Consider the following 288358-nt stretch of genomic DNA (forward strand, 5'->3'; position numbering starts at 1 on the left):
TAACCCCTTGTGAAAATGAAAAATCAAGACAAGATCAATTATTTAGTGTAAAAATTAAACATTTTTTACACTAAATGTTGGTCTAGCCTTGATTTTTTTCCTTTTCCACAAGGGGTTAAAAAAGAAAGTGAACACAAAACGTGTAGGGTAGTTTCCCCTGAGTACGAAAATACCCCACATGTGGACATAATGTGCCATATGGGCACAGGGCAAGTCACCAAAGGGACAGAGCACCATTTAGAGGCTGGAATGGAGGATGGAGGCCATGTCGCATTTACAAAGCTCATGTGCTGCCAGGACAGTAGAAACCCCCCACAAGTGACCCCATTATGGAAACTACACCCCATAAGGAATCCAACAAGGGGTGCAGTGAGGATATGGACCCCACTGGTGATGGGCACATATGTGGAACATGTGCCGTGAAAATAAAAAATATTTTTTTTTTATTTTCACGCCACAAATGTGGCAGTCACCAGGGGGACAGCACCAATCGCCATTGCTTTCCGGGCCACCGGGTCACCGATGACCCGGAAAGCTGTTTTCAGCTGCTATATGCTGATCTGTATTGATCAGCATATAGCAGCGATCGTCGGCACGGGAGGGGTTAATCACCCCCCGTGCCGACGAGCAGAGATGGCCTGCTATACATTATAGCAGGCCATCTTCCCCGACCGCTGTGTGTGAACACACAGCGATCGGGGAAACATCGGGCGTACCTATACGCCCGTTTGCGTTAAAGCCCACCCTGCGGGGCCGTATAGGTATGCCCGATGTCGTTAAGGGTTTAATGGACTTACAACGGGCAGCTGTATGACTGGCTGCCTGCCATTACCTCCGGCACCTGCGACACTGCTGTGTGTGGGGCTGTTCTGCACACATTAAAAGCCCCTTCACTGCAGGAACGTATATATACGTTAGGGCTCATGCACGCTGAGCAAAAGGTGAGGAATCCGCTTTTAAATTCTGCTTGAAATTCCTCCCGTAAAAGAATGAACAGGGCAATGTCTCATTGTGTTCAATGGGATTTCCGCTCTGTTGTTCACACTGCAGAATTTTCTGCCGCAGATCTGCTTTCCGCCCAAAGAAGTAACATGTCACTTCTTTAGGCTATGTGCACACTGAGGAAAAGGCGAGGAATTCAGCTCGAAATTCAGCTTGAAATTCCTCCCGTAAAAAATGTGCAGAGCAAAGTCCCATTGTGTTCAATGGGTTTTCTGCTCTGTTGTTCACACTGCAGAATTTCCGAGCAGAATTTTCTGCTGTAGATCTGCTAGAGGAATCCTATAGAAGTCAATGGGGGGCTTAAATTCTGCTTGAATTATGCCTGAAAACTTTCAGCTACAATTCCTCGAGAATTGCTCAGTGTGCACATAGCCTTAGGCAGAATCTGCTAGAAGAATCCTATAGAAGTCAATGGGGCTTGAATTCTGCTCAAATTCAGCTTCTATTCTGCTCCTATTCTACTCCTATTCTGCCAGAGCAGGAATTTCAAGCAGAAATCTTTCCTATTCAATTCCTCTTCTTTTTTGCTCAGTGTGCATGAGCCCTTATTACTGCACGGGGCATGTGAAACAGATCATAAAAGTAGGATGGGGTCCTTCACTTTTGGTAAGAGAGGACCCTTTAGCAAAATCCTTGTTCCTGGCTGGACAGCTGGTCACCTGTGCAACTCTCATTCAGTTCTATTCAGCGTGGCTTCATAAGCATGGTGCATTGTCAGTTAAAAGACTTTGGGGAAGCCATTAAAGGAGAACTCCAGCCACAACTAAAGATCCCATATGGGCAGGGTGAATGCATAATATAGAATAGAATAAAATATACTAAAATAATTGAATGTATACTTACCTACTGTATCCCCATGCCCCCGCAGCGGTGTGTCACTGTCTCTGATAGCCGCTGATCTTCATTTTCTTCCAGCTTCCTGCTATGTCACAACCTGGGGGAAAACACCCGCTCAGCCATTCAGGAGTGTCCTGCCCCAGTCACTGAGTGGGCATTCCTGAGTCTGGGTCTTGATGTTGCAGGAGCTAGAGGAGGCTGGCAGGGGTCTGAGATTGATATTTATGCTGCTGGGCACAGGGATGGGTAACTATACATACTTTATGTTCCCAACTCCTCTGCTGTTCATAAGATATTGCTAAAATGCAGAAACTGGTTTCAAAGGGGAAATAATTTAATAATCTTCTGGTTTTATGTTTCAGTACTTTCATAAAGTTGCTGGCCAACTTTTGCCTCTTGCATACCGACTTCTGAAACGGGATTTATTTGCAGAAATAATTGAATCTCATCTGGCAAACCGAAGCAGGGAGAATGTCAACCAGCTAGACACTTAATCCAGACCACAGGCACATTTTAATATGTTGCATACTTCTGTTACTGTACTCATGCATTATGCTATAAAGATAGTTTTGTAATAAAATTGTCTTGTGTGTGTGCAATGATTCAGTGATCTGATGTGAGAAGCTGTGTATTATGTAGAAGTGATACAATTCCATTATTAAAATAGAGTTCATGCCCATTTGATTTTCTTCAATTATCAGGCAACCTGAAAATCCACATTTGCTAAACCGAAAGAAACTACCAAGATACTAAAAAAGATGTGTGACCAGGGCTCCCAAGCTATTTGTAGAAATGAATAATACAAGCGATTTTAAGAAACTGAGGAGAGGACAGAGTCAGCCCTTGCAGCTTGGAGATTTATCAAACTGGTGTGAAGTGAAACTGGCTCAGTTGCCCCTAGCAACCAGACAGATTCCACTTTTCATTCCTCACAGACTCTTTGGAAATTAAAAGGTGGAATCTGGTTGCTAGAGGCAACTAAGACAATTCTACTTTACACAAGTTTGATAAATCCCTGTGTGTCTGGGCACGTAAAATAATGGATTTACAGGTCAGACTGTTTTGAATGACAGGTCCACTTTGACAGAAATATTTTGTATTTGGGGGGTTGGCCACAGGTTCTGTTTAATATTTCCACTATGACCCAGTCTTACACTATTAAACCAGCCCAGAAACAACAAACTACCTAAATGTGCCCTGATTTTGCTTTTTTTTTTTTTTTTTTTTATTGCAATGACTTAAATGGGTTATCCAGCGCTACAAAAACACTGCTACTTTCTTCAGGAGACAGCCCCGCTCTTATCTCCAGCTTGGCTGGGGTTTTGCTGCTCAGTTCTATTGAAGTGAAAGGAGCTTAATTGCAAACCGCACCTGAACTGGAGACAAGAGTCGTGTTTTCTCTGAAAGAAAGTGGCCATGTTTTTGTAGAGCTGGATAACCCATTTAAAGGGAAGCAATCACTTTCCTTGATGGAGTGGACTGGCACCAGTTCCTTATAGTGGCTGGGCAAAGCTCTCCAACGCTGTGCCCAGCAGTCTTTGGTGGATCTCTTTTTTTTATGCACGCTCCTGGTGACTAAGTATGAGAGCGGAGCTGCAGAGGCATGTAGTCACACTGCCTTTGTCCTCTTTCCAGCAACCCATACTTCAGTGGCAGCCTGAGCACTGTAGACTTAAAGCAGAGGCCAGCACTCAAATTGCCGCACTAGCAGAGACAGCAGGCACAGAGTCATTGAGCTGTAAGGGTCTATTCACATGTCGGTATATATTTCACTACGCTATCTTTTTAAATTAGCAATCTGCAAATTTCCATCTGTATTGGATCTGTATTTTTTGCTGATCCGCAAAAATTAAAGTGTGGTTAATAATAATCTAGTCACTATTTGCGGCTACGGATCCCATAGGATTCTATTGGTGGGTCTGTGGAGGAATTTCAGTCTGTACTGATCATTGGCAATTTTATGTGGGCTGAAAGCTGCTTAAACCTATACTGTATGCTGCTAAACCAGGCTTGAATAGCCTATGCAGTACTATAAAACCAAAAGAAAAATTTGCAGGGTTATTCCAGTCAGAAAATTGTATTTAAATACAATGATCACTCTAAGATTTATAACTTACTAATATAGTGTTATTACTAATAGTACTGGCTTGCTTTTGCATGATTCAACCCCGGCGGGAAGTTGAAAATAGAACTTCAAAATGTGTTTTGTCTCCAGTTCTCTTGCCATATACATCCCTTGATGTGAGAGAAGTGGTGAGGTCAATGCTAACAATAAATGTAGGTAGGAGAAAAAAGTGCACACATATTTAGTAATACCGCATGCGTAATAATGCTGGCAATAAAATTATAAAGCTGTATGGTGATGGTAGAAATGTAAGAAGATGGAAAAATTCTAATTTTGTCACTTTTTCTAAAATGTGAGCAGTTTTCACAAGAAAATTTTAAGAATATAGCCCAAAATGTACCTATAACCTAAAATACAATGTCTTACAAGAAAAAAAAAAAATTAATGTCCCGTGGATAAGTTTATAGCATCACTGAGTTATAACCGCATAAAGTGAGACATCTCAGATATAAAAGAAAAAAAAAATAAGGGGGGGGGGCCTGGTTCTTAAAGGGGTTGGCCACCTTTATAGTAAAATTGCTCAGTACAGTATTAAGTGTGCTTACTCCACTTAAATCAGCTAAAATCAGACACCCCTCTTCTGGGCTGTGATGAGTCTGTCTATAAGATGGTCGGCACGGAGGAGCATATGACCATGCTCCACCTCCAGTGTCTACCACTGAGTAATACTTTCCACAATTTTAACACTATCCATGCAAAAACAGCTACTCAGTTTTTTTGTTTTGGTCCTTTTTAGCCTATTTTCTTGTCTCTGTGCTGCCCTTGTATCCTCACTGTATTTGGGCAGGGCCCAGTGTGAACCATGTGACCAGGAGGCTACTTTATTTCCCAGTAGTTCCTTGCAGTTTGGGCCTTGTTAACATAGATACCAGTTGTTAGATTTCCTTCCACTGACCTTATCTGCATAAAAAAATAGTTCCTTACACACAGCTGCAGTGATCTCACTACCAGTGCAATGGTTTATAATTTCCCTTGGGCACATTTTATAGATAGATCATATCTATCTGTATCTCACTAGTATGTATGTGTCAATAAAAAGCCAAAACTCGATGTCTTTTCCATTGAATACACCAGGGACGCATCTTGATAAATGTACCTTTATCTCTCTCCTATATATGCATACATCTTTATACACTCTGTATATCCATCCCATAGATTTTATATCTATGGGATGGATAGATAGAAACAGTCACCACAGTACTGGAAAAAGTTTAGGACAACAACGTGTGTTTATTCAACCCAGGGTAAACCATGATGTTTCGATTCCTAGGGTCTGTTCACACTGAGCCTGCACTATGGACGCCGTTTGAAATTCCGCCTATCTCATTGCTTGATTTATTGGGATTTCTTGCACGCCTCTGCTGGCATCTCAGCAAGGCGGGTAAAAGATATATAGATATGACATACTTACATACAAGAGAAATATAGATAAATGTGAGAAAGAGAGATCGATAGACAAAAAGATAGATAAGTAGATAGCAATCCAAATGAAAGGGCAGCGCTCCCAAATTTAGCTCAGGATACAACAGTGACGTTTCTGTTCAGTCAATGTGAACTTTTTCAAGCCAGGGAACACATACACAGTGGTTTGGGTTATTTATACGCACAGCACACATGTGGTTAATCATTAAGACAAAAAGTGAAAAATACAATTTAAACAATGTGATTCAAATCTATATGCAATAAAAGGAGGCACAGCTCCAAGACAAGTGCGTATACAGGTATAATCAGTGTAAAGTGACATCTAAGTTATGTGAAAATATATAAAATCGTATATTGGAAAAATTAGAACAAACATGAACACATGTTGAATAAAGCTCACCAGCCACTGGACCTCAAGGGTTAAGGAGAACAATAGCTTCACCGCTGGGTCCTGTGGAGGCGTCATTACTCACATACTAAAAGAAAATTTAATATCACCGGAGCCTCATTAGAAAGTAGATAATAGCCGACATGAATAAATAAAATGAATAAGTAAAATATAAAAAGAGAAAGAAGAAAAAAAAAATAAAAATTAACTAATGAAAAATATAAAAGAAAGCTTGTAACAGGTCCAACATCAAATTATGAGTAGCATAACAAGGTGTCTGAGGCAAAGAAAGGGGGAGATGTTAAAGGAGAAGTTTGGCTGGGAGTTTATTTTTTGGGTAACATATTTGGGGGTGCAGCTACGCACCCAGCTGGGGGTTTATTTTTTGGGTAACATATTTGGGGGTGCAGCTATGCACCCAGCAGAGGGTTTATTTTTGGGTAACATATTTGGGGGTGCAGCTACGCACCCAGCAGAGGGTTTATTTTTTGGGTAACATATTTGGTGGTGCAGCTAGGCACCCAGCAGAGGGTTTATTTTTTGGGTAACATATTTGGGGGTGCAGCTACGCACCCAGCAGAGGGTTTATTTTTTGGGTAACATATTTGGTGGTGCAGCTAGGCACCCAGCAGAGGGTTTATTTTTTGGGTAACATATTTGGTGGTGCAGCTAGGCACCCAGCAGAGGGTTTATTTTTTGGAAAGGACAAGCTCCTTGTCCATCTCCCTGTTATAAAAACCCATTCTGCACATGGCCCCTAGATACAAAATCGGTCATCGTACTACACGTTATCTTAGCCAAAAGGCAGAGAAGCAATGCCTACTGAGACTTCTTGAGGAGACGCCACACTTGATTTCCTTTGGCGTTGGGCATCTCTCTCTTCTTACTGAATAGCTAATACCTATCACTGTACCTGTCTCACCTACCTGGCAAAACCAGCCCCCCCCCCCCCCATTCATATTGCACATGCTCTACCATGATAACATAAACCCTGTCTGTCCATCCATCCATTAATATAGATAGCTGCAAGTTAGTTAATAACTACTCTAAAAAAACTATGGTATTTTCACACAATGTTAGCGGTATGCAGAGGTATAGATTGGCCCCCAAAATATGGAAATTAAATGGTTTTGAACTGTACCTACCTGCCTCTTCCTTGCCAACTACCTACCTGGCTGCGACTAAACTGCTTGCCTATATATGTCATAGTTGCCTTGATGACATCATCAGGGAAAACACTTTCCGCAGCAGGCTAGCTGTAAATGACCTTTGCCCTATGATGACATGACAACTAAGACAGGACAGTGCTGTATGAAAAGTGCATTAGAAACGCTCAGCATCTTATACACTCCCATAGGAAGGTGCCAAGAACACCCAAAGTGGTACACAAACACAGCTACGCACCCTGCAGGGGATTTCTTTTTGGGGGTTACATATTTGGGGGGCGTAGCTTTGCACCCTGCAGGGGGGGGGTTACATTTTGGGCAAAATATTTGGGGGTGCAGTTACGCACCCTGCAGGGGGTTTAATTTTTGGATAACACAATGGGGAGTGCAGTGAACCTGGAAGCCCTGTAATACCAGGTAAATGCCTGCAGAGGACAGAACAAGCTCCTTGTCCATCTCCGTTATAAAAACCCATTCCGCATACAGCCCCCAGATACAATCGGTCATCGTACTACTGCGACTTTCTTGAGGAGATGCCACACTTGATTTCCTTTGGCGTTGGGCGGCCCTCTCTTGTCACTGAATAGCTAATACCTATCACTGCACCTGTCTCACCTACCTAGCAACACCAGCCCTTTTTTATAACCACACCACCATTCACATAGCACATGCTCTACCATGAAAAACATAAACCCATGGAGCCGCTTGCCTATCTATCTATATAGATGCATATATAGACAAGCAGTTTACGACACAAGTGACAGCAGAGAAATTGCCTGATTTTCTAATGGGCAACTGAGGATTCCCTCTCAGCTGGGGACACTGCACAGGGACTATATCAAGTGACTGTGACAGCTAGGGGCACTCTGTGGATGCTGGGCTATATATGCTATGGAACTAAACAGCTCAGAAGCCAAAGAGTGCTTACCAGTTGTTACAGTCACCCAGTAGCATTATCGATAGAATCCCTGCACAGCACCCCCCATCTAAGAGGGAATCCCAGGCTGTCACATGGAGAATACTTAAGATTATAAGGGGCTACTGGGGATTCCCTCTATTTTTGTGCAGGGGCAATATCTATTATGCTGCCACATAATTGTAGCAGCTGGAGACACCCTGTGGCAGGCTGGATATATACTTACATAGCATATATAGACAGTCTGCAACTGAGTGCCCCCAGCTGAGAGGGAATTCCCAGCCACCTCACTGACCTTTTAACCGGCAACCTGGGACAGCAACAGCATAATAGATATTGCCTCTGCATAGCTGAGAGAGAATGCCTAATCTTCTAATGGGCAACCAAGGATTCCCTCTCAGCTGGTTACCACATGATTGTCTTTATATTATGCTGTGTGGGGGCGGCAAAAGGCACAAAGTGTAGATCTATGAGGGCTCACAGCAATGGGTACTTATTGTAGAAGCAGAGGGATTTTAACACAGCACAGGCAGAGAGGGGAGGTAGATATACACATGCACAGCCAGAAAATCTGTTACATGGACAGACAGAGGAGCCTTTATTAGAACCAGCAGAGGGAGCCATTCATGTTATGGAAGGTAATTATCTTTATAGGAGGTCATTATTTTAATGTACATTTCTGTTCTCCTATTTAGTATATTAAGGGGGAAATCCACATAAGGAAAACTTGTTTACACAAGTAAAAAAAATCTATAGTTACGCAATTGCTGTTGACCCCGTCCTCTTCTCCCGCCGCCATTTTGTGACGATGTCGTCACAAGCGGGGGGCAGGCCTGGTCTTCCTCTGCTTCCCCATCTTGCTTTAGAATGAATGAGAGCAAAAAGGCTGCCAAAGCACGTGCGCACCAGCAGCCTTTTAATTGGCTGGAATGCATCACATGGCTTCCAGCTTGCTCAGCTCTGATTGGCTGAGCAAGCTGGAAGCCATGTGATGAGATCAAGCCAATGAAAAGGCTGCCAGTGCACACATGCATTGGCAGCCTTTTTGCTCTTGTTCACTCAATTGGAACCAGACACTAAAGAAAAACTGAAGAAGCGGACGGGGGATGACTGGGACTGCGGGCGGCGAGATTTCTGAATGGCGATCAACTCAGGAGGGATGGTGAGTATAGGGTCTGTGCCTGTTTTGGTTTTTTTTCCCCTTGACGCGGGAGTTGTCCTTTAAAAGCTGACCAAGAACAACCCAGCTCTGTGCAGGATTTACTTTTTCAAGTTATGAAGGGTAGGAAAAAGAATTTTTCCTATTAATGAAACCATTTTTTTCCCTGGGCGACTTCCACATCCTCATTTAAAGTGTCACTGTCGTTTAATTTTTTTTTTTTTTTTTGCAGAAATCAATAGTACCGGCGATTTTAAGAAACTTTGTAATTAGGTCTATTAGCCGAAAAATGCATTATCACGAAAAAGCAGTTTGAAGCTCTCCCCCCCTGTCTTAATCATTGTGTATGGAGAGGGGAGAGATGGAGGGAGATGAAGCACCAAAACAGGACAACAAAAAGGTAATTTACAGCTACATCACCGGCTATCTCTCTCAATACAGCTTTAATGGAGCTCCCGGCTGTGTAATCCTTTGTTCTCTGCTTCCGACTCATCTCCCTCCTCCCCCCTCTATAGAACAGACAGGGTTGTGTCTGATGCAACAAGTCACAATTTTCTGATATTTTGCGGTGAATGGAGGGGGGTGGGGGGGGGAAAGTCTTTTTGAATGCAGATAATGGCATATTTGCCTTATAACCCAACTACAAAGTTTCTTAAAATCGCCTGGACTATTGATTTTTAGGGGGAAAAAAAAATAAAAATGACAGTGACTCTTTAAGCCTAATATAGCCAGATCCCTAATGGCATGGGTAGATCAGCTAGAGGAAGGGATCTAGGAAAAGTACACTAACTGATAATTGTGTTTTCTAGAAGCATGATGATACCCTTATATTCCCACCATTTGTGTGCACTGGGTAGGTGTTGGTTAATGTGGGTGTAGCGCACACACCAAAAAAAAGTTGTGCGTTCTGAAACCACCCATAATTGGAAGGCCCCTATTGGGCTCAAAAATTCACTGGAGCGGAGTCCTTTTATCTCCAGGTTTCCTGTATCCAGAGGCAGGACCCTCTCTCCCCAAGGTGCAGTTATGCTTTGAGGAAAAGCCATACTGGTAAGTGAAATCACCAAGATAGATATTGCTGTGTGCGTATATTCATTTTTAACAATAGGAGCCTATGGGTGACCTTTCCCTGTGTGCCTATAGTATACTGTGCCTTCTGTCAGATGCATGCATTATGGGTCCTCCTGACTAGAGATGAGTGAATCGCTCATCTAAACGAAGCAAAGTATTTATTTGATCTGCGCACTGCTCATCAAGCCGCCGGCCTTTCAGCACTGCTCCGCTCCCTGTGATTCGCTCATTTCAACTTCTGACATGTACCTCGGATGTAGACTCAAAGTGTGAGGTTAACAGAATGTAATGTTAAGTGCTTAAAATTAAACAGTGAAATCTAAAAAGGTATGAAAGAATAATGGTAAATCATATACAAGCAGATTAAGATAATAAAATGTAAGTTATCTGTTCCAGTTTAGTAGTTATGGATGGGGTTAGTAACATCAGTATGGATGGTTTTGCTCATTAAATCAAATGCTGGCAAAACATGCAGTTTTCTAGAACCTAACAGAAGATGAAGGCAGTGAATTGGTTTCAACAAGCAGTTGTGTAATTTTTTAGTGATGTTTGGTTCTCCTATATAACCGGCACGCATAAAGATACAAAGAGAACAAGACAGTACAGTTTCCCCAATAACTTTATTTGGATTTTCCACAATACAGTACACCTCCATTTCAGTAGCGTTTTCCAGCTGATTTGTAATGTAGATTATAGAATCATAGCAGAATGCCCATATAATAACTTCCTCTACAACTGCACCCATGTTGTGACCTGCAGCATTCCTTGCTTCTAATTTGGGAATCATCAGAATGCCATTCTGGAGAATCACATGGTCTTCCCAGAGCCTAGGACAGTCTTTATGTTTTGCGTTAACCCACTGTGACTAAGTCACCCAACTAAAGCTGTAACCCTGTGCTGGGTTTGTTCAGGCGACCAGATCAAGATGAAACATCTGAACACACAAAACTTAGGATGACACATCAACACTCATGTTTATTGGCTAGCAGCTCTGATGTTTCCCATTTCATTATGTTAACAATTTAGTTTAAGCCATCATGTGTTATTGCTTATTTAGAGGTATGATCCTGCTTTTCAGCCTCAGCATTACCAGGAGGTGGTTGGTGTAGCTGTGCTTTAAATATGGTTCATGCATACTGATCAAAATAAAGAGAACTTGGAAATTCAATAGGACAGAGATGATTTTTCTAATAAATTGAGGTTTCAGGGGGTCTAGGTTTTTGTCACTTTTGTTCACATAGGGTTACTTCTATTTGTTTTTACATTAAACAGATGAAATACAGTTAGCGTCCAGTGTCTATCAGATTAAGAAGAGACTCGGTATAGGAAAGGTATATGACCACACAAGGTAAGAGATGTGCAATTAGTGCAATAAGGACTCAAGTTTTTCCTCCATTTGCCCGAAACTGTCAGGACTGATCAAACATCAAGTAGACTATAAATACAGATGAATACTTTTACTGTAACATCAGATTTCTACTATCATGTACTGTAGGCAGAGCAGTATAAACAGTTGTCAGTGCTTGCAGTAGAATTACACACAGTAATATTAGACTTGGGTAGGTATTCCACGATTTTCCTAAAGCGTCATACCGTGCAAAGGCTCCACAACAAGAAAGAAAATAGTCTTCACAGCTCTAACAACGGCCTGAACATGGCAAAACATAAGTGGATTCAAGGGTTCCAGCATACAAAAATAAAACTGCATAAATCACTTCACGCCATGGAACAGAGCATAAAATAATTAACACATCCACTTTTGTAAGCTGTTTAGCGGAAGAAATGTCTGCCCTTGCACGTGTCAGCACTTTTGTACCAAGCTAAAGCGCTACATGGCACTTTTTTTTTTTCTTGTTGGACTCGATGGTAATGGCAGTATATCTCAATATGAGACATTGCTGCTGTAAGTGTCCCCTCATGGAATACAACAGAGGAGTGTCAGGAGGAGGAAAGATAACAAACAAAATCTGTCCTGGAATGTACAAAAAGTGAAGTGTAATCGGTTGACAGCATAAACACCTTGTCTCCCACAATAATAATAAAAAAGGGCAGCAAGTCTTGGAAAAAAAAAAGATGGCTCATTTCTGGGTATTTCCTGGTCTCAACAAGCAAAAACTATAGGAGTCTTAACACTCCTGTAACAGACTTGCCCTTTAGGTCACTTCCTTATGCTGGATAAGGATAAAACACTGCCCTCTACTGGCAACATTCACAGCATATGATCTGCTCAGACGGGTGCCTCAGATTAGATCTTCCCTCGAATTTGTACAAGAAGGGAGGCAAAATGTTGCACAATAGTACACCTTTATCATGGTTTCCAATATGCCGAAAAACCCTTCCATCATCAGGGCAGAGAGTCCTTCAGTAAGCTGACCTCCTCTTCAGTCTCCTCTGCGTCGTCTTCATAAATGGCATTCAGTTGAACATTATTGACTCGGGGTCGTGGTTTGCCATTTGGGCCATATGGCGGAGGATATCTTTTTTTGTGATAATGCCAAGGAGGCGTCTAAGAAAGAAAGAAACAGGCACAATTAGGGAAAAGAAAGACCAGATTTTTTTAAGGAAAACCTAGATTAACAACTAGGAAACAGAAAAGAGGAGGTACAATACAGTTTCCCTATCCATAAATTACATTAGACCACCACCAATTACACTATTCACTTATAGCCAATAACTTTACTGATAAAATGTCATGATTTGTCAACAGTAAAAGATTGCCAAACTATAATCAGAGGTTTCAGTTTTCAGTGTATTAGCTTATCACACAATACTTATCCTGATGGACTGAGCTCTTTATCGCCTGGGATACTGGGTGAGCACACAGACATTACAGTATCATACGTGCGCCAAATAAGTGTATATCAGATTATAAACAGCTCAGAATTCATAGTTCACTCCCCTCCTGAATGTGCAGACATGGAAATGAGTATCTACAGATAGAGAACATTAAATGGGTGAGTAAGGTGACTGTTATCCTGGTACAGTATGTTTATCCCATCCCTTATGGGAAAATGATGCCATTTACAAATAGGGTTGTCTATTCTACATTGCATGGTGTTACCATGACTGGCTCCAGCATTGCCGCAGACAGTAAATGGGGCAGCTGTTCACATGAGTGATAGGTGTAATGGAAACCGGTTGGAATGGATTCAAACACCAGTGAGAGGTATGAATGCAACATTTGGAAAATTCTAAACTCATAATGAGCAGGCTAAAAAAACAACATCAAAAACCTCTACCAGGATAACACACAAAGCGGAACATATTGAGCAGATGCCCTTGTTATTCTGGTTAGTACTTCCACTTGTGAGAGGATGCATGAAATTCTTCTGTATTAGAATCATACCGGAAAAGCAGGGATGCACTACAGCCGGTCAATGTGATTTACAGCTGCAACATAGTCAAAGCAACCAGCATGGTCTCTAAGGCATTTACGCAAAGCTTTGCTACAGAAGCCTCTATATACTAGCTTTATGGCTCTCTTATTAAATCTTTCAAGGAAAGCAGGATTTTTTTAAGCTAGAACATATAACCTAGGGAATTAGCACAGCGGTCATATGAGGTGAGGGAAGATGATGCTAATACCATCAGCTTAATGCAGAGCTATGAAATACTGGGAAGAAACTAACACAGAGAGGGGTCATATACCTTTTAAACTCTTGTAGTCCCATCCATCATCGAAGAGGAAACTTTTCTCTGGTGCAGATAATTATAACAAATTCTACTGAAGAAATACAATCTGCTTACACCAAAACACTGGTAATAATATAGGATCTTGTCACTGACACTGTTGTCTTACAGGTGCCTTTCAACTTTGCCACCCCAAAAGGAAAGGTGTTTTACCATAGTGGGTGGAACTACAAAAACATCCCCTTATAATCCCAATCTTTATTTGTGGGCCATCATCGTATGCAAGGACTAAGGCAAAAGCACAAAGGCACAATATTGGTTATGCCTTTTTGCCATATAACTAAAGAACAGATTTTCCTCAGAAAAAGGGTAGTCCATCTAGTCTGCCCTTGCATTATTTTCTTCTCAATTTTATCTTAGGATTGATATACAGTGAAATCTTTCCATAAGATGACCTCTTTGGGAACACTTCCTCTTACCCAGACCAGATTTTTTGTGATGGATACTTAGTCCACCATATACTATGCATAGTGCTTACAGGCCATGGCCAGTGATTTTAACAACTAGAGATTTCTTGTTCATCAGCTAAATGTTGGCCCTTCCTACAGACTGATTATAAGCAATGTTCCTGCCTACTGATAACTGACTTATGTAAAACGCCCTTAGGGCCTTCACATGTACCGTATCACAGCAGATTTCACTCTGCGAGTTTATTGCAATGAAATCCGCTGTGATAATGATTACTATGTAACTCAATAGCAATGTATTCCCACAGCAGTGTATTATGTGTGTTTTATTTGTACCATGCGGATTTTATGCGGAAATAAGCTGCGAGTCGGTACGTGTGAAGGCACCCTTACTGTAGATTTACCAACCACACCTGCTGAAAAGTTTACCCAAGCATCTACAACTTTTAGTAAAACAACCGACACCCCCCCCAACCCCCCAAAATAACCGTAGATTGTGTTCCCTTGTCCTTGTGTTCAGATTCTTATTTATAACACTTCCCTTCTGAATCTTATTTAGCCCACTTACCTAACTCGATGCCCTGGGACACACCCTGTGATGACTGCTAGTAGGTGAGTATGTGCGATCTTTAAAAACTGAAAAAAATCTTTCCTTCCACCATTTTTGTTCTATTTTATCAATATCTTTCTGTAAGTGAGGTCTCCAGAACTGGACACAGTATCCTAGATGTGGTCTCACCAGAGCTCTATACAGCGGGATCATAATCTCCCTCTTCCTACTGGTTATACCTCTAGCAATACAGCCCAGCATATACGATTTTCTCCATCACCTGGTTGCACTGGTGACTCATTCTGAAATTGTCAGAAATGTAACATTTACCAATAGCTTTTTTTAATCCATCACCAATTGACCTTGATGATAATGGTGGTAAAAAAACAAAACATACACACACACACACACACACACACACACACAACTCAAAATTAAAATGGTACCTTAATAAATTTAAGAAAAAAAGCTAAACAATGGGGAAAAATGAACTAGGGAAATATAATAGTCATTGTATGATCCCTAGGCTTAGTAATAATCTGCCAACAAAGAGAGGCCACTTCCGTAAAGGATGGAGGAAAAAAGTCTCAATGCTTCAGCTGAACAGTACAAATCTTTGAGCTCCCATCTCTACAAGAACATAATCTTACTGTATAGTCTTTCAGATTTGCATTTGGCAGGTGCATCTGCAGCATGAGAGTGTATTATGAAAGCACAATCCTATGGATGCAATTATAACTTAAGTAAGCAGCCTGTTTTCATAGCAGTTGCATTAGTCTGACTAATGATGTCTGCACAAGCCAATATATAAGTATTCATGTATGTGCAACAGATCTGAAGATGAAAATCAGTACCAAAGCAGAATTAAAGCGTACCTATTGTTAAAATGTTCCACCTACATAAATCAGTAGCACTTATAAACACATGAAACATTGTCATATACTTTATTAGGGGAAAGTGGCAGCTTCCTCACCTTCCATGAGCCTGTAGTCTCTCAATGTTCAGAAACCTCCTCAGGCCCCAAAATATCCATCTGCAGTAATATAATAAATAGAAGAGAGGGGGGAGGGGGGAATGCAGCTGCAGCTTTCCTCAGTTAGAATGACTGCTTTAAGAGGATGAGGTGGAGAGATGTAATAGAGGGTGCTGCTTCATTTTCTTAATATCTCTTTAAAAATGACTGCTTTAAGAGGAAGACACTGGAGGTGCAAGGTGGGAAGACATTGGAGGAATGCAACTGCAGTTTTTAGGGAAAATAGATGCAGAACATCCCAAAACACATGGGTCAGACACATTTCTAACTGCGCTACACCTACAGCTCTCTAGGGCACACATGCATTTTTCTTTACCAATAGGTACGCTTTAAGGGACATATTCGAGCTCAAGCAGCCAAAGCTTTAGAATTTGTTTAGTACAAAACATGTTCATGTGGCATAAAACACTTTAAGCCTACTTTATTGTGGCTTGCCATTTTTTGTGATACATGTAACAGGTAAACCAATTGCAACTTCACAGTCTAGACCTGTCAAGCCCTAGGGAAGTAAGATATCTTCCTATTCATCGATCTATGCAAAATTAAAGGCTAAATATATTAGTCACACCGGTGTGACTAATAAGTCACACCGGTGTGTGTACATAGCTTTAATACACCCATGAATTGGAATATGGAGACATCCAAGCTTGGTAAGACCTCTGGAATACATTATCTGACCAGCCAATATGACCTGTATGTAACATACAAGGCACTAAGCTAGAAGGGAAAACACTTGGCCCACCTCTGCAAGTGCTCATAGGCACAACACAAATAATCTAACCGTAAAAACGACAAGATATTGTGGTCCAGATATGTGACATAATCTGTTAAGGCCACATATTTCACCAAATAACCTGCTCTGGTTTACAGATTTTTAGGACATTGAGAGTAAAGTGCTGGGTGATGGTAGCTGTGGTGAAGAGCTGGTGCTTACTAAGTTGCTTTGCTAATAGTATGTCACAGCAAGAAGTGCTGAGCAGACGTTTCTTCTGCCTGCAGTGCTCAGGGTTCGAGGATGAACAGCAGTGCAGATGCTGCTATCAGCTGGAGCAATGTGCTCTTTGGTTGACCTGGTGATGTGTGTGAACAGTAGACAAATTTCATGCTTCCTGCCTTCTAAGAAGTGACTACATGTTAGAGGCGCTTTGACTAATCACCAAGGGTTCCACGTGCTGCTTTAGATGTTCGAGATGTTCTAATATGTTCTTCTTTGTGATGATCCCCAAGACAGTCCTGAAACAGATCATGTTATGCTAAGAACTGAGGTTGAACTACAAATGGAGAAAACAAAAAGAATGAAGCAACAGAAAATCATGGCAATGTTATGGGGTAATGGGTGAGATGGCAGACATACAACTACTGGCTTTGTCAAAGATTGCATTTAAAGTCAAAGAAATACAAAACAATTGTACATTTTGGAGATAAAGTATTCACATTCCCTACAGCAGTGATTTTCAACCTTTTTTGATCCGCGGCACACTTTTTATACTTAAAAAATCCCGGGGCACACCACCAACCAAAATGGCACAAAATGACACTAAAACAGTAAATATTATACATATAGTTAATAATATAGATTCTTAATGTATTTAAACTCAGTGTGAAACCTGGGCCTGTTTTCTTCCCCCCCTGTGTGTCTCTCCACCATACTTCTCCCCCCTTCTTCTCTCCTGTGCTTCTCTCCACCATACTTCTCCCCCCTGCTTCTCTCCTGTGCTTCTCTCCCCCATACTTCTCCCCCCTGCTTCTCTCCACCATACTTCTCCCCCCTTCTTCTCTCCTGTGCTTCTCTCCACCATACTTCTCCCCCCTGCTTCTCTCCTGTGCTTCTCTCCCCCCCTGCTTCTCTCCACCATACTTCTCCCCCCTTCTTCTCTCCTGTGCTTCTCTCCACCATACTTCTCCCCCCTTCTTCTCTCCACAATACTTCTCCCCCCTGCTTCTCTCCTGTGCTTTTCTCCACCATACTTCTCTCCCCCCTGCTTCTCTCCACCAAACTTCTCTCCCCCCCGCTTCTTTCCCCTGTTTCTCCCCCATTGTTTTCTCCTGTTTCACAGGAGCACCATAGTTTGGGGAACTTTCCCCGCGGCACACCCGACCATGTGTCGCGGCACACTAGTGTGCCGCGGCACACTGGTTGAAAATCACTGCCCTACAGTACGTATACAGGATGCATCCTTCATAAGTGTCTTGGCCAACAGTGAGATAACCTAGGCACAGAAGCTTCTATATTACAAGTCAAGATTAAGCTAGATTGTGACCCACTTATAAGGCTCCATTTAGGGCCTCTGCCAAAGGTTCTGTCATATTTGATGGGAAGAACAAGATAGATGGAGGAATTCTCCCCATCAAAAACAACAGACACTACCATAGAACCAGACAGTTACCATTAGAAATCAATGGGGTCAGATCTGTTTTTACTTTTCTGTTCCTATGGGAGAGCAAAATAATGGAATGGATAACACAGGTATAAGATCGATCTCAGCATATTTAGTATGTAGGGTGACTGTAGGAGCAACAAAGATAGATAGATCAGGCAGTATGTAAAATAGAATTATAACAATAGGATGGTGATATGCAGACACTGACAATGTAATATTAATTTGACCAGGAAAATTATACGTTTCTGTGCCCAACCTATGATAGTGGGATATACAATGTAATTAATAGCACCCCTAACTCTGGCATCTGGCACTGGATACCCACAGTAAGAAGCATGCGATGTGTATTGGATGTAGTCATGAATGGTAATAGTTACCAGTCACTGGTTGTTCTCTTCACTGGAGTAATACAAAGTGGACAAATAATGCAAGAAAGCTATACCTACATCATGAATGAGTCCTAAGCAAATAGGGATACAGTCAGTTATGCTTTTAGCAGTTTTCGGACTCCCATTGTATAATATCACATTTATTCCCAAGAGAATTGCTATCTTCCGCCCCATTAGATAGTACCTACACTACACTGCCCCCACAGCAATACTCCTGACTGTCTGCCTATGCATACTGAACTATAAGTGGTTAATAAAGGGATGGTGGGTAGCCTTTATGATTTGCAGGCAGAACAATCTAGTAGAACAAGAAACAGTTATAAATATAAATGCTTGTGATAGAAACAGCACAGTATGCCAGGACCCAAGATACCAAGGCTGTAATTGTGTATTCAACCAGAGCAAGCAATGATGCAGAGACAGCGAGTTATTAGTCATGGGCCGCAATGTGAGCGCCACCAAGCAGAGTGCATGCAACACACAGATCTGCTCAAATCTTTCTGGAGTTTAATCTATAAGCAGCTCTTACAATGACTATAGAGGTTACCTGAGTAAGGCTGCATGCACACTTGGAGATTCATTCTCTTGTCCATCACCAGTGACCAAACAAGGGCTCATTTCGTCCCTGGATGTGTATCGCTTACAATTTGTTTATACAGAGAGATTGGACAAGAGGACTCCTGATCACAAGTGTGCACACTGCATAAGGTTATACAGTATCCACATCTAGGCTTTAGGCAACATTCACACATATGCAAATTTATGGACAGGGAAGGAATGTGATGGACAGGGAACAAGTCCATGACATTCCTTCCGCAAATTTGAGGACATGTGAATGTGCCCTTACTGAATGCGATGAGCTAGTTCTTTACATTTAACGGAAACCTGTCATACTGAAAAATCAGTCCAATCTGTATTCATCCTGTTATAGAGCAGGTGGAGTTGAGCAGAGTCATACAGGATAACTTGCTATTTATTCATGGACATCTCTGCTCATTCTGGGCTAAGTAGTCAAGTGGGTGGCTACCTAGTGATAAAGAGCCTTCTCTATAAGCACAGTTATACACACCGTCCACCTGATTACATGGCCCAGAATGAGCAAAGGTTTACATGAATGATTACTGTATATTTAGTGTGACAGCTTCCTTTTAAAACTACCTGTCTATAGGAAACACACAAACGTCATAGTGAATGGCAAAATATTTAACCAATGGTTTTCTGGTTTTATCTAAGCTTACCCCACTGGATAACATAGCTGAAGTGTGTGGTAAAAAGGAGTGTGCTTGTTTACAGCATAACCATCTTATAAAAGGTTATTGGATTCACTGAAGAATATTAACCTGGCCCCTTTTGTCAGAAAATCCATGTTCAAAACACCATCACCCTGCCCCCAACCCCCATTTATGTAGCGTTATTACTATGTGTGTCTGTGTATTGCTAACAGAGTACTGGAAGTATAGGGAAATCATGTAGTTGCAATGTGTGCTCAGCTGTACCTGACATTCTCCATCTTCATACTCTACCAGTCGGTACAGCATTGATTAAATAAGCTTAGAGACAGAAAGCAATGGATGCCACACCAGCATGCTTTGCAGCTACTTGACCCCCTAGTTCATGCACTTTGTTAGCATTAGTTCAGTGTGGATTTTCTCATAGAAGAGGCCAGGACTGGGCTAATTTTCATTTTTGTGCTTTCACTTTTTCCTCTCCATGTTTAACCCTTTGAGGACCAGGCCCAAAATGACCCAGTGGACCGCGCAAATTTTGATCTTAGTGTTTTCATTTTTCCCTCCTCCCCTTCTAAGAGCTCTAGCACTCTCAGTTTTCTATCTACAGGGCCATGTAAGTGCTTGTTTTTTACAGGAATAGTTGTACTGTGTAATGGCGTCTTTCATTTTACCATAACATGTATGACGGTAAAAGCGACATGATACCATTATTCTATAAGTCAGCCCGAACACAACCATATGCAGGTTTACACAGATTCTCTAATGTTATATATTGTTTTTGAATAAAATCCTTTTTTTTTGGCAATTAGTTATTAATAAAATGGGCCTATTGTGACGCTTATAACTGTTTTTATTTTTTCACCTACAGGGCTGTAAGGGGTGTCATTTTTTCCGCCATGATCTCAAGTTTTTAATAATACCATATATTGAAAATCTGAAGTTTTGATCATTTTTAATAATGTTATATATTTTTTTTATATATATATATATATATATATATATATATATATATATATATATATATATATATATATATATATAATGTAACATAAAAATTGGTAATCTGCGCACTTTTTTTCCCTTTTTTTTTTTTTTTTTTTTTTTTTACACATTTGAAGTCCCTTTGGGGGACTTTTACATACATAACTTTGATTTCTACACTGATCATTGCTATGCCATAGGCATAGCATTGATCAGTGCCTGTACAGGCTCAGTGAGCAGCTCGCCGATCGGACCGTACGGAGGAAGGTAAGAGACCTCCGGCGGTCCGATACAGCGATCAGGACCCCCGCAGTAACACTGCGGGGTCCCGATCGGTAAGTGACAGGGGACTCGCGACGTCTGAGTTAATGACACACTGCAGCCTGTCATTAACGGTGAGGTCCCGGCTTGCTCACTGCAGCCGACCCCCACCTCCTACGAAGAGCGCTTCACTCCGGAGCGTGCTTCATAGCAGGAGAAACACTCAGGACGTAGTTACGTCGAGGGTCGTCTAGGGGTTAAAAGGCCATAGCGCTTGCATTTTTTCACCTACAGACCTATGGGCCCTAATTTTTTGCGACACTAAGTGTGCTTGCAATGGCAGACTTAATTTTTCCATAATATGCCGCAAACCGTAAAAAAATTATTTGTGCAGTGAAATTGAAAAAAAAAAGAAAAAAAAAAGAAAAGGAATTTGTTTTCATTTTGGAGGGTTTCGTGTTTATGCCATTCATCCTATAGTATTACTGACATGTTATATATGTTTCTGAAGTCAGTACGATTACATCGATATGTAATTTGTATAGCTTTTATTTTACATGACTGCGTTTAAAAAATGGAAACTTCAAAACGCTTATAAGGCTTTTATACTTTGGTGTATGGGGCTGTGTGAGATGTCACATTTTGCGCCATTATCTGTACTTTCTATTGGTACTTTGTGTAAATGCGACTTTTGAACACTATTACAATTTTTCTGGATTTGAGGGGGGGGGGGGAATCAGCAATTTAGCATTTAGGCTTTTTTGCGCTTACATTGTTTTACCATGCGAGATCAGGAATGTCATAATTTAATTGTAATTAATAGATAATTAATATATACCAAATATGTTTATTTATAAAAATAGAAAAAGGAGGGTGACAAACTTTTATTAGGGTAGGGGATTATTTATTGAGAAAACTTTATTTTTATTTTTTTACTTTAGCTTTTAGTCCCCCTGGGGGATTTCTATATACACAACACTTATCTCTCATATAGATTAATGCTGTGTATATAATACAGCACTGATCCATTAGATCAGTTCTGTATTACTCTGGTAAGCTGCAGACCAGATCTATGGATTACCGAGCCGAGATCAGCTTTATTCCAACACGGAGGCCCAGTCGGGTAAGTTGAACAGATCCCCCCTCCGCGATTGCATGGCGGGGGGAGATGCTCCCACTGGACCACCATGAATCTGGGGAAATAGCTGTTTAAATGCAGCTGTCAGCTTTGAAAGCTGCAACTAAATAGCTAATAGCAGCGGTTCCAGGCTGCAGATAGCAGCTGGATCGCAGCGGTTCAGAGCAGGGTTGCCACGTGACCCCTCTCTGAACCCCCCCCCCCTCCCCCATACACATGTGAACGTATGTACACATTCTTATGTGGGAAGGTGTGACAATACAATATCATTATTCCCGCTCGGGGAACAGCGTAAATAAAAAAGGGGGAGGGGGGACAAGGAGGAACATTGCTTCAATGTGACCTGGACATCCAGGCATCAATGACCTTTGGTTATGAAGGGATTAAAAACTACAATAGTGCAAAAAAAAAAAAAAAAACACAACACAGAAAACCCTTTACACAATAATTGCATGTCTAATCTGATAATCCTGGTATCCACATTCTGGATACAACACAAGCCGCCTCTTTATTCTCAGTTAATCTCCTGGTAAAAACTGGGAGTTAACTGGGCTTCGACCCACCAAAGAATAAAGAAAGTCTGATAACTAGTAAAAGGAAGTAATTTCTTAGCACATTAAAAACTAAGGGGGAGATTTATCAAACATGGTGTAAAGTGAAACTGGCTCAGTTGCCCCTAGCAACCAATCAGATTCCACCTTTCATTCCTCACAAACTCTTTGGAAAATGAAAGGTGGAATCTGATTGGTTGCTAGGGGCAACTGAGCCAGTTTCACTTGACACCATGTTTGATAAATCTCCCTACAACAGTCTGTGGTATTATAGCTGGGAATACTTCTGCAACATGGCACTTACCCATAGTTCTGGCACTGTTCCATATTAAAATCTTCCCTCTAAGATGCAATCCAGTGGCTGCTATTGAAAAGCAAGCACTATTTGGCAATTACCAAACCTCCTGACATGACTGGCTGAGGGGATTCACAGGGACACAACATCTGTGCGCCCTTTACCCAATCAGGTTGGGAGATGTTGTAATTAGCATAACACATGTTTTGATCGTAATCCGAAAATGGAGTTTGCAATGCTCACATTAACAAAAGAGTTGTCTAGATCAGCGCTTCTCAAACTTTTTCTACTGGAGCCTCACCCAGCAGACCAAGGCAATGCCTGGGCCTCACCAGACTGACCAAGAGGGTGCCTGGGCCTCACTATCTGTGGTGAAAGTCCATTTAAAAGCTGAAAATAATGCTAGGGCTACTTTTCACCTATCTCTCAAGCTCTAGATTCTAATAAAGCAAATAATGCTGCTAAAATGGAGATTTTTGCAAGCAGCAAAAGGACTGTGCAGATCATAGTAACTTTTGTGCAAACTGGCTCCTCAGCTGGGCCTCACCAACAACTAGGGGGCGCCTCACTGGTGAGGCCCGCCTCACAGTTTGAGAAGCACTGCTCTAGATGTTCCTGGTGAGATTACCATCATGAAAAAAATTTTTAAAGGGTGTTATCCAGGACTGAAAAAAACATTGCTGCTTTCTACCAAAGGCAGAGCTACACCTGTCCTCAATGGAACAGAGCTGCAATACAGACTAAAAAGATTGGTCCTGGAGGAAAACCACCATGTTTTTTAATCCTGGATAACCACTTTATAAATGCAAAAGAAGCCTGCTGACGCCCCTCACTCTAATATCAGTCATTAGAATAAGGTAGTGAACATGCTCAGAAACTCACCCATTGTGTGTGACAAGGCACTGCCTGAGCCCCAGCTTGCGGAATATATCCACCACTATCTCCATTGGTGTGTGATCAGTCACAGTAAAGGGGCTCATGTCCAGGATGCTGCGCAGCTTAAGGGGTCGGGGGCTCTCAGCAGGAAGGGATGGGGTGTGCTGGGCAAAGCAAACACGGGAACTTCCAACTATACCTTCCTGCTTCTTTCTTGCATTTTCTAAAAAAAATAAAAAAAAGGCAAAGACAAAAATAATTATTAATCTCTTCAGAGGGCAAAATATCTTCATACACAACAGATCATCTTCATTTGACATTTAGCTCAGTGTAGCACATAAATTTACTCTGCCCTGAATATCTAAAATTTTGACAGTATAGAAGTTAAAGCAAAACTGTCATTTTTTTTTTTATTGCAGAAATCAGTAGTATAAGCGATTTTAAGAAACTCTGTAATAGGTTTCATCAGCCAAAAAAGCCTCCTTCTGTACTCAAGAAGCAATTTCCCAGCCTCCCCCCTGACTTCTTATCTGTGCATTATCAGGCAAACACGTCTTCATTACAGAGAAGCCAGTGAAGACGGGTTCTGCTCTCTCCATTGTAAGCCTATGAAGGGGGAAGGGGCTGAGGGAGATGAGGGAGAAGGAAGAGGTGACATGAAGGTCAGCTGTTTGTAGACTCTCTGGGCACCTAAGACGCAGGATTCTGGGGTCAGAAAGGTCAGTGCTTATCTATGAACTTACTGAGAGAAGATTGCAGGGTGTTGTGCTGTGCAGGACTGCTCCGTGCTCAGTCACTCCTAACAGCCCCTCCCCCCTCCATAGCCACATAATGGAGACAGAAATCCTGCTTCATTTGATGTGAGGGGGGAGGCTGGGAGATTGCTTTTTCACTACAGAAGGAAACTCTTTTAGTACATAAAACCTATTACAGAGTTTCTTAAAATCGCTTGTACTGTTGATATTTAATGTTTTCAGAAAAATTACCCTGAAATGAGAGTTACGCTTTAATTCCATTTTCAATAGCAGGTCCACGAGTGACCATATAAAACCTGACCACTAGTAAACCCAGCACAGAGCAAAATGTTGTGCTGATGGCAAGTAGATTGTATGGAGTTTTATTCCTCATTTCTGCAGTACATGGGCTGTCTGAGGATTAGCCATACTATCCATAGAGAGGGCTAATAAGATTCTCTATGCAGAATTCATGGACATAAGTAGCAAGCTCCCCATTTTTTCTTGCAGTAAAAGTAAAAATGAATAGAAGAAAGGGTTTCCATTGCATGTGAAATTTTCTGGGGGGGGGGGGGGGATTTGCACCAAAGTAGAATCTGCAGAACAATCTGTGTGAAGTGTGATACACATGAGTGAGGCTTAAATATTAGAATAAAACAGCTGGGGCTGCTTTTCTGATGTAACCCATGACATGCTGGGATCTCCTCTGCTACTATTCTGCCTTCATCATTATCAGCAGGTCACTACTTAGACCGGGGTTGCCTTTGTGCTTTAAACCCTTCCGTCTGTTTCTTTGTAGATCTCAGAGCACTATGCAGACCCAGTACATCAATAACACTGTTTATTGTACTGAACCACAGTCATCCACCAGAACTGTGTCACCACTCTAAAGGGTTTAATATAACAAAACCAAGCAGGTCTTTTCAAGGTACAGACGCACTTTAAGAATAGTGTTTTACTGACCTATTGCTAGTGTTAAATCTCTTCTTAATGCGAACCCAACAAGTCGTTGTGATTCTTTGGACATGATGACGGGGAAACCATTGTAGCTAGTTTCATTGATCAGGCTTTCAATGTCATCAACAGTCATATTATCTTGTGTAAGAACTGCTAGCGGAGGGTCACTTCTCCTTGGTCTCATCACATCTCGAGCCAGCGTTGTGTGCGTGAATTCTTCTTTTGCATCCAAAAATGGGTATCCATTAAGTCGTATGTGCGATTCGTAGATGCCTTCACGTCCAAAAGCATCTCCTACCCACTTACTGGTCATTACAGCCGCCATCAATGGCACAATGTATTCTAGGCCTCCTGTAAGCTCAAATACAATAACAACCAGCGACACAGTCATCCTGGTAACGCCACCTAAACACAATAGACAACAATTCAGTGTTTTGCAAAATACATGCATACATGTCTTATCTTCTATTACTACCCATATAGTGCAGCTTGGAATTTGGCAACATTTACATTTATATATGTACGAAGGAAACCAATAGAAATATAGAAGCAAATTGGAGTTAGAATTTGTCCCCAACAGTGGATCTACAATTATGGACAAATTTTGTGGACGTGTTAATGAGGCCTTACAGTATCAGGCAGGTGGATGGGATTTTACAAATCTCATCCACATGCAGTGGACGCTTTCTGCATAGATACATAATGCTTAGATGGTTTAAATCTGTAGCATGCTTAATTTATTGCAGATTTCTACAGTCAAAACAGTAAAAATTTGCAGGTAACATGGTAGGGCTGGGTTCACACTTTTTCTTCTCTGTCTGTTTACCAGTAATCTAATCCATTTGGCAATCAGAGAAATAGAAATAAAAGGATCTGTTGAGATCCCTATCCGTTTGCTTTCAGATTTATTTTTGAGTAGAGAGAAAAATGTGGCAGCACAAAATAAAATTTCTGTGAAAAAAAATAAAATAAAACCTAAAAGGGACACATTCCTTTTTTTTAAATTTAATTACAAAGTTAAAGGGGTGGTGGTAAAATCAAGTGTACCGCATACATACTGTATATGTAAAGTAGAACTAATGTGCTGTTTTTAGGGGAGTAACTTACATCACTGTTTTCCCCATGGTTCTATTTACTTTTTTGTTTCTAAACGGTGACCCTGCTGTTGCCGTGCAGCAGTGCAGAGACTTTCCCACAATCTTGCATGTGAAATAAAAAACAAGTGGCCAGTACTAATGGGACAGATCAGGGGACTGCCAATAAATTGATTATAAGTGACCCAACCTAGTGGATGCCTGGCGGGCCTTACCCGAGTGCAAAAGCAGGCACATGAGGGATTAGTAAGTCTACGGAAGACCCTATGGGTCCATTACATGTCTCTAACAATTGCTTCTTCTGAACTACTGTTGGGGTAGGTTTACTGATGAATTTAGGCTCTCCTAGCTCAGTGGATCTTCCCTTATACCCTTGCCCTCAAAACAACCATGAAGCCCCACCGAGGTGCCAATGTTCACTAATGAAATGGAGCAAGCTTAGAGGAGAAAGGAGACAAAGACAAGTTCTATACACACAAAGAAAGATCGGCACCTTAAAAAGTGCCTTTGGCATGATTGTTATTTCAGGGATTACACTAATAGGTATTAGCACTTGGATTAACAAAATGAACACTGAAAATACAGGGAGAAGGTATTCCCTGTTTAATCCTACATTAATATATGTACAGAAAAGTACAAACACTATATCCAAGTCTTCATCTATTTGAGGTAGATAGATCAATGGTCTACCAAGATAGCAGTACTTTTACCAGACTCTAGGCTAGTCGGGTGTTTTGTACAACTGTTAATGACAATGATAGATTTACTAAAAAAAAAAAAAACACTTACCAATAGCAACCAAAGCTCAGTTTTCATTTCTTAAATTGCTCTGATAAAATGAAAACTGAGCTGTGATTAGCAAGACAGGTTACTGAAGACAAGGGTTTTTTGGCTACTTTTGATAAATGAGGCCCAAAATGTTTAATAACGTAATATAAAACTTATATAGATCTTTAAGGTTACAAACCCACTTACCGGATCTGCAGCGAGTCTCCTTGCTGCGTTTTTGCAGCGAGACTCGCTGCAGATCCCGGCCCTATACTTTCATTAGCAGAGAAACTCTTTTGTCTGCAGACCGCCCCATTAACCCCCCAGCCGCCGGACATTATACATTACCGGGTCCCCGCTCCTGCTTGCTTCGGGACCCGGTAATGTATAGTCTGGCGTGCGGCCGGGGGCGACCGGGGCTGCAGGGGGGCGGGCAGGAAATACATTACCTGATCCCGGCTCCTGCTTGCTTCGGCGGCTCCCGGCACGTTCCGCCCGGCCAATCAGTGCACTGCCCCGCCACAGCGCACTGATTGGCCGGGCGGGCCGTGAAGACACCGGGAGCCCCGAAGCAAGCAGGAACGGGGACACGGTAATGTATAATGTCCGGTGGCTAGGGGGTTAATGGGAAGGGCTGCAGACAAAATCGCAGCAGGGATGTACATCCCTGCTGCGAGTTTCTCTGCTAATGAAAAGTATAGGGCTGGGATCTGCAGCGAGTGTCGCTGCAAAAACGCAGCAAGGAGACTCGCTGCAGATCCGGCAAGTGGGTTTGAACCCTAAAGTTAAAAGTAGGGTTTAGAAGTCATAGGACTGATGTATTTCAAATAGGACAGATAACCTCTATGTATGGCATTGCTATAAAAGGCGTCCAATCACGTTCTGATTTAGATTGCTAAGGGTCCGTTTACACAGAAAGATTATCTGACAGATTATCTGCCAAAGATTTGAAGCCAAAGCCATAAACAGACTATAAACAGAGATCAAGTCATACAGGAAAGCCTGAGATGTTTCCTCTTTTCAAATCCATTCCTGGCTTTGGCTTCAAATCTTTGGCAGATAATCTTTCTGTGTAAATGGACCCTAACTTCTAAGGGCATCTCCATCCTATGTTGCAATGTTTGTTTCCAGGAACATCAGCAACACTGCATGGCTATTGGGGGGGGGGGGGGGGGGGGAATCAGTGAATACAACAAGATTGCAAGCTATGGAAACTAAAAGTAAGAGGGAACCAAACTGCAGCTTCCTCATCAATTTACAGTCACTGGACTGGGATCAGCAGCAAATCACACTGGTTCTTACTTAGCAGTATGAGGCAGTACACACTTACCCAAACATGCTGCTGCACCAACCATAGCATACAGCCCTGGAGTGATGCAGTCTGCACCCACTTCACACCATTCCTTGAATATAAACCAGTCGTGGTGGTAGTACGCCAGCTGTTCCACAGCAATTCCAACAATTCTTCCTGCTATAGCCCCTATAGCCATGCTTGGGATAAACAATCCTGAGGGCACCTGCAAACACATGACATTTAGAGATGTAGCAGTGAGACAAGACCACATGCAGTGAGGACCTTTTTTCCAATAGACGCAATAGTAAATGTTTAGTAAAATTCTGTTCATACTTGCTTTAGGCTGGCTAAAGACATAAGTAACCTTATTCGTCCCTGTATGAAACTCTTGAGGAGCAGAGATGAGCGAATTTACAGTATTAAAAAAGTGAAGCGCTTTGATATCACGGTGGTCGGCTTTTCAGCCGGCTGCCTCTGAACTTATTAGGCAGCCGGCTAATAAGCTGACCTCCAAGCTAATGAAGCGCTTTGCTCGGTTAATATGTCATTTTGTTCATCCCTACTGAGGAGTCCTAGGACTGTAACCAGAAGATATAGCAAGCATTCAAATGGACCAGAATCTGAGTATCTCTCTCCGTTCAAAGTCATTGGCACTGACAGAAACATGAGACCTTCACTAACATATTTGGGTCTTCTGACCCCGTTTTGCAGTATATGCATGGGGATTATGTCGGGTGGAGTTCTGTATAGGCAGCATACAGTGGCATCCATCGCCTGTAGGCTCCCACTCACCTATCTGCTCCATACAGAAAAGTGCATTAAACCAGTTTTTAAAAGGACCAGAAATAAGCAATAGTTGCACATGTAAATTCATAACATACAAAAGATTCACCACAACCGTGTGTTACCTATCAACTAGCTACATTCACAATACTTGACTATATAACAGTCCACTGATCTCTTCTATAAGCAGTCACTTACCTTGATACCAAATGTGAACACAGTCATGACGATCTTAAACACCAGTGCCAAGCATAGCTGCCACATGGCTGAATATACCCCATTACCAGCAGGCCGGTCTGGGATGTCATCCACAATCTTGCTACCATTCATGTCATTTTTGTAGTCACACAGGGAGGACGACTCCAGAGGTCCACAGTCTGTGAACAGTTCTTTGATCAGCTGACTGGTGTTAAATCGTGTATATGGATTTGGAAATGCGATGATTGCAGTGATAGCGGCCACCACAATAACCTCTAGTACTGGGTACTTCCCAAATTTGGTGGTTTTGCGTCGTCTGCACCAGGCAATGTTTGCACGGATGAAAAAGGCTCCCCACAGTCCACCAAACACACCGAGGAGAATAAAAGGGATGAGTTCAAACAGGTACCAAGGAGTGTGATATTCCACGTAAAAGAGCACAAGGCGGCTGTTTCCAAATGGGTTTATTGACCTTAAAATGAAGGCAGCCACTAAAGCGGCAAAGAAAGATCTCCACAATGTCTTCAACGGAAAGTAGTAACTGACCTGGAGAATAAAATATACATCAATAGATTACTCTGAACATAAATATTGGCAGCACCCCAATCATGCAGTAGCAGGGTACTGCCACTCCTAAGGTCCCTTTATAGTTAAATACAGTACAAAAAGCGAAAAGCCATGGGCTCTCTGCCCTGCCAGTCAATCAATCTTGTGGCCGCAAGCAGTGCGCTGCCTCCAGCCACAAGAGGCTGTAGTCTTCCCCAGATCTCTGGCACACGAGTGACATCACTTGTGCCCTTGCAGGGCTTGGAGGAAGAGGAGACAGGCACCGGCCACGGGCCAGGTGAGTTTTTTTTTTTCTTTTTAATATTCAAAGGGTGTGCTTTAGGGGCAGTAGTCCAGACTCCAGTTCTCCAAACCGCCCGATTAGCCTGAGGATATAACTAAATAAACAAAAACAGCACCAAAGATAAACTTTCTCTGCGCCCCGTGCACAAAAGGTAGATATCAGCAGGTCAAAGTTGTCTACTGCTGATAGTTTCCCTTTAACAGTGATTCATTAGATGTGGTGAAAAGTTATATGGTCATTTAATACTTGGTAACCTCCTGTGTACACGTATTGTTTGGAGTCCACTTGTACATTTCTGCTGCCCTTGGAGCCAGGGTGCAAACAAGGAGCAGATATAATAACTTCCTACTACCAAAATGTTTACCTATGCATTGTCTATATATTAAGGATTATGGGAAACCTCTGTGGGTCCTTATAGACCATAATTTTGGATTTTTGCATCAATAAGACTGAATAAGGCCTTGTCTTTTATGCAGGATATACTTACAGTACATTTTCTCAATTACTCTGCATAATTTTAAAGGGGTTTTTCATACTTTAGTATTCATGGCTTTTCGTTGGCTTTTCGTTAGAACAGGTCATCAAAACAAGACTAGCAGAAGTCCTATCCTAGCTGATAAGGTGGCGCTCGTAGCTGGGAAGTGAAAAGGAATTCTAATGACATGATCACAAGTAAGGCTCAGTGCATACGTACAGTTCTGTCGACAAGTGGAACACCACAGAACTACTATAATGGAAAGATTTGCACCTTGTTCTGTGTTTTTTGTGGGTTTTTAGAGCCCATTAGAGCAGTCACAATATTTTTGCTGCTCTCTGTAGCTACTTTTCAGCTTTGCTGTACATACGCATACATAAGGAAAAAATATTATTAGGGTCTCACCTCTTCCAAACTAAAAAGGACTCCACCGATTGGAGCTCCAAACGCTACAGAGACACCAGCTGCTGATGCTGCTGAAAGAACCTGCAAGAGAAACATACTGTAAATATGACCTTGATACTGATATACAGCACATGAAGGCAACAGTGCAACACTAGTCTATCCTGTTTTACTTAGGCTGTATGCACACATCCATTAAATTTAGCCTGATTTCTTAACAGGTGACAGCACCCGCCCTTTAACTGTATGCACTCCTGATCAGAAGCACAAACAGTTAAACGCAGCGCTGTGATAGATAGGACACAGCCATTGGCTCCCTGCCCTTTCAATCACTCTTGTAACGGAAGCAGCATTATGCTTCCAGCCACAAGAGGCTGCTCTTTCCCCCGGCTCTGTGGTGCACAAGTGACATCAATCTCACACTCACAGGAAAGGAGGGGTGAAGCTGCTGCAGTAGGGGAGTATGGATTTTTATTTATATGCTTCTTTTCAGTTGTTACTGTTAGGACATACAGATTGTATCCTGAAGCCTCTTTATCAGTATTTCCTGACAAGGATGTGGGCATGAGACCTTACTCCCCTTTTCCTGATAAGAAATCCAGATAGATTTCCTAACTCATAGGGTTTTATTAGAAATGTACACCTATAAGGAATTTTCCTTAAGGGGGTCTGTGCTTGAAAACTGGACATTATAGGACATGTACTACTTCTGGCCGGAATTCCCCATAGAACCCTATGAAAGCATAGAGAATTTGCCCAGCGTTCTGGATGTGCTGGTAGCCAGACAGAACCAGCGCCACCAAGTCCTGCGCATGGCCCTTTCACTGTACATGCACCTACTCAGTAGGGCATGTACAGTTAAGGGTGGCACTGTGTTTGACAGGGTGAGAAGCCATTGGCTCCCTCACCCAGTCAATTAGCCTTCTGGCTGGCGGCAGCATTATGCCTCTAGCCACAAGAGGCTTCTCTCTCCCCAGCACTCCAGAGCAGAGTGTGAAGGGTGAAGACACACTGGAAAGCTATTTCCTAAACCCTCCTGAAAGGCTTCCTGATCAGTATTTCCAGACCATAACAACGACTACAAACATGTGGCATGGGGCCTTATTCTCTCTATCCATGACATTTCCATAGAACTCAATGCAGAATTTATGCACTAGTAAAAAGGGCTAAACTTTTGCAAACTCAGATAAATGGCACAATTTTAATAATCTTAAATATTACAGAGATATGTTCTGCACCAGTAAAAACTTTACTTACTTTGTCTTCTATTCCTGAAGCACATCCCTGTCATAAAGCTATGGATTGTAAGGAATACAATTTGCCACAGTATTTAGTGCTAGACTTACCTCTCTTTTTTTTGCTTCATTTGTGCTGTACTTAGGAAAGAGGTAGGAAAATATATTTCCACAGCAACAAGCTACATGTACCAGAGGTCCTTCCTTCCCTAAGCTTAGGCCTGAAGCCACAGCAAGTACCAGTGTAACCGTTTTGATCATTAATGTCCATTTTCCCAAATATCCTCGAATGATGAAGCCACTTAAAATGGTCTTAATCTAGAAATAAGAATGCAATGCTTAGTGACATATGACCACGAGGCAATGACCATATATAACATACAGAAGCAAATACAAGACCAACATTGAAACATTGTAATTGTTATCCATAATCTGCAGCTATTACTATGGCCAATCTATGCCCAACAATGACAATGTGTTTATGTGGCAGTTCTGGCCAAATGGGATCAGAGTTCAGCATTTCATGATATGTTGAATCAATTCAGGTGACCATAACCAAGATAATAGTTCTGCAAACAAAGTGACAGATGAAATGAAGAAGATATACAATCTTATTACGTAGGTGCCTTTACTGCAAGATAACACTTAACAGGATTCATAGATTAAAGGAGTCCTAATACTGGGAGGGGGGTGGATTCTTGCTGTCCTATTTTTCAAGGTCTAGGAATAACTAACATGCAATTGCTTCATCATTACATCCAGTTTGTCAGGGTGTTTTTTAACATTGTAGGTGGGGACTATGGATTGACTTTAGGAGCTATGCTGCCAGCTGCATGCACTGCAGGTGCTGGCGGTTATCTGCAGGTGATACTGAATGCAAGTGATGTGATGTCCCATACTACCCCTACCCCCCCCCCCCCCCCAAAAAAAAAAAAAAATATGGTAAAACAGAGTTTGCATCTATCAACTTCAAGCAGACAGACTGCCACCTCAGCATGACTACTGTCCGTCATTCCCATAACCTTTGTTATTGCAAGTGGGCAGGACTTGCATTCAGATGTTTAGAACACAAACCATACGTACCTCTGGGATTCCTGAGCCACAAGCATATGGAGCAAACACTTTTACCAGACTGACCGCTAAAAAGGCAAAACTCAGAGCCCAGAAGATATACATTATGTAGTTCATAATATATGATCCAGGACCCTGCAAATTAAAAGCAAGAAAACCATTGGTTATTATGTTGTAATATCTGGTATCTGTATTTCAGACCACAGCGCACTATTACTGAGAACTCACTTCTGCCTGCCCTATTATGAGATCTGCCCACGTATTCCACTGAGGACACTTGTCTCGCTCTTCAAAGGTGGCATCATCTGATCCCCAGCAACACTGTTCATGGTTAAACCAAAAGGCTGTCATGCAGATTCCTTCCTTAAGGTCTGCCATCCAGTCTGCGGCAATGTCTATCAAGCCCGCCAGTGCACCTGTCGCACAAGTAAGTGTTATTAACAAATGTAACACTATTAACAAAATCAGGTACAGAAACTGTAAATATCATGATATATAATTACCCACCAAACAGGCATCAGAGGAAGTAAGGTAGATTAGCAAAATGTGGACTACAGGACACGGTCCCTGTAATTTCATAAGGTCATAGTAAATTCAATGACCTTAGACTGGTTGTCACAAGTATACAGTGAAACCTCCCCAAAAGACCATCTCTTTGAGAAGGCTGTAGCTATATTCAGGCCAGATTTCTGGTGATGGATTTTCGGTCTGCTTGATAAAGATATATTACATAGCCATATTCTTTGAGAAGACCAACCCCATAGAAGACCAATTTTGACATATATTTGCTGTGCTGCATATTTCAGCTTTTTCATTTAATCTGTAGCATATTAAGTACGTGTCAACCTACCCTTTCAATGCAATGTTACCCAGTCTTCTCAGAGATCTCACTGTATACAGATGCATGATTTTTTTGAGTGCCCACACATGCTTAAAGTATCACTGTAGATCCTGTACGTGTAAACGCACCCTTAGTGTGGACGCAGAACTGCTGATCGCGGGGGTGCTGGGCATTACACACTGTCGATCAACTATCAACAGCATATGCTTTTGTTTTTATCCTTGAAAACATTTTTTTTTTTAAAATAAAACACACACAATACATAATTGTTTCAATCCTGCTAATAGGTTAGATGTGGTTACAATCCACTCTGTAGTTTCTGATTTGTAAAATACCAGTTTACTCATGACTAGTAACAATACAAAGCTGCAGATTTGATGTTTCAAGTGACACATCTATCCTTTTGCAAACCTATAAACCCATACTAAAGGCAACAAATAGACGTCACATGAACATTACCTGATGCTAATCCAGTTAGGGTTACAACCAGCCATCCCGACCACGCATCATAAAGACTTTTTGATAACTCCCACGCAGATTCCTTTTTCTTACTGTTAATCTACAGAGGAAAAACAACATTTTATAGAACCTGTATCTTAAAGGACAACTCCCGCGGGACCCCAAAAAAAAAAAAAAACACAGACACACACAGACACCATACTCACCATCTCTCCGGTGACGATCGCCACTCGATTCGCCCGCCGTCTGCCTCTCCGTCGCCGCCATCCAGCGATGTCTCCAACTTCCGGGTCCAGGGGATGGAAAAGGCTGCCAGTGCGCTTGCGCACCGGCAGCCTTTTCATTGGCTGGAGCGCATCACGTGGCTTCCAGCAAGCTCAGCCAATCAGGGCTGAGCAAGCTGGAAGCCATGTGATGCGCTCCAGCCAATAAAAAGGCTGCTGGTGCGCATGTGCACCAGCAGCCTTTTCATCCCCATTCACTTTGCATGAAGACGCCGAGGAGGAAGAAGACCCGGACCGCCCCTCGGCTCGTCACCAGATGCCGCCCCGGAGAAGAGGACCGTGACAATCGTAATAGGTAATGTATACATTCCTTAACTTCCGGGGTGGGGGGTCGGGGGTCCGAAAGTGGGGGAAGGGGGCCAGGCCGGGTATTTAACCACATTACAAAGTTATATAACTTTGTAATGTGTGTTAAATGAGCAAAAAAAAATTTTTGTGGGAGTTGTCCTTTAACTTTTTTTACTAAATAAAAACCAGGCAATCAAAGGGAACCAATCACCTAAAACACGCCTGTTCTGCTATGGAAATGTTCTGTAGCAGCACCCTTCCCAGACATGCTTTTACACCCCCCTCCCTACAATGTACAACCTGAAAACTTACTGTATAAATTTGGCACTCTGTATGTAAATTGTCCCCAAGTAGTCATCTGGACGGTGAGCCTCCGACAAGTAGTCACTGTCCCCTGGGAGTACTGGAGTGGTAATCACGCCCCTCTGGGCGTGATTAGACTGCATGATTGTGGTGACATCACTGAGATGTGCGCCGTCCCTAACTTTGGCACGCTTACGTCCTTACTGCGCAGCTCATGCATAGCACAGCTGGTACGGTCTGTGCCATACTGCGCAGGTGCAGAATAGCCTTCAACTCATTGCCAGATCTCCACCAATTAGTTCAAGGCTATTCTGCACCTGCACAGTACGGCGCAGAGTGGACCCAGCAAGCGCAGCAAGAACGTAGGCGTGCCGATGCAAGGGGCCGCGCGCCTCTCAGTAACATCACCACAACTATGCAGGCTAATCACGCCCAGGGGGGCCAGATTACCGCTCCGGAACGCCCAGGAGACAGTGACTATTTGCCGACGGCTCAGCGCTCAGACGACTACTTGGGGGCAATTTACATACAGGGCGCCAAGTTTATAAAGTAAGTTTTCGGGTTGTACATTCCAGGGAGGGGGGTGTAAAAGAATGTCTGGGAAGTGTTCTGGGTGCTGCTATCCTATGATTCTATTCACACGATCCATGCTGCAAAAAAATAGGATATGTCCTAGTGCAGAGGCGGATCCCCCAATAGAAGTCTATGGGAGCAGTGTTTCACTGACTCCACGGATGCCACATCAGTGGAATCCGTGAACAACATGTATCCCATGTCACCTGTATTGAAGTGACAGTCCTCTGCCCAGTTCCCTCTCACCCATCTCATACCTGACAGCGCTGCCAGGTCTCACTACACCCCCAGTAGAGGTTGCGGGATTTGTATGAGACAGGCAAGAGGGAACTGGGTAGAGGACTGCGAGCGGGCACAATAAGACCCTGTCCTAGGCACTGCACTGTACTCACTCCACCCACTACCATTTACCACTTCACTGACCGGAGGAGGGAAGGGGGGGGGGGGGTTAAGGGGCTGGATGCGCTGCCTGGTCTCCCTACATCTGCATCAGGTCTCCCTGTATGCTGGCCCCGGGAGGGTTCTCTAATCCAATACAGTCTCTGGTGTTGGTTAACAGACCTCAACTTGCCAGGACTGCATTTGCGGTATTTCTATCTCCCTGTCTGAGATCTGAGCTGTAAGCGCTGCTCAGGTTTGTGTGCGGTATGTCCAGTGCTGTATAAGTCAGAGCACTCTTCCAACCCCCCCCCCCACCCCGGCATGGTGTGAGAGTTCAGCTCCCATGTAAGAAATGCAGAAATAAAATAAATCTATCTCTTTACCCTTCTATGGCGTTCCCGGTCTTTACACTTCTCTCGCACCCAGTCAATGGTATGGAAATCATCATATGTGCCAACCCCTGGAATAGGCTCATCCAGCAAGTCCAGCAGGTGAGTAGAGCTGCTGATACCTCCTCCGTTAGTCATGGTATAATGTGTTCCTAGGAAGCAATACACAGTATTTTATTAAGGGGTTACTAAAATATGACATATACAAAGTTACTCAAAAAGAAGGTTACAAGCACAATAATGTAGGCTGGGGATGACAAGGTTAACTCTTACAACCCCTCCGTGTACAAATATCTGTACGGCATCAAATGCATAAAAATAAAGGTTAGTATGACTCACACCTTTGTCTTCTTGTGCCTTAGGCGGCATACAGTAATATGTCAACCGTCTCATATAGCAGCTGAATGCATCATGGTATGAAATAGAAGTAGGATAAGTTGGCACAGCTGTGAATATTTGGCCGATATGTCCATATGGAGTTAGAACCTTAGTATATCTACTATAAATTCATTAATACTATCTGGCCTGAACCCATCATGGTCTGAGGGCGCAAACTGCTATAGGGTTCACAATGTATGCATTAGAAAGCCATCACTAGGATACTATTACCAAGTACCAGCAGTATGGTGACTATTTCTGGCTGGTTATCACTGTGTTAAAAGGGCGAGCCGACTGTTCTTCACCAATAAACACTGATCTTGTTACAACTACCAGGAGGCTATCATCATATGCTATCTGACGTCTGAACAAATTACATGTGCCATATGGGAGATGACCTCAGGAAAGCAGGATGCATTAGTCATGTCAGCCCTGGAGTTACTGTCAATGGACAAGCATACTAGATAAGTGACTGTCTTCCTGTCTATTCACAGGCTCTATCCAAACTGGATTCAAAAGGTTCCATTTGTAGCAGAAAACATACAGTAGCTAGAAGCTTCTGGACTCTCACACCTCCTGCCTCTCTCATAACACTGTTGTTTTCTAATGTGGCAGAGGATACTATGCCACATGAGGGCCCAGGGGTATGACTGCCACCCTCCTGACGATTAAATTAACTAAAGGCTCTATTACCTCAAACCATTATCAGACGTCCTTGGTTGATTACCAGCTGTTCTGACTGATAATTGCTTGGTGTAATAGGGCCTGTTAAAAGACAGTGATCTGCCAGCATGCAAGATGTTGGCCAATTGTGGTCTTTCAAAACGTTGAAAGATCCCAATCATGTCAGTGACAGGTTGCTGCTCTGTACTCCACATAATAGGAAAGGCAGCAGCAGCATTCATCCGGACCAGAGCTTTCGGCATTTGATTAGCGGTGGCTGCTGAAGTTAGATAAAGCCCTAAGGCTATGTGGAAAACATGGATATAGTCATTGACTGTATCCATGTTTTCCAGACAACCTTAGAGCTTTATCCAACTTCAGCAGCCCCAGCTAATCAAATGCCGAACGCTCTGGTTAGGATGAACTGGAGCATGCTCGAGGTTCGCTCATCTCTAGCGATAGCATAGGCAGCAAGTAGGATATGAGAAGGAAGAGAGTGCTGACCTGACAGGTCGGTGCTCACTTCCCTCTCCTTATCATGCCATGTAATATAGCCTTTAAACTTTGCCTGGCACTGATCCATACTCATAATGATGAGCAGCCTTTAGTTCTGTCACTGCAAAGCACCGGATGAATATTCATGAGGAGGCACTGTTACCCCAGCCCGTGGGCGGATCTGTGGGGTAGAGTACCAACCAGTGCACTAAACGCCCAAATTAGCATAGTAGGAAAATTTAAAGTTACCCAAAAACAGCGAAGTGGAGAGGGGTAATAAAGAGATGTTGTTAATCAATGTCTTCTGCCCTTTCGGCCTATATGAGCAGGTTCAATTCTTTTACCTGCTGTTTCGCAATTTGAATGGAGAAGGGAGCATTATACCACAAAGCACCATGGTTTTGCGATGTGTTTATCACACAGTGGAATCATTGTTAAACGCGTTACCTTGTAAAGCTACAGCAAGACTGTTATGAAGCACTGTGTGAACCCAGCCCTAATAAAACTGCAGTTTTCCATTAAAACCATTACTTAGGGCCGCTTTTTTCAGATGCTATGGGGGAGATTTATCAAACTAGCGTAAAGTAGAATTGTTTTAGTTGCCCCTAGCAACCAATCAGATTCCACTTTTTATTCCTCACAGACTCTTTGGAAAATGAAAGGTGGAATCTGATTGGTTGCTACGGGCAACTGAGCCAGCTTCACTTTACACCATGTTTGATAAATCACCCCCTATATGTCTTACCGTAAAGAGGAAAATATAAGGACAGAAGCAAGCAGTTAAAAGATTGTGCAATCTTATGGGGGGAGTTGTGCAAGCGAGGTCACACCGGCAGCCATAAGGCCTCATCTCCACACTGCAGTCGCCGCATGCATTTTAAGACACATTGGAAAATGCAAGGGCTGTGGTTTCAACCGCATGCAGTGCTGGCCTAATCTTGCAGTATACAGGAGACGACAAAAAAAACTATATATTAAAGCCTATAGTAAAACATATCGTATGGCAGTGGATTTCACGCTGTGTTTGGCAGTGAAATCTGCTGCAATACTAGTTTCTACTGAAGTCTAAGGCACTCCATTCTCGCAGCGAATTTTAATTCCGCTGCGAGACTGTATAGTGCCAGACTTGTAAAAGTTTAAAAAAAAAAAAAAAAACACATTTGAGCCACACAATTATTTTTCAGATAAATAATTCATAAATTTTATTTGCAAAACTATAAAGAAATTATTATAAAGTACGTATAACATTACTGTTTAAGGGCCAGTTAACATTGAGTAAACATGGCTTAATTCCAAAACGGAATCCTGCCGCGCTCAGTGTGCTGCTGTAAGTGAATGAGAGGGCACATGCTCATCCGCTGCCGCCGCTCTCCGCTCAAAGAGGTAACATGTTAATTCTTTGAGAGGAGAGGAGAGGGAGCGGATGAACGCGCGCCCTCTCATTCACTTACAGCAGCACACTGAGCACGGCGGGATTCCGTGGCGGAGAGGTCTGCCACGGAATTACGCCACGTTTACTGAGTGTGAACTGGCCCTAAAAAGGAAGCAAGACAGACATACACAGCATAGGGGGAGAGACTGCACAGTCCACACATGTAAACAACACTAAAAGGGGTGTTCCTAAGGGTAAATGCTGCATGTGGTAAATGTTTTTAAGCCCTATTCCTCTACATTGTGTGGCATCCAATTACCTTTATCCAGTTGTCCCTTGCGTACTTCTGCACTTGCTATCTACGGGACCTTTTCCCTTGGTGTGGTTATATATGTTCACACAAATGCATACTATTTTTACAAATTACTAGTTTGGGACTGACCATCTTCATTACAAACACACTTTGCCTCCGTTATTTTCTATTGGCACTATGCACTTAGCACTTTGATGTATATAAAATCCGTTGGCCAAAGTGTGTTACCTATTTAGTATTGTTTACATGTGTGGACCGTGCAGTCTCTCCCCCTATGCCGTGTATATGTCTGTCTTGCTTCCTTTTTAAACAGTAATGTTATGCGTACTTTATAAATTATTTCTTTATGGTTTTATAAATAAAATTTATGAATTATTTATCTGAAAAATAATTGTGTGGCTCAAATGTTGTGTTTTACTTTGGGGTTTTTCTATATTTATTTGGGAATTTTTAAGCATTAATTTTTAAAGCCCAATGTGGTTCTAAGGGCAAAAAGTTTCCTTGGTGTTGTAAAAGTTAAAGTGTAACTGTCATTTACATTTTTTTTTGTCGAAAACATATAGTACAATAGTACAAGGGATTTTAAGAAACTCTGTAAGAGTTAATTAGGCAAAAAAAACTCTTTCAGTACTCAAAAATCTGTTTCCCTGCCTCACTACCTATCAGGCAAAGCAGACTTCATTACAGAGGAGCAAAGTGAAGACAGGTTTGCTGAGTCGATTATAACCTATGGAGGGGCAGAGGAAGATGGGTGAGCAGGGAGAGCAGAGAAGCAGCTGTACAGTTTGGAGACTGTCTGGGCACATAAAACGCTGGAGTCAGAAAGGTCAGTGCTTATCTGGGAGCTGGTGATAGAAGATTGCAGGATTTAGTGTTTTGCAGGGCTGCCTTTCCTCCTCTTCGTGCTCACTCAGCCCCTCTCCCCTCTCCATAAAACATAATAGAGACAGAAATCCTGCCTCTTCTCAAGGGGGGGGGAACTTTTGAGTACAGAAGCTCTCTTACTTAATAAAACCTATTACAGAGTTTCTTAAAATTGCTTGTACTATTAAAATTTATTGATTTCTAAAAGAAAAAAAAACATTTAAATGACAGTTACACAGTGGAATAAAAATTTGGTGTGAGAATAGAGTTCCATAAACAGAAGCCAGTATTGCAGCGGATTTCACCACCAAATTCACAGCGTGAAATCTACTGTGTGATACTGTACGTGAGAATACACCCCGAGGAGTGTTTACATGTACCACATTCGCAGCGGATTTCATGCTGCAAGTTTCTTTGTGAAATCCTCTGTGATACACTGTACAAATACAGTCTATTGCCCTGCATTCTGGTAGCAGATTTTCATTCTGCTGCAAGATGTATTAAAAGCCATATTTAACTAATGCTCTGACGATCTGGCAAATATATAAGACTGCAAATGCTTACCTGCACACTCTCCCTCTGCACGCTCCTGCTTCAGTCTGCTGGTCCTGACTCCCGCTCGGCCAGTCACTGGCTGCAGCTGGACAGTGCACTGATTGACGGCCCGCTGTCAGCTAATCAGTGTGCTGTTCCACCTCAGACAGTGATTGGCCGAGCAGGAGGTCAGCGAGCCGGGACCAGGAGACTGAAGCAAGGGCCCACAGAGGGAGAGTGTGCAGGTAAGCATTTGCAGTTTATATTTTTTACCAGCCCAGCAGAGCATTATTTAAATATGGCCTAAATCTTCAGCAAGCATGCAGGGCCAGAGACTGTAATTGTACGGAGTATCGCAGGTGAACCCACCCTAAAAGAGGAAACCAAATCCAAAAACAAGTATGTCCAGTATAAAGTCAACCAGATAAGCACCTAGAGAAACAATAGGCCACAAAAGAAATGATTTCAGAACACACAAAGTTTCTTTGCAAAGCAATCACGAGAAAAAAAAATAAAATAAAAACACACTCACCTTTGACCTGCCCCCTTATTTTTCACCTCTTACATTGGGTGATAGGCTGCAGCAAGCAAGAGCCATATTCTGTGATGCTTGCTGGCCCTTTACAAAGCACAATCAATTGTGCAACCCAATTAAGTGTTCATACACACAGTCCGATATGGGGCTGTGCAAGGCACAAGTAATCGTACAGCCAGACTGCATCCCATATTTACACAGAGAAATAGCAATAAATGTACAAGACACAAAGCTGCCATCAGCAGACAAGGGAACGTTTTAGAACTCCTCGCCTTATTGCAGACACTGTTATATCTGCCGATTATCAGCCAAAGGAGCTTTCTAGCAACGCTCATTTCCGATAATCAGCCTATGTAAAATGGGCTTTATTGTTGGGTATACAACACTAGTTTACAAAGGGTCAGGTGCAGCTGCCAAATATGCCCTGATTGAACTGCAAAAAACATCCAATCAGCCAACAAATTAGTGCTTTCTTGTTTGTAGGCTAATTGATGAATAAGCAGCAAGTTTTTAACCTGGATAAGAAATAAAGTATGATGTGTTAAAGGGGTATTCCCCCCCAAATCTTTTTGACACTATGTAAAAGCCCATCACAGCTTCACATATTGGCTAATACAAGTTATGATGTGTTCTGTGTCCTTTTGCTGTTTTTCCTGTCTCTTCACCCCACGTGCATGCAGAGAATGAGCTCAGTCCAGTCCACCCCGACACGCTCCCTCTCCTGGCCCCCACCCTCGGAGTCGGCTGTCAGGTGTCCTCCCTCCCGTCAATAGGCTGAAGTGAGGACACCTGACAGCCCCTGCTGCCGAACTCTAGCTCCACCTCCTCACTGTGTGTCTCTTTCTGTCAGCATACACAGCAGTGCTGATCAGTTTCCTTCTCCCTCGTCCCCAGCAGCTCTCCCCCTCCTCCCCCCTATGCTGCTAACGTTCTCCCTCACTGTTTGTGTAGCCTGGTCTGGGCAGCTCTCCCCCCTCCTCCCCCCTATGCTGCTAACGTTCTCCCTCACGGTATGTGAAGCTCGGTCCGGGCAGCTCTCCCCCTCCTCCCCCCTATGCTGCTAACGTTCTCCCTCACGGTATGTGAAGCTCGGTCCGGGCAGCTCTCCCCCCTCCTCCCCCCTATGCTGCTAACGTTCTCCCTCACAGTATGTGAAGCTCGGTCTGGGCAGCTCTCCCCCCTCCTCCCCCCTATGCTGATAACATTCTCCCTCACTGTTTGTGTAGCCTGGTCTGGGCAGCTCTCCCCCCTCCCCCTGGCTTTTATCTCTTTCATTCTCTCTGTGTGAAGCCCAGACTCTGTCATTTGCATATAGCTGTGACGGGACTGCAGGAGACCAGAATGACACAGTGAGAAGCATGGGTCAGGGGAGGAGGTGGTTGCTATCATGGATGGGCTACACAGGCCAGACAGTGATCCTGCAGCAGGACTGGGAAGGGTGTCAGCTATCAGAGAGACCTAACCAGGCACTGCTGCACATCAGTCTCCCTCTCTGACTGCTCTATGGCAATGATACCTAGCCCCACTTCACTCACGCAATGTAGTAATGAGGAGCAGTTGGCAGGAAAGAAAGCTAAGGGAGAAGAACTGCATGATGGGAAATGTAGTTTCCTGGCCGGCACCATCTTGGACATAAAACAGGTCTTTTAGAAAAACTTTTGAACCAGAACGTCAGCAGCTAGAAAGATGGGAGACGGCTCAAAATACTCAGGGAGACTTGTTAAGTGAGACCAGCTAGGTTTGGGAGCATTTCATTTTTTAGCGCTTGGGGGGGAATACCCCTTTAACTTCTCCGGAGCGCTGGAATCACTTTTGTACTACTCTCTAATTGATGGTCCTTTCACCTGGCCAATTGCCATCAGCCAGCATTCCCAGGCACGCTCATTTGCCCTATGACAGCCCCTGGTAAAGGATCCTTTATCAAATAGAGGAATAAAAGAAACTTTAGGTAAGTCTGGAGGACACTTGTCATGATGCTTCCTATATCAGAGCAGGTCCAGAACACAACCAGATCATCATCAGGCAACAGGGGTGGCTGTACTCTACCCTATACACACACAAAGTTAATCATTTCCATTAATAGGATGTGGAGCAAAGTTCTGACGGTCACATTCTTATTGGAGTCAAATGCACACATTTTCTACAGGGAGAATCAAAAAGGATGGAGCAATATTATATGCTCTGAATTAATAACACAGAGAACAGAACACAAACGTATTAGTATAAAAAGACATTATGACCCAGGTTTCTCAAACTGGCTAACTCATAATAGAAAAACACATAAAAATGCAACAGGTCACCGCAATGGCAAGATACAGACCCACTACAGACATGAAAATAATTAAAAGCAGGCCATATATCGGGGAAGACCCTACACTATACTATGGCCTCTCCATGGCGTATAATACACCTATGCTCTGGGCATGCAAGATAACTCAAAACAGCCCTAACAGGGCAAGGGATGTACAGTCTGGCCATACCCTTATTTACAAGGTCCACTGCACCATTGATGGTATTTTTTTTTTATATGTAATTTTTTGTGCACCTGTAGCCCTCAGTGCACCGACCCACCTCATGAATATTCATAATTGTGCTGGGCAGTGCTGTCATTATCTGCCCCCACTCACCACAGCGCAGTGTTATGGATATTCATGAGGTGGCATCCTGTAGGAGCAAGGGGATAACCCTCAGTGCACCGAGGCTCCATATAACCCATTCTATGGGCAGGCTGATTCTGCTATCCGCCAAAATAATTGAGACGCCAGTTATTTCAGCAGATAGGCGCACCGCCGTGAACGGGTACGAGCCATGGAATCCGCCAGAACTTATCCGCCCAGATTCCGGAGTGTGAACCTACCCTTAGATGTCAATCTACCCTTAGATGTCAATCAAGCTGGGAGGGGAGATAGAGGAGGCATTCCAGCCAGGAGCTTGGAAAAGCGGGGGCCACAGAAGAGTGCCAATCAGCTGACAGATTCCATTTAAAGGGGTTATCCAGTGTGGGGGCACTTTTTGGGGGGGACCGGGGAGGAGGTGGCTGAAATAAAAGACGTCCACTCACCTCCCCGGATCCAGCGGCAGGTCACTCATTGCGGCGCTCCGGTCCCCGGCCGCTTCCTGGTGTCTGACACCACCAAAGACGCTACGTCTCAGGGCCGCTCAGCCACTCAGTGAAGGAGGCGGGATGCGTTTGAAGTCCGCTCGGATCCTGCCTCCTTCACCGAGTGGCTGAGCGGCCCTGAGACGTAGCGTCTCAGGCGGTGTCAGACACCAGGAAGCAGCCGGTAACCGGGTACCGGAGTGACCCACTGCTGGAACCGGGGAGGTGAGTGGACGTCTTATTTCAGCCACCTCCTCCCCGGTCCCCCCCAGAAAGTGCCCCCATGCTGGCGCACCCCTTTAAAGGGAATGAGTTGGACAAAAGAAACAGAAGACACAACAGGCTTGGGCCTGAAAGTGTTAAAGGAAGCAAAAAAAAAGTTCCCAATTACATATTTAGAGTAAACTAAAAATTGCTTCCATTCTAGGAATATAACATGTCCGCTTCATGCAAATACAGAAAACTGACAAAACTTTATTCCTTTTTGTGTGATGTATGGGGTTTAAAAGGTAACAATACCTTCTCCTTCCCCATTACATTGCTTACAGAGCGGATTTTATTCTAGATCACAGATCAGAACCACCTAAACCAATCCTTCAGGTCAGGTTGCTTCACATACCTGAACGACAGGAAATGGCAGCAAGTTAAACCAGTAACTTTCAGAAATGTCACCAGCTTAGGAATAGGAGGACTGCACCCATAGCGCAGAAAGCTGCAGTTCTTCATTCTGGTGTTTCTATTGTACCTTAACCCCTTAAGGACCAGGCCAATTGTCACTTTTGCATTTATTTTTCCCTCCTCACCTTCTAAGACCCATAACCCTACAGGGCCATGTAAAGGCTTTTTTTCCAGGAATAGGTGTACTTTGTAATTGCGTCTTTCAATCTGCCATAAAGTGATTGACGGAACCCCCCAAAAATATCATTTATGGGGTGAATTTGGGTCAAAATCCGTGTTTATGTAATGCACTTTAAAATAAAATGTCAGTTTTACCATATTCTATAGGTCGGTCTGAACACAGCGATATGCATGCTTACTAGGTTTTCTAACGTTTTACTATTTCTAGCAGTAAAACTTTTTTTATGCAAATAGGTATATTTAAAATGGCCCTATTGAGACTCTTATAGCGCTTTTATTTTTTCACCTACGGGGTCGTAAGGGGCATAATTTTTTGCAACATTTTTTTGTAACATTTTTTTTCTAACGCAAACGTATTGATCGCTTATTTTTTTTTACATAAAATGTAATTTAAAAAAGCAATCTCAGTTTATTTACCGCTTTTTGTACACACTGTTCACCATGCAGGAATAGTAATGTTTTATTTTAATAGATTGTACGATTATGCACGCTACGGTATATTACATATTAATTATTATTTTTATGTGTTTTATGTATAAAATGTGAAGGGGCGATTTTCACTTTTTTGGGGGAGGGGCTTTGGAACATTCTTTAAAACATTTATTTTTATTTTTTTTAAATCCTCTTAGGGGACTTTTACATACATACATTAGATTTCTTACACTGATCACTGCTATGCCATAGGACAGCAGGGATCAGTGTTATCTGTGATCATGTAGTGCGATCAGGACCCCTGCAGACATGTTGCAGGGGTCCCAATCGGTAAGTAACAGGAGATGCTCCTACCCTTAAATGCCGCCATTGAGGGTGAGGGCTCAGCTCCTAAGCCCGCTCTATAGCCCGGGACCCCGGCATGGCATACATTTACATTCTTCTGCCTTAAAAGTATCACTGTTAAAAAATTTTATTGCAGAAATCAACAGTACAGGCGATTTTAAAAACTTTGTAATTGGGTTTATTAGCCAAAAAATTAATTTTTATCATGAAAAAGCAGTTTGAAGCTTTCCCCTGTCTTTATGGTTTTCCTATGGAGAGAGAAAGTAGAGGAAGCAAAACAGGACAACAAAGAGTTAATTTACATTGACATCATGGGCTCTCTCCTCTGACAGTGGATAGGTCCCCCACTGAGCAATCCTTGGTTCTTGGCTCTCAGCTGCCCGCTAATCTCGCTCCTTCCCCTCCCCTCTTCATAGATCAGAGAGATCCGACTGAAGAAAAAACAGTAGATATTTCCTGATTCTGAGCAGTGGATGACAGAAAGGAGAGGAGGGGACCTGGGAAAAGGCTTTTTACATGCAGCTAATGGCATATTTGTCTAATAAACCCAATTACAAAGTTTCTTAAAATTGCCTGGACTATTGATTTCTGCCCAAAAAAAATTTAACGACAGTGACTCTTAAACCTTTTAACCTCTTAAGGACCCATGACGTACCGGCACGTCATGGATCACTGTCACTTAAGGACCCATGACGTACCGGTACGTCGGCCCTTTAAACGGGCGCCGCGGCCGGCCGGGTCCCGATCGGGGGAGATAGCCTGCTATAATACATAGCAGGCCATCTCTCCCTGACGGCATGGAGGGTTGTTAACCCCCCCCATGCCGACGATCGCCGCTATTGGCTGATAAGCCCATAGCGGCGATCGGAACCTTTCCGGGCCATCGGTGGCCCGATGACCCGGAAAAAAATGGCGGTCGGTGCTGTCCGAGGACCGCCTGTCAATCCACGGCCGCGTTTCCAGCCACAAACAATGGTCTTGTTCATTTTTTATGGGTCCGTTTACGATCGGGCCGTAGATTCATACATAGTGTGCACTGTGCAGCCGTATATCCTATACTTTCCAGCGTACGCATGAACCACCAAAAATACCGCCGCACAATTACAGCCGCAATTACAGCCGCACACTTACATAGTCTGAACCTGGCCTGAACCTGAACAGTTCCCTAAAAATATCTGATTTTGAAATTTTACTGAAAATTTGGAAATTTGCTGCTAATGTTTTAAGCTTCCTATTGTCTAAAAAAAATGAAATATAGTTTAATAAATGCCGCCAACATAAAGTAGACATGTTGCTAATGCTATTTAATATATAATTTATGTGGTATAACCATTTTCTGTATAAGCAGAAAAGTTTTAAAGTTGGAAAAATGCATTTTTTCACAATTTTTCAAGCTATTTTGGGTTTTTTCATAAAGATTCGTTATAAGTATCGACTCCAATTTACAAGAAATGTGAAGTACAATATGTCACGAGAAAACAATCTCAGAATCAGCCGGATAGGTAAAAGCATCCCGAAGTTATTAATGAATAAAGTGACACTGGTCAAATTCATAAAATTTGCTCCGGTCCTTAAGGCTATTTCAGGCCCGGTCCTTAAGGGGTTAAGGACGCATGACGTACCCGTACGTCATGCGTCCTTAAGAGTTGTTCAGAGCGGGGCCGCGCGGCAACCCTGCTCTGAACGCCACGATCCTGGGTGCCGCGTGTAGCCTGGGACCGCGGCTATTAGCGGGCCCGGTCTGATCGCCGTGCCCGCTAATTCAGTAATCGGATGCAGCTGTCAAAGTTGACAGCTGCATTCGATCACTGTACGCAGCCGTCCCTGGTATCTACAGGGACGGCTCCCAGAGGAGCGATCCACACATCCTGCTCTGGCCGGGGTCCCCCAGGGGAGCTTCTAGTATAAGTGTAAAAAAAAATAAAATAAAAAAAAAATAAAGTGTTGTTATCAATAAAAAGCCCCCTCCCTTAATAAAAGTTTGAATCACCCCCCTTTTCCCATGTAATAAATAAAAGTAAATAAACAAACATGTTTGCTATCACCGCGTGTGTAATCACCCAAACTATTAATCACATTCCTGATCTCGCACGGTAAATAGCGTAAGCGCAAAAAAATCCCAAAGTGCAAAATTGGTCATTTTTGGTCGCATCAAATCCAGAAAAAAAAAAGTAATAAAAAGCGATCAAAAAGTTGTATATGCGCAATCAAGGTACCGATAGAAAGATCACATCATGGCGCAAAAAATGACACCTTACACAGCCCCATAGACCAAAGGATAAAAGCGTTATAAGCCTGGGAATGGAGCGGTTTTAAGGAACGCATATTTGTTAACAATGGTTTGAATTTTTTACAAGCCATCAGATAAAAGAAAAGTTATACATGTTCACCACACATTGAATTTTTTTCTGGTTTCGCAGTGTACTTTATGCAAATATTCAGCCTGTCATTGCAAAGTACAATTAGTGACGCAAAAAATAAGGGCTCATGTGGGTTTCTAGGTGGAAAATTGCAAGTGCTATGGCCTTTTAAACACAAGGAGGAAAAAATTTAAAAGCAAAAACGAAAATTGGCTCCGTCCTTAAGAGGTTAAGGCCCAGGCAGCAGGGGCCTAAATGTACACCCATGGTCATTAAGGGGTTAAAGGAGTACTTTACTCAAGTATAACTGTTTATATGTTACTGCCCATGGTAAGACTAAATTTATTCCACACTTAATATCTATTGGGTCTCCTTCCCCCAGTTCTAAGCTGATGCTTTCTGAAGACACAAAAAATTGTGTGTAAGCTTTTCTCTCCAACCCCCCTCCTCCATTCCGAGACAGTTGACGGCTGTAAACAAGTCCCTGGCAGGCTGTATCTGCACCTTTGTAGATTCTCTGTAATGCTAGTTGCTGATGAACTAATGGTGCGTTTACACAAGCAGATTTATCTGGCAGTTTTTTGAAGCCAAAGCCAGGAACAGACCATAAACAGAGAACAGGTAATAAAGGAAAGACTGAGATTTCTCCTCTTTTCAAATACATTACTGGCTTTGGCTTCCAAAATCTGCCTGGGTAAATGCACCATAACTGATTAATGCTCCAGGAATTTGCTACAAATTTGCAGACAGGGACTTGTTTATATCAGTTTTCTAGGGAGGGAGGAAGGGAGACTGAGAGAAAACGTCACACAGTTTGTGTTTTCAGCAAAAAACTGCAGCTCAGAACTGGGGGAAGGAGACTGAATAGATAACAACAAGTATGGAATGAACTGTTAGTCTCATGCAAGGCAACATATGAAAAGTTATGTTCGAGCAGAATACCCCTTTAATGGATAAAAACATAAAAAGCTGCCACTAAATGCTACTTTGATGAGGTGTCTGCAAGTTAGTTAAAAAAAAATGAAACCAAGCCCTGCAGAAGGCCACAAGCCTGTACCCAAGAGAGGGTCAGTCTCCTGTTGGAACAATCCAGTTGTACGATCATTATGGGTACTCTCTAGGCATTTAATGGCGGGAAGGGGGTATGCCACTGTTAGGGTACCAGCATTGAAAGAAGGCATTGAGTATGAGTGTATGATGGAAAACTAAAGAACCCAAGATGTCAGGACAGAAAATTCTGAATCTCTCTATGGCTTCCTACCTCTGCTTTAAAGCGACTCTGTACCCACAATCTGACCCCCCCAAACCACTTGTACCTTCAGATAGCTGCTTTTAATCCAAGATCTATCCTGGGGTCCATTCGGCAGGTGACGCAGCTACTGACCTAAAAAACAACTTTTAGGCCCCGTTCCCACTGAGGAAAGGTAGCGGAATTCCGCGACAGAATTGTCAGCCGCGGAATGCCGTTAGCCTCCCGCTCATAATGGGAGTCTATGGGAGGCGCGCGCTCCTGCTCTGTACGCCCTGAAGAATGAACATGTCCATTCTTCAGCGCGGACAGGGCAGGAGCGCGCGCCTCCCATAGACTCCCATTATGAGCAGGAGGCTAACGGCATTCCACGGCGGACAATTCCGTTGCGGAATTCCGCTACCTTTCCTCAGTGGGAACGGGGCCTTAAACTTGCAGCCCTGTGTCAAATTGGCGTGGCCTAGAGTACCCATGTCCTAGGATTGCGACACCCCTCTGTTCCTCCTCTTCATCATTAGTAATGCCCTTCGAATAATTTATCCTATTTATTACCTGTGTGAACACTGCACATAAGCTGGATCGTTAATGCACCTGTGCAGTACGCAGACAGGTGATGAATAGGAAAAATGCCGTTTGAGGGGTCAGATTGTGGGTACAAAGTTGCTTTAAATTTTATACCAAAATACAGTCAACACTATATTGGGAATTTTAGGGTCAGTTACAGTGGCCATTTTTCATTTTATTTTGCTGCAACATGCTCCAAGTATGGTGTTTTCCTCATTGGCTTAAAATCATTAAAACCACATAACAGTCCCATATGTATTAACCATTTTAACGGACAAGGATGTGGTTATTTCACCCAATACTTAGATTTGACAAAAAATTTAGTCAGATTTCAGATTTCCCACCGTTCCTGGGCCCCTCAGACCTCCGATCGGAGTCTTTATTTTTTCTTGACTTCCGGGTTCGGCTCTCAGCACGCTCCTCGGTCCCAATCACGTCATCATCCGGCCCATCTTTAAAACTCCCACCCCTCCTACACGCTCCAGGTCTCGTCATACATGTCCCTCTATGGAGGGGGGCATGCCTAATGGTGGTTTTACACGCAGCGATAACTCGCCTGATCGCACGATTAACGATTTTGAATGAACAATGTTTTTTTTATAATGATCAGCGTTTAGACGGAACGATACATTGTACGGAAAAATAGTTATGCGATCGTTTTAGCCTCTCTCACACATAGGTGAAATCGTTGAAAGACTGTTTACGATCTGCGACTTTTTTGCGAACAATCAACAACGATTTGAGAACTTGTTGAAAGATCAAAATGAACGATTTCTCGTGCGTCGCTTGATCGTTTACACTTACGATTATCGTTCGAATTCGATCGTTGTCGTGCAAATTCGAACGATAAATCGTTCCGTGTAAAACCACCTTAACTTAGGGAGAGGAGTTAAGCCAGCCACATTCTCGGAATAAATCAGATGACGTGACTGACACAAGATGGTGGGTGGAGAAGAAAACATGGTCGACACGCATCAGGTAAGTATACAACTACTATAGATCTAGTGGGGAGGAAGGAATGAGTAAAATAATTTAAAGTCACACCATTACACTGTCAGCTAGAGCAGGGTTGTCAAACCCTAGGCCCTCCTGAGCCTTAGCTGTCCAGGCATGATGGGAATTGTAGTTTTGCAACAGCTGGAAGGCCGCAGTTTGACACTTGTGATCTAGAGCAGTGCTTCTCAGATCCAGCCCTCATGGCCACCAACAGGTCATGTTTGCGGATATCCCATACAAAGAACACCTTTGATAATACCTGATGTGCTGGGTATAATTATACCACCTGTGAAAAACTAAGGAAATCCTCAAAACGTGACGTGTTGGTGGGCCACGAGGACTGGATTTTAGAAGCACTGATCTCTCATTGGAGTACCTCTGATCCCAGCTGCTGACAGTGAGTAAGCCTGCAGCTTCAGCTACTCAGCCAGCTGTACATACACTTTCTGACATTAAAATGCACATGTGGGTCAAATGTCTGGAAGGGGTTAAACTTCCTTTTCCAATTTCCGAACACATGTCTCTATGCAGTCACTCTGAGTTTCCTCGCGTGTTATTCCCATTATGACGGCAAGAAGGGATTTACACATTCCAGAACTAATACATACTTCAGAGTCTAGAACACAGACTAGAGGTATAAGCGGAATAAAGCCCCAAGCATGCCCACTCTCTGCAATACTTAGGCTGCTTTCACAGATCTCAGAGAAGTGGATCCAACAGGAAAGAGAAGTACAAGTCCTCCCCTTATATTTTCCATCCCATTTGAATTCACTCCTGGCTTTAGCACAAAAACCTGCCATGTGTGAAACCAGCCTTACAAATACATGGTAGACTATGTGGTGGTGTCCCACAGATAACATGTATACTAGGCCACAGGCAGACTGTGTCATCCCCAGAGCACCTTTTAGATGGTATCACAACATATACCTGTAATGTATAGTCAGACTGAAATGTCAGCTAGGAAATCTAAAGGAATATATATATATATATATATATATATATATATATATATATATATATATATATATATATATATATATATGGCCCCCAGATACTAACCCAATCGCTGAATGACAAACCTGCTTACTTCTGATACATATTCACAGACCAGGCTTTAGGAAACGCTAATGGCATGTCTTAAAGGACAACTCCCACGAAATTTTTTTTAAGCTTATTTAACACACATTACAAAGTTATATAACTTTGTAATGTGGTTAAATACCCGGTCTGGCCCCCTTCCCCCACTTTCGGACCCCCGACCCCCCCGCCTGGAAGTTAAAGAATATATACATTACCTATTACGATCGTCACGGTCCTCTTCTCCCGGGCGGCATCTGGTGACGACACCAGCAGCCTTTTCATTGGCTGGAGCGCATCACATGGCTTCCAGCTTGCTCAGCCCTGATTGGCTGAGGTTGCTGGAAGCCATGTGATGCGCTCCAGCCAATGAAAAGGCTGCCGGGGCGCAAGCGCACTGACAGCCTTTTCCATCCCCAGGACCCGGAAGTCAGAGACATCGCTGAACGGCGGTGACGGTGAGGCGGACGGCGGGCGAATGGAGTGGCGATCGTCACCGGAGGGATGGTGAGTATGCGGTCTGTGTGTGTCTGTGTTTTTTTGGGGGGGGAGGGGGGTGGGGGCGGTGGTCCCCACAGGAGTTGTCCTTTAATAGACAAACAAGGGTATATTTACCGGAGCATAAATATTCTGGGCATGGCCACTAAAAAGAACTTATGAAATGTCACAAGTTATTGGCCACAGCGGGTCTCCCTGCCGACACAGTCTCTGATCAGAAGATATAGCTGGAGAGGGATCACAGACTTAGGGTGCAGTTACACAGATTTAGCAGACAGACTTTTAAAGCCAAAGCCAGAAACAGACTATAAACAGGGAACAGGTCATAAAGGAAAGACTGAGATTTCTCCTCTTCTCATCCATTCCTGGCTTTGTCTTCAAAAATCTGCCAAATAAATCTGTCTGTGTAAAGCAGGGACGGGGAACCTTCAGCCCTCAAGCTATTGCAAAACTGCAACTTCCATCATGCCTCACGATGGGAGATGTAGTTTTGTGACAGCTGGAGGGCCGAAGGTTTCCCATCCCTCACTTTATGAGTACTGAGGGAATGTGCAGCTGACCAAGGAGCTGATCGCCTGCTGCTGTCTTGATCTCTCCCCGGCTCTATCTCCTGATCAGAGCGGTGTCAGCAGTGAGACACATGCTGTGACATGTCAAAAAGTTATTTTTATTAAACAGGTACTCTTTCCATACAATGGGGTTGTCCTCATGACAGGTCAATGAATTTCTGCAAATCCCATTCACATGAAAGTCACAGAAATGTCTGCAACAAACTAGAGACCTATTACATGGGGGAATACAGAGGAGCAAGCGTGCACCGACCTGTCAGCTCAGCACTAGCTTGCTCCTTGTTCCCCACTCACTGCTGCCGCCGCTCCTGTTGTGAAGTTGTGGACAGCAGACATGATGAAAGGATCAGCCAGCATTGTGCACGTCCGCTGATCGTGCCCTTTTAACAATAGCTATTACACCTTGGGTGTCATAGAACCTTAAGTCTGAACAGACAAAGACAATAGTAGACAGTAGTGGAGGGGACATAGGAAGCAGAAGCCACTCAGTTTCCTCCTGTAAAATATGAACAGAGCAATGTCCCATTGTGCTGAATGGGATTTCCCCTCTCTTATTCACATAGCAGAATTTTCAGCCGCAGATCCGCTTTCCACCAAAAGAATTCACATGTTAATTCTTTGGGCAGGTTCCGCTAGAGGAATCCTATAGAAGACAATGGGGGTTGAATTCTGCTCCTATTTTGTCAGGAATTTTAAGCAGAAGCTTTCCTCACCTGTTCCCCATGTGCACATGTGGAAATGCTTGTCTGCTGGTCCAGAGGATCACAGATCCCTGGCTGCCATCTATGTGTCTATGGATAGGACACTATTACAACTAGCATCCACCTGTATACTACTATGACATCACTATGGCTGACATCCACCTGTATACTACTATAACATCACTATGGCTGACATCCACCTGTACATTACTATAACATCACTATGGCTGACATCCACCTGTACATTACTATAACATCACTATGGCTGCATCCACCTGTACATTACTATAACATCACTATGGCTGCATCCACCTGTATATTACTATGACATCACTATGGCTGACATCCACCTGTATATTACTATGACATCACTATGGCTGACATCCACCTGTACATTACTATAACATCACTATGGCTGCATCCACCTGTATATTACTATGACATCACTATGGCTGACATCTACCTGTATACTACTATGACATCACTATGGCTGACATCCACCTGTATACTACTATGACATCACTATGGCTGACATCCACCTGTACATTACTATGACATCACTATGGCTGACATCCCCCTGTATATTACTATGACATCACTATGGCTGACATCCCCCTATATATTACTATGACATCACTATGGCTGACATCCCCCTGTATACTACTATGGCATCACTATGGCTGACATCCCCCTGTATACTATTATAACATCACTATGGCTGACATCCCCCTGTATACTATTATAACATCACTATGGCTGACATCCACCTGTATACTATTATAACATCACTATGGCTGACATCCACCTGTACATTACTATGACATCACTATGGCTGCATCCCCCTGTATACTACTATGATATCACTATGGCTGACATCCACCTGTATACTACTATAACATCACTATGGCTGACATCCCCCTGTATACTACTATGACATCACTATGGCTGACATCCCCCTGTATACTATTATAACATCACTATGGCTGACATCTACCTGTACATTACTATGACATCACTATGGCTGACATCCACCTGTACATTACTATGACATCACTATGGCTGCATGCCCCTGTATATTACTATGGCATCTTATATTACTACCCCATTCTGTTTGCTGCAGCTATGGTGAGTGTAATACCTTATCCAGACTTGTGCTGTTTGGGGGCGACCTTCTCCGCCGGCGGTGCTGGCCGGGTTCTGGTGTGGTGTTTTTGGGTCTGGTCCTGTGGCATGGGGGTCGCAGGGCCGTCCCATGGCCCCCGTTCCCTGGCTGTTCACGCCTGCGGGGTTGGTGGCCACTGACTGGCACGGTGTGGACTTAGTGCAGGGACCCATGTGTATCAGATACCGGCACGAGGTACATGGGGCAGTATGGCTTGATCAATGCATACACAAAATTCTGATGTGTTTTTCATTTAGCCTAGCGGCACTAGTATCAGCCATAGGTGTGATGTGCAGCACTCTGTTTCTTCCCTGAACCGCATTACTATGGCATCACTATGGCTGACATCCACCTGTACATTACTATGACATCACTATGGCTGACATCCACCTGTATATTACTATGACATCACTATGGCTGCATCCACCTGTATATTACTATAACATCACTATGGCTGACATCCACCTGTACATTACTATGACATAACTATGGCTGCATCCACCTGTACATTACTATGACATCACTGTGGCTGCATCCACCTGTACATTACTATGACATCACTATGGCTGACATCCACCTGTACATTACTATGACATAACTATGGCTGCATCCACATGTACATTACTATGACATCACTGTGGCTGCATCCACCTGTACATTACTATGACATCACTATGGCTGACATCCGCCTGTATATTACTATGACATCACCTGTATATACCTCACATAACCACCAGTATGACGTCACTGGCTGTACGTTCTATGACGTCGCACCTGTACCCTCAGCAATAGAGGGATGTATGGGATTGTATGCCGCGCTGTGATTGGCTATGATGGAAAGGTGCGCAGCCTATCAGCGCCCGCCGTACAGCCACCAGTACGGGTGGTGACACATACGTTATGTCATGGCGCTGACGACCGTTCCCGAGCAGATCTATAACGTGTAGGAGACGGGAAGAACCGTGCAGCGCCGCCCTACAATCCGTGCTCGTCTACAGCTCTATCTACCAGCCGAGCAGAGCCGCCTCCTCCCCGCCCAGCACTGTACTCAGCGGCCGATGATCTGTCCCCCCGGAGAATAACACAGGCTGCTGGCCCGCTCCGTACCTCTCTTATGTATCTCCCGGAGAGGAATACTGTCCCCTCCTCCGCCGTCATAGGGAAGGTAGGGATCCGATGGGGTCTCCATGGAGGGTCCAACGGCGAGATCCCCGAGCGGTATTAGGGGACAGCGGGGCCGACCCGGTGAGCTGCCATGTTCTGCAGCGCCTGCCCCGTGTGCCGCCTCTCGCGTAGTCTACCCGATGACGTCACCACGTGCTCCGCCTCTCGCCGCTCCTTCCAACACGTACACTGCCGCCTACAGCTCACACCCAACATCACACGCTACGCTACAGACTGGCCGTGATCAATGTCCTGCCTGTCCGCAGCAACACTGCCACCTAGTGCCCACAGCGTCACATCACATCTCAGTGCCCGACCTCCCTGCACCTACACTGCCACCTAGTGCCCACAGCGTCACATCACATCTCAGTGCCCGACATCCCTGCACCTACACTGCCACCTAGTGCCCACTACTTCCCACATCTCAGTGCCCGGCCTCCCTGCACCTACACTGCCACCTAGTGCTCACAGCCTCACATCTCAGTGCCCGGCCTCCCTGCACCTACACTGCCACCTAGTGCTCACAGCCTCACATCTCAGTGCCCGACATCCCTGCACCTACACTGCCACCTAGTGCCCACAGCGTCACATCACATCTCAGTGCCCGGCCTCCCTGCACCTACACTGCCACCTAGTGCCCACAGCGTCACATCACATCTCAGTGCCCGACATCCCTGCACCTACACTGCCACCTAGTGCTCACAGCGTCACATCACATCTCAGTGCCCGGCCTCCCTGCACCTACACTGCCACCTACTGCCCACATCTCAGTGCCCGGCCTCCCTGCACCTACACTGCCACCTACTGCCCACTACTGCCCACATCTCAGTGCCCGGCCTCCCTGCACCTACACTGCCTCCTACTGCCCACATCTCAGTGCCCGGCCTCCCTGCACCTACACTGCCTCCTACTGCCGACATCTCAGCGCCCGGCCTCCCTGCACCTACACTGCCTCCTACTGCCGACATCTCAGCGCCCGGCCTCCCTGCACCTACACTGCCACCTACTGCCCACATCTCAGTGCCCGGCCTCCCTGCACCTACACTGCCACCTAGTGCCCACAGCGTCACATCACATCTCAGTGCCCGACATCCCTGCACCTACACTGCCACCTAGTGCCCACTACTTCCCACATCTCAGTGCCCGGCCTCCCTGCACCTACACTGCCACCTAGTGCTCACAGCGTCACATCACATCTCAGTGCCCGACATCCCTGCATCTACACTGCCACCTAGTGCCCACAGCGTCACATCACAGTGCCCGGCCTCCCTGCACCTACACTGCCACCTACTGCCCACATCTCAGTGCCCGGCCTCCCTGCACCTACACTGCCACCTACTGCCCACATCTCAGTGCCCGGCCTCCCTGCACCTACACTGCCTCCTACTGCCCACATCTCAGCGCCCGGCCTCCCTGCACCTACACTGCCACCTACTGCCCACATCTCAGTGCCCGGCCTCCCTGCACCTACACTGCCTCCTACTGCCCACATCTCAGCGCCCGGCCTCCCTGCACCTACACTGCCACTTACTGCCCACATCTCAGTGCCCGGCCTCCCTGCACCTACACTGCCACCTACTGCCCACATCTCAGTGCCCGGCCTCCCTGCACCTACACTGCCACCTAGTGCCCACAGCGTCACATCACAGTGCCCGGCCTCCCTGCACCTACACTGCCACCTACTGCCCACATCTCAGTGCCCGGCCTCCCTCCACCTACACTGCCACCTAGTGCCCACAGCGTCACATCACAGCGCCCGGCCTCCCTGCACCTACACTGCCACCTAGTACCCACATCTCAGTGCCGGGCCTCCCTGCACCTACACTGCCACCTAGTGCCCACAGCGTCACATCTCAGTGCCCGACCTCCCTGCACCTACACTGCCACCTAGTGCCCACAGCGTCACATCACAGTGCCCGGCCTCCCTGCACCTACACTGCCACCTACTGCCCACATCTCAGTGCCCGGCCTCCCTGCACCTACACTGCCACCTACTGCCCACATCTCAGTGCCCAGCCTCCCTGCACCTACACTGCCACCTAGTGCCCACAGCGTCACATCACAGTGCCCGGCCTCCCTGCACCTACACTGCCACCTACTGCCCACATCTCAGTGCCCAGCCTCCCTGCACCTACTGCCCACAGCGTCACATCTCAGTGCCCGGCCACCCTGCACCTACACTGCCACCTAGTGCTCACATCTCAGTGCCCGGCCTCCCTGCACCTACACTGCCACCTAGTGCTCACAGCGTCACATCTCCGTGCCCAGCCTCCCTGCCCCTACACTGCCACCTAGTGCTCACAGCGTCACATCTCAGTGACCGGCCTCCCTGCACCTACACTGCCACCTACTGCCCACATCTCAGCGCCCGGCCTCCCTGCGCCTACACTGCCACCTACTGCCCACATCTCAGTGACCGGCCTCCCTGCCCCTACACTGCCACCTACTGCCCACAGCATCACATCTCAGCGCCCGGCCTTCCTGCACCTACACTGCCACCTACTGCCCACATCTCAGTGCCCGACCTCCCTTCACCTACACTGCCACCTACTGCCCACATCTCAGTGCCCGACCTCCCTTCACCTACACTGCCACCTACTGCCCACATCTCAGTGCCCGACCTCCCTTCACTTAACACTGCCACCTACTGCCCACATCTCAGTGCCCGACCTCCCTTCACCTACACTGCCACCTACTGCCCACATCTCAGTGCCCGGCCTCCCTGCACCTACACTGCCACCTACTGCCCACAGCGTCACATCACAGTGCCCGGCCTCCCTGCACCTACACTGCCACCTAGTGCCCACAGCGTCACATCTCAGTGCCCGGCCTCCCTGCACCTACATTACAATGAACTTGCATAACTTATTTTATTTATTGGCTTTAAAAATAAAAATAAAAAATGTTCCTTAAAATTTCTCTATGACCATCATTATGACACCTATTTATTGGAAGGGGGGGGGGGGTTATAGGGCTGTGTGGGGTGTAATTTTTAGCGTCATGATCTGTAATTTCTATCGGTACCTTACTAGCACAATTTTTCTGGATTTGATGCAACCAAAAATGCACAATTTTGCACTGTGGAATTTTTCTTGCGCTTACGTCACTTACCATGCATGATCAGGAATGTGATAATTTAATAGTTAGGGCGATTACACATGCGACAATACTAAATGTTTGTTTTTATTTATAAAATGGGAAAAGGAGGTGATTCAAACTTTTATAATTAACTTTTTAAATATAACTACACTGTTGAGAGTAAACATAATAAAAACTACACTGATTCCTCATAGACATCAGTCTAGAATGCATTATACGGTACTGATCGATCAGATCAGTGTTCTATTGGTCTGGTCTGCTGCAGGCCAGATTAATAGAATACTGAGCCGGGATCAGCATCATTCCAACGCCAGTAAGAGGAAGGGATCCCTCTCCGCAATCGCATTGAGAAGGGAGGAGGGGGGATCCAGCCACTAGACACCAGGGAGCTGTTTGACAGCTGCATTTAACTGTCCTTGGCGGGGGTGGCAATTGGCCGCACCTGCTAATAGCTGCGGTCCTGGGCTACAGAAAGCAGACAGGACTGCGGCGGTTCAGAGCAGGGCGACCTCTCTGAACCTCACCACCCGCAGCAGGACGTGGCGGTATGTAGGATGGCTTTTGTAGAAATAGCGGATACACCTTGGAAGGGGAAAAATATGGTAATTGTTGAATGTATGTAGCATATTCTTTGTAAACATCCATTGTTCAAAACAGGGCTGTGGAGTTGGTAAGCCGCAGCTCCGAATCAGACTCCTGAATTTTATCAGGACCGACTCCAACTCCTGACTCCTGCTCCTTCATAAATGGCCAGTCATATACCAGGGGAGTTATTTATCACACTGGCTCAGCAGCTTCTCCCTAATGTCCTACATGATCCTGAGGCGACTTCTGAGTGAATAAGGAAATATATAAAGCAGCTTCTCCTCTGTGTGCAGTGGATGCAGCCAGTCTCCAGCCTCCATGTCCTGAACTACTCACAACTAGACTAGATGGAGCAGGTGGTGTTTTAGTTTCTAACTAAATATTCACCATACACACAGAAACACTGCTAACAATGCCAGATACCTGTAATATAGATGTCAGACATAGTGATATACAGGGGGTCACACATAGTGATATAGAGGGGTCACTGTGGGTGTGGGAGCACGCCATAGCGCGCACAAACACACACACAAACACCCTGCTGCAGCCATAGCACACACTCACATAGCCTGCTTCAGCCATAGCACACACATGCCCCGATGGACACTGGAGAGAGAATTCTCCCTCTGTAGAGGGAGAATTCTCTCTCTGGAGCCCTATAGATACTGTGGCTTTGCAGTGGGTCCCCGGCTATCACTGATAGCCGTGACCCACTGGGGATGACACAGGCGCAGCTTCTACGCCTGTGTCATCCTAGAGCGTTGTTAATTAACAGTGGGCTGGCAGAAGGGGGTTAATTAATCTTGGGTAATGGGTAATAGAATATGTAATAAACACGCCAACCAAAATAAGAATTAGGCTATGTTCACACTACGTAAAATAACGGCCGTTGTTTTCACCGTCCGGACTTTTGCGACCACAACTACGGCTGTAGAATTACGAGCGTACAGGCTATTCGTGAAACTACGGCTGTTGTTTAATTTTGCTTCCTAGCATGTTTATAAGCAGGATGAAACAGGTCATTTACTTTAAATACTGCGCCCAGCCCGAGAAACCACTCAGAATTTTTTTTACATCGAAATCAATTATATCAGCAGATATAAGTTTTACGTTCGCGGGCGCATTGAAATCCACGGCCATTGTTGCAGCATTACCGGCCGGAAATATTCGACATGTTTATTTTTCACGGGGACGTATAAACAACGGCCGTTATCTGATATGTAGTGTGCATTAAACGGCCGTAGTTACATTGCATTGCAGTCATAATAGGGGACCACAAAACAACGGCCGTAGTTTTACAGCGAGGACTAAGGCCGTTGTTTTACATAGATGTTCCATACATATTAAGGCTAACAGGAGCTTGGAAACCACCCATATCCTTTCTTAGTTGTATAAATGTATAAATATGTGATTTGTCCAATAAACTATGAGCTTGTTTCACAGAATCTCGTGTCTGCGTCATGTCTCCCAAGCTTTTAAAGGGGTAGTGCGGCGCTCAGAAATTATTCACAGAATAACACACATTACAAAGTTATACAACTTTGTAATTTATGTTATGTCTGTGAATCGCCCCGTTCCCAGTGTCCCACCACCCCCACCCGTGTACCCGGAAGTGTGGCGCATTATACATTACCTGATCCGTGTCGAGAGCCGTCCGCCATCTTGTGCCAAACGTCATCTTCGGACGGACGGCCGAGTCGCTGCCGCCCGTCCCCCCTCCGCCGCGTCACAACTGTGCTCAGCCGCGATTGGCTGAGCACAGTTATGCTCAGCCAATCGCAGCTGAGCATCGGATGGCGCTGCAGAGGGCGGCCGGCATTCGGGACAGTCGGAGCTGTTCGCCGTCTGCTCGAAAAAGATGTCACTCGCTGAAGATCGGAGACGGGTGTCGGCCACACTTCTGGGTACACGGGTGGGGGTGGTGGGACAAGGGGAAGGGGGCCATTCACAGACATAACATACATTACAAAGTTATATAACTTTGTAATGTGTGTTAGTCTGTGAATAATTCTTTACCACCGCACTACCCCTTTAAATGACTCCACTAATAATGTGTAGTCCAGCTAGGACAAACATGCTTGTCAGCTCTATATATCATGCTGGGAGCTGAAGACATGGGCATCTGACTACTAACCCATTAGATGCATAGCAGCTAGAGAGGACATGCGCTGAGTTTACCAGGGATTCTGCCGTGCTAGGGACACTTACATTAACAAAAAAGCTTTTATCACAACACTGGAAACGACTACGGCAAGAAAAAAAAAAAAAAAGTATGCCTGGTATCCACACCATGCTTTACTACACACCTATTTTGGTCAGTGGTTTTACCAGTATATATTTGTCATAACCAGCATTCAAAGATAAATAGAAAAACTATAATGGAAATAGTTATAGGCTGTAGCTAGTCTAAATTTTTATGGCTATTTTTGGCTTTTTCGTGTTCTGGCTGAGATAAGCTGCCACTAGAGGTCAGACAGGAAGAAATCACTTGTACGGGGAGGTCAGGAGAGATAGCAGTCAGTAAGAACAACCATTGGTCCATATGTTTATCGAAAATGTATGGCCATCTTTATTAACCCCCTAAGGACAGAGCCTGAAATGGCCTTAAGGACCGGGCCAATTGTCACTTTTGCGTTTCGTTTTTTCCTGTACGCCTTTTGAGACCCATAACTCTTTCATTTTTCCAGCTACAGGGCCATGTGGGGGCTTGTTTTTTTCAGGAGCAGTTGTACTTTGTAATGGCATCTTTCAATCTGCCATAAAATGAATGACGGAACCCCCAAAATATCATTTATGGGGTGAATTTGGGTCAAAGAATGCGATTCCGCAAATTTTGGGGGGGTTCCATGTTTACGTAATGCACTTTACAGTAAAACTGTCATTTTTCCTTTATTCTATAGGTCGGTCGGAACACGGCTATATGCATGCTTACTAGGTTTTCTAACGTTTTACTATTTTTATTAGCAGTAAAACATTTTTTTGCAAATAGGCATATTTAAAATGGCCCTATTGTAACTACTATAGCGCTTTTATTTTTTCACCTAAGGGTTGTATGGGTTGTCATTTTTTGCGCCATGATCTCTAGTTTTATTATTAATATTTTTTTCTAGATCAAACGTATTGCTCACTTTTTATAAATTTTTTTGGACAAAAAATGGCATTTAAAAAAAAAAAAAAGCAATCTCTGCGTATTTTTGCTGCTTTTTTTCACGCCGTTCACCAGGCGGGAATAATATTGTTTTATTTTAATAGATCGGCGATTACGCAGGCTACGGTACATAATATGTTGATTAACTTTATTACTTTCTATGTGTTTTATGTATGAAATGGGAATGGGGGGTGATTTACACTTTTATTGGGGGAGGGGCTTTGGGGCACTTTTTAAAACTTTTATTTATTAATTTATTTTCACTTTTATAGTTCCCTTAGAGAACCATCACTGACATACATTGGATTACGTACACTGATCTCTGCTATGCCATAGCATTGCAGGGATCAGTGTTATCTGTGACCGAACCGAGGACTGCACGGAGGAGGGTAAGAGACCTCCGGCAGTCAGGAAATGCGATCAGGACCCCCACAGACACGCTGCGTGGGTCCCAATCGCTAAGTGACCAGAGATGCTCCGGTCACTTATACTTAAACGCCGTAACGCGATTGCAGCGTTTAAGGGTTAATGGCGGGCGGCCCCGCGATTGCGGCGGCCTGCCATTGAGGGTGAGGGTCTGGCTGCAGATAGCAGCCCGTACTCACCCGCTATGGGGCAGGCTCAGCTCGTGAGCCCGCTCCATAGCCCGGGACCACGCCAGGGGGTACATTTACGTCGTCCTGCGTTCAGTCCCAGGCAGTGAGGGCGTAAATGTACGCCCTGTGTCATTAAGGGGTTAATATACAAGAGGTGCCAGTCCCTGCAGTTGGATTCACCACACTTCAGCTGGTTATACACTTTCAGTAACTGTCAGACGACCAATCATCTTATAGACTTACCCAGCTAAGCACCAGCTTATCCCTCCCAGAACAAAAGGGATAGGCAGAGAAAAATCTGGCACACCTGGCCTTCTCTCTACAGATGTTATCTGTTTGTGAAGATTCGATAGGCGACTGACAGCAGTGGGTCCACACCATTTTAGTATAAGGTACATCTTAGTACTTCATACTAAAGCAGCCACTTTCTTCGAGAGACTTTCTCCCCTCTGTGCCAGTCACTGCATTGGTTACCCATTAAATCCAGAATCCACTTCAAGCTCCTCACCCTCACCCAATCAGACATTGGCGTTGTTGCTGGCTCATCCTGTATTTCTAACTATGTACAATGGCTGGACCATGGGCAAATAAAGCACTTATACCTGGTATCAACCCAAGTTGTATCTGTAAGCTCCAACGAGCAGGTCTCATTTATACTTTGTATTTTTATTTATTCAAAATTTTTAACTGTGTATTATGTACCTCTGCACTGTATGCATAGAAAAAAGTGCTGCGGAATCTGTTGGTGCTATACAAATAAATATATTATAATTATTATCTGCCTGTGTGTGCAGCTCTGTATCTGGTATGGACCTGACAGATTCCCAGTGGTTTGTATTTTTTTAAAGGGGTTATCCAGTGCTACAAAAACAGGGCCACTTTCTTCCAGAGAATGGAGCTTAATTGCAAACTGTACCTGAACTGGAGATGAGTCGTGTTGCCTCTGAAAGAAAGTGGCCATGTTTTTGTAGCACTGGATAACCCCTTTAACTGTTCTATGTCTCCTTCTCAGGCCACAGACAGCTCTAGGCCTTTTGGATTGTCCCTAGAAGCATTTATAATCTCAGTGGGAGACACAGCGATGCAGAGCCGATTCAGCTCAGTACCAATGTGTCCCGTCCTCACTCCCTCCATGGACCATCCTCCACCAAACCAGGAAGTGAAAGCAGGACACAGTGGTGCGGGCTGAATCTGAGAGATGAGAAAACCCCTTTTAGGGTAGCTTCACACATACCGGATCCGCAGCGGATTTCACGCTGAGAGTTTGCAGCGAAATCTCCTGCAGATTTTGTAGTGTGAAACTGAAAGGGTCCCACACATGCAGCAGATCTGCTGCCTGTATGGGACCCGGCCCCTTTAACCCCCCTGCAGCCCCAGCCCCGAGCATACATTACCTGCTTGGCGCCGCGGCTATGTGGGAGGCTCCCGGCTCCCCTCACTCCCCATCAGCCAATCAGTGCTGCCGTGCACTGATTGGCTGATGGGGAGCCGGGAGCCTCATACACAACCGTGGCACCGAGCAGGTAATGTATGCTCAGGGCTGGGGCTGCAGGCGGGCGGGGGGGTTAAAGGGGCCGGGTCCCATACAGGCAGCAGATCCACTGCGTGTATGGGACCCATTCAGCTTCACACTACAGGATCGGCAGAGTGAAATACACTGCGGATCCGGTAAGTGTGAAGCCACCCTAAAGCAATATGCCTAAAAATGCGCAACAAAACAAATGAACAGAACTGTAAGAAATTGGTTAAATTAAAAAGAACAGCTACACAGAAGACAAGATTACTGTGGCCTGCAGAGAAGCATCTGTGGAGTCTGGAGGACTGGCAAAAAGGAATATTTACAGATTATCACAAAGCTGCATTGACCAAGGAGATGCTGCTGAAGCTTGTGTGGTGTTCTTGCATTTCTCCACTTCTGATGTGGGCTTACAAGTCAGGTAAAGCAGTGTTCCTTAACTCTAGTCCTCAAGGACCATCAACAAGACATGTTTTGAGGATATCCCATACAAAGAACACCTGTGATATTACCTGATGTACTGACTATGATTATCAAAATCCTCTAAATATAACCTGTGAGTGGTCACTGAGGACTGGAGTTGGGGGAACATTGAGGTAAAGGACCAAAAGAGATGTCAATCACTACCTCAGCAGTCAATGCACAGGTAAACAGACATTTGGACACTTCTCATTTCATCAATAGAAAATAGGTTAGGTGGTCAAGATTTCATTCTTCAAGATGCATCTTAATACACAGCAACGAGTATAAAAGGGGTTATCAGAAGCACACCTCTGACTTATCAAGTCCAGGCTCATGTATCTAGTAATAGCTGCATACTTTAAATGGAGCTGCAATACGCACACATGACCACAACTCCAAACCGCTGTGGTAGACGATAATGCTTTTAGTGCAATAACCCATTTTATGCTTTTCTCAATCATGGGGCTGGCAGTCTAGATCTCAAATTAGAGACGCAGTACCAATTTATTGCAGCAGGAATTTATGACTTATAGGGTGCCTTCACACATACCGACTCGCAGCAAAAAACTCGCTGCGAGTTTCTGCTACGAGCCGAGGTCCTGGAAGGCCCCTATCACTACATACAAGCAGTGGTCTGAAAGACCCCTTCGGCTCCCGCACCGCTGTCTCCATACATTACCTGGCTCTGGCTGCACGGGGTCCTCCTCTGCCGCCCAGCCAATCAGTGTGTTGCCCAGCCGCAGCCACTGATTGGCCGAGCGGCAGAGCAGGACCCCGGGACCCCGTGCAGCCAGAGCCAGGTAATGTATGGAGACAGCGGTGTGGGACCGGTGCGGGAGTTGAAGGGGTTAAGGGGGCGGCTGCATTACATACACGCAGCGGTCTTTCAGACCACTGCTTGTATGCAGTGATAGGGGCCTTCCAGGACCTCGGCTCGTAGCAGAAACTTGCAACGAGTTGGTATGTGTGAAGGCACCCATAAGCATATTCTCAGTGTGCAGTTGATATCTCTACTGTACTATAGGGCCATACAAATTCAGCAACTATTGGCTGAACATTTTGTTCAACCAACAGCTATCTCTCCCGTCCTCCCGATTCACATGAACTTTCTGCGAGGCCAAATGTTCAGGGCTGTGGAGTCGGTAAGCCACAGCTCCGACTCCAACTCCGACTCAGACTCCTGAATTTTATCAGGACCGACTCAGACTCCCGACTCCTGCTCCTTCATAAATGGGCAGTCATATACCAGGGAAGTTATTTATCACACTGGCTCAGCAGCTTTTCCCTAATGTCCTACATGATCCTGGGGCAACTTCTGAAACATACAAAGGAAGCTTCTCCTGTGTGTGCAGTGGATGCAGCTAGTCTCCAGCCTCCATGTCCTGAACAACTCACAACTAGACTAGATGGAGCAGGTGGTCTTTTCTTGCTGACAGTCTATGTTTCTAACTAAATATTCACCATACTTAAAAAAAAAAACACTGCTAACAATGCCAGATACCTGTGATATAGAGGTCAGCCATAGTGATATACAGGGGGTCACACATAGTGATATAGAGAGGGGTCACACATAGTGATATAAAAGGTCACTGTGGGGGCACGCAATAGCACGCACACACACACACAGCCTGCTGCAGCCATAGCATACACACACACACACAGCCTCTTGCTGCAGCTATAGCACACACACAGCCTGCTGCAGCCATAGCACACACACAGCCTGCTACAGCCATAGCACACACACAGCCTGCTACAGCCATAGCACACACACAGCCTGCTACAGCCATAGCACACACACAGCCTGCTACAGCCATAGCACACACACAGCCTGCTACAGCCATAGTACACACACAGCCTGCTACAGCCATAGTACACACACAGCCTGCTACAGCCATAGTACACACACAGCCTGCTACAGCCATAGTACACACACAGCCTGCTACAGCCATAGTACACACACAGCTTGCTGCAGCCATAGCACGCACACAGCTTGCTGCAGCCATAGTGCACACCACACACACACACAGCCTGCTGCGGCCATAGCACACATGCACACAGCTTGCTGCAGCCATATTGTGCACACACACACACACACACAGCCTGCTGCAGCCATAGCGCACACACACACAGCCTACTGCAGCCATAGCACGCACACACACACACACACACACACACACACACACACACACACAGCCTACTGTAGCCATAGAACACTGAAGAAAAACACACAATCTTCTCCCAGAGAGAAAACACCACACTGAGGACAGAAGTTACACCTACACTACTTATGTCTTCTCCTCCTCCTCTTTATTACACAGGATATCTTCATATTACACTGCTGCTCATATACAGTCATCCAGCATTGAGGAAGAGAACAGCACAGATCTCCCCCCACACAATGGACTCTTCCAGCTCAGAAACAAACTGCCAAAAACAAACTGCCAAATAGTGACCGACAACTTTTCCATGACCCCCCCTTATGTAATAGGGCCAGTGTCCTATCAGAATGTTGCTCATAATATACACTCACCGGCCACTTTATTAGGTACACCATGCTAGTAACGGGTTGGACCCCCTTTTGCCTTCAGAACTGCCTCAATTCTTCGTGGCATAGATACAACAAGGTGCTGGAAGCGTTCCTCAGAGATTTTGGTCCATATTGACATGATGGCATCACACAGTTGCCGCAGATTTGTCGGCTGCACATCCATGATGCCAATCTCCCGTTCCACCACATCCCAAAGATGCTCTATTGGATTGAGATCTGGTGACTGTGGAGGCCATTTGAGTACAGTGAACTCATTGTCATGTTCAAGAAACCAGTCTGAGATGATTCTAGCTTTATGACATGGCGCATTATCCTGCTGAAAGTAGCCATCAGATGTTGGGTACATTGTGGTCATAAAGGGACGGACATGGTCAGCAACAATACTCAGGTAGGCTGTGTCGTTGCAATGATGCTCAATTTGTACCAAGGGGCCCAAAGAGTGCCAAGAAAATATTCCCCACACCATGACACCACCACCACCAGCCTGAACCGTTGATACAAGGCAGGATGGATCCATGCTTTCATGTTGTTGACGCCAAATTCTGACCCTACCATCCGAATGTCGTAGCAAAAATCAAGACTCATCAGACCAGGCAACGCTTTTCCAATCTTCTACTGTCCAATTTCGATGAGCTTGTGCAATTTGTCGCCTCAGTTTCCTGTTCTTAGCTGAAAGGAGTGGCACCCGGTGTGGTCTTCTGCTGCTGTAGCCCATCTGCCTCAAAGTTGGACGTACTGTGCGTTCAGAGATGCTCTTCTGCCTACCTTGGTTGTAACGGTTGGCTATTTGAGTCACTGTTGCCTTTCTATCAGCTCGAACCAGTCTGCCCATTCTCCTCTGACCTCTGGCATCAACAAGGCATTTCCGCCCACAGAACTGCCACTCACTGGATGTTTTTTCTTTTTCGGACCATTCTCTGTAAACCCTAGAGATGGTTGTGCGTGAAAATCCCAGTAGATCAGCAGTTTCTGAAATATTCAGACCAGCCCTTCTGGCACCAACAACCATGCCACGTTCAAAGGCGCTCAAATCACCTTTCTTCCCCATACTGATGCTCGGTTTGAACTGCAGGAGATTGTATTGACCATGTCTACATGCCTAAATGCACTGAGTTGCCGCCATGTGATTGGCAGATTAGAAATTAAGTGGTAACGTGCAGTTGGACAGGTGTACTTAATAAAGTGGCCGGTGAGTGTATATTCATGAGTAAAACTTGTAAAATTCATATCAAAATTCAATTGTACATTTTTTAAAGATTTTTTTTAAAGCTGGAGTCGGAGTAGGTACATTTTTTTCTGACTTCAACTCCGACTCCAGCCAAAACTAGCTCCAACTCAGACTCCGACTCCACAGCCCAGCAAATGTTCATGTGTTATCTATGGAGATAGTTACAGCCAGACAGCTCTGACCTCTGATCTCAGAAGTGCTCCACAATAAAGTTTGCGCTCAGTAATAATGGCAGCAGCAGGGCAGTAAGGAAGGTAAATATAGATTTAAGGCCTTATTCACACACCCCGTAATCTACGAATCCGTATTCCTGTATTTGAGTTAGAGCACACTGTTGTCTATTGGGCTATTCACATGATCAGTAGATTACAAGGATGCAAACCAATGCTGGGAAAAAAAGGACATGTCCTAGTGCAGACCTAGATGTATTTATTTTTTTACAGATCCTCTCATACAAATCAATGGGATACGCTATTTTATACGCATTGTAACCTGTTTGACATCCGTATTTCCATTTAAAAAAAATACAGATCAGTATGCATTACATATGCCCAATCTGGAATTTTTAGCAGATTGCACGGGTGGATAGCAGTATAGCAGTAAGAGTCTACCGACTGCTCCCAGGATAACCCTTTTAAGGCTAGCTTCACACGTACCGTGTCGCAGTTGATTTTCTGCTGCAGATCCGCAGCAGATTCAACTAAATGAACGAACACAGCATCAAATCAGCTGCTGATTTTACAGTGCGGATGTGATACTGTGTTCATTCATTTAGTCAAATCTGCTGCAGAAAATCCACTGTGATACGGTACGCGTGAAACTACCCTAAAATCTAAGTGTTCAGTTCCTATTCAGTCATATAGTGGCCATCTGCCTCATGACTGTAAACATACGTTTATAGCAGTTAAACTGAGGCCTTCTCTTTCTACAAAAATACTGACCTAAAGAGGCATCACCATCCAGTAAGTGGTCATCTTCCAAGGTATGGAAGTCCATCATTCCTCCAGCTCCATCAAGGAGTTCCTCGTCACTGCTTGCACTAGTAATACTGTTGTAGCTGTTACGGTAGTAACTTCTCTGAAACAACTGTTCAGACTCCATTGAGCTGCTTTACAACCTGTGTGGATGCAGAAAGCAACCATTAGCAACTCACAACAATTCCTTTTAGACAATTCAGCATTTCTTTTAAAAGGGTCTGCTCACTGTACACTAATGCATGCCAAGGATTACTAAGCTGGGTGCATGAAGAGGTCTACTAAGTGCTTCATGGCCCCTATGCAGACTGACTGCGAGAGAATGGAAGCAAAAACCAAGATAAAATTGACATATGCAGAACAAGTGCCATTTTCCCTATCTAGTCATAACATTGCCATTGACTGAACGACCAGCTTACATGAAGACCATACAAGTCTGCAGAGGAACTGCTGAAACTCCTGCATGGCCATCAGGCAAGCAAGGTGTATGTCAGCAAAAAGGCTAGACACAGTTCATACACAGTTTGCTTTTTTTTGCAGACGTACACCAGACACACTTTTGATAAATTCCCTCCAATGTGTCATTTTTATTACATAATGAGTGTTGTCAAAATGACCCCCCCCCCCCAACTATTTTTTTAATAAGAAAAATAAATAAATAAAGGGTTTTATTACAAAATAAATTTGTTCCCACCAAAAATACAAAAAACAAAACAAAATGAGTCGTTATATGACTCTGTAATTGGTTGGTTGTGGGAGGTTTACACCAATTTCTCATCACTTTGATAAGTCAGGGGTAGGGCTGGGCGATTAATCGAATTAATTCAATTAACTTGCCTAGATTTTGAACATCGATTTTAATTTCCTAGAAAATCGTAAATTCAATTTTCAAAGAAACTGGTAAAAAAGAAAGCGGGCTGTACACTGCCACGCTGCATGAGGTATGGTCCTGTGGGATGCCACATACTAGCTGTATTATGCTGGTACTGGTAATATTATATAGTGTGTCACATAAGTAGGTGATTGTATCCATAGGTTTCTGCAGCCCTATGTAAATGTACATCATGTTATGGGGCTGTGTTAAATGTATATCTGTCAGTCAAACAGCTCCCACTACTATTGCTACTACTACCCCCACTCTGATACTACTACTCTCAATACCGCTCCCACTACTATCCCCACTCCTAATACTACTACTCTCAAAACTGCAACCACTACTCCTGATACTAGTACTCCCAGTAATATTGTTACTACTACTCCCACTACTGCTACTCCCCTTATCTACTACTGCACCCCTCATCATCTATACCTCTACTATTACACCCCTCATCCACGATGCCTCTACTACTAAACACATTAATACATTTAATACGTTAAAAATATATGTTAAAAAATACACAATTGTGTTAGTTCTAATCTGCTAACCTGTTTAAAAAAGCTCTGCCCACTAATCCTCTGGAAGGCTCCTGTGTCTATAAGATAGCCTCCTATGGAGGGGCATGTGTTGTACATGTAACCCCATACTCATTCAATAACTTATGGCCAGTTATAACTACCACCCCCCAACCATCCTGCCCACACACAGGAACTTTCAGCACGGCGAGTGTTCCTGTGTTCTCTATAGGCAGAGGAGGGGTAAACCACGATGAGAGCGCTCTCACTGCGGTTTCTCTCTATCTGAACAACCACATTCACCATAATAATAATGATAGTGATTACACAAGATTGTAAGATCGTTTGTATACTCTAGTATATGAGTATATGAACAACTGTAATAAGCAACAATGTGTACAAGTTTTAATTAGTCGTTTGATCGTTGCCTGGATACACATAAAAATATTGTATAAATTCAAGCAATATAACAATATTTTGCATAATAACCTTTCATGTAATCGGGCCCTAAGGGGTCCACAAGCACACCAGAATAGCAGAGGTTTATGCACTTGTCCACACTGCTGGTTTTATAAATGCTGAATAAAACTGAAAAAGATTTATCCTCCAAGCTACCATCCATTTGCTGTTTAAAAATGTATTTAAAGTGATGCTGTAACCAGGGCTGTGGAGTCGATTAGCTTCAGCTCCGACTCCTGAATATTATCAGGACCGACTCAGACTCCAGCTCTTTCATAGATGGTCAGTCATATACCAGGGGACTTATTTGTCCAACTAGTGTAAAGTAGAACTGGCTCAGCAGCTTCTTCCTAATGTCCTACATGATCCTGGGGAGACTTTTAAGGAAAAAGAAGATATAAAGCAGCTTCTCCTGTGTGTGTGCAATAGATGCAGCCAGTCTCCAGCCTCCATGTCCTGAACAACTCAGAACTAGACTAGATGCAGCAGATGGTCTTTTCCTGCTGACAATCTTCTATGTTTCTAACTAATATTCACCATACACACAGAAACACTGCTAACAATGCCAGATACCTGTAATATAGAGGGGTCAGCCATAGTCATATAGAGGGGTCAGCCATATAGTCATATAGAGGGGTCAGCCATAGTCCCAGTTTTATCAGCTCTCTGTCAGTGCCTGTGCTCCTGAATCATAGCGGCTCCACAGGAACTACCCACTTAGTCAGGACACACACACACAGCCTGCTGCAGCCATATAACACACACAGCCTGCTACAGCCATAGTACACACGGCCTGCTGCAGCCACAGCGCACACACACAGCCTGCTGCAGCCACAGCGCACATACACAGCCTGCTGCAGCCACAGCGCACATACACAGCCTGCTGCAGCCATAGCACACACACAGCCTGCTGCAGCCATAGCACACACACAGCCTGCTGCAGCCATAGCACACACACAGCCTGCTGCAGCCACAGCGCACATACACACACAGCCTGCTGCAGCCACAGCGCACATATACAGCCTGCTGCAGCCACAGCGCACATACACAGAAACATAGAAGATTGTCGGCAGAAAAAGACCACTGGGTCCATCTAGTCCGCCCTTTTAGTATTTTCTTCCTTATTATCTTAGGATAGATACATGTCTATCCCAGGCGTGTTTAAATTCTGTTATTGTAGATTTACCAACCACCTCTGCTGGAAGTTTGTTCCAGGTATCTACTACTCTTTCAGTAAAATAATATTTTCTTACATTGCTTCTGATCTTTCCCCCAACTAACCTCTCACTGTGTCCTCTTGTTCTTGAGCTCAGTTTTTTACTAAAAACACCCCCCTCTTGAACACAGCCTGCTGCAGCCACAGCGCACATACACAGCCTGCTGCAGCCACAGCGCACATACACAGCCTGCTGCAGCCACAGCGCACATACACAGCCTGCTGCAGCCACAGCGCACATACACAGCCTGCTGCAGCCACAGCGCACATACACAGTCTGCTGCAGCCACAGGGCACATACACAGCCTGCTGCAGCCATAGCACACACACACAGCCTGCTGCAGCCACAGCGCACACACACACACACACAGCCTGCTGCAGCCACAGCGCGCACACACACACACACACAGCCTGCTGCAGCCACAGTGCACATACACACAGCCTGCTGCAGCCATAGCACACATACACAGCCTGCTGCAGCCATAGCGTACATACACAGCCTGCTGCAGCCATAGCGTACATACACAGCCTGCTGCAGCCATATCGCGCACACACACACAGCCTGCTGCAGCCACAGCGCGCGCACACACACACACACACACACACACACACAGCCTGCTGCAGCCACAGCGCACACACACACACACACACACACACAGCCTGCGGCAGCCATGGCGCGCATACACACACAGCCTGCTGCAGCCATAGCGCACGCACAACCATACAGAGGCTACTGTTACACTACTTATGGCTTCTCCTCCTTCTCTATATTAGGGTATGTGCACACCGTCTCTGCCCGTCTCAGACTCCATTCTATGCACAGGCGGATTCTTTCATCCGTCCAAAGAATGAGCAAGTTAATTTTTTGGATAGATAAAAGAATCCACCCGTGCATAGAATGGAGTCTATGACACGGGCGGAGACACGTGCGCCTGCCGCAATCTGTGAGCTGAGAATTCCGCAACGGAGTTTCCGTAAAAAATTACTCAGTGTGCCCATACCTTTCCACAGGATATCTTGATATTACACGGCTGCTCATATACAGTCATCCAGCATCCAGGAAGAGAACAGCATAGATCTCCCCACACATAATGGACTCTTATAGCTGCCAAATAGAGACTAGATTACTGATATATGGAGCAAACTTTATGGGAGAAAGGGTTTTTCTGATTTTTATAAATAAAGGGCTTATAGATTGATAGGACATTTACTATATTAACGAGGAACATTTATAAAATCCATATGAAAACTCAATTATAAAATTTAAAAGATTTTTTTTTTTTTTAAAAGCTGGAGTCGGTACATTTTTTTTCGACTCCAACTCCAGCCAAATCTAGCAAAACAATCCTTACTGTAACCCTCTTTACTCTTGCATTTTATCAGTTAAGAGTGTCAACTGGGTGGGGCTTCACAGCAGGTGGCCCCATCTCCTGGCTGGAAAGAGGGCCCAACTGTCATAAAGCCCCGCCTAATCAACACAGTCCACCAATAAAACAAATCTATTTAAGAGCAGGAAGAAGATACAGACAAGTTTTATACAGCATCACTTTCAAGGGAATCTGTCACTACATTTATGCGGCCTTGAATGAGGGCAGCATAAACTAGTGACAGAAATGCTGAACAGATTGGCGTATTACTTACATCATTTTGTTCAGCCATTCTCCTAATATGCAGGAGAATAGGATTCATGGCACACCCCTACCCCAGCTGCTGATTGACAGGTGACTGCCTATACTCAGTATGGATATATAACTAGGCTCATGCACATAATGGAGAGGACTACTTATTATCCATGTTATTCAGGAGGATATCTCTGGATCAACTGCACAGAACAATGTAAGTGATACATCATTCTGTTCAACTTCTCTGTCACTAGTTTATGCTCCCCTTACATAGGACAACGTAAACTACTGACAGAGTCTCTTTAATATCAGCTCTAAAGGGGCCAAACCCTTTAGGAAAAAGAGTAATGTAAATGTTGCTTGCTAGTCACAAGCTGAAAGATGTTCAACATTATTTTTAATGTGGGGATTATTTCTTGTATTTATAAATGGCATTTTCCACCAGTTTTCTCCTCTATATGGCTAATTTTCCCTGATCTAGTTTCTGGAGACTAGCTACTCCTCTACACTGCACACACAAGATTTTACTCCTACCACATACTCAGTACCTCTTTATGTCTCCCAATGTAGTTTTTACTTCGATTTAAAAACTCTGTGTAAGCCCCCGAGAATGTCCTGTACTTCTTTCACACAGTGCTCCCTGCTGCCGACTCTGTCTATGTCAGGAACTGTCCAGCAGAGGTTAAAAAACCTGTATCCTCAGCCTAGGTCCACACATTAGGTGTAAACCTTTTGCTGTGGATCTTACCATCAAATTCACAGCAAAACCTGAGACCCTGCACAATGGGCGGTGGATTAAACCCTAGTAAACTGAAAGTGATGATATCAATGGTAAAAAAAATTTAACAGCAGAACAAACATACAGTGTTCTGGAAAATCTGCAACATGCGCATATTTCCATGAATGACGTATAAAATCACCTGTAGTTTCTAATTCGCAGCCTGGTCATTCTATAGCGGATGTAGAAGATTCCACTTTATCGACTTGTGATTACTATGCCATGGATTTGCTGCACGTAGACTGGTTCTCTTTAAAGTGACTCTGTACCCACAATCTGACCCCCCCAACAGCTTGTACCTTCGGATAAGCTGCTTTTATTCCAAGATCTGTCCTGGGGTCCGTTCTGCAGGTGATGCAGTTATTGTCCTAAAAAACAACTTTTAGGGCACAAACACACACAGCTTTTACGCTGCGTATTTACTGCTGCGATACGCAGCAGATACGCAGCAGATTAGATCTAAATAACTGAACACAGCATCAAATCTGCTGCGTATCTGCTGTGTGTGTTTGTACCCGAAGGCTGGGTTCACACACAGTATACTTCAGGCAGTATTTGGTCCTCATGTCAGGTCCTCATTGCAACCAAAACCAGGACTGGATTAAAAACACAGAAAGGATCTGTTCACACAATGGTGAAATTGAGTGGATGGCCGCCATATAACAGTAAATAACTGCCATTATTTCAATATAACAGCCGTTGTTTTAAAATAACAGCAAATATTTGCCATTAAATGACGGCCATCCACTAAATTTCAACACTGTGTGAACATGGCCTTTCTGTGTTTTCAATCCAGTCCTGGTTTTGGTTGCTATGAGGACCTGACATGAGGACCAAATACTGCCTGAAATATACTGTGTGTGAACCCAGCTTAATCTTGCAGCCCTGTGCCCAACGGCCATGGCCTAGAGTATCTGTGCCCTAACCTTGCACCACCCCTCGGTCCCTCCTCCCCACCCATTAGGAATGCCCCTGGCAGGATATTTCCTATTCCTCTGCAGTGAACATTGCACAGGTGTCTTAACGATCCAGCCCATGTGCCGTGTTTTCACAGTTAATGAATAGGAGACAATCTGCCTGGGGCATTGCTAACGATGAGGAGGGACAGAGACGTTGTGCCAGCCTAATGCATACACACTCTAATGGTGCTTTTAGATGGAACGATTATCGTTCGAATTTGCACGATAACGATCAAATTCGAATGATAATCGTATGTGTAAACACTGTGAACGATCAAGCGACGCGCGAGAAATCGTTCATTTTGATCTTTTAACATGTTCTCCAATCGTCGTTGATCGTTCACAAAAAATTTGCAGATCGTTCCATCTAAACAGTCTTTCACCGATTCAACCTATGTTCGAAATAGGCTTAAGCGATTGCAAAACGATTTTTCTGTATAATGTATCGTTCCGTCTAAACGCTGATCGTTATTAAAAAAACCATCGTTCATTCAAAATTATGGGTGTGGGGTCATCATGTCTCGTAAAAAATGCATTTGCAGCCGCTAACAGACTTTCTTGCCTGTCAATGACTCCGCAGAGCGCGCTGACAGGACAGAGAGCTGTGACTAGTCACAGCCCAGATGACTAGTTCACTGCTCTCCTTCTGCCTTGCGACGGGATTAAAATGCATTTTACTGGTCATAAAAACCACAGAGCCCAGAACCCCCAACACCACAGAGGACCCGGCTGTGAGGTGCATGTAGCCATTCTAGGTGCCCAAACAGCACAAATGTGCTGATTGATTCCCTTTAAGATAAAAGTGTTACCTTACAATAACCAACAAATGATCTGTATAGAATGTGTAGAGAGCCATCTAACAATACAAATCCCAGTACTTACTGAACCAGAAAAGTCATCATCTTCACATGCCACAACATCTGCAACAAAACCAGTGCATACCACCATACATATCATGTAGGTGCCTGTAATGGTCTAGATAATCCCAGCTCTTCTCCTTCACCGCATGAAAACACTCCTAACTGCTTCAGAGTGAATGAAAGCTGGAATCCAGTCTCATGATCTGTGCTGGACACGTGCTTCACATCATATGAGAGCTCAGATCTGTAGACATGAACTTCATCCATTTATATAATAGGTGCTCAGTGAATGGAAGGGAGTAGACTCATATTAGCTGTGTCCAGAGAACAGCAATTTCACAAACACTATTGGCATAGACTCCCATGGCTGCCCTCACGCTCTCTGAATGTACAGCATATTGCAGCTCATATACATACTGGTCCAAGCAATAAAATGCATTGTGTAGGTAAAATGAAGGAGGAGCTAAGAACTCATTCACACCACATTTACTAGTATACGTTGGGATTCTAGCAAAAAGAGTATTCCATATACCACAAATTGTCTACTAGGAACAATATGTGGTACACTCTCTAAAGTAATTTAAAATAAATTGAATGACAGACAGGATACTACTCTATCTACCAGGAGCATAGAAGACTCTGTACCTAGTAGATTAACCCCTTATATGCTGCAGTCCTTAGCTTGAATCACTAGAAAAAAAAACACTGCCTGGATCACTCCTGGTTATAAACACAAACAGAAGAAAATAGAAAATGTGCTTCTCATCCATATGGGATGTTTTAAAACGTTGCAATAAAGCTTGAATTTTTACGTTTAGGGATCTGTGGACCTTCTATATTTGTTGATTGGATTTCTGCCGGTGAACGGCCCAAGAACGCAGGTCCTCTGTGCTTCTTACCTGGGAACCAGCAATCATACTGGCATATACCTAACATGGTGAGCTGACCTACCTTCTATTTGTTTCACAACCAAACCAGAAAAATCCTGGGGGCTCTTACACAACCCAAACACATGGGGTAAGCTGCGGGTCCACACTTCTGCAATAGTCACAACCTCATTTGTGCCTTCCCATGGGGAAGAACTGAACTAGAAAAAGTGATTTGCGTGCTATTTCGTGTAAGCTTAGGGGTTATCTAGGAGGACTCAAATACAATGTGACACTTGAGTGTGGAGAGACAAAGCTACGTGATGCTGGGACAAACCTCTCAAGCCCAGACAGTATGGTGTAATGGGACCCAAACACGATCCTTGCTGGGCAGTGAATGGTTCCTTAGCAGGTGTTGCATCCCTCTCAGACTGGCAAAGGGAGTATGCCTGGACTACTCCTACAACTAGACGTCACTGTCCAATTGGTGCCACAACCGCATGTCAAGCCTTTTAGGGTGGGGTACGGGAGAGAAGCTGCACGCTACTGTGTAACCATACAGGGAATGTAGCTCGAAGACGTCCGACATAAAAAATAATCCTATATGTGTAAGTAGAAGCCACAATGCAGGAATCCTGGCCAGGTGACACTGCTATAATACCACTATGACAGGTGACTCCCAAGTCATGATGGAGCTACAGTGGGACACTACCAGATGACATTATGTCTCATGCAGTGTGTGCATCCCTGGCCTAGGCTCTGGGCACTAGGCTGCTCACCATTACACACGTGATCTACAGGATTACACACTGGTACAGGCCCAGCAAGGTCACATGACACTCCCTCTGACTTCTATGGGGACAGGAAAGTTGTCCAACTCGTCTCCCTGGAGCTGAGCATCATGTGGCGGCAGCACGGCCGCGTCCCCATCACCTGGCGCTGCTGCTGCTGCTGTATGATAGCGCTCCTCCCCCGGGCTCGCGTACACAGCCAGTAAGGGACGGGCCGCTCCACCTGCGACCCCGCCATAGTAAGATGGAAGAGGGCCTCGTACCTGCGCTGGGTGTCCGGAGGCACTGCCTGCTCCCCCGGCCGCAGTATGCCGCATCCTCTCCCTCCTCCGCTATGTGCTGCTGGGCACGGAGGGCAGGCCGAGCACCGCACGTCCGATGGGGGTCGCTGAGGACTGAGGGCTCCTCCGCTCCACTCTACCTGCTGGAGGGGGAACTGCACATCCGGCCGCGCTTCCGGGCAGCTGCTGAAGCTGTTGCTAGGGTGGAGTGGGCGTTGCTAGGGAAGGCCCCATCCATCAGCTGTGAGCGGGGAGGGGGGTTTATGGCAGGCAGACGCACATAATAGCTCCAGCCAGCCAGGGGTCTGATAGAGGCTATGTTTTCCTTTGTATTTATGTTCACCTTTACAGATGATATTCTATATATTCCCAAAATATAATAAGTAATAGTGTAGAATGCCCTGTTCTTGTATCTAGAGCTTCTGTGTAGACTTATGCATCACCATGGTAACAGACAACAATCTGTGTAGTCATTAGAAGTTGTTTAAAGTGACACTGTCACCCCCTTTGTGCATTCTGACATCTCTACACAGGTGTAAAGGGTAAATTTAGTGTTTTTCATACCTTATTTTATATCATACTTCCTTTAAACCGTACGCGCTCCAGGCCTGCTTCTATGGCTCCCCACTCTCTGGGGTCCCGCTCAGCCAATCAGTGCGGTCACACATACTGCTGGCCCTGTGTGCAGGGGGTGCCGATGAGCCATTGCTGAGTGTACCGGGGGACATGAGACGCTCTTCCCGCATGACTTACTAGTGTGCTTGCCATCAGTCGCACCTCTGGATTTGCAGTGAAATCCATCGCTAATCCAAAAGTTTGGGTCTCTATGGATACGTATCCATAGCGTCAGGTGACAGGTACACTGTTAGCAACAGGAAGACAAGTGTCTCCCCAAGACACTGGACAAGAGAGACCCCGTCATAGGTGCAGGTAATGCCCTGACTACACTACCTCAGAGAGGTTTTATTGCAGGCATAGGGGTGGAGGGGTTTATAACTGGCAATGTTGGGTCAGAGTGCGTTAATAACAGGCAGTGGGGAGTTAATTGCAGGCAGTGGGGGCACAGCAGGCATATTATTACTATATGGGCCACAGCAGTGGGGGCATTATTACTATATGAGGGGCACAGCAGGGGGCATTGTTACTATGGGGGCACAGCAGGGGGCATTATTACTATGGGGGTGCACAGTAGGGGGCATTTTACAATGTGGAGTAGCACAGCATTGGGTATTATTACCATGGGGGTGCACAGTAGGAGGTATTTTATAATGTGGGGAAGCAGAGGAGGGGGCATTTTACTACATGGAGGGCACAGCAGGGGGGCATTATTACTACTGTATATGAAGGAACACAGCAAGGGGTATTATTACTATGGGGAAACAGCAGGAAGCATTATTTCTACTGTATATGAAGGAGCACAGCAGGGAGCATTATTACTATATGGAGTACAGCAGTGGGCATTATTACTATGGGGCAAAGCAGAAGGAATTATGACTACTTTATATGGAGGTGCACAGCAGGGGCATTAGTACTATATGGGGTACAGCAGTGGGCCTTATCACTATATGGGGGACAGCAGGGGGCAACCTATTTACCTACTCACTGTACCGCACCTGACACCAAACAGCAGAATTACTACCTTATGGGAGCCTATAGGGGGGAAAAAGGGAAGGAAGTTACTGGAAAAGTGAAGAGCCTAAGATGTTTGTCTCGCAGGTTATGAAGAGATGAATTGTAGCTGGAAGAAACTGTCCTGGAGGTCCGGGCCGGATTGAGAAGAAAAGGAAAAGAGAACATCTCAGAACATCTCAGTCACTGCGTGTTTTTTTGCACTTTTAGAATATTATATGGTAGAAGCTAGGGAAACCTACACCACTCTTGTGTGTACTACCGGGGTGCACCACTACCGATGACAGTGACCCTGACAGGAGCCCAGGGTGGGTGGCTGCCTGTGTCTGCTTAGCTGCAGTTATTATGAATCGTAGCAATAGAGCTGGGCTAATACAGCAGTCATTGGGGTTACTAGTTTCTGCACTGGGCTCCTTTCCCAGACGTTTTGTCATTTCATTAAAAATATCTTTGTACTTTCCTCCATTAAACTTTTTCTCAACTCTGGCCAATCTCCCTGTCCCAGCCGCTGAAAACACTGCCACAACATGCTGCTGCCAGTACTATGCTTACTGAAAGGATAGTATTGGGCAGGTGGGGAACGGTGGCTGGTTTTCTCCAGACATGACACTTAGAATTGAGGCCAAAATGTTCAAACCTTGATTTAATCAAACCAGAGAATCTTGTTTCTTACAGCCTGGGGGTCCTTTAGATGATTTTGCAAACTCCCTGCATTTTTATGGGTCTTTTACTGAAGCAAGCCTTCTATCTGTCCACTCTGCATGAAGCCTAGATTGGTGGAGTGCTGATTTTATGTTTGGTATTTTAACTGTTTCTCACATCTGCACACATAGTGGGAGATTTATCAAACATGGTGTAAAGTGAAACTGGCTCAGTTGCCCCTAGCAACCAATCAGATTCCACCTTTCATTCCTCACAGACTCTTTGGAAAATGAAAGGTGGAATCTGATTGGTTGCTAGGGGCAACTGAGCCAGTTTCACTTTACACCATGTTTGATAAATTTCCCCCTATAATCTTTGGAGCTCAACCAGAGTGACATTGGGCTCTTGGTCACCTTTTTTACCAAGACCCTTCTTCCCTGACTACTCAAATTGGTGAGGTGGCCTGCTCTAGGAAGAGTCCTGGTTGTTCCAAACTTTTCCATATAAGAATTATGGAGATTTCTGTACTGTTAGGAACTTTTTTTTTGTACCCTTTTTAACAGATTTGTGTGGAAAATCATGCATTATCACCTATCATCATGCAAAGTTTAGTTTTTGCTTGTTAAAATTCTTGCAAAGTTTTCCTGATTACAGAGTATTGAGTGCAGAACGATGAGGGAATTTAGTTCTTTTATTTTAGCACACTGCCGCAACATAAAATATGAAAAAAGTTTGGGTCTGAAGACTTTCTGAATAGATTGTATACAGAAGAATTTAAGCCAGCTTAGGACCAGAAAAGTGGTACTGTGCAATGTAAGTATATGCTGAATAGAGAAAATACTGAGAACTACACTGAGCATAAAGTTGTGCTACTTTGTAGTGGCCTTACATAAAGAAAAGGGACAGGCACTGATAATAACACCCAGCAGACAGGCCTATGTATCATTCCCTGAGTATTAGCAGTGTGAGATCAATGGCCCAAAATCCTTTAACCCTTTATAAAAGCTACTTAGTCAAATCAGAAAATAAAGGCCAATCTGCCCGCTTTGATACCAGTTTTTATACCCAGAACCACTTTGAGCTCTGCTGGACTCATTTGGGTTGGATGTGAGGCATCCTTCTTTATGTGTTGACAGTGTGCGATCAGTGGCCCAAAGTAAATTTTTCTTTAAAACAATACTATTGTTTTCCTACTTTGATGCACATTTGTATGCCAACCACTAGGTATTCTGGCAGTTTTCAACTGCAGCCCCCTCAGGGCATTCAAATTTAGGTTATTTAAGTTATAATTGATATATATTTTCTGTGTGGAAAAATGTTAAAAAATCAAAAAGAGAAATCCTGCACCCTTTGCTCTATATGTTGTAGACAGGACCGCTGCAGCTGCACTCCCTTTTCACATGAACTAGACTGCTATACCCCTAAAGAACTTTTCCACTATCCCTTTAGCCCCTTAAATTGTCACTGTCATTACAAGAGACATGTCAAAAGTTTTGATCGGTCCGGTCTGAGTGTTCAGACCCTTTACCAATCGTAAGAACGAGCAGGGAAAACACTGCGCTAAGTGAATCCTCTCCTGGATCTGTGCCAGGTAATGAGTTGGCCTTATAACATAAGCAACTCTTTGATCACTTTTTATTCCAAATTTTCTGGATTTAATGTGACCAAAAAATTGAAATTGTGCAACCATATGAGATCAGGAATGCAATTACTTAATAGCACTTGCATTTTTTCACCTACAGACCCACATGAGCCTTTTTTTTTTTTTTTTTGCAACACCAATTATACTTTGCAATGACAGGCTTAATTTTTCCATAAAATATGCAGCAAAACCAGAAAAAAAATATTTGCACAGTGCACAGAAAAAGAAACTCAATCTTTTTCATTTCGGGGAGTTTCGTGTTTATGCCATTGGCCCTATGGTCAAAGAGAAGATTCACTCATCGGAGGCAGGATGTGTGGAGTACTCGGACGCCTGGCGCAGAGCGGCTTGCTCACAGAGTTCAAGATGAAGGATAGGAGTTATAGTACAAGATTCTCCCACTTCTATGAATGTAGGGCATGCAGGGCCGTATTAACAGCTACTGCTGCCCTAGGCACTAAACCTGAAAACGCCCCCATCTTGCGGAGCGTGGGGAAACGTGGTTTCGGCCACATGCATCTCTCTACATGTAGAAACATTATCTTAAAGGGGTAGTGCGGCAGTAAAAAAATATTCACAGAATAACACACATTACAAAGTTATACAACTTTGTAATGTATGTTATGTCTGTGAATGGCCCCCTTCCCCGTGTCCCACCACCCCCACCCGTGTACCCGGAAGTGTAGTGCATTATACATACCTGATCCGTGCCGACACGCGTCCACCACATCACCCGCTGAGCCGCGATTAGCCGAGCACAGTTATGCTCAGCCAATCGCAGCTGAGCAGCTGATGACGCGGCCGGCACTCGGGAAGATCGAAGGTGTTCGGGCCGGCCGGCCGAAGATGACGTTTGGCACAAGATGGCGGACGCGTGTCGGCACGGATCAGGTATGTATAATGCACTACACTTCCGGGTACACGGGTGGGGGTGGTGGGACACGGGGAAGGTAGCCATTCACAGACATAACATACATTACAAAGTTGTATAACTTTGTAATGTGTGTAATTCTGTGAATAATTTTTTACCGCCGCACTACCCCTTTAATCGCATTTTCATGGTTTTTAACTGCTTAAAACATACATTTCCACATTGAATCAATGATTAGAGCCATCTGCATGTTGTCTGAAGGTATTCTCATCACAGGATTGGTAGGTAATAGCTCCAGACGTCAAAGCCAAAACAGACCTGAACAACACTGCCACACCAGACCTGATCATACCTCCCCCTTACCCCCTTAAAAAAACACCAGATTTACTGGCAAGTCTGAACAGGAGGTGTAAGCAATGGCGGATTATAATGTGGGCGGTTTGGGCGGCCGCCCGGGGCCCGAGGCTCCAGGGGGCCCATGCCGTGCCGCCCACATTACAGAGCAGCAGCACATCACTTTCGGGGCCCAGTGGGCCCCTGAGTGATGTTCTGCAGTTGCGCTCTGTCCAGGGGCGGATTAACTTTACCATAGGCCCCGGGCTGTTCACCAAGCCTGGGCCCCCCCACCCCACTGTAACTATGGCAGCACTAGCCTGGCGTTCATAGTACAGGACAGATAATGTCATGATGTCCTGATTTGTGCAAAATTGCCATAGAAAAACAGGAGACAGTACACCACTGAAAGTATAAGTCTTTTGGGGTGGTCATGGGCCCCCCAGGAGCTCAGGGCCCCGGGCTGCCGCCTGAAACGCCCCTATTATAATCCACTACTGGGTCTGTCTCTCGAGTCCCGGCCCACAACGCTCGCCACCCCTGTCTGATGTGCGGCTGCCGGGGGTGTCACGTCCTATCCCCGGCAGCGCGCGCATCATAGAGCTCCCTGTGGCCGTGACTTCTGGTACAGAGAGCGTCCCTGTGCCGGAAATACCATCCCCGGCGTACAGGGAGCTCTATGATGCGCGCGCTGCCGGGGATAGGACGTGACAACCCCGGCAGCCGCACATCAGATGGGGACAGACGGAGGCTGGAGAAGAAGAGACGATCGGCGGGGGAGCGGGTTATTAGGTACGTTTTTTTATTTATTTTTTATCTGCCTTGCACGGGGGAGGATAAGAGAGAGGACTATCTATAAGGGAGGGTGGATAAGAGAGAGGGGGCCATCTATAAAGGGGGCGGGAGAGGGGACTATCTATAAAGGGGGGGGAGAGGGGACTATCTATAAGGGAGGGGGGAGAGGGGACCATCTATAAAGGGGGGGGGAGAGGGACTATAAGGGAGAGGGGACCATCTATAAAGGGGGGGGAGGGGACTATCTATAAGGGAGGGGGGATAAGAGAGAGGGGACCATCTAAAAAGAGGGGGACCATCTATAAAGAGGGGGAGAGGGGACTATCTATAAGGGAGGGGGATGAGAAAGGGGACCATCTATAAAGGGGGAGAGGGGACTATCTATAAGGGAGGGGGATGAGAGAGGGGACCATCTATAAAGGGGGGGAGAGAGGGGGCCATCTATAAGGGAGGGGGATAAGAGAGAGGGGGCCATCTATAAGGGAGGGGGGATAAGGTAGAGGGGCCATCTATAAGGGGGGGGAGAAGAGAGAAGGGGCCATCTATAAGGGAGGGGGGAGAAGAGAGAGCGGGCCATCTATGGGGGGAGAAGAGAAGGGGCCATCTATAAGGGGGGGGAAGAGAGAAGGGGCCATCTATAAGGGGGGGATAAGAGAGAGGGGGCCATCTATAAGGGAGGGTGGGAGAGAGAGGACCATCTATAAAAGGGGGGAGAGAGGGGGCCATCTATAAGGAAGGGGGGGGGAGAGAAGGCGCCATCTATAAGGGAGGGGAGGAGAAGGGGCCATCTATAAGGGGGGAGAGAAGGGGCCATCTATAAGGGGGGGAACAACATAGGGAGAGAGGGGGCCATCTATAAGCGGGCTACATAGAGGAAATCATATACTATAAGGGGGATCACATAGAGTCAGCCTACCTACTAAACGAGGTTGTAAAGGGGCCAATACAGATGAAGACGAAGATGAAAAGGGAAGAACTCCGATCAGAGAAGACGTCCCCTGTGAGTCACCTGATATAACAGCACTGTAATGTATATGGTGTACAGAACCTGTGTAGAGCTGGGTACCTCTATATGACTGTATGAGGTGATAGTGATCTGTGTACAATGGATGTTATTCAGTAGCAGCGGCGGTATTAGTCACTATTAGTGGTGACATTAGTCAGTATGCAGTGGTATTAGTCAGTATGTGGTGGTATTAGTCAGTATGCGGTGACATTAGTCAGTATGCAGTGGTATTAGTCAGTATGCAGTGACATTAGTCAGTATGTGGTGGTATTAGTCAGTATGCAGAGGTGTTAGTCAGTATGCGGTGGTGTTAGTTAGTATGCGGGGGGGATTAGTCAGTATGCAGTGACATTAGTCAGTATGCAGTGGTATTAGTCAGTAGGTGGTAAAATTAGTCAGTATGTAGTGACATTAGTCAGTATGTGGTGGTATTAGTCAGTATGTGGTGGTATTAGTCAGTATGCGGTGGTATTAGTCAGTATGCGGTGACATTAGTCAGTATGCAGTGACATTAGTCAGTATGCGGTGGTATTAGTCAGTATGTGGTGGTGGTGTTAAACTCAGCACGGTGACCAGGGCCAGAAGCAGTCTGTCTCTGTACACTGTGTAGTGGTGATGACCTGTAACTGCAGCACCGCAACATAGTACAGAGACAGAAGCTTCTGACCCCATTTACTGTGTTATTATCTGTAATTCCAGTCATGGTCGTGATGATACAACATGTAGCCATTCTGCACTCACAACATCGTCTCATAACTTATCACCGCGCGGCGAGTGGGCCTGTGTGCTCTGAAATGCCAGGGCTGATTTTCAGTCCCAGTCCGGCCCTGCTAACATGTAAGCAGTGTGTGTTGGCACTGGGGGTGCTAGGACCGGAACATGGACCATTGGGGGCTGGGGGGAGGCTGCCTGGCAGTGGGACCGGACAATGATTATTGGGGCAGGCTGCATAGGCGGGCCAGATGTCCATATGTTAAGGGCAACAACAGAAAACCAGGTGGCAAGATGTTTATTGGGGGGGGGGGGGCAGAGCAAAGGACCAGATGAGGTGGCAAGATGTTTGGGGGGGGGGGGGCGGGTTGGGTGGACAGCCCCGGGCCCAGGGTACATTTAATCCGCCACTGGGTGTAAGATTAAAAAAAATAAAAACCAAAAAATGCACCTCGAAATGTATTACTGTTTTTTACGTCATTACAATAAAGAAGTGGGAGAATCTTGTACTATAACTCCTATCCTTCATCTTGAACTCTGTGAACAAGCTGCTCTGCGCCAGGCGTCCGAGTACTCCACACATCCTGCCTCCGATGAGTGAATCTTCTCTTTGATTTCCTGACCGATTTCTTCGGATCCTCGGAAGGGCAGCGAGCGGAAAGAACAAAACTTCTACAAAGCATCAGGTGGTGTCGGGCTCGTAGCGCAACCCCCCAAGGTGAGCAACACCTATTCATAGATACGCACAAATCCAGCTCTGCAGTATCACGCTATGTGCGCCGTGCGCTGTTCCTTTTCTTTTTTGCAGCTTTTGGCCCTATGGTAAAACTGACGTTATAGATCTTCTTCAAGTCAGTACCATTACAACAATAGGCAACTTATATAACTTTTATTTTATTTGACTGCTTTTAAAAGAGTAAAACCTTTAAAAATAAACGTTTGTTAGCTGATCCGCCAATGTCCCTGCCTACTTGCCACAAGACAGCCCTAGGCAGCTGTGGACAGCCACGAGGACAGTCCCTACGCTGCTAAGGTGTAAAGCAAAACAGAGACAGACAAACAAACACAATAAGGCGAGGTAAAAAGTCCTGGTCAATAACAGCGGGAAGCTAAGGTACAAAAACGGAGGCAGTCAGGTAGTCAAGGTCAAGCACAAATGGTCAGGGCAGGTGGCAAAATAGAGAAGTCAGAGAACAAGCAAAAGGATCAAGAGAACTACAAGTTACAGAAAGAACACGCTTAACATAGGCTTACACACTATTTATGGAGGATCAGGGACTCAGTCCAGCAGCTGATTGGACCGGCCCCTGATCCTCCACACAGCTCATCTGCATAGAAGCAGGTTAATGCTGAAGCTGCCAAGGCATAACAAGCAAGACGGGTGAGGCTGAGCAAACCTGAAATAGACCTGTGTTAAGACAGGGTTCTGGAACTGCACAGAAACATCAACTCAGCGTCTTCTCTGCCGCACAGCCTGAACTAAGGAGCCTCAGCGCACTGAAATGTTCTTAAAATTGCTCTTTACCATTCTTATAACGCTTTTATCCTTTGGTCTATGGGGCTGTGTGAGGTGTCATTTTTTGCACCACGATCTGTACTTTATATTGGTACCTTGATTGCATATATGCGATTTTTTGATTGCTTTTTATTACAATTGTTCTGGATTTGTTGTGACCAAAAATGAGAAATTTTGCACTTTGGCATTTTTTTTTGCGCTTACACCATTTACCGTGCAAAATTAGTAATGCCACAATTTAATAGTTTGGGCGATTACGCACGCTGCGATACCATTTTTTTTTTTTTTTTTTATTCTGAATTTTATTCAAATTTTCACATTTTTATATATAACAATGAGCGCAACTGACGTCTCACAGGGCGCAGAGGCACATGCATGTAAACAGAAAACAAAAAGAAACCAACCACAGCTCCCGTAAAGTTTAACAGCAAACACAACAAACTTCAAGTGTAAGGTACGAAGTGAACTCAAAGAGGTCCGAAGACCAGTGGGTTAGAGGGGGAGGGAGAGGGAGAGGGGAGGAAAAGGAAAGGGTAAGAGTTAGCGGACAGGTAGGCAGGGTGGAAAGTCAGACAGCAATAGGGCAAGCGGCTCCTCACTGAGTCAACAGAGACCTGTATTCAGGGGACTCGGTGAACTGGTCCCAATAGTACCACGTTCGGAAGAATCAAGCGTTTCTGTCATGGAGCTGCGCGGTCAGGTCCTCCATATGTTTGACGTCTTCCACTTTCCGAATCCACATTGCAAGGCTAGGAGGACTCGTTTGGCGCCATAGGGCAGGTATGCAAGCCCGGGCGGCATTGATCAAGTGTCGGAGGACTGAGGAACGGTAACTTTTGAGAGGTATGTTGGACACATGCAGGAGGAAAAGGGCAGGCGAAAAAGGAAGAGGATAGTCGGTAAAGGTAGAGGCAATACGCCACACCTCTTTTCAGAAAGGCACTAATTTGGGGCAGCTCCAGAATGTATGCAGGAGGGAGCCTTCCTCCCCACATTCCCTCCAGCATTGTGGGGACACCTCAGGGAAGATCCGATGGAGGCGGGTGGGGACCCGGTACCAACGGGAGAGGAGCTTGTAGCCCGCTTCCTGAGTACGGGAGGAGATCGAGGAGGAATGCTTGCACCAGAGTACTCGGTCCACCTGCGCTGCAGTGAAGGATATGTTCAGATCTTCCTCCCAGGCCGTGAGAAAAGGGGGAGGTGACTGATCCGGGAGGAGCCCAGCATGGCATAAAGAGTGGATAGAGAGTGCCGAAAAGGCCCAGAGCCCAAGCATAGGGATTCAAACTGAGTAAGTGGACGGGCAAAGCAGGAGGGCATAGGGAGGGTGAGAAGGAAGTGGTGGAGTTGAAGCGCTCTCCAGAACCCCAAAGGGGAGGGGTCCGACAGGGCACTGAGATCAGAAAGAGGGGGCCACACCGTGCCCCAAAGGAAGAATTGGGCACGAAAGCACCCAGCCCGCGACCACGTGCAGAAGCCAGCATCTTCCATCCCGGGGCGAAAGGATGGGTTGCCAAGAATTGGAAACAGGGGGAGGGGTGCGGAGCTAGAAAGCCAGCGGAGAGGTGTTTGTGACAGATTCGGAGCATCGGGGCGATAGTGGGGTGGGCGCCCGCCAGGCGGGCAGAGTCCGGCATCCACGGCACAGCCAGCAAAGACAGTGGAGCAATTGCCATTTCCAGATTCACCCACAACTTTGAGGAGGAGTGGCGGTGCCAGTCTAATACTCTGGACAAATGGTGGCTACATAGTATTGGTAGAGGTTAGGCAACCCAAGACCTCGCCTTGATTTGGGCGATACAAAACTGTCTTTGCTAGCTGCAGGTGTTTGTGCGCCCATATGAATTTGGTGAGGAGTGAGGTAAGTTCCCTGAAGTACGACAAGTGTACGCAACTGGGAGGGCCTGAAAAAGGTACAGAATACGAGGTAGGACATTCATTTTAAAGATTGTGCATCGGCCAAGCCAGGAGAAAGTGCCCTTATGCCACCAAAGCAAGTCCCTCTCTATCGTCTGGAGCATAGGAGGAAAGTTCACCTTGTATAAATCAGACGTGGAGGGCGTAAGCTGGACCCCTAGATACTTAAGAGAAGAGCGGGACCATCAGAAGGGAAAGGATGCTTCGAGGGAGGAGACCACCTCCATAGGGAGGGAAATGTTGAGTGCCTCAGATATTTGGAGATTGATTTTGTAATTAGAGAGGGCTTGGTAACGGGATAATTCTGACAGCAGATTGGGGAGAGAGACAGAGGGTTGGGTAAGGAAAAATATTAGGTCGTCCGCATAAGCGGCAACTCTGTGTTCCGCTGGCCCCACCCGCACCATAGATATTTCCGGGTTCCGCCTCACATGTCTAAGGAATGGCTCCAAAGTCAGGTCAGATAAGCGGGGAAAGGGGGCAGCCCTGCCGTGTTCCGTTAGAAATGGGGAAGGATGCGGAGAGAAGGCCGTTGACCGATACCTGGGCCAAGGGATGGGAGTATAGAGAACCGATTTACTCCAGCATGTGAGGGCCAAGACCGATATGCCAGAGTGTGGCAAAGAGGAAAGGCCAGCCTACACGGTCAAAGGCCTTCTCCGCATCCGTGGACAGGAGCATGGCAGGAGGGGCAGAGGAGTGGGCCATGTACAGTAGGTGATATTTATGGCCCTAGTGGTGTTATCGCGGGCCTCTCGCATGGGCATGAATCCCACCTGGTCGGGATGTATTATGGCTTGGAGAAGGGGAGTAAGACGGGCCGCCAAGATTTTAGAAAAGAATTTAAGGTCCAGATTCAGAAGGGAGATGGGGCGGTAGTTTTGGCAAAGTTAGGGGTCTTTACCGTCTTTAGGGATAACTGAAATATGAGCGCGAAGGGTGTCCAGGGGAAATGGGGAGCCAGCGGACACAGAGTTGAATGCGGATAGAAAGTGATCCCGGAGGAGGGAACCAAAGGTCTTATAATAGGGCAGAGTAAATCCGTCCGGTCCCGGAGCCTTGCCCGACGGGGATGTCTTAAGGGCCCATTCCCACTCTGAAGCCGTGATAGGTGATTCGAGCGAGGCGGCGGCGTCCTTGGTCAGTGCCGGCAGCCCCGAGTCTGTCAGGTATGAGGCAATAGCCGCGTGAAGGGAAAGGGGTTCCGTGGAGGCCATGGGAACTGACAGGCCATAGAGGGAGGTATAATAGTCCCGGAAGGATTCTGCTATTTGGGAAGATAGGGTCTGTTTCGCACCGGAGGAGGCAGCTATATGGGGAATAAAAGAGCGAGCTCTCTGTTGACGCAGGGCCCGAGCTAGGGTCTTGCCCAGCTTGTTGCCGAACTCAAAGTAATGGCGGCGACAACGCGCCAGAGAAGCCTTGGCATTCGCATATGTGAGGTCTCTTAGCTTACCTCGCAAGACCGCTAGCTCTGATCCTGTGGCAAGATCCAGGGTTGTTTTATGTCGTTTATTGAGGTCCGCAATCCGCGTGAGCAATGACAGTATTTTGGCCGATCTCTCCTTCTTGAGACGGGATGCGAGCTTGATGAACGTGCCCCTTATGAAGCACTTGTGAGCCTCCCACACTAGCAGCAGAGAGGGTTAATGAGAAGTATTGTTGGAGAAGTAAGTGGTGAGGTCCGCCTGAACCTCCGCCAAGACCCCCGGGTCCCTCAGTAGGGTCTCATTCAGATGCCAACGCCAGCTCGGTGGTTGGGGGGGGAGAGAAAGACAGGGAGAGAGTAATAAGCGCATGGTCAGAAAAGGAGATGGGGTCTATGGAGGCCGCCATCACACGATCCAAGCTGGCGTGGGAAACAAAGAGGTAGTCAATGCGGGAATATACGTTGTGGGGGTGTGAGAAGGAAGTGTAGTCCTTATCGCGGGGATGAAGCAGCCGCCAGGAGTCCATCAGCTGGTAGGAGTGAAGGAGTTGTTTTGCCCGTCGTAAGGCAGAAAAGGAAAGAGCAGAGTGGCCAGAAGAAGAATCTAGGAGAGGATCAAGAGCCATGTTGAGGTCACCCCCGAAGAAAATCACTCCCTCCAGGAAGTCCTCGACCTCCGACAGACATCGCTCCAAAAAGGCAGCCTGACCTACATTGGGGAGGTAACAGGACAGGACAGGGGGAGCCGGGCAGGTCCTCAGTGGGGATGGGGGGGGAGAAGTGACAAGGGGGAGGCCATCCCCAGGGACCTTTGGGGCTGACTGCACCGTATCCCCGCAGCCTGGCAATCGTGAACAGTCTTACTTTGGCTGGCAGAGGCCTCAGGGTCACCGATCTCCTTCTAAGTGCTGCAACAGGCAGTAACCTCGTCCAACAGAAACATAGCGGCGGTATCCCGATCATACCAGGGGAACAGGCCGACTACAGTAGGAGAACCGGATCTCAGCGGGGCTCCAACTGGCAGCCAGGCGGGGGACAGCGATCCCTTTGACGGGGAGAGCGGGGGGGGGGTCTCCGTGGAGAGGAGAGGATCTGTGTGGTTCGGGTCTCGGGGAGCGGTTCCCTGCAGCGGCACCAGTAGGCAGGGGTAGGAGGTCCGGGGCCGTCCAGTCCGGCAGGTGGAGCAAGGTCAGTCCGAGCAGTTCCAGCGCGCCAGGCAGGTCCCTCGGTCTACGGAGCAGGTAGGTGGTCCCAGCATGCCTTATGATGAAGTGTAATGGGTAACCCCATCTATAAGAAGCCCCGGAGTCTCTGATGGCGTCCAAGAGAGGACGTAGCATGCGGCGCATGGCTAGGGTACGCCGGGAGAGATCTGGGAGAAGAGTGATCTCCACCCCCTCGAACTCCATCGGCCCACGCTCCCAAGCTTGCTGCATGATCGCCTCCTTCTGCTGGTAGTAATGCACCCGGCACAAAACATCGCGGGGGCGGTTCTTATCCAGGGGGCGCGATCCAACTCTATGTGGGTGTCCGTGGGATCCCCCAGATAGCGATTGAAAATGAATTTGACCGCTTGGGTGAGGTGGTCCGGTCCGATATCCTCGGGCAGCCCGCGGATTTTCACATTATTGCGACGACCTCGATTCTCGAGGTCGTCTACGTGGGCGATCAGATCCCGCAGGATCCCGTCTTGAGAGTCCAGGCGGGGGTTGATAGAGGCAAGCGCCAGGTCCGTGGCATCTTGCCTGGCTTCCAGCCCGGCCACCGCGACAGTAATGGAGGATATTGATGCCTTTAGTTCCACCATGTGCGCCAGCTGCGTGGTGAGCTCCTCTCTGGTAGGGAGGGCCTGTAGCAGGGTTCTCACCTCGGTAAGCAGGGCAGTAGAGGCCGTGGAGCCCTGGGGGACCTGCTCAGTGGCGACTGAAGGCGCTTCCCCTTCTCCCTGTGAGGTTCGCAAGATCGTGGGCAGCGGCTGGCTCAGCTCCGGTAACGCAGGAGCAGTCTTCTGTGTAGCACGTCGGGTAGCAGGCGCGGCGGCCATCTTGGTGTGCTGCGGGGAGGACGGGGAACCACTCGGTGCCACCCGGACAAATCGGTCCATAGAGTGTCGGGGATTGACCCGCTTTATAGCGGGTGTCTTCCTACCCCCAGTGGGCATAACGCTGCAACGGTAGTGAGGGGTTAAGTCCCGGTAATGAAGCGTGGGGCCCGGAGCTGCGGTCAGACGCGTCCTCACACGGCCATGCTCAAGCCACGCCCCCCCACCATTTTTTTTATTTATTTTATTTACAAAATGGGGGGGGGATTTAAACTTTAATTAGGGGAGGTTTTTTTTTGTTATTAATGAAAAACCTCTTTTTCTTTTTTAGACAGTAATTTGAAGTCCCCTGGGGGACTTCTTATAGAACTGCACTGATCTTTTATAGAGATCAATACAGTATATACAATATTGTTATTTTTTCGCCAATGGAGTTATTTGAGGGCTTTTTTTTTGCTGCATAGGCTGACATTTTTAGCGGTACACCTTTTGGGTACATGTGACGTTTTGATAGCTTTTTTCTATATTTTTTAGGGGGTGGGATTAACAAAAATTTTTTTATTTTGGTTAGTTTTTTTTTTTTACGGCATTAATCAGGCTGGATAATTAATGTAACGGGTTAACAGAAGGGGTCATTACAGACTCGGCGATACCAAATATGTGTAGTTTATTCATAGGAAATCATTTATAAAGGGGACAGGAAGGATAAGACAGTGAGCCCTAGGTCTGAACCCACCCAATGTCCCTACCTACTTGCCTGAATCGGCCCTAGGCAGCCACGGACAACCACGAAGACGTTCCCTATGCTGAGTAAGTGGAACACAAAACGAGACAGACAGACAAACACAATATGATACAAACTCTCGGAGATCAGCTCACCCCGCACAAGTAGTGATGTATACGTGACACGGTTCTCAGGGAAGCTGGAGCACGTGAATAATGGTGCGGGCCGTTACCCGTGTATGCAATTCCAACGTAGAAAAGGTTCCACAGCTCCTTATGGTGAATGGAAAAACTTTATTGGTACATACAAAAAATAATAAAAACTGGTTAAAACCGCACCGACGCGTTGCGGAGGCAGCCCTCCTTAATCATGGCAATGGGTATACTACATGGTGAACCTTTATATAGTTTGTGGGATGTACCTGTTCCCACTAGCCCCTCCCCATGAGGGTTGGGAGAGAAAACGCCCCCATCGAGGCATGGCCAGGGAGCTACATAAGCCGCATGGCAAATACATGTGATATAAATAGCAAATTAGTATTATATAAATAGTAGCAAAACATATTAACCTCTTAAGGACATATGACGTACCCCTACGTCATATGTCCTCACTTGCACTTCAAAGCGGGGCCGCGCGGCGGCCCCGCTTTGAAGTGCCGCGATCCCGGGTGCCGCGAGTAGCCCGGGACCGCTGCTATTAGCGGGCACGGTCTGATCGCCGTGCCCGCTAATTAGCTAATCGGAGGCAGCTGTCAAAGTTGACAGCTGCCTCCGATTACCGGAGGCAACGTTTCCCTGGGGTCTAGTGGGGGAGATCGCTCCTCCGGGACCTTGTCCCGGAGGAGCGATCTCCGTTACTGATGCCGGCCGGGGACGCGTCCAAGATGGCGCCGTCCTCGGCTCGGCACTCGTTCGTTTTCGGCTGCAGCAGCCGAAAGCAAACGAGTGCCGATCTCATGGATCTCTGCAGCATATCTATGCTGCAGAGATCTCAATGAGAGATCCAAGTGTATATACTAGAAGTCCCCCAGGGGGGCTTCTAGTATATGTGTAAAAAAAAAAAAAAAGTGTTGTTTATAGTAAAAAGCCCCCTCCCCTAATAAAAGTCTGAATCACCCCCCTTTTCCCAGGTTTTAAATAAAAGTAAACAAATAAATAAATAAATAAACATGTTTGCTATCACCGCGTGCGTAATCGCCCAAACTATTAATTAATCACATTCCTGATCTCGTACGGTAAACGGCGTCAGCGCAAAAAAATCCCAAAGTGCAAAATTGCGCATTTTTGGTCGCATCAAATCCAGAAAAAATTTAATAAAAAGCGATCAAAAAGACGTATATGGGCAATCAAGGTACCGATAGAAAGATCACATCATGGCGCAAAAAATGACACCTCACACAGCCCCATAGACCAAAGGATAAAAGCGCTATAAGCCTGGGAATGGAGCGATTTTAAGGAACGTATATTGGTTAACAACGGTTTGAATTTTTTACAGGCCATCAGATACAATATAAGTTATACATGTTATATATCTTTTTAATCGTAACAACTTGAGGAACATGCATAACAAGTCAGTTTTACCCCAGGGCGAATGGCGTAAAAACACATTTCCCCCAAATAAAAGAAATGCTTTTTTTTTTTTCAATTTCACCACACTTTGAATTTTTTTCTGGTTTCGCAGTGTACTTTATGCAAAAATTCAGCCTGTAATTGCAAAGTACAATTAGTGACGCAAAAAATAAGGGGTCATGTGGGTTTCTAGGTGGAAAAATGCAAGTGCTATGACCTTTTAAACACAAGGAGGAAAAACCGAAAACGTAAAAACGAAAATGGGCCCCGTCCTTAAAGGGTTAATAGCAACCAGGCAAATGAAGCAAATAGCAGAACGGGAAAGCAAAAAAAAAAACCAAAAAACACAAACAAATGCATTACTGGAAAAATATATACAAATGGATACATTCACAGACCTCAAAAGATATAAAATAAATCTGTCTTGAGATTCATACCCTGTGGGAAACGTGTAGCCAGGTTCAGTATCCAATATGCTTCCCTCTTTCTAAGAAGCTTTACCCAATCCCCTCCCCTTGAAGGTTTATTCACTTTTTCTATGGCTGTTATTTTTAGGGTGCTTGTGTCGCCCTCATGACATTGGTGAAAATGTCTGGACAAGCCAGACATAGATTTATTTCCAAGGAAGGGAGTTGTAGAGCGAATATCGCGCATATGTTCAGCAAAGCGAACCTTAAGTTTCCTCACGGTAGACCCCACATATTGTACACGGCAGGAGGAACATTCCGCCAGGTACACCACATGTGTACTAGCGCAATTAATGAAGCTCTTAATCTTAAAAGAGCTCCCCGTGGTGTAAGACAATAAACCCTTCATGTGGGCATCTCAACATTAGTAAAAACTATAGAAAAAAAAAACACACACATACTTGCCTGGCTCCCAGAAGTACACCACCATCTTATCTTCCTTCAGGCTCTGCTGCATATGAGTGATGTCTCTGTCGGACTTGAAGCTGGGAGGGAGAGAGCGGCCTCAGAAGGTGGAGATTGTTCTGTACCGTGTCGTCAGCAATGAGGGTTATAGTATAGTTAGCTAGCACTACAGCATATACAGAATATACAGATAAAGTAAAGCGCTGCAGATGCAGTAACCTTGTATCCTGCATTGCACCGATACATTTATGGGTGCTTGGCCACAGGATACACTAAATTGCTGAGGTAATCACTGCTGAGTAGGGCACATCGAGTGCCCTCTGTTGGGACAATCATTTAAATCCTAGCTAACTCACATAAGAGGGCAATCTTCCAATTAGTTCACATTGAACAAGAAGAGCTTGTTCCGTCTGACTAAACAGTACCCAACGTTAGATTCGGACACCACAGTATCAAAATAATATTTCTTTATCATTACTAATTGCAACTAATAATACGGCCAAGTCTGTTGCTAACTGCTTTTATGTTGCACTATATCAACTGCCAACAGATTGTAATGCTATATGTAACCTATGACACCAGCTTATTCTGTACCTATAGCAGTGACAATATAACTGCATAAGAGGTGTTAATAGTCATCAAGGCATGCGTTCAGAGGCTAGATTTGTATACATAGAACCCTATACAGCCCTTAAACTTTTCTTGAGCATAGTCCATATATAACTCTCTAACAAAACCTAATGCATATAGACTGGTACATACAGCCCCACTATCATATATAACAAGGTAGAATTTCTTCTAAAAGCCACCTTCTGCACGTATAATGTAAATAGCCACTAGGGGAAACAAGGTACAATCTTTAGGTGTTCATTCTCCTTATTGTGTATACAGTATATGCCAGGACATACTGGAACATTCATTTGCTGGGACTGTCCCTTCAAAACCAGGACACCCCCTGCAAAACCGGGACTGTTGGCAACTATGCATTTCATTTGGGCATATGGTATAGATCATTTATATCACAGGATATAACTGTTTATTCTGCCCCTACAAGGGTCAAATAGTACAGCCACAACATCACCACTATTACCACCAGTAGCGGTCTTGGGCACCAAGCATCCCACGCAATTGCGTGGGGCCCCCGACATCCAGGGGGGCCCCGCTCTGGTGCCCAAGACCGCTGCGGCTAACTATGTGCGCTCGTAACGAGCGCACATACTTACAGGCAGCAGCGGCACTAACAGGGCAGAAGCCATTGGCTCCCTCCCTGTCAGTCACTCTTGTGGCCGCAGGAAGTGTTTTCCCTGCGGTCACAAGAGGCCGCTCTGTGTCTCTGGTGCGAGGCGTCACTGGAGCGCCGGTGCCATGACAACGGGAGAGCGGCCTCTTGTGACCGCAGGGGAAACAGTTCCCGCGGCCACAAGAGGGAAGAGAAGAGACGAGAAGAGAAGAGGAGACGCCGGACCCAGGTGAGTAAAAATGTTTTTTTTGTGTTATATACTATATAGGAGGTAGAGCACACAGTGGGGGCCTATATAAAACGGGAGGAGCGCACAGGGGGGCTATATAAATGGGGGGAGCGCACAGGGGGGCTATATAAACGGGGGGAGCGCACAGGGGGGCTATATAAACGGGGGGAGCGCACAGGGGGGCTATATAAATGGGGGCGCGCACAGGAGGGCTATATAAAGGGGGGGGGGAGCACACAGTGGGGGTCTATATAAATGGGGGAGCGCACAGGGGGGCTATATAAACAGGGGAGCACACAGGGGGGCTCTATAAAAGTGGGGGAGCGCACTGGGGGCTATATAAACGGGGGGAGCGCACAGGGGGGCTATAAAAACGGGAGCACACAGGGGGCTATATACAAGTGGGGGAGCTCACAGGGGGCTATATACAAGTGGGGGAGCTCACAGGGGGGCTATATAAGGGGGGAGCACACAGGGGGGCTATATACAAGTGGGGGAGCTCACAGGGAGGCTATATACAAGTTGGGGAGCACACAGGGGGTATATAAAACTGGGGGCAGCACACAGGGGGTATATACAACTGGGGGCAGCACACGGGGGGCTATATACTAGTGGGGGAGCCCACAGTGGGTATATACAACTGGGGGGAGCACACAGGGGGTATATACAACTGGGGGGAGCACACGGGGTATATACGACTGGGAGCAGCACACAGGGGGTCTATATAGTATACTGGGGTAGCACACAGGGGGTCTATATAGTATACTGGGGGAGCACACAGGGGGGCTATGTATAACTGGGGGATCACACAGGTCTATATATAACTGGGGGAGCACACAGGGGGGTCTATATACCACTGGGGACAGCACACAAGAGGTATATACTACTGGGGGCCGCACACAAGTGGTATTTACTACTGTCGGAAGCGCACAAGGGGTCTATATAACTGGGGGCAGCACACAGCGGTCTTTATTACATTGGGACTACACAGAAGTGCCTATATGCCTTATTACTATACTGGGGCACAGAACATACCTAATTATTAAGTGGGACCACAGGTACACCTTTAATCTGTGGGGGCACAGAGGGGCGTAACTACTATATAGACGTAGAGGGGACCTAACTACTGTATGTGTTGGAGCCTAAAATATTTCTTTGACAGATTCTGGAGGGAAGATTACCAGCCGGGAGAAGACTTCAAGGTGGCCCACGCTGGATGGAGAGAGAAAGAAAAAGAAGTAAAAGACGCTGATCAGAGAAGACGCCTCCTGTAAGTCACTGGATGTAACTGCACTCTGTTATAGGGTCTGTAGTGATAGGGGTCATGGTGTGGCAGTATTATGTTATGGCATCATTGGTAATATCTTCCTGTTTTGTTCAGAGCAGTTTTGAGGTGATATGTAATCTCTGTATGGTGGTAGGAGGGCTATAAGAGGACTACTGGGGGGGGGGGGGCAGCGCATGTCGAGGGGGGGGGGGCATGGGGGTGCCCCAGACATGACTTCGCTTGGGGCCCCAGAAGTGCCAAGACCGCCCCTGATTACCACCATACTGTTACTGAATACAATCCTATACTATGCTACGACCACTATCTCCCATACAGTGACTGACCATATAATAGTATATAGCAGGTTTACATAAACTTTGTATGCCATAGAAATGATGGCACTGCACTGTTATCCAGTTACTCACAAGCATTGTTTTCTCTGATGACAGGCCAAAACTCTTCTGTGCAGAATCTGCCAGAAAACTATATTTTGTTCCCTGCTCCAGCACATACAGTATTAGGCATCCTCTGTGCCCTCCTATAGTAGATATAGTAGTTAGGCCCCTCTGCACCCCCATGTAGTAGTTAGGCGTACTCTGATCCCAACTATAATAGTTAGGTCCCACTGTGCCCCATAATAGTAGTTAGGTCCCTTTAGTGCATGCATATAGTAATATGATGTCCTCTATGCCCCTAGATTGTAGTTACGTCCCTCTGTGCACTCATGCAGTAATTAGGCCCCCAGCAGGTAGTATCCTCCATGTATCACCAGGAATCCCTCCTTTCACTGCAGAATTGGGCAGGCTTGCCTTCCAGCAGCTCAGGGAAGCCTGGTGACTCACTATGATGTCTGGGCCCGATACAACATACAAAAAAAAACGTTAGACTCTGGACCTCATAGACCAATAATACCAAAAAAAACGCGGCCTGGTAGCCATGACAAGTTATAATCAGTCAATTCTGTGGGCGACATTACTATTGCCAGTAACAGACATGGCCTCCGCGGTAAGCCCTATACAGCGAGCAGACACTAGAAGGAGGGTCGGGCGGCGCCGCGCTAGCAGTGACGTCATCTGTGCGACGCACGCTGTCTTCTCGCTGCCCAGCAACCGCTAACATTAGAGCTCGGGCCGGCGATCGTGTGCGCTGCATTCCTGTACCCTACGCACAACTGCGCCCAGCCCGTCCCGGACCGTCATGCCGTAGAGACAGGACACCATGAACAAGTACGCGAGAGTGAGCAAGATCGGCGAGGGCTCCTTCGGTAAGGCGATCCTGGTGAAATCCAAGGAAGATGGAAAGCAGTATGTCATCAAGGAGATCAGCATCTCCAAGGTGGGTGCCGGCCGCGGTGTGATGCAGTGCTATAAGGACATGTCGCCCTGAGCCATCAGTCCGTATAGCACACGGTTACAGCCATATGAACACTATTGCTATAGCTCCAGTAATGTGCTGTACGTGATGCTTCTGGGGTAAGTGCCCTGGGTGTGTTCTCTCATATCTAGCTGGAGGCGGCTCTCTGGTATCTCATGGCTGCACCTTGTGGTCACAGTCATGTATGGTGTGGTTGTCAGCCAGCTTCTTAGGGGTGGTGTCAGATGAATGACATCTTAGATGGTAACCACCGCCTCTTAGGAACGTGAGCTGTGACTAGGATCTAAGAAGCGTCAGTCTGTTATATGGTAGTATACAAACCTACCGTAACCAATAAGGATAGAAAATGTTAGAATAGTAATACTGTCATTTACGGTATAACCAAAGAATTTTCCTTCTTGCTTCTATTAATGAGGATATCCTATGTACATGTTGGAGGATATGGACATCATAGATAGGGATTCCCCTGGTTGTCACCCTCTCTATGAGTCACAACAGTGGCTATTCCCTACTTGGTTGTGACATAAGAGGATGTGGGGAGCAGCAGGGACCGGTCGGCTGTGGCAGGGCTGTCCTAACACATTATGGGCCCCTGGGCAGAGGTGCGAATTGGAATCCCCCCCGCGGCTGCCGCCATCAAAACCCCCCCATCTTTGCAACCCCGCCCTAGCCAGTGCACAGATATACAGGTGGTGGGTAAAAGGCTAATTAATATATATTGGTGCTCCTCTCTATGTATGAGACATGTTGCTGTCCCTCTGCATATACGCCATGTTGTCTCCCTGTATACAGTATCGGACAGATTGTTTCTGAGAGGGGGTTATTCCTGATGTGCTATTGTATTGCAGTTCTTGACAGACATTCTGATCATGAATTAGACAGTAGGTGATCAGATGATGTGTGGTGTGAGTCCTAGAAGACTTGCCATGTGCAGTGCAGTGCTGATGTGTTCCAGGGACAGGAAGTGGGGTGGTACCAGCATAATGCACTTGGCTCTGGATTAATTTTTTAAACCTCCACATGGTGCTGGTAACAAACCACCCTAGCTGTGTCATTTAGTAGTCTAATGCTGCGTTTACACGGAATGATCATCATTCGAAATTTTGCAAGAACAATCGCATTTGAGCGATAATCGTTCCGTGTAAACACAGCAAACGATCAAGCAATGAGCGAAAAATCGTTCATTTTGGTCTTTCAACATGTTCTCAAATCATCGTTCGCTAAAAATTCTCAGATCGTTTCATGTAAACAGTCTTTCAAAGATTCACACTATGTAAAAGATGGGCTTAAGAGATCTTAAAAACGATCGCATTAACGATTTTTCTTACAAATTTTCTTACGATTTTTCTAACAATTTATTCGTCTAAATGCTCTGATCGTTATAAAAACCAAGTTGCTTCAAAATCAATAAATGATTGTTTGGCGAATTATCGCTCTGTGTAAACACAGCATAAGGAAGAACAACTGGTCAACCAGCAACATTGATAAGACTCATTGATACGTGTTAAAAGAAAGGTTAGTGAATATGGTGTGATCCCACTAAAGGGCCACTGTAGCACAAATTGCAAAAAAAGCTTAAAGCGTTACTGTCATGTTTTTTTATTGCAGAAATCTGTAGTATAAGCGATTTTAAGAAACTCTGTAATAGGTTTCATCAGCCAAAAAAGCCTCCTTCTGTACTCAAGAAGCAATCTCCCAGCCTCCCCCCTGACTTCTTATCTGTGCATTATCAGGCAAACACGTCTTCATTACAGAGAAGCCAGTGAAGACGGGCTCTGCTCTCTCCATTGTAAAGGCCCTATTCCACCAACAGATCTGACAACAGATTATCTGCCAAAGATTTGAAGCCAAACCCAGGAACAGACTATAAACAGAGAACAGGTCATAAAGGAAAGACTGGATTTTTCCTCTTTTCAAATCCACTCCTGGGTTTGGCTTCAAATCTTTGGCAGATAATCTGTCGTCAGATCTGTTGGTGGAATAGGGCCTTAAGCCTATGAAGGGGGAAGGGGCTGAGGGAGATAAGGGAGCAGGAAGAGGTGACATGAAGGTCAGCTGTTTGTAGACTCTCTGGGCACCTAAAACGCTGGATTCAGGGGTCAGAAAGGTCAGTGCTTATCTATGAACTTACTGAGAGAAGATTGCAGGGTGTTGTGCTGTGCAGGACGGCTCAGTGCTCAGTCACTCCTAACAGCCCCTCCCCTCTCCATAGCCACATAATGGAGACAGAAATCCTGCTTCTTTTGCAGTGAGGGGGGAGGCTGGGAGATTGCTTTTTCAGTACAGAAGGAAACTCTTTGGGTATATTCACACGGACGAGCCCGGCAGGTCCTGGCAGTTCCCATACACTACATACTTGCTGCGGTCTAAACGACCGCAGCGAGTATGTAATTATACCGCCCTTAACCCCTTCTACTCCCGCCGGCTCCCCCGCTGTAAGCAGCATACATTACCTGTCCTTGCTGCACGGGTCCGGCGTCCTGCTCTCCCGTCCGGCCAATTAGTGTGTTGCCCAGCCGCAGCCACTGATTGGCCGTGCGGGAGAGCAGGACGCCGGACCCGTGCAGCAAGGACAGGTAATGTATGCTGCTTACAGCGGGGGAGCCGGCGGGAGTAGACGGGGTTAAGCGCGGTATAATTACATACTCGCTGCGGTCGTTTAGACCGCAGCAAGTATATAGTTTATGGGAACTGACAGGACCTGCCGGGCTCGCAGCGAGAATCTCGCTGCGAGCCCGTCCGTGTGAATATACCCTTTTAGTACATAAAACCTATTACAGAGTTTCTTAACCCCTTAAGGACGGAGCCAATTTAAATTTCCCTTCTCGCCCTATGACAGCACCCCTGGAGAGCGTCCATCCCCCTTCTCATGAGACAGGAAACAGCCGCCAGGCAATCAATCAATCAATCAATCAAGCTTTAAAAGGAGCCGTATCCACCCCTTACACCAGTTCTGTTTCCTGTCTTCTGAGAAGAAGGATAGTGGAGGGTGCAGCTCCTCTGCACCTTCCCAGAAGTCGCCAGGATCAAGTGAAGCTGTGGGCGCCCGGTTCCTAAAGATTGATAGCCCGGGTTACCCTACCGGTGTAAGTCTCTTACCAGAAAAGAGCCACCTGGTCAGTCTGCGGTCCTCCTGGTTCCCCTCCGGTTTGCTTGGGTTCCCCTCTACCTCCGGCCAGGGTGAGTTCCTTTTTCGCCGGGTCCCGGACCTGCAGGAAGGATCCGGTCGTTCATGGCAGCGGCGTCTTCCGGCGGACGCGGGCGTACGTACGTACGTGCGTGCCCGCGTCGGCGTGGTGACGTCACGAGGCCATGTGATGCGGCCTACTTCCGGTGGGCGCCCTAGGTGCGCAGGGACTTCCGGTTCGCGCCGTGCGTACTACGGGCGCCGGCGGGGACGGGGGCAGGGCTGCGCAGGGGGCTCCGGGGCTTGGAGGGAGGATCAAGTCACCCACCTGAAGCAGGGGCGCTATCAGGGGCTCGGAGGGGCGGTCCGCTGTCGGCAGTGTTCGGCAGCTCGCCACCGATTGGTGAGAGGGAGAGGGGGGCGGTCCTCCTCTACGAATTTAGGCGGGAGTGTGGCTTGTCAAGTGTGTGCTAATCGGAACAGGAACCCAGCCAGCTTCTGGACCAGCATACTAGCAGGTGGAGGTGCTTCCCACTACTGCGGCTACAGCTTCTTCAGCTTCATCATGGAGGAAGAAGCTGAACACACTGAGACACAGGAATCCCAGGCAGAGGATTCTTCTAAGAAAGGAAAAAGTAGAAAGGAATGTCTGATGTGTCATAAGAAACTACATTCCTCTTATTCTAAATCCCTATGCAATGTGTGTCTTTCTAAAGTTATGGAAGAAGAGTCTCCTTCCTTTATGAAAAGCATTAAGGGTTTGATTAGAGATGAAGTTACAAAAGCTATACCCAAGGAGAGGTCAGCTGCCTCTACCACAGCCTCTACCTCGGCTTCTTCAGCCTCTACATCCAGAACCGAATTGTCTGTATCCCACTCTTCTAGTCCCGTTATTACGCTGGAATCTGATCCAGAGGAAGAGGGGGAATGTCAGGGATCATCAGATAATTCATCAGATGAATTATCAGGCAAACCGTTATTTCCTGTAGAAAAAGTAGAATCCCTAGTTAAGGCGGTTAGAGCCACAATGAATTTGGAGGAATCTAAAGAGACTTTATCTATCCAAGATAAGATGTTTGAAAGTCTGGCTCCTAGGAGGAAGAAAGTTTTTCCAATACATCAGACTATGAAAGATCTTATTGAAAGAGAATGGAAAAAACCAGATAAGAAGTTTTTTGTTCCAAGGGCTATGAAGCGCAAATATCCCTTTGACGAAACCGAGACGGATAGATGGGATAGAGCCCCTATGATTGACCCTCCGGTTTCTAAGATAACAAGAAATCAAGGGGCTCTGCCTTTTGAAGATACGGGCACATTGAAGGATCCCATGGATAGGAGGGCAGATAGTTTTCTTAGGAAAGATTGGGAGGCGGCTGCAGCTATATTTAAGCCCATGGTAGCCAGTACTTCAGTTGGTAGATCCGTAAAGCTCTGGTTAGAGGAATTAGAGTCCAATATCAGAGAGGGTACACCCAGGGAAGATCTTCTTAAAGCCTTCCCAACTATTTTTGGAGCAGTCGATTTCATGACTGACGCCTCGGCAGATACCCTTAGATTAGCCGCGAGAGCTACAGCGGTCTCCAACTCAGCTCGTAGAGCTATTTGGGTAAAAGATTGGAAGGGGGAAGCTACCTCTAAATCTAAATTGTGTGCCCTTCCATGCCAAGGAGAATTGTTGTTTGGTCCGGCGCTGGATTCTATATTAGAGAAAGCCTCGGACCGTAAACGAAAGTTCCCCTCGGTTCCTCCTCCCCCCAAGAGGCCCTTTCATGGCAAGGGAAGGGGGGGGGCTCAAACATCTTACCCAAAGCAGAGAAATTGGAAAGCCCCTGGTAAAGGGAGGGGTTATTTGTTCTCCAAAATTAACACCTCCAAGAAAGATGATAAAAAATGACGCCAGGGGGCCTGTGGGGGGACGCCTGAGGCGATTCTCTCGGCAATGGGAGTTGATAACCTCAAGCAAATGGGTGAAGGAGTCAATAAAGCATGGATTAAAACTAAAAATTCTGTCTCCCCCAGGTCATCGTTTTATTATAACAGATTTAAGCCGACATCCAGAGAAACAGACAGCTTTAGAATCAGAAGTCCTTTCTCTTCTCCAGAAAGAGGTGCTGGTTCGGGTTCCCAGTTCGGAACGGGGGTCGGGGTTTTACTCAACCCTGTTCCTGGTAAGGAAACCCAATGGCGCGTTTCGCACAATTATAAACCTGAAGGACCTGAACCGGCACCTCTGCTACGAGAAATTCAGGATGGAGACTATTCAGTCGGCCATCCTGAACCTGTCGCAGAATTGCTACATGTGCACTCTGGACCTTCGAGATGCATATTACCATCTCCCCATTCACCCGGACCACCAGAATCTGTTGAGAGTGGCAATTCGCATGGAAGGGGGGATTCACCATTATCAATACAAAGCTCTCCCCTTCGGTTTGTGCCAAGCACCCAGAGTATTTACAAAGCTGATAGCGGAAGTCATGGCTCATGTCAGGGAACAGGACATTGTCATAATACCATACTTAGACGACTTTCTGATAGTAGGACCATCAGAGAAGGTAGTCTCCCAGCATTGCCTGTCAGTCCAGAACATCTTCTCCCGACTAGGTCTGGAGGTAAATCTGGAGAAGTCCTGCCTGCGCCCAAACCAGATTTGCTCCTTTTTGGGGATAAGGCTAGATTCTTTGGTTCAACGTTCTTTCCTTCCTCCCCAAAAAGTGGACCTGATCATAACAAGAGTAAAAGATCTTTTAACCCGGGGTTCCTGTTCCCTAAGACAGGCCATGTCAGTCCTGGGACTCATGACGTCAGCCATTCCAGCAGTAGCTTGGGCACAGTACCATTCTCGGACTCTACAGGCACAGATTTTAGACACCTGGGACAGACAGAGAGAGTCGCTGGACAAGACTTTTGCACTATCCCCCCCAGTACTAAGGTCCCTACAGTGGTGGGTGACGCGAAAAAACCTGACGGTAGGCATTCCCTGGGAGAAAAAAGATATATTTCAGATCACGACAGACGCCAGCCCCACAGGGTGGGGGGCTCATGCAGAATCCCTACTCCTACAGGGGAAATGGAACAGCTCGGAGTGTCAGGACCCTCAGAATCTCAGGGAATTAAGGGCAGTCCTTTACACTCTATCACGTTGTCTCCACATGATCACGAACAAACATGTCCGCATTCTAACAGACAACTCTACAGTAGTGGCATACCTGAACCATCAAGGGGGAACCAGGTCAGCTCAGCTGATGAGAGTATCCCATTTCATCTTCAGGCTGATAGAGAGTCATGTAGCTTCCATATCGGCCCTTCATCTCAAAGGAACGGACAACATAACGGCCGACTTCCTGAGCAGAGTATCACTCAACCAGGGGGAGTGGGTTCTCAGTCCAGCAGTATTTCAGCAGATCACGACCATGTGGGGAGTCCCTCTAATAGATCTGTTCGCTACCAGGGACAACAGGAGGGTAGAGAGATTTTTTTCCCTCAACCCCAGGGATCTTCCGTCGGGAGTGGATGCCTTTGTTCAGGATTGGAGCAAGGGCCTGCTCTATGCTTTTCCTCCCATTCGGATGATTCCGAGGATGCTGAGGAAAATACGTCAAGACAAGGCACTAGTTATAGTAGTGGCACCCTTCTGGCCAAGGAGGGTATGGTTTTCTTGGCTCAGGAAACTCTCGGTAGCCAGGCCGTGGGTCCTTCCGGAGGTTCCGGATCTTTTATCTCAGGGACCGGTTCTTCATCCATCATCGCAAAATCTTCATCTGACGGCCTGGCTATTGAGAGGCGACTGATGCTGGATCGGGGTCTATCAGATTCAGTTATTAATACCTTGTTGGCTAGCAGAAAGAAAGTAACTTCACAAATATATCTGAGGACTTGGAAAGCCTTTTGTAGATTTATGGGTGTCCCGGTAAACGTGTTAATACCCCCAGATATTCCCAAAATTCTGGAGTTTCTGCAGAAGGGTCTTGACTTAGGGTTAAAACCTAGCACATTAAAAGTACAGATATCTGCCCTTAGCGCCTTATTTGATCACAAAATTGCAGACCACCCATGGATTAGGCGGTTTATTAAAGCTATAGGCAGACTTAGGCCCACGATTACGCCTAGGACTCCACCATGGGACTTGAACATCGTTTTGACAGCCCTGTCAGTATCACCTTTTGAGCCATTAGAGGAACTATCAGATAAGATCTTAACCTTAAAATTGGCCTTTTTGTTAGCAATTACTACGGCTAGACGAGTAGGGGAACTATCAGCCTTATCCATTAATAAACCCTACATGAGCATTCTTTCAGATAGAGTTGTCCTGTCACCAGACCCAGCTTTTTTACCTAAAGTAGTGACTGATTTTCATCGCTCTCAGGAGGTGTTTTTACCATCTTTTTGTCCTGAGCCTAAAAACGATGGAGAAAGGAAATTTCATGCATTAGATGTTAGAAGGTGCCTTATCAGGTATCTAGAAAAGACAAAGGAATGGAGGAAGTCTCAGCAATTACTAATCCTTTTTGCAGGCAAAAATAGGGGCCAGTCAGCTTCCGCGAAAACTGTAGCCAGATGGATTAAAGATGCTATTTCCCTAGCCTATACCTCTGCTAAAATGGTTCCTCCTACAGGATTTGGTGCCCATACAACTAGAGCAGTCTCCACTTCCTGGGCAGAGAGGGCAGCGGCATCTATCCCGCAGATATGTAGAGCAGCTACTTGGAGCTCACCTCACACATTTTTCAGGCATTATAGATTACAGTTGCCAGGTACTGAGGATCTCTCTTTCGGGAGAAAAGTCCTGCAGGCAGTAGTCCCCCCCCTAATTTAGCCTAGTCTAGTCTCCAGGGGTGCTGTCATAGGGCGAGAAGGGAAAACTTAAATTACTTACGGTAATTGTTTTTCTTTGAGCCCATGACAGCACCCCTCTAAAATACCCACCCTTTATAAAAAAAAAAAAAAAAAAAAAAAAAGAGAGAATTTTTGCACGGGTGTATTAGAGGGTTTTTTTGTATTATCATTAAACATGTGAGATAAGATTATTCATTCAGTTCTCAATGAATGTAGAAAAATTTTTTTCTAGTTGCTTCTACCGTCTTAGGTGGGAAGTAAACTCTCCGCTGAGGGGAGCTATTTTTCTCTGCTGGAGAGCAGAGCTCTGTTTATATCTTCTAGAATCCAGGATACTTGTGGAACGAACTGGTGTAAGGGGTGGATACGGCTCCTTTTAAAGCTTGATTGATTGATTGATTGCCTGGCGGCTGTTTCCTGTCTCATGAGAAGGGGGATGGACGCTCTCCAGGGGTGCTGTCATGGGCTCAAAGAAAAACAATTACCGTAAGTAATTTAAGTTTTTTGCGTTTTAGTTTTTTCCTCCTTGTGCTTAAAAGGCCATAGCACTTGCATTTTTCCACCTAGAAACCCACATGAGCCCTTATTTTTTGCGTCACTAATTGTACTTTGCAATGACAGGCTGAATTTTTGCATAAAGTACACTGCGAAACCAAAAAAAAAATTTAAAGTGTGGTGAAATTGAAAAAAAAAAAGCATTTTGTTTATTTGGGGGAAATGTGTTTTTACGCCATTCGCCCTGTGGTAAAACTGACTTGTTATATATGTTCCTCAAGTCGTTACGATTAAAACAATATGTAACATGTATAACTTATATTGTATCGGATGGCCTGTAAAAAATTTAAACCATTGTCAACAAATATACGTCACTTAAAATCGCTCCATTCCCAGGCTTATAGCGCTTTTATCCTTTGGTCTATGGGGCTGTGTGAGGTGTCATTTTTTGCGCCATGATGTGTTCTTTCTATCGGTACCTTGATTGCGCATATATGACTTTTTGATCGCTTTTTATTACAATTTTTCTGGATTTGATGCGACCAAAAATGCGCAATTTTGCACTTTGGGATTTTTTTCGCGCTGACGCCGTTTACCGTGCAAGATCAGGAATGTGATTAATAGTTCAGGCGATTACGCACAGGGCGATAGCAAACATGTTTGTTTATTTATTTATTTACTTTTATTTATAACCTGGGAAAAGGGGGGTGATTCAGACTTTTATTAGGGGAGGGGGCTTTTTACTATTAACAACACTTTTTTTTTTTTACTTTAACACTTATACTAGAAGCCCCCCTGGGGGACTTCTAGTATAAGTGCTCTGATCTCTCATAGAGATCTCTGCAGCATAGATATGCAGCAGAGATCCATGAGATAGGCACTCCTTTACTTCCGGCTGCTGCAGCTGGAAGTAAACGGGTGCCGAGCCGGGGACGGCGCCATCTTGGAGCGGTCCCCGGCCGGCTTCAGAAACGGAGATCGCTCCTCCGGGATAACATCCCGGGGGAGCGATCTCCGCCACTAGACACCAGGGAACGGCTGAATCCGGTAATCGGATGCAGCTGTCATGTTTGACAGCTGCATCTGATTACTGTATTAGCGGGCACGGCGATCGGACCGTGCCCGCTAATACTTACGGTCCCGGGCTACAAGCGGCACCCGGGACCGCCGCGGTTCAGAGCGGGGTCGCCGCGCGGCTCCGCTCTGAACGTCCTTACCGGCATCAGGGCGTAAATTTACGCCCGATGTCGTTAAGGGGTTAAAATCGCTTGTACTGTTGATATTTAATGTTTTCAGAAAAATGGCCCTGAAATGACGGTTACACTTTAAGGGAATCTGTCAGCACCCGGGCCCTACCGAGCTGTTGACAGTGTGCTGTAGCTGGCAATCCCCTTGTCAGCATGGTACCTTTTGGTAATCTGTCTGTAGAGGGGACTATGCACTATGCACAATGCTTTTTTTTTTTTGTATAGTGCACACAGATTCCGCAGCACTTTACATAGTTTTTGCCAATTATTGCTCTCTCGGATCTCCTACTATAATGAAGAGTTTTATTGCATTTTTTTGTAACAACAAATGTACTGTTTCTGTCTGTTGTGCCTACCTGCCCTACACGCTTTTTGGTGGATCTGTTTGTTGTTCCCTAGGTGCTATTGGGAACTGTCCTTGTCTTATTGCTTGCTCCTACTTCATGTATGAATGATCCGGTGTCCAGCTGCGGTAAGAATGATTTATGTGTGCTATACGTAGAGTTGTGCCAATCCCCCTTGCACAACCTAATCAGGTGAGTGAACGGGGATTCAAAGGACCTTCTCTACCTACTGAAATATACTGTATTTCTCACTCTTTCTCTCCTTTTGCATATTTTATGGGAGGAATTTCAAGCTGATATAAGGGCTGATTCCTCTTCAATTTGTCACCTATTTCTCATACCCTTATTCTGAAATCCTCTGCTTGATAAGCCCTTAGGAGTGCTGGAAGCAGGGCTACCACCCCCAAGCAGTGATTCAGCAGGGATGGATAGAATGAAGTAATGTTTGGATTTTCATCAATATCTTGTCATTGGTTTCCTGCACCTTACTATCTTTTTCAATAAATAAATAATTTTCTAAAATATCGTGTTTTTGTTTTGTTTTTTTCCCAATACTGACTGCTGGTGCGGCGTTTAAACTGTCAGGTATAGCCCAATCCCTCATAGCAGACGGCCAATAGTGGACCAGTGAGTCCTGATTTATTCAAACTGTTACAGTGTAAACTTAGAGTACACACTTTACAAATACACATTTGTTAAAGTAGTGTGATAAATCTGTTGCTTTCTTTATAATCTTAGATGTTCTGCTGTTTTATGAAAATGATGGCTGATCTCATAGGTGGGTGCGTTTTTTTTAGAGCCTATTACATGGTTGATTGTTGTGAGCGGGAAGGGCTGCATGAACAATTACTGGCTTGCTTGAACAGACCCTTACTGCTATCAGCCAGTGGCCTCACATCTACAATTGCACAGGGAGATGAGCGAAAAGAGTTTTTGTCTGTTTGTTGTTGACAGCTGCCAAACAAGCATTTGTAATAGAGCCAGCAGTCGGCCAACAAATAGGCAAAATACAATGTTGGTCTTCCGATAATCTCCCCATATAATACGGCTCTTTATTTAGAATAAATAGTAGGTGGCCTAAACTGTTAGTGTCATTTCAAACTTTTGACAGGTTGTCCAATTCTCAGTTATAACGTAGCAGCGTGCATCCCTTCCCAACTAGCCACCTGATCTGACTCAATGCAGATAGACTCCATTATAAGAATTGTAATCAGACTGGATGGCCTCCTGGGGAGTGAAGAAGGCTGCCAATGTAGAACTGAGGGACTGACACCAGAAAATGGTCAGGCACACAATGAAAGGGGAAGTGTATAGCTATCTCAGAAATGACCTACAGAAAAGAAAAACGGACATATAACAAAAACACACATCTCAGTATTGTATATGTATAAAAAACAATCTTTGTTGGACTCACAAACTAAGCTGTGTACAGATATACCCAATGGGGAGAAACCCTGATAAGCAACTCTTCTGTGTCTGGGAAACTACTTTTGGGCTGCGTTCACACTACGTATATTTCAGTCAGTATATTTCAGTCGGTATTGCAACCAAAACCAGGAGTGGATTAAAAACACAGAATCTGTTCACACAATGGTGAAATTGAGTGGATGGCCGCCATATAACGGTAAATAACTGCCATTATTTCAATACAACAGCCGTTTTTTTAAAATAACAGCAAATATTTGCCATTAAATGGCGGCCATCCACTCAATTTCAACATTGTGTGAACAGAGCCTTTCTGTGTTTTTAATCCACTCCTGGTTTTGGTTGCAATACTGACTGAAATAAACTGCCTGAAATATACGTAGTGTGAACGCAGCCTTAGGCTGGGTTCACACTATGTATATTTGAGGCTGTATTTGTGAGGCTGTATAGCAACCAAAACCAGGAGTGGATTGAAAACACAGAAAGGCTCTGTTCACATAATGTTGTAATTGAGTGGATGGCCGTCATTTAATGGCAAATATTTGCTGTTATTTTAAAACAACGGCTGTGGTATTGAAATAATGGCCGTTATTTACTGTTATATGGCGGCCATCCACTCAATTTCAACATTGTGTGAACAGATCCTTTCTGTGTTTTCAATCCACTCCTGGTTTTGGTTGCTATGAGGACCTTACATGAGGACCAAATACAGCCTCAAATATACATAGTGTGAACCCAGCCTAAGGGTGCGTTCACACCTACAGGATCCGCAGCAGATTTAAAGGTGCAGATTTGATGCTGTGTTCAGTTATTTAAGTGAAATCTGCTGTGGATCCGCAGCAGAAAATCAGCTGCAGATCCGGTAAATGTGAACGTACCCTCAAGGCTTTTAAATATGACCACCTTCCAACACCTAGGTATATATACATATACATAAATAGGTGCAGCGTGCACTAAAGCGTCCACAGTGACTATGTCTGATGTACAAGATTTCTAAGTCAGTGCACTGTTAGCAGCATACCTGTTATGAATACGTTCCGTTAGCCAAATGCTAATTTCCTGAGAGGAAGCGATTAGAGCGCAGTGCTATCCTCTCTCCCTGGCTGATCTCCACTTTAGGCATCCATTGTGTTGTGTGGCTCTTGCAAAAAAATTGACCTCCTTATTGCTTTTCTGTTTTGTTGTATTACAGCAGTGCAGTGAGTTTTCTTAATTTTAGACATTTTGTAAAGATTACATTGAAGTGCTTCTGTGCCTTTCCCTTCGCCTGTAACTCATTATTACTGCGGGTTTCAGGACTGAGACCTGGTGCGTTAACTTTTGACATGTCTAACCAAAATAATCTGAGATTATTAATGTGCTTAAAGTATTCCTCCCCTGGAAGTCTTTACTTTGTGGAGCCACATTTTTCTGCTGTTACAGATGCAAGTGTGTCTCTGTTAGTTCAGCACATCTGGATACTTGGATCTTCGCCCATTCTGGTGTACAGCAGTCCCTTCAAGTCAGCCTTTTTTTAATGACCACATTTCCATAAAGCCCTACTCTGTAGAATGTATTGCTTATAGTATTCCAGTGAACAGATGCATCGACAGTTGTGCTCAAAAGTTTACAGACATGGCAAAACTCTTGCTTTCTTGTCCGTTTTTCAAAGAATATGAATAATGATACAAAAACTTTTTTCTACTCATGGTTAGTTGCTGGGTGATGCCATTTATTGTCAAACTACTGTGTTTTCTCTTTTTAAATCATAATGACAACCAAAACATCCAAATGACCCTAATCAAAAGTTTACATACCCCAGCCCTTAACCTCTTAAGGACATATGATGTACCCGTACGTCATATGTCCCCAGGAGGTGTTCAGAGCGGGGTCGCCACGCGGCCCCGCTCTGAACTGCCGCGATCCCGGGTGCTGCGTGTAGCCCGGGATGGCGGCTATTAGCGGGCACGGTCTGATCGCCGTGCCCGCTACTCAAGTAATCGGAGGCAGCTGTCAAAGTTGACAGCTGCCTCTGATTAACGGAGGCAGCCGTTCCCTGGTGTCTAGTGGGGGAGATGTCCATGTCTGCAGCCGGCCGGAGTCTGCTCCAAGATGGCACCGACCCCGCCTCGTCACTCGTTTGTTTTTGGCTGCAGCAGCCGAAAGCAAACGAGTGCCGATCTCATTGATCTATGCTGTATAACTATACAGCAAAGATCTCAATGAGAGATCAAAGTGTATATACTAGAAGTCCCCCAGGGGGGCTTCTAGTATATGTGTTATTAGTAAAAAGCTCCCTCCCCTAATAAAAGTTTGAATCACCCCCCTTTTCCCATGTTTTGAATAAAAGTAAATAAATAAATAAATAAACATGTTTGCTATCGCCGCGTGCATAATCGCCCGAACTATTAATTAATCACATTCCTGATCTCGTACGGTAATCGGCGTCAGCGCAAAAAAATCCCAAAGTGCAAAATTGTGCATTTGTGGTCGCATCAAATACAGAAAAAATGTAATAAAAAGCGATCAAAAAGTCGTATAATCAAGGTACTGATATAAAGAACACATCATGGCGCAAAAAATTACACCTCACACAGCCCCATAGACTAAAGGATAAAAGCGTTATAAGCCTGGGAATAGAGCTATTTTGAGGAACGTATATTTGTTAACAATGGTTTGAATTTTTTACAGGCCATCAGATACAAGAAAAGTTATACATGTTATATATCGTTTTAATCGGAACGACTTGAGGAACATGCATAACAAGTCAGTTTTACTCCAGGGCGAATGGCGTAAAAACACATTCCCCCCAAATAAAAGAAATGCGCTTTTTTGTGTTCAATTTCACCACACATTGAATTTTTTTCTGGTTTCGCAGTATACTTTATGCAAAAAATTCAGCCTGTCATTGCAAAGTACAATTAGTGACGCAAAAATAAGGGCTCGTGTGGGTTTCTAGGTGGAAAAATGCAAGTGCTATGGCCTTTTAAACACAAGGAGGAAAAAACGAAAATGCAAAAACGAAAATTGGCCCCGTCCTTAAAGGGTTAATACAGTGTATTGCCTCCTCTAACATCAATGTCAGCTTGAAGTCTTTTGTGGTACTTGTGGATGAGGCTCTTTATTTTCTCAGATGGTAAAGCTGTCCATTCTTCTTGGCAAAAAGCCTCAAGTTCCTGTAAACTCCTGGGCTGTCTTGCATGAACTGCACGCTTGAGTTCTCCCCAGAATGGCTCAATGATATTGTGGTCAGGAGACTCAGATGGCCACTCTAGAACCTTCACTTTGTTCTGATATCCAAGGAACTGATAATCAGTTTTAACTCTGCTGACTGGCATTAACAAATGGGAAAATCAGAGGCTCTGTAAAAGCCAAACAGTCAGGTAGACCAACATAAATTCAAGCCACGACTGACAGGAAAACTGTTCAGGATGCAAAGAACAACCCACAAATAACATCAGCTGAAATACAGGACTCAAAATGCACAATAAGTAGGAACTTGAAGAAAAATGGGCTGCATGGTTGAGTTGCCAGAAGAAAGCTATTACTGCTTAAATGCCACAAAGTATCTCACCTACAATACGCCAAACAGCACCGAGACATGCCTCAAAACTTCTGAAACAAGGTCATTTAGAGTAATGAGACCAAAATCTTACTTTTTGACCACAACCATAAACGTTACATTTGGAGAGGTGTCATTAAGTTCTATGAGGAAAGAAACTCTATTCCTACTGTAAAGCACGGGCTCGGATCGCTGATGTTTTCGGGATGTGTGAGCTATAAAGGAACAGGAAACTGTGTCAAAGTTGAAGGAAAGATGAATGCAGCATGTTATCAGCAAATACTGGAGGCATGTTTGCACTCATCAGCCCTGAAGCTGCACATGGGACATACTTGGGATGTTCCAACATGACGACAATCCAAAACACTGTCATTGGCTACAGCAGAACAAAGTGAAGGTTCTGGAGTAGCCTTCTGAGTCTCCGGACCTCCATATCATTGAGGCACTCTGGCGAGATCTCAAGCACGCAGTTCCTGCAAGACAGCCCAGGAATTTGCAAGAACTGGAGGCTTTTTGCCAAGAAGAATGGGCAGCTTTACCATCTGAGAAAATAAAGAGCCCCATCCACAGCTACCACAAAAGACTTTAAGTGGTCATTGATGTTAGAGAGGGCAATACACGGTATTAAGAACTGGAGTATGTAAACTTTGGATCAGGGTCATTTGGATGTTTTTGGTTGTCATTATTATTTAAAAAGTGAAAACACAGTAGGTGGACATTAAATGGCTTCACCCAGCAACTAACCATGAGTGGCAAAAAAAGGTTTTGGTTTTTTTATAATTTCCTCTGCAAAAAGGACAAGAAAGCAAAAATGCTGCCAGGGCCGCATACCGTGCGCGGCAGTTAGTAGCGTGGGTTTGCAGCACCCAGGGCAAAGTATTGTTCCCCTAGTGCCCCTGCTATTGTAGTTAATCCCCAGTGATGCCCCTGCTATTGTAGTTAACCCCCAGTGATGCCCCTTGTAGTCTAGTCTAGCCAAGTCATGTCCCTGGTAGCCTAGTTAACCCCCATCAGTCATGTCCCTGGTGGACTAGTTAACCCCCATCAGTCATGTCCCTGGTGGACTAGTTAACCCCCATCAGTCATGTCCCTGGTGGACTAGTTAACCCCCATCAGTCATGTCCCTGGTGGACTAGTTAACCCCCATCAGTCATGTCCCTGGTGGACTAGTTAACCCCCATCAGTCATGTCCCTGGTGGACTAGTTAACCCCCATCAGTCATGTCCCTGGTGGACTAGTTAACCCCCATCAGTCATGTCCCTGGTGGACTAGTTAACCCCCATCAGTCATGTCCCTGGTGGACTAGTTAACCCCCATCAGTCATGGCCCTGGTGGACTAGTTAACCCCCATCAGTCATGTCCCTGGTGGACTAGTTAACCCCCATCAGTCATGGCCCTGGTGGACTAGTTAACCCCCATCAGTCATGGCCCTGGTGGACTAGTTAACCCCCATCAGTCATGGCCCTGGTGGACTAGTTAACCCCCATCAGTCATGTCCCTGGTGGACTAGTTAACCCCCAAATAAAAAAAAATAAACATCCCACTCACCTTACCTCCGTTCCCACGCTGTCCAGGTCCTCTTCTCTCCCACGTCCTCTTATGTCCCAGGTCCTCTGTGCCGGTCTTCTCCTGCAGGCGGCGCGCGATGAAATGACGTCATCGCGCACGGCCCGCAGGAGACTGAAGACGCGCTGCTCTGCTGGGGAAGAAGCCGGCATAGACACAGGAGGATGCTGTGTGCGACGGCTCCTTCCTCCTCCAGAGCAGCGCGCATTACAGGGGGGCCGGAGGTTCCCCACCCCTGGATTAAAGTTATCCAGGTTTAAAAGTACATGGCTGCTTTCCTCCAGAAACTGCACCTCTCTTGTCCTCAGTTTGTGTATCGTATTGCAGATCACTTTCATTGAACTAAATGGAGGTAAGTTGTAACACCACACACAACTAGAGGACCAGGGTGTGCTGTCTTTTGTGTAAAGCAACATGCATAAATACTGTTGCGGAAGTACTGTTGCAGTATCACATCTGTGGTGTGTGAATATACCCTAAAAGTGAATGGAGATTTTATTTTGTTTCTTAATAAATATATGGGGGGAGATTTATTAAACATGGTGTGAAGTTAAACTGGCTCAGTTGCCCCTAGCAACCAATCAGATTCCACATTTTATTCCTCACAGACTCTTTGGAAAATGAAAGGTGGAATCTGATTGGTTGCTGGGGGCAACTGAGCCAGTTTCACTTTACACCTTGTTTGATAAATCTCCCCCACAGTGTTTTTCCGAAAATAAGACCTAGCTTTCTTTTGCAGGTTTTGTATGGGGGAGATCTACAGAGAGGGAGGAGGTATACAGTATGGGGGCCCTTACTACAGAGAGGGATGTATACAGTATGGGGGGAGCATTACAGAGGGAGGATGTATACAGTATGGGGCAGCATTACAGAGGGAGGATGTATACAGTATGGGGGAGCATTACAGAGGGGGGATGTATACAGTATGGGGGAGCATTACAGAGGGGGGATGTATACAGTATGGGGGAGCATTACAGAGGGGGGATGTATACAGTATGGGGGAGCATTACAGAGGGAGGATGTATACAGTATGGGGGAGCATTACAGAGGGAGGATGTATACAGTATGGGGGAGCATTACAGAGGGGGGATGTATACAGTATGGGGGAGCATTACAGAGGGGGGATGTATACAGTATGGGGGAGCATTACAGAGGGGGGATGTATAGGGTGTGGGGGAACAACTACAGAGGGAGGAAGGTATACTGTATCGGGGGGCTTATTGCAGAGGGGGATGTATACAGTTTGGGGGCCCTTACTACAGAGGGGCATGTATACAGTGTGGGGGAAGTACTACAGAGGTGGAGGCTTAACTAATGGGATTCTACCAACAGTGGGACATATAGTATGAGGGCTGACTACCTTGTAGATTAGTGCCACCGTGTAGGCTAATACAGTGTTTCTCCGAAAATAAGCTCTAGCTCTTTTTACGGATCTGTTTTTTTAATGGACAAAAAAAGTGTCCGCAACGTTTTTGTGTCAGTCAATGGAAAAACTGATTAAAACGGATGCACACAAATGAATCCGTTTTTTTGCAATCCATTTTTCATCCATTTTTTTTTGCAAAAAACGGATTGCAAAAACAGATTGCAAAAATGCAGTGTGAACCCAGCCTTATAGAAGGGCATAAAAGAGGTATATGATCACGTAATCACTCACCAACAGAAACCAGAGCTGCAGAGATATGAACAAACATGCCCCTTGAGAGCAGCTGGTTTCACATTAAAGGAGAAGTCCAGCGAAAATTTTTATTAACGTATTGTATTGGCCTACGAAAGTTACACAAATCACCAATATACCCTTATTACGGGAAATGTTTATCAATGTTTTTTTTCCCTGCACTTACTACTGCATCAAGGCTTCACTTCCTGGATAAAATGGTGATGTCACGACCCAACTCCCAGAGCTGTGCGGGCTGTGGCTGCTGGACAGGATGATGGCAGAGGGATGCTCAGTGTCCCTCCAGTGCCCTGTGTCCCTCATTGCCCCCCTGCCATCATCCTCTCCAGCAGCCACAGCCCGCACAGCTCTGGGAGTTGGGTCGTGACATCACCATGTTATTCAGGAAGTGAAGCCTTGATGCAGTAGTAAGTGCAGGGAAAAAAAAGCACTTGATAAGCATTTCCCGTAATAAGGGTATATTGGTGATTTGTGTAACTTTTGTAGGCCAATACAATACGTTAGTAAAAATTTTCGCTGGACTTCTCCTTTAATGGTATCAGGATAGAGATTTATTTATTTATTTATTTTGAAGGATAATCCTTTTTAGCCACTGTCCGTCTCCTCTGGTGGATTCTCTCTCCAAAAGCAAGTAGATCGGCCTGTTAAAATCCATATGCAGTCTGAGGACAGTCAGGAAGTCTATACATGTTAAGGTCCTTTTACACACTCAGATATGTGACAGATTTTTTAGGCCAAAAACAGGAACAAACTATACACAGAGAACAGGTCATAAAGGAAAGAGAGTTTTATCATCAATTCCATTCCTTTCTTTGGCTTCAAAAATTTGTCAGATAAATCTGTCTGTGTAAAAGGACCCTTAAAGGGAACCAATCAGCACAATTCTGCAGATGTATTTCCTATCTGCAGCAAATAGATTGACTACTCAGCTCCCCTATGATACCAGCGTTGTCTTCAGTGGTATGTGTATATGCAGGAAAAATGTGTTTTATTCTCGTGCTTGAGGCCAGGAGAGCGGGGGAACTAGTCATCTGGGTGGAGAGTTCTCTGTGACTAGTCACGGCTCTCTGTTTATTAGCACACTTTGCGTGTCTGATTAGTTCCCTTTAAAGGACAAAAAAAGAGAGACTGACAAACATACATTTTATACTCACCAAGCACAGGTGGGATACATGTACTGTATGTGGCTGCATCAATGGGAGACATGTACTGTATGTGGCTGCACAGGTGGGAGACATGTACTGTACGTGGCTGAAAGAGAAAAACAACCATGCATCAGTGGGGAGGAGGGCACTGTTATTGGCAAAAAAAAAGGCATAAATTTACAATCAAACTTACAGCATTAATGGGAGGGCTCTGTGATTTCTCTTACACAGTCCACCCTCTATCTTACAACTTCCAGCAGCCTGACTGACAATAATCACTCACTGTCAGAGCTGCTGCTGTTGCTCCTCTTCACAGTCCTGTCCTTGGCAGCCATAACCCTGCAGGATCCCTCCAGCCTTGGTCATCACATGCTGTCTGTCCTCTCCTCCTCACACAAGGTATGCCGGACAGTGGAGTACAGGAGGGGAAGGAGCTGCCAGCAGCAGCGTGCAGGAGGAGAGAGGAAAACCAGCCCCCGGTCAGGGCATCCAGTGACTAAGTGGGCCCCCCTTAGGAGCATGGGGCCCGCACTTCCCGGGTGCTGATACTGCTTGGGGGCCCACTACAGGCATTTGCCATGCTGAGCTGACACTTCAGAGTCTGAGCCTGGGCCCCTGTGCAGCTGAACAGGCTGCACAAGTGATAAGTCCGCCTCTGATACTCACCATCCCTCTGGAGGCCATCGCTGTTTGAATTTCCCGCCAGCCGTGTTCCGTCAGCTCTGGTCGGCGTTTTCAGTTCTCCCTCATTTCCAGGTTCCAGTGTAATGAATGGGAGAGAAAAGGCTATTGGTGTCCATACACACCTGCAGCCTTTACATTGGCTGGATCGTATCACATAGCTTTCAGCTTGCTCAGCCAATGTTGGGGAGAGAGGGGGGAATGGGACCAGATATCTAAATAACACACATTACAAAGATATATAACTTTTGTAATGCATGTTAATTAAGGAAAAAAAGGTTAAATGCCGAAGCTGTCGTTTAAAATGATGGCAGGTCCTACAGAAATCGACAGGTTCAGCCAGCTCGTCCCTAAATTTCCTTTTTCTTTTCCCTTTACTTTTTTTTATCAAATTTCTTTTCTTTATTTTATTTTTTTTAAGATGTCAAGCAAAGAAAGGGAAGAATCGAGGAGAGAAGTTGCTGTGCTGGCAAACATGAAGCATCCCAATATTGTCCAGTACAAAGAGTCCTTTGAGGGTAAGAAACATATTGTACTGCAAGAGCACAAATGGTTTGTAGAATTATAGGCTTGGTCCAAAATATTGTGTGATTTTAATATGAGCATTTTTTGTGCAACTGGTGCCGTAGAAAATGTCACATGGTCTTACAAAACACAATGCAACTCAAGGTATAAGAGACAGGTTCCAGCTGAAAGCAGGAATGGTTGTACAGTCCTACACAACATTGCATTGACTCCTATAAAGATTGAAAGCAAACCCTGTGACTTACATTACACATAAGTACCAGCACACTGTACTCTTTCACTGCAGACTGTTACACATCCCCCTTTAGTTGTGACCTCAGGGCAAAGCTGTGGTTACAGACAATGATTCTATTAGTGAAACTGTACAGAATCATCATGACCATTACATTGTGACTCAGCGTGCTATCAGCCCTAAGGTAACATACTACATTTCACTTTATTTAAATTTTTGATACATCAGTACCAAATACAATAGATAAACAGATTCACAACAAGACTGGAGCTTTTTTTGGAAGAAAGCAGCTATGTTTTTCTAATACTGGATGATCCACTGCAAAAGGAGCCTGTTATGTTGAATAACTGGTCTGATCTACCAGAAAATGATACAGTGTAACTTTTATTTTACGTATTTATATACAACAGTCCTGTGCCATATCCAACACTGTGTGAACACTGTCTTATTCTGGGTCGCTAGTCCCAGTATCGCGTATGCTTCAAACAAGTGTCTGTCCTACTTTACTTGTTTGTAACTTTTATTTTATCCATCAAATCTATGCAAACACTGGCACTACTGGCAGTCTTAGGCGCCATTCACACATTCAACAATATTCAGTGGACTGGACGTCGGAGCGCCCGGCATCAGCATTTATTATGATGCTGAGAGCTCCAAAACTGCTTAAAGTGACACGGTCACCCCCTATTTGCATTTTGACTGCTCTCCACAGGTGTGAAGGGTAAATGTTACAGCTTTCATAACTTATTTTATATTATACCTCATGGTGCTTGTTCTGGTAAAAAGTCTTATATCACCTGTGGATCGGTATGCAGGGCTGTGGAGTCGTGGAGTCGGAGTTTGAGCTAGTTTTGGCTGGAGTCTGAGTTGGAGTCGGAAAAAAATGTTCCGACTACAGCTTTTAAAAAATCTTAAATTGTAGAAATATATTCATGAGCAAAACTTGTAAAATTCATATAAAAATTTAAATTATGAGCAACATTCTAATAGGACACTGGCCCTATTACATAAGGGTGGTCAGGGAATCTATCAGTAATAGGACATTGGCCCTATTAGATAACGGTGGTTGGGAAAAGTTGTCGGTCACTATTTAGCAGTTTGTTTCTGAGCTGAAAGAGTCCATTGTGTGGGGGGAGATCTGTGCTGTTCTCTTCCTGGATGCTGGAGGACTGTATGAGCAGCAGTGTAATATGAAGATATCTTGTGTAATATAGAGGAGCAGGAGAAGACATAATTAGTGCAGCAGTAACCTCTGTCCTCAATGTGGTGTTTTCTCTCTGGGATTGTGTTTTTCTTCAGTGTTCTATGGCTGCAGCTGTATGTGTGTGTGGGCTATGGCTGCAGCAGGCTGTGTGTGTGTGGGCTATGGCTGCAGCAGGCTGTGTGTGTGTGTGTGTGTGTGCGCTATGGCTGCAGCAGGCTGTGTGTGCGTGTGTGCGCTATGGCTGCAGCAGGCTGTGTGGGTGTGTGTGCGTGCTATTGCGTGCCCCCACGATGCCCTTCTATATCACTATGTGTGATCCTATATTGTCTGACCTCTATATTACAGGTATCTGGCATTGTTAGCAGTGTTTCTTTAAGTATGGTGAATATTTAGTTAGAAACATCGAAGACTGTCAGCAGGAAAAGATCACCTGCTCCATCTAGTCTAGTTGTGAGTAGTTCAGAACATGGAGGCTGGAGACTGGCTGCATCCACTACACACACAGGAGAAGCTGCTTTATATACAGTATTCCTTTATTCCCTCAGAAGTCGCCCCAGGATCATGTAGGACATTAGGGAGAAGCTGCTGAGCCAGTGTGATAAATAACTCTCCTGGTATATGACTGGCCATTTATGAAGGCGTCGGAGTCAGTCGTTGGAGTTGATCCTGATAAAATTCAGGAGTTGGAGCTGCGACTTACCAACTCCACAGCCCTGGGTATATGTGGGCGGGGCCTCGCGGCCTTTGTGCCACATCGCTCCACCCCTAGTGCAACTTAGCCCCACCCCATCCATGACATCATCACCACATAGGCCCCCACCCCCTCAGTGGCCATTGGTGTGGGACAATCTAGGGCAGTGCTTCCCAACCTTCTCCACCTCGGGACACCGCTTAGAAAATTTTTTAGCTCTGGGCACCCCTACCAAATGTTCTACACAATATAAAAACCGCCATTCAGGGACTCACAGGTGACGTCTTCTTTGATCCGAGATGTTACTCTCCGTTTCCTCTCCATCTGGTCCAGACCTCCGTGACGACTTCTTGCAGCTACGTTTCATCTTTTCAGAACCTGCCAGAAAAACATATTAGGTTCTGCACATTTCTAGCAACTTGCTCCCCTTTCTCCCTCCTATAGGCTCCCAAACTGCCCATTCTGTGCCTTCAATATAGTGATCATGCCTCCTGCTGTACCCCCCATATAGTAATAATACCCATGCTTTGCCCTCAATATAGTAATAATGCCCATGCTGTGCCCCTCAGTATAGTAATGCCTCCTGCTGTATTCCCCATATAGTAATAATGCCCATGCTTTGCCCTCCATATAGTAATAATGCCCATGCTGTGCACCCCCATATAGTAATAATGCCTCCTGCTGTATTCCCCATATAGTAATAATGTCCATGCTGTGCCCCCAATATAGTTATAATGCCCATACTGTGCACCCCCATATAGTAATATTGCCCATGCTGTACCCCCATATAGTAATAATGCCCATGCTGTACCCCCATATAGTAATAAGGCCCATGCTGTACCCCCCATATAGTAATAATGCCCATGCTGTACCCCCCATATAGTAATAATGCCCATGCTGTACCCCCCATATAGTAATAATGCCCATGCTTTGCCCTCTCCGTGCTCTGCCTCTCCCCCATGTTGCCCCCTCAGTATAAATGGCCCCTACATACTGTGCCCCCACCTATACATAAAAAAAACAAACATCCTACTCACCTAATCCAGGCTGTGTGGCTGCTCTTCTTCTCTTCAGGCTCCATCTTGTGTGCTTGTGATGTCACATCAGCACGCCTGCCGCAGAGGTCACGTCCCGGAGTCCCACTTCATGCCAGCAGCCTACGGGAGTGAATGTCGGAGCAGGACGCTGAAAGGTCCTGCTCCTACATTCTGCTCAATTGACTGTTCCGCCTGCTCACTGTGTGTGCAGGCGGAACATCAAACCGATCGGTATATCCCTAGAAACTGCACGGCCGCAGCTAGTAAAGGCCGCAGATAGTAAAGGGACAGTGTCGCATTTCCCACCGGGATCCCGCGGCACCCCTGGCGGGTTCTTCTGGCACCCCGGTCTAGGGGGTGGGGCCTCGAGCTTTAGGCTGGCCCTTTCAATGGCTGCTGAGGGGGCGGGGCCTATGCAGCAATGATGTCACAGATTGGGCGGGGCTAAGTGGTGCTAGGGGCGGAGCGATGTGGCAACAAAGGCCCCCGAGGCCCCGCCCACATATACCAATCCACAGATGATAAAAATGACTTTTTACCAGAACAAGCACCATGAGGTGTGATATAAAACAAGTAATGAAAGCTGTAACATTTACCCTTTACACCTATGGAGAGCAGTCAAAATGCAAAAAGGGGGTGACAGTGTCACTTATCTGCGCTACTGTACTGACATGCTTTGCTTTTAAATCCCTGCCTATTCTGGCTCCTTTAGACTCCCTGGCCCCAAATAAACAATACAAATCCTTAATAAAAATTATATATCAGTTCTCTCATGTTCTGTAATTTGATGTTAATCAATTGTAGAGTAATTCCCTGGTGACAGGTTCCCTTTAAGCTATGCAGAGCAGCGCCCTTCTCTAACCACATGCATTTTACTATCCTCAGGGATGACTCTATCTATGCTCCGGGTTCATGCCTCTGTGTTTATATTTTGCATCTGCAATCTGTCAAAATCACTAAAAATCTGCATGTTACGTTGTCATGTGGGTGTGCCCCATATTTAACCTCTATAAAGTATACAGTCTTGGTTCACTGGACCCTAGGTTTGGGTCTCTAGCTTACTCTATTCCAGCTTTACTACTGAATACCATGTCTTATCACCTCCCTTTCTGGTGTCTCAGTATGTTCTATTCTGCTTCCCATCTGTTTTCTGTCCTTATTTGCTTCTCCTGCATCTCTAATGCATGACTGTGGGAACATCCATTCTCGTCTAGAAGCGGCATTACTGCATGTACTGTGATCTCTGCATTTATGACCAAAGTTTTTGTTTTTGAAAACTAACAGAACAGCTGTCCTTGTAGCTTGTAGCAGCTTGTCGCAGTGCAGCTTTTATGTTTGAAAAACTGTTTAGGAAATTGAAATCTGAGCTCTGATAGGTCCCTGTGTTTATACAATTATAATTAATGGGTACCAATTTTTTTCAATCTGAGGAATTCTGTATTTTATGTAAAGGAGCAATAATGTTCTTTCCCTTGTAGAAAGTGGGTGCCTTTACATTGTGATGGACTACTGTGAAGGAGGGGATATGTTTAAACGAATAAATGCACAGAAAGGAGTTTTATTCTCAGAAGACCAGGTAAGTGACTTGTGTGCTATATTATAATTTTTTTTTTATTAAATGGGTACTTCGGCGCTGATGGGAAAAAAAAAAAAAAAATCAATCATAAACATAGTTTTCCCACTTACCATCCCTCCTGAGTCTGTCTCCGTTTAAATATTCCGGTGTTTGCAGGTCCCTGAAGCTCCAGTTGGTGACTTCATTTTTTCTTCGCTTCCTGCTTTAGGCTTTCCCATGATGCACTTTGTCTCCTGTGATGTCTAACTGACTCTGTAAAACTGTTAGATGGTTTACAGCTTGCTCAGCCAATCAGAGCTGAGCAACCTGAGTCATCTGACAAAGGGAGGCTGGCCTAACAAGGCTTAGACCCGTTTCCCTCTTGATGATGTCATTGTCAAAAAATGGCTTCCACAGAGCAGCCTGGGGTCAACAGTCATTAGGTAAGAATGAGTTTACTTCACTTCCTGGTGGGGGATTGTGGGGGGAAGATAGCTGATTGAAGCATATAACAAAGTTATATAACTTTATAATGTGTTTCAATTACTGAGAAAAAGCTTTCCACTGGACTACCCATTTGAAGGGGTATTCCACTAAAGAACTAAAAAATTAAATTCTCCCACACCTAACTGGTCTTAATAACCAAGGCCCCCTTGAGTATTTTGAGCCATATCCCATCTTTCTAGCTGACACCATTCCTGATCTACAAGTTTTTCTAAAAGCGGGTCTATATCCAAGATGGTGCCGGCCGAAAAACTACTTTTCCCAGCATGCTTTGCACCTCAGAGCCAGGTATCTGCCTCATTTTGTAGTATCATTCTATCACTATCTCAATCTGCTTCTATTTTACACTTTAAGCAAAATACTGTATGTATCAATATATCTGTTTCTTCACACGCCACTTATGGTATGGCAGTGTGGAGTGTTGTCAGTGTGGTGAGTTTTTGAGATTCTGAGGGAATGGGGGGGGGCCTTGGGTCAGATCTCTCAAGTGTGTCTTGCCAGTTTAACATGATTTATTCAGGTATATTCTCTGACACTGTTTCTACCTCACAACACACTTACTGGACTCCACACAAGATCCTTTTATGCCCCTCCTCTCACAGCACAGCTCTCACTGTTAACTCCCTCACTGCTGGGCAGCTAGCAATTTTGTGTGCTGGCACTACTGGCCTTCTCTGACTGTCAGAAAGAGGTAATTAATTAACCTTTAACAGTGACAGACAAGCTTACCCTGGGCCACATATCCATCTACTTAGATAGATAGACTAGAAAGAGAGACAGATGAAATAACGGTGTTTCATTTTCCCTTATACTGCTCTGGAGGCTCACTGTTCTGTTGTTTCTCCGCCCCTTGACCAGGTACTTACTGATTGATGGGATGTAAGTGGTGGACAGGGTTAGAGATGAGGTGTTACAGCTTGCCTGGTAACAGAAGAGACCAAGTTCATGTGACTTTGGTCTCAGAAGGGAGGGGACACAGAGGATTGGAGACCATGTGGACCAGGAAGTGAGGATTTTCTGCAGCATCAGGGTATAAGTGAGGATGTGTTGCAGACAAACAGTCCAATTCATGTTATAGAAGCTTATTACAAACGGGCTTAGATTGTGGGTGGGAATCGAACCGGGTTAAATTTTATTAAGTGGAGTACCCCTTTAAGTATTATAAAGCATTTGCAGTCTCATGCAAACTTTAGTGTCATTTTTAGAAAAATATATAAAAAACACCTGTTTTTATACATTGAATTTAAGAAGGTATTATCAGTTTCAAAAACTCTGCTTAAAAAAAAAAAAAAAAAATTTCCAAAGTCTTCATGAACTGAGGCTTTACGTGGCACTTGCTGGTCACTAATGTAATGATTTCTATATACATTGGTTCTGATTTTTTTTTTTTTTCCCTTAGATCCTAGACTGGTTTGTTCAACTATGTTTGGCTCTAAAGCATGTTCATGACCGAAAAATTCTTCATAGGGATATCAAGTCTCAGGTAAGAAGGGATTTGTAAACTCTATTAAAATGATAGGTCTCAATGATTTCTTTTTTTCCCGCCACTAATGATAATTTCTCAATATTGTAGAATATCTTTTTGACCAAAAGTGGGACGATCCAGCTGGGCGATTTTGGAATAGCAAGAGTATTGAACAGGTAATATTCAGTTTTTCAGTACTTAAAGCGACACTGTCACCCCCTTTTTGCATTCTGACCTTTCTTCATAGATGTAAAGGGTAAATTTAGCAATTTTCATACCTTTCTTTTATTCATGCTGCTTGTTCAAGTAAAAAGTGATCTTTTATCATCTGCAGATTGTGCTAAGTGGGCAGGGCTTCCTGACAACTGTGCCACAGTAGGCCCCACCCCTCTGTGATGGTTTTTGCAATAGGCCCCGCCCCCTCACCGACCATTGTAACAGGCTGGCCTAAAAATCTAGGCCCCACCCCCTCTAGGTCGGCCCCAACCGATCACTTTTTACTGAAACAAGCACCATGATGTATGATCTAAAATAAGGTATGAAAACTGGTAAATTTACCCTTTACACCAGTGTATAGGAGTCGGAACGCAAAAAGTGGATGACAGTGTCACTTTAAGAGCTTGAAGTGAACTTTTTCCTTTTTTAATTAAGTATAATATCTTAAGTATCTTTAATTAAGTATCTCTTCTCATAAAGCACGGTAGAACTGGCTCGAACATGTATAGGAACACCTTATTACCTGTCTCCTGAAATATGTGAGAATCGGCCCTACAACAATAAGAGGTAAGTAATACATTAAGCTGTCAATTTCTAACTTAGCTTGACTATTGATTTCCAAATAATTCTATTGTACTGGTTACAACTTGCCCGACAGAGCAGAACATTGTTTAGTCCACTGGCCACCGCTATGGTAAATGTCCAGGAGGCGAGCTACTCTAAATAGGTGTCCAGAGCTCCCTGTGCTGAGTTTTCTCTGCCCCTCCTCTTGGTTATGATTGACTGCTCTAGCATCCAGTCAGGAGATTACTGGAGATGTTATGGTAATCACAGCTAAGAGGAGGAGTCAGGGAAGTAGTCAGTGCAGAGTTCAGAGTGCCTAAGAAGAAGTAAGGAGGGGAGCCCATCTCCTCTGACAGAGAAGGGAATGGTTTTGTTCTTTGCCCCACTTACATATTACATGGCGCAACTCATAGTGTAAGCAAGCGCTAATCTGCACTCGCTTACATTAGGCAGCTTGATAATCAGACAGCCCTTAATCACCTTCCGCGATCAGTTGGTAAATGAGCATTTGTGTTCTTGTGTAATTCTGTTGGTGAATGTGCATTAACTTGTGTAAGAGACTCATTAAACAATACATACAATAGGTCTGCCAGTCTTAATTGACTTCTCTAATGACATTACAGCTCGGTATTCATTTATTTTCCTTTTTCAGTGACATTTGGGCACTGGGGTGTGTCCTGTATGAAATGTGCACTCTCAAACATGCGGTAAGTAACAATAAAGAACCAGTAGAGAGGGGTCATGGTTACTGTGTTCAAGAATTTTTGGTTTTCCATATTGTAGAACTTTTTATTCTGTAGTTCCTTTCTGGTAGTAGAGATTTACTTCACATCTGCTGGTATCAATAGCAGGTATACTGGTAACATTACAGGGTTGGTCCAGTAAAGAAGAATTAAGTATTCTTTAAACTTATTAAGAATAGTCTGCATTGCATTTCCCGGAGCATCTTTTATTCTCATGTGTAATATATATCCCTGCTTTATGATGTATTGTTAATTTCCTTTCAGTTTGAAGCCGGTAACATGAAAAACTTGGTTCTGAAGATCATTCGAGGATCTTACCCTCCAGTGTCCGTGCATTATTCATATGATCTCCGCAACCTGCTTTCTATGCTTTTTAAGAGGAATCCCAGGGATCGTCCATCTGTCAACTCCATATTGGAGAAGCCTTTTATATTTAAACGCATTGAAAAGTTTTTATCTCCTCAGGTAAATATATAGGGTTGCTGTACCCAAAGATATTTGTAGATGCGGACCGCAAGTAATTCAAAATGTAATCAATGCATCCAAAAAGAAACATTCCTTGGTACTATTTACCTGATATACAGTATAATAATTAAATGGGTCAAAATGTAGCAAATTAGGGGAACAAAGTGTTTTAACAAGAGTAAAAGAATGTACCACACTCACCATGAATATTCAAAATCCTTCATTCCTTTTACACAGTCTTTGATGCAGACAAATGCTAGGACATAGAAGATTGTCGGCAGAAAAAGACCACTTGGTCCATCTAGTCTGCCCTTTTAGTATCTATATATGTTTATCCTAGGCCTGTTTAACTTCTATTATTGTAGACTTACCAACCACATCTGCTGGAAGTTTATTCCAAAGATCTAATACTCTTTCAGTAAAGTCATATTATCTCACATTGCTTTTGAGTTTCCCCCCAACTTACCTCTCACTGTGTCCTCTTATTCTTGAGTTCAGTGTTTTCTTTTTTGTTCAGGGCGACGGCTGTTTTGTACAAACACACAAAAAAAATTAACGCTCTAGCCCCTTTTCTTAGTACTCTGCACTGCTAATCTAAGGCTAGTCTATAGGATGTGCTTTACACAGTCACATACTGCCACAGTTTGCAATAATCATAACATGTAGAACTGATATGACGTCTTTTTCTATGCATAGTTTCTTTTGTATTCATATACACCATTACCGTTCTTATTTTATTAGCTTATTGCTGAAGAGTTTGGTATGGGAGTTTTGAATCCACCTAAACCTGTAAGCCATCCTGCAACTGGTAAGCAAAACGTTTTAAATACAGAATAATCTTTAATTGCTTCTGTGCACATTTATTACAATGTTTTAATCATTATTTAGGGTATATTCACACGGACGGGCTCGCAGCAAGATTCTCGCTGCGAGCCCGGCAGGTCCTGGCAGTTCCCATACACTACATACTTGCTGCGGTCTAAACGACCGCAGCGAGTATGTAATTATACCGCCCTTAACCCCTTCTGCTCTCTCGCTGTAAGCATACATTACCTGTCCTTGCTGCACGGGTCCGGCATCCTGCTCTCCCGTCCGGCCAATCAGTGGCTGCGGCTGGGCAACACACTAATTGGCCGGACGGGAGAGCAGGACGCCGGACCCGTGCAGCGAGGACAGGTAATGTATGCTTACAGCGGGGGAGCCGGGCGGGAGCAGAAGGGGTTAAGGGCGGCAGAATTACATACTCGCTGCGGTAGACCGCAGCAAGTATGTAGTGTATGGGAACTGCCAGGACCTGCCGGGCTCGCAGCGAGAATCTCGCTGCGAGCCCGTTCGTGTGAATATACCCTTAGGTTGACTTAGATTTATTTCTTACCATAATATAAATTGTTTTCAAACAAGCCAAAAGACCAGCACAAGTCACGCCATCAGCCTCCCCTCCTGCTCACAAGATCACCAAACCGGCTGCTAAGTACGGAGTGCCTTTAACTGTCAAGAAGTCTGTTGATGCTGCTAAGAAGTATTATGAGAGAAAGCCGCAGATAAAACACAGACAGGTGAGACTGTAACAACAAATATTAATGGATATTTAGTGTCTCCAATAAAAAGAAATTTCTTCCATGGGGTAGATCCATGTTCTTTAAGATCTATAAACCTAGAAAAATGTGCCTTGCCCTCTCTGCTCTGATCTGTAATGTAAAAGGAAGCTGGCAGGAGGATTCTGGCCCCCGCACCAGTTTGTAGTGTGACCTTTTTCTTGATAAGGTTGCATCAGCTAGATAAAGGCATCATAGTTAACCTATAACTAACAGTTTGGTGCCAGCTTGGGGACCTAAATCCTTTTTACTTTAAAGGGAACCAGTCTCGCCGAAATTGCCCCCATTGATAAGGAAACGCGCTGGTACATCACCCAGCACGCTTCCCAAACATACACCTGTACCCTCCATCCCCTCCTTTATTACCCCACAATCTTACATTTGTGAAGTCCCGCGCCGTATGTTAATCAGCCCCAAGTAGTCATGGTGGGCTGAACTAGTCATGGTCCTGGGCGTAGTTATCCGGGTAGTTATACGGCGCGGGACTTCACAAATGTAAGATTGTGGGGTAATAAAGGAGGGGATGGAGGGTACAGGTGTATGTTTGGGAAGCGTGTTGGGTGATGTACCAGCACGTTTCCTTATCAATGGGGGCAATTTCGGCGTGATTGGTTCCCTTTGAGGCCATGTTCGTTGTAATGCAATTCCATTCACTTCCATGGATAACTCCTTTAATGGAAAGCTGCTGGCAAGTCTTTATTTTAAAGAGGTTATCCCAAGATGTCATTGAATCACTGGATTATCTATAGAGAATTAGCCAGATTCCTAAAATAGTGGCTCCATACTTTTACAAATAGCAGAGGTTTCTGAATCGGAAACCCAGATTATTACATCCAAAAGGGTGGTCTGAAATAGACTCCTCCTCCTTTTGAGAGGCTTTCTAGCAGTAGCACTGTGCTTCTTATCATACAAAAGCAAATATTCAATGTAATCAATGACATGGTTTTAATAGCACGATGAATGCTTAGTTGTAATTCTTGCTACAGTTATGATTATCCAAAACACAAAGTCCTTTCAATTGTAGGTATAACAATGAATGCCATAAGGTTACTGTGCTCAGTATGTCACAGGAACGTTATGTTATAGCACAGGTAGATAGTGCTGTGGTTTGCATAGCAATAATTTTTCAATTAATCTTTGTACAAGAGCTCCACTTTCTGCGTTGCGGCACACATTATGGGTGTCTGCTGGCTTTACTTTTCCAGTCTTCTAATTTGCAGTTTCACTCTTTGTCCAGGCCCCAGCAGTGCAAGTGAAGAAAATGAATCCAGTAGAAGAAAGGAGGAAAATGTTTGAGGTATAGAGCTGCCCCTCCTGCTTTCTTGAAAAACTATCACAAAGCAACTCCTTCAGAGCTGGAGGGATCAGCGGTGCAGCTTATGGTGCAGGCTGCCCCAATGCTCATGCTCTAGTGGATGACCCAACTCAAAGCCTCCAAACCTTTCCTCCTTGTTTCTTCCCACATTTGCCCTCCTAACCATGTTCTCCTTGCTAGGGTTGATGACACTAACCTTCTTCTACTAGGGATACAAGCTGTCAGAGTACATGAGTTAATTGCATTTTTCCTTTTTTCAGGATGGGGCAAAGAAGAAAAGACTAGATATTAGACAGCTTGAAAAAGAGAAGAGACAGAGAGAACAGGTATGAACTCCACATGCAGAGCAATGTGTTACCTACAGCCTTTGTTAAAGGAGAATCCCGGTGAAATTTTTTATTAAAGTATTGTGTTGGCCCTAAAAGTTCTACAAATCACCATTATACACTTATTATGGTAAATGCTCATAAAGTGCTTTTTCCCTGCACTTACTACCACATCATGGCTTCACTTCCTGGATAAAATGGTGATGTTATGACCCGACTCCCAGAGCTGTGCGGGCTGTGGCTGCTGGAGAGGATGATGGCAGGGGGACACTAAGGGACACAGGGCACTGGAGGGACACTGAGCTTCCCTCTGCCATCATCCTCTCCAGCAGCCACAGCCCGCACAGCTCTGGGAGTCAGGTCGTGACATCACCATTTTATCCAGGAAGTGAAGCCTTGATGCAGTAGTAAGTGCAGGGAAAAGACACTTTTTTTTTTTTAATTCTCAAATTTATTAAGGATTTTAAATTTTTGTAAAAACAACAGCAGTTGTTTGTGGTACATATACCAAGTGCATTACACAACCCACATCTGGGGGTAACCTTTAAAGGGTATGAAGAATAAAAGAGGACCACCACTCGGACCATAACCGAGGAGTAGTTTCTGAAAGAGATAAAGAAGCAGGGGAAAGAGAAGGGGGGAACAAGCACGGGGCAGCAGGAGAGGGGAGGAGGGGGGGGGGGGGAGGGAGAGGGAGGGAAAGGGGGGGGAACCCAGGGTCCACGACTCACTGAGCCAGAAGAGTCCTGTACTCAGCCTTCTCGATGAATTGGTCCCAGTAGAACCATGTCCGAAAGAACACAGAGTTCCTTCCGTGTAACTGTGCAGTGAGGTCCTCCATATGTTTAATGTCCTCTATCTTGCGAAACCACATGGCGATACTGGGAGGTTCAGGGCGGCACCATAGGGCCGGGATACACTCTTCGCGCTGCATTGACCAGATGTCGGACGACAGAGCGTCGGTAGGATTTCAGGGAGATGTTGGAAATATGTAGGAGAAAGAGCGACGGAAAGAAGGGGAGCGGGCGGTCAGTAAAGGTAGAGGAGATTCGCCACACTTCTTTCCAGAAGGGTACCAGTTTGGGACAACTCCAGAAAGTTTGTGCGAGGGTGCCCTCCTCACCGCAATTTCTCCAACATAATAGCGAGACCTCCGGAAAAATCTGATGAAGCTGGGTGGGAACTCGGTACCAGCGTGAAAGTAATTTATAACCAGCTTCCTGCAGACGAGACGAAATGGAAGAAGAATGGGTGCAAGTGAAAATTCTGTCTACTTGACCCGCAGAGAAAGAAATGCCCAAATCTCCCTCCCAGGCAGAGAGAAATGGGGGAGGTGTGTCTTCTAGACAGAGTTTCAAATGGAGTGCGGGAACGGGCAAAACCAGAGGGGTTCGGGATAGAGTGGAGAAAGTGATGGAGTTGTAGCGCCCTCCAGAACCCTATAGGGGCCAGGTCTGTGAGATCCTTTGAGGTCAGCGAGGGACAGCCACGTGGATCCTTGGAAAAAAGCGGCAGCTCAGAAGGAACCAGCCCGAGACCATGCCCGGAAGATAGGGTCCTCCCTGCCAACGGGGAAAGCAGGATTATCCAGTATCAGGAACAGGGGGGAGGGGTGGGGGGGCCGGAAAGCCGGCGGAAAGATGTTTTTGACATAGTTTCAAGGTGGGAGCAATAGTGGGGTGAGGGCCGGTAAAGCGAGAGGTGGCCGGTATCCATGGGGCTGCCAGCAATGAGATTGGGGAGAGTGACATCTCCAAGCCCACCCATAATTTAGTGGGGGCGTGGCGGTGCCAGTCTAACACCCGAGAGAGATGGGCAGCAACATAGTAATGGTATGGGTTGGGGAGACCGATACCGCCTCTCGTCTTAGGGCGGTACAGGATTGATTTGGCTAAACGGGGTTGTTTGTGCGCCCAGATGAATTTCGTGAGGAGAGAGGAAAGCTGGCGGAAGTAAGACAAGGGCACCGTCACAGGGAGGGCTTGAAAAAGATAAAGCAGACGCGGCAGAATGTTCATTTTAAAAATTGAACAGCGCCCAAACCAGGTGAAGGTGCCCTTGTGCCACCGGAGCCAATCTGCTTCGATCAGCTTAAACATCGGGGGAAAATTTAACTTTAAAGAGGTCTGAGACTGCTGGCGTTAACTGAACTCCTAGGTATGTTAAAGAAGACCGTGCCCAGCGGAAGGGGAATGATGGTTCCAGCGAGGGGACAACAGAAGAGGGGAGCGAGAGATTGAGTGCCTCGGACTTTTGTAAGTTAATTTTGTAGTTAGAGAGCGTTTGATAGCGTGAAAGTTCAGAAAGAAGATTAGGAAGGGAGGTGAGAGGTCGGGTGAGGAAGAACAAGAAGTCGTCCGTGTAAGCTGCGACTGTGTGATCCACCGACCCCACTCTTATCCCGGAGATGTTCGCATTGTTTCACACGTGCCTAAGAAAGGGATCGAGCGTGAGAATGAAGATAAGAGGAGAAAGGGGGCAACCTTGCCGTGTTCTATTCGCTATGGGGAATGGGAGGGAGAGAAGGCAGTTGACCGAGACCTGGGCCGCAGGGTGAGAGTATAAGGAGCCAATCCACTCCAACATATTAGGTCCAAGACCGAGATGTCTGAGTGTGGTAAAGAGGAATGGCCAACTGACTCGATCAAAGGCCTTCTCAGCGTCCGTAGTAAGGAGCATGGCGGGGAGGTCAGAGGAACGGGAATGGTGAATGAGGTTAATTGCCCTCGTAGTGTTATCCCGGGCCTCCCGGGTGGGCATGAAGCCCACTTGGTCAAGGTGAATAATGGGTTGGAGTAAAGAGGCGAGGCGGGTAGCTAATATTTTTGCGAAAAATTTAAGATATAGGTTCAGGAGGGAGATAGGGCAATAATTTTGACACAGAGGGGTCTTTACCCTCTTTGGGGATAACAGAGATATGGGCACGTAGGGAGACCGGGGAAAGAGTGGAGCCGGTGGAGACAGAATTGTAGGCCGACAGGAAGTGGTCCCGGAGTAAGGGACCGAAGGCCTTGTAGTAGGGTAAAGTGGGGCCGTGGGGGAGAGCCCATAAAGGTTCACATAGTAAGAGCGAAAGGCGTCCGCGATTTGAGGGGAGAGAGACAGACGCGCGCCATAGGCCGAAGAGACTTGTGGGATAAAAGAACGAGCTCTCTACAGCCTTAAGGCGCGAGCTAGGGTCCTGCTAGGTTTGTTGCCGAATTCAAAATAATGACGGCGACAGCGTGCAAGAGACGTCTTAGCATTAGCAAAGACAAGGTCTTTCAGTCTACCCCGCAGGACCGCCAGCTCCGCGCCCGTGGATACAGCCAGGGTTCTTCTGTGGTGTTTGTTCCACGATTTTGCAAGAGGAGAGATATGATCTTGGCAGAACGCTCTTTCTTAAGGCACGTGGCTTACTTAATAAAGGTGCCACGTATGTAACATTTATGGGCCTCCCACACCACTGGGGGTGAGGAATGAGAAGTGATGTTAGTGGCAAAATAGCCGGTCAAATCTGAGCGAATGTCTGCTAAGACCGCAGGGTCTTTTTAATAGGAAGTCGTTGAGGCGCCAGCTCTACAACCGAGGCTGGGGAGGAGCAAGGGTGAGGGAGATGGAAACGAGAGCGTGGTCAGAAAAGGAGATGGGGTCAATGGAGGCAGCAGTCACTTTGTCCAAGTGGGCATGAGAAATGAATAGGTAATCGATACGAGAGTATAGGTCATGTGGGTGGGAGAAAAAGGTATAGTCCTTATGGCGAGGGTGAAGGAGCTTTCAGACATCCATTAACTGATAGGAGTGTAGGGTGCGTTGGGGAAAAGACACTTTATGTGTATTTCCCGTAATAAGTGTATATTGGTGATTTGTATAGCTTTTGGGGGGCAATACAATACTTAAATAAAAAATTTTGGTGGACTTCTCCTTTAATTATAAAAATAATAGTACCAGTTTTTTTTTTTTTTTTTTGTATTAGCAGTCTATTTCTTAAAGCTTTGTTTCCTGAAGATGCTGCATTTTTCAGGAAAACATGTTGAAGGGGCTCTGTTTTTTCTTTTAAATTGCTACAACTAGTACTTCAGATACATTATATACATAATCAGTGACAATAGCTGATATATATTTAAAAAAAAATTAAAGGAGAAGTCTGGCGAAAATTTTTATTAAAGTATTGTAGTATTGTATTGCCCCTCAAAAGCTATACGAATCACCAATATACACTTTTATTACGGGAAATACTTATGAAGTGCTTTTTTTTCCTCTGCACTTACTACTGCATCAAGGCTTCACTTCCTGGATAACATGGTGATGTCACGACCCGACTCCCAGAGCTGTGCGGGCTGTGGCTGCTGGAGAAGATGATGGTAGGAAATACTGAGGGACACAGGGCACTGGAGGGACACTGAGCATCCCTCTGCCATCATCCTCTCCAGCAGCCACAGCCCGCACAGCTCTGGTCGGGTCGGGTCGTGACATCACCATGTTATCCAGGAAGTAAAACCTTGATGCAGTAGTAAGTGCAGGGAAAAAAAGCACTTTATGTGCATTTCCCGTGATAAGTTTATATTTTGTATAGGGATTTGTATAACTTTTTTTTTTTTTTTGGGGGGGGGGGGGGGGGCGGCAATACAATACTTTAATTAACATTTTCCCTGACTTCTCCTTTAAGTGCATCTATGCTTGAGCACCGAAGTATGTGTTTTTAATATTTTCGGTAAATTTCTCAATACACTTTCTAAATAATTGAATAAAATCCAAGTTTTAGTCAGGTCTGTAAGGGGGCTCTGTTCCCCGGGTCTCACAGCCTGTGTGACGGCTGTTAGTGGTCATGTTGACCCCCGACTAGGAGGACGTGATTGCTGCATTATAGAATACTTACGGGAAGTGTTCCCAGAATTGGGCATGGGAATATGTTCAATAAAACCAGTAATATGGTTGTCCTTTGACCATATTGCATGCCTTCTATGAATGATATTATAAAAAATTAATTTAAAATTCTTAATTACTAAATGCTATAGCAGTGGAAACAAGTTTTCCTGAGATTTTTTTTTGTATTCTCACTGCTAATTTATTTTTATATTTTTACTATTTTCCAGATGAACTTACTGAGAGCTGAACAGATGAGGCGAATGGAAAAGGAGAGGGTAAGTAGATCTGTTTCTGGTACTGCAGATCTGCTGTGTCCCACATGTGCCCCCCTTCCCTTGTTTTATATATTTGCATGCTTTACTGTTTCATTATTCATTATAAGGATGTGTAGGTAATGTATAGAAATTCTGAAACTATGCCTTCTGGTATAGCTCGTTCATTTGACATGCAGCACCACTAGGGGGCAACAAAGCACATTTATTTAACAGCGATGTAATAACTGGAGATCACGGTCATTACGGTAGGAATGTTACTTCAATCCTTAGTAATATGTAATATTTACATTATAATAAGCTTTTCAGTGTACAGGATTTATTAGAGCAGGAAGAATAGACCGACTGTGTGCCCTCTTTCAAGATCAGCAGTTCACACTTGTACACTCGGTGTCTGTAAATCAGGTATTTATTACTTGTTGTGGTAATCAGAATAGTTTCTTTAGTTAAAAGAAATAACATACTGTTTTAACCTCTGATAAAGCCTGTAATATATCGGAGGAATAAATGGAAGCCATGTCGCCAGTGTATATGGAGCCTTACACTTATGGGGGAAAATAACTAGTCAAGGTCTTTGTAGAGGACAACTAACAGTTCCTTGACTCATTGTAAACCTTTAGCTAATCTATATTATTTTCATGTTTGTAGTTGGAGCGAATAAATCGTGCAAGAGAGCAAGGTTGGAAGAATGTGATTGGCTCTGGAGGAAGTGGAGACATAAAGGTGACTACATATAAGAACCCTTAGGGTAAACGCACATTAGACTGATTAGCTGCACAATAATTCACAGTAAATCCACAAGGATTTTGTTGCGTATTTGCTGCAAATTGGTGCAGCTTTTACCTTCTCCGTTTGGCAAATCCACAACACAAACTGACATACTGCAGATTGTAATATCCATCCTGCAGATCAATTCCTGTAAGGAAAATTTCTGCTGTGTGTGTCATTATCTCCTGCAGAGTTTCCATAATACTAGTGTGCACTTACCCTAAAGTGCGTTGTTCCATTAGGATACCCTCTTTTGCTCAAGGAGCTTCCCTGCTTATGAGGTGTTGATGTCCAGCTCTATGTTTTCTATATGCCCTAGTAGATCAAAACTAGAAGATGCCTTCTGTTAAAGAGAAGCATGTTGCCTATTTGTGTTAATAATACTAGTAAATGTGATTCTTTGTAATCTTTCATTTCCCAGGCCCCATATTTTGGGGGTGGAGGAGGAGCAGCCCCTCCACAGGCTGCTGTCCGGGCATCCTATGAACATTACCATTCTATACTTGACCAGTTGCAGAAACAGAGATCAACAGATGACAGAGAGGTCAAGCACCGAGCAGAAATACAGAACCTTGAGGCAGCACCTAAGTATGTGAAATGTGTGATGCTGACCATGTTAGCCCAATACTACAGTGAATGTGTAATATCTGAATGCGGATTGGCTGAAAATCTTACTGTCAGTATACTGTTTTCTATGAATAAGAATTCCTCGTAAATGTTGTATATAACCAGATCTATGCAATAAAGCTACCAGATGTGCAAACACAATGTAGAGAAACAGTTATAGCCATTAGTAACCCATTTTTATTGATTGATTTAGATATTTTTTTTTAGTTGGTAGTTTTGTCTTCTACACAGCAGTTTTTAATGGGAGGCAAAATATTCTGGTATGGACTGATACTCTTGGTGATACCTACAGAGCTGCAGTCCAGGTGGAGCCCTCCAATGGCCCGGTTGCTCATTCTGCATTACCTGATGGAGATGCAGTGAAGAAGGAATTGAAGAGGCTGGAAGAAGTATCCAGACAAGCATTTGCAGACAGGTGAGTTCTGTAAACAATCATTTCCACATTATTCATAATAAATGTTTTAAACATTGCTGAAAGTCCTGATTTTGTAGCCACTTTGCAGTAAGGCAAGCATTCAGGCATACCTAGCTTTAGGGTATTCTTCCACCCCTGATAACAAAAAATAACGTAATTTTTAACTTTTGTAGCGTCAGGATGGTAAATTGGCTTGCATTACAGGGTTTTTTTGGTGGTGGTGGTGGTGGGGACGGGGGGTTATCCAAGGAAGAAAAACATGGACAGGCTATGGACTGCTGCATCCTATTGATCACTTTATATCCCATAGTTTGTGCAGAAGTTGTGTGTGATTCTTGCAGTATAGAAGGTATAGAAACCGTATTGTCCCTGAGAAGTGTTCCTGCTATTGTTCACTGCTGAGTGAATATAATATATATATATATATATATATATATATATATATATATATATATACACACACGCAGTGGTACCTTGGTTTGAGAGTAACTTGGTTTAAGAGCTCACAGTTTTTAATAATTGTGACTTGGTTTAAGAGCTCCCGGTAGTGGGTGGGAGCGCGAGTGGAAGAGGGGCATGGTCTGCATAGTGGGGTCTACAGCCCTGTATTCTTAACCAGGAACTCTCCCTTACCTTCCAAATCATAGCAGATCCACTTAAGGCTGGGGCTTACATTAGGGGACAGGACTGTGGAGGTAATCTCTCCATAGCTGTAACCTCTCTCTCCCCGGATAGAGAGTGCTGCATGTATGTGCCCACATCTGCCCTGCTCATTCCTTCATGCTCCCTGCAGTCTCTGTCAGCCCTTGTGTTTCCCATCCTCTCCATTACTGCACAGTAACTTATAATATCACATATTGTGCGGTTTCTGAATGTTTGTTTCATTTGTTTTACATGTTGTTCAGAATAATAAATCATTATTTTTGGGGTGTGGAACCAATTGTCTGCATTTCTATGATTTCTTATGGGAAAATTTGCTTTGGTTTAAGAGTGGATTTGGATTACAAGCTCAGTCCCGGAACGAATTATGCTCGTATTCCAAGGCACCACTGTATATATGATTTTCTGCACAGTAGCTCCTGGCCACTCAGCTGTGAAGAGAGATGCAGTGGGGCCAAGTGCAAAGAAATAGGGCCAGTCAGCCACAGTTCCTTTGAGGTTATCCAGGCTTACAAAAACATGCCCACTTTCTTCGAGAAACAGCATCACTCTTGTCCTCAGTTTGGGGGTGGTTATGCAGCTCAGTTCCAATGAAGTTAATAAAGCTAAATTGTAATACTACGTTGAAGATGAACACAGGTATGGTGCTGTTTGGCAAAAAAGTTGGTACTTCTCCTAGATAACCCCTTTAACAGCCAGTTGGCTAGGAACTGTGTTTAAAAAATCAGCATTTGATGGAGGTCAGATCTAATTATAGTGATAGGGCATAACTTTATGAGATGAGAAAACCCCTTTTGTGAAAAACTTATTACATAATTCCCATGGTAATCTCATGGCCATAACAAACTGTACTTTTACTTTGTATCACCAGTTAAATAAATGAGTACAAATGCCTCCAATGTCAAATAAAACTATATGAAGACTGTAATTTAGATTCAAAATGTAAAAGTTTAAGGGTTACACGTTCCAGAATGGCAAAATGGAAAAAAATAGAAATGTTATCTGTCAGTAGGTTTAGGCTGCCCCATTAAAGCTGAACAGATTGATATATCACATGATATAACATTGTTCTGTGCAGCTGGTTCATAAATCTCCTGAATAACATGGACAATAAGTAGTAGTCCTTTCCATTATGTGTATGAGCCTAGTAGTTCTGGATATTCATGAGCACCAGCTCCCTCTGCCCACTGACTTCTGATTGGCAGTTATCTATTCATGCTGTGTATAGGCAGTCAACTGTCAATCAGCAGCTGGAGGGCGGGGGGAGGGGTGTGGCATGAATCCTATTCTCCTGTATACTAGGAGAACGGCTGAACAGAATGATGGAAGTAATACACCGATCTGTTCAGCATTTCTGTCACTAGTTAATGTTGTCCTCATTTAAGGCAGCATAAACCAAGTGGCAGATTACCATTATGGTTCACACACTGGTCATCATTTTAGGTATGTTAACCAAACCTAGAGTGGAACTGACTCTGTGAAAAACTATAATAAATATTTGTATTCTTTTCTGTGTTTTAGACCTACTCCTGGTGTTGGTGCGACAATAAACCAAGATGAGAAACAAATAAGTTCCAAATACTTGCAAAAATACCGTGTGTGAACACTGTCAAATATTGACTGCAGGAATCCAGAATATCATCACTTAAAGCGAATGTACCATCAGTACATTCGCTCTAAGATTTTCACATGGATAGAACGGCGCCAATGCCGCGGTCCTCTTTTTGAACCGTGGCCTGGTTACCGCTGTTCTATTCCCGGGCACTGGCCGGGAATAAAGCACTGGAGGCTGGCCGGCACCGTACTTGGGAACCGGGCCGCAGTTCAAAAAGAGCACCGGCTTCTCTGTTTTGGCGCTTCTGTTTTGGCGCCTTTCTATGTATGTGAAAATCTTAAAGCGAGTGTACTGATGGTACATTCGCTTTAATTGTGACTTTTTAAAGGGAATCAGGGCATTTGGAGCACTGCGACGGGAACAAACTAATTCCTTATGAAGATGTATTATGACATGGATGGCTACAGAATGTTGCACCTCAGTACATTACCTAAGTAATTTGGTACATATTTTACTTATTACTTTCAGACATCGAGGACATGTAGCTGCTGAAAGAGCAAGACAAGTCGAGGAATTCTGGCAGAGGAAGCAGGAAGCTATGCAAAATAAAGCACGTGCAGAGGGACACATGGTATGGATTCAAGTTATTTAGTCAATAGTTAGCAATGATGGTTAGTATTTAGTTTTTTTTTAACCAGTGCGTGTAATTGAATGATTTCTTCATTTGTAGAGCCACTTTGACTATTCGAGAAGGTCAGTTATAATTTCAGTTGTGCCTTAGCTCCTAAGACACAGCAGTGCACTTCAAAAGGTGCATTACAGCAGTTTCATATTAACACTTAGCAATTTACAACCATGAAAAGGCCATCCAGTCACCTGGTTATAGAGCAGGAGCAGCTGAGCAGATTGATATCCAGCTTTGTTGGAAAAGATTTCGTATAACTTGTTTCTCATTGATCGAAATCTTGGCTTATTGTGTAGATTTTGTAGATGGGGGAGTCTGATGGGTGGTCATAATGATTGACAGCCCTCCCTGTGAGAGCATACATCCAGAAAAGGCTGTTGATCAATGAGTGGACTGCTAAACCTAGAATAAGTGGATCCTTTCTTCTTAAGAATTTGCTTGACAAAACATCATGCAGAAAACCCCCACTCTCAAGACATCACAGAGTAGAACATAACAGCCCGTCATACAGAAATCTAGGGAACCTTACAGAGGGAAAATAAAACTTTCTGCTGAAAAAATTTCATTATGTGTTAACCCAGCAAATCTACTACAGATATAAAATGCCTTACGAATAATCAGTCATAGTGAAAATAAAATATCCATATTAGGGCCCGTTCACACTAGGGATTTGGCGCAGAGATTCCACCGGGAACCTTCATCTGCGGACTCCGCGACAAATCCCTCCTGCTGTGTCTTTGAATGGGAAGGCTCGTGCACTTCCGCTTAATGACATAGCAAGAGGAATTCGGAGTGTGAAAGGCCCTTCCTGTGGGAAACCCTGTAATAGAGCCCAAAATAGCTATCCACAAGAAACCATATCAACAAACACAGAGTTACCTCGAGGAGCAGTCCTGCTGTACCAATCTACAGTCTGCAAATCCCTTCAGTTTTATACCTTCTTTTTCAGTTCTATTGTATAATTCATTCTAGGAATACATTCTGATAACACTGGATGGGTCGAGTAAAACCAGTGCGTGGAAAATGGCTTCCTGGACTGATACTGAATTCTTAATCAGAGGTGTAGCTAGCTTTTCCTGCACACATGGATAAGATCCATAAATCAAAGAAAAAGAGGGAGGTCTGCTACACCTGTTCCATAGAGATGGGATCCACCCTTATCGAGTGCACTACTGTCCCGGCGCTGACGGGATAAAAATAGAAATCAAATGTATAACAGTGTAGTAGGCTCTCAAGAAGTGGGTGAAATAATACTATAGGTGTAGCTATAATGATTATATGTCAACAAAATTGAATGAAAATATTTAATGCTACAATTCATAAACGGCAATAATCTAAATGCATAGAGAAATAATTAAAAATACCATAAAAAAAAAAAAAAAACGGATAAATACACGTATATATATATCTGATAAAACGTCCACATGGACAATAAAATATCCAATGAATGGTGGAATATATATATATAAAAATAAGAAGAGAGCCAAGTGATGAGCACCGCGCCGGGCCCAGCGCGGTCACCCCACTTAAATAATGGTAGTCCCGAATCACGGTTTTTAACCTAGGCTCGTATTGTTGTTGAGCCGGTGTACTTGTACTTTAGATAAATAATACTCCTTTTAGAATGAGATCATGCAAGGGAGAATTAAAAGACAAGTAAATGGTGGTGGGATATCCACCTCTCACCCTGCTGGTGATATCATCTGCAGTCAAATGCGGTATTGTGATGGTAATCCGTGAACCAGTCTCTGCGGTCAGCTTGGGAGCCGTGCAATCGCGGTCTAGTGCAACATATGCGTTGACTTGAGTTGTTGTGGCGTCCGCGTGGATGGGAGCGCGCGCTCCTTCCGGCTGCTGTTGTATAGGGTGCCAGAGGAATATGGCTCCGGTTCGGGATCTACGTTTGTAAACCTAGGTATAGTTTCTGAAAGGCTCTGTTATCCTGAGTTCCCGGGACGCGTTTCAGGAGATCTGCTCGCTCCTTTCCTCAGCAAAAGGAATCTGGATAACTCTAATGTCCCTTGTATCCTGTCAGCTTTTATATCCATTCTGGACTAATCCACAAAACCTGTGATGGATCCTTCCAGGTAATTCTCCACACCTGTAGATCATTTGCTGCTGCATAGTTGTTACTACCTCATATGGAGTTACATAGATCGGCAACTTAGCAACATTTATTGGTCTACATCATTACATCTCTATTCTGTTTTGCATTACTCCCACCGTACAGTTTGAGTGGAAGAATGAAATTAGTTTAAACACAATAATAAGAATAATGAACAATAATGGAAAATGGTAAAAAATGTAACACTACATGGAGAAATATGTAATAGAATGTATATGTGTCTGCAACATATAAGGACAGAGTAAAATACAATACAATAAATGTGTGAAATTATAGTTGAATTCTCTCTATATTGCCATCTGATCTTACTTAGTATATCTGAACATATGAGTGTTCTACGTATTTCACACTGGGTGTGGCTTCTTTCCTGTGTGAGTTCTTTGTGATCTGATCTTACTTAGTATATCTGAACATATAGGTGTTCTGAACATATGGGTGTTCTACGTGTTTCACACTGGGTATGGCTTCTTCCCTGTGTGAGTTCTTTGTGATCTGATCTTACTTAGTATATCTGAACATATAGGTGTTCTACGTATTCCACATTGGATGTGGCTTCTTCCCTGTGTGGGTTCTTTGTGAGAGGTTTGCCGATGTGGCTTCTTTCTTATGTTGATTATATTTCAGGTGAGACAAAGTGCTGATGTTTCAGGCGATATGGTCTAGGTACTATGTTCACTAGGGCACCAAGGACTAACCAGTTGTGTTGTTTGGTAGTATCATAGATTTACATATACGTAAAAATATGCCCATGTCCAAAAGACAAATGTATATATACACCAACAGATATGAGGAAATAAACTGGGAAAGAATAAATGGGTCAGGTAACAGATGAATAGAATAAAATGAAATGAATATGAAATATATGAATATAAAAATATATAGAATGTAGAGAAATATAGAGAAATATAGAAGGATGCCGGGAGTCACCAAGGGGCGGTCCAGGCACTGATGAAACAGTCTGGCACTGTACCGTCCATCGGTCACACCCCCACCATCCCTAGCCTGGCAGGTTTAACAGAATCCAACCAAATAATATCCCTTTCACATTTACCACTCACAGGAACCCAAAGATTTCTAGTTCAGCATTGAGGCCATAGGGTGTGATTGTCTGTAGTTCAAAAATGAATCTGGACTCCTGTCTTGACATTTTAGATATAAAATCACCTCCTCTCCACTCGTTCTCCACTTTTTGAATGGCTGCAAAAGTGGTGCCTCTCAGTCTACTCTGATGGACTTCTTTATAGTGGGCTGAGAGTGTATGTTTTTCATATCCCCTTTTTATATTGTATAGATGCTCTGTTATTCTTTTTTTCAGTGTTCTAGAGGTCCTCCCTATATATTGCTTATGGCATGGACATTCAATAACATATATAATATTTTCTGAATTGCATGAGAGTGTGTCTCTGATCTTATGCTCATGTCCATTTGCTGTTGATATTATTGTTTCCGTGCGTCTTGGAAATTGTGTGGCTTTACAGTTATTACACATGCCACACCTAAAAAAACCATTTATTTCAGGACAGATAGTCGGTTGGGAACTACCAGTTCTTTTTCTTACAGTCGGAGCTATCTGTAGACCAAGGTTGGGTGCCTTAGAGTATACTATGGGGGGTCTCAGGGGTAATATGGGGCCAATCAATCTGTCGTCTTGTAAATGGTGCCAGTGTTTGGTAATGATTTTGCCTATGTGTTTATGGTTAGAGTTGAATGGGAGAACCAGTTTCACCTCCTGATGTGTATCTTCCTTATTTTCTGTATTTGATGGTTCCAGAAAAAAGGAACTCCTGTCTAACTCCCTCGCTTTATTAAGAGCCTTCTCCAGAACTGCTTCTGGATATTTCTTTTCCTTAAATTTTCCTTTTAGTACAGATGCCTCCTGTTCGAATCGGGCATCTGAGGTACAATTCCTCTTGAGCCTCCGGAATTGACCAAAGGGGACATTGAGTAGCCATTGGGGTAAATGACAACTATCAAATAGTATAAATCCATTTCTGGAGGAAGGTTTATGGAAGGTACTACATTGTAGTCTGGATTCATGAGTTGTGATTTGTAAGTCTAAATATTCTATGGAAACCTGGCTGAAATGTGATGTGAAGGTAAGGTTATATAGATTCTGATTGAGTTGGTTAACAAATAGTGAAAGATTATCTACTGTCCCTTTCCAAAAAATTAGTATATCATCGATATACCTTTTCCAGAGCACCAGGTCAGCTCCCAGCTGGGGCAAGATGTGATGTTCCTCCCAGTATGCCATAAACAAATTGGCATAACTGGGAGCGAACCTGGTGCCCATAGCAGTACCAGATATCTGTAGAAAAAACTTGCCATCAAAGTAAAAGAAATTATGTGTGAGGATGTATTCTATGGCTATGAGTATAAATTCTATCTGTTCCTTCTTAGTCGAGTTGTCTTTTTCTAAAAAATGTCTGACCGCTGCGATCCCTTGGTCATGTCGTATACAAGTGTATAGGGAACTGACATCCAAGGTAGCTAGGGTCCATTCGGACTCCCATTCATGGTTTTCTATTAGTTTGATGACATCTGTGGTATCTTTGAGGTATGAATTTGTTTTTTTAACATATGGCTGTAGAAATCTGTCAATGTATTGTGACATGTTGGATGTGATAGAACCTATCCCAGATATTATAGGTCTGCCCGGGGGGTTCGTCGTATGTTTATGTATTTTGGGTAAACAATAGAATACAGGTATCCTCTTTTCTGTGCCTAAAATAAAATTATATTCGGTTTCTGTTAAAATGTCCTGATCTAGAGCTGATTTGCAGATGGTTTCTAATTGTTTGGTATATTGTTCAGTGGGGTTATATGTTAATGGTCTGTAGGTGTTGGTGTCTGTAAGTTGACGTATGCATTCCGCCTTGTATGTTTCTGTGTCCATTATAACTGTCCCTCCCCCTTTGTCTGCGGGTCTTATGGTAATATTTAAATCTGATTGGAGATCTTTTAATGCCTGAATTTCTTTATGTGTTAAATTTTTATTGCATTGTTTGAATTGTGATTGACGTAATTCTTTTTCTACGTTGCATTGGAATGTGCTCATTTCTCTACTAATCTCTTGTCTAGGAAAAAATTTAGACCGTAATCTTAATGTCGTATGTTGGTATTGGGTGTCGTTTGTATCGGTTTTGGTTATAGGGTTTTTCATATGATATTTCTTAAGGCATAGTTTCCTTATATATTTTTCTATGCCTATGTATACATTAAATTTATCTAATTTTTGAGTAGGGGCAAATTTGAGACCCCTGTTCAGTAGTGATGTATGTTGTGTGGTGAGTTGTTTTGAACTCAGATTGATGATAGAGGATTCTACTTCAGTTTGCCCAGTTTGTTTTTCTGAGTCTGGTCTGATTCTGTGTCTCCTTCTAGTTCTCTTTTTCTTGTGTTGGTCGGTATTGTTGGTGATGTGAGTTGTTGTGGGGTGTTGATCGATGGTGATTCTGTGATGGTTGTCTTGATCTGTGATGTGCATACCTGATTGTCGGTCGTGGTGTTCTGATATCTGTGGTCGGATCTGAAATGTGTGGGAGTGTGACCATGATGGGATGTCTGAAAGTTCCCCTGAGTATGTCTGTGACGTGTTTGTTGATATGGTCGTGTTTGGTGATGTGAATGTATTTGATGTGTTGAGTGATGCCATGCTGGTGGACGTCTGTACGTGTCTGGATGGTTGTTGGTGTACCGATCGTGAGAGGATGAGTGTCTGACCTGTGTCTGATGATTGTTGGATGGGCTCTGGTATTGGGAGTAATATTTGTGTTTGGTCTTGTGTGGTTGTGGATTGGTTTCCCAATGTTTGGGTTTCGCTCCTAATTCTAAAAAAGGGGTAGGTGAATTTGAACTTAATGGTGCAAATCTATTTTGAGTGGAAACTGTGGATACTATAGTTTGATGTTGATTCTGGTTTTGTGTGGTATACATTTGCGACCTCTGTTGTCCCCATAGAAATTTTTTAGTTTTCCTTTGTATAATTTCCTGTTCTGTAGAGTCCATTTTTTTGCAGATGGCCTCTTGATATTTATAATAGTCCTCATTTTTTTCAAAACTGTCAATTGTTTGTCTAATGTGTAGAATAGCTTTATCTAATTCTTGAATGATTTCTTTCCTACGTATGATAACTAAATTGACTGTCGCCTGTGATTGTGTCTTAAAGAATTCTTCCCATTTATTATTGAAATCCTCTCCCTGTAGGTCTCCAGCTGGTAATTTATATGACAGAAGACCCTTGGGAATAATACCTTGTTCAGATAGATGATTGAGGGATTTTACTTCCCATAGTTGTCTTAATCTTTTAAGTAGGAGGTTTTCTAGTGATCTGAATGTGTCTGACATAAAAACATCCCCCTGTTTGTCTTTTTTATCCGGTTGTACATTTGTTGGGTTGTTATTTTTTCTTGTGGGAAATTGAAATGAATCAATATTTTTGTGTTTTTGTTTCTAAAAATTCCCAAATGTCCATTCTATGGGAGGGAGCTAGACCAAAAAGCGCAAATCAATAAATCAAAGAAAAAGAGGGAGGTCTGCTACACCTGTTCCATAGAGATGGGATCCACCCTTATCGAGTGCACTACTGTCCCGGCGCTGACGGGATAAAAATAGAAATCAAATGTATAACAGTGTAGTAGGCTCTCAAGAAGTGGGTGAAATAATACTATAGGTGTAGCTATAATGATTATATGTCAACAAAATTGAATGAAAATATTTAATGCTACAATTCATAAACGGCAATAATCTAAATGCATAGAGAAATAATTAAAAATACCATAAAAAAAAAAAAAAAAAAAAAAAAACGGATAAATACACGTGTATATATATATCTGATAAAACGTCCACATGGACAATAAAATATCCAATGAATGGTGGAATATATATATATAAAAATAAGAAGAGAGCCAAGTGATGAGCACCGCGCCGGGCCCAGCGCGGTCACCCCACTTAAATAATGGTAGTCCCGAATCACGGTTTTTAACCTAGGCTCGTATTGTTGTTGAGCCGGTGTACTTGTACTTTAGATAAATAATACTCCTTTTAGAATGAGATCATGCAAGGGAGAATTAAAAGACAAGTAAATCTATACAATATAAAAAGGGGATATGAAAAACATACACTCTCAGCCCACTATAAAGAAGTCCATCAGAGTAGACTGAGAGGCACCACTTTTGCAGCCATTCAAAAAGTGGAGAACGAGTGGAGAGGAGGTGATTTTATATCTAAAATGTCAAGACAGGAGTCCAGATTCATTTTTGAACTACAGACAATCACACCCTATGGCCTCAATGCTGAACTAGAAATCTTTGGGTTCCTGTGAGTGGTAAATGTGAAAGGGATATTATTTGGTTGGATTCTGTTAAACCTGCCAGGCTAGGGATGGTGGGGGTGTGACCGATGGACGGTACAGTGCCAGACTGTTTCATCAGTGCCTGGACCGCCCCTTGGTGACTCCCGGCATCCTTCTATATTTCTCTATATTTCTCTACATTCTATATATTTTTATATTCATATATTTCATATTCATTTCATTTTATTCTATTCATCTGTTACCTGACCCATTTATTCTTTCCCAGTTTATTTCCTCATATCTGTTGGTGTATATATACATTTGTCTTTTGGACATGGGCATATTTTTACGTATATGTAAATCTATGATACTACCAAACAACACAACTGGTTAGTCCTTGGTGCCCTAGTGAACATAGTACCTAGACCATATCGCCTGAAACATCAGCACTTTGTCTCACCTGAAATATAATCAACATAAGAAAGAAGCCACATCGGCAAACCTCTCACAAAGAACCCACACAGGGAAGAAGCCACATCCAATGTGGAATACGTAGAACACCTATATGTTCAGATATACTAAGTAAGATCAGATCACAAAGAACTCACACAGGGAAGAAGCCATACCCAGTGTGAAACACGTAGAACACCCATATGTTCAGAACACCTATATGTTCAGATATACTAAGTAAGATCAGATCACAAAGAACTCACACAGGAAAGAAGCCACACCCAGTGTGAAATACGTAGAACACTCATATGTTCAGATATACTAAGTAAGATCAGATGGCAATATAGAGAGAATTCAACTATAATTTCACACATTTATTGTATTGTATTTTACTCTGTCCTTATATGTTGCAGACACATATACATTCTATTACATATTTCTCCATGTAGTGTTACATTTTTTACCATTTTCCATTATTGTTCATTATTCTTATTATTGTGTTTAAACTAATTTCATTCTTCCACTCAAACTGTACGGTGGGAGTAATGCAAAACAGAATAGAGATGTAATGATGTAGACCAATAAATGTTGCTAAGTTGCCGATCTATGTAACTCCATATGAGGTAGTAACAACTATGCAGCAGCAAATGATCTACAGGTGTGGAGAATTACCTGGAAGGATCCATCACAGGTTTTGTGGATTAGTCCAGAATGGATATAAAAGCTGACAGGATACAAGGGACATTAGAGTTATCCAGATTCCTTTTGCTGAGGAAAGGAGCGAGCAGATCTCCTGAAACGCGTCCCGGGAACTCAGGATAACAGAGCCTTTCAGAAACTATACCTAGGTTTACAAACGTAGATCCCGAACCGGAGCCATATTCCTCTGGCACCCTATACAACAGCAGCCGGAAGGAGCGCGCGCTCCCATCCACGCGGACGCCACAACAACTCAAGTCAACGCATATGTTGCACTAGACCGCGATTGCACGGCTCCCAAGCTGACCGCAGAGACTGGTTCACGGATTACCATCACAATACCGCATTTGACTGCAGATGATATCACCAGCAGGGTGAGAGGTGGATATCCCACCACCATTTACTTGTCTTTTAATTCTCCCTTGCATGATCTCATTCTAAAAGGAGTATTATTTATCTAAAGTACAAGTACACCGGCTCAACAACAATACGAGCCTAGGTTAAAAACCGTGATTCGGGACTACCATTATTTAAGTGGGGTGACCGCGCTGGGCCCGGCGTGGTGCTCATCACTTGGCTCTCTTCTTATTTTTATATATATATATTCCACCATTCATTGGATATTTTATTGTCCATGTGGACGTTTTATCAGATATATATATACGTGTATTTATCCGTTTTTTTTTTTTGTTTTTTTTAATGGTATTTTTAATTATTTCTCTATGCATTTAGATTATTGCCGTTTATGAATTGTAGCATTAAATATTTTCATTCAATTTTGTTGACATATAATCATTATAGCTACACCTATAGTATTATTTCACCCACTTCTTGAGAGCCTACTACACTGTTATACATGGATAAGATCCAGTTTGCACTGTTCCTCCTCCTTAAATGAAATCTGTCAGCACCTGGACTGGACCTGAGGTACTGACAGTGTAGTGAGCATGGTACCAGTAGCTAATGCATCTGCGCAGTAGATTCAATATAGTCTTGGGTCTCCCACTGTAATCAAGAATCAAAGAGAAGAAGTGACTTGGCGTTTGTGCCGCACTTTGACACCCTCATCATTACTTCTTCCTCACTCTTTCTGGTGCTTATTTACTGCTGGCCGGCCTCCTGCTCCATGTTGTCACCACATGTGCCACTGATCTCTTGGGCCTCGTGCTCCCGATTATCGCCTATTGAGCATGTTTGTCCCAACTGAGGACATTGGCCTCAATCCTCAGAGTATGTGCAGTGCTAATACAGCGCATGCACGGCCCAAGAGATCAGCAGCACATGTGATGGAAACAACTTTGAGCAGGAGGCCAGCCAGCAGTAAATATCATCAGAAAGAGGGAGGAAGAAGTAGTGGTGAGGCACAAACAACACTCGCAGTGCAGAAATGCAAAGAAGCTAAAGGCTCCTCACACTACCAAAGCCATACACACTGCATCTGTCAGAATAAAGCTGCCGTCAGTCCCCTTCCTTACCCTAGCCCTTGCACCCAGGGCAGATGCCTCCCCTGTTCTGGCCTTTAATATTCCTCCAGATAAGCCTCATTTTTTTACATGCCCAACAGACATTTTTGGATCAACTAGTATGCACACCCCATACACCCTGAAAATAAGTCTGATTTCCCATTACAAACAGAGCCCGTTTTTTTTTAGACAGGCCTCACACTTTTATTGTATATAGTAACTTATATGTATTGTATATGTAGACGTTCTATATACTAGCCTGAGGATTAGTGTGAGAGGATCAGCACTTCCAAAAGAACTTGGAAGAATAGGGACTTGGAAGGATGTGTTCACGACTTAAAAAAAGACCACTCCTACTAAAAAGCCCATGTGCCACTCTATCTACCTATGGTCAGTCTTAGTTGATGGTTAAAGGGGTTGTCCAGCGAAAAACTTTTTCTATCAAGTCAACTGGTTTTAGAAAGTTTTATAGATTTGTAATGTATTTCTATTTAAAAATCTCAAGTTTTCCAGTACTTATCAGCTGCTGTTTGTCTTGGAAGATATGTTGTTTTCTTTTCAGTCTAACACAGTGCTCTCTGCGGACATCTCTGTACGAGACAGGAACTGTCCAGAGCAGCAAAGGTTTTCTGTGGGGATTTGCTGCTGCTCTGGACAGTTCCTTTCTTGGCCAGAGATGTCCGCAGAGAGCACTGTGTCAGACTGAAAAGAAAACAACCTTTCCTCCAGGGCATACATTAGCTACTGAGTATGGGAAGACTAGAAATTTTTAAATATAAAAGTAAATTACAAATCTATTTAACATTATGAAACCAGTTGATTTGACAGAAAAAGATTTTCGCTGGACATCCCCTTAAAGAAAAAATCTTAGAGTTAATACATTTTCATGAATTTGAAAAATAACCATGGGTTTCATTGTCTAAGGTTTAAAGGAGTACTCCGGTGATCATGGAAAAAAAACTAATTTATTCATACATGTGTAGGGTGTGTCATTTCATTGTCTTGTTGTGTTATTTTTTTTTTTTAACTCCCCTTTGTAGTCCCCATGCACCTACATTGATTCAATCAAAAACGTATCTGCTTCCTGTTTCATCAACATCTCCAGGGCATGCGCTCCAGTCTGACTCTCTATATTCCCCTCTCGCTGTCAAGGCGCTCTAGGAGTTCCCTGGCCTCTCTATGGTCCCATGTGTTTCTCCTCACTGCCCTACCTGATAACCAACTGCCAATCCTGTTGCTAAGCAACATACTTTGTGTGTAGGGGTACAAACACACACACCGTATACGCAGCAGATACGCAGCAGATTTGATACTGTGTTCAGTTATTTACATCTAATCTGCTGCGTATCTGCTGCGTATCGCAGCAGTAAATACGCAGCGTATATGCCGTGTGTGTTTGTACCCTAAAGATTGTCCTCACAGGAAAAACCCTGCTGACATGGTCATGTTGTAAATACATATCTGTAGTTTTACTATGCAGGAATTGTTGCGCTCACCTCCACTATCGTTCTACCTCAGCAACCTTCCCACCCCCACGAATCCTCAGCCCCCCCCCCCCTCCCCCGTGCATCTTGGAGACTCTGTAATAGGGGAGGGGTATTTCACTATTGGCTTCGTTGTCACCCCCTCTGTGACTCTCCATTTGTTGTGGCTCCTGTAGATGTTGAATAGCTACAAATCCCAGTATGACCTGGTGACATTACATGATGGGAGTAGTAGTTATGCAACTAGAAGAGCTTCAGGTGGCAGAAGTACAACTCCCACCATGTACCATCACCACAAGATGAGGATGGGACTTGTAGGTATGAAACCAGAAGAGCTCCAAGTTGCACAACTTCAACTCCCATCCTCATGTTGTGATGACACTACAAGATGGGAGTTGAAGTTCTGCCACCTGGAGCTCTTCTGGTTGCATAACTACAGCTACCATCATGTACCATCACCAAAACATGTCGATGGGGCTTGTAGGTATGCAACCAGGTATGCACAACTACAACTCCCATCCTTTGTTATGATGGCACTACAAGATGGGAGTTAAAGTTCTGCCACCTGTAGTTTTCCTGGTTGCATAACTCCAGCTACCATTATGTACAATCACCACACCATGAGGATGGAGCTTGTAGTTATGCAACCAGGAGAGCTCCAAGTTGCTCAACTACAACTCCCATATTGTACTGTTACCACAACACAATGATGGGTCTAGTAGTTATTCAACTTGCAGTGCTCACGGTTGAAGAACTACAACTCCCATCTGGCACCGTCACCACAATATGAGGATAGGAATTGTAGTGATGCAGCCAGGAGAAATCCAAGTTGCAAAACTTCAACTCCCATTATCCTGATGTAGGGACAATACTCTATATGGGAATTGTAGTTTTCCAACTTTGATCTCTCCTGGTTGCATAACTAAAAGCCCCAGCCTCACCTTGTGGTGACATTACAAGATGGGAGTTGCAGTTCAGCCACCTTTAGATCTCCTGGTAGCATAACTACAACTCCCATCATGTAATGTCACCATGGCTCCACAATCTGAGGAGCCACACTAGATGGAGAGTCAGAAAGGGGCTGACGGGGAAGCATGTAGTGAAATTTCCCACCCCTACAGAGCCGCCGAGATGCTGGGATTCTATCTACGTATGTATCTCATATCTATCTATCTATCTATCTATCTATCTATCTATCTATCTATCTATCTACCTACTCTTGTCTAGTGTTTAAAAAATCTGCAGAATTTACAAGATCTCAAGATAAATTTATTGATTTATTTTTGCATGTACTCCGGTGATCATACCAAAATGAATAAAACATTTTATATCTGTAGTAAGTGTCATTAAAGAAGTTATCCAGCGTTACAAAAACATGGCCACTTTTCCTCCTACTGTTGTCTCCAGTTCAGGTGCGGTTTGCAATTAAGCTCCATTTACTTCAATGGAACTGAGTTTCAAAACCCCACCCAAACTGGAGACAACAGTAGGGGGAAAGTGGCCATGTTTTTGTAGCGCTGGATAACCCCTTTAACCCCTAGATGACCCTGGACGTAGGGTTACGTCATGGAAGTCTGTCCCCAGACGACCCATGACATAACTCTACGTCCTGGGTGTTTCTCCCGCTATGAAGCGCGCTCCGGAGCGGAGCACGCTTCATAGCAGGTGGGGGCCGGCTGCAATCAGCAGTCGGGACCTCACCGGTAATGACACGCTGCAGCGAACGCGCTGCCGCGTGTCATTAACCCCTTTAACGCCGCAATCGCGACCGCGGCGTTTAAGTGTAAGTGACAGGGGGAGTCCCCTGTCACTTACTGATCGGGACCCCCGCAGTGTGACTGCGGGGGTCCCGATCGTTGAAACGGACCGCCGGAGGTCTCTCACCTGCCTCTGTGCGGTCCAATCGGCGATCTGCTGCACTGAGCCTGCACAGGCAGGCTCAATGAGCAGAGTGCCGATAACACTGATCAATGCTATGCCTATGGCATAGCAATGATCAGTGTAAAAATCAAAGTACTGTATGTAAAAGTCCCCCAAAGGGACTTCAAATTTGTAAAAAAAAAAAAAAGTTCAAAACACTATTACACTACCCCAAAACCCCTCCCCCAATAAAAGTTGAAATCACCCCCCTTTCCCATTATATAAATAAAACATATAAAAATGAATAAATTGTTAAACATATAATATACCGTAGCGTGCGTAATTGTCCGATCTATTAAAATATAACAAGCGTCATTGTGATCGGTAAACGGCGTACATGAAAAGAGGGGAAAAAGTGCGCAGATTACCGATTTTATGTTACATTATATATTTAAAAAAATCACTAAAAAGTGATCAAAACGTCCGATCTTCACAAATATGGTATTAATAAAAACTAGAGATCATGGCGGAAAAAATTACACCCCATAAAGCCCCGTAGGTGAAAAAATAAAACCGTTATAAGCGTCACAATAGGCCCATTTTATTAATATTTAATTGCCAAAAAAAAGGATTTCATAAAAAAAATATATAACATTAGAGAATCTGTGTAACCTGCATATGGTTGTGTTCGGACTGACCTATAGAGTAATAGTATCATGTCGCTGTTACCATATAGTGCATTACGTAGACACAGGAACCCCCCAAACGTTACCATATTGCATTCTTTTTTACGATTTCACCTATTTATATCTTCATAAATAATATATTTGGAATTCCATCATACATGTTATGGGAGAATGAAAGACGCCATTACACAGTACAACTATTCCTGTAACAAATAAGCACTTAGAAGGGGAGGAGGGAAAAACGAAAACACTAAGATCAAAATTTGCGCGGTCCACTGGGTCATTTTGGGCCTGGTCCTCAAAGGGTAGCTTCACACGTACCGACTCGCAGCGTTAATAACGCTCCCAGTCGGCTAGGTCCTGGCAGATCACTTTCATTACATACACACAGCGGTCTGAACGACCACTGCGTGTATGTAATTCTGCCAGCCGCTTAACCCCTTCAGCTGCGCCCGGCGCCGCTCTGCATGCATTACCTGTCCTCGCTGCACGGGGTCCCGGCGTACTGCTCTCCTGCCCGGCCAATCAGTGGCTGCGGCAGGGCAACACACTGATTGGCCGGGCGGGAGAGCAGTACGCCGGGACCCCGTGCAGCGAGGACAGGTAATGTATACAGAGCAGGCGCCAGGAGCAGCTGAAGGGGCCAAGCGGCCAGCAGAATTACATACACGCAGCGGTCGTTCAGACCGCTGTGTGTATGTAATGAAAGTGATCTGCCAGGACCTAGCCGACTGGGAGCGTTATTAACGCTGCAAGTCGGTACGTGTGAAGCTACCCTAAAGAGGCTGGCCACTTTATAGTAAAATAGGTCAGTACAAAGTATTAGTAAGTGTACTCACTGTATATACTGACAGCAGCTCCCTGTGTACCTCATAGAGCTAAAATCAGACTCCCCTCCTCCAGGCTGGGCTGCCATGCTCTGTTTTGTTTCTGTCCATAAAATGGCCGACATGGAGGGGCATGTGACCATGCCCTGTCCACTGTGTCCTCCATAGACATATACAGACTCAGTGGTGGACACTGGGGGTGGGGCCTGGTCACATACTCTTCCATGTCGTCCATCTTATGGACAGACTCACCACAGAGCAGGACAGCACAGCCTGGAGGAGGAGAGTCTGATATTAGCTCTCTTACAACTCCCAGTATGCCCTGGTGACATAACATGATTGAGGCAATGTTCACACAACGTATATTTCCGTATCAATACAAAAATATGCGTTACCTTGCCTCTATGAAATCCTGGCCGGAGCGTATACACATAGTATACACTCCGGCCGGGTTCCCTAGCGGCGCCGCAAACAACTGACATGTTAGTTTTCTGCAGCCACTATTCATTGAATAGCGGCCGCAGGAAACCATGTCAGTGCACACTATGTGCAGTGGGAATTCTGATGCGGGCACACACGGATGCGCCCACGTCAGAATTCAGTGGCAGGAAAGATCATCCGGGCGGTACTTTAGTACCAGCCGGGATAATCTTTGCAGAGACTGGCTGTTCCGTGACCCAGCCGGGTCACGGAACAGCCGGTCTCTTACTAGGCGGGAACATAGCCTGAAGTTGTATTTATGCTACTAGGAGTGCTCCTAATTGTAGAACTACAACTCCCATTACAATGTTGTGGGGAGTTGTAGTATTCCAACTTGGATTTCTACTGGTTGCATGACTAAAAGTCCCATCCTCATTGTGTGATGATGGTACCAGATGGGAGTTTTAGTTCTGCAACCTGGACCTCTCTAACTTGAAAAACTACAACTCCCATTTGTTACCATCGTCACATTAGCATGGGTCTTGTATTTATGCAACCAGGAGAAATTCAAGTTGCAGAACTACAACTCCTATGATCATGTTGTGGGGACAATACTTAATGGGAGTAGTAGTTTTCCTGGTTGCTTGACTGGTAGTTGCAGTTCTGCAACCTTGAGTAGTCTATGTTGCAGAACTACAACTCCCATGTTGTACCATTGCCACAATATTAATTAAGATGGGGCTTCTAGCTATGCATATGTATACAGTATGGGAGACAACCATCACAGCATGCGAATAAATAACCCACTGATATTCCATGTTGAAACATTGCGAGAAATCACAATAATATGAACATATATATATATATTTTTTTTTTTAAAACGTCAGTGGGTCCAGCAGCGCTATGAAGTGAGCTCAGAAGCAGAACTCACTTCATAGCACGTAGGGACCGGCTGCCTTATGTGATCGTGCAGCAGCCTGCCAGTAACCCTTGCAACTGTGCGCCTGTCACTGTCTGATTGGGACACTGTGGGGTTCCAATCGTACTGTATACATGGATAAATAGCCAGATAGATAAATACAATAGATAGTAAAGCAGCACGGCTCCCAGTTCGTAGGTTGGTGCCAGCACATATCACAGCCACAGGTTTGGGATATCTATATTGCAGATAGTCCGCAGCATTCCAAATTCAATTAAGTAAAAGTGTAAATTTATTCCATTGAACTTGCAAACAACAAACAATAGATAAGTGCAGCATACAATGCGACGTTTGGATGGAAAAAATTCACTCATTTACTTCACTGAATTTGGAATGTTGCTGAGTATGTGCAATACAGATAGATAAATAGATAATCAGATAGATAGAAAAATAGAAAGAGATAAATTGTCAGTCAGCTAGACAGATATGCTCTTACATACAGTATATATAAAACACAATATAATATACAGTACACAGTAAGTAAATCACATACATTGAACAATACAATACACTACACATAATTGGAACAATACAAACAGATAACATCACACATACATTACACACCACACATATATAGAACAATACAGACAGATAACATCACACATACATTACACACCACACATACATAGAACAGTACAGATAACATCACACATACATTACACACCACACATACCACTGCACATTGTACACATACAGTACTGTACTTACTCCTTGTGATATCCAGCTAGGTGCAGTCTTTAAAGGGTTACCTCAGCAGGCCGATGTGGATAGCAAAGGTCTCAGTGTGTGCTCAGGGTTTGCACAGTATCGTCCCTCCCTCCTCCTTGTAGTCCCGACTGCTGTTCTAATAACTTCCTCACACGCACTCAGGGGGAAGGAGGTGGGTCCGCAGCTTCTTAAGACGGCCATTTAAAGTGGCACTGCCAGCACACAGTGATACTGCTCAGTGCTGGGTATAGTAAACCTCGGCAGCTTCAGCCAGGTTTACTTTTATATGGTTCAAGCTACTGCTACAGGGGGCCTTTGATGATGGGGGCTTTTCCAGGGGACAGTGCGATCATAGAAGCCGCCTCTCACATGGCCCCCTGCTTGATGTGATCTTCTCCTGTCGGCATGTGCAGCATAGGGCAGAGAGACAGTGTGCAGAACACTCTCCTCTGATTGCTTACCGGGGACAGTGCAGTCAATCAAAGGAGAGTCTCCTGCAGACTGTCTCTCTGCCCTATGCTGCACATGCCGACAGGAGAGGATCACATCAAGCAGGGGGCCATGTGAGAGGCGGCTTTACTGGGGAACAGTGCGGTCATAGAAACCACCTCTCACACGGCCCCCTCTCTTGCTGTGATACTCCCCGTCCGGCATAGGGCAGAGTAACCATGTCAGCGTGTGGACCGTAGGGGACAATGAGAGAAGAGCAGGAAGAACTGTCTGCAGCTCCTCTCATTGTCCCCTATGGCCCACACGCTGACATGGTTACTCTGCCCTATGCCGGACGGAAAGGATCACATCAAGAGAGGTGTAATGTGAGAGGTGGTTTTACTGGTGGCATTGAGCAGAAACTCTCTGCAGCAATGCCAGGCTCCCAGCTGCCACCTCTGCATGAGCAGCCGCTGTGTGATCTGCGCATACACAGAACAGTTTCTCCGATTGGAGCAAGTGCACAGGGAGGGCTCTGATTGGCTGCAACTGCAGACCAATCAGAGGAAAGCAGGAAGACACGGACTGACCGTGAATGACAGGCATATGCAGGAGAGAGAGAAGGTCGGTTAGTGACGCATTGTCACAAAATGGCGGCGGAAAACGGGGGTCGACAGTCAAGAGGAGGACCTCAGGTTTTCAACTTCCTGTGGGGAGGAGCTGTGACCAAAAAGAAGACCAAGCTGCAGGAATCCATTAGGTAAGTATATTGCAATGTTATATAACTTTACCTAACCCTTTCATTGCAGGTTAATTTTTTTTCACCGGAGTACCCCTTTAAATGCCGGTTGGACCATTCTTTGCAGCTGCTTTATTTGTACTTCATGTACTGTATTTTCTCCCCATCTTTTCTACTTTACAGGTGGCTGTACCTTATATGCTAGTATCTAAACTCACAGTATTGTGGACCAGTAAGCTGCCAGCCATGATTTGATTGCCTTCCCCTTTGTGTATACATGCTTACTGGGGCAGCAGAGGAGACAGGCATTGATCAGACTAGCAGTTCATATGCCAGTGCTTAGTAAAAACCTATTTTTTTACTGACAGGCCACTTAAACACATGCTTTACCCCAGTATCCTCTCCTTATTTTAGCTATACATACTGTGTGTGTTCTGCATTTTGCCGCCACATGTGTCTCAGAGATGATTTTGTAGTGATGACTAGGGCTGGGCGATATGGCCAAAAAATAAAATCTCGATTTTTAAAAAATTTTGGACGATTCTCGATTTAAATCTCGATTTTTTTGTTTTTGCTAAATAAATAGGACATTTTTCTCCCTGCAGCATCAGATACGATTTTATTGACGTTTGAGACAACTATATTGTTTCCCAGTGTAACAGTGCTCCTCCTGTGCCCCCATGTAGTAGACAAACACATTGTGTGCCCCATATAAGTAGTTTTCCCAAATATGTGCCCTATGTACTCTGTGCCCCCATATAGTATAGGCCATCTTCTTTGTGCCTTCATCTAGGTAGGGAGTAGTAGTGAGGGTATAGTGGATAAGGGGTGTAATAGTACAGGTAAAGATGAGGAGTGTGGTAGTAGTACAGGTATAGATGATGGGTGTAGTAGTACTACTGAGGGGGTATGGTGTGGACTGGGGGTCACTGAGTGGGTATGGGGCAGGCTGGGGGTCACTGAGGGGTATGAGGCAGGCTGGGGGTCACTGAGGGGTATGAAGCAGGCTAAGGGTCACTGAGGGGTATGGGGCAGGCTGGGGGTCACTGAGGGGTATGAGGCAGGCTGGGGGTCACTGAGGGGTATGAGGCAGGCTGGGGGTCACTGAGGGGTATGGGGCAGGCTGGGGGTCACTGAGGGGTATGGGGCAGGCTAAGGGTCACTGAGGGGTATGGGGCAGGCTGGGGGTCACTGAGGGGTATGAGGCAGGCTGGGGGTCACTGAGGGGTATGGGGCAGGCTGGGGGTCACTGAGGGGTATGGGGCAGCTGAGGGGACACTGAGGGGTATGGGGCAGGCTGGGGGTCACTTAGGGGTATGAGGCAGGCTAGGGGTTAACTGAGGGGTATGAGGCAGGCTGGGGGTCAGTGAGGGGTATGGGGCAGGCTGGGGGTCATTGAGGGGTATGGGGCAGCTGAGGGGACACTGAGGGGTATGGGGCAGGCTGGGGGTCACTGAGGGGTATGAGGCAGGCTGGGGGTCACTGAGGGGTATGGGGCAGGCTGGGGGTCACTGAGGGGTATGGGGCAGGCTGGGGGTCACTGAGGGATATGAAGCCGGCTGGGGGTCACTCAGGGGTATGGGGCAGGCTAAGGGTCACTGAGGGGTATGGGGCAGGCTGGGGGTCACTGAGGGGTATGAGGCAGGCTGGGGGTCACTGAGGGGTATGGGGCAGGCTGGGGGTCACTGAGGGGGTATGGGGCAGCTGAGGGGACACTGAGGGGTATGGGGCAGGCTGGGGGTCACTGAGGGGTATGAGGCAGGCTGGGGGTCACTGAGGGGTATGGGGCAGGCTGGGGGTCACTGAGGGGTATGGGGCAGGCTGGGGGTCACTGAGGGGTATGGGGCAGGCTGGGGGTCACTGAGGGGTATGGGGCAGCTGAGGGGACACTGAGGGGTATGGGGCAGGCTGGGGGTCACTGTGGGGTATGAGGCAGGCTGGGGGTCACTGAGGGGTATGGGGCAGGCTGGGGGTCACTGAGGGGTATGGGGCAGGCTGGGGGTCACTGAGGGATATGAAGCCGGCTGGGGGTCACTCAGGGGTATGGGGCAGCTGAGGGGACACTGAGGGGGTATGGGGCAGCTGAGGGGGTATGGGGCAGCTGAGGGGACACTGAGGGGGTATGGGGCAGCTGAGGGGACACTGAGGGGGTATGGGGCAGCTGAGGGGACACTGAGGGGGTATGGGGCAGCTGAGGGGTCACTGAGGGGTATGGGGCAGCTGAGGGGACACTGAGGGGGTATGGGGCAGCTGAGGGGGACTAGGCAGGCGTGGTAAAGTGTCAGGACTGCGCGGTGAGGTGCAGGGCCGGCGGTCAGGAGAGATGTGGTATCGGCGGCTCCAGCCTCTTCACAGAGCCGCGGCTGACCTCTCCCGCCCCTTACACGTTAGTGCCGCGCTGAGCTGCGTCCCGCTCTCTTACTGTCACACGTGCAGGTCCCGTTCTGTGGAGGAGGCGGCAGGGATCGCAGCAGAAGGAGAGAACGTCGCTGCGGGTCCTGGAGCTGTACAGCGGGCAGCGACGTTCTCTCCTTCTGCTGCGATCCCTGCCGCCTCCTCCACAGAACGGGACCTGCACGTGTGACAGGAAGAGAGCGGGACGCAGCTCAGCGCGGCACTAACGTGTAAGGGGCGGGAGAGGTCAGCCGCGGCTCTGTGAAGAGGCTGGAGCCGCCGATACCACATCTCTCCTGACCGCCGGCCCTGCACCTCACCGCGCCGTCCTGCAACTCTCTCCGGACCCGACACTTTACCGCGCCGCCCGCAATGATTTTTTGTGAAAATCGAATTTACGATTTTCACAAAAAATCAAATCGATTCTAACTGTCTGGGCGATTAATCGAATTAATTCGATTAATCGCCCAGCCCTAGTGATGACTATACCATAAGAAATTCACAGTGATGCTAAATGAACAGACCTTATAAGAAGTGCCAAGAAACCTGCAAGATCAATCCAGTACACAGAAATTGGTAGATAGTGATGTGAGTTTAAGAGCTTAGAAGAGCGACAGTCTTCTGAATAATAGCAAAGACAGGAGAACAGCAATTCTATAGCTATTAGCAGAGGCAGGGGTGCAGCAATTCTATGGCTATTAGCAGAGGTAGGGGTCAAGCAATCCTGTAACTGAAAGCAGCGATGTCATAGCTGATGGCAGAGGCAGGTTCTCTCTGTGTATACTCCTGTCTCAATGTCCCAGTTAATAGGGACAGCCTGAACCTAACAATGTGCAGTGAACAACAAATTCAGTGGAAGGGAGACCCCTAGTGGCTGCTGAAGGTTTTTCACTTCAGAAACCGTAACCTTTTGAATAGACATAAATTACACCTTGGATACTGCTCACATAAAATAATATTGAATGAGCATAAGTTGTATGAAAACTAATTGACCCTTTAAGTTCTGATGGCGTCAGTTTCCCTTGGTTAAATATTGATGTGCATAAAACAGCAGCACTGAAGGATAAATATCTATCATTGTATTGTATTATAATACTTGTGTCATACTAATGGTGTCTGTAATATTCTTGGGTGTACAGTTTTAGGTCGAAATATTACACCTTTCATACTGTACGTTAGTAGCCGAAACTTGTATCACTCACAATCCAAGTCAACTAACAGATCACAGCCATTAACATTGTCACTCTGTGCTGGCTTTGCTGCTTTATTCAGATTAAACTGCCATAAATAACCCACAGAAAATAGAATTAAACTCATATATTCATGGTACTACATACTGTGTTTTGTAGTGGTATATATTCTCCGACGGATGCAGTGTGCATTGTATTCATTCTCAGTTTCCGTGTCTCATTGGTGACCTCCCATAACCTCTGTGTTTGCCCCTATTTCACAGATCTATTTTAGGTGATCTTATTCTTAAAGGGGAATCTGTTTCAAGGACAACCAATGGAATTTAAAAAGTATATGACTGGTTAAAAGTGGCCATAGAAGTAGGTTTATAGTTGAATGTCCAGTGATTGATTGTTTTGCAGACACAGCTATACACCTTGTAGTCCATATTTACCAATACAGTTATTTAGTCTAGCCGTAGGAGATCCTTGACACCTGGTGGCAAGAAATCTGTCTGGGAATATTTTGAGAAAAAAATCTTTCTCAGCTAAAAATTGTTGTCATGGGTTAACCCTACAAATAATTGTGTTGGTTGAAATCGTCCATTTAAAGGGAATCTTTCTCCCTTTTCTGCAAGCTATGGACTGACAGATAATGGTGCAGTAAAATAGTTTGTTTTGTGAACTTTTAATATGTCATAAAATCAGCTATTTTCTGGGGCTTGGGTGTCAGAGGTAGAGCCAATTTGCTCAAGTTCCGCAGTAATGCCCACATTTTAGCTCCCTTCTTCCTCTTGAGCCGTGTATATAGATCATTTGCCTGCACCTGCATACTAATAATGGCAAAGTGATAGGCCCTGTTGTGGGCTTAGGCTTCAATACATCACCAAAGAGAGCTGGCATGCCAGAAGGTGGGAGATGCTTTGGCAGTTAAAGAACTACAAAAACATGGCTGCTTTCTTCCAGAGACAGCACCTCTCTTGTCTCCAGTTCAGTTGTGGTTTGCAATTAAGCTCCATTCACTTCAATGGAACGAAGTTGCAAACCCCAAACTGGAAACAAGTTTTGTAGCCCTGGATAACCCTTTTGAGCACCTTGTCTCCACCTCTTTGATACTTAAACCCCAGAAATAAAACTAGCTTTATGACTTATGAAAAGGCCAACAGCTTTACAATAGATACTATTCCTTTTATTGCCCCTTTTATTTATCCATTGCTGACAGATTGCTTCTAATATCTAGAATTGAACAACAATATCAAAGCTATGTTTGCAAAGTTTCTCCACCTTTTTATGTCTATCTAGACTCTGGAATTGTATTAAAAGCCGAGTTAATCCTTAAAATGTACCTTTAATTAGGCAAGTGTTCCTGATCTGTATGCAGTCTCTCCTGCCAGATAACCATGGGAATGACCATGCCAGTTAACCTTGGATATGTCTCTACCAAGTGAGTTCTGTGCATTAACCTTATCGAATCAGAAGAGGCCTTGTACATGAAACTCGCCCAGCATGGTCACATCCAAGGTTACCCGATCTTCCAGTGGCAGGAGCAACTGTATGCCTATTGGGAAAAGCTGCAGGTACACTTTAAGCACTGTAGCTTGTATGTAAAGACAAAGTTAAAATAACTCCATAAGGATAGCAAGGGACATGTTATAAAAACACCCTCTGATGTAGCCCCAGCCATTCTTACACTTCATACATTAAATGGTGAACAGGACGCTCTGTACAGCCTGGCATCTATATATGGAGGCAGACCAAGCTCTGCTGGAGGAGGGAAGGCCCGACACAAAGAAGAACAGGTAGGCCTCTCGCATGCCTGAGCCTCTTAGCAGCACCTTTGTGTCCCCTGCCATGGACCTCTTTCCGTCTGTGCATGTCTCCTGGGTTTTATACATAAGGGGAAGCTTGACCCTGACGCTGCTTAAGGGCCTTCAGTTTATGCTGGCTGTGAATAAGCTCCCATGACTAACCCAAACTCCATATATTTGTTGTATTCATCCTGTGTAAATCCCCTCCATGCCGGACCATATCATCTGATGTAACCCTGCTTCTTTTTCTCACATTTGATTTTATTAACTCTTTGCCAGTGAATGAGACTTGCATCCGGACTCGAGTTATTGCACTGCATATTGTTGCTGTTGAGTATTAATACAACAATCAATTATATTCCGGATAGATCTAATAAGCATATATAGCTGTGCTCTCTTATACTATGATACTACAGTGGAGAGGGTTTCTTCCTTTTCTTATTTTTTAAGATGTTACAAGATGCCTGACATTTGTAATATAGGGTGTTTGTCACCCATCTACCACACAGTTTTTGGAAGCTGTCAATCTTTCTGTCTGGCCAAGACATCTCAAATGTCAATAGTATTGTTTAGTGCAGTTGTGCACTTTATTCTCTGCTTGGATCATTTTATAGAAGTCACTTGAGTGAAATGCCTAAGCCTGCACTTTTATACAGAGAGATTGAATTTTTATGACATTTAGATGAGCCCTGGTAGGAATTGTCGGGGGCAATTAAATTGTTAAGCCAAATCTACCCTTCCCACTATCTTAAAGTATATAACTTTTTTATGGTCTGATACTAAACTGACTCTTCTGAGAGACTTGGAAAAAATTGTCTTGCACACATCCACTTCTACTATGAGAACAAGAAAGGTTTTTTTTTTTTTTTTTAATGTCCTTGTTTATAGTGATTTCATATTACTGAAAAAACAGGATTACACTTTTTTTAGTCCATGTAAGGACACTACAAGATCATTGCTTTGGAGTTTTTCCTTGTATGTCGAGGTCCACTAGAACGTGTTATCTAGGAAAGTACTTGGTTTATTAAGCTACCTTTTTCCATGTGATTTTCCTATTGATTCACATTGACAATCCTTAAGGCGTTGTAACAGCGCATATATAATATCTTTACATTTCCCCTGCACTGACTGGTACAGGTAGAATAAATAGGAAAAACTTCTGAGTAGTTGTCAGCTAAGGACTCCTGCCTCCCATTGTCTCAACACGTGACTGAAAAACATGCCATCCCTATACGAATATTTGCCTGATTTTGATAACCACATGGGGCGTGGTTTTGTTCATGTGTAGTGACCACAGTGTAGGAAAAGCCTAAGCCTGTCTTCACACATTTGCAGTTTTTTTTGCATTCCTTTGTTTACATAACCGGAGGGCTCTGCCATTTTGTCTAAGTTGATGATATAGGGGAAATTTGTCAATGGCCTTGGTTTTGTGCAAATTTTTGAGCAATCGCTTATGTTATCAAATATTTGCTCTGTGCACTTTTTTACGCTTTTTCTGGTGAAAGCATTGATAATTTCCTCCCTGTGTGTCTTACTAGTTGTAGTCAGATCATTTATGACAAGAAAAACGCCTGCAATGAAACCTGGTAACGCCAGTGATGTGGCAAAGGCAAGACAATTTAGGCAAAATTGCAGAACCCACAAAATTATTTGGGTTTGTATTATGTAAACAAAGAAACGCAACAAGCCTGTGAATGGAGAAACCTAGCCTAAAGGCCCTCTATTACACTGAACGATTATCAGCTTTACTCGGCTGATTACTGAACGTTCAGGCCGATAATCATTCACTGTAATAGCACATGTTGAAAGGCCATGATCAGCCGACATGCATGACATAGGCTGATGGTGGTCTTTCAACATGCTGAACAGATCACGATTTTGTCAGCGATGGTCTGCAGTCCATAGCACTGTGTTAAAGGAGCAGTGGAACAGAGCACCACTGACTTTAATAGGCTGTTTGTTCGGGTGTCCTCTTCCGCCCTCCCTGCTCGCGGTCTGTGCGTGTAATAGCACATGCAGCAAGCGGGGAACAAGGAGGAGTGAATGATGAGCTGTCAGGTTGTACTCTCTTCCCCCAAAACACCAGGCTGTGGCATCTCATACCACACCCCTGGGGCCGGGTCACATATTCCGCACCCTAAAAGCAGTTTTTACGGTAAGACAAGCTTTTTTTTTTTTTTTTTTTTTTTTTTTTTTTTTTTTTTTAGCAAGCTGTTTATTTTTACGTTTTTTTCCCCCAATAGAAATACCTAAGAAAGCTACTTATGGTAGTAATCACATCACATAAGTTCCTTTAACATTAAACAACCTAGATTATAGAAGTATAGAGTCCATCTTTTCTATCTTTGAGAGGTGTCTTGGAAGTCGGCCTATAGAAGACCTGAGATCCTCAGCAGATATTCACTCTCTGTGATCACTATAAGTAAAAGGTTTTAGAAAAAGGTGGCCACTATGTTAATACACAAATTATAAAAAGTATGATGGAATAAAGTTATATAAACCTGGGCACGGCTTGTCATAGACAAGACAAAACATAACAAAAGACAGACAGACAACATTGGGAAAAACACTAGGAAGGATTGGTGTCTATAGACAGCATCCCAGTGATCATACAGCTCATACAGGCTAAGGATTTTGGTGCCTGTGACCAAATTATGTTTCAGAGATTGTAAGGATTGTCTAGCAGGGAAGATAAATAGTCATAAATTTGCTGTAATGAGGCCATTCGTAGAGACATTAAGTTTACACAGCCATTCAAACGACGTGGGTTTAGAGAGCGGTAAATGCAGTCATAAAATTGGGATGCCTGTGGGGGTAAAGATTTTTTCCCTAGGTATCTGGAAGGGCAGGATAATCCGTTTGATAGGGTCCACTATGTCCTCTTTATGAAACAGTTTGGCTTGCAGCCAGGGGGCAATTGCAACGGATGTGAAACTTTAATGTATCGACCGGTTATATAGGAAGGATGATCGACTGGAGAGAAGCAGCACTGTCAGGGAGATCATGAAATGGAAGCCAGATCAGAATGCTCGGGTGGATAGGCACGAACCAAAGCTTCCCAATTTCAGTCCATTTTTTAACCCCAGTATTATCTCTGTCCAGTTTTCAGATCCCACTGTGTATAGTTTGAAGGGAGTCTGCATGGTTTATACAGTTTTATAGAATGGTGGCTGCCAGTGCAGGATATTGGTATATACAACATGTTTATTTTTTTTCGTGTAGGAATATTTGGCAAGGTTGAGACAAATCCGGCTCCAGAATTTCAATGAAAGACAGCAAATCAAAGCTAAATTGCGTGGCGAGAAGGTAAGATGTTTAAGCACATGGCACTTTTAGAATTTAGAATTGCACACTGCATAAGGCCTTGATTTAAACCTTTTGCTTTTGTCCTTTGTGTTTGCCACATAGGGCATGAAATGTAAATTTTTTTGTGTGTGTGTGTCAAATAAAAATTGTTGCACAGAAGTTCCATCTTATTAAAACCATTTTAAGGCAGGCACCATGAACTTTAGAATAGGAACCATTTAGCATTTAGTAACAGGGAATTTATATACAGGTAGCCAAGGAGGAGATGAAGGAAAGTTTAAATAAATGGTAGGGGAGGAGTGAGGGTAATGGCAATTTTATGGCCAATATTATGAATAGTATATCTTGTGAAAGATTTTTTTCAAGCAGGTACCAATAACTCATTGATTGCCCTTATTTAATGACCCCTTAGGTTACAAACCCACTTGGCGGGTCTGCAGCGAGTCTCCAAGCTGCGTTTTTGCAGCGAGACTCGCTGCAGATCCCGACCCTATGCTTTTAATGGCAGACAAACCCGCAGCAGGGATGTACATCCCTGCTGCGAGTTTGTCTGCAGCCCACCCCATTAACCCTTCAGCAAGCCGGAGCGGGGACCAGGTGAAGTATATGCTCCAGCCAGCCGCCCGCAGCCCCGGCCGCCCGATCGCCACCCCCGCAGCCCCGGCCGCCCGATAGTGCCCCCCCCCCCCCCGCAGCCCCGGCCGCCCGATCGCCCCCCCGCAGCACCGATCGCACGCCCCCCCGCAGCACCGATCGCTTACACGCCCCCCTGCAGCCCCGGCCACTCGATCGGGGGGGGGGGGGCGTGCGATCGGTGCTGCGGGGGGGCGTGCGATCGGTGCTGCGGGGGGGGGCGATCGGGCGGCCGGGGCTGCGGGCGGCTGGCTGGAGCATATACTTCACCTGGTCCCCGCTCCGGCTTGCTGAAGACATCGGGAACCGCCGGAGCCGGGATCAGGTGAAGTATCAGCTCCGGTGGCCGGGGGGTTAATGGGGAGGGCTGCAGACAAACTCGCAGCAGGGATGTACATCCCTGCTGCGTGTTTGTCTGCCATTAAAAGCATAGGGTCGGGATCTGCAGCGAGTCTCGCTGCAAAAACGCAGCATGGAGACTCGCTGCAGACCCGCCAAGTGGGTTTGTAACCTTAGGCTGTGTTTTTGACATATGCATTCGGACTGCATTCCAGATAAAGTGAAAAACGCACTTCTATTTGTAGCCCAATAGTCGTGCGATGTTGCCAGGATGATTATCTATTGGGGGAGAAATGGGAGCATGGTTTCCACTATGTTCAGACCCGTTCTGAATGCATGTGTGGAAACACAACCTTATACAGTGATCTTGCAGGTGGGGCCACATGAATGATTACTAGAACGCTTGTGTGGCCACTTAATTGAATGTGTATATGATAACATATTAAAGGACAAGTGCCATGAAAAACTTTTTCCCAGTAATTGAAGCACATTACAAAGTTATATAACTCTGTAATATGCTTCAATCACCTATCTGCCTCCCTTCCCTGTCTTTTTCCCCCTCCAGGAAGTGTCCTGACTCACACAGACCTGATTACTGTCGTCACCGTCACCAGGCAGCTCCTCCTGTCATCAGCAGGAGGGCTGCTCTAGGTCCTGTTACACCAGCCTCCCCCTCCCCTCCTTGTCAGGTGACTCTGCTTGCTCAGCTTATCTTCTCTAGTGACATGACTCCTTCACTGAGTCCACGGCAGCAGGAGAGAGGGTGTGAGGGGAGGGGGGAGCTGCCTATGTGCCGGAGTCAGTCAGAGGGAAGATAAGCAAGTGAGATGTGACAAGTGATGGCTTGCAGTTGTTCAGCCAATGGGAGCTGAGCAAGCCTGTCACCTGACAAGGCAGGGGAGGGGGGAGGCTAGTGTAACAGGAGAAGGAGCTGAGAGAAGAGCTTGGTGACGGTGACAACAGTAATCAGGTCTGTGTGAGTCAGGACTCTTCCTGGTGGGGGGTGGAGGGGGGAAAAGACAGGGAAGGGAGGCAGATAGGTGATTGAAGCATATTACAGAGTTATATAACTTTGTAATGTGCTTCAATTACTGGGAAAAAGTTTTTCATGGCACTTGTCCTTTAATGTCTACACAAATGATCCAATCAGATGACAAAGAACAGTTTTCTCATTTGTTAGCTGATCACTGACCATTTTACACAGGGCAGTTATCGGGAATGGACATTCCTGTGAACGAACACTCATAATTGGTCATGTGAAGAAAAAAAAAAAAAGAAAATATAAAAAGATCACCAGAAAAATACCTGTACTTTCTATTTATATATTTACTCATTGTGATCAGATTGTCCCTAAAGGCCCTATTACACAAAATGGTTATCGGCCTTACTTTGCCGTTTACCAGCCTTTCAGGGTGACAATCGTTAAATTTAATAGGACATGCTAATGGTGCGTTTACACAGAACGATTTATCTGACAGATTTTGGAAGCCAAAGCCAGGAATCGATTTGGAAAGAGGAGAAATCTCAATCTTTTCTTTATGACCTGATCTCTGTTTATAGTCTGTTCCTGGTTTTGGCTTCCAAAATCTGTCAGATAAATCTGTCTGTGTAAACGCAGCATTAAAGGCTACGATTAGCCCACATGCACAATGTCGGCTGATTGTGATCTTGCAACATGTTGAAAAATTCACTGCAGCAGACCGCTGCTGACTTCAATGGGCAGCCTGAATGATCTATGGATGTTTCCTTTGTCATCCTGTCATCCTATACCTGCTTCAGCGCCTCCATATCTGTCCTGTATGGCAAAAAAATCACACACTGTTTGTAATAGGGAAAACTGTGTTCCTGTCACGAGTATCTATGCCTCACTTGATTTTTATTTGCCTTTTTTGCAAAAGCTGATTTTGCTCTCCATCAATACCCCCTTGTCCTCCGTTTGGGTGAGGTTTTGCGTCTCTGTTCATTTAAAGTGAATACCACACACAAGAGTTTTGATTAATGAGGTCCATCGTGTTCCCAAGTGAATAACCTTGCATTTTATACATGAAAGTTCATTTATCCTGTCTCTGCACAAGCCTTTTGCTTTCCTACATCCCATTATTATTATATTATCCTTTCGCCATGGACACTTTACACAGTATGCTCTACAGCCTCACCCAGGTCACCCACCTTCTCATAGAAGCTGATCAGATTACCCTGGCGGAACCAGTGCAACTTCTTGGCAACCACAGTATAGATCTTGCTTGGTGACTTTTAAGGAGGGTACTAAATACATAGGTCCAGCATGGAGGTGCCATACTGTTATCTGAGATTCATTCCAAAATTCTTTTGCTCACCACACCTGCAAAATATTTTTATACGTAGTGGGATAGAGATGTATTTTTAGTATTAGTCAAAGTCAAAAATAGCTTTTGTAGAACAAGTCTCAAAAAAGCATTGAGATGTTGTAATAATAATGGTAGAAGACTAAAGGCCCTACTCCATGGAACGATTATCTCCGTATTCGGCCGATATCGGCCGCTACGGACGATACTCGTCCCGTGGAATAGAGTGCAATGATCAGCCGACATCGTTCATGTCGGCTGATCGTTGCAGTCGCTTGTTTTTCAACATGTTGAAAAACAAGCGACTGATATAGCAGCAATCTGCTGCCGTCGCTCCGTTGAATAGGAGCGTCTGCAGCAGACGCTGCTATATCCTATGGGCTGCCCGGACGATCAGCGATCACCCGGGCAGCCCCCCCGCAGGTCCCCTACCACCCCCTCCCGCACTCACCCGCTCGCTGCAGCCGTGGTGAATAGCGGCGGCAGCGAGCGGGGAACGAGGAGCAAACGAGCGCTGAGAGCTCTTGTTTGCTCCTCTGACGACCCGTGTAATAGGGGCTTAAGAATTTCTATATAATAGGTTGTAAAGAACAATCAGTATCTTGCAGATCCTAAAGACCGATAATTAAAGCGTAACTGTCATTTCAGGGCCATTTTTCTGAAAACATTAAATATTAACAGTACAAGCGATTTTAAGAAACTCTGTAATAGGTTTTATGTACTAAAAGAGTTTCCTTCTGTACTGAAAAAGCAATCTCCCAGCCTCCCCCCTCACATCAAATGAAGCAGGATTTCTGTCTCCATTATGTGGCTATGGAGAGGGGAGGGGCTGTTAGGAGTGACTGAGCACAGAGCAGTCCTGCACAGCACAACACCCTGCAATCTTCTCTCAGTAAGTTCATAGATAAGCACTGACCTTTCTGACACCTGAATTTAGCTTTTTAGGTGCCCAGAGAGTCTACAAACAGCTGACCTTTATGTCACCTCTTCCTGCTCCCTCATCTCCCTCAGCCCCTCCCCCCTTCATAGGCTTACAATGGAGAGAGCAGAGCCCGTCTTCACTGGCTTCTCTGTAATGAAGACATGTTTGCCTGATAATGCACAGATAAGAAGTCAGGGGGGGAGGCTGGGAAATTGCTTCTTGAGTACAGAAGGCTGATGAAACCTATTACAGAGTTTCTTAAAATCGCTTATACTACTGATTTCTGCAATAAAAAAAAAAACATGACAGTTACGCTTTAAGCATCAGTAGGAAATGTAGGTATAAAAAGCAAGTGTTAGGGTATAAACCCACACACCGTATATGCAGCGTATTTACTGCTGCGATACGCAGCAAACTCGCAGCAAAATCGCAGCAGATTAGATCTAAATAACTGAACACAGCATCAAATCTGTACCAACAAATCTGCTGCGTATTTGTTGCATATCTGCTGCATATACGGTGTGTGGGTTTATACCCTTACAATCATTTCCTCCAGCGGCTTGCATGTGTGCAGAAGTGATGCTTTTTATGGCGGCTATAGTCAGAAATGGATAGCCATTAATCTAAGCAGCAGACAGCTATTTCTGGTTGGTTAGCTCTCATCAGTGCCAAATCTGAATTGATAACAATGAGAGTGCTCAGACCCTGCTTTGGAGATGTATTGAGTTGGGTAAGGTAAGGACCCTTGGAGGATTTCTTTGCTGCAAATATTGTCATAATAGGGAAAAGCCTCATGTTGAAATGTATAAAACCACCCGCACATACAATATATTAAAAATGTTTAATGACAAAGTTATACCTGTAGTCTCTATTAGCAAAGCCTACACACGGCAGAATTTTCCATCAGAGGTAAGCCCAGGATACTTAGTGCAGTTTCTGTGCAGAATCTGCATTAAAACTATATCTGTAAATAATGTATCACCTTCTTTTCCACGGTGCAAATTTCACATGTGTGAAGAAGAAAGTGAGTCGTCTGAACAACAGTGTAAACTCTATTTGAAAACAAGGACATGTTGATTTCTGGGCAAAAATCGCATTGATTTTGGTGCAGAGTGCACATGGATTCTGTACTGAAATCAGTTGTGTGAACACATCTTACTATTATTTTTTTTTTTGTAGTCTTATGATAAATTATTGCTTCTTTTTGTTCAGGGACAAAATTATTCTGGAGTGAATGGTGCCTCATTGACTAATTCTGTCTCTGTTTTCGGGATTGTGGAGGTCTCAGGCTCAGGTCTCGGTTTTCTACCAAGCATCACGTTATCCCTCATCCATAACATGCTTAGGCTGTGTTCACACATTTTTATTGGATAGCCGTCATTTAACAGCAAATAGCAGCTGTTTTTAAATAATTATAAGCAGTTAGTTATTTAACAGCAATTTAACAGTCATTTAACAGCAAATAGCAGCTGTTTTTAAATAATTATAAGCAGTTATTTGTATAATAATATAGTAATTTGTAAAAAAAATGTCTATTTGGCGTTACAATGGCTGTCATTTTGATGGTGTGGGAACTTAAAGTGACACTTTCACCCCCTTCTCTACACCGGTGAAGAGGGTAAATTTAGCAGTTTTCATACTGTACCTTATTTTAAACAATACGTTTGGTGCTTATTCCAGTAAAATGTGATCTTTTATCATCCACAGATTGTCCTACCTGGACGGGGCTTCATGGCCTGCAGTGCCACTTAGTTCCGCCCACATTGCCGCTGCAGGCCCCGACCCTCCATATGGACCGACCTAGAGGGGGTGGGGCCTAGACCTTTAGGCCATCCAGTTCCAATGGCCATTGAGGGAGGCGGGGCCTAGACGGCTATGATGTCACTGAAGGGCGGGGTCTACGGCGCAGTTGTGGACAGAACTAAGTGGTGCTTCGGCTGAGAAGCCCTGTAAAGTTATCACAATCCGCAGATGATAAAAGATCACTTTTTACTGGAACAAGCAACATGACTTATGATATAAAATAAGGTATGAAAACTGCAGAATTTACCCTTTACACCTGTGTAGAGAAGTCATAAGGCAAAAAGGGGTGACAGTGTCACTTTAAGCCCCTATTACACCGGGAGATCAGAGGGAACAAGAAGGAACCACTGTGCTGCCCAAAAATGAAAAGACGCATTGATTTTAGGGAGCAAAAATACACTTTATTTCTCTATCAGCAACCTGTAAGCTGACCCTAGTCGTCCCTCTCCCCAGACACAAGGCCTGAAAAAAGGCTGTACCTGTGTGGTGTAAAATTACATCACACTCACCATGTCACTCCTTATCAGCCAACATAGATTCTTCTCATCAGGGGTCTTTCGGTCCCTATGTGACCTGCATAGGATGCAAGCACCATGGATATCAGGCAGCATTTTCCCTTTTTCCCTATAGGTGTTTGTAGAAAATTGAACTCTACCGATCAGGACAACCAACCATAAGTAAACACCCTCATATATCATTTTAGCCAATACACTTGAGGTCTGTTTTTGATTCTCCCACAAGGGGTTCATTGGGTATTTAGGGTTGGCCTCAATTGTCTGAACAGGAGTGCTGCAGTTTTTTTTTTTTTAATATAAATCTTTATTTATCTTCATACATAATAACATAAATATAAATATACCCCTCCCTCCCCTCCCCCCGAGCAAATGCCATTACAGTACATAAATTAAGTATTACACTCAACATAAACAATTTCATCCATATCTCTTTTCTATTGCCTAGTTGACTGGGTCTATCTATTTACCTTCTTTTCCTTTTTCATAACTTCCATATAACCTGCATGCTTCTCTCCAGCTTGCCACACTCGGGATATTGGGGGAAATCCAATTTTTAACCACTTGTAATCTTGCTATAAAAAGTAATTTATTTAATCGTATTCTATCTTTCTTCTTTTTTACTTGGGAATCCTCTCCTAACAGCACTAGACCTGGTGTAAAGGGTACCTCACATTTGACTTCTTTTACTATTTCCTCTATCACTGCACTCCAATACTCTCTTATTTTTGGACAATCCCACATTAAGTGCATCCAGTCTCCCGGACTTCCCTCACATCTTACACATTTCGGGGAATCTCTTTTTTATTTTAGCGAAGAAAGAGGGGGTATAATACAGTCTATTTACAATATTGAACTGTACCATTTGGTGGTTACTATTTACAGAGACAAAAGAGTGCTGCAGTTTTTCATTCCCTGATAACCCTTATAATAACCATATCCTTCATTGTCATCAGCTTGTAGTATTTACTGTATACCGCTGTATCTTGCCTCCTCTTATACAGGGAGAAGAAGGTGAGCACTGCCGAAGAAATAGTAATGAAGAATCCGAGCTCAGGAGAAAGAAAATTGAGGCTTTAAAGGTATAAAGGAGGCCCACAAACCATCCACGGCACTGCAGTTTATTGGATTACTAACATAGAAAATATGAAAGCTCAGCATGAACTTCAGGACCTGGTTTACTTGAACCTCCTTTGCGATGTGGGCTCATTCATTAAACCTGTGATTCTTAGGGACTATGATTCACTGTTTTTGAAATTGGATTCTGTGTACATAACATTGGCCTCTTAGGCAGGTAATCCCCCTTGTTATCCATTACATCTGCCTCTGAGGCCTTCGGCTGAAGTCTAGTTGCATATTCCTGACATACCAGCTCAATGTGTATGAAATATGACTTGAAGTAGTGTGCTTGCACAGCTAGCTTATAAATGGATTTGAAGCATCATATCCTGTCTAGATTTGCAATCCATCCCCTCTCATAAACACTTAACAATGCATTTTTTATACCCATTTTGTCTTTGTACATATGTTATTCATCAGGAGCTAACTCAAGACTAAGTTCATGATCTGTGTTGTATGACCTTTGTTTTTTTTTTTTTTTTTTCCTTCCCCTTTGGAGGCCCAAGCAAATGCTCGAGCGGCTGTATTAAAAGAGGAACTAGAACGTAAGAGGAGAGAAGCGGATGAGAGGGAAAAAAGAGCCTGGGAAGAACATGTAAGCAGTGAACACCAAGATGGCTCATGTTATTCATTTGCTGAATTCTTCAGTGTCATTTGTGTCTGAAACATACTCACCCTCCCCTTTGACTTCCTCTTCTTTTACTACATAACAATATGGGATCTAAGGGAATTTCATGAGGATCTTTTGAGTAAAAAATATTTTTCTTGATGTTAAAGTAAAATTAGATCTAGTGGGAGGAGGTCTCCAATAGAAACGGACAATGGTACTAGCTTCCATGGCAAAGATACGAATGTGCATACAATAATCCTTAGCATTTTCTACCTTCAGCAGTCCCACTTTAAATGGTGCTCACTGGATAGGTCACTTGCTGGACTAGCTGCAGAGATCACCAGGCTGTCGCCTGTTATCACTGGGGGAAGCTGCAGGGGATGTAGTGATGTCCGTGCTGCCTCTGTCCTTAAACTATACATATATGTTTCCTGTCCACGGTCCCAGTGTTTTTTTTTTTTTTCCTCTGCTCGCTTCCTGGTGAAGCCACTGGTGTAGCATCAGATCATCGCTCCTGTAATAGGGCCCTAAAGGCCCTATTACATGGCGGATTAGGAGGAGCAAGTGAGCACCGACCTGTCAGATCAGCGCTTACTTGCTTGCTCCTTGTTCTCCGCTCGCTGCTTGCGCTATTACACGCATGGGTAACTGCAGGGGAGCAGCAGGGAGCCCATAGGAGATAGCGGCGGTCTGCTGCTGCTGCTTCTTCGGTTGCATGGATCAATGGCCAGCAGACCATCATTATCGTTAAGGTTTTTTTTTATCATGTTAAAAGAGAAGTATCAGCTGACATTGTGCATTTTGGCTCAGTTCTTCTCACTGCATACAGTGCAACCTTCTGGGGGATTTCTGCTCTGTCGCCATAGCCCTCGTCTCCAGCACCATGAGTGGGAAGCTACCATATCATAATTTTCCACTGTATTTGGGGGAATGCTCAGACCTCTAATACTGCCCTTACTTTTAGAAGCTATATGATAAGGTCCTTGAGGCTGTTGTACAATGCTGAGCTCTATATAGTGTTGGAGAAGAAAGTGGAAATGTACGGCTGAGCCTCGGTTACATTCTTACATGTGGCTTGCTCAGTAAAGGACTCTTGACTCATAAAGGCTGCAGAATTTTTAATTACAGTAAATTATAAAGACTGAAAATTCCATTGATTTCAGTTTGACTAGAAAGCAAGTGCAATACATTCAACAACCTGTTGAGGTACGTTAAAAGTCTAGGCAATTGTGCTTAAATCTCTCCAGAAACGTGTTATGTCTTTGTTAGCATGGCTGTAAAGGAAAGGTTAAATTGCTTTTTCTTGTGGCTTTTTTTTTCACTTTTACAACTGCACAAAGGATTGTGGGTAGCAGATGGCATTTATACTGTTTATAATGTTTTTCTATTTGCCGCACTGACACAACATAAATGTGTCTGATGGTGTTTTTTCCAGCACGGCAGTATTGCCACCTTTTGATTTCCCCAGAGATTTGTATGGTAGTGTTTGCGTTATAGTGTGCAGTAAAGAATGGGGCACTGACACTCTGACTTCATATTATGTACCCAAAGCAGACAGAAATAAAGCTGTCAACTCCAGCAGCTTACATTCCTTCTTCTGTACACTACAATAGACTCATTGACATAAGAGTAGTCTTGGTGCTTTTTATTACTCTCCTGATAGCTGTTAATTAAAGGCCAAAAGAAGCACTTCATAAAAAACACCTTATAAGCTGTGTATTTGTCCTGACCTCTACACAGCTTACAGCGGCCCTCCCTTCCATGGATTGTCACAAAAGAAAGTTTATGAGTTAGTGGCTGTAAAAAAAAAAATAATAATAATAAAAGAAAAACTATTACCCTGACAATATGCAAAACTCGCATTACATGTACAGCAGGAAAGGTAGACCATTAATGGTTTCAATCCAGCAACAAGAAGCAAATTGATTTGTTTCAGAACCTTTGTATGCAGATTGTGGTATATGTAATAATGGTTTGTGCTGTCTGTGGAATAATGGTCCATTTCCTTACACTGGTGTCCACGTGGATTTTCTCAATCCAATCAATGGGAGCTGGACTTTGAGGCAGATTTTTCATTGTGGATTTTAGCCAAGTGACCACACCCTTAATAATACCGTACACAATATGATCTATAGTCAGTGGTCCAGTGAGACTTGCCGAATTATTGACACTGATCCAGAATGCACATTAGTTGCGATATAGTGCTTATTTCTAGCTGCTGTACGTTGCTGTCTGGTTGCATGTACATTATATAAGTTACTGGTAAAGCCATATAGAGCATTACAGGAACAAGAAAGAGATAAAGTGATAGGTGAATGTTGTAATTTAGGGACACTGTGTGTGTGTGTGTGTGTGTGTGTGTGTGTGCGCGCGCATGTACTACCCTAGTTGTTCCATAGATTTGGGCACTGTCCGCATCACTTTACATAGTTTTGACAATTTTGATCTCTTTCCCCATTAGGGCTTACAGTCTAAATTCGCCTATCTGTATGTCTGTATGTTTTGGGTGTGGGAGGAAACCCAAGTAAACACGAAGAGAACATACAAACTCTTGATTTTAACCAAGGACCCCAGCGCTGCAAGGCTACAGTGCTAACCACAGAGCCACCATGCTAAGAATAAGTCTTGGAGAGGTTGGCTTTAAAATTCTACCCATGCAAGATTATCTACCATGTGGAATCATTTGTATAGATGCCAAATTGTTTGTATAAACCCCCGCCAGACATAGACGGATTAGCTGAGTGCGTGGGTAATAAATGTATATGGTCTAATTCACCAATTATGGCATATAATAACTTCAAACTAGCAGAAAGGAAATCCCGCTCGCGTAATCATCTTTGTGTTGATCATTTTTGTCAACTTTCATCTAAGGCATCCGTTCAGTCCATGCAGTGGTAGCGGTTGCATTAACAAGTGATAAGAATAGGATACTTTCACCTTTTATTATTTTTTCTATATGGATGTGTTTATAAAGTGCCAGCCTTTAATCTAAGGGCTAAAATGTATAAAATAAACAGTTGATCCTGTGCCCCTACTGACTCTACTCTACTTGTCGATTACATCATTTAGCATCATAAAGGTATAGCAACACAGAAAATCCAGTGTTTTCAGAAGCTGCAAAGTGGATTACATTTAGAAAAATTGTGAAATGACCGTGACATACAAAAACACAGAAAAATGCAACAGCTCACCGCAATGGCAAGATACAGACCCATCATAGACATGAAAATGGCTAAAGTGACACTGTCACCCCCTATTTGCATTTTGACTGCTCTCCACAGGTGTAAAGGGTAATTGTTACAGCTTTCATTACTTATTTTATATCACACCTCATGGTGCTTGTTCTGGTAAAAAGTTGTTTTTATCACCTGTGGATTGGTATATGTGGGCGGGGCCTCGTGACCTATGTGCCACATCGCTCTGCTCCTAGTTCAACTTAGCCCTGCCCCATCAATGATGTCATCCCCTCATAGGCCCCGTCCCCTCAGCAGCCATTGGAAGGGCCTGCCTAAAGCTCTAGGCCCCACCCCCCTAGATTTCCCCACACCAATGGCTGCTGATGGGGTGGAGCTAGGGGTGGAGCGATGTGGCACATGGGCCGAGAGGCCCAGCCCACATATACCAATCCACAGGTGATAAAAATGACTTTTTACCAGAACAAGCACCATGAGGTGTGATATAAAATAAGTAATGAAAGCTGTAACATTTACCCTTTACACCTGTGGAGAGCAGTCAAAATGCAAAAAGGGGTGACAGTGTCACTTTAAAAGCAGCCCCCCCAACTGCTAAAAAAACTTCCACAAAAGTAATGAGGCTCTTGGCTACCATTTGCAAATGGTGTAAACTACCCCACTACATTACGGTGGCCTCAAAACGGGGCAGTCCTACACTGTACTATGGCCTCTCTATGGCATGAAATATGCCTATGCTTTGGGCATGCAAGATCCATCTAAAAACCGGCACAAGTAATTACACCACCTGGGTGGGATAGGTGGAGTGCACGACCAAGTAGAGGCAGCCACTCCCCCCCCCCCCCCCAATCTGGAACAGAAAAAAAAAGACAAAATTGGTCAGCTCTCCTAGAACACCATTCACACTAGGCAGGAGCACGTTGCTATGGCTGAAGTTGCAAAAACACAGAAAAATGCAACAGCTTACCGCAATGGCAAGATACAGACCCACTACAGACATTAAAATAAGTTAAAAGCAGCCCCCCAACTGCCAAAAAAACTTTGACCAAATTTGTCTTTTTTTCTGTGTTCCAGATGGGGGGGATGCTGCTACTCTACTACTCGACTAGTTAGTGCATGACCTCTACTTGGTCGTGCACTGCACCCATCCCACCCAGGTGGTGTAATTACTTTTGCTGGTATAAGATGGATCTTGCATGCCCAGAGCATAGGCGTATTACACGCAATGGAGAGGCCATAGTACAGTGTAGGACTGCCCCGTGTATGAGGCCACCGTAACGTGGTGGGGTACTTTACACCATTTGCAAATGGTAACCAAGAGCCTCATTATTTTTGTGGAAGATTTTTTTAGCAGTTGGGGGGCTGCTTCTAACTATTTTCATGTCTATGGTGGGTCTGTATCTTGCTGTTGCGGTGAGCTGTTGCACTTCTCTGTGTTTTTGTGTGTTTGCAATTTCAGCCATAGCTACGTGTTCCTGCCTAGTGTGAATGGTGTTGTCTTATTTTCTGTGTTCGAGATGACTGTGACATACAAAGTCTTTTGCACTTGTAGTACACAAATAGTGATCTTATTTATTTGAGATGGTTTATTATAGAAATGAAAAAAGTCATCCACATGGTACAGAAAAATCTCCAGCTTTATGTTGTGTTTATTGCAAATTTCCCCTATTGACTTCAGTGGGGTAGTCAAACACTCCAATAAATCCACATCAATCTACTGATCTGCAGCTACAGGTTAGCACTTGACTGTAGCAGGTGACTGTATTGTGTGTCTGCTTTCTGGACCCCCGGGGCCTAGAGGTGTATTTAGATTTCATGCTAAGACTTCTACAACATCTTTATTATTATGCTATAACACTATGTAATATGGAACTATACTCTTAGCAGTACTTTACTTAGTTATTCTAATGATTTGATACCATTTTTGCAAATAACTTCAATATCCAAAAATCTGATTATATCTTTAGTCCTTGAGCCAGGTGAAAAGCTATGGACCCTTCTGTTTGGAATGTCACCCATTACAAGTATGCAGCATGTGATGAGACCCTGTTAGTCATCAGGGTGGAATACACATTTCTATCTGTCACCATGTGAAAACATTCTCTCACCTGCAGCCAGCAATTCTCATCCCTCGTGAAAGGTTAATTGTAGCCAAAGCTAAGTGTCAGGAGCTGCTCCTGTGTGGTCTCCCAGGTGCAGGCCTTCTTTATTTGACATGTAGAGGTGAGGAGCACGCAGCTTCTCCCCTTTGCACGTACACTGTAGAGGTTTCCCAGCAGTAGCCGTCTGGGACAGAAAGACCTTGGATGAGTCCGGCACAGGTGACATGCACAGTGGTAGCAAATGCCGCTTAGTATATAACCATAGGCGGTATATTACAGTGAAGATTACAGTGAAGAATAAATCTTCACTGTAATATACCGCCTATGGTTATATACTAAGCGGCAGGGGCGTAACTAGAACTAGCTGGGCCCCATAGCAAACTTTTGTTTGGGCCCCCCCCCCCCCCAAACAACTGACCACTAAGCTGTGAAGAGAGAGCAATATGTATATATAGTATTAGGAAAAGCATTATAGCACCATGACCACTGCCATTACCACTATATTGTTACCAACCAAATCCAGTATATTAAGATGAATAATACAAACAGTACCAGTTTACATGGGACAAATATTACCCCCTCTCACTGACTAAAACCCCCACATACTGAATAATGCTACCACTGCTACGGAATAAAATCCACAGTCCAATATCACCATTGGCCATACAGTGGCATGTATAGGCTCCACACAGGCTTTACACACCATAAGTGATCACAGTGCAGTTACAGGCGTCTTCTCCAATCGGAGTTGCTCACTTTTCCCCTTCTTCTCCATCCAGCCTGGCCACCATAAGGACTTCTCTCAGTAGGATCTTACAGACAAACAGTTTAGGTTCCTCACTCATGCCCCAATATCCTACGCATCTATTTGCTCCATCTGTTCCCTCATATAGTGGTCCCCTCTGTATTCATATAGTAGTTAGACAACTGTGTCCCTCATTAAGTAGTTGGCCCCTTCTCTGCCCCCCCCCCCATGTAGTACCGTATTTTTCGCTTTATAGGACGCGCCTTTTGATCAGACGCGCCCCTGATTTTAGGGGAGAAAATATAAAAAAAATATTTTGCTCATTGTCACAGTTTGGAGATAGCAGCAGTGTGATTGGTGCCAATCCCCCCCATATAGTGCCCCACATAGTAGCCAATGCCCCCATATAGTGCCTCACATAGTAGCCAATGCCCCCATATAGTGCCCCACATAGTAGCCAATGCCCCCATATAGTGCCCACATAGTAGCCAATGCCCCCATATAGTGCCTCACATAGTAGCCAATGCCCCCATATAGTGCCCACATAGTAGCCAATGCCCCCATATAGTGCCTCACATAGTAGCCAATGCCCCCATATAGTGCCTCACATAGTAGCCAATGCCCCCATATAGTGCCTCACATAGTAGCCAATGCCCCCATATAGTGCCCACATAGTAGCCAATGCCCCCATATAGTGCCCCCCATAGTAGCCAATGCCCCACATTGTAGCCAATGCCCCCATATAGTGCCCCCCATAGTAGCCAATGCCCCCATATAGTAGCCAATGCCCCCATATAGTGCCCCCCATAGTAGCCAATGCCCTCATATAGTAGCCAATGCCCCCACGTAGTGCCCCCCATAGTAGCCAATGCCCCCATATAGTAGCCAATGTCCCCACATAGCCAATGCCCCCATATAGTGCCCCCCATATATTGCCCTATAGTAGCCAATGCCCCCATATAGTATCCAATGCCCCCACATAGAAGCCAGTGCCCCTCATAGTAGCCAATGCCCCCATATAGTAGCCAATGCCCCCATACAGTGCCCCAATTGTAGCCAGTGCCCTCCATAGTAGCCAATGCCCCCATACAATGCCCCCATGTAGTAGCCAGTGCCCTCATATAGTAGCCAATGCCCCCATACAGTGCCCCCATATAGTAGCCAATGCCCCCAGACAGTGCCCCCATCGTAGCCAGTGCCCCCATATAGTAGCCAGTGCCCCCCATAGTAGCCAATGCCCCATACAGTGCCCCCCATAGTAGCCAATGCCCCATACAGTGCCCCCATAGTAGCCAATGCCCCATACAGTGCCCCCCATAGTAGCCAATCTCCCCTGCGACCAGAAAAACAACATACAGGTTACTCACCTGTCCGCCGGCCCCAGCAGCTCCTCTCCCGACACTCCGGTCTCCCGTCATCCTCCGGGCACAGGCAGCGGGGGACAGAGAGACTGCCGCTGCAGAACACTTCCGGGACACAGGCAGCGTCTCTGTGCCGGAGGATGACTGGAGACCGGAGTGTCGGGAGAGGAGCTGCTGGGGCCGGCGGACAGGTGAGTAGGACAGCGATCCCCTCCGCACGCCCAGCCCGCCCCCTCCATCGCCGCTTAGCCGATCAGGAGCCCAGGAAAGTGCTGCTCATTGCACTTTTCCGGGCTTCTGATCGGCTTAGCTGAACAGCGATAGAAGGGGCGGGCGGAGGGGATGGCTCAGGGCCGCTCACTATGCATATGCATAGTGAGCGGCAATACAGGGGGCGGGGGCATACTTTAACGCGGGGGCCCGGGCCCCCTGAGCCCCCGGGCCCCATAGCGACGGCGTACCCTGCCCCCATGGTAGCTACGCCAGTGCTAAGCGGCATTTGCTACCACTGTGCATGTCACCTGTGCCGGACTCATCCAAGGTCTTCCTGTCCCAGACGGCTACTGCTGGGAAACCTCTACATTATCCTGCATCTCCTGGTTTTACCTTGAGACACCTAGAGCTGGCAGCGGTGAGCTTCTCTAAGCCTACAATAGAGTTCTGCCTATGCTTAGCACAACTCGCCCAGGTGAGCATATTGCTGTTCACCTTTTGTAGCCTCTACTAACCTGTGCTTAAATACTACACTAGAAAGCGCCTCGATCTCTCCTTATGTTTTGTCTTTGCACGTACACGTGTCATTTATACTTGCAACTTAAAGTGACCCTCTGGGCTTCTCCTTACTAATATTCATTTTCCTCTGTGTATGTTTAGAAGTTGCCTGATGTCCATTGTTTTCACCCTGTTAGTAGTTTAGTATTCTGTAGTTGAAGGGGTAATCAGAAGGAAATTTGTCTTTTAAATTATCTTCCCCCCCGTCCCCCTCCCCGTCCCGCGCGCAGCAGCCCCAGCCAGTGATTGGCTGAGCAGTCTGTCAGCTCAGAAAGGCGGCACTGAAGCTGCTGCTGCTGCGTGCAGGACCGCGGGACTGTGCTCCTTCTGCCTCTGCGGGAGGCAGAAGGAGCGCAGGAGGAGCCCTGCAACATGCTTAGGTAAAACATGGTGTTTAAACAAGGGCTGTAAGGACATCGGTAACTATGGCCCCATCGGGCCGTGGAATAGGACCCTTAGTCTCGTACCCCCCCTGCCACTGTCAGAAATGTCTTTCTACACATCACTGTTGGGCACACTGGATCATATATGAAGGGTTCTTTAGCTAGTTTTGACAGTTTTTCAACAGAGATGTTGACATACAGTAACTTGTTTTTATTAAGCCCCACCATTGGAAGAGAAATATTCAATAATCAGAGCTCTGTACAGAGCACAAAATACCAATGCTTTTATTTAACCTTCCATCATTTTAAAACACAAATTCCATTTAATATTGTTCTGCACGCCATAAGAGAAATGCAGATGTGAGAGCAGATAATGCCAACATTTTCCATACCTGCTCATAAAGCTTTATCCAGGTTTAGCCCTGTTTTATTTGGAATATCAGCACTTTTATTCACCAATCTGAGTTGGAATTGCTCCCCAAAGTGTCTGAAGGAAGAAAAGACTTTTTCTAGTAAAACCCTTTCCCTGAGGAGATCCATAATTTCATCTCTAGTGCTTAAATAGCCATTAATAGATCCTGTTCACTATGTGGTTTAATGCCTGGTGGGTGTGTAGTTCTGCTATCTGTGGAACAGAATCAGGTCAGAAGTGTGTGTGTGCGCGTGCGTTTGTGTGTACGTATGTATGTATGTATGTATGTGTGTATATATATATATATATATATATATATATATATATATATATATATACAGTGAGTCCAAGAAGTATTTGATCCCTTGCTGATTTTCTTTGTTTCCCCTCTAATAAAGACACTATCCTTCAGCACTTTTAATGGTAGATATATTCTAACATGGAGAGACAGAATATCAAGAAAAAAATCCAGAATATAATTTTAAAGAATATATTTTAATTAATTTGTATTTCAATGAGGAAAATAAGTATTTGATCCCTCTTGCCAAACACACTCCATACTTAGTGGCAAAGCCTTTGTTTGCAAGCACAGCGGTGAGACGTTTGTTGTAGTTAACCACAAGTTTAGCACACACACCAGGGGGAATTTTGGCCCACTCTTTGCAGATTCTCTCTAAATCATGAAGGTTGGTGGGCTGTCGCTTGGCAACTCTGACCTTCAGCTCCCTCCATAGATTTTCGATCGGATTGAGGTCTGGCGACTGGCTGGGCCACTCCATGACCTTAATGTGATTTTTCTTGAGCCAATCCTTTGTTGCCTTTGCTGTATGTTTAGGGTCGTTATCATGTTGGAAGACCCAACCACGGCCCATTTTTAGAACCCTGGCAGAGGGGAGGAGGTTGTCCCTCAGGATTGTGCGGTACATGGCTCCATCCATCTTCCCAGTGATGCGGTGAAGTAGCCCTGTACCCTTGGCAGAGAAACACCCCCAAAACATTATGCTTCCACCTCCATGCTTGACGGTGGGCACAGTGTTCTTGTGGTCATAGGCAGCATTTTTCTTCCTCCACACATGGCGGGTGGAGTTGAGGCCAAAAAGTTCAATTTTGGTCTCATCTGACCACAAAACCTTGTCCCAATAACTTGGTTCATCTTTCAAATGATCATTGGCATACTTGAGGCGCGCCTCCACATGTTCTCTCTTCAGCAGGGATACCTTTCGGGCACTGCAGGATTTGAATCCATTGTTGCGCAAAGTGTTGCCAATTGTTTCCTTGCAAACTGTGGTCCCAGCTGCCTTCAGGTCATTTGCTAACTCCTGCCGAGTGGTTGCAGGACGATTTCTGACTGTTCTCAGCATCATTGCCACCCCACGAGGCGAAATCTTCTTTGGAGCACCGGGCCGAGGTCTGTTGATTGTCATGTTATACTCTTTAAACTTTCTGATAATTGCACCAATAGTTGTTACTTTCACATCCAACACCTTACTAATCTTTTTGTAGCCCATTCCAGCTTTGTGAAGGTCAACAATTCTGACTCTGAGGTCCTGTGACAGCTCTTTGGTTTTACCCATGTTGGAGACTTGAAATCTGTGTGATCTGTCTGATTCTGTGGACAGTTGTTTTTCACACAAGTGATTAGTGAGAACAGGTGGCTTCAGGTCAGGTAACAAGTTGATTGGGAGTGTCTAACTGGTCTGTAAAAGCCAGAACTGCTAATGAATACTAAGGGATCAAATACTTATTTCACTCCATGAAATACAAATCAATTAATATATATTCCTTAGATTTGTTTTCTGGATTTTCTTTTTAATATTCTGTCTCTCCATGTAAGAATACATCTACCATTAAAAGTATAGAATGATCATGTCTTTATTAGTAGGCAAACAAAGAAAATCAGCAAGGGATCAAATACTTCTTGGACTCACTGTATATATGTATGTATGTGTGTGTGTGTGTATATGTATATATATATATATATATATATATATATATATATATATATATATATATATATATATATATATATATATATATATATATATATTTATATATATATATATATATATTTATATATATATATATATATATATATATATATATATATATATATATATATATATATTTATATATATATTTATTGCAGACATACTTCGGTAATACTAGCAAATCATATGTTCCGAACAGTTTTTAAAAGCCTACTTTATGTCCTGACCTACTAAGAGGGTGTGAGCTGTACAAGACTGTATCTCTAAACTTTCCTAATATAATAATGAAATAATGAGTGGTAAGCTAACATGACCTATTAGTTTAAATACCTGCTAATAATAATAATAATAATAATAATAATAATAATTTATTACATTCTTGAAATTGTCTACGGCAAAGAGTACAGTAAAAAGTAAAATAACATTATATTCCATTCTTTTATTTATTTATTCTTCTTTTGTTTTATATTTGATTCTTCTAGCACTGGTTTACAACACCTTCTCAAAACTGCTCCCATTAGGGCTGTTACCTAACATATGACTTGGTAAATCTGCCTAACTATCATACTATCATATTGGTACTTGCTACACCACAGTATAGTGTTGAGGTGCCACCTTATCATAGGACATAGAAGGTATTGGTACCATTGCAAACACAAAGATATTGGTACCTTTGCAGACACATAGAAGGTATTGGTACCATTGCAAACACAAAGATATTGGTACCTTTGCAGACACATAGAAGATATTGGTACCATTGCAGACACGTAGAAGATATTGGTACCATTGCAGACACGTAGAAGATATTGGTACCATTGCAGACACGTAGAAGATATTGGTACCATTGCAGACACGTAGAAGATATTGGTACCATTGCAGACACTGAGAAGATATTGGTACCATTGCAGAACTTTGAATGGAACTTGATGCTAAATAAGGAACCATATTACAAGCACTTGGCTCCTTGCTACACTTGCTTGCCAATGCAGCCAACATATAGCTCATCACAGCCACTGGCCAATTTCTGCTATGACAGAATCAACTTAGTTGTTGCTTTTGTTATTAGCTGATTGTAAATTGTGAGACCTCATTCACATACCGTTACAGGCTTCATTGCCAGCCTGGATACCTTCAAAAAGGTGAGTATTCCAAGCATAGCCTACTAATGGACTACATTGTCTCCTTAAAAGAGAACTTCTACGTTTGTGAAACAGACCAATCATAGTCATTAGTAGGCTAAGCTAAACATCTATGGCCACACAGCAGGAACACCACACCACGGTAAATGTTATACCTTTTTGGTAATCTAACATGTACTAGCAGCTGTACACTGAAATGTAATGTAAATGTGTTCTTACTTTTTCATTTTGCTATACAATCTGTAACTGTGCATTATGTGCTATTTATACAGCTGATGTCTTATGTGGCAAAGGACCTTAGGACCACCTCAGACACTAAGGGCCCTATTGCATAATCGTTAACAATTAACGATCTCAAACGACCGCTATTGCGAAAGACCTGAAAACGTTCAGTCATTTCCATGGAACAATAATCATTACTTATGATCGTAATTGCGATTGTTTTTTCTTCGCTATTTATTCGCTTTTGCGTTCGTATCTATTGTGAACGACCGAACGATGTCTTATTCAATGCGAACGATTTGCGAACATTTTGCGAACGAGCAACGATAAAAATAGGTCCAGGTCTTATAAAGCGATCAACGATTTCTCTTTCGGTCGTTAATCGTTAACTGCATTTCAACCGAACGATTATTGTTTAGATTCAAACAATTTAACGATAATCTGAACGATAATCGTCCGGTGGAATAGGGCCCTAAGGCCTGAATGCAACTGTTACCTCTCTAATCCCTATAATTATGCCTGTTATATACTGCTTGTATACATTTCCAGTGACATCCAATGACATTCTAGCTTTTAAAGTAGCTCTCCAGATTTTTTTCCCACGTAGTGCAGCATAGGCTTTTATTCTTGCTTTGTACTTATTTGGTTTCAAAGAAGCATTACTTTTTTAAAGTGATATGACTGCATCTTCCTTTTATAGTGCCAATAACCTATACATAAAATGATTTTCGATTTTTTTTGTTTTTAATATATATTTCAGTTGGCTGCCCGGGGCTTCAAGAATCCTAATGTGCCTTTTAATGCTGCAGGACCCACTCCAGGCTCCCCCAGCCATGCAGTTTATGCAGATGCTGGAGGCTCCCCAGTCAGAGGACAGTCTCACATGAAGCCTAGTACACCAGCCATCTCGATGACCTCTGCACTGAAGAATGTTGGAGCGGTATGTAGTCTGATTTAATAACATGTCTCAGTTATTAGATTCCACCCGCCCCCCCCAACTCCCGGTTCTCTATTTTTACTTATGTCATTTGCCACAAATATCTGTAAAAACTAACACCATGTCATTTTGTGCTTAAGAACCAAAAAGTGGGCTTGTCCCTTTAAAATCCAACATAACCAACATATTTATTAAATAAACCATCATTTTTGACAGGTTTTCCATTCTAAAAATCAGCCCTCCCTAGTGGGGCAGGAAGCTCCGGTTTTAGTTTTGTAACCCGCCAGATTTAGTAAGGGCAGTCAGACACATCTTGGTAAATTAGAGCTGATATTTGTTATGGTAAAATCATCACATAAAAACATTTGCTTTCCCATGAACAGAATGTAATCGCCTAATAGCCCGACCTAAATTTTATACCTAAGTTTTATACAGGAATTTAGCATTTTTTTCGGGGGTCAACCAAGCAGTAAGTTGAGTCAATGAAAACTGCTCAACTGTTTTTCTCTAAAATAAATGTAAATTTATGAATCTGAAACACACATACTTTTTACCAGTTATGTAAACTGTTGAACACTACTAAAGAAAATCCCGAAATCATAGAGGCATTATGCAATTTATTCTGCTTTTTGTTTTTTCTTCCATTTTTTTTTTTACCTTTCTACAGGTTGTGGCATCAGAAATCAGGGACAGCACAGAGGACCCCCAAAAAACAGACACTTCAATCCAAGTTAGTAGACACATTTCTATTGTGAATGTTCTCTTCTGTAACAATAAATACTTGTTCATATCTTGTCACTGGATTCCGTATATAATCGCCTGACTTGAACTGACAGGAATTGGATGCATATATTGAATGCTATCCTGTGCAGAACTACAATGTAGCTCATGTAATGGTGGCATCCTCCTTGTGTGCAAAGCCCATTCAACCTCACAACAAACATGCTCAAATGGATTAAGCTTCAAGTATTGGGCTGACCATTATAGGTACAATCCAGAAGCCATTGGCAGTGCATATCTGGTAACAAGTTTCCTTCCCTTGTTGGGAGATTCTGTTTGTATCTGGAAGCAAAATTGCCGACGTGCAATGCACTGGGCATTCATTTACACTATGGGTGAAAAAGAATTAAACACTGGTGCTTCTAATTTCCTGAACTTTTCAAGAGCCAGCTATTGTGCTACATTTAAAATTGGAGGTTAGATTTGGGAACCTGTAATCCGTTTTGTGCTGCGTTGACTTGCGTGCCATGTGAAACCCTGATTGGTTCTCTCTATACATGTGGGTGCTCCTCTACTACCCTGTCTCCCCTCCCTGCTGACTCTTATTGTTTGATCTTTCTATACCCTTGTTGTTAGAGATCTGTGCTAACGTCAGTTGTGCCTTTGCACCCCCTTTCTAAATAACATTGGAGGCACATTGAAGGTCTCATTTATTTATGTGATTTAAAGCATTTTATTAAGGAGTGTTAGTAGACCCACCCTCAACTAATGTTCTTTTTTTCTTTTTTAGAATGAAAAACGTCAAATACTTAAGCGATTAAACCAGAACCTTAAAGCTCAGGAAGAGGTAGCATCAACAAATGAAGATGTTATGGTGAAAACTGATGATGGTGATGCAGAGCAAGAAGACAATGTTACTGACCGCAAGAAGTGGCAAGCAGAAGACCCAGTAAATCCTCTTTCACAACTCACCCTTATAGAGGACACTTTATGTTCTGCTGACAGTAAGTACATTAAAATATACCTGTAACACAGCAGTGATCCATACTTAATAGGTATCTGCAGTGATAAACTAATATATTGTTGTGTTAGGATATGCCATACACATTAGACAAACATTTACCTGGACCCATCCACCCACATCATTGTCCAACCATGTTAAACTCCTGTTAGTTTAAATGAGTTGTCTTGATACTGCAAATACAAAAAAATAGACCACTTCTCTGATCGAAATCGTTCACTTTTTCTGTTTATCACCTTCTGGAGTGGGCCATTATGAAGAATTCTCCTGGGGACACCTCATCTCCACAGAATCTGCCAGAGAAACATTTTTGGCTCCTCAATCCAGCACTATCCTCACCTCTATACAAAGTCCTCATCTGCACTGCTCGACACAGTATCAGTACCTACTTTCTTCCCTCATATAGTAGTTAGGCCCCTCTGTATGGGGCCTAACTACTACATGTTTTCTCTCATTTTAGTAAAGAATTTTTTTAAAAGGAAGAACAAATTCCAAATAGAAGGAACATGGCAAAAATAGGACAATTTCATTTGAGGCAGACAACATTATCACTTATCACTACAATAGTATTAAAAAGGTCCACTGACACGTATCTTCTATATCAAAAAAGCATATAGTATAACCTAAGCACATCTGGCCACACATGTCAAGTCACTGCTAGACCAGTCCAGAAAAAAAAAAAAAAATCAAGAATAAAAAGAAAGTAGGAGGCAAAGAAGAAGGGAAAAGATACAAAGAGAGACAGCGGGCGAGAGGAGGGATACAGCTCAGCTACGATCTTGGCAGCCATATGTCTACACTTAGCCTCAACACAAAGTATCCACAAAGCCTGGTGCCTCAACATGGAGAGTCCAAGCCATCCATACCTTTTGTAATGTTTCCGATCGACCCTACCGCTCCACCACTACCTCCTCAGCTTGTTGAATTGTACTTGGTTCATTCTGTGCCCTCTTATAATAAGCAGGCCCCCTCAGTGCACTGATATAGCTGAAAAGCCCCCATCTGTTCTCTCATATAGTATCTAAGCCCTCTCTGTGTACCCATATAGTAGCCTGCCACCTCTATGGCCTCATATAGTAGCAGTCTTTGTCCCCTGTAACACTTAGGTCCCTTCTGTGCACCATATAGTTAGTAGGCCCCTTTGTGCAGCCTCCATATAGTAGTTATGCCCCCTAACAGTAGCAGTGAGGGGTTAGGGAAGGTAAGTATTCTTCATAATTTTTTTTATTCATTTTTGCAGTACCCCCAAAAAAACCCTGAGACAGCGAAGTCTGAAAAGTATTATCACTTTGCTTTATATTCACAATAATATATTTCAGTCAGATGGGTAAAAAGTTGTGCTTTTGTTAGGTCACCCTGTCTCACAGTGACTGCTGAAGGTACACTTTGGCAGATCCCCAGAGGTATATGTCCCATTGATTTATAACATTCGGTATCATTTTCTTTTTTTACTAGATATTTCTTTATCACTGTTCCATAAAATAATAAAAGCCCTGAAAAGTGTGCAGTATAACTATAAATATCCAACAGAAAGAAGTTATATTGACATGTTGGAATCCTAATGTAGTGTTACTACCTCATTGTATGAAGTCAGTATGCTTAATGCCCAGTCTTTCATAGGCTGCTGGTACATTAGGGAGATTATAGTTCTGATGACCACATATTTGTAAGTATATATACAGGTGCTGCTTATTCTACAGTATACTCAGGATCTATTTGTTAATCTGCTTTAAACATTTTACTAGAACCACCACTAGTTCAGATTCTGTACTTTATTATTTTATCCCATTGTCTGAAGTGCACCTGTGCAGGAAAGCATGGTGAGTTTGAGGCTCGTAAAGAGAATAATGTGTTCCATTAAAATGTATTATGCTACCTATTGTCACTACCTGAATTTATTTATGATATGGGAAGGAGCTTAAGCTTGACTAATAGTAAAATGTTCTGTGACTAGTCCACGTGGGGTTTTCCCATTGCTGAAAATGCATTAACAGAACCACATGGGCTCATATATATATAAAAAAATTGGAATAGAAAGCAAACACCTAGGTACAGATGTACAATGCTGCAGAGTTATTACACAGGTTTTCCATAATATCCAGTTTCACATGAGCACCGCATTTCGAAAGTTTAAGCATCCGTTCAGCCAAAAGTCCTACTGCGCAATCAGATCTACAGGGTCGCTCTGCTCATGCTATATAAAGAAGCCCATGATGAAATATGCACCGCACAGTTGTTACTACTTCTACATGCCAGGTCCCAAATATTGGGCCTATAAAAAGTCACTTAGAAGTCATACTAATATTACTTATTACTGAACCATGGCACTGTGCATGGAGGCTAGTCTTTTTACAGTATCAGGCTATGTTCACACAACGAATTTTTTCGTATTTCTACAGCCGTTGTTGCTGATTGCAACAACGGCTGTAGTCAATGCGAAAAAATACGTTGGCTTGCTGCCTATGGGGTCCCAGCTGGAGCGTATACACATGGTATACGCTCCGGCCGGGACCCCTAGCGGCACTGCAAACAAGTGACATGTCAGTTTTTGCGGCCACTATTCATTGAATAGCGGCCACAGAAAGCTCTGTCAGTGCACACTATGAAGCGAGTGGCTCCCGCCGCAGGTTTCATAGCGTGCAGTAGTGAGGGCCGAAAGATCATCTGGCCGGTACTGGCCGAGATGATCTTTTCAGAGACCGGGCGCTCCGTGGCCGGGTCACGGAACGGCCGGTCTCTTATGCCGTGTGAACATGGCCTCATGCTATATAGGATTACAAATATGCTCTGCGATGATGATGGAACTCCAAAAATACAATGTATACAATCGGGATACAAAAGTTAAGTGACCCTTGGTGGTGCTGTACCAAGGCGAAGATACTGGGGGGAATTTATCAATGGATTTTGTGTAAGTTTTCCTGTCAAATTGTCTCAGATTTTGCAGATTTTGTGAGCATTGCTCAAAGAGTTTTTGTGTAACAATTTGTGACTTTTTTACACATTTTCTGATGAAAGTATTACATAATATCCCCCACTGAGTCCTAGAGGTCAGCAGTCTGTTGTATCGCCAAGGAACGTATATAGAGTTATTGTGCTTATTGAAATATAGTAACAATATATTCTCCCATTACATCTTGAAAGGTTAGAGCTAGCCTAGACGCCTTATTGCATCTTGCTTTGCAGTAATATGAAATTCCATTGCAAGACAAATTTTCATTGTAATGGGGGAAAGAAAAGTTCTTACAACCGCATTGGGTGAATCAAATCTTGTGGAACAGTAAGCCCTCTAAACCTTGCTTTCAACTTCAGTGGTTGTATAACAGGCAAAAGAAGACTTTATACCTTTTTAAGGTAATTCACTTGATTTTGTATTAACTGTTTAACCCAGATAAGACTGTCGGTGGTGTTATCAAGCTGGATTTGGAGGAAAGACAAAGACGTGAATGGGGGAAGAGTCCAGCCGAGTCAGTTGTGAAGATCCTTGGTGAAGCAAAGCTTCAACTCCAGACTGAATTTCTACAAGCCACCAGTGGGGAGATTTGTGCAGGTACTGAGCAAATGACCAGGGATTGTCCACCTTGTCATCTATCCGGAAGTTGTATGGTTTTCAAGTCAGATTCACTTCCAGATTCCATACCACTTTGGCAGGTGTTGCACTTTTATAATTTTTCAAAGAGAAAAAGAAAATACATACAATGGACAGTCCAATCACACAGACTCCAGCCCCAAGTGGTATAACAGCAAGAAATGCAGGGTTTAAAGCGACTCTGTACCCACAATCTGACCCCCCCAAACCACTTGTACCTTCGGATAGCTGCTTTTAATCAAAGATCTGTCCTGGGGTCCGTTTGGCAGGTGATGTAGTTATTGTCCTAAAAAAACAACTTTTAAACTTGCAGCCCGTGCCAAACGGGAGTATCTGTGCCCTTACTCTGCACCATCCCTCCTCCCCACCCTCTTCATCTTTAGGAATGCTCCGGGCAGATTGTCTCCTATTCGTCTGCTGTGTGAATACTCAACATGGGCTCGATCGTTAAGCACCTTTGCGGTGTTCAGCATTGAAAAAAATGTTCCAGTGGCATTCCTAATGATGATGAGGGTAGGGAGGAGGGACGGAGGGGTGATGCAAAGTTAGGGCACAGATCTTGGATTAAAAGCAGCTATTCGAAGGTACAAGTGGTTGGGGGGGGGGTCAGATTGTGGGTACAGAGTCGCTTTAACATATATATATATATATATATATATATATATATATATATATATATATATATATATATCAACCATAAATTCATGTAACACTCAGTAAGACACTATATGTTGTATTACAAATGGGCTACAGCAAAGGAATTAGGTATTATGCCATGAATTTCTTAGAGTCACTGTCATTACAAATAAATTTTGACGTGTCATCAGGCATGTCAAAAGTTATTGATACACTGCTGAGACCCACTGCAATTAGGAGGTATAGCCGAGGAGAGGACGCAGCGATCGTGTGATCAACTCTTGATCTGCTAATTCCGGCAATTTAAGTCAATGAGGCTACATTGTCAGAATTAGCAAACTGAGTGGAAGTGGGTGGCTTGGCCGCCATGCTCTCTCCTGGTTATATTTCCTGATTATAGGTCTGTGCAGTGAGACCCACTGCAATCCATAACTTTTGGCAATGCTGATGACATACAAGAGCAAAAGAATCCAACAGCATCCAAAGTACAGCAAAACGCCAACGTTTTTTGCATGTCCAGGTGCAGAAGGCAATCTTTTCCCCAGCTAATCTCAAATTGTGTCCCATTGTCCTTATGTTAAGATTTTTTTTATATATTATTATTAAAAACACTTCCCTCTTGAACATTATGTAGTCCTGTAACATATTTTAACGATTTTGGTTGTCTCCCCTTCCTCTTCTTTCCTTTAGACTATACAGATTTAAATCTAAAAATCTAAGTCTTTCCTGATATGATTTATGCCTGACACCCTCCACCATTTTTGTAGCCAGTCATTGGACCTTTTCTATTTTATTAATATCTTTTTGTAGGTGAGGTCTCCAGGACTGGACAGAGTATTTCACAAGAGGTCTCACTAGAGCTCTTTACTACTGATTATACTATACCTTTATCTATACAGCCCAGCACACTATTTGCTTTCCCTACCACCTGGTTCCACTGGTGGCTCATTTTAAGACTGTTAGAAATCGCTACCCCTAAATCCGTCTCTTCTGAAGTCTTTGCTTATACAGAACTGCCACTATGATACTCTGATAGAGGATTCCTCCTCCCCAAGTGCATTATTTTACATTTGGAAACATTGGCCTGCACTTTCCATTGTTTAGACCACTTATCTAGTAAAGCTAAATCATTTTCCGTATTACTAACACTTCCAGGAATATCAATTCTACTGCACACTTTTGTTTAATCAGCAAACAGACAAACCTTACCTTCCAAATTTTTCTTCTATGTCACTTGCAAACATATTAAAAGGGGTTATCCAGCGCTACAAAAACATGGCCACTTTCCCTTTACTGTTGTCTCCAGATTGGGTGGGGTTTTGAAACTCTGTTCCATTAAAGTAAATGGAGCTTAATTGCAAACCACACCTGAACTGGAGACAACAGTAGGGGGAAAAGTGGCCATGTTTTTGTAGCGCTGGATAACCCCTTTAAAAAGAATAGGACCCAGTACAGACCCTTGTGACATACCACCTGTAACTTGTCTCCATTAACAACAACCCTCCATACACCATTAACAACAACCCTCTGGTATCTATCTTTCAGCCAACAATAAAGATTAGTCTGATTTGATCTGCCCTTGGTATAGCCATGCTGGATGCTGTTGGATGGTTTGCTCTTTTAGGCTGGGTTCACACTATGTATATTTCAGTCAGTATTGTGGTCCTCATATTGCAACCAAAACCAGGAGTGGATTGAATACACAAAGGATCTGTTAACACAATGTTGAAATTGAGTGGATGGCCGCCATATAACAGTAAATAACGGCCATTATTTCAATATAACAGCCGTGGTTTTAAAATAACAGCAAATATTTGCCATTAAATGGCGGCCATCCACTCAATTTCAACATTGTGTGAACAGAGCCTTTCTGTGTTTTCAATCCACTCCTGGGTTTGGTTGCAATATGAGGACCACAATACTGACTGAAATATACGTAGTGTGAACCCAGCCTTATGTTGCAGCACTGACACCTGGGATTATTAGCTGTGCAGCGTGCATCCACCTTTCTACACTACCAGTGGATGATTCCTCACAGCGCTGTTGTGTTTGGTGGTTATGCCTAATGATATATCAACAGTTATTTTTAATGACAGGTACTCTGTAATCCTAGACAACCAATTTTACATTTTTAGGGTGATTCATGAAACCATTTACCTCAAATTGTGGCATGTCATATTTGTGCAGAAATGCTACTTTTTGCTTCTCTTGCTGCTTTTGAAAAATGTTCGGAAAAGTGTGCCAGAATTGGGTGGGTGGAGCATACTGGGGCACACCAAACTTATAATTTACACCAGAAATTAGTATAAATTTTATGGCAAATCTGCGCCAGCACCATGCTGCCATAGATTTCAGTTTGTGGGACATGAACAAACCAAAATGCACCAAATTTGTGGTGTATGGCTCTTAATAAATTTTTTGGATTTTACTTACCAGCTCTCAGTATAAGGGTATAAACCCACACACCGTATATGCAGCGTATTTACTGCTGCGATACGCAGCAAACTCGCAGCAAACTCGCAGCAGATTAGATCTAAATAACTGAACACAGCATCAAATCTGTACCAACAAATCTGCTGCGTATTTGTTGCGTATCTGCTGCGTATACGATGTGTGGGTTTATACCCTAAAGGAAATCTCTCAGCTCTAGATTAAGCACAGAGCTCGTGTGTCAAAGAGGCAGTGCTGATCTGCAGGATACCTGCCTCCTCCCTCCACCAGCTTATCTTCCAGCTTTGAGCTGTGAACATTAATCAGCCAAGCCAGGAAGGGACGGCCGAGGATATAGGAGTCCATCTTGTGCACAGCTGACACAGAGCTGACATTGAGCTCCGGACATAATCTAGAGCTGACATTGAGCTCCGGGCATAATCTAGAGCTGACAGATTCCCTTTAAGACTCTTGTACGAAATTCAGTCTTAAGTAAATCTTCCCTATTCCAGGAAAAGTCCAATTTATTGGTACATGTCCAAAACAATAACTATGTGTTATTACCAGGTAAGAGACATTTTGTATTTCATATATAAAATGGAATTACTCAATGTGATGACCATGTAATAATTTCTAACAAGAAAGAAAAGGATTTATAATGTGTACTTAAGCATAGAACTCATTTACCAATGTGGTTCCCATTATCAATAGATCTTCCCAGACCATATGTGAAGTCAGATCTTGTACTAGCTGTATTTACATCCAGGAAAATTTCATATCCACATGGATTTCATTTTGGCCATGTCTGATTTGTACATTGAACGCCACACACATGGATTTATGTTCGTATGTGAGTTGTGTAATATTAAGTTCCTAAATCACTATCTTGACAATAAAGATGACTTTTAGGCTCATGGGGCTGTGTGTGGGATGTAACATTCAGTCTTGCTTGTTTAGAATTTGTCAATATGTATAGCATTTTTCCAAGTTGCATCATGTAATCCACTAAGTGCAGTTAAAGGCTGAAGAATTAATACCTTTTTATAGGTAATTCAGTTACCTTAATTCATTTGTCTACATTGCCTAATCCTTATGGAGCCAGGGTGGTCACATTGTACAAAAGATTATTATATGGTTCTAAAGTCCCCAATTCCAGGACAAGGAAGGGTATAGGATACAATTATATAATTGTTATATGTAAAAAATGGTGGGCACCTTATATTGTAAAAATAGAAAAACCATGGGGCGCTACAAGGGTTTTATATGCATAACAACTATTTGAAAAAAGAAAGCACAATGGCATTGTGCACTCCGAAAAAATGTATAAATAGTTTAATTGAGCAGGCTACAAACATTGAAAAAACTGGAAATATGAAGAGTGTGTAACACTGTTGCAAAAGGCTTATACGCCTATACGAATGGCTGAGACACAAGAAAACCAGTATGAGAGACAATGATTGTGCTTGAAAATAACAGTCTGTATAGCTTAATACTACCTGTGGTACTGGGTCCTGGCAAAAAACTCCGCTCATATCGCTGCCGAAAAGCTGCTTCGTCCTGGCAATTTGGATGAGTTGTAAATTGTTGTCAAGATTTCTTAACAAGTCCAGTTGAATTAGCATTACTAAACATCCCACGACCCAGAAGAAAATAGGCACGCTACTAAAGCTCAGTATTTTTAGCCTTCATACAATGATACAATTTAGTCATTATGTCAATTATTGTTATAAACAGGTTCAGTTTATACAAAGACTATTGAGGAGGACGCTAAGCCAGCACAGCAGCCTGAGGAAGAGCAATGTAAAGAGCCTTCTGGGGATATGGATTCTTTAATCTCACCTGATGCCCTGAATGTCCCTATAGTGGAACAGTCCACCTCCTCAGTGAATGTTGCCAAGGTATCTGAACCTAACAAGGGCCCGGATTCTCCAGTTGGTAAGTATTTAGTGTTCACAGTGTATATGTATTTCTGTTTCACGTTTTAATCCTGACACCACTGTAGTTTTATATCATGTATTTACACATATTGTTTGGTACTAGATTTTTTATTTTTTTTTGTGTTATGCATTCTCTTTGGCATGACTTTCTTAAACATTTCCTTATGTGCAGTTGTAGTGGTGGGGCCAGAGGTGATCTGTTTTCTGATAAATGATCAATGTCAGTCAACTTAAGGTCCATTTAGGCCGATTATCAGCCAGGAGCGTTGCAAGAAACACTCCTGCAGCCAATAATCGCCCGGTGTAAAAGTGACAGCGATTAGCTGAAGTCCAGGAAAAAGCCTGATTCTCTGATCGTCTGTTTAGAGCAAGTTTCAAAATTTCTTGTCACAAGCCACACATCTTAGGTTCATGTAGCCCTGCCACTGGATTTCACTTGCTGTATAAAGGCCCCTCAAATAATTGCCGTTATCGCTGATCGCGTGCTTGTTTGCACCCCCGCTGCTGAGAAATCTATCCATCTAAAAAGGCCCTTAGATGTAAGATTTACCCTGTCTGGTTTCTGTCAACCAGGACCCTTTCTGTCCAAGAGAACAAAAAAATGTAAAAAAAAACATATATACTTGTATTTTCCGGCGTATAAGACGCCTCCCAACTTTTCCAGTTAAAATAGAGAGTTTGGTTATACTTGCCATATAAGACTACCCCTATTTAAACACACATTAAAATAATAAAAAACATCAGACAGTAGTGAGATCTGAGAGGCAGAGAAGTAGGTACAGTAATACCAGTAGGATACAAGGGCGGCTAGACAGGTGAAATAGGTGTGATTTTCTGGGCACAGCGCCACTCTACCATACCTCTTCTTTTTTTTTTTTTTTTTTTTTTTTTTTTCTATACCCCAGATGCCTGTAGCTTGCTCTGCTCTTAATACGGTTGCAGCAAAGGGCAGGGATGCAGCTGATTTTTAGCTCCCCCACCGACGGCAGATTCTCTAGTCCGGTTCCAAAGTTTTTCAGCACCAGCCCTATAAGACTGCATCCGGCGTATAAGACGACCCCTGACTTTTGAGGAGATTTTCCTGGGTTAAAAAGTAGTCTTATACGCAGGAAAATACTGTGTGTGTGTAATATATATATTCAGCCAAGAGCCCCTGAAGCAAACCAGGGCACGGACACTGTGATGTATGCACCAGGTCACAGGGGTTAAGGGGGCTTACTTCTGCATACTCGCAGCGAGATGACAATCCCGCTGCAAGTATGGAATCTCATTGAAAATGACCATGTAAGGATCCGCAGCGGATTTCGCTGCAAATTTGCAGCGTGAAATCCGCTGCGGATCCATTGTGTGTTAACCCACCCTTACACACTTTTCCACCTGCTACAAAAAAGCAGGCACTGTTTATGTAGAAATTTAGCATGGTCTACTTTGCATCAAAAAAATGCACCTTAATGTGGCTGAAAATTTCTGCGGACTTTAAGCAAAGTAACAGCTGGTGTAAACTTCCCACCAAAAAACATTCAAGTGTGACATGTATCAAACAGCCTGATAAATCTGGAACATTTAAAGCTACTCTGCACCCACTACAAGTGCAAGACATACCCTGACCCTTGAGAAAGTCTCGTGACAGAGACGGAACGCGCGGGGTTTCTTGGACCCCGACATGGACTCCCTCTTATGGTGATATTGATCCATTGATTTGGCTCTCATTCCACCTCTTTACTCCCTGTCAATTTCCTTTGTTTTGTGTCCATAGACTATAGGCATATACACACATACATACATTGTTTATGCTGTGACTTTGTTTCATTTATTGTGGGCCATTACTATCAGCTGTAGGAGAGGTCGCAACATTTATACATTTCGGTATGTCCTGGTACCGTGTTTATCAGACATTGGCCTTTGTATGTTGTGTTTTTAATTGATTTAATTTTGTATGTCTTGCACTTGTAGTTATATGTACTAATAAAATGTAACGATTTTCACTGGAGCATATAGTTTTATTTTATTATTATTATTATTCTTTTGAGGTTGTGCCACCGATACCTGTACGACATGGCTTTCTGTTTTTTGTTGGGTTACATGCTTCTTTCATGTCATATTGGGTTGAGCACCCTGCATTACTATTCCTAGAGGATAGCCTTGTCCTCCCTTTTTTTTTTTTTTTTTCTTTTTGTTCTCTGCAGTGGCATTTTATCATAAAATTTTCCCTGTAAGGGTGGTATTACATGGGCCGAGCAAGGCCCGATAATACCTGTAAACGAGCGCCGATCTGCTAGATCGTCGCTCGTTTACTGGGCCTATTACACAGAGCTGCAAGGACATTGTTACCGGGACCGCCGCGGCCTGTGATTGGCTGAGCGGCCTATCAGCTGACAGGCCGCTGTAAAGCTAGAGCGCGCGCGGGACCTCTGGAGAAGCGGACGGCAGGAGCAGCCGTGGAACGTGGATGGGTTATGTATATCATCAGTCGCCGGCCACGCAGCGGTGCGCAGTCAGCACTTGACAAAAATAGGTTCTAACCTAAATCAACGATCAGCTGATGATCGTTGTCATCAGCTGATCGTTGCATTTATTACACGGAGCGATAATAGGCCGAATCGGGCCAATTCAGCCGATTATCGTTCCGTGTAATAGTACTCTAAGTGGGCCTATGTACTTTGAAATGCCAGGGCTGATTTTCAGTCCCAGTCTGGCCCTGGATCCAGGCTACCACTATGAACTCTTTTCTTCCCAGTAATCTTTTGGTGCCATTAATTATTTTCAGTTTTCCTTTTATCATAGATACATTTTGTCCCTTTTTGAGTACAATATTTTTGATCATAAGCTGTTTTAGTTTACAGGTTTGAATCTGTTTAAAACGCTCATTTCAGTATATTTTCACTATATATTCAGTAATAAAGCATTTTCTATAGGAGATCTCAGTATCACCTACGGTGAAGGACGTCCAGAACATGATGATGTTCAAGATCAAGAGACAATGGAAGGAATTCCTGTTAATGTGGACTGTCAAGAGGAGGGACTGAATCCTCCCAAAGCAGAAGATGGTCTTTCTCCTAAGCAGGGACCGGTTGATACGGTTTCTGATTCTTGTCCATTTGAGGACCAGTCCTGTGGTGAGAGGCTTTCTGTGTACTATGGTTTATATATTTATTACTTAGAACAATTTTTAAACCTCAGTTATAAGGTCACTGAGCGCTGTCAGAATTTATAGAAATTCTATAGAAATTTGAATTTACAATTGAATACATGTGGAATACTGAGCCTGTAAATAAGAGTGGTGCTTAGCACTTGTCTCCCCGACTCCCTGCAATCTCTTATCTCCCTGAACAAGACGATGTCCATTATATGTCTATGCAGCCCATCCCCTACGGTGAGAGAGATCACAGGGAGCTGGGGAAAAGCACTCTGCTGCATGCTTCTGGCTATATTTAGAAATCAGTTGTCTAAGAGGTCTGAACACTCAGACCCAACCAATATTTATGACTCTCTCTTTCATAATTTAAACACTTTTTATAATGACGGGTTCCAGGGGCGGACACAGACTGCAAAGGGCCCTGTGCAAAAAATGTGTTTGGGCCCCCATAACATATTTGTTTCTCCACCTTTAGGCCTTAAAGGCACACACATATGTACGCCCGGGTATCCGGTACTTGTGTCTTGGTTTGTCAGGAGAGCCCTACAGAACAGATGCCAGGGCCCACTAGGGGACTGTACTGCAGTCTGTGCAGGCCCCACTGTAGGATCTAGGGTACCTGTGGCCCACCAATAGAAGTGATCATGGGGGGGCACCCAAATAAAGAACCTGTGAGAAGCGACATGCTGACCTGGTCCCATCTTGGACTGATGTATCTGTGACCAAAACTCCTGGAATAACAATAACTACAACTCTCAGAATGCCTTACACTTATGAAGCTCTCAGAGAATGCTGGGAGTTGTAGTTTCTGAGGGGACAGCCCCTTGAGAGGTGTACTCATTTCTACTTAAAATCCCAGCACATCCTGAGGGCTGCAGACTGCAGTAAATGCTGGGAGTTGTAGTGTTAGCAGCTGTTGTACTTGGAGACACCTGGATGCATTATACACTGGATGCTTTGTGGGGGATGTGAATATATAGCTCAGAGTGTGGAAGTGACCCCAGAACAGCACTAATAGTTGATAGAATAAAGGGGCCCTTAATCACTGTTGGGGCAAAGGTTAGAGACATTTACTGTATGTGGCTCCACAGGTGGGGTACATGTACTGTATGTGGCTGCACAGGTGAGATACATGTACTGTATGTGGCTGCACAGGTGAGATACATGTACTGTATGTGGCTGCACAGGTGGGATACATGTACTGTATGTGGCTGCACAGGTGGGATACATGTACTGCATGTGGCTGCTTAGGGGGGAGATGAAAGAGAAAAACAACCATGCTGCAGGGGGGATCGGTGCACAGATATCAGCTAAAAAGGCATAAACTTACAATAAAACTTATAGCAACAGAGAGGGGGGGCGGCTCTGTGCTTTCTCTTACACAGTCCACCCTCCATCTTACAACTTCCAGCAGCTTGACAGACACACTGACAATAATCACTCACTGTCAGAGCTGCTGCTGTAGCTCCTCTTCACAGTCCTGTCCTTGGCAGCCATAACCCTGCAGGATCCCTCCAGCCCTGGTCACCACATGTGCTCTGTCTCTCCTCCTCACACAAGGTATGCCGGACAGTGGAGTACAGGAGGGGGAGGAGCCAGCAGCAGCAGCGTGCAGGAGGAGAGAGAAGAACCAGCCCCAGCCGGGCACAGAATCCAGTGACTAAGTGGGCCTCAGAGGAGCAGTGGGCTTGCACTTCCCGAGTGCTGATACCGCCTGAGGGGCCCACTACAGACATGTGCCATGCTGAGCTGGCACTTTAGAGTCTGAGCCTGGCGGGCCCCTCTATTGGCCTGGGCCCCTGTGCAGCTGAACAAACTGCACAAGTGATATGTCTGTCTCTGACAGGGACACTTTAAATGAGGTCTTTCAGATTTTCATCATGGCATCCAGCTGTTTCCTGGACAAAATAGTCCTGCATGATGAGCTGGCTTGTCTGGTGTTTTTGACAGTATCTAGAAGAATTTTAAACATAATCTGTGGTCTAGCCTAATTCTTCTTTAGTTATTTTTGAAGGCACCTGCAGAAATCTGTCCATTACACAATACATTTGTGGGCAGCCTTTTTATGAGTCAATTGAAAATGTGATTGTCTCTATGGACATAGTAATTCTTCACACTGAATGATTTTCTTCTGTCACCTTTAATAGTTGCGATTGACTTCTCATCCTAGCAGCAAAACACTAGCCAAGACATATCATTTCTTCCCCAGCCCTCTTGTATCATGCACAGCATGGCTATAACTGATTCCTCTGGCTAATGTGTGTCCTGAGCACTATAGGCGGACATGTAGAGAAGTACAACACTGATACAGGAATGCAAGGTGACTGGTCTGTAGTGCTGCTCTATGTTTTTGACCCCTTTAATACTGACAGGTTTTTTTTTGACTCTCATCTCTTTTTATCTTTATCACACCATATCAGACAATTTCCTTTTAAGACAGTAATGAGTCTGGTCTGGTTAAAGTCAATTGTTCGTTTTGTTTACCCATGTGTACAAAGGAGAAAGGAATCAATCTGGTTTTTAAGTGATAACATCCAACTTTATCCAGATGCCTTTTAAGCCAGGCCTGCTGCAGATCCTTATGAGATGTGCTGGCGCTGCAAGGGAATCACCTTGGTTCAGGACAGCACAGAAAGTGACCTTTTAAAAGCGTTACTCGAGTTGTTGTCTGATTTATTTCAGACACTAGTGATGTGTTATGGTGCTAACTTTAGTGTTAATAGTTCTTTGTTTAGCATGGTCCATTATGGTGTCATAAAGTAAAACCAGCTTTAGTCTTTCTTTGTGTTCTTCAGTGAATCTCTACCAAAATGGTTAATCCGGGGCTTACAATATTCCTGTCTGTCTTTACTTATAGACACTGGGTGGCTGGAGTCATTAGCCGTGATACAGACAGGACAGGCTTCTAAGAGGCTGATAGCGGTGGTCCACTGGGACAATACATACATTCCATTCATAGCACCATTGCTACTCTGGGGAGAAATGTTTTTGTATGTCGGTAATGAAGATTTTTGTTGCCAGGGAGAAATGAGGACAGAAATATTACCATTCATTTATCAGTTGTCTGATAAGGCAGTACTATAAGCTAGGATTTCTCAGTGTACCCCCTAAATCATATACATTACATCAAAGTGGATAGTACCGGTATTCCTAGAGACTTAGCATGGACCACCTGCTGTACGTGTCCCACAAGTTAAAATGCTTGGCTTTAGGAAGGTTATCACAAGTGAATAGGAGAACAACTTCCTCGATATGTCAGTGTTTTTTTTTTATTTTTATAAACTGCACAGGGGTGGTTTGGCACAATGCACAAAACCTACCATCTGACGTAGGAGTTCATTCTCCACAATACAGAGTGCAAATATCTACCAGCAGGGGACCCATCACTTCTCTGTATCTATTCTCTTCTTACAATAAGAAATGGGGAGTCTACAATATCTTTCAGGAATGAATTGAGTTCTTAAACCAGCCAGGCACATTATAGTAATTTTCTGAAAATGATGTGTATGGGTAATGGCCATTTGTATCCTACTGCAAAAGGTACTGCAGAAATCCTGAGGTCAGATGAGAGCAATTATGTATTGCAGAGAGAAGAGGGTCTGTTCACCTATTGCAGAATTAATAATCCGGAGACATCTGTTCCCTACCATTTCCACAGTTATTGTATATGTAACAATCTAAATGAATCTAATAATTTATGGCATGGTCTATGAAAGCCGTACCACAAGTTGTGGTCACATCTGAAACGGCAACCTTATATGTTTGGCCATGAAAGCTTTCAGAGTGTCTCAGTCTGTATGGAAGGTGGGTATGATTTATTAGTATTTTTATTGATCACCCTGAAGATTGGGAGGCACAGATGCATGATGGATGGTGCTGTTGTTGAGGCAATTGTAGGTAGCATGTTTTGTGCAGGGTCCTGCTGTAATTAATAGGACTTGGCCATGAAAATCACATGGCATGGTACAGATGTCCACTAGACTGTATCTCCCAACATGCGGTTGCGTCCCCCCATGCCATATGTGAAAATTGGTTGGAGGGTTTATAACTGCATGGGATGCCATAAAGAACTCACACAGCGCAGACAGCTGAATCATTTTAGTGAGTTTTGTGCAGGGACAGTTTCAGGAATAATATAGCAGTGCATAATGCGCACTTTGACCAATTTTGCTTTATTTGGTCACATCTCTCATCAATCCCTTAATAATGTAAACCACAGCATTAACACAAGTAGGAAAATAAAATAAAAGCGCAACATGTAGACACCTAAACATATGGTTAGTATCAGGGACAAGTGTCTGCTACTGCTGGGCAAGCACCAATATAAGTGATGATGCCCCCATATGGTGGTCTGTAGAGTATCATCACCCTGCAGACTATATGAGAGAATTAAGCAAGACATAAAGGAAAAGGTGATCCCCAGCTCTCAAGGAGTTATTACTTTATTGTAAAATGCTGTACAGTAGTGGACTATAAGAAAGGCAGATGAAACAGCATGTTTAGAACGAGAACATTTCTTGCTTATGGCAGAATACAGCACAGATTCAATGACGTCTTGTACAGAACACATAACAATGGAAATGGACCCGTGAGCTTTCCTGACCTGTAAATACTCGTATTACCAATGAAATAACAATTCTGAGATGCTATTTTATATAACTCTTTATTGTTCTATTCCTCTGTTATTTCCTCTGGAAATGTATGAATAAATTGATGACTGGCTGTTTCCATTCCCTTTTACAAAGCACAGTACCTTTACACAGTCTGATATTGTTAGCAATGACAACACTGTCAGAATATATAGGATTACATCCTATTGATAAGGGCAGTGGTAGCACTCAGTTGTCGGTTTAGCTACAAAAGACATTCTGTACCTGTCAGATGACAGCTACAACCTGCAAGATTGGGCCTAACCCAATGTGTTGCTTTGTGTTGTAGCGTCATAGTTTAAATAAATTTATTGCACTACAAAAAGTCTCCTTTTATGTTGCGCCTTATTCGTTCCCATGTCATTCTAAATACAGATACTTCAGAATTGTTATCTCATGGCTAATATTGACTATGGGAATGTGTACACTACAGAACCCGGGAGGATCACCCGCTGCGGATTCTGCACCTCGCCCCTGCTCGCAGTCGCGTGCATCTCCGCCTGTGCCATAGATTCCATTCTATGGTCAGGCAGATTCCACTGTCCGCCCGAAGAATATACCGGTTCATTCTTAAGGCGGACAGTGGAATCTGTCTGACCATAGAAAGGAGTCTACGGCACAGGTGCAGATGCATAACAGGAGAGGTGACTGCTCATCTACAAATCCAGTGATGTCTTCTCTTGCTGTAAATGTTCTCTTTCCTTCTCCAACTGGATCAGAATGTTATGGCTGGTTAACACTTTCCTGATGCTGGCAGCTCCTCCAGCTGAAACTGAGCCAGACATGTACCAGTAAGTATAAATCCAGTAGATAGGACTAACAAAAGTCAGCACTTTGGTCTGCCATGTCCTCTTGTTGTCCCCCACAAATCTGTGCCTAGTATTGTGCAAAGCTTAAATTTTAAGTATTTGCACGCCATCCTCCCCTGACAAAATCGGACATCCGTCTGAAGAAATGTAAACTGCAATACTGTAGTACACTGACGTTAAGGCAAATGCTCCTTTAGATGGCGGTGCAGTGATCGATGATCAATCTTTCCTTTTATGCAGCAAAAATTTAAAACGTACTTTCCTGCCCTCGCCTCCAAATATAGGCCGTCATAAATCTATTGAAGGCCAGAGAGAGGGGGGCTAGACGTGGGCAGTCAGTCTCTGAAGCAGAAAGGCAATATCAGAAATATTGCTTCAGTGCCAAAACCAAATAGATTTGCAAATGACATGCCCAGGTTTTTGGTTTAGATAAAGGTAATGCCTGCATTCCAATAAAGCTACTGTATGTCATTGGGTAGGTTACTGGCTTCATAAATGAAAAAGCTCTGTTATTGATAGATGACGCCAGAACTCTGGGTCTTATATGTGCTTCCTTTTTAAATATATGAATTTCTCTCATTCATCATGGACCTTTATTACAGAAGAACCTGAGGACATAGAAACTGAAATATTGGAAGATACCAAAGCAAATAGAAGCGATGAGTGTCCTGTCAAAACTGCAAGTGTTTGGAATGAGGAGGTCAGGGAAAGAAGGTACAGTAATTGCATAGTTTATCAGTTAGCTCTAAATGGGGTTTTCCAGGGAAATGATATCTATAGAATAGGGCATGAGTAGGTGACCAGCTGTTGAGGTGAGCCGTGACAGCCGGATGTAATCATTGTAAAGTGCTGGAAGGCTTGGCACCTTGTTACTGCACTGCAGTTCCCATCACTTCAATGGGAGTTCCACCACAGTAAACCAGCTACACTACACTACACACGCATGGATTCACAGCTTTCAGCTCCGTACATTGTTTACTCCAAAAGCCAAGGTAGATAATAGAAGTGGCAGTCATCAGGATAAATCACTCACATAGCATAAGAAAAAACAGACAGAATACTCAAACACATGTACAAATTATGATACATGTAATAGATTTTATTCTTCAATAGGCCCATGGGCCTTTAGTTTGGCAGCGAATAACAACGCAAGGTTCTTTTTTTGTGTTTTGTACAATCGTTGCTGTTTTGTTTATCCATTCTACCCACGTGTTCAGTCAGTTCCATGTTTAAATTTCAGTGAAGGGGAAGAAGAGCATGATAAAGATGAACAAAACTCTCCAAGGGAAGACCATATACTTGATAAAGAATGCTCTGGGAATGAAGATGATACAGGTCAGTGTCTTTTGTTTGCTTGTTTTGCTTTTTAGTTCATCACACTGTATTCAAATACTGGGTACAATTTCTATTCAGAACATACAGCATAAACTTTACTTTCACTGTAGCCTGTCATAATTTTCATGCCTTCTCTTGTTACAGAACCTTCTGCAGGGGATCCTCTCAGAACACTATTTCATAAAGTCCCATTGCCGTACAATATTACTACGCCAAATGTGTCTGCACAGTCTTCGTTTGATGACTCCTTACCACCTCGTTCTCGCTCTGCATCTCCAGCTAAGACCAAAGGCAAGACTGCATTGTTGATAGGACTGTCAACTGGTTTGTTTGATGCAAATAATCCAAAGGTATGTTTAGTCTGTAAAGTTCTTCTTCTTGTATTTTTAGCACAGTTTATTCTCTAATCTTTTGATCGTTTTATGAGATTGCCACTGTGCAGAGAGTACTAATAAATTTAGTACAACCCTTTTTGTGGGAAATCAGAGTTCCAGATGGTATTTCCCACCATATGTTATTAGCTATATGTGCCCATATGTTCCTGCTCACATTTAGAACATTATTATCAGTGAATGATGAGAGGACACAGGTCACCTCCTCCCAGCATGCTCCTCTCCTCTGTATTACAGATGGGGACCCATGACACAGGACATTAGTTATTGCAGGAAAAAAAGCTTTCTGCATTCAGATCCTATTGCAGATTTCAGAGCTCACGTTTACAGGGCCACCATTACAGTCAGGCTTAGGCCTCTGCTCCCTTACATATTTATTTTTAGGCACCAGGGCAGTCAGATCAGCTGACACCCCACCGATCAGCTATTATTGGCCTATCAACGAGTTCCTAGTAGTCAGACCACCAGGATTGTCAGTGTCTGAAATGATGGCAGCCTGGATATAGAGAGGACTCTAGACTCTGTACCAGCATCATGGTATATATGTACATCATGTGTCTTGCAACAGTAAACAATCGGATTTTATTAACTTCTGTATAAAGAACTGTGCATGTGTAAAGTACTAGGTAAAGTTTCTATGTCTGACACCTAGAGAAGAGGAAATAAAAATGGGCTTACGAAGCTAAGCTTGGAATGTGCCGTTTACTTCCGACAAGGCTTTTTATTAACAAAACCGACCTTTAAATACTTCATGGCTTGTCTTTGTAGAACTCAATTATGTATGATGTGAAAATTTTACTGTAAATTCTTGCACAGTGGACTCATACATCCCCACAAAGCCACAATAAGGTTACAGGCAAAGTGATTCCTCAAGTCATTATTCTCCTGGAAACATAAACTGTGAAACACATCTAACGTTACTCTGTTACTGATGACGTGTTTGATGTCTTTGATAACTGTACCTTTTTTTTTTTGTATATCCCTTTGTGGCTGGATATGACTCATTAGACTTCAAGTGTCACAAAGAAAATGAAGAAAATAGCACACAAACTTTGTGTGCCAGACCTTGAATCATTTATGAAGATTTTTTTGCCACGTTTCTAATGAAAGCAACTTGGTGATATTTTCAGCCATGCCAGATTCATCAAGGGCATATTTTTACACATAGCTTTATAAAAGAAGCCGCTCTTCCAGAAGGAAAAAATCTGTTTCTCTACTGCCAGGGAGCCCTAAAGATTCCCTACCAGCTGGATGTTTGCAAGGCGAATCAGTACTATTCATTAGGAAGCACGCACAGCTCTAGACATTGTGTTGATCGTTCTTGGAAGCAAACTGCAGTAAAAGGGATTTCTGGCTTTATTTAGATACAACATATTAAGTGATTTAAAAAAATTATATCAATCTGATATACTTTTGTGTTTAAATGCAGCATCACCTACAAAGATTACCCAGGTAATAAGAAGTCTTTATAAACTACAAATGTCTTAGCACCTCCCTTGGAGGCCGAGCAGGCGAAACGTACGTAAAGTTCAATATCCAGTCAGAAGCAGAAAAATATAGATTATATTAATAATTTTTATTTATATAGTGTCAACATACTTTGCAGTAATTTACAATTCTGGGGATACATACTTAGTCCAAAATCTGACATTACTGAGATAGACATGTAACCATCAAGTCAAACACGAGGAGCAAAGCTCCTGCTGCAAATGCTTACAGGGAGTCACCTGAAATTGTTTATACACCTGTAATACTCCTGAGATTATAATCTGAAACCAGTAGTCATGGTTATTCATAAAAATCTATTTTTTTTTTTTTTCACATTTCATTGTATAACATAATTCACAAATATATTAAAGGGGTAGTGCGGCGCTCAACATTTATTCACGAATTAATACAACTTTGTAATGTGTGTTATGTATGTGAATGGCCCCCTTCCCCGTGTTCCCCCCCACCCACGCTAGACGCGGAAGTGTGGTGCATTATACTTACCGCATTTGGGTCGACCCCCGGCCCCCGCCGTCCCTCATGCCGGCCCCCCTCTGGCGCGTCATTAGCTGCTTAGCCGCGATTGGCTGAGCATAACTGTGCTTACCATAATTACTGTGTTGACCATAATTATTATGCTTCATATTAATATATATTATGAGTATACCTTTCCTGGTTGGGTTTCCGGACCATATGAGGTGCAGACAACGACCAGGAGCTTGCTGGCTGTAGGTAAACAAATCCAAAGATTGTTTGTAGCACTCAGTCCTGAAAAATCAAAGTCCTTTGTTAGTTCATGAGTACAGTGCACATAAAAGAGCTTGTTTGTATTGTACTTTTGAAATAATAAGGAACTTTGATTTTACAGGACTGAGTGCTACAAACAATCTTTTGATTTCGACAAGTTAGTTTTGCCTGGACAACCTCTTTAACCCCTTCACGTCAGCAATCTGTATATATACTTTTGTACTGCACATACCCCGTGCAGTAGGAATGTATATACAGTTAGGGCCAGAAATATTTGGACAGTGACACAAGTTTTGTTATTTTAGCTGTTTACAAAAACATGTTCAGAAATACAATTATATATATAATATGGGCTGAAAGTGCACACTCCCAGCTGCAATATGAGTTTCCACATCCAAATCGGAGAAAGGGTTTAGGAATCATAGCTCTGTAATGCATAGCCTCCTTTTTTTCAAGGGACCAAAAGTAATTGGACAATGGACTCTTAAGGGCTGCAATTAACTCTGAAGGCGTCTCCCTCGTTAACCTGTAATCAATGAAGTAGTTAAAAGGTCTGGGGTTGATTCCAGGTGTGTGGTTTTGCATTTGGAAGCTGTTGCTGTGACCAGACAACATGCGGTCAAAGGAACTCTCAATTGAGGTGAAGCAGAACATCCTGAGGCTGAAAAAAAAGAAAAAGTCCATTAGAGAGATAGCAGACATGCTTGGAGGAGCAAAATCAACAGTCGGGTACATTCTGAGAAAAAAGGAATTGACTGGTGAGCTTGGGAACTTAAAAAGGCCTGGGCGTCCACGGAAGACAACAGTGGTGGATGATCGCCGTATACTTTCTTTGGTGAAGAAGAACCCGTTCACAACATCAACTGAAGTCCAGAACACTCTCAGGGAAGTAGGTGTATCTGTCTCTAAGTCAACAGTAAAGAGAAGACTCCATAAAAGTAAATACAAAGGGTTCACATCTAGATGCAAACCATTCATCAATTCCAAAAATAGACAGGCCAGAGTTAAATTTGCCGAAAAACACCTCAAGAAGCCAGCTCAGTTCTGGAAAAGTATTCTATGGACAGATGAGACAAAGATCAACCTGTACCAGAATGATGGGAAAAAAAAAGGTTGGAGAAGAAAGGGAACGGCACATGATCCAAGGCACACCACAACCTCTGTAAAACATGGTGGAGGCAACGTGATGGCATGGGCATGCATGGCTTTCAATGGCATTGGGTCACTTGTGTTTATTGATGACATAACAGGAGACAAGAGTAGCCGGATGAATTCTGAAGTGTACCGGGGATATACTTTCAGCCCAGATTCAGCCAAATGCTGCAAAGTTGATCAGACGGCGCTTCATAGTACAGATGGACAATGACCCCAAGCATACAGCCAAAGCTACCCAGGAGTTCATGAGTGCAAAAAAGTGGAACATTCTGCAATGGCCAAGTCAATCACCAGATCTTAACCCAATTAAACATGCGTTTCACTTGCTCAAATCCAGACTTAAGACGGAAAGACCCACAAACAAGCAAGACCTGAAGGCTGCGGCTGTAAAGGCCTGGCAAAGCATTAAGAAGGAGGAAACCCAGCGTTTGGTGATGTCCATGGGTTCCAGACTTATGGCAGTGATTGCCTCACAAGGATTCGCAACAAAATATTGAAAAAAAAAATATTTTGTTTGGGTTATGTTTATTTGTCCAATTACTTTTGAGCTCCTAAAATGTGGAGTGTTTGTAAAGAAATGTGTACAATTCCTACATTTTCTTGTACATTTTCTATCAGATATTTTTGTTCAACCCTTCAAATTAAACGTTACAATCTGCACTTGGATTTAAAATAAAACCTCTACAACAGAATTCAATGCGGTGGCATGCAGAGCCCAACTCGCGAAAATTGTGTCACTGTCCAAATATTTCTGGCCCTAACTGTATATGTTCCTGACTGACAGGGTTATTGATGTGAGCAGGAGCGCTGCAGGGAGAGCGATCCCGCTCACACAGCGATCACGCAGCTGACTCTCATTAACCCCTTAGGGTGTGTTTACACAGAAAGATTTATCTGACAGATTTTTGAAGCCAAAGCCAGGAATGGATTGCAAAAGAGGAGAAATGTCAGTCATCCCTTTTATGAGCTGTTCACTCTTTATAGTCTGTTCCTGGCTTTGGCTTCACAAATCTGTCTGTGTAAACGCACCATTAAACGCTGTGATCTACAGCGATCACCGCGTTTAAGGTGCTCAGTGACAGATCAAGCAGACCTTTGTGAATTATCCCCTCCACAGACAAATTACCAATTTCAGGTCTCCTACTGTGATGAAGAGTCAAACAGGAGTTGTGTCTCAGCGTTTGTGCCGCACTCTGGCACACCTCACTGCTGCTTTCTCCTCCCTCCTATTCATGAATAATCTCTGCTGCCCGCTGTCAGCCAGTGTCTCTGATAGCAAACTATTCCAGGAATTTTTAGATTGAAAGGAACAATTAATTGAGGTAATATCAGCTTAAATAACTCAATCCAGGAGTGCTTTTTTTTTTTTTTTTTTTTAAAGACTTTTCTCCTTTTTACGACACCTGTGTTATTTTTCAAAAAGGTGTGCAGGGCTTAGCAGAAGGGACAGGGACAGAAATTGGTGTCAATTTTGACAGAAATAGTAGACTATAAAGACTGGTGTAAGCTTGTACCTGTTAATACAGTGGGTGAGTAAGTGTTTGTGAGCTGAGCAACTTGTGTTATTTTGTTTGTTTGTTTTTGTTCAAACCTACAAATGGGGGGTTGGTGCCCCCATGGAGGCGTTGGTAGCCTCAAGTGTTCAGCATTTACATCCCATATTACTGCTTGCCTCCTCCTTCCTTTGATTGACAGCCCTGTCATCTTTGATTGATAGATGGCATACAGGAATATATGATGTTGGCTGACTTTATCACTTTTAGTACTCCTAGTAATAAATACTCAGGCTGCAAAAGGACTGAAAGAGGTAACTGCTTATTTTAAGAGGGAGAGATGTTTGTCACGTAAGCGAATACAATATTACTTCAGAGGATTGTATTTGAAAAATGACAAAAATGTCCTCACATGAAGTGAGTAATCACCGATCTATTATCTTAAATGGATGTAAGTGGCTACTTGATGTTCATACTAAGTGGAAGCATGGAGTGATCAAAGTCAATGATTTCTCTACAAAGGGATAAATAATCACCTGCACAGCATGGCTAATAGAAATCAGTGTGATGCAAATGAGACTGATACTCTGGGGAGATTATTAAGAAGTTCATATTAAGACCCTTGAGCAGTCTCTGCCTCAGAAATACAGAAACATGCCGCATATTCCCAGAGTGTGTGAAACAGAAAGATTAGAACAAGAGTAAAACATCAAACCACTTGCTGGATTGTATCTTTAAAACACCCAGTAGATGCACAGGATCACAGTCTGATCTCTTCTGTAGTGGATGTCTATTCCTGGTGACCTTGAAACATTGCACTGCCCCTGTACTTTCCACTTGTGGATTCAAAACTTTTAGGATTTCTATCATTGACATCCACAAGAACCCTTTGTAGATTCCCTAATGTTTTATGTCTGTGATCCTGTGCATGTGGACGCTTTTCATAAAGTTTGCAGTAAAGCTGCTCTCTGTGGATACTTTGATGTTTTATTCTAGTTCTCATCTTTAGTTTTTAATGAACTGTTATGATGTTTTTCCTCTTTGTAGCTCCATATCACCTCTCTCTCTCTATACCTTTTATACATCCTTGTTGCAACTATTCTTGAATTATGTCCACATAGAGACTGGTAGAACGTTTCAGCGTTAGAAAGAAACTTTATATTAAAGAAACTTTTTTGTTTGTTTGTAGATATAGATATAGTTAACATCTAAGTACCTGATTAATAATGCTTTAAACCCCCTTTATGGAGGCTTACTATATGTGTAGCTTGTCTCTAGTTCTCTTTCTTCTAGTAGTATATTTATTCTGTCCTTTCTGTAAGGTAAATTCTCTTAGCATGTACTGACTTACTGTTGAGTATAGACAATCACAGTAGACAATCTTGGTACACAAAATGTGTGTATAAGGGTGATCATCTATGATTAAGGGTCCCCTGGACAGAAACCCATAAGTTCTTGCATTTGTTTGTTCCTTGCTTGTGACTTTTTGTACCATGAGATTTTAACACATTGGAATAAAGTAGTAAATTTTTATCTGAGGATGTGCCGACCTTCTTCTGGATGGACTGTTTGTTAAATAAAATCCATACTTCCATACTTGCAGGTATAGATCTGTACCATATCCAGACAAAATGTTAATATAGAAATTATCTATCCACTCCCTCTTCTCTTCAACCATCAGATAGATAGATAGATAGATAGACATACAATGTAGGTTGGATCCGCGGTCACACAGTGCAGGATGCATAGTCCTCTCGGGGTTCAGCCCTAACCCCAAATTGTGAGTGTGTGTGTGTATAATATATATATATATATATATATATATATATATATATATATATATATATATATATACACACACACACAGTGGTACCTCGGTTCTAAAACTTAATTGGTTTCGGAAGGCAGTTTGAGAACTGAGCAGAGTCTTCTCATAGGAAATAATGTAAATGTGTTTTAATTGGTTCCAGCAGCCACCAGTAATTACCCACGTTACCCATATAATACATTGTATAGTGCCCAGTATAATCCTGACAGGACAGAACAGCACTATACTGTACAGTGCATCATCCACAAGAAACATTCAACAAAACCAGCAATTATAGTACAGCAGTCACTAACTCCTCACCCATCCTGTACTGTATAGAGTGCCCCCCACCCCAGCACTGTAATGTTTGGGAGATGGTGGTGCACTGCCTGTACTACTACTGTACTGTATATGCACTCCAGCAGTCTTATACAGTACAGGATGGGAGATGGTGGTGCACTGTCTGTACTACTACCAGGGCCGGCTCCAGGTTTTTGTGGGCCCTTGGGCGAGAGAGCCTCAGGGGGCCCCTTTGTATAGCACACCTCGGGGCACACCTACCAAATAAAGTTTTACAAAATACTGAAAAAAAATGTTATCCAGTGACTCACAGGTGACGTCTTCTTTGATCTGAGGCGATCGCTCTCCGTTTCCTCTCCATCTTGCCCAGACCTCCATGATGATATTTTCAAGCTACAATTCATCTCTTCGGGACCTGTCAGACAAACATGTAAGACTCCGCACATTTCCAGCAACTTCCTTCCCTTTTTACCACCCATAGACTCCCATACAGTAGTAACTCCACTGTTTGGTGTCATGTGCAGTAAAGTAAGGAGGTTTGTAGGTCCCGTGCTGTGCCCCCCATATAGTAATAATGTCCCAATGCTGTGCCCTCCATATAGTAAAGATGCCCTTTGTCCCCATAGTAATGTACCCTGCCTTGCTCCCATAGTAATATCCCCTGCTCCCCATAGTAATTTCCCCTGACCCAATAGTAATATCCCCTGCTCCCCATAGTAATGTCCCCTGCTCTGTCCCCATAGTAATGTCCCCTGCTCTGTCCCCACAGTAATGTCCCCTGCTCTGTCCCCATAGTAATGTCCCCTGCTCTGTCCCCATAGTAATGTCCCCTGCTCTGTCCCCATAGTAATGTCCCCTGCTCTGTCCCCATAGTAATGTCCCCTGCTCTGTCCCCATAGTAATGTCCCCTGCTCCCCATAGTAATGTCCCCTGCTCCCCATAGTAATGTCCCCTGCTCCCCATAGTAATGTCCCCTGCTCTGTCCCCATAGTAATGCCCCTGCTCTGTCCCCATAGTAATGCCCCTGCTCTGCCCCCATAGTAATGCCCCTGCTCCCATAGTAATGTCCCCTGCCCCCCATAGTAATGTCCCCTGCCCCCCATAGTAGTGTCCCCTGCTCCCCATAGTAGTGTCCCCTGCTCCCCATAGTAGTGTCCCCTGCTCCCCATAGTAGTGTCCCCTGCTCCCCATAGTAGTGTCCCCTGCTCCCCATAGTAGTGTCCCCTGCTCCCCATAGTAGTGTCCCCTGCTCCCCATAGTAGTGTCCCCTGCTCCCCATAGTAATGTCCCCTGCTCCCCATAGTAATGTCCCCTGCTCCCCATAGTAATGTCCCCTGCTCTGTCCACATAGTAATGTCCCCTGCTCCCCATAGTAGTGTCCCCTGCTCCCCATAGTAGTGTCCCCTGCTCCCCATAGTAATGTCCCCTGCTCCCCATAGTAATGTCCCCTGCTCTGTCCCCATAGTAATGTCCCCTGCTCTGTCCCCATAGTAATGTCCCCTGCTCTGTCCCCATAGTAATGTCCCCTGCTCTGTCCCCATAGTAATGCCCCTGCTCTGTCCCCATAGTAATGCCCCTGCTCTGTCCCCATAGTAATGCCCCTGCTCTGCCCCATAGTAATGTCCCCTGCTCTGTCCCCATAGTAATGTCCCCTGCTCTGTCCCCATAGTAATGCCCCTGCTCTGTCCCCATAGTAATGCCCCTGCTCTGCCCCCATAGTAATGTCCCCTGCTCCCCATAGTAATGTCCCCTGCTCCCCATAGTAATGCCCCTGCTCTGCCCCCATAGTAATGTCCCCCGCCCCCCATAGTAATGTCCCCCGCCCCCCATAGTAATGTCCCCTGCTCCCCATAGTAATGTCCCCTGCTCCCCATAGTAATGTCCCCTGCCTAGTCCACATAGTAATGTCCCCTGCTCTCCCTCAACACAAGAAAGTAAAAAAATAAAACCATACTCAGTAATCCGGGCGGGGGACGGGTCCTCATTACATGAGGTATACAAGGGGAACTACAACTCCCAGCATGTCCAGCCTGTTATTATGGGAGATCAGAGGACATCACAAGAGGAGGTATAAGAGGAGGACTACAACTCCCAGCATGGACAGCCTGTTATTATGGGAGATCAGAGGCCATTACAGGAGGAGGTATAAGAGGAGGACTACAACTCACAGCATACAGAGGGAAGGTATAAGTGAGCCCCGACCCCTCATGTCACATGACAATGATCACAGGTCCTTCATCCATATGCAGCCTCTCCCGTTCTCAGCCCCGCCCCCTTATGACGTCACCACAGGTCCTTCCCCATTGCTTTGCAGCAAACACAGCAGGTCCTTCTAGCAACCCCCCCCCCCAACACACACACACACACACACACACACCTGGACTCAGGGTCGGCAGAGAGAGATATTATATAATTTTTTTATTTTTTTTACCCCCCTTACTATATATGGGTTTATCTTCTATGGGAACAGTTATGTGCTGTTCATAGTGAAGATAAACTATATACTTTTTTACACATGTGTATGACTGTCTAGCATGGCTGGATGGGACCCCACCCTTATTTTGTCTGTTGTAAGCAGGCTTCAGTCTCTTGTATCTCCTTTGTATATCTATTGAACTTTAATCATGTTGAATTTTGTGTATAAGTAATGTTTAAATACTTGTCCGCTAGTGCACAGTTGAACATTTATTGTTTGGGGGTATTTGTTGGAGGCTTAAGCAACAGGAGAAATTGCAAATGTTTTCACTAAAATGTCACGCGTCATCGCTTGTGGTATTTTTGCAGGGTATTTTATGCCAGAACCCTTGTAACCTGCCTAAGAAATGTTGCCTATTGCTGAAAATGTGTACAGTTGAATTTACATTTAAATCTACACAGCTCAAGTCTATGGCTATGATCCTGAAAACACAAACCGTACCTTCAGCCATGAAGGAGTTAAAGATGATTGGTGAGATTGAGCCACCAATACAGCTAACAAACAGGAGTAAATAAAAATAACCTGCTTACCTAATACATTATTACCCAAGTATCCAAATCTCTTTTCACGTGCCTGGACCTAGTCGGTGCGCAGAGGAAAGGTCATGGGTCACTGAAGTAGATGTTGTTATGTCTCCAAAGCAAATGTTATTTCAGGATTTTACATGCCTGTTTTGGGGATTTTTTTTTTTTCAGATGGAAACTTAGCTTAAAGTTCATTTTTTTTTTCTTTTTAAAGTCAGTGTCTGGAAGTGCTTTTACAATGGAGAAGAATTAAGTGTGAGAAAACGGGTGTGAGATTTCACAGCTTTCTAGATGCCTAAACTGCAATACTTTTCTTTTTAACTGAAAGATGAAAATCTTCCTGTACAACTGTCCTCTAATTACTTCCATATTTTCTTAATGTCTGCATTTACCATTACAGGAAATCTCTGCTCACCTCCATTGTCATGGCTAGTTTATGTAATGCCTGCTATGTGGGCCAGTGTGTAGACTGCCTTTGTCTTTTTTTTTATTTTAGATGCTGAGAACCTGCTCGCTGCCTGATCTGTCGAAGTTGTTTAAGACCTTGGTGGATGTGCCTAGTGTGGCTGACTTGCAAGGCGAGGAGCACCTAGAAATCGAGGACATTGAAGATGAGCCTGTACGAGATGTGGATCATTCAGATTCTGAAGACACGTGAGTACAATGGCATTTTTACCAGAACTTACACTTATCTTCATTAGGCCTTTCTGAGCACCAAGAAAATCTTTCTGTTACACGTTTAAAGTCTTCTCTGGGTCCCTGCTTAGTGACGGCCTGCTAAGCCAATAACTGGCTGAGCGAGATGTCAGTGTGCGGGGACCCGGAGAAGTATGTGGGAGCACACTGGTAGAACACGGACAGGTAAACATGTCAGGAGCTAAGCAGTTCATTTTTACAAAGTCTATAGCACAATACATTCTAACAGTGAAATGAAAATGAGAATGAAGTGCCATAGACTTTAATAGAAATCAGTATTGCAGCAGATTTCACAGCGTAACTAGCAGCATGAAACCTGCTGCAATACAGTTTGTGTGAATCCACCATAAAGAGTGGTTTTCTTAATAGTCACAATGCACAGAAAGGGTATCGGTAACATCTTTTATTCCATACTTCTTTTGGTGGTGTGCAGTATGTTCGGTGAGACAGATCGAGATCTACAGGAACTACAGGCATCAATGGAGCAGTTACTAAGGGAGGATTCCCATGAAGATTACTGTGGAGCTGAAGATACCATAAGTGAAGATAAGAATAAAATGAATGAAGTGGAGAATCATGATGTGGAGGCTGAGGAGGCAGACATAGAGGATGAGGAGAACCAGCCAAGCAGTGAAAGTGCAATTAATGAAGAATGGCATTCAGGTACGTTTCCCGTAAAGCTGGCATGGGTTACACTTTGTGCCAAGTTTCACATATAATGAAGATTTATCTGGCAGTGCAGACAGCTGTAATAGGCAGAAACCATAAAATCACCCAATGGCACAGGATTAAAAAAAATGTAATCATTCTTTATCTTTTCATGAGAATAATTTGTTTCCTCTGCAGATGACAGCAGTGAGGACTTTGAGAATGAATATGATGGGGACAGTGTTTTTGGCCACCTGGAGGAACTGAGGCTGAAATTAGAGCAAGAGATTGGGTTTGAAAGGTTCATTGAAGTTTACAATAAAATAAAGGTAACATGAAATTTTTTATTAAATATTTGCATTCAATGTTTCTTAGGTTAGGTGAGGTACTCTGCATCAAAAGTAGTGGGCTTAAGTGGGTGATGGTTAGTACCTCAAAAAAATTGTAGTGAGAAATGTTTAATAGTGTATATAGGAAACCTGTATTGATTATATACAGGAATTGAGTTTCAGATTGCTGCTGTCAGTATGACCCTGTTCATACCACTTTTTGTGGCTCACTTGAATGGACAAAAATAGTTTGATTGTGACCATGTTGACTGTATTTCCCAAACATTGTCTGTTACATAGTTTATAAGGCTGAAAAAAGACATATATCCGTTAAGCCTATTATCTTATATTGTTGAACCAGAGGAAGGCAAAAAAAAAAAATAGTAGAAGCCAGTATCCCTCATTTTTTTTTTTTTTTTTTTTTTTTTTAAATTTTAAAATTTTTATTAAATGTTACACCATATGACAAAACATCATAAAAAAAGGGGAAAACCACGTACAAAAGGACTTACAGACCCTTTCACAAAAGGTAGTCTTTTAACATCAAGTTTGTACTACCCACAAATTGGTCCTTGCCCAGCGGATCTATCACAACCCAATTTCGAATTACCCCTCTTATCCTCCCCATAACAAAATAACAGACCCAACATAAACCTTAGCACATCAAATGAAATAAGCACCCCCCCCCCCCAACCCTACCCCAAATAATCCCTATTTCCACAATGTACACCTAGAGAAGGGCAGACCTGGCACAGCATGGCGAGGCACTCCATATCCTCCTATTTATAAACACTACTATTATTAATACCATCACCCTTACCCTTCCCCTCCCAACCCCCCGTTATCCTCTCTCAACACCTTGGGACGCCAACCCCCCCCTCGCCCTACACTTCTCTAAACACCATGGTTAAACTACCATATACACCTCCCCCTCCTTTCCTATTCCCCCTACCTCTACGGACCACGTCCAGGGCGCAGAGGACGACGACCGCCCACAGACCAGGCCGATCACAAAACACCAGCTTTCATTCACGGAGCTACCATCACTTTTAATCCCTCTTACTATCGCAAGGAACCCGTAAAGACCATCCCCAACTTGGCTCCCTCCTCTCAGAAGGACCCCCTCGGGAATGTTACCCTCCACAGGTCCCCTTACATGTGCTGGTGACACCTGGGTCGCCTCGATGGTCAATGACCCCATGTAAGGGCCATCCCCCCGTACGGCGACCCCCAGAAGTCATCCCCACACTCTACCATATATATATTTATTGTTATGCTATTAGCATTTTCCTTTATTTACTTATCCCTACTACGCAAAATCAATTATTGCACATTGTTCTCTCTATGGCGTCTCCTTTACTCTCAGTCACACCTTTTTTCCACCAACTCTCGACCACCATCCGCCGCGGCCGTCGCCACCCCACGCCCCAAACCCGACCCATCCCACCTACTTCATTCTATTACTAAGAGGGAAGGCGTCCCACCCCTTAACACACACCCTTCTCCTTGTGCTGTCCTACTGCCAGCCCCGCCAGGTCTGCCCCTCCTTACACCATCTCCAAATTAAACTCCTTCTAGATCCACCCCAACTTCTAAACGTATCTTAAATTTAACCAAACTATTATCCCCCCCCCATCCTACCCCGAAAACAAAGAAAAACAAAAACAGACAACCCTCCCACCCCCCCCCCCCCCCCCTCTGCCTGGCTATATTACCTCCCTATTCCATTCTACCATTTTGACCATAGGCTTTCATATTCATCCATCTTCATAAGTTGTAGGGCTTTTACATAATCCATCAATTTTAAACTCTTTATCTCTCTATTCCAATCCTCCAATGTTGGTAAGTTCGGGGATATCCACTTCTTTAATATACAGAGCCTAGCAGCGAACAATACTCTACTGACTATACATTTTTTCACCCTCGTGACCACTATCCCTCCCATATCCCCGAGCAGTGCAGTTTCCGGGCAGAACTTCAACTCCACCCTGAGTCTAATTTTGATTTGACCAAATATATCTTCCCAGTATCTTCGTAGTTTGAGACATCTCCACATCAGGTGAATTACATCCCCCCTATCCCCCTTACATCTATCACACAAATCCGTGTTTCTAACTTTCATCTTAAACAACTTAACTGGTGTAAAGTGTAACCTTCTAATTATAAAAATCTGTGAAACTCTATGGTTCATTCTCAAACTAACCTCTTTTATATTGCCCAACACACTTCCCCAATCTATTTCACATGTCCCCGTATCTTCTACCCAACTAGATCTAAATTTCTCCTCCAGTTTGGCATTTGCAGTGTGAATTAACATCTTATAAATTTTCCCCACCGTGCCCTTAGCTGATTTCATTATATTTTCATTAAGTAAAAAAAAAATCCTCCACCACCAATAAGTCTTTCTCATTAACCCCTCTCTCCATGTGTTTAAGTTGATAGTACCGTAGAGTATCCCCCTTACTAAGGCCCCATTCTGCTGACAAAACTTCAAGGGATTTTAAATTACCAGTTGGATCAAACATATGTTCTATCTTAATAACCCCCCGTTTTGCCCAAAATAACCAGTCGTGAAATTTGTTAAACGGGGCCAATTGCACATTAAACCACAGAGGCGTGAATTGATTACTCTTATCCATACCTACTGTCTTTTTACAGTGTGACCATACTTTATTATATACGTCATTTAGGGGGTCATTCTTTGTCATAATCCGCCCTGCTTCTAACAATGCCAGTAAATCAGGACCACATATATCGGTCAAAGCTTGCCACTTGCCCCAAAAGTATCCCTCATTTTTAAATGTTTTTTTCCTCTCAAGTACACCTTTAACCCCCTTAACAACCCATGACATATCTCATGCGTCATGGCACCGTTAGGGGGGGTTCAGAGATGGTCCGTGCCGCGACCCCACTCTGAACCGCCGAGATCCCGGGTGCTATGTGTAGCCCGGGACCACGGCTATCGTCCGCACCCGCTAATAAGGACATTTAAATGCAGCTGTCAGACATGACAGCTGCATTTAAAAGCCATGCAGAGCGCCATCCCTGGTGTCTAGTGGCGGGATCTCCCCTCTGTGATGTCATCACGGAGTGGAGATCCCTTCTTCTGAACCGTCCGGGGCATCGGAGTGACGCTGATCCCGGCTCGTCAACCCATGCATCTGGTCTGCTGCAGACCAGAGCAATACATCTGATGGATCGGTGCTGTATAGTGCATACTACACTGATCTATACTTCTAAATAATGTGTATGTTAAAAAATTGCACATTTTTGGTTGCATCAAATTCAGAAAAATTGTAATAAGTGATCAAAAAGTCGCATATATGCAATCAAGGTATCGATAGAAAGTACACATTATGGCGCAAAAAATGACACCTCTCACAGTCCCATAGACTAAAGGATGAAAGCGTTACAATGATGGTAATAGAGCAATTTTAAGAGGCATTTAGTTTTTTTTTAAAGATTTTAATTTTTAAAAGCCGTCAGATAAAATAAAAGTTATGCAAGTTGCATATCATAGTAATCGTAACATCTTGAGGAACATGTGTAACATGTCAGTTTTACCATAGGGTGAACGGCGTAAATACAAAACACCCCCCAAACAGCATATTTCATCACACCACAATTAGTGGTGCAAAAATAAGGGTTGAGTCTCTAGGTGAAATGATATGTGATATGAAGTGATGAAGTGATATGGCCTTTTAAACACAAGGAGGAAAAAACAAAAGTGCAAAAATGAAAATTGGCTCAGACCTTTAGGGGTTACATTTACAGTCAACTAAAACTTCTAAGTCCTTTTCTCTGCCAGTGTTAGCCTGGGTTCACACGTCATCTTTTTTTGGTCGTTTGACATCCGTCTTTTTGGATGGTGGTCATTTTGAGTTCAAAAAACGCCCGTGATTTCAAAATAACGTCTGTCAAATGTTTGAAACTAGCCTTACCCAGTGTTTTCCCATTTCAACCATTGTCAACCATGTTTTTGAGTCCCACACAGACAGCATATAAACTTAGGCCATTTCACAATCATGCCGGCTAATAACATGTAATCCTTTAATTCATTATCCCCTATCGTGAATGCAGCCTTAAATGTTTTATCATTCTGTTTGTTAGCGTTTCATAATTGTTCTTAAATCTGACTTTTCTGTGCATGTGTTTGACATAAGATTTAGCTCCACTCCTAATTTTCTCCAGAAAGCAAAGACTATTGGTGCCACAATGGCTGCAAAAAAATCAGATTGATTAAACAAAAAAAAAAAAAAAAAAAAAAAAAAGAATTCTCCCCCCCCTTTTTTTCCCTTATTTATTCCAACTGTAAATAAGGCCCATCTTCAATATCCTAGACAGACATACTACTGTTTCATGGGGGGGAAATTCTCATCAACCCCTCCTCCTCTAATTTTAGTTTCAATTTGGATGCTGTTGAGTGGATTACTGTAATTTTAGTTTTGCGTAGTATGTGGCCAAGTATATAGTCACCCCATTCTCTCCAAGGGCTGATAACAAGTTTTTTTTTTTTTTTTTTTATTCTTTGAATATGTTGTGTAGAGTAATGTGATAGTAGTATACATTTGAAAAAAAAGTTATAATTAAAATTGTTATCTTTTGTTTTTTTAATCAATGAGCTATTTTTGTATAATTTTAAAATGTAACATTTTTATTTATTTCTTTTTAGTAGGATTACATTTATTTTTTAATTATTTTTAGGCCATACATGAGGATGAAGATGAAAATATCGACACATGTTCAACAGTTATGGAAAACATTCTAGGCAGTGAACATCTGTATCTATATCCCAGGATACTCCGCCTAGTCATGGCAGATGGAGCATACCAAGAAGGTTGGTTCTGATTTTATTGCCTACTTCTATGCATACCATCCCCATACCTGGTTATAGTGACCTAAAGGGAAACTCCACTTTTTATAACACCACTTTCTCCATCTGTATGGTTAGCAGATTTTATGGTTTCTTTAGTTTCTAATATGTAGTAACACTGAAATTTGTAGCCTGCAAAGTGTGGGGGAAATATCTTTTATGCATTGGCTGAAGGTAGTCCTAAGTTAAATGTTCAAGTGTTTTGGTGCTCCTTAAAAATGTTTCTCTAATATAAGACAATGAGGCTCATACAGTAGTAGATGTGGCATATCATGTTCTTGATATCAGGGCAGATTTCTATGTGTTCTTCATGTCAGTACAGCATAGTATGTTTGCCATTTTTCTGTGTGTTCTTCATGTCCGTACAGTATAGTGTGTTTGACAGTTTTCCTAGTGTGTTAATTTTAGTTGCTTTTTTTCCCCCCTAGACAATGATGAATAAATATCTCAGGACCCTCATACACAATTTCCTGCTGCTCGACTATCTGCATCACATTTACCCATTCCGCTGCAAAGCCTATTTTTTTTTTTTAACACAGATGATAATTTTCTATGTGCATGCAATATGAGAATCCATATGTGTTCGTCCATACTGTATAAACATAAGGTATGTATTATGTCTTGAAAGACTGAACGGTTCAGATGAGAGCGGCAGAGCCATAATTTATTACATATTTCTACTTCTTGTTGATGTGTTCATGCTGTCCTATTAAAGGCAGGACATGGGTTTTCTGGTGTCATTGATACACGCACTAGTGTTTTATTGTCGAGGCCAGAAACGTGTTTTGTCTCCGGCCTCAAAAGAAATCAAATACAATTTATTTCCATCTGCTTTAAATGCTCTTGTTTTCTTCCGTTTCTCATATTTCTAAATTAAAATATGTTTTCAATAATTTGTTCATTTCTAATTTATTTGCCTGTTCGTGTTAAGACCCCAAGAGTAAATTCAGGACTTCCTCATTGTTAAATTACAAGTTTCTACCAGGCACCAATGAATAATCCTGGGGTTCTTATTTAGTGTGAGCATATGTCTCAGAGAGGGCTGAGATGTTCGTTTTTGCATAAGTCAATGTATTTTCACTATTTTGCTTGTGAGATCCATTAAATGAAGCACCTAACTGCGAACTTGACCCATCTCTAGGTAGCAAGTCATAGAGGGTCTGAACATATAGACCAAGACAGACAAACTTTTGACATGTCAAAAGTTGTAGTGTTTTTTTTTTTTCCTTTAAGTGACAGTGCCCATTAAAATGTTCTACAGTAGGGTGTTTTTTTTTTTTCAGTTTGTTTTTTCCCCAAAATGCAGCAAGCATTTATAGTGTTTTTTTCATAAGCCTAAAAAAAGCAGAAAAAAAGTGCGTGAAAGAGGCCTTTAAGGGGTAAATCACTTTTAACACTTAAAGATTCTGTACGAATTCAGACAATATTTTACACATTACATATATCTTAAGTAACTTATAAGTAAAGCATTTACAGCGATTTTTGCATTCTGAGATGTGTGGTGTGACCTAGACAGACTCCCATCTCGTTCTAGTAATCAGACACATTCTGAACACTTGCACCCCAACTAATCAAAACTTTTGACATGTCTTTTAAAGTGACAATTATTTAAAAAAAAAACCTGCTGAGCAGCATCAGTGTTGCTCATAACAACCAAATATTGATTAAGATTACTTTGACATGTTACTGTTATGTTTACAATTTCTCATAATAATATTTCTCTTGTAATATTTTAGGTGCCCAAACTTATACTCCAATAAGTGTTAAAAGTGTTCCCCTAAAGAGGTCTTCCCATAATCAGACTTTATCATCTATCCATAGGATAGGTGTTCAGTGTCTGTTCCAACCACTGGGGCCCCTGTTTCTAAAGCAAATGAGTGTTCTGTGGCTCTGTATGGCCACTCCATTAGAAGGACTAAGCTGTTCCTTAGGGTTTAAATAGTGTCAGTGTAGTTTGGATTTATGTGAAAACCCCTTTAATGTCTGTTCTGCTTTCTTGAGTCTACATTACTACATGTGGTTTACCGTAACAATGCCTTAATTGTGTTTCATGAGAAATCTAATAATATATAGTATATTTGTAACATTGTCAAATTGACGTCATACTACATTTTTGTTTCATCTTTTGGAGAGCAACTTACAAAGCATTTGCATATATTATAAATTAAAAAAAAAAGTTGAATGATAATGTATCTATAATATGAATATTATTTCTAACCTTTCAAAATAAAGATATTCTGTAATTTTGTATACTTGTCCAGTTTCCTTAATTACTACTTTTACGGCATGGGATCCGACCTTACATTTATTGTGTGTTTATACATATATAAGTATGAGAATCATATTTAAAGGGAATCTGTAATTCAGGTTCCAAACTGCTGACACTGTTAGATAGCTGTTAGGACAAGGAGACATGTGCCTTTCATATATCAGTCTGTGCCTCCAGAATATAGAGGAATGCTTTTATTCTCTTGTACAATGAGTCAGAGGCTTTTCCAAGCCTTTGAAAAGGTGCAAGCTGGAATGCCTCCTCTCTTCCCCCTCCTTGCTTGATTGACACCTGAAAGCTCAAGAGCAGGGTCAGGTATAGGAGAGGGATGGAGGAAGTGTTTGCTGCACTTCAGGAGCTTGGGAAAGCCTCTTTGACTCTTCTTACTATTATGATGAAAGCATTTTTCTTCATCCTGGAATCACAGACAGATATGAGTGGTACCAGGTGCCTCCCTGACCTAAGAGCTATGTGACAGTCTCAGCAGTTTGGAACGTGAATTGAAGCTGACAGATTCTCTTTAAAGGAGAAGTCCAGCAAAACATTTTTATTAAAGTATTGTATTGCACCCCCAAAAGTTATACAAATCACCAATATACATTTATTATGGGAAATGCTTATAAAGTGCTTTTTTTTTCCCTGCACTCACTACTGCATCAAGGCTTCACTTTCTGGATAAAATGGTGATGTCACGACCCTACTCTCAGAGCTGTGCGGGCTGTGGCTGCTGGAGAGGATGATGGCCTCCAGCCAAAGCATAGTCTGGGTGAATGGCCACCTTGTTCATTCTCTTATCTGAGTTCCTCTGATACATTGCCATCTCCAGCCCATGCTTTTTTCCCATTGTGAACAGTTGGTTCATACTGGATTTTGTGTGTGGACTAGGCGTCTTTTTCTTAGTGTAATTCTGTAAGAATTCTCATATGTATCAATGTACCTCATAAAGTTACATTGGACTGGTTACTTCCAGTCCATACAGCAAGTGTTGTGTGACTCTGCTTGTAAACTTGAGAGCACAGGGGACTGGAGCTGGCATCTGACTCAGAAGGGGAGCTGGCGACTGTTTACCCTCCCCCTGCTTATGCTGGCAGGGGAAGATAACTTTTGGCTGGAGTGTCACTTTAATCAAAGTAATCGTCTCCCATTATGATTGGGCTTTGACCTAAAATACAAAATTAACACTTGTAATATGTATTAAATCAGTGCTTCTCAAAACTTTTTCTACTGGAGCCTCGCCCAACAGACCAAGGCAATGCCTGGGCCTCACCAGACTGACCGAGAGGGTGCCTGGGCCTCACCATCTGTGGTGAAAGTCCATTTAAAAGCTGAAAATAATGCTAGGGCTACCTTTCACCTGTCTTCCAAGCTCTATATACTAATAAATCAAGTACAAAATAAATTAATAATGTTGCTATAATTGAGATTTCTGCAAACAACAAAAGGACTGTGCAGAGTATAGTTACTTTGTGAAAACTGGCTCCCCAGCTGGGCCTCATTAACAACTAGGGGGCGCCTCACTGGTGAGGCCCGCCTCACAGTTTGAGAAGCACTGTATTAAATCATTTAGCTTATATATTTTCAATTTGAACACATATCATATAAAGTTATTCCTAAATTTTGAAAAGTAGAGAAGAATACATGACGTTTCTATTTTTGGGAATGTAGAAATGACTTCTTTGCTGACCAAGCATCTAACACATTTTGGACTCCCTAATATGCGCCCCATCCACATGCATGGAATCCTGCACGTCAAGCGGCTGATGAATATCTTACAACAACTATGGGCATGTAAAAGAAGACCTTCTGCTTTTCTGACCTGAAGGAAAAATTCCTGGCTTTCCTAAAAAGACTGAATATATTACCAGGTATCCAACAGCATTCTTAATATAATTGCATTTAGTAGAGGCTGTGTCTGGTAGTAGAGCTCTGTTAAGAGACTATTAATTACCTGCAATACCAGATATAGCCACTACCAAATAAAGGGATGTGGTAGTTACTGCAGGATTGCGGTTTCTTCATTCAGCTGATCAATTGGGTGTCCAAAGCTGGATCCCCCTCACCACCACCACCAATCAGACATTGATGGCTTAAGACTAACCTTAATCAGGACCCAGACATCATTTGGGTGCTATGCTTACTTAGCACCATAACCAGCAATAATTTGTCTCCCTACAATAGTACCAATACTAGATTAATATATAAGCTACACTGTTAACTGATGTTGCTATTTTATTAATGCCCATTTCTTACCACAGCCAAACCAAGAAACATGTCAGGACCGCCCCTTGTGTTTTGTTATATGGTGTTCTATGGCAATAATAGTTGTCTGAATTGGAACACCCTTTTTGGGGTCAAGAACTGTAGTTTTAGGGGCCCCTAGTGTGACGATTTCTAACCCATCTTTGTCCACCACCTCTTTCACTACTTCCATTAAATTTCTCAACCATAATATTTCTGAAGGTACCTAGTTCTATTTCTATAGTTGCTTTTGGAAAGAAGCTTGTTTGGTTGTTTTATGATTACATTGTTATTAGTAGAATATTTCAATATTGACTACTTATATACTTTAGCATTAAATAATAGTAAATTTTCATGGTTTGGCACATTTAGTGATAATAACCTTTACTAAGATTAGGCTATCGGAATCAAATTTTTCAGGGTTGTGTTAACGCTAAAGGCCCTATTACATGGGCCTATATTTAGGGGCAAGGCAGCAACGACCTATCAGATCAGCGCTCACTTGCTCCTTGTTCCCCGCCCGCTGTCGGGGCTGTTACATGGAGCAACGGCCAGCAGACTGTCGCTATCGTAGTTTTTCAACATGTTGAAAGCCAACAATCAGCCAACATCGTGCTTGTCAGTTGATTGTTGCCTTTAACCCTTTGCAGGTAGTTCCTGCAACATCATGTTGTCCCTGCCTGGCCCCCCCCCCCCCCCCCCGCTGTCCTTTGCGGCGATCAGGCAGCGAGAGAAGGCTGTCTCACACAGCCTCCTCCTGCTGCCACTGCCCAGAGGGGAGCCGTGCTTCCCCCCGGGTAGTTAACCCCATAGGCACCGCAGTCCATGGGGAATCCGGAGGAGGATCTGCTCCCTCCGACTCCCCAGAGCTGTGCAAGTGATTGCATGGCTCGGGGGTAACCATAGCAACCCAGATGCTGTCCAGTGCGTCTAGGCTGCTGTGGTTGTAAAGATCAGGCCCCTGCACTGAGGCTGACAGCTCATTCACTATATAATACATTACAGCACAGATCATGTGCTGTAATGTATTATATATTTAGCTGAAAAAGTAAGTTATAAACACCACACAAATACATCAATCAATAAATACATATAATAAATAAATATACACACTCCCCCTCCCCCTTTATAAATGATCCCCTATAAATAAATTAAACCTATTTAGTATCGCCGCGTCCGTAATGACCCCGTTTATTAACCCGTTACATTAATTATCCTGTGCGATTAACGCTGTAAAAAAAATAAAAAACTAACCAAAATGACATTCTTTTGTTAATTCCGTCCCCTAAAAATATAGAAAAAGGCTATCAAAACATCACATGTGCCCAAGAGGTGTAGCACTAAAAATGTCCGCTTATGCCGCAAAAAAAAAAAAGCCCTAAAAAAAATGTTAAATATTACATGTCTTACAATACGCAAGAGACAGTTTATGGAAGGATGGATATCACTGTAATTGTACCAACCTGACGAATAAAGATAAAATGTCATATGTAACGCATAGTAAACAGCGTACAAAAAAATGATAAAAACAGCTGTTAAAAGTGTTTATTTGTAACACCTCATAAAAAAAATTGTCAGGGTGTCACAGAATGGTACTGATAGAAACGTCAACTTTTCTTACACAAATATTTTGGCACCGCAAGGCCTCTGTGACATGGTATAATAGTGTGCTGTAAACGCTTTGGGCGTCCTCTCGTAGACCTGTTATCTACACATGTTTGTATGATTCAATAAAAACCAAAAAGACTTCTTAACCCTTTCCCGCACAAGGACATAACTGTACATCCTCGCGCGGGTGCGGGCGTTCAGAGCGGGGCCGCGCGTCGACCCCGCTCTGAACCGCCACGGTCCCGGGTGCCTCATGTAGCCCGGGGCAGCGGCTATTAGCGGGCATGGTCCGATTGCCATGCCCGCTAATAAGGTAATCAGATGCAGCTGTCAAAGATGACAGCTGCATCCGATTACCGGATGCAGCACTTCCCTGGTGTCTAGTGGCGGAGATCGCTCCTCTGGGACGTTGTCCCGGAGGAGCGATCTCTGTTACTGCTGCCAGCCGGGGACCGCTCCAAGAAGGCACCGTCTCCGACTCGGCACTCGTTTGTTTTTGGCTGCTAGTATATGTGTAAAAAAAAAAAAAAAAAGTATTGTTATTAGTAAAAAGCCCCCTCCCCTAATATAAGTTTGAATCACCCCCCTTTTCCCATGTTATAAATAAAAATAAATAAATAAACATGTTTGGAATCGCCGCGTGCGTAATCGCCCGAACTATTAATTAATCACATTCCTGATCTCACAAGGTAAACAGTGTAAGCGCAAAAAATCCCAAAGTGCAAAATTGCACATTTTTGGTCGCAATTAATCCAGAAAAATTGGAATAAAAAGCGATCAAAAATTCTCATATGTGCAATCAAGGTACCGATAGAAAGTAAACGTCATGGCACAAAAAATGACACCTGACACAGACCCATAGACCAAAGAATAACAGTGTTATAAGCCTGGGAATGGAGCGATTTTAAGGAACATATATTCTGAAACAATGGTTTGAATTTTTTACAGGCCATCAGATAATATAAAAGTTATACATGTTACATATCGTTGTAATCGTAACGACTTGAGGAACATCGAAAACATGTCAGTTTTTCCATAGGACACACGGTGTAAAAACTGTTTCGCAGCATATTTTATGCAAAAGTTCAGTCTGTCATTGCAAAGTACAATTAGTGACGCAAAAAATAAGGGCTCATGCGGGTCTGTAGGTGTAAAAATGCAAGTGCCATGGCCTTTTAAGCACAAGGAGGAAAAAATGAAAACGCAAAAATGAAAATTAGCCTGGTCCTGAAGGGGTTAATGGTGAGTACCATGTCTATATTTTCTCTATGAAACACATGGTATAATAGTGTTAACACAATTTTTAGGTAGGCTTCTTAACCATAAGCCTAGACTCAGTTGCCTGTGAGAACCAAATTAGAGTTCCCTTTGGTGGAGGGGCCAGCGATGGGGAGAGAGAAACACAGACACGCAAATTGGTGTATGGAGTCTCTCAGAGTAGTTCCGGAAAGCTCAGTTTATTTATAAGAAAGTCAATAGTGAGATATAGAAGCCTGCACCGCTCCAGAACTGTGCACTGTCTCGATGAGCACCAGGGAACAGTCTTGAAGCCGGACTAAAGCTGTGAATATGGCTGCTGTGAAGGGGGTGCACACTACGGAGGTGAGAAGTACTTGAGTGGTAGAGGAGAAAAACGCAGTAGCACTCACCCTTAGACTTTTCAGCTAGCGGCTTTATTTCAATTCACATGCTGTGGGGAGGGAGAGGGTTCAGGTGTGTACGCGTCCTGGGACGGCCGTTTCGGGGACACGCCCCCTTTGTCACCTGGTCGACAAAGGGGGCGTGTCCCCGAAACGGCCGTCCCAGGACGCGTACACACCTGAACCCTCTCCCTCCCCACAGCATGTGAATTGAAATAAAGCCGCTAGCTGAAAAGTCTAAGGGTGAGTGCTACTGCGTTTTTCTCCTCTACCACTTATTTATAAGAAAACTTTCCTAGGGCAGGATGGACAACCCAGGGGTCGACTTCAGACTGCTCATGGACCGCCCTTACAGACTAGGGTCCAATCACACTTCATTAGTATAATTAATTTATTTTAGGAAAAACATTACATTGCAAGTGAATAAAAAAAAAACATGACAATTTCATTACTAGGTTCCTGGAATGTTTTGCATTGTTTGCATGGTTTAACCCTTAAATATATAACAGCTGTATGTGCCTTATCACTTGTGCATCCCAAAGCGCTCACAAATACATCCAATTCACTTTTTCATAGGTATTGGCAGAGTGCAGTAGATACCTCTACTGTTCTGGGGCTTATAATTTTTCTTGTGGGATTATGTACAGACTAGGGATGCACGATGCACCGGAATATCGATACTACAAGCAAAAATACGGTTCGGTACCAGGATTTCCTGATATCTATACTTTATATTAAGCTGCCTAATATAAAGTATAGAGCAGAGAACACCGCGGGCGGCTATCTGAGCGACGGCCATGTTCTCTTTGTGCCCCCCCCCGCAGTCACCTTCTCTGCTCTCCCTCCGTTCGCTCCCGGCGGCGGAAAATTCAAATAGCCGGCACACAGCGATCGCTAGTGCCGGCTATGTAACTGTGTACATATTGTCACAACTGACAGCGGCATTAACACCTCCCGAGCCGCTCCATAGGCAGCACGAGTCTCCTGCATAAGGAGCGGGGCGCCCTGAGGAGGAGGAGATGCGGCCACTACATGTCCAGCACAGCTGTGAGGTTGGGGGAGGCCGGCGCTGTCAGGATCAGTGCGGAAATGAGTAATGTGGGGGTGACTGGGGGATCGGCTCTGGCTATAGGAGGGATGTAACCTGCAGATTACCCTCTCACACGGGTGCGGGCTGTGCAGCCTTCATTTTATTAAGAACGGCATTCCAGTGTAGATGGCATTCAGGGGAAATCACACTGACCCGGAAGCAGGGGGCCTGAAGAGAACGCTGCAGCCGCCCGACAGCCCGGACAGGTCGTCAGGACATCAATCACTGGTCTGTATGTGAGGCAGCTGCGCGGCGGTCTCCATAGCACAGTGTGGTGACCTCTTCCCGGCCTGTGTGTCTCCTCCCTCCTCCACCAGGACCCTCTCCCTGTACTGTAAGCCAGAGGATTCTTCTCTCTCCTCTATGTCCTATCTGTCTGTTTGATTACATTACTAGTATGCTCTGGCTTCTTACCTTGTGTCCATCAGTCAGTGTGAGTGCTGTGTATCTCCTCTCTATCTCTCTCTCTATCCAGCTATCGATCTCTCTCCTATATATCTATTTATCCATCTACAGATAGGGAATATACCTGGAGCTGCACAGCATCATATCCCATCACAACCCCCTTGTACATGTATGAGATATAGTTTGACACCAGCCATCACCCTCTAGCCCCAGCCACCATGGCCCTTTGTTCCCCCATCCCTGCTGCTGACCCTCTCCCCCTCCCATTAGACTCTGGGAGAGCTCCAGGGCCCACATGCAGCCCCCCTCTCCCACCATGGCCCCAGCCCTGCAGATGGCACATCCCACCTTCAGGAAGCAGTTGGTGCAAATAATGAGAAGGATCAAAAGTCTGAGGTGCTAAAAGATGATCAAATTGAGTGAGCTGCAATGTAATGTGTGGTGGTCCCCCTCAACATATGCTGCAGGACCCCCACCCAGCACCCAGTCCTGTCCTATGGACTCTACAAAAAAATACCCTTATTTATGGAATAGAATTTTGTAGGAATTACAGTATATTGTCCCCACCATGTGACCAGACAAAGGCCAGTGGGATCCCAGGGCTGGGACATCACCAGTGCCCAGAACTGGGTGTCAATCTGTTTATTTGCTGTTTGTTTTATCTATCTCTCTACCTATCTGTTTCCTCTTTCTCTCTGTCTTTCTCTCTCTCTCGGTCCCCTCTATCTATGGCATTGTAGTGTCTGAATATTTTGTGGCAGTCTCCCCCCATGTACATTGTGCCAACCCTGGTGCTGTGCATAGACCCGCTGCAGTGCCGCAATATATACAGAAACGTACAATATATAACAATCCTTAAAATATCCGGATCATTTGCTATAATTCTTATGACACAAGTTACTGGCCAATTGCGGCTGTGTTCACATGCTGCGGTATGGTTATTTGTTGCAGGTTTTTACATATTTGAATACCTTGTGGGCAATAACTGCTTTGCAGCCTCCACAGACTCAAAGGGGTCTCCCAAAATATAGGAAACGGAATAACTAGCTGATTGGTGGGAGTTGTAGTGCATAAAGAGATATGTTGGGAGCTGCAGTTGTACAGCAGCAGCCTCCTGACACAACTCCCAGCATACCTCCTTGTACACAACAACTCCCAGCATACCTCCTTGTACACAACAACTCCCAGCATACCTCCTTGTACACAACAACTCCCAGCATACCTCCTTGTACACAACAACTCCCAGCATACCTCCTTGTGCACAACAACTCCCAGCATACCTCCTTGTGCACAACAACCCCCAGCATACCTCCTTGTGCACAACAACCCCCAGCATACCTCCTTGTGCACAACAACCCCCAGCATACCTCCTTGTACACAACAACTCCCAGCATACCTCCTTGTGCACAACATCTCCCAGCATACCTCCTTGTACACAACAACTCCCAGCATACCTCCTTGTACACAACAACTCCCAGCATAGCTCCTTGTACACAACAACTCCAAGCATACCTCCTTGTACACAACAACCTCCAGCATACCTCCTTGTACACAACAACTCCCAGCATAGCTCCTTGTACACAACAACTCCCAGCATACCTCCTTGTACACAACAACCCCCAGCATACCTCCTTGTACACAGCAACTCCCAGCATACCTCCTTGTACACAACAACCCCCAGCATACCTCCTTGTACACAACAACCCCCAGCATACCTCCTTGTACACAACAACCCCCAGCATACCTCCTTGTACACAACAACTCCCAGCATACCTCCTTGTGCACAACAACTCCCAGCATACCTCCTTGTACACAACAACTCCCAGCATACCTCCTTGTATACAACAACTCCCAGCATAGCTCCTTGTACACAACAACTCCCATCATACCTCCTTGTGCACATAGAGGTATGCTGGGAGTTTTTGTGCACATATCTGCAGTCGGGAGGGGGGGGGGGGGCGTTGACGACGGGGCATTATATTTGTATTTTTAGTTTTTTTTAATAAAACTTTAGTATTGAAATGGTATCGAGTATCGAAATAAAACAGCTGGTATCGGTATCGAACTCAAAATTCTGGTATCGTGACATCACTAGTACAGACTCTATTATGTGGCTTTTCTCTTAGAAGTGGAATCCAAATTGCAATACACTCTTAAGGGGGTCTTATGGCAATAACAATAACATAGACAATTGTATTATCTCTATCCTGAGCAAGCTGCAGGTGTCCAGGGTATGGAAAAGAAAGATACGGTAAAGTGACGCTGTGCCCAGAAAAACACATCTCTTTCACCCGTCTGGCCGCCCATGTATCCTACTGGTATTACCGTACCTCCTTCTCTGCCTCTCAAATCTCGCTGCTGTCTGAGGTTTTTAGTAATTTTTACTTGGTGTGCATTGGAAGAGGGGTAGTCTTATACGGCAAGTAAATCCTAAACTCTTTATTTTAACTGGAAAAGTTGGGGACCGTCTTACATTGACCAGTCGTTTAATACGCCGGAAAATACGGTGTGTAATATATATAGTCAGTTTAGACACATACACATATATTTTCCTTATCCTAGTTCAATTTCCTTTTTCTATAATCTGGGCAGTATGACATGGAGTACTTCCTCTTCAAGAACCATCAACTAAAATCCTCTTTCAATAGACACAAATATCTTAAAATACATTTCTTCTAAAATAACCTTTTGGAAAAACTACAAAAAACAAAATGGTGAATATAAGTTAGTAGCAAAAACTGTGTATACCAAAGGTAAAATATCTGTTATGACAATTCTGCTTCTAAGATAGCTAAAAAAAACCCTGAAATTAAAAAAAGGCCCCAAAATTCCCCAGGTCTCTGTCATGTGGGCGGCCTGTGGTTGAGTCAGGTGACACACTGTGGCCACATATGGGGGATTTCTAGAAACATTGAAATAAGGGGAATAAATAGTGAGTGGTATTTGCTGTGTTAAAGGAAAAAAAATGATTAAAATGGAATATCTGCCCAAAAAAATGAAAATTTTAAATTTCCTCTCCAACTTACTTAAATTTCTGCAAAATACCTAAAGGGTTAATAAACTTATGAAATGTTTATTTGAATACTTTGAGGGGTGCAGTTTTTACAGTGGAGAGATTTATAGGGATAACTAACATACAGGCCCCATAAATCCACATCAGAACTGAACTGGTCCCTAATAAAATCAAAATAAGAAATTTTCCTGAAAATTTGAAAAATCGCTGCAAAATTTCGAAGCCCTCTAACATCCTAACAAGTAAAAGGCCGTTCACCAAATGACGTCACCATAAAGTAGACATGTTATATAGATGTTGCAGTAATAATTAGTTCATGTGGCATGACTATCTTTCTTAGGAAAAGAGAATTTTAAACATAAAGAAATGTAAATTTTTCAAATTTTGCGCAATTGTTGTGTTGTTTACAAAAAAACTACTGAATGTATCAACCAAAGTATACCACAACATAAAGAGGAATATGTCACGAAAAAACTATCTCAGAATAGCCACGATAGTTAAAAGCACCGCAGAGTTATCACTACATAAAGAGAGACAGATCAGATTTAAAAAATAGGCTCTGAACATTAAGGCCAAAACAGGCTGCGGAGGCAAGGGGTTAAACACTACCTATAATACCAATTAATTATTGGACATAATAGCCAAATATGGCCAATAATCGCTTGGTGAAATGGGACCTTAAATGTTCCTTCCATTTATCTGTCAAGCAAATCTTTGTAGAGCTTTGTTGATGAGTAAATGTTGGGTCCCTTCATGGCTTCTCTAGGAGGTGTATCATTCCATTTACAGTAGTACTGAGCATGGCATTTTCATTAAATAAAATGTATTATACATCTGGTAATTATAGTCATTTCTTAAGCATCATCATAATCATTTGTCAGTTAAGAATATAAGGTTCCCTTCTATGTAAAGTCATTACAATTGGCTTGAAGCCAAAGTAGGTCATTTAGCTGATATGAGTCTTAAATTATTAAGTGCAATTACTTGTTCATGGATGTATTCTGCTAGACTAATAACAATATCTAAGCCACAAGTGGAGATTTAGACTGAAAACAATCTGCTTTCTTGTGATAAAGTTTAAGGCATTTCTACATAGATGGTACTGTATTGCTGATTTCTCCCGGGATGCCCATTACTGATGCCGTCTGCTACATTTATCTTGTCCTATTAAAAATGCATTCAGTGTAATAGAGTTAGGCTATCTCTATCCTGCCTTATGGGATAAAGACATTAATAGAGTTTGCAGAGTGTAGCTCCATGTCTCCACTGTATAGGGCTTAAATGGTTAGGCAGCATACTTAGGGAAATTAGAAAATGAACAGAATAGAGCTTTTAGATCCATGCGTTTGGACCACCATACGTCTCTGTAATGCTAGTGATGCTTCTGCTTTTAGCTTTGAAATTTTCACATTTTGTACACATCCAAAGTAATATTAAAGAGGTTTGTAACGACTAGAGGAACAGTTTTGCATACATGCACCTTCATTCCAGGGACTGGTGAGCGTCCAGCATACACATCTCCCCACCTACTATAAATCCTTCGGACATACTTCTGCAAAGTATTTAACAACAAAGTATCACTTTGAAGATTTTCCTATTACTAGAATGTTTCCTAAAAATCAGGTTGTACAGCTGTTAAGACCAACAACAATCGGCTGTAGTTTGTAAGGGAACCAATGTTTAATTCCCGTAATATGGTGGAAATGAAGCATTACATACTTTTTATTAAAATCATTGAGTTGTCTATATAATGCATAGATGTGCCTGGCCATCAAGATAGAAAGAGCTGCATTATTTCAGTATTTCTAGTAGGGAGACATTGTCACTCAGCGAATCAATGGCTGAGGTAGTAGACACCTCTGCGGAGGTGAGTACATAGGGTTTGTTTTGTTTTTGTTACTTATGCAGCCTTGGTATATTTATAAGAAGGAAAACAAAACTGTGTTCACGTAACAGTTATGTTTGAACCTATTTATTATCATTAAATCCACTGTAAACTATTTTATATCCAAAGTGGGATTGCAAGAATAACTTGTTATAAGGGAGAGTGTATCAATGGTGTAAACATGCCTTTATGGTTACATCAGGAGTATATTTTAAATTCCAATACAAATGTGAGGGTAAAAAAGTAAGGCCTGTATTACATGGCCCGACCCAACACCATAAGTGAGCATCGATCTGCCAGATGGGCACTCGTTTACCGAGCCTTCACACTGCTTAATTATTGTGCAGCAAGGGCTACGAAAACATTGTTAGTGATGTCTGTGCAGAATTTGCTTTGGTGTAAAAATAATAAAGAGAATACCTACCTGTCCGGGGTTCTTCTGGCCTTGTTCCTGTGTTCCCTGCTCACCACAGCCACGTTCTTGGAGTTCTGATCCCAACTCTGAAGTGACAGACCACTCAGCCAATTACTAGCTAAGACTTGACAATGTAACCAGTGATTGGCTAAGCAGCCTGTCACTACAGAGACTGGTTCGGAAGTGACAGAGGAGGCTGTGGTGAGTTAAAAACACAGGAACAAGGCGGGAGGACACAGGGGGAGCCTAGACAGGTAAGTGTAATCTTTATTATTGCAGACGCAGTCTGTATCTTCATAAATAGACAAAATGAAGATACAGGCGGCACCGCCATCTTGATTACGTCATTGGCGTTCCAGTGATAGAATGCAAAGTGACGTCATCAAGATGACGGCGCCCGGCCTTCGTTCAGTGAAAAAGAGGATTGGGTAAAGGATTAAGATACAGACTGCAAAGGCAGTGTGTATCTTAATAGATAGACTTAGGGAGAGATATACTTTGATAATAGGGACAGTGAGTTTTAGGTGATAGGTTCTCTTTAATGTTGTTGAATATGCACTAAAAATAGGCAAGTTTAAAGGACAACTCCGGCGGGACCCCCCCAAAAAAAAAAACACAGACACACACAGACACCATACTCACCATCCCTCCGGTGACGATCGCCACTCCATTCGCCCGCCGTCCGCCTCACCGTCACCTGTGTCCGCCGTCCAGCGATGTCTCTTGCTTCCGGGTCCATGAGAGAGAAAAGGCTGCCAGTGCGCTTGCGCACCGACAGCCTTTTCATTGGCTGGAGCGCATCACATGGCTTCCAGCAAGCTCAGCCAATCAGGGCTGAGCAAGCTGGAAGCCATGTGATGCCCTCCAGCCAATGAAAAGGCTGCTGGTGCGCATGTGCACCAGCAGCCTTTTCTCTCCCATTCACTCTCAATGGAGACGCCGAAGAGGAAGAAGACCCGGACCGCCCCCCAGCTCTGACGTCACCCGACACCAGAGAAGAGGACCGTGACGACCATAATAGGTAATGTATACATTCTTTAACTTCCGGGGTGGGGGGGTCGGGGGTCAGAAAGTGGGGGAAGGGGGCCAGACCGGGTATTTAACCATATTACAAAGTTATATAACTTTGTAATGTTTGTTAAATAAGCAAAAAAAAATGTTTTCGCCGGAGTTGTCCTTTAAGCATTTCGATAAGGGTCAAATTTTGACAGGTGGCTGATTGGGGTCATATTGGCTCTGTTAAAAAGGTTTTGAAATAAATAGTGGATAACAACATGCTGAATATGCTAAAAGGGCCTACTTTGGGTATGCAGGCATAGGAAATAGACCTTGGAGCAATAGAAGAAGGTGGACTATATCATGTTTTTGTTTACATCATGTGGACAGCAGAATGTGTGTGCGCCACTTACCTAGGGCAGAGATGATTCCAGGATGTACTGTAGCGAGAAGGCAAATCATTGGACATTGTGTGTTGATCTGGCAATGTTATATTGGGAAAGCATTGGGTCCTGGTATTCATGTCGATGTTTGACATACTCACTATACTTTGCTGCAGACCAAGTATCTCCCTTCATAGAAAAATGGATTCCCTAGTTGCAGTGGCCTCTTTTAGCACAATACATCCTGCCTATCTTTATAATTTTTTTAGCAGGTACCTATCACCTCCTGGTAAACCTTATGAGTAACCAGAAAACTAAAATTTAAAAGCTTTCTGAAGTATATTTTATTAGAAAAATCGTAAATCCATATGGTAGTATAAAGTCCCTACAGTTTCAGAACACAGAGTTGCAGGGACTTCCTATATCTCAAGCCCATGGTTTTGGTGTGACTTTATTAATAAAAGGGGGTTCTAGAGATGTTCATTAAAGGGGTACTCCCGCACTTTAAAACTTTTTGTGTAATGCTGCCCTTTATATACAGTACAACATAATAAGCATCTTATACTTACCTCACCGCACATCCGCGGTATCCTGTCTCAGTCAGTGATTGCTGAGTGGATTGTCACTGCAGAGACAATGTCGACTTGGCAGTCAGCGGGTACCAGGAAACACCACAGAAGGGCACTGGAGTGGTGAGGTAAGGAAAAGATGTCTTCTATAAAAAGTTTTAAAGTGCTGGAGTACCCCTTTAAAGTGATATTGTCACTTACTCTATATGCAGTTCTCCACACCATCCACAAGCTTAGATGCTGCACATTTTATATGCCTGTCTAGCAGTTGTATGTTTCTTCTTTCTGCTCTAAAATAGCATCATTGCATTGGTGGACAGTGGCACCTAGGTGGGACTTAGGTAGATGGAGCCCAACTGCCATGAAGCCCCACCTAGGTGACACTGTCCACTGATGAAATGAAGCGAGAGTAAGAGGAGTGACAGTATCACTTTAAATCTTTCAATGTGTGTGGACATAAGCTCAGATGGCCTGGCTATCTTTGTACTTGAGTAGCAGAGGGAGTTCTGCTGTTGTGGCTAGCCAATAAGCATTGGTGCACTAGAAAAGACTCACCAGCAGTGAACACATTAGGTGAATATTCTGAGACGGATTTAAAAGAACACGGGAGGGGGATAACAAAGATGTAACAGCAATATCTAGGGACAAGAACGTTTTTCACAATGATTCTAATTGAATTCTTGTTCCATTTTGCCTAATCTAACAAAGAAAAATATTATTTAATCATGGGACATGCAAAAACAAAGGAAACTCCAAGGCATGTACTCCATGTTTTAACCCGTTTAGGAAAATATCCTACAGCGTATATAAAACCAAGCTGTTCATTTATCAGTTGTATTGTGCTGCTGACAATGGGAACTCTTTATTTCCTCCATGACATGAGCAGTGCATTCTAACTCTGACACTTATATAGTACTGCCAGAGTCTTCTACAATAGTTCTATTCAGCTTCAATCATAGTCAAACAAATTAGGAAAAAATAATAACAATAATTTAACAAAACATTACCAGTAAGCTATAAATGACATCTTGTGGCTTTAATGATTATGGCATCCACTACCCAAAATAATGGCCTTATTGTACACTATATTTAGATACTCAACCCCCCTCCCCCCCTCCAAACAGCTGGGTTGGCGGTACATGAAAATACTATTTTTAATTAATACCTTTACACACCCTCATTAATTTTCCTGTTTGCCTCAAAAATAAGACAATCAATTTTTTTTTCATTTTGTAATGTTATAATTTGGTACTGCAGGTAATTTATTTCTAACGGATTTTTCTGACCTTTAAAAAAGATTTTTTTTCTTCAGATCCAGACAGTTATTAAAGCATTGCTGTTACCTCCTCTGATCATTAGTCATAGCCAAACTGGCTGCCTGATCCGACTTTTGTAGAAGACAGGCTCCAAAGACATATCCTGTCTCCCATGTTGGACTGCCCACCAAGCCAGGGCGTGAAATGTGCTACCACACACCTCACGATTGTAGGGGGTCTCAGCACTGTAGATCTGAGAAAAAGTAGAATGCACTGTGTGGAAGATAGTTCCTCAACAACAATTCATTTGGATCATTTCTAAACTGTTAAAGAAAAATTCCAGATAGACTGATTAAAGTAGTCTAGGTTCCTTAATATGCCTATAGATGACTGTCAGCACCAAAGGTTTATAAATTATCTTAAGCACCATTTTTATATGGTACAGTCTTTTGATGGTAGAAGCTGCAGCTGCGTTTCTCAGCTGATGGCTTGGTCTGCTTGATTTCTTGTTTCTATTGCTTTACATATTGTAATGTTAACATGAATAGGATCTGTTTCATCACAGATTATTAGTGTGCAACCTCTTATGTTAAAGGGATTATCCGGGGAGCAGAAGACATTTAAAGCCTTCTACCCCCTGGCGCTCACTTCTGATATTTCACATCTTAGAAGTTTACATTCTGAGATAGGTAGGGGTGGGCAATCATTACAGTTGGGTGAAACTATGCCTGCACGCAATGTCCGATACCTGCACAGTGTCTCCAATGTAGCGAATACAACGTGCAGCTATTGCACAACACAAGCAGGTATGGTTTGCACACTAGGAGGGGTGGTAAAAAAAAAACTTTCAGCACCAGGGAGGTGAAGAAATGAGAATGTGTAAAATGTTACTGAACTCTGCTGTTGATTTTATCTGTTCAGTTCCACAGCATTTGGCCGGGGGCTGTACTATCCATTGTGTGCACAGACTATTTTGGGAGGCCACAATTCAGTGAAGTGCAACCGCACAAATTAGGCAAGTAGTTTTTTTGTGCGACCGCAGAGAACACAGTGTATATAGTGCGGCTGGTGTTCCATGGAAACAAGTGCAGCTGGCCACTGTCTGCTATCTGCAACAATGGCCACTGTTTTACGTTGTGTGAATGTGGCCTTTAAATGTGTTATACTGTTGATAAGTTTAACTTTTGTTTTGTCTGACTTTATGAAATCAGACTTTTCCCAGGATAGGATGGTTCCTGATTGAGAGTTAGCAGCTGCAGTTCTGCTTACAACTTAAAATCACAGACACAGACAGCTGATGTACGTATCAGTAACATAGGTTGGGGAAGTGCCCCCTTTATTGATTTGTTTTAGCTTTTATAGACCAAAAATGGGGCGTTATTACTCATGCGCAGTGTATTCAAGTATTGCAAATGTAACATATGCATCAGAGTTCCTGGAAATTATCATCGTGAGCGAGAATTCACATTCTTTTCTTCCTTTCAGACCATCTTTCTGTCACGCTCTGATCACCTTCTAATTCAGAGAGCTGTATATATAGGTGTAGTCCCACAGGTACAGTGCAAGCAGATAAAATCACATCACCTAGCCTTATCATTGTCGTTAAGGATGGTCCGAACCTGCCGAGGTTCGGGTTCGTATGAACCCTAACACTCGGCATCATATCCCCGCTGTCTGGCCGCTCTGTGAAGCGGGTGGATACAGCGGGAGGACCATCTGGAAAACTGGGATACAGCCTATGGCTATGGCTGTATCCCAGTTTTCCAGGCGGTCCTCAGGCTGTATCCACCCTCTCCACGGAGCGGGCAGACAGCGGGAATTATTGCCGAGAGGTCGAGTTCGTGCGAACCCGAACCTCGGCAGGTTCGGACCATCCCTAATTGTCGTCAATAGAAAATCATCTGTTGATACCTCACAGTTTCTGCTATTTTAAGCAAAAAGAAAAGAGCATTGGATTAGTTTTGTGACCAACTTTCTAAAAAAAGCCATTAACTTCATTCCTATGATCAGTACTGCCGAGTGCTCGCCTTTATTCCTTTTATTTAAAGCATCACTCAAGGCAGTAGCAGTTTAAGGAAGGTAGTATTGCAAAACATCACTAAACATACAGATCATCACCACCAGCAACCTCCCCGAGTGTCACAATGATTAATTCAGCCCATCATTCATGAAATATAGCCTGTTTTGATCATGTCTGTGCATCCTTTCCTCATGAAATCAAGTGATGAGCAGCATGTCATGGTTTTAGGAAAGGCTTCAAAGGAAATAATTTGTCTTTTGTTTAAATGAACTGTGTCTTATGAAGTATAAAATATATGGCCAATCTAAGCCTAAGGCATTCCCATGTCAGGACCTATTTGTTCTGTTTATATGTGCAACCTTCTTCTTGCTCAACTATCAAGACCAAAATGCCTTAAAAATATCCTAGGTAATTCTTAACAAAAAAAAAAACAAAAACACACAGTCAACATCTCCTAACCATCTATTGTCATTCTTGTGACTTCATACCACCCATCATCCTAGATCTCTGACCATATAGGTGTACATTTTTGAGTAGCATACATTGAAACTTCACTAAAATCAGTTCTATTCAGAGGTGTATGTCTCTCACAGCTTACTACAGTACCAGTCTGTTAATTCCTCATATGACAGGACCTCTGTGCACAACCTGACTTGGACCTCCAATACTGCAGAGCAAGATATGAAGAAAAATTCTTTGATCAGCACTTACACTAAAATGTAATTTTATTGCAGAAACATTAAAGTCTAACTGTGAACATCTATAGAAAGCGTGACATGGGCACAAATCTAACACGTTTCTGGCGTACCACCCTAATCATAGATACAGTGAAAACGGAGAGCTCCAGGTATAAGACGGAACCAAGCAATAAGGTGCCCCCCCTCCAGCATAACAATGTTAACAATGCAGGTGTTAGATCTGTCCTTATATGAAGCTTTCAATGGATGTTCACAGTTGGATTTAAATGTTCCTTCAATAAAAGGACATTTTAGAGGAAGTGCTGACCAAAGAATTTTTCTTCATTGTTTGCTCTGCGGTATGTGAGGTCCAAGTCAGGTACACTGACCAGGTGAGCAGGCTTGCTTTTTTATCTCTGTATATACACATGCTCCTTGGTGTCCATTAGTGTGAACATATCTAAAGAAAAGCTTGCTGATCCACATATGGGCTTGGAAATTCAAATATTGAAAGACATTAGTGATTGCCCAGAACTAGAGATGATAGAACTTACAGTAGGAACTGAGCAAATCGCTTCGTTCCTATCTGCATTCAGCTGCAGGGATTTGAAGTCTGCTCCGTTCCGTGCCGCCCCTCCCAGGGTGCTGGAAAAAGCTGGATTCAGTCCTGGGAAACTAGGATAAGTTTCCCAGGACTGGCTACATCTTTGCCTAGCACCCGGGGAGGAGCAGCAGGGAGCGGAGCAGACTTTAAATCCCTGCAACCTGATGGGTTTAATGCAAATAAGAACAAAGCGATTCATTCAGTTTCTGCTGTAAATTCACTTATCTCTACTTTAGAGCATTTACGTAAAATGATTCTATTGACAATCAAAAAGTCTGCAAAGTCAAAATGTGGATCTAACTATGGATCTAGAGAAACTACACTGGTGCCTTGGATTACGAGCATAATTCGTTCCGGGACTGTGCTTGTAATCAAAATCCACTCTTAAATCAAAGCAAATTTTCCCATAAAAAATCATAGAAATGCAGACAATTGGTTCCACACTCCAAAAATAATTATTTCTTATTCTGAATAACATGTAAAACAGATGAAACAAACATTCAGAAACAGCAGAATATGTGATATTATAAGTTACTGTGCAGTAATGGAGAGGATGGGAAACACAAGGGCGGACAGAGACTGCAGGGAGCAGGAAGGAATGAGCAGGGCAGATGTGGGCACATACATGCAGCACTCTCTGTCCGGGGAGAGAGGGGTTACAGCTATGGAGAAATTACCTCCACAGTCCTGTCCCCTGATGCAAGCCCCAGCCGGAAGTGGATATGCTATGATTTGAAAGGTGAGAGAGACCTCCTGGGTCAGAGTACAGTGCTGTAGACCCCGCTATGCAGACCATGCCCCTCCCCCATTCGCGCTCCCACCCAGTACAGGAAGCTCTTAAACCAAGTCACAATTTTTAAAAACTGTGAGCTCTTAAACCAAAACGCTCTTAAACCAAGTTACTCTTAAACCAAGGTACCACTGTACTTATAAAAAAAAAATTGAAACTCTGGTGGGATTCAGCAATGATCAGGAAACATAATCAGTCACATAATATGGTGTCTCGTGGCTTGAGATTAAAAAAGATCTCCACCACAATTTATTTAGAATTATTCAAAAATGGACCCATATTCTCACAGATGCTTCCATCAAACTCATGCAGCTTATTGTATCATGTGAACAGGAACTATTGGTGGGCATTACAAATGATATTAAAAAAAAAAAAAAACAGGAGGAATTGCAGCTGTACATTATGACTCAGGAAATTCAAGATATGACAAAAATTGCTTAATTAGAACATATTATTGTGAAAACCACTTTGTGATGTGATGTGAGCAAACATCTGCAAATTTACAATGTGGCGGGTTTTTACGCTTACGCTGTTCACCATGCGAGATGCAATAATTTAATAGTTTGGGCGAATAGAAAACATTTTTTTAAATGAATTTATTTTTTATTTATAGAATAGTAAAAAAGGGGGGTGATTTAAACTTTTATTAATGCAGTACATATGCACAGCATTGATCTATGAGATCAGAGCTCGATTAATATGCCCTGCTGGAGCCCATAGTAATTAAGTGCCGAGTTGGGATCAGAGTCATTATAGTGCTAAGGCCCAGACAGGAGTAGGGATCGCTACTCCACGACTGCATTGCGAGGGGGGCGATCCTGACAGACACCAGGAAAGGCTTTCCTATAGCCATTTAAAGGCTGCTGTCAGTTTTGATAGCAGCATTAAAATGGTTAATTAGCCGGGCGCAGCAATCAGCCACATCGGCTAATAGCCATGGTCCCTGACTGCAGATAGCAGCTAGGAGCTGAACACTTCAGAGCGTCACCCCTATTTGACCCCCCTACCCATCCTAGGATGTATCAGTACGTATCAGTACATACAACTATGTGATGGGGCGTTAAAGGGAACTTATTTTTACTCTATACATGCCAGGATTGTTCCTTTTGATACCTTTCAACAACTGGTGCAGGAAGATCTAATACAGTTACAGCGTGAAGTCTCAGCTAATAAGAAAGACAAGAATGTAAGCAAGTCTGAACAAGGGGCTATATGTTCTTTAAAACAAAAGGAGTATTTACTGAGATCTGCAGACAATGCGGAGATGGGGCAGTGGTCCTTCCCATTAAAGCTCTTTATCTCAGTCTGAATGAGGACATATTAAGCCTCCAACACATAAACTGTTTTTAGCATCTGACCCTATGTCATCTTTTAGCGTGGAATTGTCTAAATTGTTAAGAGAAGGTGTCCATCTATGGGTACTTACACAAAAAGAAATGGAACACCTTTTACCTGATAGTTCCCCCCCACACACACACACTCTGGCGACATCATTAGGGGGTGTGGATTGCTGCCTCGTACCGAAGTGGGGAGAGGAGACTTAACAGCCAATAAGCACTGCCTCAGTGACACTGTACACCAATGAAAAAAATATTTTTATATAAAAAACAAGACATGTGGAAAGGTATTTTGTAATGTGCAGCATATCACCTTGTTGATGGTGCGGAGAACTATAGAAAAGGGGGTGACAGTATCACTTTAAATGTAAAATCCCTCTCATTTGTATTAAAGGGAAGTTGTCATCACTGTCATGCTACTGGAGACATGAGTCATCAGCCCTGGATTGATAGGCCTTATAGGCCTGATCGATAGATTGATAGGCCTGGATTGATAGACCTCTCTGTCTCAGTATTCAGTGCTTTCATATTTGAGGCCTTGTGCTAAAATAAAAAATATATTTTCCCCCATCACTCTGAACTCTATACCCCATAATGACAAAGTGAAAACAGAATTTTTGAAAACTTTGCCAATTTATTAAAAAGGAAAAACTAAAACATTACATTGACATTTAAAGTGTAGCTGTCATTTCAAACAAGGGGAGATTGATTGGAATAGGTGCAGCTCAACGTGATCTTCCAAAACCGAGGTGTAACAGACACAGACACATTACCTATGTCCAACAAAAAACAAAAAAGCTAATCGTCTGTCCTTAAGGTCAGAGAGAGTTAATCATAGTAGTTTAATCATGTACCCTAAAATAGAAGTATAACTCCTATCATAGCTTCTATATGAAAGGATATTGAGATCCTGTATCATGGTTTGATAGTTTGAATTCATATATTTCAGCAACCGATATGCTGCCTCCTTAATAGTCTCAGTCTTAAAAGATGTCTGACAGATTATCTGACAGATATTTTCAGCCAAAGCCAGGAATGGACTATAAACAGAGAACAGGTCATAAAGGAAAGACTCAGGTTTCCCCTCATTTCAAATCCATTTCTGGCTTTGGCTGAAAAAAATCTGTCAGATAATCTGTCAGACATCTTTTGATGTTATAGGGCCCTTAACCAAACAGATGTAACGATTTGTAAGTGGTTGTTTGTAAATAACAGCTAACAGATACATATATTGAGCGCCGATAGTGTGAAGCAGCCCAGCCGTGTAGACTCTGGTGTAACTGTATATTCCCAAGGGACCCGATGTAGTAGAGTGCCGTATTGGGATTACTGAAGAGTGAAGGATCTTTCTTCAAGCTGTAAGTAGGAATGTCTGTGTATTTACTGTAGGGTATAATGAGATGTCACCAGTCAGGGGGTTCGAATTGGGTCTCCGGCGTCCCGGTAAGCCTGCGCTGTCTGCAACTGATGTCAGCAGCCTCCATGTGAAACAATGAAGCAGCGGGGCCTCGCTGACTTTCCCTCGGATTTAATGCACTGTATTTTGTTAGATGAAAATATATCTTGTTTGCTATGGGGTTGCCAAATGCGTTTCGGGGTGTCTCTGTACCTTTTTATCAGTGGTCTAGAGTTTTGGGGTACAAAAACATAAATGTTATGTTCGAATGTTGTAAACATTTGACTGGAATTGCTTGATCTGCATCCCATAAAGTCCATGTCTTGTATTTATACAGCTTCGTATACCGTTATAACAGGATATAAAAAGTATAAGAAGTATAAATAGTGGTCAAATTATGGTAAGTATAATTTACAGTGCATTATTAGGCCGGGTTCACACAGCGTGAGACACCGGCCCTTCTGTGACCCGACTGGGTCACAGAATGGCCGGTGTCAGTGAAGATCATCGTGGCCGGTACTGCAGTGGCGGGTACAGCAGGATGAACTTCATTTATGTTGAATTGGGATGTGGGCGCACCACAAGGCTGGTGGTGTGGGGGACCACCCAATGACCTGTGGTTCAGGCAGCACGAAAGTGATCACATGTTCTCTTTAAATAACAAAAAAACAAAAATTACAGACAACCCCTAAAATAGCTCATTGCTTGTAAATACATGTAACATCTTATTTTTGTGCTGCTACTGCATCTTTTAGGTAAAATCTGTATTGTCTGTGCTTTCATTTTCTGATGCTCTCCAATGATGTTTTTCTCAGTTCATTTTCTGTCCATCTGCTGCTCTGTTCTGTAAGACCATTTTAAAGTCCTAACACCCCTCTCTATTCCATTATGAGGCAGCTCACCAGGAGCCCCAATGGTGGCGATAGGTGACATACAAAACAGATGAAAAGCAACATAAGCGAGGGTCAGATGCTGCCTATAATCAATGTGATGTATAAACACATAAATGGCCTTCGCCAAATGACTTCCACAGAACAGCAACTATAATGGTAATAACATCCTGATAGCAAAAAGATCCAAATCTGATGCTCCTCTTCCACTAATTCTGAGCTTCAGAAGTGTCTGTCTGCTGCACAGAAGTGTCTGATGTCTTATATGTTGACAAGGAAAATATGTTGAAACCAATAAAGAAGATCTGATTTTAAAAAAGTGTCAGATGTCACACTTGGCTTTGGATGTGTAAAAGCCTGTTGCGATAGCTATTAAAACCTCATAACTTTGACAGAGCTCCTGGTGTCTCAATTGTCAGCAATACTGTCAGGTCACGTAATCTGTTCTGTACTATACTGTATAGTGAAAAGTTATTTTAGGGCACCCTTATAGATACATCATGTCAATAAAAAAAAATAAAAAAAAGTAGAGACTTTTTTTTCCTTTCGGGAAAGCTGTTTTATCTCCCCACAGTTCTGCACACCACAGCACAGTTTTAAAAAGAATACAATCTGGAAAGGATGAGTCATAGAATGGCAGGAATGCATTAAAGACATTAATGACACACGGCTGGAGCAGTCAAAAATAGAGACAAGTGGATAGGCAAACACATTCATTGCCAATGCAAGTTGAGAGAATGTGACATGTTTATGACGAGTAGGATCTGTTAACTCTATGTAGGCACCATTTGGATTCTTGCCACATATTAAAGAAGCAATGCAGAAAGTTTTTTTTTTGTCAGTGGTGATAGGGCACAGGCCTGATGGAAAATTACTACCCAACCACTTTGTTCTGGGAGAGATAAGCTGCTGCAGCTCACCCCCTCCCCTCCTCATAGAATGTATGGAGAGGAAGAGCAGAGGGCGCAAGAGAGAGAACTGATTGCTGTCTGTTATTGAAGGTGTATGGCCACCTTTAACGCAGCCTATATTTTCCTATGATGCCTCTGCCTTTAGCTGAGCAGGCAGCGGTACATGTTGTTGCAGCTGAAAGAGCTGCAGGATAGCGGCGGCTGTCTGCAGGACCCAGGAGCGGTGCTGCGAGGCACAAGGGTAGGTACGTTTATTTTGTTTATTGTTTTCCCTGCACCCTGGCTGCCCTTTTTCAATTTTGTGGGACTTCTCCTTTAAAGAAGATTTTAAAATAGTTTTTAGTGTGTGTGTTTTATTTAATAAAATTTAGAGAGTCGGGCATCAGTGTGCAGTGTATACTGTACACTGTGTATGGGGGCCTTAACAGTCAACATGCACCATATATATGCGTGTTGTGGGCCCAGCTACTGAACTTCCTCCTTTTGTGTCTAACAGTTCTATGATGGAATGGTAGGTGAAATTATTATTTTTTTATTTTATTAAATATTATTTTAAAATCTATTATTTTATGCAGCATCAGCGCTGGAGCTGTAGAGGTAAGAGCGTGTTATTTCTTTCAGCCTTCCCCTCCCTGGCACTTTTACAAAAAAAATCCCCCTGAATTATAGTAAATTAGATGAATTCTCATGATCACTGGTCTTGCCACCTGCCACTGCCCCAGGGAGTATAAGGGGCATTACATATATGAAAAATATATTATGTCATATTGTAATAAAAGGTCATTAGAAGCTAGAAAATCCTGTACAAACCACTCTTATGTTTATGTGTAGAGAAATGTAGCCTCTTAATGTGGAGATGCAGGGATGTCATGCAGGACCAACTGTTGTGTCAAACATGTCTGCTGTTTATATATCAGGTCACTTATTGTAGTTTACACACTGCCTGGAAGAAATAGAAACACAGAAGCTGGTTGCTAACAACAACACTGATATTTTTATTAAAATAGTTAATAATGCACAATGACCATTCTAATATATCCTGAATAAGGGCCAATGAGCAGAGTAAGGGTGGTATTCCACGGGTTGATGGAGCCTGATAAACGAGCGCCGATCTGCTAGATCTGCACTCGTTTACTGGGCCTATTCCACGGCCCGATTATCGTTAAACAAGGGCTGCAGGGACATCGTTACTGATGTCCTTGCAGCCCTAGCTTAACTAGTATACATTACCTATGCATGGTGCAGGGCTCCTCTTCTCCTGCTTCTCCTGGATCCCGCATGCTCCTCCAGCGTCAGGGCGACCTGTCTCGGCTGACAGGCCACTCAGCCAATCACTGTCCGGGACCGCCGTGGCCAGTGATTGGCTGAGCGGCCTGAGCTGAGACAGGCCGCCCTGACGCTGGAGGAGCATGCGGGATCCAGGAGAAGAGGAGCCCTGCACCATGCATAGGTAATGTATATCGTCAGTCGCCGGCCGCGCACCGCTATTCCACGTAGCGGTGCGCGGTCTGTGCCCGACAAATATAGGTCCTAACCTATATCAACGATCAGCCGATGACAACGATCATCGGCTGATCGTTTTTTCTATTCCACAGAGTGGAATAGGGCCCTAAGCAAGCACACGTCTGCTAGATCAGTGCTCACCTAGAGAGCCTATTACACAGCTCAGTGATCATGTGACAAGGGCTGCAAAAACATTTTAGCAATGTCAGTACAGCCCTGGCTTTAAAGGGTTACTTGTTATATAGAAAATAATGAAGAAGCTACACTTACCTCTCTAGATCCCCCCAGAGTCCTCCTGCCTTGTCTTTGCATCCCCCTGCTGCCGCTGACCCTTCTGTACCGTTTCTGCATTGATGGCCCACTCAGCCAATCACTGACTGAGATGAGACAGTGCTGCGGCCAGTAATTGGCTGGGTGGGCTGTCACTATAGAGATTGGTTCGGAAGTGGTAGCTGTGGTCAGCGTGGGGGGTCCAGAGACAAGGCGGAAGGACACTGGGGGAGCGTGAAGAGGTAAGCATAGCCTTGTTATTATTTTCTATATACTTTAATGCACCTTCTTAATCACCCTTCTTGTTAAAAGATGATGAGCAAACGATTGCTTGCTGCTCGGCTGATCCTTGTCCTTATTACACAAAGTGATATCTGCACAATTAATGTAATAGGGCCTTAAGCAATGGTCTGGAACATATAGTAAACTGGTTGTTAATCTCCTTCATGACATAAAGTATATTTTACTTACACTTTCACTGAGGCTGGGTTCACACTACGTATATTTCAGTCAGTATTGTGGTCCTCATATTGCAACCAAAACCAGGAGTGGATTGAAAACACAGAAAGGCTCTGTTCACACAATGATGAAATTGAGTGGATGGCTGCCATTTAATGGCAAATATTTGCTGTTATTTTAAAACAATGGCTGTTATATTGAAATAATGGCAGTTATTTACTGTTATATGGCGGCCATCCACTCAATTTCAGCATTGTGTGGACAGATCCTTTCTGTGTTTTTAATCCACTCCTGGTTTTGGTTGCAATACTGACTGAAATATACTGACTGAAATATACGTAGTGTGAACGCAGCCTCAAGTGACAAACTTAATAATAAAAATGTTTTTTTTTACATATATAAAGACATAGATTGACCCCTAACCAACAGTGAAAAAGATTTCTAGATATACTGGGTATATGTCTGCCTTGCTGTTTTTTGTCCCAAGCAATACAAAATCACATATCTAAAATATGATATCATCAAATAATATGGAGCAGGCAGGGGCGCCGCAATCATGAGGCGACCTGAATCGTCTGCCTCAGGCGGCGCCACTAGCTGTCACCATGGGGGCGGCATTCAGTGGCAGATTATAATATGAGCGGTTCCGGCGGCCGCCCACATTATAATCCGCCACTGACTGTACCCAGGGCCGCTTTAACCAGAGGGCACATGGTGCACGTGCACCGGGCCCACTGGTTAAAGGGGCCCCCCCCGAGCAGGCCGGCCGTTGCTATGTGCGACCAATGCGGTCGCACAGGGCTCCGGCCACCAGCCTGTCAGGGGGGAGCGCCATGGATGGGTAATCTACTTACCCCTCCATGGCGCCCCCTGCAGGGCCTCCCCGTCCGCCGCTGCCCCCGTCCGCTGCTGCTGCGGCGCTTCAGCGCTGCAGCAGCAGCGACACTGACAGAGAGAGAGCCATTGGCTCCCTCCCTGTCAGTCACTCACTCTTGTGGCCGCACTTCCTGCGGTCACAAGAGGCCGCACTCTCCCTCTAGCGCCCGACGTCACTGGAGCGTGGCGCGAGGGTGAGGGGAGTGCAGCCTCTTGTGACTGCAGGAAGTGCGGCCACAAGAGGGAAGAGAAGAGGAACGCGAGGACCCGGGTGAGTAAGTGTTTGTTTTTTTCAATGTTATATAGCAGGGGGAGCTATATACTATGGGGGGGCACAGGGGGCTATATACTATGGGGGGGCACAGGGGGCTATATACTATGGGGGAGCACAGGGGAGCTATATACTATGGGGGAGCACAGGGGGCTATATACTATGGGGGAGCACAGGGGGCTATATACTATGGGGGAGCACAGGGGAGCGCATATACTATGGGGGAGCACAGGGGAGCTATATACTATGGGGGGGCACAGGGGGCTATATACTATGGGGGAGAACAGGGGGCTATATACTATGGGGGAGAACGGGGGCTATATACTATGGGGGAGCACAGGGGGCTATATACTATGGGGGAGCACAGGGGGCTATATACTATGGGGGAGCACAGGGGGCTATATACTATGGGGAAGCACAGGGGGCTATATACTATTGGGGAGCACAGTGGGGCTATATACTATGGGGGAGAACGGGGGCTATATACTATGGGGGAGCACAGGGGGCTATATACTATGGGGAAGCACAGGGGGCTATATACTATTGGGGAGCACAGTGGGGCTATATACTATGGGGGAGAACGGGGGCTATATACTATTGGGGAGCACAGGGGGGCTATATACTATGGGGGAGCACAGGGGAGCTATATACTATGGGGGAGCTATATACTATCAGGGAGCACAGGGGGGCTATATACTATGGGGGAGAACGGGGGCTATATACTATTGGGGAGCACAGGGGGCTATATACTATGGGGGAGAACGGGGGCTATATACTATTGGGGAGCACAGGGGGCTATATACTATGGGGGAGAACGGGGGCTATATACTATTGGGGAGCACAGGGGGCTATATACTATGGGGGAGCACAGGGGAGCTATATACTATGGGGGAGCACAGGGGAGCTATATACTATGGGGGAGCACAGGGGGCTATACACTATGGGGGAGCACAGGGGAGCTATATACTATTGGGGAGCACAGGGGAGCTATATACTATTGGGAAGCACAGGGGGCTATATACTATTGGGGAGCACAGGGGAGCTATATACTATGGGGGAGCACAGGGGGCTATATACTATGGGGGAGCACAGGGGGCTATATACTATGGGGGAGCACAGGGGGCTATATACTATGGGGGAGCACAGGGGAGCTATATACTATGGGGGAGCACAGGGGGCTATACACTATGGGGGAGAACGGGGGCTATATACTATTGGGGAGCACAGGGGGCTATATACTATGGGGGAGCACAGGGGGCTATATACTATGGGGGAGCACAGGGGAGCTATATACTATGGGGGAGCACAGGGGGCTATACACTATGGGGGAGCACAGGGGAGCTATATACTATTGGGGAGCACAGGGGAGCTATATACTATTGGGAAGCACAGGGGGCTATATACTATTGGGGAGCACAGGGGAGCTATATACTATGGGGGAGCACAGGGGAGCTATATACTTTGGGGGAGCACAGGGGGCTATATACTATGGGGGAGCACAGGGGGCTATATACTATGGGGGAGCACAGGGGAGCTATATACTATGGGGGAGCACAGGGGAGCTATATACTATGGGGAGCACAGGGGGCTATATACTACTGGGGAGCACAGGGGGCTATATACTATGGGGGAGCACAGGGGGCTATATACTATGGGGGAGCACAGGGGGTTATATACTATTGGGGAGCACAGGTTAGCTATATACTATTGGGGAGCACAGGGGCTATATACTATTGGGGAGCACAGGGGAGCTATATACTATTGGGGAGCACAGGGGTCTATATACTATGGGGGAGAGCACAGGGGGCTATATATTATGGAGAGCACAGGGGGGCTGTATACTATTGAGGGGGAGCACAGGGGGGCTATATACTATTGGGGGAGAGCACAGGGGGGCTATATACTATTGTGGGAGAGCACAGGGGGGGCTATATACTATTGGGGGAGAGCACAGGGGGCTATATACTATTGTGGGAGAGCACAGGGGGGCTATATACTATTGGGGGAGAGCACAGGGGGGCTATATACTATTGTGGGAGAGCACAGGGGGGCTATATACTATTGGGGGAGAGCACAGGGGGGCTATATACTATTGTGGGTGAGCACAGGGGGCTATATACTACTGGGGAGAGTGCACAGGGGGGCTATATACTAATGGGGGAGCGCACAGGAGGGCTGTATATAACTGGAGGAGCACATGAGGGTCTATATACTACAGGGACACCTTAAAACTATGGAGGCACAGAGGGGTGTAACTATGTAGGAGTACAGAGGGGTGTAACTACTGTATAGGGGTACAAGGGACCTAACTACTGTATGTGTTGGAGCCTAAAATATTTGTCTGGCAGATTCTGGAGAGAAGATTCACAGCCAGGGGAAGACTTCAAGGTGGCCCAGGCTGGATGGAGAGAAAAAGAAAAGGTGACAGACTCTGATCGGAGAAGACGCCCCCGGTGAGTCACTGGATGTAACTTCACTCTGTTATAGGCTTGTACTGATAGGGGTCATGGTGTGGCGGTATTATGTAATGGTATCATTGGTGATATCTTTCTGTTTTGTTTAGTGCAGTTTTTATGTGATATGTAATCACTGAATGGTGGAAATAGTGTTATAAGGTAACTACTGTATGTATTGGGGCTCTTGATACAGTGTGGGGGCAAATTCAGTACATTATACAATGTGCAGAAAGGTAAGGGGGGGCCCACTCTTGAGGGCTGTGCACTGGGCCCACCAATGTATTAAAACGGCCCTGACTGTACCATGTACTGGAGCCCCCCCGCCCCCGGGCAGTATCTGTAATGAGATGCTGTGAGCGGGGGAGACTGTATTCATAAGCGCCGCGCTGTACTAAATCAGCCGCGCGGTGCTGATACTACAGCGCTGCGCTTATAAATACAGTCTCCCCCGCTCCCAGCATCTCATTACAGATACTTCCCGGGGCCGGGGGGGCTCCAGTACATGCATTCCACGTCCGTGATCCGTCAGGATCACGGAACGTGGGAATGCAGCCTTAGTCCGCCGGCTGATGTGCGGCTGCCCGGGGTGTCCCGTCCTGTCCCCGGCAGCGCGCGCATCAGAGAGCTCTCCGTGCGCCGGAAGTCACAGGCACAGGCGCACGGGGAGCTCTGTGATGCGCGCGCTGCCGGGGACAGGACGGGACACCCCGGGCAGCCGCACATCAGCCGGGACCAGACCAGAGAGGCTCGTCGGGGGAACGGAGGGCAGGTGAGTTGTGTGCTGTTTTTTGTTTTTGTTTTATCTGCTGTGCAGGGGGGGGGGGGAGAGGGGGACCATCTATAAGGTAGGGGGGGGAAGGGGGCCATCTATAAGGGAGGGGGGAAAGAGGGGGACGATCTATAAGGGAGGGGGGAAAGAGGGGGACGATCTATAAGGGGGGGGGCCATCTATAAGGGAGGGGGAGAGGGAAGAGGGGGACCATCTATAGGGGGGGCCATCTATAAGGGAGGGGGGAAAGAGGGGGACCATCTATAAGGGGGGGGGCCATCTATAAGGGAGGGGGGAAAGAGGGGGACCATCTATAAGGGGGGGACCATCTATAAGGGAGGGGCGGGAGGGGGACCGTCTATAAGGGGGGGGAAGAGGGGGACCATGTATAAGGGGGAGAGGGGGACCATCTATAAGGGAGGGGGAAAGAGGGGGACCATCTATAAGGGGGCATCTATAAGGGAGGGGGGAGAGGGGGACCATGTATAAGGGGGGGAGGGGGACCATCTATAAGGGAAAGGGGACCATCTATAAGGGAGGGGGAGAGAGGGAAGAGGGGGACCATCTATAAGGGGGGGGGGAGAGGGGGACCATCTATAAGGGGGGGGGGAGAGGGGGACCATCTATAAGGGGGGGGGGGGGAGAGGGGGACCATCTATAAGGGGGGGGGAGAGGGGGACCATCTATAAGGGGGGGAGAGAGGGAAGAGGGGGACCAACTATAAGGGGGGGGGGAAGAGGGGGACCATCTATAAGGGGGGAAGAGGGGGACCATCTATAAGGGAGGGGAAAGAGGGGGACCATCTATAAGGGAGGGGAAAGAGGGGGACCATCTATAAGGGAGGGGGGAGAGGGGGGCCATCTATAAGGGGGGGAGAGGGGGACCATCTATAAGGGAGAGGGGACCATCTATAAGGGGGGGAAGAGGGGGACCATCTATAAGGGGGGAAGATGGGGACCATCTATAAGGGGGGAAGAGGGGGACCATCTCCTAAAAGATCAGCACCCTCCTCTCCTGACATCCTCTGTGCTGCTGGGACTTCTCCTATAGGATTAGCACCCTCCTCTCCTGACATCCTCTGTGCTGCTGGGACCTCTCCTATAGGATTAGCACCCTCATCTCCTGACATCCTCTGTGCTGCTGGGACCTCTCCTATAGGATTAGCCCCCTCCTCTCGTGACATCCTCTGTGCTGCTGGGACCTCTCCTATAAAGTCAGCCTCCTCCTCTCCTGACATCCTCTGTGCAGCAAGGGACCAAACATTATGTTTATTGGGGACAGCAGTGGGGGGGGGGGGGGGCAGTAGTGGATTATAATGTGGGCGGATTGACGGGGGGGGGGGGCGTCATTCTATAGTTCGCCTCGGGCAGCAGAGAGGCTAGAATCACCCCTGGGAGCAGGCTATGATTACAACTACAAGCACAGATTTGGAATTACACATTGTTTGCCTAAGGCAAGCTTCCACACCCATTACAGATGGCAGGTGAGATAAGGACACACCTCTGGCCTAATGTAAGCTTAGTAAACCAAAGAGCACTTCACATCGCTCCTGTGACAGCCTCAAGAAGCACAAACACTTCGATACTAGCTGGTTCATTTACATAAACCTATTTAAGGAAAACATTAGACGAAGGTCAATAGTTTAACAGCTGTTGAACTAAAGCAGGCCCTAAAGGGGCTCTCCGAAAAAAAAAATAGTTTTTTTTATAAATAGCCTTTATAAAGTTATATTGTTTTGTAATATAACTTTACAAAAAGTGTATTTGTTTCTATATGTACGTCCAGTCTCTTCTGCTGTCTACAGCGTATGTGTCAGGAACTGCAGGGTTTGTCGTTCCCGATCTCCTGCTATGTTCAGCGCAAAAGAGAGCAGTATGCCCAGGGGCGGATTAACTTTACCATAGGGCTGTTCACCAAGCCTGGGCCCCCCCCCCCCCCACCCCACTGTAACTATGGCAGCACTAGCCTGGCGTTCATAGTACAGGATAGATAATGTCATGATGTCCTGATTTGTGCAAAATTGCCATAAAAAACTGTGATTTTTGCAAATCATGGCGGAAGTGTAGTCAGGAGACAGTACACCACTGAAAGTATAAGTCTTTTTGGGAGGCCATGGGCCCCCCAGGAGAAATTAATAAAATAAAAACCTACATTTTTTTAATAATGCAATCTGTTAGCAAAAACAAATAAAATAAAATGTAAACAGTCTCTGGAGTATCCTTTAAATACTTGTCCAAGCATTTATGTGTTCTAAAGAATATAAGTAAAGGTGGGCGAATCTACAGTATTAACAAAGCGCTTTGCTATGCTCTGCCATCGGCTTGTCAGTCGGCTGCCTTTGAACTCCGCTGCGGGTGCCTGGAAAAGCAGGATCCAATCCTGGGAAACTCCTTCCAGGACTGCATCCAGCTTTTCCAGGTGCCCGGAGCAGAGTGGAGTTTGAAGGCAGCCGGCTGACAAGCATACCGAAACACATTACTTTGCTAATCCTGTAGATTCGCTCATCTCTCATAGCATAGGACTTGCCCAATCTTTATTTCCTACAACATCATCTGTCAAGGTCGAGTCAGGAGACCTGCATACACATTATCATAGGTGTCAGACTGCAATTGTTGCAAACTACAATTCCCATCATACCAAAATCATCAGGCTCAGCTGAGACATGTCTAACCTAAATGGCCAGCGTAATGATTAGAGATGATCGAACATCGGGAATTGTTATGTTCAAGCAAGCCCGAGTACCGCCTGGAAAACAGGGATACAGCCTAGGTAATAGGCTGTATCCCTGTTTTCCAGGTGGTACTCGGGCTTGCTCCACCTTCCCCACGGAACGTGAAGGCATTGAGAATCAAATGACAAAGGTTCGAGAAGGTTTGCGTTCGATCAAACCTAACAATTCCCGATGTTTGATCATCCCTAGTAATGATTACAATTTTGTACCATATCGATGTATTGGGAGGCCGGTAGGATTACCTCAGGACAGTTAGCAACCCATACACAGCACTTTGAGATTGATGAGATTATCTCCCCATGAATTATTACTTTTACAATTTGCTTTGGTGATATATGTTATTTTTGCACACTGTCACTTTCATCCTGGTCTGTTTTCTTGTTGTTTGTGTATGTTTTATAATAAAGTACATTGTTTTTATGGGAACTAGCCTCAGTGTTTTTTCAGTATACAAGCATTGCATAATATTGTGATATTCAGGATTTCTATGATTTCTTATTATTATAGAATTTAAGAGCAATTATTGAACGCACGCTTTTAAAAGTGCCCACATGACAGATTATGTGTAGTAAAGGCATTGGTAACACTATAGGTAACCCTGTACTTTTCTGTATTTTCATGACTATGCAGCTACATGCTATTCCATCCGGTTTGCGTTTAGTTGAACCATCGTTTGTTTTTCAAGAGGACAATGACCCCAAACACACCTCCAGGCTGTGTAAGGGCTATTTGACCAAGAAGGAGAGCGATGGGGTGCTGTGCCAGATGACCTGGCCTCCACAGTCACCAGACCTGAACCCAATCGAGATGGTTTGGGGTGAGCTGGACCGCAGAGTGAAGGCAAAAGGGCCAACAAGTGCTTAGCATCTCTGGGAACTCCTTCAAGACTGTTGGAAGACCATTTCCGGTGACTACCTCTTGAAGTTCATCAAGAGAATGCTAAGAGTGCAAAGCAGTAGTCAAAGCAAAAGGCGGCTACTTTGAAGAACCTAGAATACTGTTTTTTGTTAAGTATACTGTATAATTCCACATGTGTTAATTCATAGTTTTGATGCCTTCAGTGTGAATCTACAATTTTAATAGTCATGAAAATACAGAAAACTTTTTGAATGAGAAGGTGTGTCCAAACTTTTGGTCTGTACTGTAGCTGAGTTCTGTGGGCTTTGGTATATTAGGCTTACTACATGCTAGCATCTTGGCGACTTATTAGTGTTCTGGCTAATCATGGTGTAGATGAAAATAGTATTCTGAGTAAACAAAATTTAGGAAAGTTAGTAGGTACATGAGTTCATTTAAAAACCACTTTGTATGACAAAAAACTACACCTTAAGCAAAAAAAATATAGAATTGATTGTTTCCCAGCTGCTCAGAACTGTAAATACATGTTTGTTGCAGCATTTCATTACCATAGTGATTCACTAGTTTGTTTTTCTGACATTTACTCTAAAATCAGATTTTTTCAATTTTTATTTTATAACCTAATGCATGAACCTTGGAGCATATTATGTGAGATCTCCCTGGAGATGGCATTATAGTATGATATAGAAATAACATAGCTTACTATCATGATACTTAGTAAAATGTGATCACTTATTAGTAAACTATAGATAGTTTAAAAATACATATCCAGTAAAAAGGTAATAGTCACCCAGATACATATTACCTCTTATTGTAACATTTACTATGTCTATACTCTACTTAAACTATAGTATCTGGAGAAAAGCAAAATGTTTAAATAAGTGTATATGGAATGTATTCCTGATTTGTGTTACTGTCACAATATGCAACTCTCTTTAGCACACAGTGTAAGTGGAACATTCGTTTGCAGATTATAGTGATTGACTGAAATAGCGAACTAAACAGTGCAACATTTTATTATATTTATTTTATTTTTGATTGTAGCTCTTGCTGATAAATATTCTGGAAATTTTATAGTTCAGACATCACAGGTCCCTGCCTCCTGTTATCACGCCCCTCTCTTCTCATGCTGTGATGTCAGGGTTATGCTGTGTGTCCTGAACCAATCACATGTCCCTGCCTCCTGTTATCACACCCCTCTCCTCTCATGCTGTGATGTCAGGGTTATGCTGTGTGTCCTGAACAAATCACATGTCCCTGCCTCCTGTTATCACGCCCCTCTCCTCTCATGCTGTGATGTCAGGGTTATGCTGTGTGTCTTGAACCAATCACATGTCCCTGCCTCCTGTTATCACACCCCTCTCTTCTCATGCTGTGATGTCAGGGTTATGCTGTGTGTCCTGAACCAATCACATGTCCCTGCCTCCTGTTATCACGCCCCTCTCCTCTCATGCTGTGATGTCAGGGTTATGCTGTGTGTCCTGAACCAATCACATGTCCCTGCCTCCTGTTATCACACCCCTCTCTTCTCATGCTGTGATGTCAGGGTTATGCTGTGTGTCCTGAACCAATCACAGGTCCCTGCCTCCTGTTATCACGCCCCTCTCCTCTCATGCTGTGATGTCAGGGTTATGCTGTGTGTCCTGAACCAATCACAGGTCCCTGCCTCCTGTTATCACGCCCCTCTCCTCTCATGCTGTGATGTCAGGGTTATGCTGTGTGTCCTGAACTAATCACATGTCCCTGCCTCCTGTTATCACGCCCCTCTCCTCTCATGCTGTGATGTCAGGGTTATGCTGTGTGTCCTGAACCAATCACATGTCCCTGCCTCCTGTTATCACGCCCCTCTCCTCTCATGCTGTGATGTCAGGGTTATGCTGTGTGTCCTGAACTAATCACATGTCCCTGCCTCCTGTTATCACGCCCCTCTCCTCTCATGCTGTGATGTCAGGGTTATGCTGTGTGTCCTGAACCAATCACATGTCCCTGCCTCCTGTTATCACGCCCCTCTCCTCTCATGCTGTGATGTCAGGGTTATGCTGTGTGTCCTGAACTAATCACATGTCCCTGCCTCCTGTTATCACGCCCCTCTCCTCTCATGCTGTGATGTCAGGGTTATGCTGTGTGTCCTGAACCAATCACATGTCCCTGCCTCCTGTTATCACGCCCCTCTCCTCTCATGCTGTGATGTCAGGGTTATGCTGTGTGTCCTGAACAAATCACATGTCCCTGCCTCCTGTTATCACGCCCCTCTCCTCTCATGCTGTGATGTCAGGGTTATGCTGTGTGTCCTGAACCAATCACAGGTCCCTGCCTCCTGTTATCACGCCCCTCTCTTCTCATGCTGTGATGTCAGGGTTATGCTGTGTGTCCTGAACCAATCACATGTCCCTGCCTCCTGTTATCACGCCCCTCTCCTCTCATGCTGTGATGTCAGGGTTATGCTGTGTGTCCTGAACCAATCACATGTCCCTGAGTCCTGTTATCACGCCCCTCTCCTCTCATGCTCTTACAATAATGGGAAAATGTATCTTCAGCCCCCTCTTTCTTGTGTCCTCCCTTTCTTATTTAACAGATGTTTTCTTGGGTGTTTTTTTTTTTTAAGTCTGTAAAGACCCTGCAGGCAAGGAAAGAGAATTGCATAATCCAGTGTAGCAGGCCAGATTACCCCCATCCAGATTATACCCGGGTATAGTTTGCCCCAAGCCAGGGTATACCCCGGGGTATAAAATAGCCTAAGCCAAACTATACCCTGGGGTGTAAAATATACTAGGCCAAATTATATCCCTCAAAGCCATAAAGTTATCACTTCACTGGTTTTCTCAAGCTGTCTCTAATTTGTTCAAAAGTGCACTCGTATCTCTGCAGGGCTTAATCAGTTAGGACCTGATCAGTGTAGGACACGTTATGTGCCGATCAGTGTAAGACACATCATGTACTGATCGGTGTATGACACGTCATGTGCTGATCGGTGTATGACACGTCATGTGCTGATCGGTGTATGACACGTCATGTGCTGATCGGTGTATGACACGTCATGTGCTGATCGGTGTATGACACGTCATGTGCTGATCGGTGTATGACACGTCATGTGCTGATCGGTGTATTACACGTCATGTGCTGATCAGTGTATTACACGTCATGTGCTGATAAGATAACCCATAAACATTCACCCAATAATCGCCCCATGTAAAGCCGCCTTTTTGAGTTAAAGTTTTAGGACTTTATGACTTCCTTATATTATAAACAGCCAAGTTTTCCTGGTTGAAGTAATAAAAGTCTATGGGTGGAATTTATCATCTGCACAACTTTTTGAGCAGGAGGGGCTTTTTATGGGCTGTGCAAAATTTTACTGTTGTTGAGCAAAAATCATCATTATACACAAGTGCCTTGCTATATCTTGCACAATTTATGCCTGAGGCTCCGGTTTACACTGCGTTTTTTGTAGTCCATTTTTTTCATCCATTTTTGCAAATGGATGTAAAAAGGTCTGACTGCATAAACGCAGTGTAAACCAAGCCTAAAACAGCTTGGCTAAAAAGCTAAACTAGGGTAGGATTTTGCTCAAAAACTGAAAATTTTCACATGATAAATCTAATGAAAAAAGTATTTAATAGAAAACCACGCCCCTCCCAGTGCAAACATTGAAAAAAACGCAGGCGGCTGAGACTGACGGAAAATAGCACAAAACCCTTTACAAATCTTGCATACATTTTTATGAAGTCACAAAATCTCAAAAAATCCAGCTTTTTAAAAAAATATGTTATTGTTGTCATTAAAGTATTGAACCCTATTAACAACTGCTAAAGTAAAACTAAGTTGTGTCTTTTTCAGTATATAACCCAGTGGGTTGTGTACAACTATCCCACAAGGCTTTATTCTTGGGTGGTAATGCATAGCATAATAATGTAATTCTAGAGGGAGAGCACTGCAAATAACCTATAATGCAAATACCAACATATTTATTGTAACGCTTAGTGTATAGCCTTTGGGGAAACATGATTTTAGGATGATGTGCTTTATCTAAGTATATCTTTCTGCAAGGTAGGTGGTCTATTTTACGTACACCTCTGCTACATACAATTCATAGCAAATTGACAGTATCTACAGGGAATTCTTAAATGATCCCACTGCTGAGAGCTCAACCATAACACCTCTGTTTTTTCCATTCCCTCACCAATGTTGTACTGAAACAATAAAAAAAAAAACTTTGTAGAACCAACTATACCCTCTTATTGTGCAAATCTATTCCCTAAGGCACTAACAGTTATAAATCTGAAATTTTGGGAACTATAAAATAAAAGCAGGGTCTGTCATTAGGAGATTATATAATCCCATAACACTACAAGCAATCGTGTTAGCACATGCAGCGAGGACATGCTTTACCAAGACAGGCAGCTTAGGCTCTGACATGTTTTTATTATTGCAGGTAACAAATGCTGATGTCTGTTCCATCTCAATGATTGGTGATTTCAGAGCAGACCAGGACAAACACAGGTTAGACGTACAAGTCACTCACCTGTGATTAAGATTTATCAAATTGTCACCCAAATATGTACTGATTGTTAAAGCCGTCATTTACAAAGGATACACAATCCCCCTGGTAGACAAAGGTTACCGCTTGGGTGCAGAGTAACACGGCCACTAAGACAAAGTATATTGCATTTTTGTGTAGGGTGTGTATGTCTGATATTATCTTACATTTTGTGCTTTATTTCACCTGGTCAAGATATGATATATTACATGCCATACATCTGAAAATAATACCCTACTAATGTCATAAGCACAGAGTGCGACAAAGTGTGGTATTGTTTTCCGTGGGCTGAAATTCGTGGATTCAGTATTGTTGCCTTAGACATACATTTTCCATTAAAGACTTTCATGCCTCATTCACATGTTCTGTAATGCGCCAGTAATTGTAGCCCCACAATTTCAGGCAGTACTGTGGAACAATTCATTAGAATGGCCCCCTTCACACATAAGTGTTACATGGCAGGGATCCGTGCTGCAAAAAAAAAAAAAAAAAAACGGACAGGTCCTAGTATGGACCTGCAATTGCAGCAGGGATTACTAGTGTCTATTGAATAGGTCAGTGGATTGCGGATGTGTAAATGCAGACTCCCATAGTTCAGTCCATAATTGCAGGTTCACAATTACAGGCATGCTTCAGAAAGTGTAAAAAGCTCTTATGTTTGTGGCACTCATCTTGTTCAAGAGGTTCAATATCACAAGAATATAGTGGAAAAGGACAGTAAGAGATTGGGTGTCCCATCCCTCACACTTGCTGCCTACATGCCACACTCCTATACAAGTACACTTAAGAAAGGTTTGGAACAACCAAAACATTAAGGGGGGATTTATCGATTACATCTCATACCCCACTCCAGAGGTGCACTTTTTTTTAGATTTATAGCAGGTGCAGACTTGATAAATTCCTTCCTATGTGTACATCTTATGTGGTTGGCTTCACAATTCACACTTATACGTGTATTGGATGAAATATAAAACTGAATAAAACTTAAATCACATGCATAAAATTGTTGAATAAATCGAATGTGGAGTACTGTGGATTATTATTTACAATTATATTTAGGAGCACAATGTGTGGCAGTATATTCAGGGACCTACAACATTTGTCTAATAAGTTCAACTGAAACAGATCAAGAGAGGGCACAGAGTGTGTGCGCAGCCTTAGCACAGGCCCGGCATGACTGGGTCAGAAAGCAGGGGGTAGGGGTTAATATAGATTATGTATGATGTGGGAGACAAGGGAGGAGGATTAAGTGTTAAAGACAGTCAGGAAGTGTAGGGTCAGGTTGGAAAGGAAGAAAGGGGACATTAGGTTGCTTACCAGGGGTGGAGCTAACGTGCCTATAAGAGGAGGTGAAGACAAGGTGGAGCATCAGTTTCCCGCTGGACCAGCTTCAGCCTGCCCGCCCGTCCTATGTAGCAGAATTCTGGATGTAATAGTGTCTAGGTGTGGACTTTTTGTTTTCTGTCATGACAGCCTGCGGAAGGGAGGTCTTGCAGGGCACTTCAAAGTGCAGTCAGTTAAAGGGGTAACCGGTAAAGGGATGAACCTTCCGACTTATGGTGGTGTAAGTTGTGGTGATATGGTGTTGCTCCCACTGGGGGAATGATGGTGTGGAGTTGCAGTGCCACTTGACTAATTGTCAGCTCCTGAGTTGGAGTGGTGCAGCTAGGGGGGAAGTTGCTAGATGGCACCCTGCCAGACCCATCTTACTTTTGTGGATCTGGATATGTTCATATTATTTATACAGTATTTATTTCCTTGTTCTGTTAAGCACTTTTATAAAGAGGCTGTTATGGCCATTTACTCCAACGTTAAAGGAGAACTCTGGGCCAAAATCTATTTTTTTAATATTTTGTTTACTAGGCAAAGTTGGAAAAATTCCTAATGTACACTAATTATGGGAAATGCGTACATAGTGCCATTTCCCTTAGTTTAGTAGTCCAGGCAGGCGTTCTCTAAAAAAACATGATGTCAGAACCCAGGTCCTGAAGTGTCCAGCAGGGGGTGCAGTAAATAATAACAGGACCCTTCTTGTGCTTTAGCCACAAAATTGAGCTTGGTTCTGATGCTGTTTACATGTACTGAGCTGGTATTGCATACCCCCTTGACGACCCATGATGTAAGCTTACATCATGGCACAGCTAGGGGGCTTCAAATGAGTTGTCACACCATGCCCCGCTTTGAAACGCGCCGCTATCGGGGGGTCTATTAGCCGGTGCAGGCCGATCATTGTGCCGGCTTATTAACTGACAGTGCCATTTAAATGGCTTAAAAAAAAAGCCATCACTTGGGGTCTAGTCCCGAGATTGCCCTCCCACAATGCGATCACAGAGGGGTGAACCCTGCTTCTGGCCGGGCCTCAGCAGCGCACTGATGCTGATCCCAGCTCAGCTATCATTTACGTATATACTGCACTGATCTCTATGAGAGATCAGTGCTGTAATTATAGAATTCCCCCAGGAACTTTTATTTGTTAAAGTACAAATAAAAAAAAAATGTATTTCTCATCCCATACTAAAAGTTTAAATCACCCCCTTTTCCCATTTTAAAAATGTAGATAAATAAACATATTTTCTATCGCTGCGCGTGGAATCGTCGAGTTATTAAACTATTGCATTCCTGATCTTGCCCAGCAAACAGAGTAAGTGCAAAAAATGTCAAAGTGCTGATGTTTGGGCACATCAAATCCGGAAAAATTGTAATAAAATGGGATCAAAAAGCCGCATATAGCAAGCAAGGTACCTAAAGAAAGTACAGTAAAGTATCAGCCCGAAAAATGACACCTCAAGTAGCCCCATAGACCAAAAAATAACAGTGTTATAAGAATGGTAATAGAGCAGTTTTAAACTTTAGTTTAAAAAAAATAATAATTTTTTTTTTAAAGCTGTCAAATAAAATAAAAGTTTAAAAAGTTGCCTATCGTTGTAATTGTACTGACATGTCAGTTTTAACATAGGACGAATGCCGTAAACACAGGAAAATGTTTTTTGTTTTTTTTCAATCTCGCCACATAATTCATTTTTAAAGTCTATCATTGCAAAGTACAATTGGTGTCCAAAAAAGTAAGGGCTCATTTAAAAATTTTAAAAAATCACTATGGCCTTTTAAACAGGAAGCAGAAAAAAACAAAAATTGGCTGTGGGATATTGTATATACTGTATGTACATACAGTGGGGAAAATAAGTATTAGATACACTGTTGATTTTGTAAGTTTTCCTACCTACAAAAAATGGAGAGGTAATTTTTATCTTAGGTTCACTTCAACTGTGAGAATCAAAATCTTTAAAATAAATTCTAGAAAATCACATAGATTATTTTTAAATAATTATTTTGCATTTTATTGCATGGAATAAGTATTTGCCATCAACCTGCCATCCAGCAAGAATTCTGGCTGTCACAGACCTGGTGGTTTTTCTTTAAGAAGCTCCTCCTACTCTGCACTTATTGTCTGTAATAATTAAATCTGTTTACACTTGTTACCTGTACACAAAACAGCTGTCCACACAATCAATCACACTGCAACCTCTCCACCATGGTCAAGCCCAAAAAGCTGTCTAATGACACCTGGGAACATTTTGTGGACCTGTGCAAGGCTGGGATGGGCTACAGGACAAGATGTGCAAGCCTATGGTACTGATTGCGCATATAAAACTCTGTAAGCAATAGTTACGCTTACTATGACTACTCTGGCAAGGTGGAGCATGTGAGATAGAACCAGGATGCACTATAAAAAAAACGCAAGCCAGCAAAGGCAGCATGGTGTTCTGGGCAATGTAAACCTTAGGTCCATCAATCATTCATTATAAGCATGTTACATTGGCACATGCTATCTATCCCAATATAACTGTACACATGATAATCCCCCTGTCATTAAAAATGTTTGCTCAAAAATGGTGTGAAGAACAGAGCCTTATATAAGAGGGCTCCAACTCACAGCTTACAAAACAAAGGATGCGCTGCCAATATCTTGGTGTCATATACCACAGGACACCTTCAGAGGACTTGGCTATGCCTTGACAACATGGGGAACCTACACAATATTAATTAGATAGTTTTATTGTTATTGCTGGTTGGTGGATATGATAAAAGAAGCAATGACCACTTTGCTTCCCATTACTCATGAATCCCTTATGATTCGCTGCTGTTAAAATGAAGTGCATTAAAAAAGTAAGGTCACCACTAGTCTCCACTGACATCTACTAGAGATTGAACTGCTGAATGTTTTATCAGAATTCTGTTATATAAGCTTTCATAGGCCCTTAAGTGCTCCTTGAATTTAAAGCATGTTGAATGTGTATTGGAAATAATAAAAATCGACTGCACGGTGAGGCATTTTTATACATGGCACAATCTAGTTTATAAACATATCTGTCCTATAAGCCATATCATAAAATATTATATGCCTATCTATTATAACCTTCTATACTATATATTGTTGGAATATAACAGTTGTGATGTCACCGGACAGAGATAATAAACACATCATCAATATATCTCACAGTCCAAAGGTAATGATATATTAAAAATCTCAAGTCTTCCAGTACTTATCAGCCTTACAGGAACTGTCCAGAGCAGTAACAAATCCCCACAGAAAGCCACATCCAGTTCCTGTCTTGGACAGAGGTGGCAGAAGAGAGCAATGTGTCAGATTGCAAAGACGCCACTTCCTGCAGGACATACAGCAGCTGATAAGTACTGGAACATCCAGCCATTTATATTTTCTATATATTGCAGGTCTTGCATAGAAAAGAATAAATATCCAGGGGAACATTTATCAAGACTGGCGTACTTGTACGCCAACCTTAGATAAAGCCCCACCCCCTTTTGCTGACTGAGGTGCATACCTTAGGTAAATCCAGCTGGACCTACGTTTGCCATATGGTGGGCGCAGAAATAATCATGGTAAATCAGGCACGGGAGGAGGTGCCTTGACACCTCTTTCCATTAGGCACACAAGGGTTACGGCTGGCATATTCCACAGAGAAGGTAAGAATCTGTGCCTTCTCTGAGGTGTGCGCCACCAGCACAAGCTTCACAAATGTTTCCCCCTATTCTAACCAACCAGGGCCTCCTGGGGGTCGTCCTATCACTTCCTAGGATCCCCAGCTTAACACTCCGACTGTTCCTTCCTTGTCTCAGCAGTGACAGCCCTCTCAGCCAATCACTGGCCGCGGTGCTGCTGTGCCCCTTTAGTTAAAGGGGTAGTGCGGCGTTTCAATGTTTATTCACTAAATAACACACATTGCAAAGTTATACAACTTTGTAATGTGTGTTATTTAAGTGAAAGGCCCCGTTCCCCCTGTTCCCACTACCCCGGAAGTGTGGTGCATTATACTCACCGACCCCGGCTGCCATCTTGGGTCGACGACGTCATCTTCGGGAGGCTGGCCGGAGCACTCCAGCCGTCCCTCATGCCGGCCGCCCTCTGCTGCATCCTCAGCTGCTCAGCCGCGATTGGCTGAGCATAACTGTGCTCAGCCAATCGCGGCTGAGCAGCTGATGATGTGGCAGAGGGGGGCGGCATGAGAGACGGCTGGAGCGCTCCGGCTGGTCTCCCGAAGATGACGTTGTTGACCAAAGATGGCGGCCGGGGTAGACAGCCATTGAGTTAGTATACCGCACCACACTTCAGGGCTGGGGGGAACATGGGGAAGGGGACCATTCACTTAAATAACACACATTACAAAGTTGTATAACTTTGAAATGTGTGTTATTTAGTGAATAAATGTTAAACTCCACACTACCCCTTTTATGATTGACTAAGCAGGCTGTTGCTGCCGAGATGAGTATGGCTTGGAAGTAGCCGCTGAAGTGTCGAGCAGGAGAACCCCAGAGGAGGTGTGACAGGAGGATGGTTAGGTGGGAATAGAATATTTATTATTTTCTATGCTATACCAGCAATATGTCAGAAAATATACAGATGCCTGGAGTACCCCTTTAATACAATGTACAATGAAAAAGAAGTTGCCTCCTAGACACTTCCTGAAGCTCTGCAACCTCCATAACCGTGACCTCAGGTATAGTTGGACTCCTCGACCTGATGTCTGAATACAGAATATTAACAGTAAAGCACTCCAGAGTATAATATACATAATGATTACTATATATATGAGAACAGTGATTACAGAAGCATCCCAATATAGTAACACCGCAGTCTCCATCCCTTGCAGCTGTGAGCAGGAATCTTTGTACAAATCCATTTTGTATAGTTCATAAAGGTTGTCTGAGCAGAACCGTTACTGATGTAACTCAGATGTGGCAACGTTGGCTGCATCGTGTTCTACAGATGAGCTGAGGCCCATTCCATGGAATACTGAGCAGTATGACACCCCTGCCTTATCATATGAGTAAGGGTGATGGGGGAACCTTTTTTAAGCCAGCAGGCTGGATTACTGAGTGGAGTTAAGTGTTCTCTGCGTCGCCGCTCTCTGCCTTTGCTCCTCATTTTGCTCTTGTGATCCTGATTTGATTTGAACAAGATGTGCTTGTTACAGTGGCAGCCCAAGCATAAATTCAGCATTCAGTCACGGATGAAAAACAGGTCACAGCAAAGCAAATATTGCAGGAATAGGTTGCTTTTTATCTGGGAGAAAAGATCAGCGCTCTTGTTTGTATTTAGGATTCGTTATGGCTCATTACCCAAATTACATTTCAGATTGATTTCCTTTACCACACTTAGTCCTGTATGTAGATCCTGTATGATTATGATACACTCAGATATAATATTCCATTTGTTACTTTTAATATCCCATTTCTATTTTCGTAACATATATATATATATATATATATATATATATATATATATATATATGACACACACACAAATGCTATTAATCCTGCTTAGGGGAATATGCAAATACTGCTGTGGAGACTTCTCATTCACAGATCCCAATTAATAAGAAAATATACATTCTGGTAAATGTGAAGCCTACCAATAGAGACAATTGAATCAATGCTTTCACATTTTGCTGATTCACAAGTTACAATATAATGCCAGAATCTATTTATTCCTGATTTGTTTTTTTTCCCTGTAATTCTAAGCAAATTATCATTTAATCAAGCCATCATTGTTTTCTGTGGTTAGTAAATCAGCAGGTCAGGCAACTCTGTACATTATTAAATCATCTCTAGATACAAAGGATATATCATAGGGGAGATTAAATAATTGTGCAAAAAAAAAATGCAGACAGCAGATCACCTTAAGGAGCAGACCAGGAGCTGATAGCTATGTTGTGGGGGGGGGGGGGGGGCGCAGAGGTTAGCCATGTTGTGGGGGGCAGAGAGGTTAGCCATGTTGTGGGGGGCAGAGAGGTTAGCCATGTTGTGGGAGGCACAGAGGTTACCCATGTTGTGGGGGGGGCGCAGAGGTTAGCCATATTATGGGGGGCACAGAGGTTAGCCATGTTCTGGGGGGCACAGAGGTTACCCATGTTGTGGGGGGGCGCAGAGGTTAGCCATATTGTGGGGGCGCAGAGGTTAGCCATGTTGTGGGTGGCGCAGAGGTTAGCCATGTTGTGGGAGCACAGAGGTTAGCCATGTTGTGGGGTAGCGCAGAGGTTAGCCATGTTGTGGGGGAGCGCAGAGGTTAGCCATGTTGTGGGGGAGCGCAGAGGTTAGCCATGTTGTGGGGGAGCGCAGAGGTTAGCCATGTTGTGGGAGCACAGAGGTTAGCCATGTTGTGGGAGCACAGAGATTAGCCATGTTGTGGGAGGCGCAGAGGTTAACCATGTTGTGGGAGGCACAGAGGATAGCCATGTTGTGGGGGGCAGAGAGGTTAGCCATGTTGTGGGAGGCACAGAGGATAGCCATGTTGTGGGAGGCACAGAGGTTAGCCATGTTGTGGGAGGCACAGAGGTTAGCCATGTTGTGGGGGGCGCAGAGGTTAACCATGTTGTGGGGGGGGCGCAGAGGTTAGCCATATTATGGGGGGCACAGAGGTTAGCCATGTTGTGGGAGGCACAGAGGATAGCCATGTTGTGGGGGGCGCAGAGGTTAGCCATGTTGTGGGGGGCAGAGAGGTTAGCCATGTTGTGGGAGGCACAGAGGATAGCCATGTTGTGGGAGGCACAGAGGTTAGCCATGTTGTGGGAGGCACAGAGGTTAGCCATGTTGTGGGGGGCGCAGAGGTTAACCATGTTGTGGGGGGGCGCAGAGGTTAGCCATATTATGGGGGGCACAGAGGTTAGCCATGTTCTGGGGGGCACAGAGGTTACCCATGTTGTGGGGGGGGCGCAGAGGTTAGCCATATTATGGGGGGCACAGAGGTTAGCCATGTTCTGGGGGGCACAGAGGTTACCCATGTTGTGGGGGGGGGGCGCAGAGGTTAGCCATATTGTGGGGGCGCAGAGGTTAGCCATGTTGTGGGTGGCGCAGAGGTTAGCCATGTTGTGGGAGCACAGAGGTTAGCCATGTTGTGGGGGAGCGCAGAGGTTAGCCATGTTGTGGGAGCACAGAGATTAGCCATGTTGTGGGAGGCACAGAGGTTAGCCATGTTGTGGGAGGCGCAGAGGTTAACCATGTTGTGAGAGCACAGAGGTTAGCCATATTGTGGGGGGCGCAGAGGTTAGCCATGTTGTGGGGGGCGCAGAGATTAGCCATGTTGCTTTGTAGTGTTGGGGTCCTGGGATAACAGCTGCATGTATGCCTGGATTTTATCACGCTCTCTAAAACATTGTGAGTTCATTGGGGACAGGGACCAAGATGAGTGACTACAATCTCTCTACACCAGCGCTTCTCTACTGGAGCTTTACCCAACAGACCAAGGCAATGCCTGGGCCTCACCAGACAGACCAAGAGGGTGCCAGGGCCTCACTATCTGTGGTGAAAGTCCATTTAAAAGCTGAAAATAATGCTAGGGCTACCTTTTCACCTGTCTCCAAAGCTTTATGTACTAATAAAGCAAGTACAAAATAAATTAATAATATGGCTAAAATGGAGATTTTTGCAAATAGCAAAGGGACTGTGCAGATCGTATTTACTTTGTGAAAACTGGCTCCCCAGCTGGGCCTCACCAACAACAAGGGAGGCCTCACTGGTAAGGCCCGCCTCACAGTTTGAGAAGCACTGGTCTACAGCACTGTAGAATAGGTTGGAGCTATATAAATAAAGCGGGTGATTTATCAAAACTTGTGCAGAGGAACCGTGAATCAGTCACCCATAGCAACCAGTCAGATTCTAGGTTTCATTTTAGAGGACTTTTTAAAAATGAAAAAGCAATCTGATTGGTTGCTATGGGTAGCTGCTACCAAAGCCTGTATACTGTGACCAATATTGCCAATATTACCAGTACACAAGGGGGAAACATTACCACCACAACCACTATCATCACCACCATATTGTTACTGCCCAAATCCTGTATACTAAGTCCAATAAAACACTGTACCAGATTACAAGTAACAAATAACACCACCACATACTGACTAACACCACCGCTGCTACTGACTAATACCACCACATACTGATTAACACCACCGCTGCTACTGAATAATCCACTGTACACAGACCAATATCACCTCATCCAGTCATATAGAGGTGGACGCAGCTCCACACAGGTTCTGTACACCATATACATTACAGTGCAGTTACATCAGGTGACTCACAGGGGACGTCTTCTCTGATCAGAGTTCTTCCATTTTCATCTTCTTTCTCCATCTGCCCTGGGCCATCATGAGAACTTCTCCGAGCCACGAATCCACAGAATCTGCCAGAGAAACATATTAGGTTCCTCACTCTGGCACCATCCTTATTTCTCTACAAACTGCACATCTGTATTGGCCCCTTTAAGCCCTCATTTAGTGGGTAGGCTGACTCTATGTGACCCCCCTTATAGTATATGCCCCCCTCTGTGTGGTCCATTATAGTACATGCCACATTGCATACACCCCCTGTGTATTCCCCCTTATAGATGGCCCCCCAATGTTTCCCCCTTATAGATGGTCCCCCCTGTAGCCTCCTTATAGATAGTCCCCATGTAGCCCCTTTATAGATGGCCCCCATGTTATCCCCCTTATAGATGGCCCCCCTGTATCTCCCTTATACATGGTCCCCCCTGTATCCCCCTTATAGATGCCCCCTCCCTGTATCCCCCTTATAGATGGTCCACCATGTATCCCCCTTATAGATGGTCCCCCATGTATCCCCCTTATAGATGGTCCCCATGTATCCCCCTTATAGATGGTCCCCCATGTATCCCCCTTATAGATGGTCCCCCATGTATCCCCCTTATAGATGGTCCCCCCTGTATTTTCCCCTTATAGATGGTGCCCCATGTATCCTCTTATAGATGGTCCCCCCTTGTAGTCCCCTTATAGATAGTCCCCATGTAGCTCCTTTATAGATGGCCCCCATGTTATCCCCCTTATAGATGGCCCCCATGTTATCCCCCTTATAGATGCCCCCCCCCATGTTTCCCCCTTATAGATGGTCCCCCCTGTATCCCCCTTATAGCTGGTCCCCCAAATACACCAGGCCCAGGGACACAGAGGCGAGAAAAGGTTAGAGAATACAACTAAGGCAAAGGGACAGATTACATATTATTCCCTTTTCCAATAAGAAAAAAATGTTGGACAACCTTTAATCTATTAAATGCATACTGTGGCTCGCATACTATTGATACTCGTGATAATTTCCCGCTCCCTCTTTGCACCCATTTCGGGATGGCTAAGAGAGCTACAGTACATAACATAATGAAAGCCAAGGAGCATAATCCCACTGCTCCCTAGAACCCACGTAAAATGTGTCATGTACTGTTATTTCAAGAGGTTTGATCACCATATGTTACAGCACTTATAGAAAGTCATATGACAATTAGTGTGTGGATATATAGGGTGTGTGGTATGCTGTGTAAAAATACTTACAGTACATATAATATGAATAATGTTTATATGTTCTGTGCCCTTGGTTGTAGCAAGAATTTATATTCCTATAAGGAAAGAGTAGGACTTCCCAGTGCTTGGCAAGTACCTGCCAGATAGAGGCCCTCCTTAGGGTATGTTCACACTTAGTAAATCAGGCGGAAATTCCATGGCGGACCCCCCCCACCGCAGAATCCCACCTGCCTCAGTGTTGTCGATTAGATGCTTCGCGCACCTCCGCTCCCTACTCAAACAATTGACATGGGATTCCGCAGGGGGGGCTCTGTCATGGAATTCTGCCTGATTTACTCAGTGTGAACATACTCTTACAGTAAGAAGGCTGAAATAGCTGACTGAATAACCAATAAACTGCAGAGAGCCACTGCTATAACAGGGTACCATAAGGCTGGCAACGAGAAACTAACAGGGTAGTACAAGGGATAGACACAGTCAGAAATCAGTTGAGCTAACAAAGTGTGCCTTTCTCATTACAAGTACATTGGTAGGGATTGTTGATAGTGTGCTGTCAGGAGGATGGTGCAAAATTATGCAGGGCCACAAGACACAAGCTGCCAGCCACTAACTGTATTGTCAGACAGTGCTTCATCAGAAAATTACCTATTGTTTTATATTAAAAACCATTTTAAATATTATTTTTTCTTCTAATTTTTCATTTTATTATCTATAATATAAAATAATCCTGAAATCTTGCAGTTTTAATTCTCACCACTTGATCTAAAAGTAAGCTTGTTGTTGGGTCAGTTGTGATAAGAGGAGGCTTCTGTAAAGTATTGTGTACAGCATTGCAGCACCAGTAGTTAGATTGCATCAGTATAGATACCTGTGGAGCTGAGTGATGTTTCACATTCAGTAATGTACGCTATTGTAGAGATGAGCGAACCGGGTTCGAGTCGATCCGAACCCGAACGTTCGGTATTTGATTAGCGGTGGCTGCTGAACTTGGATAAAGCTCTAAGGTTGTCTGGAAAACATGGATACAGCCAATAACTATATCCTTGATTTCCACATAGCCTTAGGGCTTTATCCAACTTCAGCAGCCACCGCTAATCAAATGCCAAAAGTTCAGGTTCGGATCGACTCGAGTATGCTCCAAGGTTCGCTCATCTCTAGTCTATTGTAATCTATGTCCATGAGTCTTTCTATAATGAATGTTACTAAATGTTGCTAAAAAAAAAAAAAAAGCTCAAGCAAGATGGAAGCCCGCATAACAATGTAGAAAAAGTAACTGGAAGAAAGAGAAGACAGCGCCCAGAGCGAAAAATGTGTGACTGCTGAGCTGGGTATATGTCGTTCTATGAATCGATGTCAGCTTAGGGGGTCATGCTATGAGCCCGACTTTGCCAGATGCTTTATTCAGATAGTTAACGCCCACTGCCTGTCCGAGGGTCTGAAAAGAATCGGTCAGAAAATGAAAGAAAGATGTCACTAGTCCGAGGCAGGATGTGTGCAGTACTCAGACGCCTAGCGCAGAACGGATTACTTTGCAGAATTCTCAATTTTAAGATGAGAGTCATAGTATAGAATCCAACAACTCCTTAACACAATAAAGGATATGTTGGATTCTATACTACGACTCTTATCTTCCAATCGAGAATTCCGTGAAGTAACCCGCTCTGCGCCAGGCGTCTGGGTACTCCACACATCCCGCCTCGGATGAATGACATCTTTCTTTCAATGTACAAAAAGTTAAATAAAAAAAATTGTCAGAAAATAGAAACAGATTTAAAATAAAAAAAAAAAACATCTTTTAGACCATGTTGAGCAAAACTGTTCCAGAGTTATCGCCTGTCTCTTTGGCGTTTTACTCCATTCTCTGTAGGGTGGTACCACTAGACCCCAACCCTGAACCCCTACTTCCCTACTTTACCATCATACAAAGTTAGCTATTTGTGCACTCAGCCTTGGGCCTATAAAAACATATGGCTAATGCATAGGAACCCTGAAAACTAAAATGAGGAACCTGGGATAAGGCTTATGCGATTTCAGACAACATGTAATAGATGAATATGACCTTTCTGTGTTGAGTACATAGTTATATAAAGTGTTTTTTATATATAGAAATCTTAATTTCAGCAAGAATGTGAAATGCTTTTGTCCATTGTCAGAGTCAGATAATCAACATTCAGCGTTTGAAAGCAGCAGCACAGAAAGAAGAGTCCGTAAAAATGATTTAATGCTATAATACTCTGGGAATATTTAAAATAGAGTTTTTTTTTGCTGATGTGGCAGTTTTCTTCTCTTATCGTCTTTTCCATTTAAATTATATGCCGGCAGCTCATAAGAGACTGCAGACATCTGTTTGCATTTTTCAGCTTTTACAGGAGGGTTTAAAATGGGTGTCATTTCTACCAGATAGTTACATACTAACATCACAATGTGATTTTCTACAAGATGGAGAATATTTATATTTTTCATAGCTTTTTGTGAATCTCACATGAAGTGGGATTTAGGAAGGCTACACTATATGGTAAAGACATTTTTGGAGGATTTAAAAAAAAAGGGCACTAAATAAAACCTTAATACTGGCACCCCTGTCCTTTAAATCTATGAGCACTTTTTAAAAAATATATACAGTGGTGCCTTGGATTACGAGCATAATTTGTTCTGGCACTGTGCTTGTAATCCAATTCCACTCTTAAACCAAAGCAAATTTTTCCATAAGAAATAATTAAAATGCAGACAATTGGTACCACACCACAAAAATAATGATTTTTTTTATTCTGAATAACATGTAGAACAGATGAAACAAACATTTTTAAACAGCTAAATCTGTGATATTATATGTTACTGTACAGTATAGCAATCAGCATGTGGTGTATAATGTAAGTAAGTGCATAAACCTGATAACACAGCAGCAGTTTGTAGATACAGGATGGAACTGCAGATCCCTATAATGCAGTAGCGTAGTACAACAGGCTAGAATAGAGAAGCAGGCTGCTGTCAGAGGTCTGTGTGTTAAATGGAAGCTATGGGGAGGGGTGTGTGTTCAGCATGGACCAAACAGGACTTTCAGAGACTGCAGGGAGCATGAAGGAATGAGCAGGGCAGATGTGAGCACATAAATCTGGGGAGAGAGTGGTTACAGCTATGAAGAAATTACCTCCACAGTCCTGTCCCCTGATGTGAGCCCCAGCCTGAAGTGGATCTGCTATGATATGGAAGGTGAGGGAGACTTCCTGGGTCAGAGTACTGCTATGCAGACCATGCCCCACCCCCACTCACGCTCCCACCCAGTACAGGGAGCTCTTACACCAAAACAATCATTGATCTGCTAGATCGCCGCTTGCTTACCAAGCCTATTACATGGCTCATTAGCAACGTCTTTGCAGCTTTTGCTGCGTATATAGAAAAGAATAAAGTTATACTTTACCTCCCCTGTATCCCTCTAGCTTCTCCCCGCGTTCCCTACAGCTGCCACTGGCACTTCTGAGACGTCTCTGAAATGACAGGCTGCTCAGCCAACTACTGGCCAAGGCAGGACAGTGCCGCAGAGAGTGATTGGCTGAGTGGCCTGTCACTGCAGAAACGGCTTTAGTAGTTCCTGCGGCTGTGGTAAGGGAGGAAAAGCCAGGACATCAGGGGGCAAGGAGAGGTAAATATATAATTTTATTATTTTCTGTAAACTTTCATTGGCTGCTGACTGCACACCTACCATTACATGGAGTGATGCACAGTTATGGATGATGATTTGAAAACTGGCTGATCATTGTCTTTATTACATGGAACAATATCTGCCCGATACAGGTTACAAGTTTATTGCCACTCACACAAGTTGGTCAGAGTCCCCTACAGCTGAGAACCCTGGAGTCTGAAGAGGTTGTCGCTTAAGGTAGCCCACTGTCACCCCCTACTGTCAAGTCAAATCAGTTTTATGGCAGGTGATGCAGTCATTGTCCTAAAAAACAACTTTTAAACTGGCAGCCCTGTGCCCAACGGCCGTGCCCTAGATTGTGTATGCATTAGGCTGGCACACCCTCTCTGTCCCTCCTCCCCACCCTCTTCATCTTTAGGAATGCTCCAGGCAGATTGCCTCCTATTCGTCAGCTGTGTGAATACTGAACATGGGCTTGATCGTTAATCTCCTGTGCAATGATCAGACAGGAATAAATGTTTCAGTGGCATTCCTAATAATAAAGAGGGTGGGGAGGAGGGACGGAGGGGTGGTGCAAAGTTAGGGCACATATACTCCCGTTTGGCATGGGGCTGCAAGTTTAAAAGTTGTTTTTTAGGACAATAACTGCATCACCTGCCAAAAAGACCACAGGACAGATCTTGGATTAAAAGCAGCTATCTGACGGTACAAGCGGTTTGGGGGGGTTCCAAGTTTAAGTGTATCTCAAGCCCAAAGTATTACAAGGGATCTCAATGATCAAGGTATCTATTGTATCTACTGCACCTTTACTGAAAAGAATGTTATACTGTCAACTGTGTCTTTATGAAATTTCCTACAGTAAAGCTGCACCTGTTTAAGTAACTGGTGGACCCGGGGAGGGCACATACCACTCAAGCCCTGTGACAAGAGTTAAGAAGGTACCACCTGTCCTAGCCATCACCACCTGGTTGCCCTGGGTTACCACAGGACGTTGATCCAGGGATTTTTTCTGATTGCCATACTAGAGTCGGGAAGGAATTTTTTTCTCTGTGATGGGGCAATTGGCAATTTTTGCCTTTCTCTGGCTATAGGTTGAACTTGATGGACTCTTTTGTTAATCTTATTAACTATGTAACTATATGTAACCATGGCATAATATGATTCAGAGTGCCTCAACTACCTCAGACCACTGATATATTATTCCATAAAGGCGCAGGAATGCAATGACGTGTCATTATTGACACTGGGGTATGAAATGTTTATCTGCCATCACTATGGAAGTGCAGCTGTCAAGGACAGCTGTCCGAACAGTTTTAGGATGTACATGTAGGACACTAGACAAGAAATTAGTCCTGCTTGCAATGTGCATTTACAGGACATGTAGATGCAGCAAGAATTTTAATTTACAGCTGTAGGAAAGTAATATTGTTTCTTAAAGTGACTCTGTACCCACAATCTGACCCCCCCAAACCACTTGTACCTTCAGATAGCTGCTTTTAATCCAGGATCTGTCCTGGGGTCCTTTCGGCAGGTGATGCAGTTATTGTCCTAAAAAACAACTTTTAAAATTGCAGCCCTATGTCAAATTAGTATGGCCTAGAGCAGTGATTTTCAACCAGTGTGCCGTGGCACACTAGTGTGCCGCGACACATGGTTGGGTGTGCCGCGGGGAAAGTTCCCCAAACTATGGTGCCCCTGTGAAACAAGAGAAAACAATGGGGGAGAGAAACCTGGGGATGGGGGAGAAACAGGGGAGAGAAACAAGGGGGGAGAGAAACATGGGGATGGGGGAGAGAAACAGCGGAGAGAAGCAGGGGGGAGAGAAGTTTGGTGGAGAGAAGCAGGGGGGAGAGAAGTATGGTGGAGAGAAGCACAGGAGAGAAGCACGGGGGAGAGAAGCACAGGAGAGAAGCATAGGGGAGAGAAGCACAGGAGAAGCAGGGGGGAGAAGTATGGTGGAGAGAAGCACAGGAGAAGCAGGGGGAGAAGTATGGTGGAGAGAAGCACAGGAGAGAAGTAGGGGGGGAGAAGTATGGTGGAGAGAAGCACAGGAGAGAAGCAGGGGGGAGAAGTATGGTGGAGAGAAGCACAGGAGAGAAGTAGGGGGGAGAAGTATGGTGGAGAGAAGCACAGGAGAGAAGGAGGGGGGCGAAGTATGGTGGAGAGAAGCACAGGAGAGAAGTAGGGGGGAGAAGTATGGTGGAGAGAAGCACAGGAGAGAAGT

The 288358-nt window shown here is 43.9% G+C and overlaps 3 protein-coding genes across 10 annotated transcripts in view; 2 read left to right on the forward strand and 1 right to left on the reverse strand.

Annotated features, from left to right (window-relative positions):
• Positions 1-2512, forward strand: part of HPF1 (histone PARylation factor 1) — a 25423-nt gene extending 22911 nt beyond the window's left edge. Inside the window, exon 8 of one of the 2 annotated variants that reach the window (XM_069976602.1) lies at positions 2202-2512. In XM_069976602.1, the coding sequence (XP_069832703.1) occupies positions 2202-2333 (132 nt within the window). In that variant the 3' untranslated portion in view covers positions 2334-2512. The remainder of the gene's footprint in view (positions 1-2201) is intronic. The other variant, XM_069976603.1, reaches the window with a different exon arrangement.
• An 8175-nt stretch (positions 2513-10687) lies between these two features.
• CLCN3 (chloride voltage-gated channel 3) lies at positions 10688-81023 on the reverse strand. Of its 5 annotated transcripts, XM_069977815.1 has the most exons (14): positions 80838-81021; positions 71599-71774; positions 37241-37398; positions 35029-35128; positions 33957-34144; positions 33741-33863; positions 32769-32975; positions 31426-31506; positions 29696-30241; positions 28751-28937; positions 25565-25963; positions 23874-24090; positions 16924-16999; positions 10688-12592 (listed from the first exon to the last, which is right to left on the reverse strand). In XM_069977815.1, the coding sequence occupies exons 2-14, from the start codon at positions 71756-71758 to the stop codon at positions 12431-12433; spliced, it is 2604 nt and encodes an 867-aa protein (XP_069833916.1). In that variant the 5' UTR covers positions 71759-71774; positions 80838-81021; the 3' UTR covers positions 10688-12430. The 5 variants fall into 5 exon arrangements, with proteins under 5 accessions (XP_069833916.1, XP_069833919.1, XP_069833917.1 ...); XM_069977818.1 differs by lacking the exon at positions 16924-16999 and having other exon boundaries at positions 80838-81022; XM_069977816.1 differs by lacking the exons at positions 71599-71774; positions 80838-81021 and adding an exon at positions 57419-57631.
• A 21360-nt stretch (positions 81024-102383) lies between these two features.
• Positions 102384-232719, forward strand: NEK1 (NIMA related kinase 1). 3 transcript variants are annotated; one of them, XM_069977821.1, is made up of 34 exons: positions 102384-102622; positions 123165-123261; positions 127911-128008; positions 129891-129974; positions 130065-130132; positions 130653-130739; positions 131389-131443; positions 131744-131944; positions 132686-132752; positions 133346-133500; positions 134777-134836; positions 135115-135180; positions 140256-140303; positions 140949-141023; positions 141490-141656; positions 141988-142110; positions 144854-144956; positions 171766-171849; positions 179387-179464; positions 180001-180096; positions 193186-193365; positions 194030-194092; positions 194873-195086; positions 198492-198650; positions 203490-203690; positions 206608-206808; positions 212889-213000; positions 213527-213621; positions 213766-213971; positions 224500-224657; positions 225133-225362; positions 225546-225676; positions 230381-230513; positions 230978-232719. In XM_069977821.1, the coding sequence occupies exons 1-34, from the start codon at positions 102506-102508 to the stop codon at positions 230989-230991; spliced, it is 4026 nt and encodes a 1341-aa protein (XP_069833922.1). In that variant the 5' UTR covers positions 102384-102505; the 3' UTR covers positions 230992-232719. The 3 variants fall into 3 exon arrangements, 2 of the variants coding, with proteins under 2 accessions (XP_069833922.1, XP_069833923.1); XM_069977822.1 differs by lacking the exon at positions 134777-134836; XR_011363948.1 differs by lacking the exons at positions 194873-195086; positions 198492-198650; positions 203490-203690; ... (7 more) ...; positions 230381-230513; positions 230978-232719 and having other exon boundaries at positions 193235-193365.
• The last annotated feature ends 55639 nt before the right edge of the window (positions 232720-288358 follow it).

Source organism: Dendropsophus ebraccatus, chromosome 7, assembly GCF_027789765.1.
Source record: "Dendropsophus ebraccatus isolate aDenEbr1 chromosome 7, aDenEbr1.pat, whole genome shotgun sequence".
NCBI classification, from domain to species: Eukaryota; Metazoa; Chordata; class Amphibia; order Anura; family Hylidae; genus Dendropsophus; species Dendropsophus ebraccatus.

Excerpts from the sequence above, each read along its gene's own strand:
- CLCN3 (XM_069977815.1), bottom strand. The coding sequence starts at position 71,758 with ATGGAGTCTGAACAGTTGTTTCAGAGAAGTTACTACCGTAACAGCTAC. Across the intron at positions 35,129-37,240 it reads ACCGGGAACGCCATAGAAGG|ATTAACAGTAAGAAAAAGGA; the intron begins GTAAAGAGATAG and ends TTTCCTCTGTAG. Across the intron at positions 31,507-32,768 it reads ATGAAGCAAAAAAAAGAGAG|GTTCTTTCAGCAGCATCAGC; the intron begins GTAAGTCTAGCA and ends TTTCTCTTGCAG.
- NEK1 (XM_069977821.1), top strand. The coding sequence starts at position 102,506 with ATGAACAAGTACGCGAGAGTGAGCAAGATCGGCGAGGGCTCCTTCGGT. Across the intron at positions 133,501-134,776 it reads CGCAGATAAAACACAGACAG|GCCCCAGCAGTGCAAGTGAA; the intron begins GTGAGACTGTAA and ends CTCTTTGTCCAG. Across the intron at positions 195,087-198,491 it reads CACTTTATGTTCTGCTGACA|ATAAGACTGTCGGTGGTGTT; the intron begins GTAAGTACATTA and ends TGTTTAACCCAG.